The following is a 288,358-nucleotide window of genomic DNA, read 5'->3' as shown; positions in this document are numbered from 1 at the left end:
TCGAACAATAATACAACCAAATGGGGGTGGTGGGAATAAAGATTGAGTTCAGCAGCCTGCCCTAACGTACGTTCATAACACGCCACGATAGCAGGAGAAAAGGAATTTTAGTAACGATCGCCGTATTATCAAATAGAATCCCATTTAGTAAAGGAAGGGGCTGCAGGCGTGCAACGACCACCACCAGGAATTAGCCAATTAGATGCTACTGTGCGTGAATCGCTCGGTAGCCTCCCGTACTAAAGCAATAAAACCCGCAAGACGCGAAACTATTCACAATGACGCATGAGGTTCCCTTTGGGCCGCAGGGCGCGAATCTACAGTGCACGTCGGCGCTCCTGCTGACCGAACTTCATCTCCTGGAAGCGGCACCTCCGGTCTCCGGCACGGTCACACTAGAACTGCCGTACTGCCCCTTTGTCCACTATCCACCCGCGGAGGGCGGTTGGCGAATACTCGCGAAAAACGGGCGCGCACCTGAACTGGCCAATTATAGGGCCGGAATTTCACAGGGAGGCGACCTCGCGACGTTAAAATTGAACAGAAATAGCGTTTACAAGGTTGGTAAGGCAGGTTGGGGAACTGAGAACAGAAGAAACTTTGGCCACCAATGAATGTTCAAACGGCACCGCGTGCTACCCTGGCGATCGGAAAAGGGATGGGAAACGGGAAGTCATCATGGCTGCTAGGAAGACTGCTGCCCTCGCCCATAAATAAAGAAAGTTTCTAGCGCCAAGCTCCTCTCACAGATCAGTGTGAGACAAGCCGTAAAAATTGTCAAATAAATCAGGCAATCCATAGAAATTATTAATATTACCTGAATTATTAATTTACCAAGTACCAGAATGTTGGGATTAGAAATATGAAATACGAGCAATGAATGGTGAATGAAGTGCACGTCTTTCAAACGATGATGATTAGATGCAAGCGATTTACTCAGAGTGTGCTAAGATTATCGAAATGTCAAAGATGACACTTTGCCACATCCCATTCTTTGATACATCGGTCTTCTCTGTCGCAACATGTTACATGTTACTACGGCAACAACAGTACATCAGGCGAGAAATGACACTGAATTTATGGGGTGTTATGTTCAACCTGTATTACGAGGGTCGGTCAAAAAGTAATGCCTCCCATTTTTTTTCTGCTTAAAGAAATTAAGTTAAGTGAAAAATTTGAATTTGGCGCCATTCCTCAAACCTTCTGCAATCCACTGCAGTAGTAACTTTCTGTGTCAACAGGTGGCAGCACAGCAGAAGTTTGTAAGATGGCCGACATCGATGTTCGTTTGAGACAGCGTTGTGTGATTGAATTCTTGAATGCAGAAGGTGAAACGCCCATACGCATTCATGAAAGACTGAAGAAGGTGTATGGTGTTGTGACAGTGGATGTCAGCACTGTTAGACGATGGGTTCGTCGTTGTAAGGAAGCTGAAGGGCAAACACCGTTGACTGACGAAAAGCGGAGCGGCAGGCCGGTGAGTGCAGTGACTCCACACAACATTCAGCAAGTTGATGACATCATTCGTGGTGACCGTCGGGTGACTGCAGATGAAGTGTGTCGCATTATTTCTCTTAGTAAAGGCAGTGTGATCACGATTATTAAACAGTTGGGGTACTCAAAAGTTTGTGCACGGTGGGTTCCAAGAATGTTAACCGATCAGAATAAAGAGGCAAGGAAAACAATAGCCTCCCAACACTTGCAGCGCTTCCGTTTGGAGGGAGATGAGTTTCTGAAAAAAATTGTGACCGGGGACGAAACATGGGTGCATTTTTTTGAACCCGAATCAAAGAGGCAGTCAATGGAGTGGCGTCACACAAGCTCGCCGAGGAAGAAAAAATTCAAAACTGTGCGATCGGCAGGGAAAGTTATGGCAACAGTTTTCTGGGATACAGAGGGTGTGATTCTGGTTGATTTTTTGGAGCAGGGATGCACAATAAATTCTGTTCAATACGTCACAACCCTCAAAAAACTTAAAGCACGTCTTCAGCGAGTTCGCCCAACAAAATCAATGGCAGATGTTCTTCTTTTGCATGACAATGCAAGACCACACACCAGTCGTCACACCTCTGACGAGATTGTCAAAATTGGATGGGAAGTTTTGCCTCATCCCCCATACAGCCCTGACCTGGCACCATCAGACTTCCATCTGTTCGGGCCACTAAAAGAAGCTCATCGTGGGATTCATTTTGAAGATGAGGAGGCCGTCAAAACATCCGTGCATCAATGGCTTAGGAAGCAGAGCTGTGATTTTTACCGTGCTGGGATACATGCCCTTGTTCAAAGATGGACCAAAACTGTAGAGATGGGCGGAGATTACATTGAAAAATGACAAAATGATCCTCAAAAATGGTTCAAATGGCTCTGAGCACTATGGGACTCAACTGCTGAGGCCGTTAGTCCCCTAGAACTTAGAACTAGTTAAACCTAACTAACCTAAGGACATCACAAACATCCATGCCCGAGGCAGGATTCGAACCTGCGACCGTAGCGGTCTTGCGGTTCCAGACTGTAGCGCCTTTAACCGCACGGCCACTTCGGCCGGCAAAATGATCCTCAATGTTGTGGTTTTCAACCTATGTAATTGCATTTAAATTTCCTGACAATTAAACGTAGAAAAAAAAATAGGAGGCATTACTTTTTGACTGACCCTCGTATTATGTGTTAAGTAACATTTAATTTCCTTGTCGTTACCTACCTGAGACGATGTAATACCACGTAATATCATTCGACAACTAAACCCATTCATCCAAGAATCTGCAACCTTCGACTGCCCCTCTTCGTCAGTACATGGGGTCTGCTTTGTCTTGGTTTCACTGCGTTCGTCCCTTCGCATTTTTACTTCATAATCACATCACAAATAGTCCACCTGGCTAGCTTTAGAAGGGTTGGAATGCCGCTGATGGATCTGTTACTCAGGTGACATCCAGTAACTAGTGCATCTTTCGAAATCACTGAGCTCTTATGACCGACCCATACTGCTGTTACGCCGGCCGGAGTGACCGAGCGGTTCTAGGCGCTTCAGTTTGGAACCGCGTGACCGCTACGGTCGCACGTTAGAATCCTGCATCGGGCATGGATGTGTGTAATGTCCTTAGTTTAGTTAGATTTAAGAAGTTCTAAGTTCTAGGGGACTGATGACCTCAGATGTTAAGTCCCATAGTGCTCAGAACCATTTGAACTGCTGTTACTGTTTCTCTACTGACAGCGCAACACTCCCCTCCTCCTCTTATACTGGCGGGTCCGCCTCTTGTGACACCTGCTGATCAGTTCCGCGTTACTTTGGGCTGTTCGTACAGTTTTGATTACGCATTTACATACTCCGCAAGCCACCATATAATACGTGGCGTAGGGTGTATTGTACAATAACTAGTCATTGCTTTTCCTAACATCTAGAGTAAAAGTTACACACACAGTAGAACTGTGTTGTAGACAATGATTGCACAAGCAAATTGAACAGTGGCCCGAATGTAGAATAAATTTACTTCACGTCTATGGCCACAAACTTTTTGTCATCAAACTCCCGGTTTCCGTCTATAATGACAATTTTCAGATCTGTTTTATAAAAACATGTCCTAATGTACAGGAGTCATACTGGCATCGTCAAATGCTAAACGCCGTGCGGGGTGGCCGTGCCGTTTAAGGCGCCATGTCACGGTCTAAAAAATGGTTCAAATGGCTCTGAGCACTATGGGTCTTAACATCTGAGGGCATCAGTTCCCTAGAACTTAGAACTACTTAAACCTAACTAAGCTAAGGACATCACACACATCCATGCCCGAGGCAGGATTCGAACCTGCGACCGTAGCAGTCGCGCGGTTCCAGACTGAAGCGCCTAGAACCGCTCGGCCATCGCGGCCGGCTGTCACGGTCTGCGCGGCCCCTCCCGCCGGAGGTTCGAGTCCTCCCTCGGGCATGAGTGAGTGTGTTGTCCTTAGCATAAGTTAGTTTAACGTAGTTTAAGTAGTGTGTCAGTCTAGGGACCGACGACCTCAGCAGTTTGGTTCCTTGGCAACTCACACTCATTTTTCTCAAATGCTAAATCAGTGCGATTGTCGTCAAATGTATACACACATCAAAAAAAGTTTTGCATCGCCTCGGTTCCGAGAATTCCGGAACCTGTACAGATAATTGGAATCGAGATCAACATAAACATCATTTCCGCCCTTTTTATTGCTCATGAAAACCACACATTGCATGTTGTGCCACCATACAGTGAGACCTTCAGATGTGGTGGTCCAGATTGCAGTACACACCGGTACCTCTAACACCCAGTAGCACGTCCTCTTGCGTTGATGCATGCCTGTATTCGTCGTGGTATACTATCCACAAGTTCACCAAGGCACTGTTGGTCCAGATTGTCCCACTCCTCAACGGCGATTTGGCGTAGATCCCTTAGAGTGGTTGGTGGGTCACGTCGTCCGTAAACACCCCTTTTCAATCTATCACAGGCATGTTCGATAGGGTTCATGTCTGGAGAACATGCTGGCCACTCTAGACGAGCGATGTCGTTATCCTGAAGGAAGTCGTTCACAAGATGTGCACGATGGGGGCGCTAATTGTCATCCATGATGACGAATCCCTCGCCATTATGCTGCCGATAAGGCTGTACTATCGGTCGGAGGATGGCATTCAGGTATCGTACAGCCGTTACGGCGCCTTCCATGACCACCAGCGCCGTACGTCGGCCCCACATAATGCCACCCGAAAACAGCAGGGAACCTCCACCTTGCTGCACTCGCTGGACAGTGTGTCTAAGGCGTTCAGCCTGACCGGGTTGCCTCCAAACACGTCTCCGACTATTGTCTGGTTGAAGGCATGTGTGACACTCATCGGTGAATAGAACTTGATGCCAATCCTGAGCGGTCCATTCGGCGTGTTGTTGGGCCCATCTGTACCGCGAAGCATGGTGTCGTGGTTGCAAAGATGGACCTCGCCATGGACGCCGGGAGTGAAGTTGCGCATCATTCAGCCTATTGCGCACAGGTTGAGTCATAACACGACGTCCTGTGGCTGCACGAAAAGCATTATTCAACTTGGTGGCATTGCTGTCAGCGTTCCTCCGAGCCAAAATCCGTAGGTAGCGGTCATCGACTGCAGTAGTAGCTCTTGGGCGGCTTGCGTGAGGCATGTCATCAACAGTATCTGTCTCTCGGTATCCCCTCCATCTCCGAAAAACATCGCTTTGGTTCACTCCTAGAAGCCTGGACACTTCCCTTGTTGAGATCCCTTCGTGGCACAAAGTAACATGGCGGACGCGATCGAACCGCTGCATTGACCGTCTAGGCATGGTTGAACTACAGACAACACGAGCCGTGTACCTTCAGAAGTGGTCCAAATTGCTCTAAGCACTATGGGACTTAACAGCTGAGGTCATCATTCCCCCCGACTTAGAACTACTTAAACCTAACTAACCTAAGGACATCACACAGATCCATGCCCGAGGCAGGATTCGAACCTGCGACCACAGCAGCAGCACGGTTCTGGACTGAAGCGCGTAGAACCCCTCGGCCACAATGGCCGGCCGAGCTGTGTACCTCCTTCCTGGTGGAATGACTGGAACTGATCGGCTGTAGGACCCCCTCCGTCTAATAGGCGCTGCTCATGCATGGTTGTTTACATCTTTGGGCGGTTTTAGTGACATCTCTGAACAGTCAAAGGGACTGTCCGTTTCATACGATATCCACAGTCAACGTTCATCTTCATTAGTTCTGAGAACCGGGGTGATGCAAAACTTTTTTTGATGCGTGTATAAAGAATACTATATACAAGAGTCATCTTGTCAGCAGCACTTTTTTATATAACAGTTCTGAAGCTGGTCATTATAGACCGAAACCTGTAGCCTGATGACAAAAAAATTGTGACCATAGACGTGAAGTACAGACCATGACTGCAATGCAAATTGATTTCTAAGCTGTGATAGTTTTGGCCGACAGATATCCAGAGGTCATCGTCCACGGGTAGAACGCGGAAAGTGGCAAAATGTGTGGAAGCGTCACAGAAAATAAACCACGGGGGAAGCAGAGGGGCTGCAGAAGGACGCGCCTCTCGGTGGGTGCAATGGCAGAGCGCGTAGCCGCCACAGCTGTCCAAATAGCTGCCTGTCATAACACGGCCGCGCATCATCTCTATTTTAGCGATACGTCCGTCCGGAGTTTACGACATCCCGACGTCGCCGCAGGCGAACTGTGCGCTGCGCGATCATCTGGCAGAACATTCCAACCGAGAGTTCTCTAGCGGAAGTGGCCGACGAGGAATCTGCTTATGGCGGGCGGGGGCGAGCATAGGATTACGACTTTCCCCTCTGTTGTTCAGAAATTAGCAGATCTAAAAGTAACGTATTCCAGGGACGGCTCACATTTAGGTAACAACGATTTTCTTACCATATGACAGTTTGGATTCGAGAAGGGTCACTAAGCTATTTACACACTGACCAATCAAATATTGCAAGCCTTAGATAATAAAATATCTGCAGTTGGTATTTTTTGCCATGTATCGAAGGTGTGTGATTGCCTAGATCATGTTACTGTCTTTGAAAATATGAATTTTTACGGAATTCATGACTTTATTTACAGCTAGTTTGAAATATACTTAAAAAACGGACTGCAAACCGTCGTGTGAAGTTTCATGGAATTCGTGGCTTTACACAGCTGGTTTGAAACATACTAAATGTCAGTTTGCAAAAAGTTGTGGAATAATACAAATAATGTTGGGAGGGTAAAAAATTTTAGTGGCTTGGGAGAAAAAAATCACAAAGAGAGTCCTACAGGTTTAAATTTCGGTTGCACTCCTCTTCCTTATATATGTGAATGACGCTCCACTTAATATCCAACAATCAGAATTGGTAGTTTTTCCAAACGATATTAGTGTTGTACGCTGAGGAGTCAAAGAAACTGATACACCTGCCTAATACTGTGAAGGGCCACGCGAACATGCAGAAGTGCTGCAATACGACATGACATGGACCCGATTAAGGGCTGAAGTAGTGCCGGAGGGTTTGACACCATGGATCCTGCAGGGCTGTCCGTAAATCCGTAAGAGTACGAGGGGGTGGAGATCTCTTCTGAACAGGAGTACGACGGGGTGGAGATCTCTTCTGAACAGCACGTTGCAAGGCATGCCAGGTACGCTCAATAATAGTCATGTATGGTGAGTTCGGTGGCCAGAAGAGTGTTCCTGGTGCCACTCTGGATCACTTCTGGATGTGTAGGGTGTCGCATTGTCCTGCTGGAATTGCCCAAGTCCGTCGGAATGCCCAATGGACAGGAGTGGATGCAGACGGTCAGACAGGATGTTTACGTACGTGTCACCTGTCAGAGTCGTATCTAGACGTATCAGCGGTCCCATATCGCTCCAAATACATACGCCCCACACCATTACAGAGCCTCCAGCAGCTTGAACATTCCCCTACTGACATGCAGGATCCATGTATTCATGAGGTTGTCTCCATACCCGTACACGTCCATCCGCTCGATACAATCTGAAACGAGACTCGTCCGACCAGGCAACATGTTCCACTCATCAACAGTCAAATGCCAGTTTTGACGGCCCCAGACGAGGCCTAAAGCTTGGTGTCGTGCAGTCATGAAGGGTATACGAAGGGCCTTCGGTTCCGAAAGCCCATATACACTCCTGGAAATTGAAATAAGAACACCGTGAATTCATTGTCCCAGGAAGGGGAAACTTTATTGACACATTCCTGGGGTCAGATACATCACATGATCACACTGACAGAACCACAGGCACATAGACACAGGCAACAGAGCATGCACAATGTCGGCACTAGTACAGTGTATATCCACCTTTCGCAGCAATGCAGGCTGCTATTCTCCCATGGAGACGATCGTAGAGATGCTGGATGTAGTCCTGTGGAACGGCTTGCCATGCCATTTCCACCTGGCGCCTCAGTTGGACCAGCGTTCGTGCTGGACGTGCAGACCGCGTGAGACGACGCTTCATCCAGTCCAAAACATGCTCAATGGGGGACAGATCCGGAGATCTTGTTGGCCAGGGTAGTTGACTTACACCTTCTAGAGCACGTTGGGTGGCACGGGATACATGCGGACGTGCATTGTCCTGTTGGAACAGCAAGTTCCCTTGCCGGTCTAGGAATGGTAGAACGATGGGTTCGATGACGGTTTGGATGTACCGTGCACTATTCAGTGTCCCCTCGACGATCACCAGTGGTGTACGGCCACTGTAGGAGATCGCTCCCCACACCATGATGCCGGGTGTTGGCCCTGTGTGCCTCGGTCGTATGCAGTCCTGATTGTGGCGCTCACCTGCACGGCGCCAAACACGCATACGACCATCATTGGCACCAAGGCAGAAGCGACTCTCATCGCTGAAGACGACACGTCTCCATTCGTCCCTCCATTCACGCCTGTCGCGACACCACTGGAGGCGGGCTGCACGATGTTGGGGCGTGAGCGGAAGACGGCCTAACGGTGTGCGGGACCGTAGCCCAGCTTCATGGAGACGGTTGCGAATGGTCCTCGCCGATACCCCAGGAGCAACGGTGTCCCTAATTTGCTGGGAAGTGGCGGTGCGGTCCCCTACGGCACTGCGTAGGATCCTACGGTCTTGGCGTGCATCCGTGCGTCGCTGCGGTCCGGTCCCAGGTCGACGGGCACGTGCACCTTCCGCCGACCACTGGCGACAACATCGATGTACTGTGGAGACCTCACGCCCCACGTGTTGAGCAATTCGGCGGTACGTCCACCCGGCCTCCCGCATGCCCACTATACGCCCTCGCTCAAAGTCCGTCAACTGCACATACGGTTCACGTCCACGCTGTCGCGGCATGCTACCAGTGTTAAAGACTGCGATGGAGCTCCGTATGCCACGGCAAACTGGCTGACACTGACGGCGGCGGTGCACAAATGCTGCGCAGCTAGCGCCATTCGACGGCCAACACCGCGGTTCCTGGTGTGTCCGCTGTGCCGTGCGTGTGATCATTGCTTGTACAGCCCTCTCGCAGTGTCCGGAGCAAGTATGGTGGGTCTGACACACCGGTGTCAATGTGTTCTTTTTTCCATTTCCAGGAGTGTAGATAATGTTTCGTTGAATGGTTCGCAAAATGACACTTCTCTATGGACTAACAATGAAATCTGCAGTAATTTGCGGAAGGGATGCACTTCTGTCTCGTTGAACAATTCTCTTCAGTCGTCTATGGTGCCATTCTTGCAGTATTTTTTTCCGGCCGCATCGATGTGAGATATTTGATGTTTTACCGCGAATGTCAGGAAACCGGTAAAACATCAAATCTCCGACATAATGAGGCAGGAAAAAGATCCTGCAAGAATGGGATCTACTACGACTGAAGAGAATCGTTCAACGTGAGAGAAGTGCAATTCTCTGCAAATTGCTGCAGATTTCGATGCTGGGTTATCAACAAGTGTCAGCGTGAGAACCATTCAACGAAACATCATCAATATGGACTTTCGGAGCCAAAGGCCCACTCGTGTACCCTTGAGGACTGCATGACACAAAGCTTTACGCCTCGCCTGGATCCATCAACACAGGCTCGGGAGTGTTGATGGCTATAAATATGTTGCCTGGTTGGACGAGTTTCTTTTAAAATTGAGTTGAGTGGATGAACGTGTAGAGATACAGAGACAACCTCCATGGACCCTGCATTTCAGCAGGGGATTGTTGAAGCTGGTGGAGGCTCTGTAATGGTGTGGGACGTGTGCAGTTGGAGTGATATAGGACTGTTGATGCGTCTAAATACAACTCTGACAGATGACACGTACATAAGCATCCTGTCTGATCCTCTGCATCCATTTATGTTAATTGTGCATTCCGACGAACTTGGGCAATTCCAGTAGGACAATGCGACACCCCACACCTCCAGAATTTCTACAGAGTGTCTCGAGGAACACTCGACTGTGTTTAAACATTTCCGCTGCCCACCAATCTCCCCATACATGAACATTATTGAGCATACCTGGGGTGCCTTGCACCGTGCTGTTCAGAAGAGATCTCCAACCCCTCGTACTCTTATGGATTTATAGACAGTCCTGCAGGGTTCATGGTATCAGTTCCAACCAGTACTACTTCAGACATTAATCGAGTCTATGCCACATCGTGTTGCGGCACTTCTGCAAACTCGTGGGAGCCCTAGACGATATTAGGGAGGTGTACTAGTCACTTTAGCTTTTCATTGTACATTGCAGTTGAAAAATAATATTAGCATCTTATAGCGCAAGTAAGTGATACTGAGTATACAAGAATATTCAGAAGGTATCCCTGAAGAAGCTCCAGAAGTTTGTCTATGGAATTCTCTTTCACGGTATATATGAAGACCGTGCTGATACCAAAGTTCGAAATGATAAAATTAAAGTCGTCAGGGATGAAAGAACAATGCTAGGAGAAGAGAGCCACGAGCAGGTGACTTTAACTCCTTCCCATTTTTTCCATAAGCAGACCAGTATTATTCCTTTATTTTCAAGTTCTGATTTACAAATTCTCACAATGTTTTCTAGGGCACAGCTGAATAGCCGAGGTGATAGTATGTCATCTTGTCTCACGCCTGTCTAAATTTCAAAGGGCCGGGGCAATTCTTACAAGGGAACCTCCCCATCGCACCCCCCTCAGATTTAGTTATAAGTTGGCACAGTGGATAGGCCTTGATAAACTGAACACAGATGAATTGAGAAAACAGGAAGAAGTTGTGTGGAACTGTGAAAAAATAAGCAAAATATACAAACTGAGTAGTCCACGGGTTGCATAGGAAACATCATGGACAAAGTGAGCTCAGGAGCGTCGTGGTCCCGTGGTAGCGTGAGCAGTTTCTAAACGAGAGGTCTTTGGTTCAAGTCTTCCCTCGAGTGAAGATTTTATTTTCTTTATTTTTGCATAGTTATTATCTGTCCGTTCATTCATTGACGTCTTTGTTCACTGTAATAAGTTTAGTGTCTGTGTTTTGCGACCGCATCGCAAAACCGTGCGATTAGTAGACGAAAGGACGTGCCTCTCCAATGGGAACCGAAAACATTTGATCGCAAGGTCATAGGTCAACCGATTCCTCCACAGGAAAACACATCTGATATATTCTATACGACACTAGTGACGGCATGTGCGTCACATGACAGGAATATGTTGTCGACCCACCTAACTTGTACATTTGGCGAAGGGGTAAAAAGATTCTTCTACCTGGCCCGATTTAGGTTTTCTTTTGGATGTGATAATCACTCCCAAAAAAGTGATGAAAACATAAGAGTTTGTCACATAAACGGAAAATAAAAAATTAAACTTTTCACTCGATGGAAGATTTGAACCAAGGACCTTTCGTTCCGCAGCTGCTCAAGTTACCACGAGACCACGGCGCTCCTGCGTTCCCAGTGTCCTTGACGTTGCATATCTTCCCGTGAACTACTCAGTTTGTATATTTTGCTTATTTTTTCACAGTTCCACACAACTTCTTCTTGTTTTCTCAATTGATCTGTTTTCAGTTTTTCAAGGCCTATCCACTGTGCCAACTTATAACTAAATCTGAGGGGGGTGCGATGGGGAGGTTCCCTTGTTAGAAGAACTTCACTTTGGAAGTTGTGCCTGTTAACGTCTCTTTGATCGTGTTTGCTAGTTTGGGTTTAACCATTTACAATTATTACTAGCTACATTCCTGTGCTTACCAGCAGAGGTCGAAGAAGGGTCTTTGCATACCGTCTGTTTTTAGGGATGCGTGCCGCACTCGGTAAAAATGGAATCCTTACAGGATCACTTTGTTAATAAATTCGTTTTCCTAGCCAATAAGTCCAATGCAAATGAAACCTATCAAAAGAAGCAAAGTATTTTCCTTAAGCTTTTAACACACAAAGCGACATCAGTAAATCCTCATGTCCTAGTCATGTAATTTTAATGCTGTCGCTGACATAAACTTCCGAAAGTATTTCTTTCACTGGGGAAAATAAACCTACAGCATCATCTATTGGTTCTTTGGTGTTCTAAGAAACTAACAGAGCTTTCTATTGGTTCTTTGGTGTGCCACGCTCTCACTAAGTAAGCAATCGAACTCCTAAGCTGAGCAGACTTCTAAAACATTAAATTTAGATTTTTTTTGCATGATACTACTTTGAGGAAATAAAGCGTATATATTACCTCAAGTTACGTTTAAGTTACCCTTGAAATTCCATTACAATTCGTTTAGTAATTTAGGAGATTAGCGTGTTCAAACACACAGACAGGCTCGGCGGTTTTCGACAAAACTTGAAATCGCGATATATCTTTATTTTGTGATTCGATTTTCATGAAATAGAGCCTATACGTTGCTCTGGGTTACAGTCAAATTTACTGTGAAAAATTCATGAAAAATAATCAAGTAGTTTTGAGATTAGCATGTCGAAACAGACAGACACGGCGGTTTTATAGATTAAAATATTTTACACTATTGGCCATTAAAATTGCTACACCAAGAAGAAATGCAGATGATAAACGGGTATTCATTGGACAAATATATTATACTAGAACTGACATGTGATTACATTTTCATGCAATTTGGGTGCATAGGTCCTGAGAAATCAGTACCCAGAACAACCACCTCTGCCCGTAATAACGGCCTTGATACGCCTAAGCATTGAGTCAAACAGAGCTTGGAAGGCGTGTACAGGTACAGCTGCCCATGCAGCTTCAACACGATACCACAGTTCATAAAGAGTAGTGACTGGCGTATTGTGACGAGCCAGTTGCTCGGCCACCATTGACCAGACGTTTTCAATTGGTGAGAGATCTGGAGAATGTGCTGGCCAGCGCAGCAGTCGAACATTTTCTGTATACAGAAAGGCCCATACAGGTCCTGCAACATGCGGTCGTGCATTATCCTGCTGACATGTAGGGTTTCGCAGGGATCGAATGAAGGGTAGACCCACGGGTCGAAACACATCTGAAATGTAACGTCCACTGTTCAAAGTGCCGTCAATGCGAACAAGAGGTGACTCAGACGTGTAACCAATGGCACCCCATACCACCATGCCGGGTGATACGCCAGTATGGCGATCACGAATACACGCTTCCAATGTGCATTCACCGCGATGTCGCCAAACACGAATGCGACCATCATGAGGCTGTAAACAGAACGTGGATTCATCCGAAAAAATGACGTCTCGCCATTCGTGCACCCAGGTTCGTCGTTGAGTACACCATCGCAGGCGCTCCTGTCTGTGATGCAGCGTCAAGGGTAACCGCAGCCATGGTCTCCGAGCTGCTGCAAATGTCTTCGAACTGTTGGTGCAGATGGTTGTTGTCTTGCAAACGTCCCCATCTGTTGACTGAGGGATCGAGACGTGGCTGCATGATCCGTTACAGCCATGTGGATAAGATGCCTGTCAACTCGACTGCTAGTGATACGAGGCCGTTGAGATCCAGCACGGCGTTCCGTATTACCCTCCTGAGCCCACCGATTCCATATTCTGCTAATAGTCATTCGATCTCGACCAAAGCGAGCAGCAATGTCGCGATACGACAAACCGCAATCGCGATAGGCTACAATCCGACTTTTATCAAAGTCGGAAACGTGATGTTACGCATTTCTCCTCCTTACACGAGGCATCACAACAACGTTTCACCAGGCAACGCCGGTCAACTGCTGTTTGTGTATGAGAAATCGGTTGGAAACTTTCGTCATGTCAGCACGTTGTAGGTGTCGCCAACCTTGTGTGATTGCTCTGAAAAGCTAATCATTTGCATATCACAGCATCTTCTTCCTGTCGGTTAAATTTCGCGTCTGTAGCATGTCATCTTCGTGGTGTAGTAATTTTAATGGCCAGTAGTGTATATTAAATCCTATGCAACTACGCTAAGAGTGCTATATTGAAAGTGGGAGTAACAGAAAATTGTATTGGGTGGTGCAGGGGAGAGGGGAGGAGCAAAACTAAGAAACTGTGATTCCCGCTCCGGCAACTCGACCCTGAATCCTACCCTGCAGTGCCGCCCGTTGCCCGTGGGCTGGCGTGCGACAGCCTCGGCACTCGACAGAAGACGATGCCCGCCCCACTCCATCCAGCAGTCTGGAAGGCGCCAGACGCATCCGGGGGCAGGGAGGGAGCCGAGAGGCAGCAAAGTTTTCCGCGCGTTTATCTGCTCCAGAGCAAATATTTGTCTTGGCCGCGCTCGCTGTTCGGTTTCCTTTTTTTTCGCACGCGGGCACGCAGCAGCTTTCACGCATGTGCGTGTGGCGTCGCAGTGCCAGTCTCGCTCCGCTTCTGTCGCCGCCGAGGTGCTCCGCCCACTGCCGTACCACGCTACGCACGACCTGTCGCTCCAGGTAAGGTACCAGCGCCCACTGCCCAGCTGGGGCGTCACCACGCGATAGTGGGGCGCACTGCTTCCACTGTGCTAGCCGTCTCAGCGTGTTAATGGGCTGCTGCAAACGGAAAATCCATGTCTGATCAATGACTTCGAAAACACTGTTATTCGGAATCAAGCCCTAGCGACTCAACTCTCCACTTCGGGGCGCCGAGGAGAGAGGGGAGCCTCTGGTGCCACAAACTGTATGATTTCAGCACAGGTTGTATCATAATCAGCAGAGGCCGCTTTGGGCGCCTAGCTTGGAGAGGCGCTCAAATGCAAGATTTGTATACAGTGCGCTTTGCAGCTAGTAGCAAAAACTGACCCATCTATAAGTGCGCGAGGGGAAAGGGGGGCGCTAAACGATAAGTCGTTTGTGTCGAGAAATGTACTCGGAACCGGACCTGTTTGCAGCCAATCTGATGCCCGTCATCAGATTCTAGTCTACCTGCAGGGTGTAGACCACTTGTTCCCCAGCTTGCTAGCCACTGTATGGCAGGATTTAATGAGACATGATTTCGTGAACAGTGGACGTCACCACAATTACGACACTGGTGAAAATGTACTTACACCCAGTCTACCTGCCGGCCGGTGTGGCCGTGCGTTTCTAGGCGCTTCAGTCTGGAACCGCGTGACCGCTACGGTCGCAGGATCGTATCCTGTCTCGGGCATGGATGTGTGTCATGTCCTTAGGTTAGTTAGGTTTCATTAGTTCTAAGTTCTAGGCGACTGATGACCTCAGAAGTTAAGTCGCATAGTGCTCAGAGCCATTTGAAACATTTGAACCCAACCTAGGGGAAATAACCCCCCGAGGCGTCAAATGAAATTTTCTGAGGGCTAAAAACTAAACGATTCAATTCTTTCTCACTCACGAAACTGAATTATTTTCAAACAATCATTACTATTGACACAATTCTGTAGTGCTCCAATACTGACTGTATACTTTACCAATAATTACTTTGAGAATCAATAGCATTAATGTAGTGGAGGTTACAAGTTCCTCACATAGTCCACTGACTATGCACGTATGTTGTGCTTTGTCCCGTACATCACTGTCGATAAAAGTGAGACATATAGGTAACAAATGCTAAATATCTCACGAAAATGTCTTCTCCAGTACCTGCAGTAGTCAATAAATTGTAGATAGTACCTGCAGTAGGCCATTGCTTCATTACTTGCTTAGAAACAGATAAACGAATTAATTGACAGTAAAACACAGCAGTAGCTACATCTACATCTACATTTATACTCCGCAAGCCACTCAACAGTTTGTGGCGGAGGGCACTTTACGTGCCACTGTCATTACCTCCCTTTCCTGTTCCAGTCGCGTATGGTTCGCGGGAAGAACGACTGCCGGAAAGCCTCCGTTCGACTCTCTCTAATTTTACATTCGTGATCTCCTCGGGAGGTATAAGTAGCAGGAAGCAATATATTCGATACCTCATCCAGAAACGCATCCTCTCGAAACCTGGACAGCAAGCTACACCGCGATGCAGAGCGCCTCTCTTGCAGAGTCTGCCACTTGAGTTTGCTAAACATCTCCGTAACGCTATCACGCGTACCACATTTTAAACAAGTGTCTACCTTCAATGTGGATAGTTAGCTTTCTTATCTGAGAAGGAGTTGTGGATAGCACTTGCAATGCACCACGAATTCCTTCGTCATTCATTCACACACACACACACACACATACACACACACAAACTAAATATCATTCATCTTTCATCGTTTTTAAAAGTAAAAGTGTTCCTAGAAGAGTCTTTCACCCTGGAGTTTAGTTAGGTGTTACAGTTCGTGGGGGGTGGGGGGGGCAACAGATGGCGGGGGAGCGGGGGGGGGGGGGGGGGGGGGGCAGGACAGTCAGGAGTAATGGTCTAAGAAATGTTGAGAAGCACTGGTGTAGACGATAATAGTTTGCAACGTACCAAGGCGTAGAGCAAGTCGAGACGAAAAATTTGATGCAAGGCGCTTGTAGTCTATCAAATCGGGAAACTACCAACAATTCGCCTACAAAATCAACCCAAGCTACAGTGCATGCTCGTCTTGCGAGATCTTCAATATTTTCTCGTTCTCTTCTCGCAAACAATTGGTCCTAGAGAAAAAAACAGAACAGGACCATTTTGTATTAAATTTAATGTTTAATTTTATACTGGGCTACGTTTCCGCTAGAAGCCGTGATTTCTGAGTTACTCAAAATCAACGAACGGGAGTGACCTTCAAACGTATCCCCACCCCCACACTCTCCCCCTACCGGTCAAGATTTTTGTTTGGTGTTTCGTTCGTGGCACCCCCCTCCCCCCCCCCCCCCTTCCACCGTGCAAAGGTCTGCGACTTCGTGAAATACTTCCCCTAACGACCCTTTCTGTCTTCATTAATTGAGTTTCATTGACGCCACCAGCTTAATCGGCTGTTTCGTTAACATCGTTAATTCAAACATCCCTGTTAGGGAAATGAAAGAAAAATGACTTTTATAAAAATTCTGCGGAATATAATTACAATTGGATCGAAAATTAAGCGTTACAAACACCATAGTATCGTAATAAAAAGGCTACATAAACTAATGTATTTTTTCATTAATTTTATGCTGTAAAATTTGTCAAAATTGTGAGATAAAATTTACATAATGTCAATTTTATAATTTTTAAGTGCACAGCTAAGCTGGTGGCGTAATAATAGCCCAGTCAATGAAGACCAAAAAAGGTCAAATATGCGAAATAGTTAATGTGATCACAAATTTTTGTACGGTAATAGGAGGGAGAGCAATGAACAAAATCCCAAACAAAAATTCTGAACAAGAGAGATGAGTTTGAGGGTGGAGTGCATTTGAAAGTCACATCCGTTCGTTTTGCTTGAATAACTCGAAAATCGCGGCCTCTAGCGTAGACGTATCCCAGTACAAAATTACACTACGTTGAATATCCTATAAAAAAAAAGGTCCTATTAATATTTCCTCTAGGCTGAATAGTTTGAGAGAACAGAGTGAGAGGATATTGAAAACCTGGTGCGACGGGCATTGCGCAGTAGTTTGGGCTGTTTTTGTGGTAGCTTCCCGACTTGATAGATTACAAGCGTCCTAAGCCAAATTTTTCATCTCAACTTCCTCTAAAGCACTGTGGTACGTTGAAAATAGTTATCATGGAGCATAATCCAGTTGCAGGTTATCTTTCTAACTGCTGGAAGGACAAACAAAAATTTGATTTTCGATATTTCATGTGATTATTGACTGAATTTAAAAATTTAAAACGCTTTTACAATCTACTCTTTAAGAGGTACAATCAGTCTTACGTTAAAAGTTAAGCGCAATAATTCTGGTACTAAGGTTACAGAATGTTTATGGGTCTTGAGGCAGTATACCTCAAGCTGACCATATTATCCTGGTTATATTCATCCTGTGTTTGAGAAAGAGATTACTTCCCGGCTTCCAATAAACTTTCTACATAATTTCAAACCTTTACCGAAACTTTTTCTCACCGACACCTCCAAAAAATAACGAAAGGAAATAAGTTTATCGCTTACTACATTTTCGCTGTTTATAAAACTTCAGCATGAGTCATTACGTTTTAATTTATTACTTCTTTACCGGTAACTCAGTTCGCAACACACTTGCAGACAGTATCCACAGATACCACTGAATGTACGACACACAGTTCGTTCGAGAGGTACGACATCACAAACATTGATATGCGTGGAGGAAAGCTAGCTTTTGCTTAAAAGGGACCGCAATTTACTGATAATATCGTCATCCAGTGTTTGGCAATGAGAGCGCTTAGCAAGTCCCATCAAACTTTAAACACGATTTCGATCCTTTTCCCTAGCTCCTCCTCGCTTACATGCTCTACGTCGAATATTTAACTCAATAACTCGTTATTAAAGTAATGAGACGTTTGAAGCTGTTTTATTTGCAGGAGTTAGACATTTTAAAGAATTTTAACGAATTAAGACCTGGGGGTGGGGGAGTTATTGAGAACTGACGAACTGCCATTAGAAAGTAATGCGACCTATTGTATCTTTACTGATTTTCTTTCATGTATTCGGAATCGTTAATTAATACAAAAATTTTCACATTAGCGATTCCGGCAAGACATTGCTATCGCCACACATGGTATGAATATTTTTCTCGCCGCCAGTATTCTACGAGGGTAATCCCAAAAGTAAGGTCTCCTATTTTTTTAATAAGTACATAGACCTGTTTATTTCTACAGTGGTTTACATCAGTTTACAGATTGAACATTTAGCTATTTTTCGACGTAATCACCATTTCTGTCGATGCATTTTTGTAGACGCTGTGGCAGTTTTTGTATGCCCGTGTCATACCAGCTCGCCGCCATGCTGTTCAGGAAATTATGAACCTCTTCTTTCACATTGTCATCGGAGCTGAATTGCTGGGACCACAATCAACAGTGACAGGTACTGTGAGACTCTGAAAAAACTCAAACGGGCAATTCAGAACCGGAGAAGAGGAATATTGAGCAAGGGCGTACACATTCTCCATGACAACGCTCGCTCACACATCATTCGGCAAACTGTTGGTCTCCTGCAACAGTTTCAGTGGAACATAATCACCCACCCACCCTATAGTCCTGACATGCCACCCAGTCACTATCACCTATTCCCTAGGTTAAAAGAACATTTGGCTGGAAAGCAATTCAGCTCCAATGACGAGGTGAAAGAAGAGATTCACAGTTTTCTGAACAGCATGGCGGCGAGCTGGTATGACATAGGCATACAAAAACTGCCACAGCGTCTACAAAAATGCATCGACAGAAATGGTGGTTAGGTCGAAAATAGCTAAATGATCAAGCTGTAAACTGATTTAAATCATTGTAGAAATAAACAGATCTATGTACGTATAAAAAAATAGGAGACCTAACTTTTGGGATTACCCTCCTAGCACCGTATTTCAGTAGTTAACTATGATATGGAGCACAGTCTCTACTAATTTCCAAAACGAAATAATGTTTCTTCGTAGGCTCGATTTTTATTCGAAAGAAGCACTTCATTCTAACAGAAAAAGAGCGTGAGTCAAAAACCGTCTCCTTTTAAGCAACTACTTTTTAAGACAACGCAAACTGTTTCGGTTCACGATATTGTGCACTGAAATGTACCTATATATTGGTAAAATTGTTTTCACGTTGTTCACGCCTACAGAACCAAGTTCGTTGGTCGTTATACTTACACTTGGGTCCAGAACCCTCACATATACATTGCCAACGGCCTTGCCGCGTTGGTAAAACCGGTTCCCACGCGATCATCGAAGTTAAGCAACGCTGGGCTCGATTTGTACGTGGATGGGTGACCGTCCGAGGAAAACGGGATGCTGATGGCTGTCGGACACGCAAGTCACCAAGTGGCCTCCAGTTGAAACACTTGCATCAGGCCGGTGTGCCACTGGACATTATTACACATCGCTTAAAAGAAGTCATTGTGTGTTATTTGAATAAACTGTTTTGTCACTACTGGCCAGGTTCGAACTAATGGTCATTACCAGTTGTCAAGTATATCATCACAAAAAGTTTTGCATCACCTCGGATCCGAGAGTTCTGGAACCTGTACTGAAAATTGGAACGGAGATCAACATAAATATCAAAAAAATGTTCAAATGTGTGTGAAATCTTATGGGACTTAACTGCTAAGATCATCAGTCCCTAAGCTTACACACTATTTAACCTAAATTATCCTAAGGACAAACACACGCACCCATGCCCGAAGGAGTACTCGAACCTCCGCCGGGACCAGCCGCACAGTCCATGACATAAATATCATTTCCGCCATTTTTATTGCTCGTGAAAACCAGACATTGCATGTTGTACCACTATACAGCGAGACCTTCAGAGGTGGTGCTCCAGATTGCTGTACACACCGGTACCTCTAATACCCAGTAGCACGTCCACTTGCATTGATGCATGCCTGTATTCGTCGTGGCATACTATCCACAAGTTCATCAAGACACTGTTGGTCCAGATTGTCCCACTCCTCAACGGCGATTCGGCGTAGATCTCTCATAGTAGTTGGTGGGTCACGTCGCCCATAAACAGCTCTTTTCAGTCTAACACAGGCATGTTCGATAGGCTTCATGTCTGGAGAACATGCTGGCCACTATCCTGAAGGAAGTCATTCACAAGATGTGCACGATGGGGACGCGAACAGTCGTCCATGAAGACGAATGCCTCGCCAATATGCTGCCGATATGCTTGCACTATCGGTCGGAGACTGGCATTCACGTATCGTACAGCCGTTACGGCGCCTTCCATACCACCAGCTGCGTACATCGGCCTCACACAGTACCATCCCAAAACGGTAAGGAACCTCCACCTTGCTTCACTCGCTGGATAGTGTGTCTAAGGCGTTCAGCCTAACCGGGTTGCCTCCAAACACGTCTCCGACGATTCTCTGATTGAAGGCGTATGCGATATCATCGGTGAAAAGAACGTGATGCCAATCTTGAGCGGTCCATTCGGCATGTTGTTGGGCCCATCTGTACCGCGTTGCATGGTGTCGTGGTTGCAAAGATGGACCTCGCCATGGACGTCAGGAGTGAAGTTGCGCATCATGCAGTCTACTGAGCACAGCTTGAGTCGTAACACGACGTCCTGTGGCTGCACGAAAAGCATTATTCAACATGGTGGCGTTGCTGTCAGGGTTCCCCCGAGCCATAATCCGTAGGTAGCGGTCATCCACTGCAGTACTAGCCCTTGTACGGCTTGAGTGACGCATGTCATCGGCAATTCCTGTCTCTCTGTATCTCCTCCATGTCCGAATAACATCGCTTTGGTTCACTCCGAGACGCCTGGACACTTCCCTTGATGAGAGCCCTTCCTGACACAAAGTAACAATGCGGACGCGATCGAACTGCGGTATTGACCGCCTAGGTATGGTTGAACAACAGACAACACGAGCCGCATACCTCCTTCCTCCCGGCGGAGGTTCGAGTCCTCCCTTGTGCATGGGTGTGTGTGTTTGTCCTTAGGATAATTTAGGTTAAGTAGTGCGTAAGCTTAGGGACTGATGACCTTAGCAGTTAAGTTCCATAAGATTTCACACTGATTTGAACATTTCAACCCTACTTCCTGGTGGAATGACTGGAACTGATCGGCTGTCGGACCCCTTCCGTCTAATAGGCGCTGCTCATGCATGGTTGTTTACATATTTGGGCGGTTTTAGTGACATCTCTGAACAGTCAAAGGGACTGGGTCTGTGAAGCAATATCGATAGTCAACGTCTATCTGCTTGAGTTCTGGGAACCGGGGTGATGCAAAACTTTTTTTTTTTTATGTGTGTATGGTCATATATGTTCGATAATTATGATGTGGTAGAAACTGACCAGTAGTGACAAACAAAACTTAAAGAACACACCCTCAGCCGAACCATGACGTCTGCTACTGGATGTTTTCTTTAGATTTCGACGGAAGTTTTTGTTAAAATTCATACCACGTTTGTTGGTGAATATAACTTTCTGAGACCGGAAATGTAAAGCTTTTTTGTAAAAAATAATTATATATCCTTAATAAAGGAGAAACTTTCATTCCTTTTGTTTTTAACGGAATCTGATGACGACCATTAGTTGGAACTAACTATTCGGAAAGGTTGTATAGTATAGTTAAGATCTTCTCGATTGGGCATTATGACGAAGCGTCTAATGTGGCGGGAATGGTGCTATGAAATCCTAAAGGGACCCATCGGTATCAACATCCTAGCTCCCACAACGCAGCTACAAGTAAATTTATTTTTAACATTCCGCATTATTTTGAACCAGTGGATGTGGTGTAAAACTCCGATAATTTGGCCGAAACAGCAATCAGTAGCTACACATTTTCTTGTCGTATTTATTCTCCCATGAGGTAGATTCCAACCCATCGCAGCTTTATCATAAGATCTGGGGAAACGGTTAAATTTGACACGGCGGCGCTGACGTAAATAAATTACGCCTCTTTAGGTAGACTGGATGTTTCAGTAAATCCTGCCATACAGTGGCTATTTAGTGCTGGCCACCTCCTATTTGTAAAGCAACCTGAGCCCAAAGGTTAGTTTGATCAGTGTGGTTCTTTTCTGGCACGATCCTACTGACGCTGACATCTTCTTTGCCTCACTCAGACTCTGAATTGATTAATCCAGCGGAAACCGAACGCCGCGCTTTTTGATTTCTTGTTCAGCACTTACCACAAAGCCATCAAGCCACACGACAGAAGGTCCAGAATGTTGGTATGATGGAACTGGCCACGCTGTATCAGTGTGGTTGACACATAACTGTGTTTGATTGCGGTCGAGATAAAGATACATCCGTCCAGCGTGATCCGGTTGGTTAGCGTCGGATACTGGAGAAGGCAATGGTAAAATGATCTCATTAGTTCAGTGATCGCTGTATCACGCAGAAATCTACAGATATCTGTCTTTGAAAGCTGACTCCTACTTTGATCGGCGTAAAAATTGCTCAATCTACGGTCACCCAGAATGAGAGCATTTAGTGACTTGCAACAAACTTTACTCATAATTTTAAACCTTTTAGAAACTTCTTCTCGCTAACACCGTGACAAAATGAAAGGAAAAAATTGATGACTTACTGCATTTTTGCTGTTCATGCAGTAAAACTTCAATATTAGGCATGACGTTTTAATTTGGTACTTCTTTACTACTAAGTCTATTCGCAACGTATTATGTAGCAGAATCCACATATTCCACTAAACGTACATGCAAAATTATAGCACTGCACAACACGTAGCTCGCAAGATGAGACGTCTTTTCTTACCACAGAAAACGTATCTGATCTTGAAGAAACTGCGCTAAACTGTGACCAATAGCGGCATGCTTCACTCGCAAAGTCTGTAGGGAACTCGAGAGCAACTCCAAGCTCTGTTTCCAGCTACCCTCTGTGGAAGAGTGAACGAGACGCAGTTTTTCTGTACATTAGATCGCAGAGCGTTGGCTGCTAAAGACGAAGGTCCACGTTATATTCGTGCTGCAGCACCAAAATGTAATCTGTCGCGATTTTTCATGTTGTGTGCTGGTCTGCGGGTGTTGACCTCGATAGCTTTGTTTACAGAGGCCGCGCGGTCTAAGGCACGTTGCCACGGTCCGCACGGCTCCCGCCGTCGGAGGTTCGAGTCCTCCCTTAGGCATGGGTGTGTGTGTTGTCCTTAGCGTAAGTTAGTTTAAGTAGTGTGTAAGCCTAGGGACCGATGACCTCGGCAGTCTGGTCTCACAGGAACTTACCACAAATTTCCAAACATTTGTTTTCAAGGCACTTGTGTAACTCTTCACTGTTAAATGGTTACGCAGCCTCTAGCTTACGCAGTATTCCCGTATCACACAGAGACGTAAACAGCGGACAAGCATTTCAAAAACGCCACGCGGTACGCTGAAATCGGCAAACGCCGTCTGACAAGGGGAGGCCGCCAATTGTGAAATTCAGATTCGATTCATACTGCGCATAATAAAAGCTCATGGCCAGAGGTGTAATGTGGCGAGGCACCAAGATGCACTTCTCAGCCGTTGTCGAGAAAATCGACAGTTAAAATAAACCGTTGCGGTGAATTACTCTCTACGGTTCGTAATTTTCCACAGCGTCGTGGCACAGCGGTAAGCGCTCGCCGGATCGAATCTCGCACCATGCTACTTTTTTTTTTTACTATTTGTTTTTTGTAATTCAAATGTTTATATATATATATACGAGGGCGGTTCAGAAAGTAACCTCCGATTGGTCACAGTGCGGGTTGTGGGGGGAGTAGCGACGCCATCTGTGCGTTCACGCACTCAACAGGTCAGTCGGCATCAAGCCGTGGTCGAGTGAACGTCGTACCTGCGCTAGTTTAGTTTTTGTGGCAGTTTGAAATGTGTGCTGCAATAGAAAACCCCGCCAAATGTGAAGTGCGTGCTGTCATAAGGTTTTTTACAGCCAAAGGATATTCTGCAGCAGCTATTCATCGTGAGCTTTGTGCCGTGTACGGACCAAGAGTTATGAGTGAAGGAGTTGTCCGTCAATGGGTACGTTTATTTAAAAGTGGACGAGAAAACGTTCATGATGAAGAGAGGAGTGGTAGACCATCATTGGTGACTGACGAACTCGTTCAGACAGTTGATGCAAAAGTTCGTGAAAATCGACGTTTCTCAATGTCGGAGTTGTCTACTGGTTTTCCACAGATTTCTAAGACTCTCTTGTACGAGATAGTGACAGCAAGATTGGGTTACCGTAAGTTCTGTGCACGATGGGTGCCCAAAATTCTTACCGACCACCACAAAACTCAAAGAATGGCCTCTGCGTTAGACTTTCTGTCACGTTATGAGGACGAAGGAGAACCATTGTTAAACAGAATCGTGACCGGTGACGAAACCTGGATTAAGTACGTGAACCCTGAGACAAAAGAACAATCAAAGATGTGGGCACATTCAAATTCGCCTACCAAACCAAGAAAAGCCTCGCAAGATTTTTCTGCCAGAAAACTGATGGCAACGGTGTTTTGGGATGCCAAAGGGGTGTTGTTGGTTGAATTCATGGAACGTGGTACGACCATTAATCAAGACGTGTACTGTGAAACAATAAAAAAGTTACGACGGGCTATACAGAACAAACGCCGTGGTATGCCGACTTCCGGTATCGTTTTTTTGCACGATAACGCCCGTCCTCACTCTGCTCGCAGAACAACGGCCCTTCTTGAGTCCTTCAAGTGGGACGTTATCAACCATCCACCTTACAGCCCAGATCTGGCGCCAAGTGATTATCACCTCTTCATGCATTTGAAGAAATGGCTCGGGTCACAGCGGTTTGATGACGACGAAGAGCTCAAAGATGCGGTCACAGGCTGGCTCCAGGCACAAGCGGGTGATTTTTATGCAGAAGGAATTTCAAAGCTTGTGAAGAGATACGATAAGTGCCTCAATCGCTATGGAGACTATGTAGAAAAATAGTGCAAAGTTGTAGTTGTAAGATGTATATATTAAAATATTTTTATTTAACTTGGTGTATTTTTTTAAATCAACCGGAGGTTACTTTCTGAACGGCCCTCGTATATATATATATATATATATATATATATATATATATATATATATATATATATATATATATATAATTCCCGGCAATCAGTTGCAACAATTATGCATATAATAAGTTGTTGGAAGTCGTTTGTCGTGGAAAAACTGGCGACTTCGAACATCATTATTTTTCCGCAAACAAAGTTGTATTTCACAAATGTTATTAATTGTCTTCATAATGTTAACCACATATAGTTAATGGAAGACGTAGAAACGATATTCCGAAACGAATACGTATAGCGTAAGTCAAACGTTCGAATTAGAATAGAGACCCCACGAACACAAATTCGCTGTGGCAGGTATGAAATATAAATTCCGTTACTCGCTCGTTACACTTGAAGGACAGATGTTGAATGGGGCGAAACGAGCCGCCGCGTAACAGCGTAGTTGCCTGCTAACTTCGAAAGAAGGTAGATGCGGTCCCTAGCGCAACTTACAATATCGTCGAAAATCAGTGCGGACGGGAGAGCTTTGGTACACCCTGTTAAAAAAACGGAAAAATGGAGGCGGTACAATTGGAGAGCGATCCGCCTTCACCAACATGCATAAGCAATTCATTAATAGTTTGAATTACAAAAAACTAATAATAAAAAATATTGCATGGCGCGAGATTCGATCCGGCGACCTTCGGATTACGAACCCGAGCGCTTACCGCTGCGCCACGACGCTGTAGAAATCTGTTAATCGTAGAGAGTATTTCACCGCAACGGTTTCTTTTAACTGTCGATTTTCTCCACAACGGCTGAGAAGTGCATCTTGGTGCTTTGCCGCATTACACCTTTGGCCATGAGCTTTTATTATGCGGAGTATGAATCGAATCTGAATTTCACAATTGGCGGCCTCCCCTTGTGAGCTCCAATAGATTGTGTGACGTACAATACGTGCAACACAGCTGTTTTGCCGGCCGAAGTGGCCGTGCGGTTAAAGGCGCTGCAGTCTGGAACCGCAAGACCGCTACGGTCGCACGTTCGAATCCTGCCTCGGGCATGGATGTTTGTGATGTCCTTAGGTTAGTTAGGTTTAACTAGTTCTAAGTTCTAGGGGACTAATGACCTCAGCAGTTGCGTCCCATAGTGCTCAGAGCCATTTGAACCATTTTTGAACAGCTGTTTTGATTTGTAGTACTTATCTTCACTTATTTTTTCCGCAGTATAAATCAATCCTCCGATTCATTCTCCGCGCAGATTTCGCAGTACTAGCTATTGCGTTTGAAGCTGCGCTATCTGTTGTGACAGGGGTTACGTTTCCCGCAATTCTTACATAATGTCTGTTTATCATTTCCGAGTACATGAAATGTATTCGACACAAATTTTCATAGACGTCATTCCATTACTGCGAATACATTTCATGCATTGCGTGACGGTTGTAGTCGCAGCAGTACCTGTTCCTTCGGACACACATGCATTTCAGAAGGAACATCACATCGTCAATCGAAATTATTTCCTAATACGAAAACGAGGCACTGCGCATTGCGTTAAATCGATAAAGATGTTGAGTTCTCCCGTATTTCAACATATAGATATACATGGATCAGCCAAAACATCATGTCCACGTACCTAATAGCCGGTATGTCCACCTATGGGACAGATAAGAAGAGGCGACACATCGTGGCATGGAAGCAGTAAGGCCTTCGTAGGTCGCTGGAGTGAGTTGACACCACATCTGCACACGAAGTCACCTAATCCCGTAAATTACTGGGAGGGGGCGATGAGCTTTGATGGAACGTTCAATCACATCCCAGATGCGTTCGATCGGGTTCAGATCTGGGTAGTTGCCGGGCCAGCACATCAACTGGAACTCGCCACTGTGTTCCTCGAACATCTCCATCACACTCCTGGCCTTGCGACATGGCGCACATTGCATTGTTAAAAAATGCAACTATCTTCGGGAAACATGATCGTGATGGAGGGGTGTACGTGGTCTTCAACCGGCCTACTATACACCTTGGCCATCACGGTGCCTTGCACGACTCAGTTGGACCCATAGATGCCCACATCAAAGTTTCCCAAAGCATAATGGAGTCGCCGTCTCGCAGTACAGGTGTCGAGGAGCTGTTCCCCTGGAAGACGACAGATTCGCGCCCTGCCATCGGCATGATGAACAAGATATCGGAATTCATCAGACCTTGCAACGTTCTGTCACTGAGCTAACATGCAGTGCCAGTCGTCACATGTCCATTTCAGTCGTAGTTGCTGATGTCGTGGTGTTAACATTGGCACATGCACGGGTCGTCGGCTGCGGAGACCCATCGTTAGGAGTGGTGGGTACATTGTGCGTTCAGACATAGCTGTACTCGGCCCAGTATTAAAGTCTGATGTTAGTTCCACCACAGTTCGCCGTCTGTCCTGTTTTACCAGTCTGCCCAGCCTACGATGTCTGACGTCTGTAATGAGGGGTGGCCACCCAACCCCACGACATCTGGACGTGGTTTCACCTTGGTTTCGCGACGTGTTGGAAGACACTCACCATAGCACTCCTTGAACACCTGACAAGTGGTACAGTTTCCAATATGCTCCTGCCGAGCCTCCAAGCCATCACAATCTGCACTCAGTCAAACTGAGATAGATAGCTCGCCTTCCCCATTCCACACTCGGACAGCACACTCAGTGATACTACATGCATTGTGCGTGTGTCATTCCTTACCAGGTGACGCTGCTATCGCCTGGACGGGTTTATATCGATAGCAGGTCGGTGGTCGTAATTTTCTGGCTGATTAGCGTATATTCCATAAGTCATTCTACAGTACATGGCTAGAGTACTTTCTACCGCTGCTTGTTATCATATAGTCTCAGTCGCAGGTAAAGCAGGTGGCAGACTTCACTTGCTAGAATACTAGGGAAAGGAAATCAGTCTACAGAGGAGATTGCTTACAAAATGCTTGTAGGACACACCCTAGAATATTGCTTAAGTATGTGGGACTTGTGTCAAATAGGACTAACTGAGGAATTCAACACATACTGAGAAGACAGACGCATAATATCGCAGAAAAGCCTGCTCACGAAGTTTCAAGAACCAGCTTTACGTGAAGATTCTGGATGTATACTATAACACCCTATGTATCGATCCCGTGGGGATTCGACGGCGAAATGAGGCTAATTACAGCGGCACAGATGTCTTTAAGCAAGCATTCTTCTCCGCTCCATGCGTGGATGAGAGAGAAAGAAGTCATGATAAATGGTAGGATGATGAGTACCCAGTGCTGTACACTTTGCAGTGGTTTGCAGAGTACAGATGTAGATGGAGATGGATTTTATAGATTGCAATATCGCTCTGCCGTCTGTCACAAATGCTGTTTCCATAAATTTTCTCTATTCCGCGAGAAGTTCGTCTTCTTCCCTTCAAGGGTAGTAATGTCCACACCTACAACACAAGGAAAAAAATGGAGTTCATTACTCGAGATTAAATTGTCAGCGTCTCAGAATGGAGCGCAATAACTAGGCAGAAATACTCGTACCTTTATCTCTCGCCGAGTAACACAAAATGTCTGACAGGTAACGTATCAGATTGTAAATCTAGCCTAAAATAACTTCTTCTGGAAAATTCCTTCTATTTCTAACCAAAAGCTGGTAAAACATGTAGCTAAAACAAAAACTAATTTTAAGTTTGTTCAAAAAATGGTTGAAATGGCTCTTAGTTCTTAATTTATGAGGTCATCAGTCCACTAGAACTTAGAACTACTTAAACCTAACTAACCTAAGGACATCTCATACATCCATGCCCGAGGCAGGATTCGAAAGCAGTTCCAGACTGTAGCGCCTAGAACTACTTGGCCACCCCGGCTGGCCAGTGTAAGTTCGTTACCAGTTACATTGAATGGTTAAGTTGTTATCAACCTGAAGGCTGTAGAATGAAATTTTCAATCTAGAGCAGAGTGTGCGCTGATATGAAATTTCCTGGCACATTAAAACTGTGTGCCAGACCGAGACTCGAACCCGGGACCTCTGCCTTTCACGGGCAAGTGCTCTACCGACTGAGCTACCCGAGCACGACTCACGCTCCATCCTCACAGCTTTTATTCCACCAGTACCTCATCTCCTACCTTCCAAACTTCACAGAAGCTCTCCTGCGAATCTTGCAGGAAGGTGCATTTGGCCAGTACTGTTCCTCACTCGAATTCTTCGACACACCCGTTAATAATTTATTAAGTGCAAATAGTGCGCTCAGATCGGTGCGTTTACCCCGACAATTTGTGTCTCGCAGATGTTACGTATCGCAAAGTCGCTGCCGCTGCTGCTGCTGTTGGCGTCGTGGGCGTCGGCCGCTCCGGCCGTCGTCTCGGCGCCCCTGTCGATGACGGCGCCGGCGTCCTCGTCTTCGGACGAGTCCGAGCTGGCACCGTCGCCGTGCAAGACCTACTGGACGTACACCGGCTCCAAGGCGGACTGCCGGGCCGCCGGGCTGACCGACCTGCCGGCCTCGCTGGACCCGGCGGCGCAGCAGCTCGACCTGTCCGACAACAACCTGACGGCACTGCGCAACGGCTCGCTGGCGGCGCTGGGGCTGTCGGCGCTCGAGCTGCTCGACGCGGGCGCCAACGCGCTGGCTGCCGTCGAGCCGGACGCGTTCCGCGGGCTGCGCCTGCTGCGCACCGTGCGCCTCAGCGACAACCGGCTGCGCGCGCTGCACGCCGACACGTTCGCGCACAACCCGCGCCTGCAGGAGCTCTTCCTGGACGGCAACCCGTTGGCCGCGCTGCCCGCCGACGGCGCCTGGCTGCGCGCGCCGCTGCTGCTCGTGCTCGACGCGTCGCGCTGCGGCCTGGCCGCGCTGCCGCGCCGCGCGCTCGCCGCGCTGCCGCACCTGCGCGCGCTCTACCTCGCGCGCAACAGGCTGCGCGCGCTGCCCTCCGCGCCCGGCGCCTTCGCTGCCTCGTCGGCACTGCTCTTCCTCGACCTGTCGGCCAACCGGCTGCGCGACCTGCCTGCCGGCGCCTTCTCCGGGCTGGGCGCGCTGCGCAGGCTCGACCTGCAGGACAACGAGCTGCGAGCGCCGCCCGCCGCCGCATTCGCGCCTCTGCGCTCGCTGGCGCGCCTCGAGCTGGGCGGCAACCCACTGGAGTGCGATTGTGCGCTATACCCGCTTCGCTCCTGGGCCGCCGCGCGCAACCTGTCCGTGCGTGCGCACTGCGCCGCCACCGGCGCCGCCTGGACGCTGCTCGACAACCTCGACTGCCCGGCCTGAGCCGCCGCGGCGCCACACACCACCCGCCGCCACTGCACGTCTCTCCGGCAGCAGCTCCCGGCGGCTACTCACTCGAACGGTGCTTCACTTTCCTTTCGCCCACACCGCTCGTGTTTCATCCATTCCATTTCGAGCACTGTGTAAACAGTTTCCATTACAGTGCAACCCGTTACTCTCCCTCTACTGGATGCTCCTAGCTGACATCACTCTCTAACACTCTGTAGCTCTATTTCTGTACCACATTCCAGCCCGTATCTCTCATTCGCATATTTCCCCAGTGGCAGTTCCTAACACATATTCGACTGCCTCACTTTCTTCTTTATTTCTTTTCTGTGACTGTTTCTGTCATTTAAATGGTTCCCATTAGAATGTCGCTCATTGCTCAGTCTACTGTGCTACAAAAAATAGAACACATTCTTCCATCGTACGTACATTTGCCCGACGTATTCTCCAAAAGTAATACGAAAGCACTGTGTACTTCTGTTTACGTCTGCTTTTTCTATCCCTGTAAGTTCAGGCACATTGAAATTTCTAAAGAATTGTCAGTGACTCACCTCTGAATGTGTACCCTGCATACAGGAACAAAATGTTAGTGAATAGTTTTAAGCAGTGACTACAGCCTCTCCACCTGGAAGTATTAACAGAAGAAACAATTATTTTCCAAATGCCAGTTTTTCTTCTTCTGTGCTCAAGTAGCATTAATAGCATTCATCCGGCCACTTCTTTACAACTGTGCTCCTCTCAGTATCAGTACCATCTTTATTTTATTAGCACTTGACACAGTTCTTGTCACAGTTTATGAGATTCATCAGTATTTAATGCATGTTTCACGAACAATGTCAAAAATTACTTGTGTCTTCTGTTCAAAATATGATTGTACATGTTAATTTCTCTATTAATATTACCTAATGATGCAATCTCTAACCCAAACTATGACCCAAATATTAGTGTACTCACTAAATTGTGACTGAGTAGCTATTTAATTGTTACTAAAATTAAATATTTACTGTAATCAATCTCTTCATATCCATCACTCAGTCAGTAATGAGTAAATCAGATTTCATATACATATGTTACCACAACAGTGGTATGTGCTCTTGTACTGCCTATGTTTTGTTGTCACACTGCTGGGAATATTGCAAGTGTCCTTGAGTGGCAAATGTTGCTTCTATGGTTCATATTCTCTTCCTTACGTTATCCACACCTCCTGTCCACACACTTCCTTCCCTTGTCCTTCCTATTCTGCTTCTATCGTTGAGTAAACAATTCTCACAGCATTTAGTTTTATCATATCCATTTAGCTATTCTTCCATACTGTAAATAAGTTTAGCATACTATGATCATTTTTCATTTATTTCAGATAAGAAAATCGTTCACTTTGATATGTGGAAGACTGTCTTCCTCACTCATTACTTTTCCAAAGCATATTTTCAATCATGACTGATGATACCATTGTACAATGAACTACACAGATGACACAAGTTCTTTGTATGTGGTTTTATGTTTCCCGACTGATCAAACTCAGGAGAATCCACACATTGTACAGCCAGTGTATATACAGTACAGTATTCAGGCTATGTGGGAGTGTCTACATAAGCTTCTTGTTTTTTCTTGGGCTTTATTGGATTCACTCTCTGACTGGAAAGTTAGTGTCTTAATTGAACTACATCGACAATGTCGTTTTACAGTATTCGTGATTTTGTTGCTTAATCACCTTTTGAGAACAGAATTATATCTATTTTCCCCTTAAGTTGTATGTAGTGATTTGTAGAAAACATTTCATTGACACTGCTACATCCAAGATTGTAGATATTTATTTATATTTATAGACTGAAGATACAATGTAATTTTTATGCCAGTATAATGTAATAAAATATGTTAAACAAAAATTATTTGTCATTTTCCTTAATATTCCTACCCAAACGCTGTTTTAGCCACACTGTTGTAGCTCACAGTGTATGCATAACTGGGAAATGGAGGTAAAACACAGAGAAGGTATGTCTACATGGCACTGACTTGACATCTAGGAAATCATATGACTCCATTTAATCATTTAAGACAAATACAGTTCTGAATATAATCTCTTGGCACTGAAACCTCATTTTGAAGGTGTGGGGCACAACTCTATGTCCAATAAATTTGATGTGGATCTTCTCCAGCTTCACTAAATTACTTGAAGCAAATGCTGCAGTAGTTTATTCAACAAATTGTCGCCCTTGTTGTGCCTCATACCACCTGTAAACACACTGCAACAATGGGTCATTAAACCCAAATCCTTATTTCTTCCTTCCACTACCTTGAGAGAACTGTTAGAAAAGATATAATCATTGTCCTGGTCATCAAATGCATTGTGCATCTAATAGTTTCTATGTAATACATAAATCATAGGGCACTAACATTAGGATGGTTTAAGACAACATTCTGCAATTTTGGCAACAGGTGAGATTTCTTCTTGGACATTTCTGGTCCATTAATGTAGTTGAAACCTCTTTTGTTGTCAAGAGATAGAATGAACATTGAATCATTGCCACTGACCTCATTCACAAACAACAACTAATGACAGCCTGAAACTACTATGCATTTCGGATAAAGTGTTAGAAGTCGTTGCTTTCATGTGATATTCTTCAGACATGACAGGGCAGCTGAGATCAATAAGGAAGGGAAGTAAGACTTTGTCTCATTGAGAACGAGATCATTACGAAGGAATTTGGAGTCGGGAAGAGAAAGTGGGAGGATTGGACATTTGATGGGGCAGGAATGATCTTGGCATTCCTCATATACGAATTATGGAAATTATGGAACGCATAAATCCGCTTAGATAAGTTAAAGACCTACAGCCTCCCCCCCCCCCCACCGCGCCTCCCTAAATGTCTGTCACCACTTGCCTTGTTAACGTTTGATAAAACTATATAATGGCTATTCCAAGGCATATTGTTTACATTCTAGTTTGGATCCTAAATCCGCCCAAATGTCTCTTTTACAGCCTCATCTGTCACGTATGCATGAAGCCTATAAAGTATTTCTGATATCAATAGGCTGGAAAAGTAGCCTGTGAGTACTGAAAGATGGTCTCGCAGAGTTCTCACAAAAGTCATAATACAAAGCGTCTGTGCCTTACTAATTGGGATAAATCCACTTTGTTATGTAGGCAGAACCTGTAGAAGCGCATAGAGTATAGAACGATAAATTGTTGTAATGTGGCTACTCTTTTGAACAATGGGACTACTAGGAGAATTAGAAACATGAAGCCCTGATTTATTGAAACTATGCCTTGTAATAAACAGACTCATGATCGAACAAATCAGTTTTGTTACGCAATATGACTTCCATAGTGAAAAAGTAAACTGAAAGAGCAGCTCATGCGTAAATCGTGCAACATAATGAAAGGCGGGCATAGCATGAATAACTGAACATCAATGAATAGGAAGATCGCTTCTAAGATCTCACCAAAATTATTGAGCCTAATAGTGAACCACTTGACCACTGTGGAATGGGAATCAAGGCCCCTCTGTGTAATTGCAGTAGTCAAATATGAAAAGTTAGCAATTGCTGGCAATACGACTCAGGATCATTTGAATAAGCTGCAGTTTGAAAAATTTAAAAACGCGTGACCTATTAAGTAACACATCGATGCAACTCTCTCTGTAGTTTAGCTTGTGGTTCTTGACCACATACCTCTACAGCTTCGGCGACAGCTCTTCTTCATTCAGAGCCTGTCGTTAAGATCTAGCTTAGCAGCTGGAATGTAGTGGGGCATCTACTAGTAAATAATGGGAAATTATTTGAGAAATTAAATGCTTCACAAGCTTTGTTAAATGCAATAGTTAGGTAGACAAAGGTGACAACTTGAGACAAGTTCAAAAATGCGTGTGAATCCCTAAGGGACCAAACTGCTGAGGTAATCGGTCCCTAAACTTACATACTACTTAAAGTAACTTATGCTAAGAACAAACACACACACACACACACACACACACACACACACACACACACACACATGCCCGAGGGCGGACTCGAACCTCTGGCGGAAGGGGCAGCGTAATCCGTGACATGACACCTCAAACCGCGTGGCCACTCCGCGCAGCTTTGTCACAAGTGAACACGAGATGGACAAACACACTTAAAAACGTACATAAATAGTTAATAAATGACTTAGGAAAATGTAAATGAGAATCAACATGTGCAATTAGATCGTATAACTGTTTCCAAAATTAAGTTAGCATCGAATACGAGCCAATAGGCTTCCGAAAAACCTGTGTTCATTAACCAAGTTACAGATTAACTGGCTGTTTTTCAAGGAGCTCTTTGCGGGGTGGGGGAGTGGCCATGAACGTAAAAAACAGTGTTCCATTTGAGTCGGTGGATGTATCAAAGCACTGAACTGAAAAGATATTTGAATGTTGTGTAGAGGTGGTTGAATTTAACGAAACTAAACTTTTAATTATAGTTATTTATAGGTTCGCTAACTCTGACTTCAATGGATTTCTGCTCAAGCTAGAGAGGGTTCTTGGTTCACTTTATAGGAAGAACCAAAAATTAGTTCTATGTTGTGACTTCAATATTAATTTTGTTGTGTGTTTGTCCACGATAAAGGATGTTGGATGATCTCCTAAAACCATATGATCTGATGCAAACTGTATTTTTTCTAACCAGCGTGCAGAGAAACACTAGCACAACCATAGACATTATTTTTGTTCATTCTTCATTACTAGATGGGCATTCTATTAGTAAAAGGCTGAATGGCCTTTCAGACCATGCTGCACAAATTTTAACTCTGAATGGTTTTTGTACTCAAACAAACGGTATATATAATTACAAAATAGGTAGAAAAACTGATCCAACGTTAAGGAACAAGAGTGGCTGGATGATCTGATAACATAGATGACAAATAGGGCTATAATGCTTTCTTTAACATCTTTCTCTCCCTCTTTCAAAGTTGCTTTCCATTAGAATGTTCAAAACAGGGTACTAGCAGCAAAAGGCAGCCTGAGGGCTGACTAGTGGGAGAAGGATGTCATGTAGAAGAAAGTAGGAATTATATAACAATGTTAGAAGTAGTCACAATCGAGCTACAGTGGCCCATTTCAAACAGTACTGTAAGGTGTGTATAAATTTTATTGGGAAGGCAAAGGGAATGTGGTACACAAATAGAACACAGCTTATTCATGGGATAAAATTCTGAATATAGCTAGTGAATTAAATAAAAACTTAGTTTCTACAGGGCATCATATAACTCTCTTGGGAAATGGATTTCCGAGATTGATATCTGAAATAGCCCTCTGTGATACTGACAAAGGGGAAACCGAGTCAATAATTAAATCACTGAAGACCAAGGACTCTCATGGATATGATGGAGTATGTATCAGAAATCAAAAGTACTGTGCTGCACATGTTAGCCCTGTAATTTGCCATATTTGTAATTTTTCCTTTAGGAATGGTCAGATTCCTGAACAATTAAAGTTCTCAGTAGTAAAGTCACTTAATAACAAGGGAGAAAGATATAACGTAGATAATTTTAGAACTATTTCTATGCCATCAGTGTCCGCTAAAGTTATTTAAAAGGCTGTATATGTAAGGATAATTGATCATTTCATTTCACATTATTTGTTGTCAAATGTACAGTTTGGTTTTAGAAGTGGTTTAGCAACTAAAAATGCTGTATTCCCATTTCTCTGTCACGTACTACATTGATTAAACAAAAGGTTTCGAGTGCCAGGCATCTTTATTTTATGTAACAAAGGAGTTTGATTGTGTTGATCTCAAAATACTGCTCCAGAACTTGGACCATTATGGAATATGGGGAATAGCTCATAATTAGTTTAATTCTTACTTTAAGAACAGACAGCAAAAGGTCATTCTCCACAATACTGAGAATGGCTTGATGTGGTGTCTGAGAGGGGCACGGTTAAATGGTTGGGAGGGGGGGGGGTGCCCTAGAGATCAGTGATGTTGTTCCTTATTGTTATAAATGATATGTCTTCTAGTATTACAGCTGATTCTAAAATATTTATGTTTGCTGATGACACTAGCTTGGTAGTAAACCGTGTTGCGTGCAACATTGACACTGTTTCAAATAGTGCAGTTCAAGAGATAAGTTCATGGTTTGCAGAAAATAAATTAACGCTAATTCAGTTTCTAAGGCACAATTCAGCAAAACCTGACGTTGTAATTAAACAGAATGGGCATACGATTAGCCCATGTTCGGGAATTAGTTCAAAGACTTACTGCTGCCATTTTTACTACTAGAACGGTAGCTGAAGTAAGCAATACTTCGACATGAAAAGTACTCTACTTTATTTTCCTTCGCTTATGACGTATGGTATTATGTTTTGAGGTAACTTTTCCCATTCTCAAATGATATTTTTGGCTCAGAAACGGGCGGTTTAGGCAATAAGTGCTGAAAGCTCGCGAACCTCTTGTCGATCGCTGTTCATTCGTCCGAGTATTCTGACATTGGCCTCTCTCTCTCTCTCTCTCTCTCTCTCTATATATATATATATATATATATATATATATATATATATATATATATATATATACTCCTGGAAATGAAAAAAAGAACACATTGACACCGGTGTGTCAGACCCACCATACTTGCTCCGGACACTGCGAGAGGGCTGTACAAGCAATGATCACACGCACGGCACAGCGGACACACCAGGAACCCGGTGTTGGCCGTCGAATGGCGCCAGCTGCGCAGCATTTGTGCACCGCCGCCGTCAGTGTCAGCCAGTTTGCCGTGGCATACGGAGCTCCATCGCAGTCTTTAACACTGGTAGCATGCCGCGACAGCGTGGACGTGAACCGTATGTGCAGTTGACGGACTTTGAGCGACGGCGTATAGTGGGCATGCGGGAGGCCGGGTGGACGTACCGCCCAATTGCTCAACACGTGGGGCGTGAGGTCTCCACAGTACATCGATGTTGTCGCCAGTGGTCGGCGGAAGGTGCACGTGCCCGTCGACCTGGGACCGGACCGCAGCGACGCACGGATGCACGCCAAGACCGTAGGATCCTACGCAGTGCCGTAGGGGACCGCACCGCCACTTCCCAGCAAATTAGGGACACCGTTGCTCCTGGGGTATCGGCGAGGACCATTCGCAACCGTCTCCATGAAGCTGGGCTACGGTCCCGCACACCGTTAGGCCGTCTTCCGCTCACGCCCCAACATCGTGCAGCCCGCCTCCAGTGGTGTCGCGACGGGCGTGAATGGAGGGACGAATGGAGACGTGTCGTCTTCAGCGATGAGAGTCGCTTCTGCCTTGGTGCCAATGATGGTCGTATGCGTGTTTGGCGCCGTGCAGGTGAGCGCCACAATCAGGACTGCATACGACCGAGGCACACAGGGCCAACACCCGGCATCATGGTGTGAGGAGCGATCTCCTACACTGGCCGTACACCATTGGTGATCGTCGAGGGGACACTGAATAGTGCACGGTACATCCAAACCGTCATCGAACCCATCGTTCTACCATTCCTAGACCGGCAAGGGAACTTGCTGTTCCAACAGGACAATGCACGTCCGCATGTATCCCGTGCCACCCAACGTGCTCTAGAAGGTGTAAGTCAACTACCCTGGCCAGCAAGATCTCCGGATCTGTCCCCCATTGAGCATGTTTGGGACTGGATGAAGCGTCGTCTCACGCGGTCTGCACGTCCAGCACGAACGCTGGTCCAACTGAGGCGCCAGGTGGAAATGGCATGGCAAGCCGTTCCACAGTACTACATCCAGCATCTCTACGATCGTCTCCATGGGAGAATAGCAGCCTGCATTGCTGCGAAAGGTGGATGTACACTGTACTAGTGCCGACATTGTGCATGCTCTGTTGCCTGTGTCTATGTGCCTGTGGTTCTGTCAGTGTGATCATGTGATGTATCTGACCCCAGGAATGTGTCAATAAAGTTTCCCCTTCCTGGGACAATGAATTCACGGTGTTCTTATTTCAATTTCCGGGAGTATATATATATATATATATATATATATATATATATATATATATATATATATAATATCAGCTTATTGCCAAGAATTACCACCTTTCACTCACTTAATACTAGACAGAAATCCAATCATCGTTTTGATCGCACTTCCTTGACTCTGAGCAGAAAGACGTGCAGTATTCTGCTGCATCCATTTTCGATAAGATACCACAAAAATTAAAAAATCTTAGTAGTAATTCACATGGATTCAAATCTAAACTAATGAGTTTCTTCTATTCTCTCGAGCCGTTCCTTGAAAAATCAAGCTAATTCCTGTGCTATAATGTCGATTGCGTTTATATAAAATTATACATTGTCATCTTTTTAGGATTCATAAATATTTTATTTTATCTATTTTTTTTACTTTTCTGTTGAAATTTCATGTACTGATACGTTCCATAACCATAGAGATTTGCTTCTCAGTTTGGTCCTAAGGAACCAGACGTGTAAAATTAAAAATAAAAAAAACTGAGAGTAAAAGCATACACAAAGACACAGGCTTGTTTGTACGACTCCATAAAAAGCAAAAGGGTGCTAAATCATTGAGAGAGTGATTCAGTATACTGCATAATGTTAAGTATTTAGTGATAAGAACGCTATTATGTACGAGGACGTGCTGAAAAGTAATGTCTCCAATTTTTTATGTGAAAACTGTTAAAGGTTTCTGAATAAATTCAACATTATTAGCATTCTACATCCCTATTCTCCATGCCTATGTATTTATTTCTCAACATAGTCACCAAGACGACGAACACATTTCCCCCAACGAGAGACCAGTTTGTTGGTACCGTCACTAAAGAACTTTTGATTTTGTTGACGATAGCCACATCCTCACTTCTGCTTGCACTGCTTCATGACTATCACAGTGAATTCCTCAAAGGTGTTATTTAAGGTCTGGAAACATATGAAAATGGGATGAGGTCAAGTCGGTACTGAATGAAAGATTATCAACGACAGAGAGCCCAAGGCGTCGGATTGTTGCAGATATATCAACGCTCTTGTGTGGCCCGGCATTGTTATGCTGTAGGGAAGGATGCTTCTAAGCGTCAAACGAAAAAACTACAATGAACGAAACTTGTCTAACTTGAAGGGGGAAACCAGATGGCGCTATGGTTTGCCCGCTAGATGGCGTTACCATAGGTCAAACGAATATCAACTGAGTTTTTTTAAAAATAGGAACCCCCATTTTTTATTACATATTCGTGTAGTACATAAATAAATATGAATGTTTTAGTTGGACCACCTTTTTCGCTTTGTGATAGATGGCACTGTAATAGTCACAAACATATGGCTCACAATTTTAGACGAACAGTTGGTAACAGGTAGGTTTTTTAAAATTAAAATACAGAACGTAGGTACGTTTGCATATTTTATTTAGGTTATTCCAATGCGATACATGTACCTTTGTGAACTTATCATTTCAGAGAACGCATGCTGTTACAGCGTGATTACATGTAAATACCACATTAATGCAATAAATGCTCAAAATGGTGTCCGTCAACCTCAATTCTTCTCAACAGCGAGTAGTTCGCCCTCCGTAATGTTCGCACATGCATTGACAATGCGCTGACACATATTGTCAGGCGTTGTCGGTGGATCACGATAGCAAATACCCTTCAACTTTCCCCACAGAAAGAAATCCGGGGGCGTGATCCGGTGAACGTGCGGGCCATGGTATGGTGCTTCGACGACCACTCCATCTGTCATGAAATATGCTATTCAATACCGCTTCAACCGCACGCGAGCTATGAGCCGGACATTCATCATGTTGGAAGTACATCGCCATTCTGTCATGCAGTGAAACATCTTGTAGTAACATCGGTCGTACATTACGTAGGAAATCAGCATACATTGCACCATTTAGATTGTCATCGATAAAATGAGGGCCAATTATCCTTCCTCCCATAATGCCGCACCATACATTAACCCGCCAAGGTCGCCGATGTTCCACTTGTCGCAGCCACCGTGGAATTTCCGTTGCCCAATAGTGCATATTATGCCGGTTTACGTTACCGCTGTTTGTGAATGACACTTCATCGCTAAATAGAACGCGTGCAAAAAATCTGTCATCGTCCTGTGATTTCTCTTGTGCCCAATGGCAGAACTGTACACGACATTCAAAGTCCTCGCCATGCAATTCCTGGTGCTTAGAAATATGGCACGGGTGCATTCGATGTTGATGTAGCGTTCTCCACACCGATGTTTTTGAGATTCCCGATTCTCGCGCAATTTGTCTGCTACTGATGTGCGGATTAGCCGCGATAGCAGCTAAAACACCTACTTGAGCATCATCATTTGTCGCAGGTCGTGGTTGACGTTTCATATATGGCTGAACACTTCCTGTTTCCTTAAATAACGTAACTATCCGGCGACACTTGGATGATGTCGTCCAAGATACCGAGCAGCATACATAGCACACGCCCGTTGGGCATTTTGATCACAATAGCCATACATCAACACGATATCGACCTTTTCCGCAATTGGTAAACGGTCCATTTTAACACGGGTAATGTATCACGAAGCAAATACCGTCCGCACTGGCGGAATGTTACGTGATACCACGTACTTATACGCTTGTGACTATTACAGCGCCATCTATCACAAAGTGAAAAAAGTGGTCCAACTAAAACATTCATATTTCTTTACGTACTACACGAATATGTAATAAAAAATAGGGGTTCCCATTTTTAAACAACACAGTTGATATCCGTTTGACCTATGGCAGCGCCACCTAGCGGGCCAACCATAGCGCCAATTGGTCTCCCCCTTCAAGCTAGGCGAGTTTCGTTCTTTGTAGTTTTTTCGTTTGATGCTTATTTCGTGAGATGTTTGGCCCAGTCACTATCAATGGACCACCCTGTGTATCCGAATGGTAAAGAAACCGGTAGATGTAGTTTAATAGATTCAATAGAAAGAGCTTCACAAATTGTGCAAGTGAATGATGCATGGATCCACCTCTGGTCTTATGCAAGTAGTTATTCGGCTTGACATTAATTGATGGATACGCTGCCGAGTAATATCGTGCCAGATTCTATCTAGTTGGCTTGGTAGATCGCCAAAATCCCGAGCTAGTTGGAAGAACCTGCCCACAATGCTGCAGACTTTCTTAGTTTGGGGGAGACTCCGCGACCGTACTGGCCAAGATAAGGTTTGGCAACCACGAAGGCAAGCAGACGAAACTCTTGCCATGTGAGGACGGTTATTATCTTGTTGAAATGTAAGCTCAGGATGGCTTGCCATGAAGGGCGACGAGAAAAGGAGTAGAATATGTTCTATATACCGCTGTGCTGTAAGAGTGCCACGGATGGCAACCAAAGGAGTCCTGCTATGAAATGTAATGGCATCCAGAACATCATTTCTGATTGTCGGGGCGTATAGCGGGCGACAAGGCAGGTCGGTGTCCCACCGCTGTCCACGGAGTCTCCAGAAATGTATTCGGCCTGGACTCTCATTGACTGGAGTAGAATTGTCTTCAGCGAGTTAGAAAACTGCTACGGAATCAAAGGGAACTTCACAGCATATATAAACATAGCCAAAGCCTTGCAGATAAACAAAAATTACACGAAGCGAAATGTAGCGTGAGGAGGGCTACGCGAGAGGCGTTCAATGAATTCGAAAGTAAAGTTCTATGTACTGACTTGGCAGAAAATCCTATTAAATTTTGGTCTTATGTCAAAGCGGTAGGTGGACCAAACCAAAATGGTTCAAATGGCTCTGAGCACTATGGGACTTAACTGCTGAGGTCATCAGTCCCCTAGAACTTAGAACTACTTAAACCTAACTAACCTAAGGACATCACACACATCCATGCCCCAGGCAGGATTCGAACCTGCGACCGTAGCGTTCACGCGGTTCCAGACTGTAGCGCCTAGAACCGCTCGGCCACTCCGGCCGGCAAACCAAAATGTCCAGACACTCTGTGACCCAAAATGGTACTGAAACAGCGGATGACAGACTAAAGGCCAAAATACCAAATGTCTTTTTTCAAAGCTGTTTCACAGAGGAAGACTGCACTGTAGTTCCTTTTCTAGAGTGTCACACAGATGACAAAATGGTAGGCACCGAAATAGATGACAGAGAGATAGAAAAACAAAATCGCTCAAAAAAGGAAAGGCCGCTGGATCTGATGGGATACCAGTTCGATTTTACACAGATTACGCGAAGGAACTTGCCCTCCTCCTTGCAGCGTAGGTCTCTAGAAGAGCGTAGCGTCCCAAAAGATTGGTAAAGGGCACAGGTCATCCCTGTTTTCAAAAAGGGACGTCGAACAGATGTGCAGAACTATAGACCTATATCTCTAACGTCGATCAGTTGTACAATTTTGGAACACGTATTATGTTCGAGTATAATGACTTTTTTGGAGACTAGTAATCTACTCTGTAGGAATCAGCATGGGTTTCGAAAAAGACGATCGTGTGAAATCCAGCCCGCGCTATTCATCCACGAGACTCAGAGGGCCATAGACACGGTAGATGCCGTGTTTCTTGACTTCCGCAAGGCCTTTGATACAGTTCTCCACAGTCGTTTAATGAACAAAGTAAGAGCATATGGACTATCAGACCAATTGTGTGATTGGATTGAGGAGTTCCTAGATAACAGAACGCAGCATGTCATTCTCAATGGAGAGAAGTCTTCGAAGTAAGAGTGATTTCAGGTGTGCCGCAGGGGAGTGTCATAGGACCGTTGCTATTCACAATATATATAAATGACCTTGTGGATAACATCGGACGTTCACTGAGGCTTTTTGCGGATGATGCTGTAGTATATCGAGAGGTTGTAACAATGGAAAATTGTACTGAAATGCAGGAGGATCTGCAACGAATTGACGCATGGTGCAGTGAATGGCAATTGAATCTCAATGTAGACAAGTTTAATGTGCTGCGAATACATAGAAAGAAAGATCCCTTATCATTTAGCTACAATATAGCAGGTCAGCAACTGGAAGCAGTTAATTCCATAAATTATCTGGGAGTAGGAATTAAGAGTGATTTAAAATGGAATGACCATATAAAATTAATCGTCGGTAAAGCAGATGCCAGACTGAGATTCATTGGAAAAATCCTAAGGAAATGCAGTCCGAAAACAAAGGCAGTAGGTTACAGTACACTTGTTCGCCACTGCTTGAATACTGCTCACCAGTGTGGGATCCGTACCAGATGGGGTTGATAGAGAAGATCCAACGGAGATCAGCGCGCTTCGTTACAGGATCATTTAGTAATCGCGAAAGCGTTACAGAGATGATAGATAAACTCCAGTGGAAGACTCTGCAAGAGAGACGCTCAGCAGCTCGGTACTGGCTTTTGTTGAAGTTTCGAGAACATACCTTCACCGAGGAGTCAAGCAGTATATTGCTCCCTCCTAGGTATGTCTCGCGAAGAGACCATGAGGATAAAATCAGAGAGATTAGAGCCCACACAGACGCATACCGACAATCTTTCTTTCCACGAACCTAACTTGGCCAACAAGATTGTTGGATTGAGAACGCTTGGAGCATTATGGGTAGTGCCCTCCAATCAGACCGTGATTTTGACGATCTAACGCGGCAGTTGGACAAAATCCCTGCGCAGAACATCCAGCAACTCCGCTAATCAATGCCAAGCCGAATAACTGCTTGTATAAGGCCCACAGTTGTCCAGCGTGTTACTGACTTGCTCAGTGTGTGAAGCTCTTTCTCTGGAATAAATGATTCAGTTTATATGAAACTGTTCAAAAAAAAAAGAAATGGTTCAAATGGCTCTGAGCACTATGGGACTTAACATCTGAGGTCATCAGTCCCCTAGAACTTAGAAATACTTAAACCTAACTAACCTAAGGACATCACAAACATCCATGCCCGAGGCAGGATTCGAACCTGCGACCGTAGCGGTCGCGCGGTTCCAGACTGAAGCGCCTAGAACCGCTCGGCTACAACGGCCGGCTATGAAACTTTAAAGAGTTGTTTGTCTGTACAGGCGCACCACATTTACTGCTTACCGTTCCAGTCGGATAATTCTTTCTTTTTTTTTTTTTTTAGTGTGCTTATGTTGCACATCGCCATGTTATATACTGCAATTCGTTCCCCTCTAACGGCAAAGGGCTGCAAATATGTAGACGTGAAGAATGAAGAAGTAGAATGTTAATAATGTTTTTTTCAGGTTCGCAGGAGAGCTTCTGCAAAGTTTGGAAGGTAGGAGACGAGGTATTGGCGAAAGTAAAGCTGTGAGGACGGGACGTGAGTCGTGCTTGGGTAGCTCAGCTGGTAGAGCACTTGCCCGCGAAAGGCAAAGGTCCCGAGTTCGAGTCTCGGTCCGGCACACAGTTTTAAACTGCCAGGAAGTTTCAATGTTTGTTTTATATCAAAAGCTTTAAAGGTTCTCAGATAAATTCAGAGGCATTACTTTTCACCACGCGTCCATTACTAACGTCAAGCTCAACGAATTCCCAAGGACACGAAATTTTCTAACATTTTGTGCATGGATACATGCTCGCCTTCACCAATCATAACAATTTTGGCACACGAAATTCGGGAAAATGAAATCATGTGATACTAATGAATTAATGGCAAAATTTTGCTCATGAGCAATTACTTCGAACACACGCAGATAAATGAAATATTCTCAAAAATAACCGCGAACACGCCATATCCGGAGTTTTGAACAAAACAGACTGTTTAGAAATTTACCGGGAGCATTTACTCTTAACTACCAGTGAGTCGACTGGATAAAACACCAACTTCCCAAAGAGACAAATTCAAAGAATATATACTGTATATATTGGTATTTGTGACAGAGGCTTCTTCGCAAGGTAATAGCAAAGTTAAGTTCGCCATTGAAAGAGGTCAATTAACAGACAACTTTCACTGCGATTCAGTACACTAATTTTTAGTTGCAAATTAGTCAGGGTCAAGGAGGCCCTAAAATATTCGCATTGGAAGACTTCAGACAGATGTCGTGTTTGCATTTATTTTTAATTTCTCTACCTCCCCTCTCATGTACTTCTGGGGACACCACTTTTCCTTGTTTTTGTGCCTTCGGTCAGAAATAATAGTTTATCTTTTGACCCCTCAACACTGTCCGTCTAAAAGTTACCATAGGTTGTTTGCATTGACTCCCAGATATCATACTCACTAATGAAAATGGCCAGTATTACACCATGGATCTCCATTCCGATATTTATCAAACTTCATCACACAACGGGCATCTATTCATAATCGATGCGCAATACAGTGCACAAATATCAACGCATGAAAATAAATCTGTTTGCAGATGTACCTGCAGTGAAGAAACAGGAGATAGAAACACAACTAAGGTACATGTTAAGGAAATACACCATCCAATAACAGTGGGCCAAACCAAAGGAGTGTGAAATCAAAGTCTCTGGTGGCAGGCTCAAAATCAACTCACGAACAGGGGGAAAACATCGTAAAAACACGAAACATGCATGAAGTACCACGTGAATTACGAGAAACAACACAAAACGACGCCCCAACTGAAGCAGCTCTTATAACAGCATACTGCTGGTGCTTTCAGTCACGGTCGTGGACTTGCAAATAAATCAAAGGAAAAAAGTTCTTGTCGCATGGTGAAGCCGGGATCCCCAGTTTCTGAGATTAGAAAGATGATTGCAGCTACAGAGGTTAACAACTACACGATAAAGACTTTATTGTACTACTTAAAAACTCAAACGACGTCTGCAAAAATCAACTGCCAGCGCTACAGGGGATCTTAAACAGAAACAGAGTATGGACAACCTCACACAGAAATGTTGTAAATGTGAATATTCCGCATCGGCACATCTTGTGAAACGCTGTTCCACTGTGACAACAATATACAATTTCAGTGCCAAGATAATGGAGTCTTCAAATAGTGAAGTGTCACCAATAGGAATTTTCTGTGTCTTATCCAAAGTGTTTGATTGTGTGAACTATGACATTACGTTACAGAAATTACAATTCTATGGCATAAATGGAACAGCATACGAGCGGTTTAAGTCATACTACAGAACAGGAAGCAAAAAGTTTCCTTATATGGTTTAAGCGATTTAAGAAAATTTTCCAATTCATCTGACGGGTGAAATTACATTAGGTGTTACACAGTGTTCGATCATGGGTTCCGTTCTGTTCTTAATATATGTATGTGAATGACCTCCCTTCTTATCTGAAACAAGAAGCTAAACTGACACTGTTTGCTGACGATGCAAGCATCATTATTAATTCAGTAAAAGAAGCTCCAATAGAAAATTATACAAATAATGTCTTTGGAAAAGTGATTGATTGGTTTTCTGCGAATGAGCTTGCTCTGAACTTTGAAAAAACACAGTACATCCAATTTCTACTGCAAGGAGTACAGTTCCTTCAATAAATATAACACATCAACAGAAGTCGGAAGCTAGGGTAGAGCATACAAAGTTTTTGTGTGTACCTATAGATGAGAATCTTAATTGGAACATTCATATTTTGTATCTCTTAAAGTGACTATGTTCAACAACTTTTGCTATCAGAATAATTGCCAATTTTGAGGATACAGAAATTAGTACGCTAACATACTTTGCATACTTTGTCTGGTGTCATACAGAATAATATTTTGGGGTAACTCAACACTTAGGTAAAAAGAACTCACTGCTCAAAAGAAAGTGGTTAGAATAACGTGCGGTGCTCGTAGTCGCACATCTTGTAAGCATCTGTTTAAAAGGTTAGGAATTCTTACAACAGCATCACAGTACATTTACTCAGAATGAAATTTGTTCTTAACAACATGGATCAGTTTAAAAACAACAATGACATTCATCACTGTAATACCAGAAGAAAGAAAAACGTGCACTGTCCTCTTCTTAAACTATCTTTGGCACAGAAAGGGGTAAAATATGCTGCTGTTAAACTTTTCGATAAATTACCCGATTAAATAAAATGTCTGACAGTCAACAGTAATAGTTTTAATAATCAATTGAAACCATATTTCCTTGACAACTTCTTCTTTACCATAGATGAATTCTTCATTAGGAATAAATAAATCTATAGGTATAATATATGTATTTTATGCCATTTAAAGGAATGAGGTAGGTAATAAAAATTTTAAGGTGCTTTTTTTCTTTTTTTTTTTTAAAAAAAAGGAACCTTGATTCACATCTGCATTTCTTACGCACTTGACACATTCCACATCATGACGGTTAAAGTGAGACAGATCAATGGAATACGTAACTAACTAACGAACTAAGTCATCTGTTAATGTAGAAGTTTGATAAATCCTGCAGTCATTGTAAAAAGTTGATATAAGTAATACAGGACGTAGTGAAACGGTTCTAATTCCCTTCTCTCTCTCTGCTTTTGAAACCGTTTAGTCACTACGCCTGTTTCCTGATTGGTTAGGATAGTTTCAAGACTGTTCGTGGAGCTTGTAAACAGCTGACGTGCTTTACGATATGCTCCCACTGTAATCAACAGATATGTAAGAATCCTGTGCTCTTCTCACACTAAATACAAACTTGGATTTTCAGAATACGCTATACTGTGATAAGTACATAATAGCTCGATACAGAATGTATAGACCACAACATTACTTAAGGAGGCTACGCCCATTCTACACACTGACCCCCCCCCTCCCCCCGCAGTCGCACCAATGCCTACAGTCAAACAAATACACAACATATGTAAGTGCTGCTGAGGTGGTTATTATTGATGTGTAATTGTTAGCTGTCGGAAGACTATGTGTGGACAAATAATGTAAATGCGCTTTATGTAAATGTTATTCACAGAGTAAGTGAACAAAATGTATATATTTGTAGGGAAGCGTTAACAGATTCGTGTCGTCACATTTCAGACCGATCGAGGCAATAATTCTTAAATACTGCCTGGGATGAAAGTAAGTAGCAATATAAACCGTAAGAGGAATTAAATGATTCTTTAAACTAACTATTACTTGTATAAAATAGAATAAACTACCTTAGTACGCAATTTTTATTTAAAGTAGCTGACAGCTGTGCGCAAATTACATTTCACAACAACTCTGTTTTAAATTCGGGAATTCTGGTAAATTAAGATCTTTAATTAGCACCTTAAGGAATATGAACACTGTTTTGTTGTGTAGTACTCTTTAGCCTGATGTTAGGTAAACAGATTTCTTTTGGTACGACCAAGCAAAACAAATGGCTGCGTATTGTTGATAGCTAAATTCAGAGACGTCACTTAAGTTACCTCTTACCTTGTGATGACTACAGCGTTCTCTATGGAGTCAGCGCTCTGCTATTCCGTGAATATCGCAAAGATGCTGCTAAAATGGTGAAGGCAGTTTCGTCGATTTCTAAAATATTCACGGAAGCTGAAAATAAAAACTTTTAGGCAGCTCTGACGCCTCAAACTTTGAGTAAAACGCTGTAGACTAATATTTAGATTAATTCTAAAGCAGCGGAATGGGCAGACGTCGGGTTTAGTTCATGAACACAGATATTCACTTCTATCAAGGGACGACTGCTTGACGGCACTCTTATGTGTCAGCTCGTCTGTTTAACACACCGTTCAAATTAACGATCGAAAGCTGTGTCCTCACACATTTGGAATACAGTTGAAAACAAAAGAAGCCGCAGTTCAACCATCAATCCACTTCCACTTGAATAGCGGTCGAACAAACAAATTCCTGTCCATCGTTTGGCCACAATCATTACGTAAATTGTTCATTTTGCTGCTTGAGTGAGCTATACTCTCTCTACCTAACGGCTATAGATTCTGAAAGTTGTGACGACTCTTTCTATCTTCTTCCTCCCTCCATCTTCCTCGATGAATCTTCTCACGTGGGATTTCTTCTCCTGCTGTCTTTTATTCTTGTGCGTCCTCTTCTCTGTCGACATATGGTCTAGTTCTTCCTCGTAGTAACCAGAATGCAGCTATCGCTTTCTAAAACTTTTCACTATCAATTCGCGTTTTTTCGTATATAATGACGTTCTCAGCCTCCAAATGGCGACTTCTACTTTCTTTCGAATTCCTCTTCCTTCCGACTCTGGCAAAATTGGTCTTTCCTTCAGAATTTAATGACACTTTCCCCGATTTAAACCGCGCTCGTGACCGAACGTCTCCAGACTTCCAGGGAAAAAAAATAAGGCTTCGAACCTCTTATCGCTCATCATTTGTCTCTCCTTTTTGCTCGTAAAATATTAGTACACGGGTTACACCTTAGCAGGCTCATTTTCTAGAAGTACAAAGAGAAAATATAAAAATTACATTGATATAATATTACACGTGCAACACAAGTAACATGTATTTACAAAACACTTTTTACTTACGTTTTCATGTATAAGACCACCAAATGGTCAATAAAGCTCAAAGAAAGAGAATAAGAAAAATATGTTTAATTTTATATTCTTTCCTATACGATACTTAATTCGTGAAACACTGTCACTAGAATAACGAAGACTGACCAAAGTTTGTTCGTCACAGAAGACTTTACACACAAAGCAGACTACACCTAAATGGCTTGGGGGAAAACACATCTGGCGAAGGCGATAATCAAGGTAATAAAAAAAACACGAAAACAATTTCAAAACAAAAACAGTAGTAGTAACTTCGTCGTCAACCATAACAGCCGCAACAATAGCACTACTAAAAGAGATAGAAGAGTCAGAACCAGCATCACTGCCAATAAAAACTGCACTAGTAGCAGTGACAGCTAAAAAAGGTGAGGAGAAGTGTCAAAATACTGCACTGAACAGGTATTTGAATGTTGCACAGGGGCAGTTGAATTTAATGAAACTAAACTTCTAATTCTTATTATTTGTAGCTCCCATAATTTTGACTTCATAGCTTTTCTGCTCAAGCTAGAGAGGGTTCTTGGATCACTTTATAGGATGTACCAAAAATTAGTTCTATGTATTGACTTCATTATTAATTTTGTATAGATTCTGAAGAAAAAGGATGATGGAAGATCTCCTAAACTCATAAAATCTGATGCTGGCCGTATTTTTTTCCAACCAGGGCGCAGGGGAAAGGTAGCATAGCCACAGACAGTATTTCTAATCATCCTTCATTATTAGATGGGCATTCTGTTTGTAAAAGGTTCAATGGCATTCAGACTATGATGCAAAAATTTTAACACTGAAAGGTTTTTTGTACTCAAACAAATGTTGTATATAATTAGAAACAATGTAGAAAAGCAAATACAATGGCACTAGAGAGTTCTTTAAACCTCATTAAGCAACAAGAGTGTCAGGATGTGTATATTACTGTAACACGGATGACAAATATATATATATCAAATTTCTCAAGCTCTTAGAAAGTTGCTTTCCATTAGAATGTTCAAAACAGGGCACTAGCAGTATAAGGCAGTCTGGATGGTTGAATAGTGCGACAAGGATATCATGTAGAACAAAGTCGGAATTATATCAAAATGTTAGAAGCAACAGTACCCCTTTACAGAAGGTACAGTAAGGTGCTTAAAATCTTATTAGGAAGGCAAAAGTATGTGGTACGCAAATAGAATAGCCGGTTCATAGGATAAAATTAAAACCATATGGTCAGTCGTGAAGGCTGTGTCTGGCCAGCAGCACAGAGTCGAAGATAAAAAGTCAGTACGTAGTAAAAATTTTCTGTTACTGGTAAGTCAGATATACGTATCGTATTTAACAATCACTTTCTGAACATAGCTGGTGGACTAAATGAAAACTTAGTTTCTGCAGGGAATCATATAACTCTCTTGGGGAACGCCTTTCCGAGACTGATATCTGAAATACTCCTCTGTGATACAAAGGGGAGATCGAGTTAATAATCAAATCACTGAGGACTAAGTACTCTCTTGAACATTATGTAGTATGTAGCATAATACAAAAGGACTGTTCTGTGCACGTTAACCCTGTACTTCGCCATATTTGTAATTTTTCCTTTAGGAATGGTCAGTTTCCTGAAAGATTAAAGCTCTCAGTAGTAAAGCCGCTTTATAAAAAGGGGGAAAAGGGTAACGCAGACAATTTTAGACCTATTTCTATGCCATCAGTGTTTGCTAAAGTTATATAAAAGGCTGTGTATGTAAGGATAATTGATCATTTCATGTCACATAATTTGTTGTCAAACTTACAGTTTGGTTTTAGAAGTGTTTTAACAACTGTAAATCCTACATCCTCTTTTCTCTGTGAGGTACTGGATGGATTAAACAAAAGGTGTCGAACGTTAATCATCTGTTTTTGATTTAACTAAGGCGTTTGATTGTGTTGATCACAAATATTGCTCCAGAAGTTGGACCATTATGGAATACAGGGAGTAGCTCACAAATGGTTCACTTCTAAGTTTAAGAACAGACAGCAAAAGGTTATTCTCCACAATATTGAGAATGGCTATTATGTGGTGTCCGAGTGGAGAACAGGTACATGGGATCGGTGCTTTGGTGTCTCTTCTAAAATATTTCTGTTTGCTGATGACACTAGTTTGATAGTAAAGCATGTTGTGTGCAACGTTCACACTGTTTCAGATAGTGCAGTTCAAGACATAAATTCATGGCTTGAAGAAAATAAATTACGCTAAATCACAGTAAGACTCAATTTTTAAAGTTTCTAGCGCACAATTCAGCAAAACCTGACGTTCCAGCTACACACAATGGGAATATGATTAGTGAGACTGAACAGTTCAAATTACTAGGTGTTCAGATAGACAGTAAACTGTCTTGGAAAACTAATGTTCAGGATCGTATTCAAAGACATAATGCTGTTATTATTACTATTAGAACAATATCTGAAATAAGTGATAGTTCGACACGAAAAATATTCTCCTTAGCTTATTTTCATTCGCTTATGATGTATGGTATTATAGTTTGTGGTAACTTTTCCCATCCACAAATGGTATTTTTGGCTCAGAAATTGGCGGTTCAGGCAATAAGTTGCTGAAAGTTCGCGAACCTCTTGTCGATCCCTGTTCATTAGTCAGGGTATTACGACATTCGTCACTCAATATGTATATTGTTCAGTGTCGTTTGTTGTCAACAATACCAGCTTATTCCCAAGAATTACCACTTTTCACTCAGTATTAGGCAGAAATCCAATCTACGTTTGGTTCGCACTTACTTACCTCTGTGGAGAAAGGAGTGAACTATCCTGCTGCATTCATTTTCAATAAGCTACCACAACAATTAAAAAAATCTTAGCATTAATCCATGCGCTTTCAAATCTGAACTGATGAGTTCCCTCATGGACCTCTCCTTCTATTCTATTGAGGAGTTTGTTGAAAAATCAAGGTGATTCCGGTGCAATATTGTTGATTGCGTTTACATAAACGTATAGCTTGTCGTCTTTTTAGGATTCATAAACAACTTTTCTGTTGTAATTTCATGTACTGACACGTTCCATGATCACGTAGATTAGCTCCTCAGCTTGGTCCTAAAGGAAATAGATGTGTAAAATAAAAATAAATAAAAAACAGAAGCAGCTGTGGATAGAGAAGAGAACGGTAAGAAACCTATACATCCTCACCGTCCAAATGATTTTTTATTTGAAAGCAAGAAGAAGGAGAAGTCTCCAAGGTAAGCAGTATGGTTTGTTTCTTAGCTCTCCAGCAAAATATCGACTTCATAAGAAATACAGTGCCGCAGCTAAACATAGAATTGAAGACTCTTGATAGCTCGTAGCTAGCATTACAAAATATTGGTGAAGAAGATTTGAAATAGCACATGCAATTCCAAACTCATGGTCTAACTTGTCATTATGATATAACACTATGAGAGGTAGCTTTTATTGACATTGTCAACGTTGGAGACACGCGAACTGCCGTAATTTTTTTTATCAACGATTCAAAATCCTCGATGTCAAGACGGGAAATAAATTTTTAGCTTGATTACTAGTTTAAGGTACATACGAGCCATCTTCTGATTTACGACATAAAATTTCACATGAGATTACAGAAGTGTACAACAACTGACACAATTTAATCGGTATTAATATTACCTCATAGCAGATATCATCAGGAGTACGTTATTAACACGTGGTGTATGAGAATAGTATTGCAGTTGATAACCATCACAACAATCAAGAAATAAAACATTTGAAATACACATCATGTAAACATGTGTGGCCATTACTGCAGTGAAGAGGGGACTAATAGCCATTTTTTAAGTTCGATAATCCACTTACAGCAATGATCGCTAGATGGGATTAGCAGTTGGCTATGCAACGTGCATAAAATATTAATGTTCTAATAAAATTTAAAAGTAATACCGGGTAGTGAAATATTATATACTCTAATAAAATTTAAAAGTAATACACGGTACAACTGTATTTATAGCTGAATTATTAACATCGATACAGTCCACATTATAACTGAACGAACAGGGCTTCACCTGATGATGGTATGACTTGATAATACGAGCTTATTAACGTTAATAAGCGATCCAATTTTATGTAATATTTTACCAAGCTGATAATTTACCGAAGTTTACCGGCCTCAGCCATCGTCTAAGCATTTTGAAACTGTAAACTACATGTCTTCATAACAAATCAAAGTATAAGGAATATTATCAACATACAACATTATGGACCATAACTGAGGTTGAAATAATGGTAATCAGTTTTTCATCTTAATGATGGTATTAAGCAATAATAAAAAATTACTCAATTACTGAAAAGGAAAAAAAATAATAAATGTACACTAATAAAAATGATATAATGGAAATAGATTATAAAAGTAATAAAAACTGCAGACCTCAGTAGCTAGATGTCTACCAAATGCATACATAAAAGTTACAAAACATGGGTGATTGGAATTTATCTTAATCTTATATATCAAAAAACAACAATAGTCATCACTCGAGGGCTAGATGTAGTATTTTTCGACATCCAATCAGTGAAATATAGTTATTTGCAACCAACAGCACAACACATTCTACCACAAGATTGACGTTCCCATTCTTAAGAGCAAATACATACAGAATACGTTATTACGTTTTATGCAGAATGCACCAGTGGAAATGCGTCTTACTTATCATCAAACTCTATATGGAAATGTTGCCCGAAGTCTACATTAAAATGGCTATGAGACAGGAACCAATATGATTAAATTGTCTACCTAAGACAAAGTATGACAGTACATTCCTGTATCTCTGTATTATATGTGTTGTACATATGTCTGAAAAGAATATATTGATTATTCAAGGGCTTGGTGTGAATTTACCAATACCTCTGTTATTGGCAATTGTTGAATAGTAAATCATAGTATATGATGTATGTATGGAAGTTGTTATTTTTAAAAAAGATTTTAACTATGTGTTGAGCCATTATGGCAATTAAACTAATCAAGAAATTTTATGGTATGTATCCTGTAATTACTACTTCTTGTGATGCTTGACTTTGCTAATATTTTATGTGCCATTTCTATTTTGGGTCTGTAATTTTGTTTCCTATAGCTTGACTTTGCTAATATTTTATGTGCAATTTCTATTTTGGGTCTGTAATTTTGTTTCCTATAAACTATAGTAAGTTGCTGTATTCTTAGGTGCAGCTTTATATCTTAGATGTGAAGGTGGCTCGTGTCCAGCTGAAACCAGTAATCAAAATTAAAATTTATTTGTGATCTTGAGCTCGAGGATTTTCAGTCCATAATATAAAAATTTTGATAGGTGGATGATCATGCACGTATGAGTATACGAAGGAAGGGCTTATGTAGATAGTTAGAAATAAAATTATTTCTTTAAGTCAAGGAAAATACATAGAGACATTGGACAAGAAAGTCATATACTACATGTTCCAAGGATCACTTATATTATGCTTTTACTGTTTTTCCAGTGATGACATAGACACTTTCATTGCAAAATTAACCCAACTATTGGACATGGTTTCTAATCCTAAGGGGAAAATGATTATTTTTGGCGATTTAAACATCAGCTCAATGAAACCAGATGGGTTCTGCACCACATTCTTAAAGATTATGTACAGCTTTCGAATATCACCAATGATTAACACAGCCACAAGGATAATAAAGAAAGCAGCAGCAAGTGTTGACCAGATACTAACGGACATAGAGAAATGAAGTTTTAATGTTGTTGCAGATAACCTTAATCTTTCAGATCGTTCTAGTCAGACCTTAAAACTAAACATAGCTGTAGAAAACAAAAATATATTACTAGAGTTTTCTCTAGCTAAAAAGAGTTCAGTTTGTCCCACAGATGAACAACAAACACAGGATGTAGTGTACACAATGATTAGAACAAATGGAAAGTTTTCAAAGTTCCCAACAACACTGACATTAAAAGAAGTGTTTCAAAAAGTATTAAGAGTCAATAAAGTACAAAACAAAAATAAGTGGGTTACTGAAGAGATAAGGAAATCTTCCATAACAGCCAAGCACCTCAGCAGCATAAGAATCAACCAAATTGATGCTGCATTTCTAAACTACTACTACACGCCAAAAACGTAATAGAAAAGTAATAGGAAAGTATCATCAGCAGCCAAAATCTCCCAAAATGATAAATGTACAGAAATTATTATTATTATTATTATTATTGAGCATTACAATCCATGAAGGCTTTTTGCTGCAGAATGGACAATGTTGAACCACTTTGCTCTGTCTTTACAAGTAATTTGCCACTGTCTGTCATGTCCTAGTTTTCTGAGATCGTCTTGAATATTGTCCAAGTATCTCATGCGTGGGCGTCCAAGAGGTCGTCTTCCGGTGGGAATCTCTTCAGTCACTTTCTTGATGGTCCTGTTTGGTGGTGCTCTGATGACATGCCCTATCCATTTCAGTCTTTTGGCTTTAATTTTGGCCACTATATCGGAGTCTTTACATAATTTGTAAATTTCATTGTTATTTAGCAATCTCCATTCATCACTGATCCTATCTCTTATGGGTCCAAATATTTTTCTCAAAATTTTTCGTTCAAATACTCTTAATCTGTTTTCCTCTTTTTTTGTGAGAGTCCAGGTTTCAGATCCATAGGTGAGTACTGGTATAATCAATGATTTGTATATTTGTAGTTTGGTGTTCCTAGAAATTAACTTGCTTTTGAAAACTGTCAAGAGACTATAGTAGCATTTGTTAGCCTTCTGAATTCGTGATTCTATTTCAATTTTTATGGAGTTGTCAGAGGTTACTATTGTACCAAGGTAATTAAATTCATTTGTCTTTGTGAAAGCTGTGTTATTAATTTGCAGTACATTATTATTTGATGGATAGCGGGATAAGATAAAGTACATTGTTTTGTCTGTATTCAGCTGGAGGCCTGTGCCATTTGTGGCTTTAATTAATTGTGCTGTAAGAAGCTTCAAATCATTCTCACTGTCAAATAATAATGCAATGTCATCAGCGTATGCTACAATATTAATTTTGCTTTCCAGTTGTGCTCCAATTTGTAGTAGCTTTACTTTTTGAATTATTCTATTGATTACTATGTTAAAAAGAACTGGTGAGAGTGAATCCCTTTGTTTGACTCCAGTTTTAACCTCAAAGTCTTCAGAAAGTTTGCTGGCTACTTTTATTTTGTATTTTGAGTTTAAAGTGCAAGATTTTATTAAATTTATCAATTTGTTAGGGATGCCAATCTGCCTCATGCACTTCCATAAATATTCCCTGTTGATACTGTCAAAAGCTTTTTTAAAATCAATGAAAAGCATATGTACATTTTGATTGAATTCATATTTCTTTTCACCCAACATCCTTAGGACATATATATTGTCAATAGTCGATCTGTTAGGTCTAAATCCACATTGGGCATCATCTAGGGAGTCTTCAACGTAAGGGCTTATCCTTGCTAACAGTATATTTGTCAGAATTTTATATGTTGTGTTTAGTAATGCAATTCCTCTGTAGTTTGAACAATTTGTTGGGTCCCCCTTCTTGTATATAGGGCACACAACTACTTCTTTCCAATCATGTGGGACCTGTTCCTGCTTCCAGATGTTGGTGATGATTTTGTGTAAGCAGTTTACAAAAGGAAATTTACTGAGCTTCCATATATCTGTGTCTATACCATCACTTCCAGGAGCTTTATGTCTCTTCAGCTTCTTGATGCTTTCTTTAATTTCTGCTAAGCTGGGCTCTTCGTCCGATGGGTCAGCAGTAAGATATTCATTGTCATCTTCCTGAGAGACGTTTATAGTTGGAGCATTTAGTAACTCATTAAAATATTCCTTCCATCTGTTAGCAATGTCACTTCTTTCTGTTAGCAAGGAGCCATCTGGGTCTGTTATGAACTGTCCATAATTTTTTATATTCCCACTTTTAAACATATTTATGCTCTTGAAAAATCCTCTGGAGTCTGTGGTACGGTCATTCTCAGCTCTTTTTAATTTGTAATTCATAAAATCCCTTTTCTTTTTCCTAATGAGTTTCCTGGCAAGTTTCTGTTTCTCTTCAAAAATAAGTTTGTTTTGTGTTATTGGTTTTTGTAGGAATTTTTCCCTTGCTAATTTTCTATCTTCGATAGCGTTCGAGCACTCGGCATCAAACCAGGGGTTCTTAGTTGTAGTAAAATGTCCCAAAACTGAGGTAGTTGCTCGTATGATATTTTCTTTCAGAGCGTTCCAAGCTTGATTAGTATCATCATTGTTAATTTTACTTTCCACTTCAGGTTTGTGTGTTTCTAATTCTCTAATGTACTGGTTGAGAATGTTTGGGTTTTTCAGTTTCATTGTATTAAACCTAGGAACACCATTTAATTTAGACCATTTATGTCTTGAGAGTGAGATCTTGAACTTGGCTTTTACAAGAAAGTGATCCGAATCACAGTCTGCTCCCCTTTGACTTCTGATATCATGTATGCATTTATGATGTTGTTTTTCGATTAATACATGATCAATTTGATTTTTTGTGATGCCATCTCTTGAAGCCCATGTTTGTTTATGTATATCTTTATGTGCAAAATATGTACTTTTGATCAACATGTTTTTGGAAGTGGCAAAGCTAATAAGTTTTGTTCCGTTTTCATTACTCTGCTGATGTAGACTATGAGGTCCAATTGTAGGTCTATAATGAGTTTCATGTCCTAACTTGGCATTGAAATCTCCTAGAATTATTTTAATTGAATTTTTCGAGAATGTATCATATACCTGTTCCAATTTGTTGTAAAATTCTTCTTTAATATTGTCCTCTTTATCCTCTGTTGGAGCATGGCAATTTATAACATTTAAAGTCTTATATTTGCATTGAATCGTAATGTGAGATATCCTTTCATTCACTGCCTCAAATTTCCTAATAAAAGGTAACAATTTGTTGTTTATTATAAATCCTGTCCCTAGTGCATGTATTTGTGTATCATTTCCCCCATACATTATTGTATACTTATTTTTGTTTATACTTCCATTACCCGTCCATCTGGTTTCTTGTACTGCAACTAGATCCATTTTATACCTTTCAAGTTCCTGTATGACATTTGTCAGTGATCCTGATCTATAGAGACTTAATACATTCCATGTTCCCATATTCATAACCTTTAAATTTTGCAAGTTCGTCATCAAGTTTGGTGGCCCAGCATTCTTGTCATTCTGATTCGTAGCAATCCATTTTCTCCTACAGGATCCTGTGATAGGGTCGCTGGCCCTAAGCACAACCCCCAACCTGGAGGACCAGGGTCTTGATTTCGGGGATGCCTACCCCTAGAGCAGTTGCTTTCACTTCAGCTAACGAACTTGCTCTGCCCGGCCTGTTGGTCCGCGGGAGGTATTTGATTTCCCTCCTACCACCCATATCTGGGAGGCGTTCCCCGATCCGCCACCTGGGGACGCGCCCTCTAGGAGTTACAGGCTCTCCCGAGGGATAAATGTACAGAAAAGGTAGAAAAAATGTAAGCAGCCTAGTACATCACCAAACAGGAGAGAAAAAGAAAAAAAACTAAATGAAATAAACATACAGTTTCAGCAGAATGGTCAGAAAACTAGAAAACTTCGCAAATCAATATTCAGCAACTTAGTTACCAAGGTACAACAAAAATCTGATGTAAGACAGCCTGTACAAAGGCTCAACTACATATCAAACTCAATGATGCAGCGACCACTCACTGTGGAAGAACTAAGTACTACTGCATGCAACCTAAAAAAATAAAACATCAGCAGATATCACTCGATGTCCCGAGGACTATATAGGCAGCAGCAACGACCCTGTAGTGTGCTTCATAAATAAATCTTTCACCACAAGTTTCTTCCCAGGGCATTAAACCATGTAAAAGTTCTGCCTCTATATAAGAAAGGTGACGCACGAAATACAGAAAGTTAGTGCCCTATTTCTAGCTCAGAGTTTTCAAAGCTAATGGAAACCATCGTGAAAAACAGAGATCTTAACAAAGTGCAATCTTCTGAGTAAAAAAGAAAATAGTTTGTTTTCACGTTTGGTAAAAACAGAGGCTCAGCTATAGCTCAGTTTACAAACGTTGGTCTAGAACCACTAAACAAAGGAGATCAGGAAACCGGTATCATCCTTGGCTTTACCAACGTCTCCCGCACAGTAAGCCATTAAATAATGCTAAATAAACTGTATATATTAGAAAGAAGGGGAGTAGAAGTAAGTTGTTTCCTTCATACCCCAAAAACAGCGTACAATGGGGCGAAATTTCTCAATCGAAATCCAATCATATCATAAAACATATTTCTAACCAAGAATACGTTAATATTGTATCTCGCATAGTAGTATGCTGAGTCCAATAGTGTTTTCAATACACACCAATGACTTCCTAGAGTGTCATTTGTCATGATTAAAGTAACATTATAATCAGCAATGAGTCACAAAGAGTACTAAAGGACAAAGCTCAAGAAACACATATATACATATATATATATATATATATATATATATATATATATATATATATATATATGCAGGTGGATAGTAAACAACAAATTAACCTTACATATAAAGTAAAAATCAACAGTATTAGTTTCCACAAAGCAGAAAAACCAACAGCATATCTCTAAAAGTGAAAGATGAGCTCGTAGAATGTGCAGCAAGAACAAAAATTCTGCGGATGTATATGGACTTACAACTAAAGTGGACGGAGCATATTACAGTCCTTGAAAAGCGAATAGCTTCAGTAGCGTTTGCAGTTCGAATAATAACTTCAGTGTGTACTAGTTTATTTTCCTTAAGTCCATTCCCTAATTATTTATTGGATAACCTTTAAGGGGAGCAAATGAACAAAATAAACAAACAGCATTTAAGGTGAAACAAACGGCTATACGAATTATAACAAAAAGTATCAAGAGAATTCGTTGTACTGAGTTGTTTAAATCTATGAGAATCTGGTTCTGGACTGTCAATGTCAGTACAGCTTCTGAACACTGATCTACATATAGAAAGACACGAAGACTTCGACCAGTTGTAATATTTCCTTCTTTGCAGTCATCATATTCAGCTACAAAAAACTCTTCTTAGAGCAGTTGAAAAGACAGCAGTTGCAAAATGACGTAATGTAGTGTGAGGTACCGATGACAGACGGTTTGTTCGGTACGGGTATCGTAAGAAAGACCGCCTAAATTGTGATCCTTCTCCGCGATTGGCTGCTGCGTTCGGTAGTTGCCGGCCAAAATGACAAAATGACAAAGAAATGCAGATGATAAACGGGTATTCTTAGGAGAAATATATTATACTAGGACTGACGTGTGATTATATTTTCACGTAATTTGGGTGCATAGATCCTGAGAAATCAGTACCCAGAACAACCACCTCTGGCCGTAATAACGGCCTTGATACGCCTGGGCATTGAGTCAAACCGCGCTTGGATAGCGTGTACAGGTACAGCTGTCCATGCAGCTTCAACACGATACCACAGTTCATCAATAGTAGTGACTGGTGTATTGTGACGAGCCAGTTGCTCGGCCACCATTGACCAGACGTTTTCAATTGGTGAGAGGTCTGGAGAATGTGCTGGCCAGGGGAGCAGTCGAACATTTTCTGTAACCAGAAAGGTCCGTACAGGACCTGCAACATGCGGTCGTGCATTATCCTGCTGAAATGTAGGGTTTCGCAGGGATCGAATGAAGGGTAGAGCCACGGGTCCTAACACATCTGAAATGTAACGTTCACTGTTCAAAGTGCCGTCAATGCGAACAAGATGTGACCGAGACCTGTAACCAATGGCACCCCATACCATCACGCCAGGTGATACGCCAGTATGGCTATGACGAATACACACTTCCAATGTTCGTTCACCGCGATGTCGCCAAACACGGATGCGACCATCATGATGCTGTAAACAGAACCTGGATTCATCCGAAAAAATGACGTTTTGCCATTCGTGCAACCAGGTTCGTCGTTGAGCACACCATCGCAGGCGCTCCTGTCTGTGATGCAGCGTCAAGGGCAACCGCAGCCACGGTCTCCGAGCGGATAGTCAATGCTGCTGCAAACGTCGTCGAACTGTTCGTGCAGATGGTTGTTGTATTGCAAATGTCCCCATCTGTTGACTCAGGGATCGAGACGTGGCAACACGATCCGTTACAGCCATGCGGATAAGATGCCTGTCATCTCGACTGCTAGTGATACGAGGCCGTTGGGATTCAGCACGGCGTTCAGTATTACCCTCCTGAACCCACCGATTCCATATTCTGCTAACAGTCATTGGATCTCGACCAATGCGAGCAGCAATGTCGCGCTACGATAAACCGCAATCGTGATAGGCTACAATCCGACCTTTATCAAAGTCGGAAATGTGATGGTATGCATTTCTCCTCCTTACACGAGGCATCACAACAATGCTTCACCAGGCAACGCCGGTCAACTGCTGTTTGTGTATGAGAAATCGGTTGGAAACTTTCCTCATGTCAGCACGTTGTAGGTGTCCCGGCGCCAACCTTATGCGAATAATCTGAAAAGCTAATCATTTGCATATCACAGTATCTTCTTCCTGTCGGTTAAATTTCGCGTCTGTAGCACGTCATCTTCGTGGTGTAGCAATTTTAATGGAAAGTAGTGTATTAGACAAACTAAACAGCTCATTTACTTGCATTGCAAATTGAAGCATCTCTCAATAGCGTTCTATCATTCCATTATTTCACAAGTATTAATAACCGCCGGCCGCGGTGGTCTCGCGGTTCTAGGCGCGCAGTCAGGAACCGTGCGACTGCTACGGTCGCAGGTTCGAATCCTGCCTCGGGCATGGATGTGTGTGATGTCCTTAGGTTAGTTAGGTTTAAGTAGTTCTAAGTTCTAGGGGACTGATGACCACAGCAGTTGAGTCCCATAGTGCTCAGAGCCAGAGCCTATTAATAACCAACAGAGTAATAAACAACTGCTAAACGAAAATGCCGACGAAACCCTTCGGTGATCTTCGGATCGCGCCTAACTTGGATGGCGGGCGGAGCGGTTTGGCTGTAAGACAGAGCTAGTTTGGTAGTGTGGAAGACAGACATGTTGTCTGCCGCGGTATCAGTTAAGACTTAGTTAGCAATGTCTAATGTGTAAATCAGAGCTGGTTCGGTAGGCCGGTCAATGTGACCGAGCGGTTCTAGGCGCTTCAGTCCGGAACCGCGCGACTGCTACGGTCGCAGGTTCGAATCCTGCCTCGGGCATGGACGTGTATGTTGTCCTTAGGTTAGTTAGGTTTAAGTAGTTCTAAGTTCTAGGGGACTAATGACCTCAGATGTTAAGTCCCATAGTGCTCAGTGCCATTTGAACCAGTTGGTTCGGCAATGTCGGAAGACAGATATGTAGTCTGCCGCGGTAGGTGTCAGTTAAGACTTTATTAGCAATGTATGGTTATTTGGACATATAGTTGAGAACAGTGTAATAATAATTACGGAAATATACCGTTCATTAATTTGTTGAAGAATGGAAATTATTTGTGACTCTGAAAAGGAATCTAATTGTGCAGTTTCTTGTGCTCTGCCAATAAAAAGCGAGTGTCATCCCGTATAAACAAACTTATTGGAAATTTAATCATTTCTAAAATAACAGTCCCTCGCAAAGAGTTTCTACAGCCTCAAGATTACGGATTCACAATCTACGTGCTGTTCTCTGCGCAGGGACCAACAACTGTAGAAGACTGCAGGTTGGTGTACTTTTATTAGAACGTCTGCATTCCACTCTGGGCGGTGGAAGCAAATAGGCATCTCCACGTACTGCGATCTTAATACAAATGAGATGAGTGACACGTTATGTGCGGTAACACAGAGGAGTTATGAAAGAGATAAATATTTTTGAGGCAAAGGGTTTATCATACACACGTCTATATCACTTCTCCCTCACTCTCTATTTTTCAGCTTTCCGTGCAGTATCCAACCATCATGTTTCTACAGAACATGAAACCAAGTCTAGCCATGACTTACATCTCAGTACGAGAAATGAAACAAAAAGCCAAAATAGTATACAATGTGCAATACTTTATTTATTAAGTCAGTCACATCGTTGGTTTTATGTGGCCCACCGTGAATCTTCTCCTGCGCCAACCTCTTCATCTCAGAGTAGCACTTGCAATCTACATCCTCAGCTATTTCCTAGATGTATCTTTCAGTCTTCCCCTACAATCTTTGCCCTCTACAGCTCCCTGTATTAACATGGAGATTATTCCCTCATGTCTTATCTTCCCGTCCGTCTTTCTTGTAGGTGTTTTCCAAAGATTCCTTACCTCACAGATTCTGCTGAGAACCTCCTCATTTCTCATCTTATCATTCCATCTAATTTTTAATATCCGTCTAAAACACCTCACCTCGAAAACTTCGATTCTCTATTTTTCCAATTTTCCGATAGTCCATTATTAAGCTCCACACAAGACAAACGTACATCGTCAGTACATTTCGTTTGCCCAGGGAGGCTCTCTTTGCCGGTATTAGTTGGCTTTTTAATGTCCTCCTTGCTTTGTCGATCATGTGCTATGCTGCTTTCAAGACAGAAGAAATTCTTCACGTCGTTTATTTGTTTTAATGTTAGGTTTATAGCTAATCTCATTTATATTACACCTCACTAATTTCGTCTTTCCTCGACTTAATCTCAATTCATGCTCTTTACTCATTAGACTGTTCATTCCATCCAACACGTTCTGTAATTCTACTTCACTTTAGCTTAGGATAGCAATGTCATCTGCGAATCTTATCACTGATATCATTTCCCTCTGAATTTTAAGCCCACGCTTGAACTTTTCTTTTATTTCCTTCACCACTCGTTCGATGTCAAGACTAATCAGCAGGCACGGAAGACTGTATCCGTGTCCTCTTTTTTAATCCGATCACTTCGTTCTTAGTCTTTCATTCTTATTGTTCCCTCTTCGTTCTTGTACATATTGTATATTATCCGTCTTTTCATACAGCTTACTGCTTTTCTCAGAATTTCGGACATCACGCACCATTTTACATTGTCAAAAGCTGTCTGCAGATCAACAAAGCCTATGAACATATATACGAAGACAGTAACTTGTTCTCGAAAGAACAGTTACTGTTGATGACCGTGCAGCTTTTCCCTGGAATAAATGATGATTAATTGACAACCTCAGCTGCCGATAGGTGTTGTTGGTATACCTCGATGTGGACAGCTGAAAATGTGTGCCTCGACCGGGACTCGAACCCGAGATCTCCTGCTTACATGGCAGACGCTCTATCCATCTGAGCCACCGAGGACACAGATGAATAGCGCGACTGCAGGGACTCATCCCTTGCACGCTTCCCGTGAGACTCACATTCCCAACTGTCCAGAATTCTACATATGTATTGTACCTTGTAGACATTTACCCATCCACTCATTACTCGCGCACGCTTTGGCGATTCCCGTAAGAGTTTGGGCAACCTGTGCGCATTCGCACAGACGAAGGTCAATGGCTGGGTAGCCTTTAACTATATATACGAAGACAGTAACTTGTTCTCGAAAGAACAACTCTTACGGGAATCGCCAAAGCCTGGAACGTTTCTGGATTTTTCTTTAGTCTTGTTTCCATTATCAATCATCAGATCAGAACTGCCTCTCTGACGCTCTCACCTTTCCGAAGTCAAATTGATCGTCGTCTTAACAGATCTTCAATTTTCTTTTCTATTCTTCTGTATATTATTCTTATCAGCAACTTGGAGGCATCAGGTACTAAGCCGACTGCGCGATAACTCTCCCACTCATCAGTTCTTGCTGTCCCCAGAATTTTGTGCATGATGTTTTTCTGAAAGTCTGATGGTATATCTCCAGACTTACATATTCTACACATCAGCTTGAGTAATCGCTTGGATACCACTTCCTCCAATGACTTCAGACATCACGAAGGAATATTATCTGTCCTTCCTGCCTTATTTCATCGCAAGTCTTCCAGAGCTCAACTCAACTCTTGATTCTAATACTGGATCCCCTATCTCTTCCCTGTCGATTCCCCTTTCTTCATCAGACCAGTCTTCCCCTTCATTGAGGCCTTACATGTACTCCTTCCACCTACCCGCTCTCTTCTGCGCTCAACACTGGAATTCCCATTCTACTCTTCCCGTTGACGGCCTTGCTTTCAGTTTCACAGAAGTCTGCTTTGACTTTTCAATGTGCCGAATAAGTCCTTCCGACAGTCATTACATTTCCGTTTTTTTTCCATATTTTTCTTGTAGCCATATCGCCTTGGCTTCCGTACACTTCCTGTCTATTTCAATCCTAAGTGATTTACATTTCTGTTTCCATGAATTTTACATAGATTTTCCGTACTTGCTTCTTTCGTCGATCAACTGTAGTATCTTTTCTTCTATTATTCAAGGTTTCTTCACAGTTACCTACCTGGAACCTATGTGTGTGTGGTCCAGATTCTGTGTATGCCATTTTTAGAGTGTTCATTCAAAAAATGGTTCAAATGGCTCTGAGCACTATGGGACTCAACATCTGAGGTCATCAGTCCCCTAGAACTTAGAACTACTTAAACCTAACTAACCTAACGACACCACACACATCCATGCCCGAGGCAGGATTCGAACCTGCGACCGTAGCGGTCGCGCGGTTCCAGACTGAAGCGCCTAGAACCGCTCGGCCACACCGGCCGGCAGAGTGTTCATTCGTCTTTATCTGAACTGCCTATTGTGTTATTGATTATCTCAGTGTCTATAGCCTCAGAGAACTTCAAACCCGTCTCATCATTTCTCAGTACTTCAGTAAATGAAATGACAGCACGGATTTATTGGCCCAGAGACTCTATATGGGCCTGTTCTAGCCGCCAGATGCAACTCTTTCTATTAGGTTAGTGGATAAGTTCGTAGCGTTGTTGTTGCATTATTGGTATTCTGGTTGCTGTAAGTTTACTTATCGATTGTCATTTATTATTTGTAGATCACTGTTGCTATTTGAGTGAACATATTGCCATTTTGACACTTAGAGCTGTCGACGCTAGAAAGCTAGGTGCCAAATGGGGGAACCAGAACATTTCCGATATATTCTTCCATCTGAGTTAAACGCAGGGGAAAATAAAAATATAAATGTCGTGCGACTAGGGCCTCCCGTCGGGTAGACCGTTCGCCGGGTGTAAGTCTTTCGATTTGACGCCACTTCGGCGACTTGCGCGTCGATGGGTATGAGATTAGGACAAGACAATACCCAATCCCTGAGCGGAGAAAATCTCCAACCCAGCCGGTAATCGAACCCGGGCCTTTAAGATTGACATTCTGACCCGCTGACGATTTTTTTTTTTTTTCATTTTGTTCGGCATTGTTCGTTGCGTTTGGTCTGGGCAGACGTCACAAGACATCCGTTCAAGTTGATCGTTGATCCCTTTACTCAGTTTTTTATTACAGAGGGCAAGCAGTCCTCTGACCGAACACGCTGAGCTACCGTGCTGGCCATTCAGCTACCGGGGGCGGACAATGCAGGGGTGACAGCAGCGGAGACAGCCAGAAACATTTGCGCCATGTATGGGGATAGTCTCACTGGATAGAGCACGGCAAGAAAATGGTTTTCTCGTTTTAAGAAAGCTCGTTGTGACATTAGCGATTCTCCACGCTCCGGAAGACCTTCGGTGTTTGATGAAGATCGGTTGAACGCATTAATCCACAATTATCCACGTCAGTGTACTTGAGAACTGGCAAATGCGATGAACTGCTATTGGGCCACCATCGTGTGGCATTTGAGTGCAATGGAGAAGGTTCAATAATCGGTTGTCTGGATTCCGCATGCTCTAAACCAAAATCACAAAAATCAGCTGGCAGCCATATGTGCGTCTGCTTGCTCGTCTTCAGCTGGCACCTGAAAAACACCGATCTTTCATATCCTGTGTTGTTACTGGTGACGAGAAATTGTTTCCTTACGCTAACTAAAGATCAGTTTGGATTCCATAGAAATGTTGGAACACGTGAGGCAATACAGACCCTACGAATTATCTTACAAGACAGATTAAGGAAAGGCCAACCAACATTTCTAGCATTTGTAGATTTAGATAAAGCTTTGAAAATGTTGACTGAAATACTCTTTCAAATTATGAAGGTGGCACGGATAAAATACAGGGAGCGAAAGGCTATTAGCACATAAACCAGATGGCAGTTATAAAAGTTGAGGGATATGAAACGGAAGCAGTGGCTGGGAAGGGAGTGAAACAGGGTTGTAGCCTATCCCCGATTTTATTCAATCTGTATATTGAGCAAGCAGTAAAGGAAACAAAAGAAAAATTTGGAGTAGGCGTTAAAATCCATGGAGAAGAAATAAAAACTTTGAGGTTTTCCGACGACATTGTAATTCTTTCGGAGGCAGCAAGGGACCTGGAAGAGCAGTTGAACAGAATGGACAGTCTTGAAAGGAGGATATAAGATGAACATCAACAAAAGCAAGACGAGGATAATGGAATGTAGTCAAATAAAATGGCTCTGAGCACTATGGGACTTAACACCTGAGGTCATCAGTCCCCTAGTACTTAGAACTATTTAAACCTAACTAAACTAAGGACATCACACACATCTATGCCCGAGGCAGGATTCGAACCTGCGACCGTAGCGGTCGCGCGGTTCCAGACTGAAGCGCCTAGAACCGCATGGCCACTAGTCAAATTAAATCAGGAGATGCTGAAGGAATTAGATAAGAAAATGAGACACTTAAAGTATGTAGTAAATGAGTTTTACTATTTGGGAAGCAAAATAACTGATGATGGTCGATGTAAGGAGGATATAAAATGTAGATTGGCCCTGGCAAAGAAACCGTTTCTGAAGAAGAAAAATTTGTTAACATCAAGTATAGATTTAACTATCAGGAAATCTTTTCTGAAAGTATTTGTATGGAGTGTAGACATGTATGGAAGTGAAACATGGACAGTAAACAGTTTAGACTAGAAGACCGAGCGAGGTGGCGCAGTGGTTAGCACACTGGACTTGCATTCGGGAGGACGACGGTTCAATCCCGCGTCCGGCCATCCTGATTTAGGTTTTCCGTGATTTCCCTAAATCGCTCCAGGCAAATGCCGGGATGGTTCCCTTGAAAGGGCACGGCCGACTTCCTTTCCCATCCTTCCCTAATCCGATGAGACCGATGACCTCGCTGTTTGGTCTCTTCCCCCAAAACAACAACAACAACTAGAAGAGAACAGAAGCTTTTGATATGTGGTGCTACACAAGAATGCTGAAGATTAAATGGGTAGATCACGTAAGTAATGAGGAGGTACTGAATAGAACTGGGAAGAAGAGGAATTTGTGGCACAACCTGACTAGAAGAAGGGATCGGTTGGCAGGACACATTCTGAGGCATCAAGGAATCACAAATTTGGTACTGGAGGAAAGCGTGGAGGGTAAAAATCGTAGAGGGAGACCAAGAGATGAATATGCTAAGCCGATTCAGAAGGATGTAGATTGCAGTAGTTACTTGGAGATGAAGAAGCTTGCACAGGATAGAGTATCATGGAGCGCGGCATCAAACCAGTCTATGGACTGAAAACCACAATAACAACGTGCTAACTAAAGGAAAAGAAAGGAATGGTTGAGCCCAATCAAAGCAACAACTCCCCTTACAAAGACCTCCGCGCATCCAGAAAAGATAATATTTTGCATCCGGTGGATCAGCGACGGTGTGGTGTGCTACGAACTGCTTCCCCGAGGTGTAACCATCACTATTACCATTTATTGTTAACGCCTGAGACATCTTTCAGACGCAGTCCAGAACAACGATGAGGAAGACTGCGTGAAGCGATGCTCCTCCACGATAACGCTCTCCCGCACTTCCTTTCCGGATGAAAATGCATTCAGAACATGACTCGACGAGTTCTTCGCCTCCAAACCTCGTGATTTCTACAGTAGCGGAACGAGAAGCTACGCAATCGATGACTTTTGTAAATAGTGAATGAGAATATGTTACTGACGACTAAAGCCCCTGTTATGTGTATCTGTTGTGTTTATTAAACTTGTGGAAACCGGCTACGAACTTATGCGCCAACCCAACATTACACGCCACTTCGGCGATTTGCGCGTCTGACAACGAAGTGAATGACGAGGACAGCACGTAGATCCAGTCCCGAGTGGAGAAAATTTGACTCTGCTTGCAGAGCCGACATTTAAAGCCAATCGCGAAGGGAAAACTCGTCAAGAAGGCTATAAAACAGACAGAGCAAGAAATGTAATAAATTTCTTCAAAGCATAACCACTTTCTTTGACATCACTTTCTCTTTTAAAAAATTGCAAGCAGATATGCAGTACTAATAAGCAACCAATTTGCATAATTAATGACATTACAATATCGTGCAGGAGAAAACGGGAGCCGCATCATAATATGAAGGACAGTCACAACCCATTTACAGAATTTCACTACAAATAATACTGCAAAGCGCTGAAGAATAGCGTCCGACGTGCTCTACACCAAGAAATACAGGACGAATTAAAACTATTCCGTCGATAGAATAGAACAGTGGTCTAGAGAGACTGACTTTCACTGACAATCAAAACGCCCAGGGTCTAGTGTTCGAAGCTATCTACTGCTTAAATTCAAAATAAAAATTTTCAGGAGTTTTCTGAAAGACAGAACAATCAGCAACGATCAACGGCATGAGGATGCAGAAAGCAATGGAAAGCCCTTCATTAAAGACATGAAAATCTGTACCCACATGACGCGTGGTTTGTAATTGAAAAAGGTCTCATGATGACCTCTTCATTGGCAAAAGATTCCGAATTAGTCCCTTATTCGGATCTGTGAAGGGGGCTGCCAAGGGGGAGGTAACAATGAGAAAAAAATTTTATAACCAAGGAAGGGATAACATCGTATGAGTCAAAGCGTGGGACGTCAGGACTTTGAACACGGGAAGGAGAGCTAGAAAAATCTGAAAATGGAAGTGCAAAGGTTCTATCTGGATATAGTAGGAGGTCAGTGAAGTGGAATAGAAAGAAGATAAGAAATTGTTGTCATACGAATATCGTGAAACATCAACAGCAGCAGAAAATAACAGGAGTGGTATTCGTTATTAATAGGAAAGTAGGGTAGGGAGTGAGCTACTTTCACAGTTCAGCGATAGGTTTGCTCTCAACAGAAGCGGCAGCAAACCAACGTCAACAACAGTAGTTCAAGTATACACGCCTACGTTACAAGCAGAAGGTGACAAGACATAGTATAACAGGGTATTGAATGGGTAATTCAGTATATAAAGGGAGATGTAAATCTAATAACCATGTGGGATTGGAACACGGTTGTGGGGGAAGGAATAGAAGAAAGGGTTACGGTACAATATGGGCTTCATAGAGGGAATGAGAGAGGAGAAAGTCTAATTGATTTTTGCAATGAATTTCAGCTAGCAGTGGCGAATACACTGTTTAAAAACCACAAGAGGAGGAATATTTGAAAAAGGTCTGAAGATACGGGATAATGTCATCTAGATTACATCGGCATCAGACAGATATTCCGAAAACAGGTATTGGATTGTAAAGCGTACCCAGGAGAACATATAGCGTGTACGGGAATTCCCGCTACAAACTTCTAGAACTTGTACAAGTGAGTGAGTACGTAGTATTTTAAGTAGGAACCAATGTCCGGAAACGTCATGCAACGATACTACAGAGTGTCAAAGTCATAGGCGACGGCGAGTATACACAGGGATATTCCGTGTTGATGATACGAATTTTCAAGGATGATGGAAGAGGGTAAATGTGTCAATTCGAGGTAAGGATCTCTATACCGGAAGGGAACGAGTCGCAAGTTATGAGCGAAAATCGTTCTGATACCTCTGACAGTGCGAATACCTGTACCTGTACTGCTGTTGCTAAGATTGTAGGGCAGGCAACTTTCAGAGGTGGTAGTATGGACCAAATCAAGTAAAAATGTCTCATAAACATGGCCTCTAAAACGCATACCTTAAGAGCTTGCGAATTGCCGGAGCTAGCAGTGTATTTAACACTAAATTCTTCTCGAATCATCATATGGAAATGATGCTCTAAGCCCCCCCCTTTTCTAACTCCTACTTTTGCTGTTGCACATGGATTAAGAAGAAACGCGAACTGACTGTAATCGACCCTGCAAGTGGAGTAGAAAAGAGTTTGGCACCTGCAATAATTTAATTTGATAGATATTAATTAAATAAAGGAAAGTTTCAGTAACGTAGTGAGAAATGAAAGGGTTGCTCTACAGATTAACAGAATGAAAGTTCTGTCCAAAATAACAATTTGATTTATTATGACTAAACTCAAAATCATAAACAACATACATGAAACATGTACAATATATCAAAATGGATCAAATTGGATACTCAAATAACTGCTGTGAAGGTGAAGTTGTCCATAAACTAGATTGTGACATTTATGACGAAGTGGTATGTGGAGTCAATCCCTTGCAACTCAAATCTTAAGAGAAACACACAACCAACCCAACATTAATTGCTGCTACAGTAGTGAGAACTCAGACAATGAACACCCAAGACAGAACAAAGTTAGAAAAAGACGAACAGGCGCGCTCTGCTGAGCTCTGATTATCACAGTGCAAATTCCCTAATCTGCCGGTGCTGCGGACATACATTACCAAGCTGTCTTCTTAACTGCACGGACACGATCGGGCGTACCGGAAGCGATGGCTGGTTGCTTCGATGTCCCGTCGTGGTGATGATAATGTCGCGAGTATAGCCCAAAACAAATGGTCCTGGTCTGGTTGTTCCAGACTAAAGACTTCCTATCAATACAAATGCGCCTCTGAGGGAGACGAAGAAGCCTCGCCACACAATCACTGACGGTACAGTGATTGATTTTAACAAGTGAAGTCACACAGTAACACCGATACAGTCAACTTTAGCCAAAACTGCCCAAGACGGACAACATAGGCCGCTTGTACGCAGAACGCTCAATTGCCAACTGTACTCGGAAAGTTACGTTGAAGTCGAAACTTCAGCAACTTTGTTAAACAGTTACAATCAAATAAAAGTATATTAGACAGCCAACGGACGGCAGGCTGTCCAGAGCAGCGAGAGCTGTCTTGTAACCTACTCTGACCGAAAGACGAGAGCCGACTACCACAAGAGCACCCGTACAAACTGAACACAGAACATTCCCGCCCCCACGCTAGTGGCCGTGGTTAAATGTTCCAATCAGCAACTCGAAACCCGGAGGAAAATTCCACTCTATTGCCGAAGCACTACCATTCCACCAATGGAGATTCTTGGCGCCAACTTCTGCGCCGATTTTGCTACGTCACGGAGCTATGCCCTGAGCAAGCCAATCACAGTTACGATTTTGCAGAAAACGCGGGAATTTGCCCGCCAAGACTGCCTGTGAACACAAGTCATTCCCGCGCCTCGCTGGTAGCCCGCCAGAAAGTGTTTTCGCTAAGTTTCTGCGAAATAACGGAATCTCTAGCCCAGCAGCTCCTTCAGGTCCCTGCGGGCGTGTCTCCGCCGCTATTATGACAATGTCGGCGTCTGGAAAGCATTTACTCGACTTCCTCACACCCGTCGGCTTAACCTTTTCAAGATCCGCAGAGCCCGCCTGTCACCGGACCACGCGGGTGACGAGAGACGCTACGTGGGAAGTTCACGTGTGAAGGAATAGCAACTTTTCACCACATGCAATTAGAGAGGAAAATCGAATTAGAGTAAGATAGAAATATGAGAGGGGGATTCTACAACCTCTCATAGCCCCTACGCCATTTTAGATTGTAATTGGTGAGCGGTTGGCTCACTTAGGAGCAAGGTAGTGAGTCGATCGCCCAAGAACAATCTTGCGAACTGACTCCACATGCCGCACTCTATAAAAAAAATCACTGCAACTGAAAAATGCAGCTCATAGAGGGAGGATTATTTATGATGTAGCGAACTTCACCTTCTTAATATGGAACTCTAACACTCAGGTCACACATACATACCCAAGGAGCCCCTTCCAAACACCGATTCACACAGACACTCACGCTCTAAATATGGCCCAGGCACGTGAGCCAAATATGGAGCAGTTTATTCTTTACAATCAGAGTTGGAGTGCTCTGCAATTAAATGCCCAAGATGTTCCAACAATTTCAATCATTAAACTAACCTTAACTCAATCACACATGAAAATATTTACGTTAACAATCTCTTTGTGAGCTTTCAGAATCTAATGACAACCTCCGATTCATTCTGTCTCCCTGCAGCAAGAATAACCTTTACAAAATGTTCCCTGAACTGATGGTCCATTCACAATGACAGTGGTGGTATCTGCTTCAGTTTATGGGGACTTCAGGTACACTGTTTGCATACACACAACAAAAAATACAGAATACAAAAAAAATGGTGTAGAGAACAATACAGTAATTTGTAATTTGTGCGCCCTACTCTATCACTTACATAAGAATTACAGTGCAAATTCACAAACACATACAGGGTATGACATACATTACAAAAACAACACTAGAGAAAGAAATTTAAGAAAAAAACAAGGTTCATGGGGTGTCAAGTTGTGCTTGCACATTGCACTATGTTCACGACTGTGCTGAGAATGAGGCACTAAATCGCATTGTTAGAAATATTCGAAGCACTTCACAAATTCGTTAGTTTCTCTGAGGGGGTTGGTATGTTGAGTCATATGCATTGATGCACGTGGTTCCATGTCTTGAGCATCAGAGGGGGGCTTTTGGGATGGGGCCACAGTACTGACATCACATAGGGCTAAATGTCGGGTGTTGTTGCTACGTTGTTGCAACAGCAATAGGGTGTGCTGGAGCATCTGCAGTACGTTGTTGTGATTGCAGCAAGACCCACACATATGATCACGGCAGCACGGGAGGAAGACATAGACTCTCCTCATGTCGATTAAATGTCTCTGAGGTACTAGTTGGGATGTATCACTAGTCCAGGTCTCTTTTCTCCCTGGACAGTATTTTACGTTTCGCAATATTGCAGTTCGACGAGGGATGATGGCACGTGGAGTGACTCCACAAGTGTGTGAGGTGATCCAGACAGAATCGAACTAGGAGCGACGATTGCTACAACTGCTCTCTAAGTGAGAGGAGAAGTTAGAAATGAGACAATTCGTTAGAGTTTGTGGCTCGATACTGCTTTGTGTATGCAGATTGGCCAATGCTAGTGAGTTGTAAAAACTCAAATAGGTGATTATATAGCGTCCCTTTCTGTCCTGAGGCACATGAGGCGCAGGTTCTGACACCTTATGTGATCTTCGTGTACTCACGACAACGTGGTCTGCCGCAGGGAATCCCTCCAAACGGCTGCCGCATCCGGAGAGCTAGCTGGCTGTTGCGTGCTGGTCGCGTGTCAGTGTCAACGGCCAGCCACACTTTCGCTTGTGGACCGGCGAGGGCTGTCTGCTGCCTAATCACTCAGGTATATGGCCCGGTGACTGTCAGCTTGTAAGACTGGACGCTGCCGCACCCTTCTCGTCAGGTGGCGCGCTGCCGCTCCCCTTCTTGCGGACAGCCGATGACCTCTTGTTTTTTGCTCCGGCTGGCCTCTGCATTGCCACGATTCCTGTCATCTGCACAATTCTGACAAAAATCTTATGCCTAACGTTTTCCCATGACCTTCTATGTTATGATAAATTTACATAACGATACATTGATGGTCTGTCATTTCAGACACTCTTATTTTAATTTTATAGTTATCAATCTATGGATATCATTATAACAAAATCTTGGTATATCTAATGTAGACATGGAAATAATCTATCTTGATATTTGTGTAGAGACCGACCTCACTACTGTACATGGTGTGTGGCGCTATATTGGATGAACAACTAAATGTGCAGGCCCGCACTAATATTACTATTAATTATATAGATCGACAGTAGATATGCTCAAGAATTAACTACCATATGCCAACGATCTACATTCTATGTCTTTTGAATAAATTATGTTATTATGCCCCCCCCCCCTCCCCATGAACCATGGACCTTGCCGTTGGTGGGGAGGCTTGCGTGCCTCAGTGATACAGATAGCCGTACGGTAGGTGCAACCACAACGGAGGGGTATCTGTTGAGAGGCCAGGCAAACGTGTGGTTCCTGAAAAGGGGCAGCAGCTTTTTCAGTAGTTGCAGGGGCAACAGTCTGGATGATTGACTGATCTGGCCTTGTAACACTAACCAAAACGGCGTTGTTGTGCTAGTACTGCGAACGGCTGAAAGCAAGGGGAAACTACGGCCGTAATTTTTCCCGAGCCATGCATGTTTACTACACTCCTGGAAATTGAAATAAGAACACCGTGAATTCATTGTCCCAGGAAGGGGAAACTTTATTGACACATTCCTGGGGTCAGATACATCACATGATCACACTGACAGAACCACAGGCACATAGACACAGGCAACAGAGCATGCACAATGTCGGCACTAGTACAGTGTATATCCACCTTTCGCAGCAATGCAGGCTGCTATTCTCCCATGGAGACGATCGTAGAGATGCTGGATGTAGTCCTGTGGAACGGCTTACCATGCCATTTCCACCTGGCGCCTCAGTTGGACCAGCGTTCGTGCTGGACGTGCAGACCGCGTGAGACGACGCTTCATCCAGTCCCAAACATGCTCAATGGGGGACAGATCCGGAGATCTTGCTGGCCAGGGTAGTTGACTTACACCTTCTAGACCACGTTGGGTGGCACGGGATACATGCGGACGTGCATTGTCCTGTTGGAACAGCAAGTTCCCTTGCCGGTCTAGGAATGGTAGAACGATGGGTTCGATGACGGTTTGGATGTACCGTGCACTATTCAGTGTCCCCTCGACGATCACCAGTGGTGTACGGCCAGTGTAGGAGATCGCTCCCCACACCATGATGCCGGGTGTTGGCCCTGTGTGCCTCGGTCGTATGCAGTCCTGATTGTGGCGCTCACCTGCACGGCGCCAAACACGCATACGACCATCATTGGCACCAAGGCAGAAGCGACTCTCATCGCTGAAGACGACACGTCTCCATTCGTCCCTCCATTCACGCCTGTCGCGACACCACTGGAGGCGGGCTGCACGATGTTGGGGCGTGAGCGGAAGACGGCCTAACGGTGTGCGGGACCGTAGCCCAGCTTCATGGAGACGGTTGCGAATGGTCCTCGCCGATACCCCAGGAGCAACAGTGTCCCTAATTTGCTGGGAAGTGGCGGTGCGGTCCCCTACGGCACTGCGTAGGATCCTACGGTCTTGGCGTGCATCCGTGCGTCGCTGCGGTCCGGTCCCAGGTCGACGGGCACGTGCACCTTCCGCCGACCACTGGCGACAACATCGATGTGGAGACCTCACGCCCCACGTGTTGAGCAATTCGGCGGTACGTCCACCCGGCCTCCCGCATGCCCACTATACGCCCTCGCTCAAAGTCCGTCAACTGCACATACGGTTCACGTCCACGCTGTCGCGCCATGCTACCAGTGTTAAAGACTGCGATGGAGCTCCGTATGCCACGGCAAACTGGCTGACACTGACGGCGGCGGTGCACAAATGCTGCGCAGCTAGCGCCATTCGACGGCCAACACCGCGGTTCCTGGTGTGTCCGCTGTGCCGTGCGTGTGATCATTGCTTGTACAGCCCTCTCGCAGTGTCCGGAGCAAGTATGGTGGGTCTGACACACCAGTGTCAATGTGTTCTTTTTCCCATTTCCAGGAGTGTATATGGTTAAATGATGATGGCGTCCTCTTGGGTAAAATATTCTGGAGGTAAAATAGTCCCCCATTCGGACCTCCGGGTGGGGACTACTCAAGAGGATGTCGTTATCAGGAGAAAGAAAACTGGCGTTCTACGGATCGGAGCGTGGAATGTCAGATCCCTTAATCAGGCAGGTAGGTTAGAAAATTTAATAAGGGAAATGGATAGGTTAAAGTTAGATATAGTGGGAATTTGTGAAGTTCGGTGGAAGGAGGAACAAGACTTCTGGTCAAGTGACTACAGGGTTATAAACACAAAATCAAATAGGGGTAATGCAGGAGTAGGTTTAATAATGAATAGGAAAATAGGAATGCGGGTAAGCTACTACAAACAGCATAGTGAACGCATTATTGTGGCCAAGATAGATACGAAGCCCACGCCTACTACAGTAGTACAAGTTTATATGCCGACTAGCTCTGCAGATGACGAAGAAATTGAAGAAATGTGTGATGAAATAAAAGAAAGTATTCAGATTGTGAAGGGAGACGAAAATTTAATAGTCATGGGTGACTGGAATTCGGCAGTAGGAAAAGGGGGAGAAGGAAACGTAGTAGGTGAATATGGGGTAAGAAATGAAAGAGGATGCCGCCTGGTAGAATTTTGCACAGAGCACAACTTAATCATAGCTAACACTTAGTTCAAGAATCATGAAAGAAGGTTGTATACATGGAAGAAGCCTGGAGATACTGACAGGTGTCAGACAGATTATATAATGGTAAGACAGAGATTTAGGAACCAGGTTTTAAATTGTAAGACATTTCCAGGGGCAGATGTGGACTCTGACCACAATCTATTGGTTATGACCTGTAGATTAAAACTGAAGAAACTGCAAAAAGGTGTGAATTTAAGGAGATGGGACCAGGAGAAACTGACTAAACCAGAGGTTGTGCAGAGATTCAGGGAGAGCATAAGGGAACAACTGACAGGAATGGGGGAAAGAAATACAGTAGAAGAAGAATGGGTAGCTTTGAGGGATGAAGTAGTGAAGGCAGCAGAAGATCAAGTAGGTAAAAAGACGAGGGCTAGTAGAAATCCTTGGGTTACAGAAGAAATATTGAATTTAATTGATGAAAGGAGAAAATATAAAAATGCAGTAAATGAAGCAGGCAAAAAGAAATACAAACGTCTAAAAAACAATATCGACAGGAAGCGCAAAATTGCTAAGCAGGCATGGCTAGAGGACAAATGTAAGCAGGTAGAGGCTTATCTCACTAGGGGTAAGACAGATACAGCCTACAGGAAAATTAAAGAGACCTTCAGAGAAAAGAGAACCAATTGTATGAATATCAAGAGCTCAGATGGCAACCCAGTTCTAAGCAAAGAAGGGAAAGCAGAAAGGTGGAAGGAGTATATAGAGGGTCTATACAAGGGCGATGTATTTGAGGACAATATTATGGAAATGGAAGAGGATGTAGATGAAGATGAAGTGGGAGATATAATACTACGTGCAGAGTTTGACAGAGCACTGAAAGACCTGAGTAGAAACAAGGCCCCGGGAGTAGACAACATTCCATTAGAACTACTGACAGCCTTGGGAGAGCCAGTCCTGACAAAACTCTACCATTTGGTGAGAAAGATGTATGAAACAGGCGAAATACCCTCAGACTTCAAGAAGAATATAGTAATTCCAATCCCGAAGAAAGCAGGTGTTGACAGATGTAAAAATTACCGAACTATCAGTTTAATAAGTCACGGCTGCAAAATACTAACACGAATTCCTTACAGACGAATGGAAAAACTAGTAGAAGCCGACCTCGGGGAAGATCAGTTTGGATTCCGTAGAAATACTGGAACACGTGAGGCAATACTGACCCTACGACTTATCTTAGAAGCTAGATTAAGGAAAGGCAAACCTACGTTTCTAGCATTTGTAGACTTAGAGAAAGCTTTTGACAATGTTGACTGGAGTACGCTCATTCAAATTCTGAAGGTGGTAGGGGTAAAATACAGGGAGCGAAAGTCTATTTACAATTTGTACAGAAACCAGATGGCAGTTATAAGAGTCGAGGGACATGAAAGGGAAGCAGTGGTTGGGAAGCGAGTGAGACAGGGTTGTAGTCTCTCCCCGATGTTATTCAATCTGTATATTGAGCAAGCAGTAAAGGAAACAAAAGAAAAATTCGGAGTAGGTATTAAAGTCCATGGAGAAGAAATAAAAACTTTGAGGTTCGCCGATGACATTGTAATTCTGTCAGAGACAGCAAAGGACTTGGAAGAGCAGTTGAATGGAATGGATAGTGTCTTGAAAGGAGGGTATAAGATGAACATCAACAAAAGCAAAACGAGGATAATGGAATGTAGTCGAATTAAGTCGGGTGATGCTGAGGGAATTAGATTAGGAAACGAGACACTTAAAGTAGTAAAGGAGTTATGCTATTTGGGGAGCAAAATAACTGATGATGGTCGAAGTAGAAAGGATATAAAATGTAGACTGGCAATGGTAAGGAATGCGTTTCTGAAGAAGAGAAATTTGTTAACATCGAGTATAGACTTAAGTGTCAGGAAGTCATTTCTGAAAGTATTTGTATGGAGTGTAGCCATGTATGGAAGTGAATCATGGACGATCAATAGTTTGGACAAGAAGAGAATAGAAGCTTTTGAAATGTAGTGCTACTGAAGAATGCTGAAGATTAGATGGGTAGATCACATAACTAATGAGGAAGTATTGAATAGGATTGGGGAGAAGAGAAGTTTGTGGCACAACTTGACTAGAAGAAGGGATCGGTTGGTAGGACATGTGTTGAGGCATCAAGGGATCACCAATTTAGTATTGGAGGGCAGCGTGGAGGGTAAAAATTGTAGAGGGAAACCAAGAGATGAATACACTAAGCAGATTCAGAAGGATGTAGGTTGCAGTAGGTACTGGGAGATGAAGAAGCTTGCACAGGATAGAGTAGCATGGAGAGCTGCATCAAACCAGTCTCAGGACTGAAGACCACAACAACAACAATAACAACGACATGTTATTATGCAGGTTGAAGTTTTAAAGTTTTACTGAGCTATAAAGAACATGCAACTATTCTACGTTCGCTTGCCGTCGTCCCTCCATCTCGGGTCTGTGATTTGGTGACTTGAAAAATAGCATTCCAACAGGCGCTCGCCAAACATTCCTACTTGTGGTAGAAAACCCCAACAATGTTGATCAAATTCTTGTTAAATCCTACAGTTTAACTTATCCTAGTATATGGTACCTTTATTTTTTTTACCTTATACAATACTCTTACATAATTCCTGTTACGCTGAGATGTCACTGCTCTCCGCTATTGACGACAGTGATGTGCGCGCCGTACGACACGGCCTCCGAGTTCTCACTACGCCTCACTGAAACTCCAGAGACTGGGTTAGCCATGCCTATACAAGACAATAAATTATAGTTGCAAGTTCTTTTTTCTATGTGATGCGGTTTTCGCGATCAAAGTACACCTTTCCAGAGGCAATGTAATATGACCAAGCCAGGATTGGTTCCTGTTGAGAATTCCGTCGCCCACCACACGCCAGCTACACTTTATGTCACGAATCTCCAAGTATAATTCCCTGGTTATTCATCTGTGACAGTCACGAGCAGCACGCTAAATCCACAACCCGCACATTGGCATGGTAGGCTTTATGCCCGCCTTTCTACCGTCTGGGGCACCACTGGAGTCAAACGTTCACAGGTTCACCCCGACTTGCAAGACAACGATGCTGGCGCATCACTGTAAAAACTATACTGCCCATATTCATCCTCGAAATCACGCAATATACCACAATCTTGCAGTGCACTGACGCGTGCCTGCAAGCAATGGTATGAACGTCTCACGAACTGGTTGTGGCCGCTATGGAGCGTATCACGACTTCTCAGAACGCTTCTAAGAGCACGTTCTTGTATGCGCTCGTTTGTGCGACATCTCCTCACTCATCATTTTCCCTTAACATGGACACCAGACAGGAAAGGACAAAAACATTGCTCATGGAAAGGCAGTGCCTCTTATCCCATCGACAGTGGAGATCGCGAAGATAAACAAAAAAAAGTTAGCAGCAGTAAATTCTTATGCGAGCAGCGTGTTAATACTTTAACAATCTTAATCTATTAATGCAACGATTATTGTTCCCCAAAGAAAGGTTCATATACTTGCCTATTCTACTATGTACACCACTTAAACTACTATTATTCCACGAACTTCTTTGTGTGAGAGATCTGGAGGAGTCCTATGGACTAGCGCCAATCCCTTGTCAGGCTCCCGCTCCTCTGACGTGCATTAGGATTTGCAGGTCTAATTTCAATCTCCTGGTTCTCCTGTTGTCCTTGGTTTCGCTGTCTCCAATTACGGTCGTTTTGCCGTTCGTTATTCCTCCTGTCCCAGATTCCTTGTCTAGCATGACACTGTTCCCTGGCGTTCTGGTTTCCGTGTCTTTGGTTTCCATAACCTTGAATAGCGTAACCTTGACTTCCGTAACCCTCGTTTCCTAACTGACCGTGCGATTATGCGATATGTTGTCGTCTTCCCTTGCTGGCCCGTGGTATTTGTTATTTTGCGCCTTCTTCCTATCCTTTGCGGATTGTTTATCAAAGACTACTTCGAGTTCGCGCAATAGACTCTTGAATGCTTCTATGTCAGATCCACACTTCCCGACAAGTGTCTGTTGATACCTAACTGGCAATTTGGAAAAGCAAAATTTGATGATTTCTCCATTGCTATATGGACTATCTAAAAACTGATTCTTCTTAAGTAAATCATCAAAAATTTGGTTGCGCTCCTATGCCCGGACACTTCCAGTTCAGGACAAAATATTATTTCCTCTTTAATCCTGTCTTGCGTTTCCTTTGACCAGTAGATCCGCAGGAACGCATCAACAAATTCCTGATAAGTCCGACACGTCGCTGCCACACCCCGCATCTTTTCCGCGGCTTGGCCTTCGATGTGCCCACACATGAATTCTATTTTTGCCTGGGTTGGCCATGACGACGGTAATGAATTTGTAAACTGCATCACCCAGCTCTTCGGATGCATCGACCCTCTATTATCTATGAACGTCTGGAATTTTAGTATCGACAGAAAGTGATTCTGATCAAACTCCTGTCCGATCCTCGCACTGGTGTTGTCACTCGTTTCCGATACTTGCACGTCTGCTGAGTGTCCTGATCTATCTTGCTGATAGCTGTGATATGCTACCTCTCTATCACAGTGGAAGTGGCACTCCGAATTCACTCTCCTAAGTGGGCTACAATTATTGGAGCTATTACTAGCTGTTTCTCCGTGTGTATTGTTAGTTCCGCACTCTGTCACTGGGCTAGAGCACGGCGGGCTTTTCCTCGGAGACACAATTCTGCGTACTCCATCATTGGTATCCGAACGTGCAGTGCTCGTGTGCCCGTTTCGCTCTAGTTTTGCTATCCGACTCTCTACTTCTTTCATTCGTTTCGTGATGTTCGTAACCGCAATATTACCTTGAGTTTTTAAGAACGCTATGAATTTTGAGTGGGCTTGTGTCGCACGTCGCAAGCGACATGCGAGTTGAGAAGTTACTTTTGCGATTTTCATTGCCCCTGTTGCTGCCGTTTTGGCTAGGCCTGCTACTTTTTGTGCTACCATTGACATTTGTTTTGCTTCTCCACATTCTTTCTTTGTTGTTAGTAATTCCCCACCAATTTCCCCTATATGCGAAATTATTGCCTCAGTGTCCTTCTTACGCTGTTCGTCAGCCCCTTCCTTCTCCTTCTTACGCTGTTTCTCAGATTCTTCCTTCCCCTTCTTACGCTGTTTCTCATCTTCTTCCTTCTCCTTCTTGCGTTGTTCGTCAGCTTCTTCTTTCATTGATCGTAGGAAGCTCAGTATTGGGTTTATGTCATCTTTTTGATCCTCGTCACACATGGGCGCTGTAACTCTGGACACCTGGGCGCTAGAGCTCTAACGTGACCGAGCTGGCCTCTGTCTGCACTCGTTCGTTTGACTATAAGCTTCTGCTACCGTCTCGACCTGTGTGCCTGTCTCTGTTTCATCCTCTACCTCACTATCATAATCACGGTCGCGATGTTGCTCTAAGATCGCGTCCAAATAACCTTCCTCATCAATGACCCTGTCGTCCTGTCCTGCTAAAAATGTACCCATCTCATCTCCGAACCTGTCCCCGTCAGTATCCTGCCCCTTATCCATTATGCTATCCTCTTTTGTTTTAGCTTCGCTCGATAATAGTCGTGCCTTACTTCTCGTGATCATTCATGAAAAACCAATTTATCTGAAAATGCACAATAAAAATAATCCACTCCCAATATTTTTATACTTAAACATAAAATTTCAACAACGTCGTTCCAACGCTGTAATTACATACACCATTTGTTGTGGTACAGAAACCGCACACAAACCCAACAAAGTGTGATGTGGGACGGACACCCGGACCACCCGGGTGACGAGAGACGCTGCGTGGGAAGTCCGCGTGTGAAGGAATAGCAACTTTTCACCTCATGCAATTAGATAGGAAAATCGAATTACTCAGAGTAAGATAGAAATATGAGAGGGGGCTTCTGCCACCTCTCAAACTAGGAGCACTTGTTCAATACAGATGTGTTTCACACTAGCGAAGATGAACAAATTTCTCACAGCTCCTTAGGTATGCATTGTAGAATGGGTGTTTACTGATCTTTTTTTCTTGATTTGGTCCATACTGCCACCTCTGAAAGTTGCATAGTTGGAATTTTGTGGTAAGATCTTATGGGACAAAACTGCTGAGGTCATCAGTCCCTAAGCTTACACGCTACTTAATCTAACTTAAACTAACTTACGCTAAGGACAACATACACACCCCCATGCCCGAGGGAGGACTCGAACCTCCGACGGAGGTAGCCGCGCGAACCGTGACAGGCCGCCGCAGACCACGCGGTTACCCCTCGCGGAGAAAGTTGCATAACCTACAATGTTAGCAATAACAGTACCGGTACATTTATTAGATTGTCAGGGGTATCAGAATGATGTTCGTTTCTGACTTTCGACTCGTTCGTTTCCGAACCAGAAACCCTTACCTAAAATTGATACATTCATCCGTCTCCATCACCCACGAAAGTTTGTAACATAATCACGAAATCACCCTGTATATACATATATTATCACGCACCGGTGCCTACAACTTTGACGCTCTGTGTCGCTGGATAGCGTTTTCGGTCGTGGGTTCTTATCCAGAAGACAGGGTATGTCAAAAAGAATTATCCGATTTGGCACGTCTATATTTCCGGAACTAATAAACATATAGAATGAATTTTGTTTTTTGATGCACTGGAAACTCAAAAAGTTTTTTTTTTTCATACCTTTTCATAGGTGTTCAATGTGCCCCCTTGAAATGCACGGCATACATCAATGCGGTATTCAAATTGTTCCAACACTGCAGCAAGCATGTCTTGAGTTACAGCTTCCACAGCTGCTGTTATGCGATGTCTCATTTCATTCATTGTTGTTGGTAATGGAGGCACATAAACAGAGTTTTTATAAACTCCCACAAGAAATAATCACATACAGTCAAATCCGGTGACCCTGGAGACCAGTAATGTAAGGCTGAGTCATTTGGTCCAGTGCGTTCAGTAATCCTTTGATTTAAAAATGCCCGCACTTCCAGATGACAGTGTGGAGGTGTCCCATCCTGTTGGTAAATGAAGTCGTTCGAATCTGTCTCCAGCTGTGGGAAAAGAAAGTTCTCAATCATGTCGTGATATGTGCTTCCTGTAACAGTGTTCTCGGCAAAGAAAAATGGACCATACACCTTTTCCCGTGAAACTACACAGAACACATTAAAAATTGGAGAGTCCCTCTCATGTTGTACAGCTTCATGTGGTTGTTCCGTAGCCCATATTATATATTTGTTTATTTATTTACAGGTCAGTTTACGTAAGACCAAATTGAGGAACAAATCTCCAAGGTCATGTAACATGTCAGTACATGAAATTACAACATAAAAGAAATAACAGATAAAATAAAATGTTTATGAATCCATGAATGTCAAGCCATAAGTTTAAATAAACGCAGTTAACACCATAACCAAGGAATCAGCTTAATTTTTCAAGGAACTCCTCGGCAGTATAGAAGGAGTGACCCATGAGGAAACTCTTCAGTTTCGATTTGAAAGCGCGTGGATTACTGGTAAGATTTTTGAATTCTTGTGGTAGCTTTTTGAAAATGGATGTAGCAGCATACTGCACACCTTTCTGCACAATTAAAGAAGTCCGATCCAAATGCACGTTAGATTTCCGTCGAGTGTTAACTGAGTGAAAGCTGCTTATTCTTGGGAATAAGCTAATATTGTTAACAATAAATGACAGTATGGAATATATATATTGAGAGACCAATGTAAAAATACCCAGACTCGTGGACAGGGGTCGACAAGATGCCCGGTTCTGAGCCAAAAATATTCTCTTAGAATGGGAAGAGTTACCCCAAAATATAATACCGTACGACATAAGCGAATGAAAATAATGAAAGTAGATTAATTTTCGTGTCAAACGAACACTTACTTCAGATACCGTTCGAATAGTAGAAATGGCAGCATTAACTCTATGAACAAGGTCCTGAACGTGGGCTTTCCATGACTGTTTACTATCTACCGGAACACCTAGAAATTTGAACTGTTCAGTTTCACTACCCATATTCCCATTTTGTGAAATTAAAACGTTAAGTTTTGTTGAATTGTTTGTTAGAAACTGTAAAAACTGAGTCTTACTGAGAATCAGCATTAGATTATTTTCTACAAGCCATGAACTTAGCTCATGAACTGCGCTATTTGAGACCGAGCCAATGTTGCACACTACGTCCTTTACTACCAAGCTAGTGTCATCAGCAAACAGAAATATTTTTGAGTTACCCGTAATACTAGAGGACATGTCATTTATATAGGTAAGGACCAGGAGTCCCCCCAACACCGATCTGTGCCCCCCCCCCCTCCCCATTTGACCGTACCACACTCAAACCTCACATCACAGCCGTTCTCAACACTGTGAATAATGACCTCTTGCTGTCTGTTGCTAAAGTAAGAGGTGAATTAATTGTGAGCTACTCCCTGTATTCCGTAATGGTCCAACTTCTGCAGCAACATTTTGTGATCAACACAAATGTTCAAATGTGTGTGAAATCTTATGGGACTTAACTGCTAAGGTCATCAGTCCCTAAGCTTACACTCTACTTAACCTAAATTATCCTAAGGACAAACACACACACACATGCCCAAGGGAGGACTCAAACCTCCGCCGGGACCAGCCGCACAGTCCATGACTGCAGCGCCTTAGACCGCTCGTGTGATCAACACAATCAAAGGTCTTAGTTAAATGGAAAAATATGCCTAGCGTTCGAAACCTCTTGTTTAACCCACCCAGTACCTCATAGATAAAAAAGAATATAGCATTTTCAGTCGTTACATGACTTCTAGAGCCGAACTGTACATTTGATAGCAAATAGTGGGACATAAAATGATTAATTATACTTACATATACAGCCTTTTCAATAACTTTAGCAAACACTGATGGCATAGACATAGGTCTAAAATTGTCTACATTATAAGCGAAGACTGTTCTGATACCGCCAGCCGCTGTGGCCGAGCGGTACTAGGCGCTTCAGTCCGGAACCGCACTGCTGCTACGGTCGCAGGTTCGAATCCTGCCTCGGGCATGGATGTGTATGGTGTCCTTAGGTTAGTTAGGTTTAAGTAGTTCGAAGTCTAGGGGACTGATGACCTCAGATGTTAAGTCCCATAGTGCTTAGAGCCATTTGAACATTAGTTGTGATACCTCTGACAGTGGAATATCTGTGCCTGTATTGTTGTTGCTAACATTGTAGTATACACAACTTTCAGAGGTGACAGTATGGACCCAAGTAAGTGGAAATGGCTGGTAAACGTGGCCTCTAAAATACATAGCTTAAGACCTACAAGCACTTGTTCAATATAGATGTGTTTCACACTAGCGAAGATGAACAATTGCTCACAGCTGGCTACAATAGCCCAACAGTTATCATAATACTCATCTTACTGTGCTAAACATTTACATGTTTTGCGACAGATTTGCTATTAACTTCTAAATGAAAATATGGTCAAGGTTTTTTGACTTATTCCACGTTTATGAGGACCATTTTAGTTGGGATCTGTGGAAGGCATAATAGCATATCTGTTTTTCTTTTGAAATTTTATTGCGTATTCTTGTCTTCCTGATATGTGTCTACATACTGGATGATTTATTCACTATGGATCCACTGGAACGAAAAGCACACCGTATCTAATCTAACTGCGGGGTCGTTTAGTTACTGCTAGAGAGTTGTGGATATGCTCCTCAAACTCCAACTATATTCGATACAATAGAGGCGCCGGGATCGCAGAGAAGCTTAGTTTTAAATTCGAAGAGCGTACATTATCTGATTTCCCCCCCCCCCCCCGGACCCCTCCCCCCCCCCCCCACACACACACCTTTCTCGAATTATCCCTCATTATATGAAAAAAAAACTGCGAAACCAGACGTACCCTCCTCCATGCGCCGAAGGGTGGCTAGTAGAGTGTAGAAGTCTATCTAGATTCAGATGTAAATGTAGGTCGACTTGATCTACTCTGCGGTAGAAGCGCCCCAGAAAGTAAGCAGGCCGGCTGCAGTCTTGAAAACCTGGGACAGGAACGGGAGGACGTCTGCAACCCTTCAGGACGAGATAGATAAAGAAACATAACATATTAACTGTTCTGCGGAAATGAATGAAAGTGCTGCAGCACGTTGCCAGGGGTCTCCCAATCGTGCAAAGACAGCCGGACGTCGCATGGTGTGAGGTCTACGTGACTACAGCTCCAAAAGGGGCTGGACCCGCAACACGAGGCAGTTGAAGGAACGTGAAAAGACAGTGTCTGTCTGTGTGTCTATCAGCGACCAGTTAAACTGCACTGTGGCGATGTTCTTCTTTACCACACCGCCGCGAGACAACATTTGGATGACTTCGCACGGGGTAGAATCAGTAGTGGCGCGTGAGTATACATTCGGGGTGTTCACAAATTTTTAGATTCAGATAAATTTGAGAGTGTGGACTTAATAGCAACTGCTGAATACCGGTTATGCTTATCAACAAGTCTATATAATTACAGCCACTGCCAGCAATAATAATAATAGTAATAATAATAAGATGATGCATAACTTCTCCGAGCGATTCTAGGCGTTACAGTCTGGAACCGCGCGACCGCTACGGTCGCAGGTTCGAATCCTGCCTCGGGCATGGATGTGTGTGATGTCCTTAGGTTAGTTAGGTTTAAGTAGTTCTAAGTTCTAGGGGACTGATGACCTCAGAAGTAAAGTCTCATAATGCTCAGAGCCAACCATAACTTCTCCGACAATAGAAAGAATTGTTTTTGTGGAATTTTGTTTTTTTTTCCTACATAATTAAGTACGGTTTATGACAATAACGAGATAATGTGCAAACTTTCTCAACTCTCCATCTCGCATTTTTGTGTAAGTGAGAGTTTTCTTGATTTTCCATTTTTTCGGCATTTTTGTGTAAGTGAAAGTTTTCTTGCTTTTCCATTTTTTCAGACAAATGTACAAGATCCCTGACAGATGTATTAGTTCACGAATTTACTTCCGGCCTGAAAATCAGATATTCTTACGCTGCACTCACACAACATTCTGGGCTAACTGTACAGTAGAAATGTTCGCTTGTAGTCACGCTTGTTTGATTTCGTCGCTCTCTCAATCAAAGGATCTGTTCTCAGAGGCTCTAGTTCCTTTGCGGTTCACTTCTCCTGGTAATTTACTTTTCTGTTCCCAGGATGAGATTTTCACTCTGCAGCGGAGTGTGCGCTAATATGAAACTTCCTGGCAGGTTAAAGTTGTGTGCCGGACCGAGACTCGAACTCGCGGAAGTGCTCCATCGACTGAGCTACCCAAGCGCGACTCACCACCCCTCCTCATAGCTTTACTTTTCCGTTAGCATTTAGCTGGCCGGAGTGGATGAGCGATTCTAGGTGCTACAGTCTGGAACCGCGCGGGCGCTATGGTCGCAGGTTCGAATCCTGCCTCGCGCATGGATGTGTGTGATGTCCTTAGGTTAGTTAGGTTTAAGTAGTTGTAAGTTCTAGGGGACTGATGACCTCAGCAGTTAAGTCCCATAGTGCTCAGAGCCATTTGAACCATTTTGTTAGCATTTAAAATAGATTCGACATAGTTTATGTTTACAGTACACACGAAATCTGATTCTCGCACACTAAACATCCAAGTCCAAACACAAAGTGCCGTTTGTGGAAATGATTAAATTCTGGTAGTAATGTCTACCAACAGGGTTACTTGACTAGAATAAAAATGAGGTGCTGAGATCCATAAGGGCCTAAAGCACACCGCCGTCGATCCTACATTTAAGTGAATATCAGAGAAACCAATGATACAGCCATTCGTCAATTTTCATATATACAGTGTGGGTGTACAGCACAGATAAGATCAACAAATTTCAGAAACATGAATAAATGCCGGCCGCTGTGGCCGAGCGGTTCTAGGCGCTTCAGTCCAGAACTGCGCTAGTGCTACGGTCGCAGGTTCGAATCCTGCCTCGGGCATGGATGTGTGTGATGTCCCTAGGTTAGTTAGGTTTAAGCAGTTCTACGTCTAGGAGACTGATGACCTCAGATGATAAGTCCCATAGCGCTTAGAGTCATTTGAACCATCTGAATAAATGCTACAGTCTCACAATCGACGGTAATGTTCTTTAGGCCATTATGATTCTCAGCGCCTCAAATGGATTACTGTATGATAAAATACATAATACACACAAAATAGGTTTACTAACAGTACAAATATAGCATATACTGACGACCAATCTAATTTTACAACAGTATATAGCGACTGAATTAGCATATCTGAGGAGTGTGTGTGTATTGCGTATTGAATTGGGGACCTAGAAACGACGGAGAGGCTTCGTGCCGCCGCAGCCCTCAGTGGTTCACAACCCCACAGCTGGCCACAGCAGTCTACCAGCCCCACCGCCGCCCCACACAAAACCCAGGGTTATTGTGCGGTGCGCCCCACAGTGGACCCCCTGGGAACGTCTCATACCAGACGATTGTAACCCCAAATGTTTGCGTGGTAGAGCAATTATGATGTACGCTTACGTGGAAAAAGTGTCTGCGCTGTAATCGTCGACATAGTGTAACAGAGGCGGCGTAAGAGGAACCAGCCCGCATTCGCCGAGGCAGATGGAAAACCGACTTAAAAACCATCCACTGGCTGGCCGGCGCCCTGGACCTCGACTTTAATCCGCCGGGCGGACTCGTGCCGGGGACCGGCATACCTTCCCGCTCGGGAAGCAGCGCGTTAGACCGCGCGGCTAGCAGTGCGGGCTCTGAGGAGTGTGCTGTCATCTAGCGGGATTTATGCCAAGCGAGCGGGGATAAGAGTTCGCTGCAGTGTGCTACCACCTGGTGGCACTCAAGTAAACTTCTAGTTGAATGGCAAGCTGTGATTGTGAATCTTGCACATTGTTTATCAAATCCATATGTGAAATTTCCTGGCAGATTAAAACTGTGTGCCGGACCGTGACTCGTGCTCGGGACCTTTGCCTTTCGCAGGCAAGTGCTCTACCAACTGAGCTACCCAAGCATGACTCACGCCCCGTCCTCACAACTTTACTTCCGCCAGTACCTCGTCTCCTACCTTCCAGACTTTACAGAAGCTCTCCTGCGAACCACTGTATCAGTTCAATGTTTATAAGGTCATCTATCCTGAACTACATGTGGTACAACGACACATATTTGCAAGTACATCCAGCGGTATATGTGAATACTGTCACCAAAATGTGTTGTGAATAGAGTAAGTAATACAGAAGTAATAAATTAAAAGGTCATGCCTGATGCGGCAGTTTTACTTCATGAACAGCTAAAATGTAGCAAGCTATAAATTTCTTTCCTTTCGTCATTTCGTGGAGCGTGTCAGCGAGAAAAGTTCTCGTAAATGTTTGAAATTATGTGTAAAGTTACTTGAAAGTAACTATCTTCTCTCATTCTGAAATAGTGGATGACTATAGTCTGGCTATCTGTGCGTCGTGAGCTATGCTTCTTTTTCACTCCCACCCCCAGTTCTTTGAGAAGTGAACAGTCCTTAACCCCACATTATTTCTGTCCAGATGATAAGTAATATGTGTATTAAGTTTGGTTGACATCAGTCCAGTGGTTTAAGAGGAAATGTGGAATATAGACCCATAAACAATGTGTTCCAGTTCCGTTAGAACTAATGCTACGAATAATAAAAGTTGTGAATTATGTTCATAAAATTACTGTGTTTATTCAAAATAGTCTACCCTGGAATAGATACACAGCTGAAATTGGTGTAAAAGTGTTTTGAAGCAATCACTGTAATCCTTTTTAGGAGTTGCATTTAGTACTGCAGTGCAGTTTTCTTGGATTTCCTTAACTGTATCCTTTTATTGCCAAGTTCAATTTGGGGAACGACCAGAATTCGGCTGGTGCCCAAACCGGCGAATTCGGCGGATGATCCAGGACCGTGATCTGTTTGCTGGGCAAAACTTCGTGCATGTGCATGATCTTCGCATTATGGGCTGGTGCTTTGCCGTGGAGGAGAAACCAAGAACCTGCCTCTCGGTATTCAGGTCAAATTCGACGAATTCTCGCCCACAAATACATAACCTAACACAAAACTGGATGTTGTATCGTTGTTCCACCGTCATTTTCTGACGCATCTCAGACACGTACTGTTACATTCGTAGCCAGTACGCCTGGTGCAGCGATGCAGCTCTCTGACCTTTCATATGGCTGTTGTTAGAACTTCAAAGATCGTAATGCCACAACTCGCCAAGCATTGCAGTTTGCAATTTCACACAAGCGTTCTTAACGGAATTGTTTACATCTACTTTTATAATATGCACGAATTTTTAGCATAAAGAAAATCCCACATGTTGTTTCCATTTCTCAAGTTTTAAAGTTTGTTTTTTTTCTTTTTTTTTTACATATGTTCTGAAATTGTTTGTCAGTTTTTGATTGGCGGCTGCTTTTGTTTATCTTGCCACATACAGTTCCTGTTGTCTGAGGGACACTGGTTCGAATCTTGTTGCTGTTTCATTTAGCTACTCTAGGAGAAGAAATTAATAGTTCGATTGCTTAATCCATTAGACACATGATCACGGTCAGCTAAATTCTAAAAAAGGAATAACATCAACTGGATTTGTACGGTCAACCCTATAAACGTAAACAAATTTAATCTTGTAAGATCAGCTATAGGTAATGCCAAACCCATAAGAATGATATTAAAACTAAGCACTGGAAACAGCTGAGGGCCTATAACAGTTCGTCGGGGAAGCCCAGATATCACTTCTGTTTTACTCGATTACTTTCCATGGGTAACTTCGTATTGCGACCTTTCTGACAGGAAATCACGAGTCCATTTTTCACAACAGAGGCACGCAATTTGATTAGAAGCCACTTGTGAGGAGGGTTGTCAAGAGCCTTCTGGAAATCTAGAAAGGTGGAATCAATTTGAGACCCACTGTCGATCCCGGGTTCGATTCCCGGCGGGGTCAGGGATTTTCTCTGCCTCGTGATGACTGGGTGTTGTGTGATGTCCTTAGGTTAGTTAGGTTTAAGTAGTTCTAAGTTCTAGGGGACTGATACCCATAGATGTTAAGTCCCATAGTGCTCAGAGCCATTTGAACCATTTGAACCCACTGTCGATAGTGCATATTACTTCATGAAAATAAAGAGCTAGTTGTGTTTCACAAGAACGATATTTTCTGAATCCCTGTTGACTGTCTATAAATCGTTTCCTTCGAGACAATTCGTAATGTTCGAACACAGTATATGTTACGAAACCGTACTGAAAATCAGTGTTATGATTTACGTAAAATGCTTCGAACTCCGTCCATCTGGAGCTGTATCATGCATAAAAACCACCAATTTCTTGTTCTTCTTAATCGTCTGCTATTAAAACACTTTCAAATGTGCTACTATACACAGATAGGGGGTGCTAACCTCCTCCACATGGGCACATCTGCAGAAATCTTGTGCACTTGGATGGGCGAGGACTCGGCAAGTTCCATTCATTCACGAGACTTGGAATGTAGTGGTCTACTTCTGGTCAGCTGCAGATTAAATCGGTAACGGTGCTGCAGGGTGTGTTGGTCAAAGACAGTGTGAGGGGGTCTTTCAGTCTCTAATTTTATCCTAAGACTGCAAGAATGCTCTTTGACTCCCATCCGCATAGAGATAGATCATAAATTATGCAATATGCTTGAGGTGCAAGAAATATGTAGAGCAGTGTCTGGTATACTTTGATGATATATTTGTTCGAGAATTAACAGTGAATGAACGTACTGGACAGTCATCTATCTACATTCGCAATGATACTCGCAAAGTAGAGAAGGGGCGGTTCAGCGATAGTACTGAAATTGGCAAAATGCTGTCGCATCATTGGTCGGTGTTAAAATTACTGTAAAATTACTAAAACTGTTCGCACTATCAACTGTGATGCTTATTATTACAGTACATCGATGATGTCTTTTCCATCCCATCCGTTCGCTGTTATGCTGTTGGGTACCACATAATGACTGACTGACGTCGCTTTTTTGAGATGGAGAAAGAGTTTTGGTGGAGGGGCAACACCTTCTGGGATTGGCTAGCATCAAAACAGTGATCGTGTACATGACTGCAGTATGAGGAATCAGTCTAAACGGAATGCAGCCATCTGTCTTTTATTTAAAATCATCCAGTGTGTGTGGCATGTAATGGTAGCAGTAGTAACAATATGATTTACACCATGCAACGTCTACTTCTCTGCGAGAGGCAATGGGTCAGAATGTGTTAATGTCAGTTTAGAATCTGACACAGACCTCGAAGTCGTGGCAGAGAAACAAAATGTATGGCAGTGTACAAAGCATGTTTCAGTAGAAAAAAAAGCACTGTTTCAAACAACACAGGGTCATAGGGAATGTCTCTTGCAACTTACAATATAGTCTGTGGGATATGTTCGTCCTCTCATCATTGCCACAGGTGATGTAACATTAAACTGGTCTGTGCAGAGGATCAATACCTGTATATTTAATAGTATCGTCACATATGCTTGGTGTCGCCATGCATGCAGTATTTGTCTTCGACGTATGGGAGGAGAGAGATGTGGTAAAAAACTTATCGAGTTCTCTATCGTATGAAGTTGATGGAGCTTTCATAGTTCCTAATTTTTCTCTGTTGGATGGCACAGAATAAAGTTGATATAGCATGTTGGAGTGACAGAGGTGAATGGGCACTGAGGGGCACGAATCTGCTTCAGACTGCAGTATCTGTGTGTAGTTTGGAGAAGCATCACAATGCAGTAGCAAAATCCTCGTCCTTCTCCCAGTTACCACACTGTCTTTCACACTACCTAGTGTTGCAGGAGTGGGATTCATTTGGCGCTGACCTTATACATCGTGCACAGTTGGTGGAGCTATGACAATATGTTCCCCGTTTTCATTGAATGATCAAAAAACAGTCCTGTCGCACTAACTCAGCTTAGCCTGTTTCTACACGGGTTGCAGAAGGTGGTAGATACAGTATTCTCCGACTTCTACTCACTTCCAACTTAAATTGGAACGATCGCATGCATAAAGCTGCAGAAATGGCAGTAGTTGCAAAATGAATAGGTACTACCTAAAACCACGTTGGAATTTTACTGTAGCAGATAGGTTAGAGAAAGGTGACCCATATCGAGATAGAAGAGTGCCAGAAATACACTCCTGGAAATTGAAATAAGAACACCGTGAATTCATTGTCCCGGGAAGGGGAAACTTTATTGACACATTCCTGGGGTCAGATACATCACATGATCACACTGACAGAACCACAGGCACATAGACACAGGCAACAGAGCATGCACAATGTCGGCACTAGTACAGTGTATATCCACCTTTCGCAGCAATGCAGGCTGCTATTCTCCCATGGAGACGATCGTAGAGATGCTGGATGTACTCCTGTGGAACGGCTTGCCATGCCATTTCCACCTGGCGCCTCAGTTGGACCAGCGTTCGTGCTGGACGTGCAGACCGCGTGAGACGACGCTTCATCCAGTCCCAAACATGCTCAATGGGGGACAGATCCGGAGATCTTGCTGGCCAGGGTAGTTGACTTACACCTTCTAGAGCACGTTGGGTGGCACGGGATACATGCGGACGTGCATTGTCCTGTTGGAACAGCAAGTTCCCTTGCCGGTCTAGGAATGGTAGAACGATGGGTTCGATGACGGTTTGGATGTACCGTGCACTATTCAGTGTCCCCTCGACGATCACCAGTGGTGTACGGCCAGTGTAGGAGATCGCTCCCCACACCATGATGCCGGGTGTTGGCCCTGTGTGCCTCGGTCGTATGCAGTCCTGATTGTGGCGCTCACCTGCACGGCGCCAAACACGTATACGACCATCATTGGCACCAAGGCAGAAGCGACTCTCATCGCTGAAGACGACACGTCTCCATTCGTCCCTCCATTCACGCCTGTCGCGACACCACTGGAGGCGGGCTGCACGATGTTGGGGCGTGAGCGGAAGACGGCCTAACGGTGTGCGGGACCGTAGCCCAGCTTCATGGAGACGGTTGCGAATGGTCCTCGCCGATACCCCAGGAGCAACAGTGTCCCTAATTTGCTGGGAAGTGGCGGTGCGGTCCCCTACGGCACTGCGTAGGATCCTACGGTCTTGGCGTGCATCCGTGCGTCGCTGCGGTCCGGTCCCAGGTCGACGGGCACGTGCACCTTCCGCCGACCACTGGCGACAACATCGATGTACTGTGGAGACCTCACGCCCCACGTGTTGAGCAATTCGGCGGTACGTCCACCCGGCCTCCCGCATGCCCACTATACGCCCTCGCTCAAAGTCCGTCAACTGCACATACGGTTCACGTCCACGCTGTCGCGGCATGCTACCAATGTTAAAGACTGCGCTGGAGCTCCGTATGCCACGGCAAACTGGCTGACACTGACGGCGGCGGTGCACAAATGCTGCGCAGCTAGCGCCATTCGACGGCCAACACCGCGGTTCCTGGTGTGTCCGCTGTGCCGTGCGTGTGATCATTGCTTGTACAGCCCTCTCGCAGTGTCCGGAGCAAGTATGGTGGGTCTGACACACCGGTGTCAATGAGTTCTTTTTTCCATTTCCAGGAGTGTATGATTCACTAGAGGCTGTAACCATTAAAGGACTTCTCCATAGCATCCAACACAGGTATGTGGCTGAATGGGAAGACTTGATTCCAAATCCCAGACAGAATTTCTAGCAGATAGCAAAACACTAGAGATCTGAAAAGCTAGTGTACATTTGTCACGACCTCAATCAGCACACCATCTACTTTTTGTGATCCTTCTCAATCAACCATCGCTTATAACCCAGTCAATATATCGCCGAACCTCTGACATGGCTTTGAGACAGAACGCGTTACAAATACTGCAGAAATATCTAGCAGCGGCGTGACGGAGTTGGAAATATCAGTTTCATACCACGTTTCTTAGCCGAATCACTTTTTAAATTCGGTATTCTTATTACGGATCGGAGCGTGGAATGTCAGATCCCTTAATCGGGCAGGTAGGTTAGAAAATTTAATAAGGGAAATGGATAGGTTAAAGTTAGATATAGTGGGAATTAGCGAAGTTCGGTGGCACGAGGAACAAGACTTTTGCTCAGGTGAATACAGGGTTATAAATACAAAACCAAATAGGGGTAATGCAGGAGTAGGTTTAATAATGAATAAAAAAATAGGAGTGCGGGTAAGCTACTACAGACAGCATAGTGATCACATTATTGTGGCCAAGATAGACACGAAGCCCACGCCTACTACAGTAGTTCAAGTTTATATGTCAACTAGCTCTGCAGATGATGAAGAAATTGATGAAATGTATGATGAGATAAAAGAAATTAATCAGGTAGTGAAGGGAAACGAAAATTTAATAGTCATGGGTGGCTGGAATTCGAGAGTAGGAAAATGGAGAGAAGGACACATAGTACGTGAATATGAATTGGGGGTAAGAAATGAAAGAGGAAGTCGCCTGGTAGAACTTTGCACAGAGCATAACTTAATCATAGCTAACACTTGGTTCAAGAATCACAAAAGAAGGTTGTATACATGGAAGAATCCCGGAGATACTAAAAAATATCACATAGATTATATAATGGTAAGACAGAGATTTAGGAACCAGGTTTTAAATTGTAAGACATTTCCAGGGGCAGATGGGGACTCTGACCACAATCTATTGGTTATGAACTGTAGATTAAAACCGAAGAAACTGCAAAAAGGCGGGAACTGAAGGAGATGGGACCTGGATAAACTGAAAGAACCAGAGGTTGTACAGAGTTTCAGGGAGAGCATAAGGGAACAATTGGCAGGAATGGGGGAAAGAAATACAGTAGAAGAAGAATGGGTAGTTCTGAGGGATGAAGTAATAAAGGCAGCAGAGGATCAAGTAGGTAGGCTAGTAGAAATCCTTGGGTAACAGAAGAAATGTTGAATTTAATTGATGAGAGGAGAAAATATAAAAATGCAGTAAATGAAGCAGGCAAAAAGGAATACAAACGGCTCAAAAATGAGATCGACAGGAAGTGCAAAATGGCTAAGCAGGGATGGCTAGAGGACAAATGTAAGCATGTAGAGGTTTATCTCACTACCTACAGGAAAATTAAAGTGACCTTTGGAGAAAAGAGAACCGCTTGTATGAATATCAAGAGCTCAGATGGAAACCCAGTTCTAAGCAAAGAAGGGAAAGCAGAAAGGTGGAAGGAGTATATAGAGGGTCTGTACAAGGGCGATGTACTTGAGGACAATATTATGGAAATGGAAGAGAATGTAGATGAAGATGAAATGGGAGATACGATAGTGCGTGAAGAGTTTGACAGAGCACTGCAAGACCTGAGCCGAAACAAGGCCCCAGGAGTAGACAACATTCCATTAGTACTACTGACGGCCTTGAGAAAGCCAGTCCTGACAAAACTCTACCATTTGGTGAGAAAGATGTATGAAACAGGCGAAATACCCTCAGACTTCAAGAAGAATATTGTTGTTGTTGTTGTTGTTGTGGTCTTCAGTCCTGAGACTGGTTTGATGCAGCTCTCCATGCTACTCTATCCTGTGCAATCTTCTTCATCTCCCAGTACCTACTGCAGCCTACATCCTTCTGAATCTGCTTAGTGTATTGATCTCTTGGTCTCCCTCTTTGATTTTTACCCTCCACACTGCCCTCCAATGCTAAATTTGTGATCCCTTGATGCCTCAGAACATGTCCTACCAACCGATCCCTTCTTCTAGTCAAGTTGTGCCACAAACTTCTCTTCTCCCCAATCCTATTCAATACCTCCTCATTAGTTACGTGATCTACCCACCTTATCTTCAGCATGCAAGAAGAATATAGTAATTCCAATCCCGAAGAAAGCAGATGTTGACAGATGTAAAAATTACCGAACTATCAGTTTAATAAGTCACAGCTGCAAAATACTAACACGAATTCTTTACAGACGAATGGAAAAACTTGTAGAAGCCGACCTCGGGGAAGATAAGTTTGGATTCCGTAGAAGTACTGGAACACGTGAGGCAATACTGACCTTACGGCTTATCTTAGAAGAAAGATTAAGGAAAGGCAAACCTACGTTTCTAGCATTTGTAGAATTAGAGAAAGCTTTTGACAATGTTGACTGGAATACTCTCTTTCAAATACTAAAGGTGGTAGGGGTAAAATACAGGGAGCGAAAGGCTATTTACAATTTGACAAACTGCCTATTGGCTTCTGTCTCGGGTTCTTCGGCCGACGTTCATCTAATGCGAAGAACCCGAGACAGAAGCCAATAGGCAGTTTGTCAACAAGTGGCCACGAAAGCCTCAATAATTTTGTATTTACAATTTGTACAGAAACCAGATAGCAGTTATAAGAGTCGAGGGGCATGAAAGGGAAGCAGTGGTTGGGAAGCGAGTGAGACAGAGTTGTAGCCTCTTCCCGATGTTATTCAATCTGTATATTGAGCAAGCAGTAAAGGAAACAAAAGAAAAATTCGGAGTAGGTATTAAAATCCGTGGAGAAGAAATAAAAGCTTTGAGGTTCGCCGATGACATTGTAATTCTGTCAGAGACAGCAAAGGACTTGGAAGAGCAGTTGAACGGAATGGACAGTGTCTTGAAAGGAGAGTATAAGATGAACATCAACAAAAGCAAAACGAGGATAATGGAATGCAGTCGAATTAAGTCGGGTGGTGCTGAGGGAATTAGATTAGGAAACGAGACACTTAAAGTAGTAAAGGATTTTTGCTATTTGGAGAGCAAAATAACTGATGATGGTCGAAGTAGAGAAGATATAAAATGTAGACTGGCAATGGCAAGGAAAGCGTTTCTGAAGAAGAGAAATTTGTTAACATCGAGTATAGATTTAAATGTCAGGAAGTCATTTCTGAAAGTATTTGTATGGAGTGTAGCCATGTATGGAAGAGAAACATGGACGATATATAGTTTAGACAAGAAGAGAATTGAAGCTTTCGAAATGTGGTGCTACAGAAGAATGCTAAAGATTAGATGGGTAGATCACATAACTAATGAGGAGGTATTGAACAGAATTGGGGAGAAGAGGAGTTTGTGGCACAACTTGACAAGAAGGAGGGTCCGGTTGGTAGGACATGTTCTGAGGCATCAAGGGATCACAAATTTAGCATTGGAGGGCAATGTGGAGGGTAAAAATCGTAGAGGGAGACCAAGAGATGAATACACTAACAGATTCAGAAGGATGTAGGTTGCAGTAAGTACTGAGAGATGAAGAAACTTGCACAGGATAGGGTAGCATGGAGAGCTGCATCAAACCAGTCTCAGGACTGAAGACCACAACAACAACAACAACATTTTTATTACGAAGTTGCACTGTCGGCGACATGTAACTGCACTGTTGGTCTGATAATATACACTCCAGTGATCACCGTCTATATTCAGTGTCATGGTATTTGTCTGGAAAAACCACTTCATTCGGAGGTAATGCCATACCTCGACATATAAAGCTGATATAGCTTTTACCATGGATACTTGTGTGCACTTATAAAACCAAGAATGCTTGTGGCAGTAATATGGTCGTTGCAACCGTGTTTTTGTAACATGTAGTCGTTTGTAAGACGATTACGCCTCTCTCTCAAAGACACAGTGGTACCGCCCATAAGGAAAACTCATGAGACGTGTCCACCCATCGCTGATTGTCGGTCTGTATTATTTCGTATCGCCGGCAATCAGTTATTGGTGAAACATTATACTTAGTAGTAGGGGATGCATTATAGGTTCGCCTTGAACATCAGGCTTGTAAAGTATGTGTTTGTGTACCAACGTGTGCAAAGGAAATGGCTTTGTCCAGTCATAAGGAAGACATGGATTTGACATGGAATACTGTAATAGCAAAGGGAGAGTATGTCAGGTCATAAGAATGGCACAGATATTTCTATTTACAGAGCCACAGCCACCATCAAGGTGTATTTCTGATACTTCGCTCATTGTCAAATGTCATTCAATTGAGACTGCAATTGTAACATTCAACTGTAAGTATAGCGATCAAATATATATGTGGACAGTTTCCTAGGAGGATTCTGATTTGGTCTATGTGTGCTTGGCGCACGGTGCCGGTGGCCTGTAGTGCTAATGATTCATGTTTCCCGCTAACGGCAGGAGCTGGAGAGGCATTTTGGGATGCAAGAATGATGTTGACTTAACCGCGTCATCCTCTACACAGCGGAATAGTCAACTAATACTTAGTATGTGTTGGAGAGCTTTCGTGATCATGTGGAAATTTGACAAGATTAAATTTGGATATGTGTTTGCGCTGGACCATTATTCCCTCCCATGTAAATTGTCTGGTCAACTGCTTTGCACATTTCCTGTCTTTATTTGGATGAGAGAACATCGATTGGGGTGTGCGCATCTAGAAGGCGAAAGACAGGTGGAAGACACATTTGCTGGTTCTGTAGACAAGAAAAACACCTTAGTTGACTTTGTAAATATAAGGATGATTTCGGATCTGTTATATCACCGACATCAGTATTCAAGAGTGGAAATATCGGCTTCCTCTATTTTTTCGAGGTCATCGCAGACGAGGTCACTTTCTCGTTTCTCAATGGTTTACAGCATGCTCCACCTCGCTAAAGTTTTGTGTTTCTTGAGAAATGATTTCCAGTCTATATCTTCGGAATTATGTTGTGTGAGTGATCGGTAGCATACGGCTATGTACTTGATGTCGAGAAGTATCGCGAAAATGGTATGATATTCTGGCAAGCCACGTAAAATTAGATACGTTCTTGTAATCCATGAGTCTGGAGATTGGTGTAGAAAACAAGCAAGCAAGCAAATAGGTCGGGGCCAGAAACAGTGAAGCCTTTGCGCCGAGGGGACTCGACCCAGCCTTTGTACAACAGTCTTCACGGTATATATATGAGTGTCTGGTGATTGCTTCTGTGTATCCTATCGTGAGGGAGGTAGAGATACAGCACATCGATAGCTGAAGGGGAATGAAAGATTTTTTTTTTTACATGGAAAATTATGTGCAGTATAGATACTGATATTCATTCCAGAACCATGGTCATGAAGAGTAGACATATCCAGTACATTGCTCGGTATTAGATTGTGGCAGCAATCCTAATATTTAATTGTAGTTACACTAACGCTGCGCGGGATTAGCCGATTGGTCTGCGGCGCTGCAGTCATGGACTGTGCGGCTGGTCCCGGCGGAGGTTCGAGTCCTCCCTCGGGCATGGGTGTGTGTGTTTGTCCTTAGGATAATTTAGATTAAGTAGTGTGTAAGCTTAGGGACTGATGACCTTCGCAGTTAAGTCCCATAAGATTTCACACACATTCACAGTTACACTAATAATATATGTCTGGTTCCCAATATTCTTGTGATTCTGGAGATGACCATAGAAAGCACAGCAGCAAGCAGACAGGTCAGTGCCAGAAACAGCATCTCAGTGTGCTAAGCTGGGGCTTGCCCATCCTATGTACACTGGTTCGGAGAGTCCGAGAATGCTTCTGGCTTATGATAATTTAGCTCATGCCTCCTCTGGACAGGTGAATAGTGAACTAATACGCAGTTTGCATTGAGTTGCCTTTGGGACTGCATGGATACTCTGCGGAAATTTGAGAAGATTCAATATGACGAGTGTTTGTGCTGGGAGTATTGATAGCGTTCTCCTGGGATGTGGGGTCGTCCACGGCCGGCTGGTCTCTCTCTGGTTGACACACTCTTCTGCAGCTGTGGTCATGGGCCACGTTTATGGCGGTAGTTTCCTCCATCAGCACTGCACAGCAGCACGGTGAATACGTGGGAGGTATTTGACGATCTGTAGATCACTTTTGCAGGGTTTAACTGTCAGTGCAATATGGCGATCTGTACAAAATAGTTTTGTCGCTGAAAGTCTCATCTGCAGAAAAAAAAGGCGGACAGTGCTTCCACACTGGCGGGTAAATTCCTTAAGAGCCAATCAGAATGCTCCATTCATTTTTACTACATTCTTTGTGCTGGGGCATATGAGTCTCTACATATTGTGTTTCGGAGATGTTTGTTGAAAGCAGAACTTAACGATTTCCAGGAAGGATAAAATTTGATGGGTGGGGTGACACATTACGACCATCAGGAGAAATGCATTTGCTGTTATTCTGGGCTATTTTCGTAAACAGGCTCTGTTAGGACAAGAATTTCCATGCGGACAAGGTGAGACATCGTGAGAGCTCCTACAAAAGCGTCTGTTAACTAGCGTGTTCTGTGACACTTCACAATTTCCGAGAGGTAGACTTGGCTCTTATTTACATAGCCATGTGACGTCAGTATAACACCGAGAACCTCCAACATGCACCTTCAATGCTGAGTTGCTACACTAACATTTCGTGGCAATGTGTCAGCCATGCTGGGCAAGTAAACATATGCATGGCTAGATGCAGTTCACATGTCCCGTTAGGATCGCTGGGAACAATGCACCCTGTGCTATTCTAGGAAGCATTGGAACAGATTTATATAGTGTGACCTGTGACATCAGTATCCACAGGTAGTGAGGTATTGTGCCAGCAACAGTAAACATGCACATGCGACTCAGAAGCGTCTTGCATATGGGACCGGCGTGAGTGCGCCGTTCAGCATGTGCACCTTGTGTTCTGTAGAGGGGGCAGTTTGCTGATACGCCGCAGTTGACGAGAGTTCGAAAGCGTTTTTTTACATGCAATGAGTGTCTGTGCACTGCATTATTTTCAGCTTTTTAAGTGTTGTGAGCGTGTTTGGATAGCGTTACACATGCATTATCTTTTGACAATTTGCGAGTTGTTTTTGTGTCTGTTGCATTATTTTGTGATCAGGTGTGCAGGCTGTGCAATGCATGATTTCGACAGTTGCTGATTAGCAAGAGTGTTTGTAGAGCATTATACATGCATTATTTTGACAATTTACGAGTTGTTTGCGTGTCTGTATATCAGTGAACTGCATTATTTCGGTTATTTACGAATAGTTTGCAGGTCTGTAGGCTGTGTATTGCGACCCCAAGCACTTCAGATTGAGTGTTTTGTGTCTGTAATAAACAAACTATGTGAACTCCGTCCCTAAATAAATTGTAACAAAATAAATACACTCCTTCCTCTCTCCAGCAGCCCAGCACAGGCTGAGTCCTTTTCCCACCATTCCCCCCTCCCCCCAGACCGCCATCTTGGATTATGTCACAGGAGGAATGACAGTGCCCTCTAGTGGCAGTACTGTTCACTAGGTCAGTTGGACTCCAGACAGCATGGTGAACACAATGGATGGAGCTACTGCCTCAAATGATTGAAATAAACACTGAATGCAAAATAAAGCATAGGCTGTCCTTTTCCTGCCAATTCCTAGGAAGAGGAGGTGGTAGGATGACTTAGGTTAGTGGAGGTAGCACAAGTGACCTATCTTCCCGCCATTTTCTTAGGTTAGTGGAGGTAGTCATGGTGTGTTGCACTGTCCTGCTGGAATTTGAACTTCCATTTTCTGGGGGAGAGAACAGGGTTCCCGACAAAATTTGAACTTCCCACGATATAGTCACTGCGACGTTGCCATATCTATCGCCGCCATCTTGAATAAATTTGGCAACAATGGAGAGTGAGCCAATGCTCTCTTTGCCCTACTACTCACGGAGAGTGTCTTTCATCGTTGCTAGGACCCAGGTCAGGTGAGTTGGGAGCATGACACGTCATTTCAAAGTTGTCGTCACAAAGAAATTGCACCAGGGTGCTAGTGCATTGCCTTGGGCAAAGAGAACACGTGCAGCCTTTTCTGGCAGTTTTTCACGTAATGCTGGACGGAACTCGTTCTTCCAAACATCTTGGTAGGATGCACCTGTCGCCGTAGCGCCCTCAGGGACGCAGTGAGAAAGTATTACACCATCACTTTCTCAGAACATGGACACCATAATTTTTTCAGCACTGGCACTTACCAGAAATTTTTTTCGCTCAGTCTGTGTGCTTCTGCTGATCTGACTGGTACTTCGTTTCAGGATTGAAAAGCAGCATCCATGTCTAATTTGTTGTCAAAAGTGGCGAGAAGTAAGTACCGTTCATGCCTCAGCACAAGTCAACATTACCTGGTAACATACCACGCATGCAGTCTTGAGCTCATTTGTTGACGTTTGTGGCACCTACCTGGAGGACATTTTTCTCAAAAAAATGGCTCTGAGCACTATGGGACTTAACATCTATGGTCATCAGTCCCCTAGAACTTAGAACTACTTAAACCTAACTAACCTAAGGACAGCACACAACACCCAGCCATCACGAGGCAGAGAAAATCCCTGACCCCGCCGGGAATCGAACCCGGGAACCCGGGCGTGGGAAGCGAGAACGCTACCGCACGACCACGAGATGCGGGCGCATTTTTCTCATTTTCAGACCTTCATGCATTATTGTGCGCTCAGATACAACGGAAATGTCAACTTCAGAGACGATGTGTTCCACACTCATTCGGTGATCCTGCAAAACAACTTTCTCCACTCGCTCGATTAAGACGTCAGAAACAGTGGTGTGAGACTGGGATGGTCTTGCTTTGTTGTCAAACGACGTTCTGCCTTGTTTGAACTGCCTCACCCAGGAGCATACATTAGACACTTCCATGACACCATGTCTCCCTCAACAGGCGATGAATTTCAGTCTCTGTCATGTCACGCAAATGGAGAAAATGAACGATTACACGCTATTCGTGTTATGGAAACGTCGCCATTTTAAGTATCAAAAATAGTCCTTGTTGCCACTGCCACTAGAGTTCTGTATGCCACACAGTGCTGCCATTTCTGGTTATACACTACGTTTACATGCGACTAATCTTCCGAAAGACGAAAACCAAATTTCGAAAACCGTTTTTCCCTACCGGGTTCACATGTAAGACCTGAAGCGGATGTAGCCCAGTTAAATATGGCACCTGTGAAACAGCGCAGTCGCTATTTCACTTCAGTTAGACGAGGTGGAAGCAGCTTCAGTCTAATATTTCTACTTATCCCTCACTGTGCAAAAAGCCACTCCATCCATATTAGCTGAAGATTTTGAAAAATTAGATGAAACCTGACAGCCCAAGCAGGTTTCAAAACCGATTGCATTTACTTGGGAGAGAAAATCGATCGCAGAATTGGAAAACCGGAAACTAGAAGCGCGTTTTCAGAATCTATTTTGAAGTGTTTACATGACCACCCAGAAGTGATATCGGGAAATCGGTTTACGAAATCCGGTTTTGGGAGTCCTATGTAAATGGGGTGATTCATTCACAATGAGAGCACGTGTATTTTAAAATAAACCTCACTTTGCTATCTACACTCCTGGAAATGGAAAAAAGAACACATTGACACCGGTGTGTCAGACCCACCATACTTGCTCCGGACACTGCGAGAGGGCTGTACAAGCAATGATCACACGCACGGCACAGCGGACACACCAGGAACCGCGGTGTTGGCCGTCGAATGGCGCTAGCTGCGCAGCATTTGTGCACCGCCGCCGTCAGTGTCAGCCAGTTTGCCGTGGCATACGGAGCTCCATCGCAGTCTTTAACACTGGTAGCATGCCGCGACAGCGTGGACGTGAACCGTATGTGCAGTTGACGGACTTTGAGCGAGGGCGTATAGTGGGCATGCGGGAGGCTGGGTGGACGTACCGCCGAATTGCTCCTCAACACGTGGGGCGTGAGGTCTCCACAGTACATCGATGTTGTCGCCAGTGGTCGGCGGAAGGTGCACGTGCCCGTCGACCTGGGACCGGACCGCAGCGACGCACGGATGCACGCCAAGACCGTAGGATCCTACGCAGTGCCGTAGGGGACCGCACCGCCACTTCCCAGCAAATTAGGGACACTGTTGCTCCTGGGGTATCGGCGAGGACCATTCGCAACCGTCTCCATGAAGCTGGGCTACGGTCCCGCACACCGTTAGGCCGTCTTCCGCTCACGCCCCAACATCGTGCAGCCCGCCTCCAGTGGTGTCGCGACAGGCGTGAATGGAGGGACGAATGGAGACGTGTCGTCTTCAGCGATGAGAGTCGCTTCTGCCTTGGTGCCAATGATGGTCGTATACGTGTTTGGCGCCGTGCAGGTGAGCGCCACAATCAGGACTGCATACGACCGAGGCACACAGGGCCAACACCCGGCATCATGGTGTGGGGAGCGATCTCCTACACTGGCCGTACACCACTGGTGATCGTCGAGGGGACACTGAATAGTGCACGGTACATCCAAACCGTCATCGAACCCATCGTTCTACCATTCCTAGACCGGCAAGGGAACTTGCTGTTCCAACAGGACAATGCACGTCCGCATGTATCCCGTGCCACCCAACGTGCTCTAGAAGGTGTAAGTCAACTACCCTGGCCAGCAAGATCTCCGGATCTGTCCCCCATTGAGCATGTTTGGGACTGGATGAAGCGTCGTCTCACGCGGTCTGCACGTCCAGCACGAACGCTGGTCCAACTGAGGCGCCAGGTGGAAATGGCATGGCAAGCCGTTCCACAGGAGTACATCCAGCATCTCTACGATCGTCTCCATGGGAGAATAGCAGCCTGCATTGCTGCGAAAGGTGGATATACACTGTACTAGTGCCGACATTGTGCATGCTCTGTTGCCTGTGTCTATGTGCCTGTGGTTCTGTCAGTGTGATCATGTGATGTATCTGACCCCAGGAATGTGTCAATAAAGTTTCCCCTTCCTGGGACAATGAATTCACGGTGTTCTTATTTCAATTTCCAGGAGTGTATTTCCAGTCCAGAGAAAAAAAATCGAAGGTGTTATAACTTCAATGCACCTTATATAACAGTGCAGCATGAATTCAGAAGGAATTGTGGAAATCAGCCGCCACGTAAACAGAGCATTGTGCATTGTGTGAAGAAAATGGTTCCTGGGGATTTACTATGACCGTGAATTTGTAATCAGAAAATGTTTAAAGAAAAACAGCACAAAGTAAATTAATACTCCACAAACCCTAAGAACCCGTTTTACTTCTGGAAACTTCAAAAGCGAGCCTATGCATGAGAAGTTTTCCAATCCTCTTAAAATTTTGATAGTAAAATTCTTTGCTAGTGAAAGCAGTGAAACACTCTGAAGTCAATCTGATAAATAAGGATACATTATACTGTAAGTTTTCTTCCGGTAACAGCTAAACTCGGATAAATTTGGATGTAAACATGAATGGATGGAAATATGACGTAAGTGGCATGTAAATAGAGATCGTGTACTTTGAAAGCTATGAGATTCAAAGTTACCTCTAAAATGTCAACTTGAACCAATAGCGAGTAAGCTTCTTCTTTGTAACTGGTCGGTGTAAATAACTTCAATGGCGGATGCCTCAAATTACACCTCTGGCCACATTTCACAGTACAGCACATAAATTCTCCTACCTAAACTACCGTATATACACGTCGAGGCACACTCTTCCAAAGACACACACAACGCATGCAACGACTAGTACAAATACACTGAAAAGCAAAACAAATAAATGACGGCAATAACTACTGTTAGCGGTGGGGTCGACAATCACTGCCAAGCGGGATAGCCGTGTGGTCTCAGGCGCCTTGCCACGGTTCGCGCGGCTACGCCTGTCAGAGGTTCGAGTCCTCCCTCGGGCATGTGTGTATGTGTTGTCCTTAGCGTAAGTTAGTTTAAGACAGATTAAGTAGTGTGTAAGCCTAGGGACCGATGACCCTAGCAGTTTGGTCCCATAGGAACTTACCACAATTTCAACAATCACTGAACGTGAACAGTATTTACAATACACTACTATAATTTTATTTACGGAGAGAAACATCAAGAGATAGTCTATTACAAAGCAAAAAGAAATTAAATTGTTTACAAGTGTGATTTTCTCGAAGAGAGGAATTGTTTCGATTCTTATCTGTTTTGGGACGGCGTGATGTGGCGACGGCAATAGAAGCAGCTTGAAGTTGTTCATACGCAGACTGTAAGTTCATCCAGTCGTGTCCCTGGCATTAATGTATCCTCTTTTTTTACATCCTTTTTCTGCTGTCGATGGTAATAAGTAGCATAGTATCCATTTGTCGTAGACCGGAACAAAGTAACTGTTTATGTAGCTCTTGAAAGTCGTATTAGTTCAACTACAGCTTTCACACTCGATACTTTGGCACAGTCCATACATCGTGTTTAAATTAACATTCCATTTGCTATAATTCGCCAATTGCGCAGTTAGACAGTCCATCTACTGTTAATATTCACGGTTCGCGATAGCACTGTTGCCGCGAAAACCGTCACTTACGTAGCAACACAGCTCACAGTTTCCACACTGGCGGTTAGTCTTTTAGCCTACGTCATATATCGTAGTCAAGAAAATGAGCAATATTAAATTGACAGTTTATGTAACGCAGCTCAATTCTAAACGGATGACAATACTGTCTGTTCACGAGTGCATTATGACTGCCTAAGCATCGTTCTGCAAAAACCAACAGCGTTCGCATAATACAACGTCCGTTTAGAGTGCCCATCATGAATTCGAATTTCAGATCGTGTCTAACAGACACGGTCCGGTATTAATATCGCGTTAATCGCACACCATTACTACCCACAATACTGTCTTGCTTTGGAGGATGCTAAGTTCACCGGACTTGGATACGATGTGACGTCATTATGACGTATACACGCTACATCGAAAACGATAGAAACCGTATATCAACTATTCGACTTTTGTGAACTTTCGAGAGGTTGTGACAGGGTAGCGCTGTGCTCTGCGCCATTCGTTTGTGAACAGTAGACTCCAAAGCTGAACTGAGTATATGATGACCTTACACATTGGTTCTCCGAGTAAGAGACCTTTACTGTTGTCATCTTCTGCAAGCTGCATCCAGCAAAAGTAACGAGACTTCTGCATAGTTTAAGGTATCCGCTCATGTTGTGATGCAATTCGTATTTTGCATAATCTTGTCTTAGCAAATTATACTGCTGACATCAACCACATTGACATGTCCAGGTACATGCTAAAACTATTGTGGTTGTATACATGACATAATAAACAGTACGTCTGGTTTATCATTCCACCGTGGAATGCTTTGACACTGCATTCAATCATTTCATACGTCAATCAGTACTAGACACTAACCTTTGGTTAAGATTACATTGAGAAATCCACTTCCCCTCGTATTTCATCTCCGGTCGACGATTTTTCTTCAACAATGCCTCATATTTTTCTTTTTAAGTTCGAAATTCAATCATTCTACACATCAGTCATTACTGGACACTAAGGTACCTGTCTCTGCGGTCCGGGTGTAAAATTACTTGGAATTATGGTTGATAAAAGACTATCTTGGGATGGACATATAAATTACTTAGCTAACAAACGTGCACGAGTTCTCTTTCAGCTATATAAATTAAGAAAAAAAGTCAGCAATGGTATGCTGCTACAATCTAATATGTACTGACAAGACCAATTGTATGAAACCATACTAAAATGTTGATAGTAAATAAATATTATTTTCGGCGTAAGCATTCAATACAACAATCACACAATCTAATCTGGTCGGGACATAAGAAGACTTCACTTTTTTACGAAACCTGTTGTCCGTGGTATTTTCAAGGCCACGGTCAGGAATATTTCTACTAATATCCAGCCCTTTTACTTTTATTTTGGCGAAATACAAATACGCTGCCACACTGAGCTGTTTTCAGAATCGCACGTGTCAAAACAAACCACTAGCAGACGACAGTTTAGTATCTCGAACGTTCGTAAAAGTCGATAGGTGTGTTAATCGACTAAAGCGTATATACGTCTTAATGACGTCACATCATATCCAGGTTGGGTGAACTTAGCATCCTCCTCTTGCTTTCGTACCGCCACGCTCACGCGCCATCCGCGGCTGACTCCCACACACTGTTCGACCCGACAGCTATCGATACCTCTCTCGCTCCACGGTTCTTACAGCACTTCTGCCTATTGCATTCCGTTTCACACAATACATCTAATAAAACTATCTCAAAGATCATCAGAAAAAATCCAGGTCTTTACATAAGGAACTCGTATAGAAAACAACAAAGTAAACATAGTCACACTTCATGTTCTACACTATATAACCAAATGAAAAATATTCTATGTCATCAGAATTATATCTACGAAGTGCAAGGTAGTAAAGGAAAGGAGAAAAATATTATATCTCGCTATTAGTCGTGGCATCACAATTGGTATCAGCAGTTTAGGGACACAGATGCAACGTTGGAGAGGGCGTGTAAACGTTTCGTACGTAGTCCAAAAAACGTGAACGGCGCGCCTAAGCCACGGACTAGGAACACCGCAGCAGACTGTATGGAAGATTTTACGACGGCGGTTACATTTCAAACCGTACCGCCAGCAACTCGTGCAACAATTAAAAGCGGAAGATAATGGCCAGTGCTTTCAATTTTGCATAACAACACAGGAAACAGTTGAAGAAGAACACTTCGACTCCAAGCCGATATTCGGCGACGAAGCCATCTTCCATTTGTCTGGAAAGCTTAATCGCAACAGCGTGAAAGTATGGGGGCACTGAAAATCCTCATGAAAGTGTGACCCACGAACGAGATTCGCCGCAGGCAGAGCAGGCTTTTCCACACGAGCGACAAATCACCTGGTGCCCCCCCTCCCCTCTCCCACACGCTTGTCTCCGATATTAGTCGCATTTCCTTGGATAAATGAACGTCCAGTGATCGTGGAAAGATTTGTTTTGTTCTTTGAAAACATTCATATGAAACAGAAATGCGTTTCTTGATCTTATTCCAGTGATAAATGTTACAAGAAGAAACAGTACCGTCACGCAATGCATTTAAAGTAATTACTGAAATCTTTAAAATCTTTTAATGAAAGCAGAAAAAACTAGATCTTCTTTGTTTTTCCAGATTCAATAAAAATGCGTTATTGAACAAAGTGGAACGAATGAAAACCTAAAATTTCTGTTACTCTTTTAGTTTAATAACGTGACTTTTTACTTCTGTATATGACCAATACAAGGGGCAGACAAATGAAAACTTGACAGAAGGAAAAAAGGAAGTAACCTCTTTATTATTTTAAAAGTATTCACCATAACTGTTAATACATTTATCACACCGTTAGACAAGACGGTCGATACCTTTATGGAAAAATATTTGCGATTGCCTGCGGAACTATTATTGAACCAAGGCATACACCTCTTCGTCCGAAACAAATCGACGGCCACAAATGTATTTCTTCAGGACTCCAAAAATATGGAAGTCGCATGGGGACATATCAGGACTGTATGGAAGATGTGTAAGGGCCTTTCAGAGAAAATTCTGCAGCGTACTCCAAACAACCGTGGCAAAATGTGGACCTACTACATTGCAGAAGTGTCGCTGGAAAGTTCTTACACATTCTCCACACAGTCCTGATATGTCTCCATGCGATTTCCATATATTTAGAGTCCTAAATAATTTGTGGCCATCGATTTGCTTCGGACGAACAGGTGCACGACTTGGTACAACCATAGTTCTGTAAAGTAACCGCAAACATTTTTGATCCACACTGGAACAAATGTATTAACAGTTACGGCGCTTACTTTTCAAATAATAAACAGTTTGCTTACTTCTTTTTTATCTGTACCGTTTCCATTTGACTGCCCCTTACAACTTCATTTTCCATCAGAAAAACTCTGACAAAATACACACATCAAAAAAAGTTTTGCATCACCTCGGTTCCAAGAGTTCCGGAACGTGTACAGAAAATTGGAATAGAGATGATCACAAGCATCATTTCCGCCCTTTTCATTGCTCATGAAAACCACACATTTCATGTTGTACCACCATACAGCGAGACCTTCAGAGGGGTTGGTCCAGATTGCTGTACACACCGGTACCTCTAATAGCCAGTAGCACGTCCTCTTGAATTGATGCATGCTTGTATTTGTCGTGGCATACTATCCACAACCCCCCCCCCCCCCCATGAACCATGGACCTTGCCGTTGGTGGGGAGGCTTGCGTATCTCAGCGATACAGATAGCTGTACCGTAGGTGCAACCACAACGGAGTGGTATCTGTTGAGAGGCCAGACAAACGTGTGGTTCCTGAAGAGGGGCAGCAGACTTTTCAGTAGTTGCAGGGGCAACAGTCTGGATGATGGACTGATCTTGCCTTGTAACACTAACCAAAACGGCCTTGCTGTGCTGGTACTGCGAACGGCTGAAAGCAAGGGGAAATTACGGCCGTAAATTTCCCGAGGGCATGCAGCTTTACTGTATGGTTAAATGATGATGGCGTCCTCTTGGGTAAAATATTCCGGAGGTAAAATAGTCCCCCATTCGGATCTCCGGGCGGGGACTACTCAAGAGGATGTCATTATCAGGAGAAAGAAAACTGGCGTTCTACGGATCGGAGCGTGGAATGTCAGATCCATTAATCGGGCAGGTAGGTTAGAAAATTTAAAAAGGGAAATGGATAGGTTAAAGTTAGATATAGTGGGAATTAGTGAAGTTCGGTGGAAGGAGGAACAAGACTTCTGGTCAGGTGACTACAGGGTTATAAACACAAAATCAAATAGGGGTAATGCAGGAGTAGGTTTAATAATGAATAGGAAAATAGGAATGCGGGTAAGCTACTACAAACAGCATAGTGAACGCATTATTGTGGCCAAGATGGATACGAACCTCACACCTACGACAGTAGTACAAGTTTATTTGCCGACTAGCTCTGCAGATGACGAAGAAAAAGAAGAAATGTATGATGAAATAAAAGAAATTATTCAGATAGTGAAGGGAGACGAAAATTTAATAGTCATGGGTGACTGCAATTCGTCAGTAGGAAAAGCGAGAGAAGGAAATGTAGTAGGTGAATATGTATTAGGGCTAAGACATGAAAGAGGAAGCCGCCTGGTAGAATTTTGCACAGAGCACAACTTAATCATAGCTAACACTTAGTTCAAGAATCATGAAAGAAGGTTGTATACATGGAAGAAGCCTGGAGATACTGACAGGTTTCAGATAGATTATATAATGGTAAGACAGAGATTTAGGAACCAGGTTTTAAATTGTAAGACATTTCCAGGGGCAGATGTGAACTCTGACGACAATCTGTTGGTTATGAACTGTAGATTAAAACTGAAGAAACTGCAAAAAGGTGGTAATTTAAGGAGATGGGACCTGGATAAACTGACTAAACCAGAGGTTGTGCAGAGTTTCAGGGAGAGCATAAGGGAACAATTGACAGGAATGGGGGAAAGAAGTACAGTACAAGAAGAATGGGTAGCTTTGAGGGATGAAGTAGTGAAGGCAGCAGAGGATCAAGTAGGTAAAAAGACGAGGGCAGGTAGAAATCCTTGGGTAACAGAAGAAATATTGAATTTAATTGAAGAGAGGAGAAAATATAAAAATGCAGTAAATGAAGCAGGCAAAAAGGAATACAAACGTCTCAAAAATGAGATCGACAGGAAGTGCAAAATGGCTAAGCAGGGATGGCTAGAGGACAAATGTAAGCAGGTAGAGGCTTATCTCACTTGGGGTAAGATAGATACTGCCTACAGCAAAATTAAAGAGACCTTTGGAGAAAAGAGAATCACTTGTATGAATATCAAGAGCTCAGATGGAAACCCAGTTCTAAACAAAGAAGGGAAAGCAGAAAGGTGGAAGGAGTATATAGAGGGTCTATACAAGGGCGATGTACTTGAGGACAATATTATGGAAATGGAAGAGAATGTAGATGAAGATGAAATGGGAGATACGATAGCGCGTGAAGAGTTTGACAGAGCACTGCAAGATCTGAGCTGAAACAAGGCCCCGGGAGTAGACAACATCCCATTAGAACTACTGACGGCCTTGGGAGAGACAGTCCTGACAAAACTCTACCATTTGGTGAGAAAGATGTATGAGACAGGCGAAATACCCACAGACTTCAAGAAGAATAAAGTAATTCCAATCCCAAAGAAATCAGGTGTTGACAGATTATTACCGAACTTTCAGTTTAATAAGTTACAGCTGCAAAATACTAACACGAATTCTTTACAGACGAATGGAAAAACTAGTAGAAGCCGACATCGGGGAAGATCAGTTTGGATTCCGTAGAAATATCGGAACATGTGAGGCAATACTGACCCTACGACTTATCTTAGAAGCTAGATTAAGGAAAGACAAACCTACGTTTCTAGCATCTGTAGACTTAGAGAAAGCTTTTGACAATGTTGACTGGAATACTCTCTTTCAAATTCTGAAGGTGGCAGGGGTAAAATACAGGGAGCGAAAAGCTATTTACAATTTGTACAGAAACCAGACGGCAGTTATAAGAGTCGAGGGACATCAAAGGGAAGCAGTGGTTGGGAAGGGAGTGATACAGGGTTGTAGCCTCTCCCCGATGTTATTCAATCTCTATATTGAGCAAGCAGTGAAGGAATCAAAAGAAAAATTGGGAGTAGGTATTAAAATCCATGGAGAAGAAATAAAAACTTTGAGGTTCGCCGATGACATTGTAATTCTCTCAGAGACAGCAAAGGACTTGGAAGAGCAGCTGAACGGAATGGACATTGTTTTGAAAGGAGGATATAAGATATAAGATATAAGCAAAACGAGTATAATGGAATGTAGTTGAATTAAGTTGGGTGATGCTGAGGGAATTAGATTAGGAAATGAGACATTTAAAGTAGAGAAAGGAGTTTTGTCATTTGGGGAGCAAAATAACTGATGATGGTCGAAGTAGAGAGGATATAAAATGTAGACTGGCAATGGCTAGGAAAGCATTTCTGAAGAAGAGAAATTTGTTAACATCGAGTATAGATTTAAGTGTCAGGAAGTCGTTTCTGAAACTATTTGTATGGAGTATAGTCATGTATGGAATTGAAACATGGACGATAAATAGTTTGGACAAAAAGAGAATAGACGCTTTCGAAATGTGGTGCTACAGAAGAATGCTGAAGATTAGATGGGTAGATCACATAACTAATGAGGAAGTACTGAATAGGATTGTGGAGAAGAGAAGTTTGTGGCATAACTTGACTAGAAGAAGGGATCGGTTGGTAGGACATGTTCTGAGGCACCAAGGGATCACCAATTTGGTATTGGAGGGCAGCGTGGATGGAAAAAATCGTAGAGGGAGACCAAGAGATGAATACACCAAACAGATACAGAAGGACGTGGGTTGCAGTAGGTACTGGGAGATGAAGAAGCTTGCACAGGATAGAGTAGCATGGAGAGCTGCATCAAAACAGTCTCAGGACTGAAGACCACAACAACAACTATCCACAAGTTCATCAAGGGACTGTTGGTCCAGATTGTCCTACTCCTCAACGGCGATTCGGCGTAGATCCCTCAGAGTGGTTGGTCGCTCACGTCGTCCATAAACAGCCCTTTTCAATCTATCTCAGGCACGTTCGAGAGGTTTCATGTCTGGAGAACATGCTGGCCACTCTAATCGAGCGGTGTCGTTATCCTGAAGGAAGACAAGATGTGCATGAAGGGGCGCGAATTGTCGTCGATGAAGACGAATGCCTCGCCAATATCTTGCCGATATGGTTGTACTATCGGTCGGAGGATGGCATTCACGTATAGTACAGCCGTTACGGCGCCTTCCATGACCGCCAGCGGCGTACGTCGGCCCCACATAACGCCACCCCAAAACAGCAGGGAACCTCCACCTTGCTGCACTTGCTGGACAGTGTGTCTAAGACGTTCAGCCTAACCGGGGTTGCCTCCAAACACGTCTCGGACGATTGTCTGTTTGAAGGCACATGCGACACTCATCGGTGAAGAGAACCTGATGCCAATCCTGAGCGGTCCATTCGGCATGTTGTTGGGCCCATCTGTACCTCGCTGCCTGGTGTCTTGGTTGCAAAGATGGACCTCGCCATGGTCGTCGGGAGTCAAGTTGCCCATCATGCAGCCTATTGAGCACAGGTTGAGTCGTAACACGACGTCCAGTGGCTGCACGAAAAGCATTATTCAACATGATGGCGTTGCTGTCAGGGTTCCTCCGAGCCTTAATCCGTAGGTAGCGGTCATCCACTGCAGTAGTAGCCTTTGGGCGGCCTGAGCGAGGTGTGTCATCGACAGTTCCTGTCTCTCTGTATCTCCTCCATGTCCGAATAATATGGCTTTGGTTCACTCCGAGACGCCTGGACACATCCCTAGTTGAGAGCCCTTCCTGGCACAAAGTAACAGTGCAGACGCGATCGATCCGCGTTTTTGACCGACTAGGCATGGTTGAACTACAGACAACACGAGCCGTGTACCTCCTTCGTGGTGGAATGACTGGAACGGATCGCTGTCGGACCCCCTCCGTCTAATAGGCACTGCTCATGCACGGTTCTTTACATCTTTAGCCGGTTTTAGTGACATCTCTGAACAGTTAAAGGGACTGGGTCTGTGGTACAATATCCACAGTTAACATCTATCTTCAGCGCTCTGGGAACCGGGATGATGCAATACTTTTTCTGATGTGTATACAAAAGCTGCGTAAATTGTATGTTACATGTGAAACAAACTCATTAGTAAGTAGTTAATTTTAGAAAATTTTGCCTGAAGGTAGTTGTAAATGAATACACCTGGTCATAATTTTTGTGTATGCCACTGGAATAAGAACCCACATACTTGTGTGAGATACGAAAATGAAATTAAGCGGTGAGCCTGGGTTCGACTGCTGATGACGTCACTAATTTAAACTGACACACACATCAGTGAAATGCCGTCAGATGAAAATATTTATTTCAACCGGTGAACCGCTTGAGATTTTTTATTTATTTATCTGTAAACATTGTAATATTTTTTGTTATGGGATGGATCACAATAAACAGCGAAAAGAGACACGTTTGAAAATATATGATAACAGAACCATAAATTACGCCATAATTGGTTTATACCATTCATTATGTTGTGAACATTTCCTAGAGCTAAGAACATTTGTACATAGTTATATTGGCCTATGTCTCTTAGAGGTGACATACAGATTAGTACAAGGATTTTCATTCCTGACATTTATTGAAGACAAAACAAAGACATGGAAAACGCATCAAATGAATGATATGCAATGTCGCAGAAGTTGGAAAGAAAAACATTGGTACAAAAAAGGTAACTGAGAAGAAACATGGGTAACAGAAGAAATACGACAGTTGATCGATGAAAGGACGAAGTACAAAAATGTTTGGGGAAACTAAGGAATACAGAAATACAAGTCGCTGAGGAATGAAATAAATAGGAAGCGCAGGGAAGCTAAGACGAAATGGCTGCATGGAGAAAGTGAAAAAATCGAAAAAGAAAAGATTGTCGGAAGGACTGACTCAGCATGCAGGAAAGTCAAAACCTCCTACGGTGACATTAAAAGGAAGGGTGGTAACATTAAGAGTAAAACAGAAATTACACTGTTAAATCCAGAGAGGAAAGCGGATAGGCGGAAAGAATACATTGAAAGCCTTCTGTGAGGGGGAAGATTTGTCTGATGTGATAGAAGAAGAAACTGGAGTCGATTTAGTAGAGATAGGGGATCCAGTATTAGAACCAGAATTTAAAAGAGCTTTGGAGGACTTAAGATCAAATAAGGCAGACGGGATGGATAACATTCTATCAGAATTTCTAAAATCAGTGTGCGAAGTGGTAACAAAACGACTATTCACGTTGGTGTGTAGAATGTATGAGTCTGGCGACATTCCATTTGACTTTCGTAAAAATACCATCCGCACAATTCCGAAGTCTGCATGAGCTGAAAAGTCCGAGAATTATCGCACAATCAGCTTAACAGCTCATACATCCAAGTTGCTGACAAACATAATATACAGAAGAACGGCAAAGAAAATTGGGGATGTGCTAGATGACAGATGACAGATGACGACCAGTCTGGCTTTAGAAAAGGTTAAGACACCAGAGAGGCAATTCTGACGTTGCGGTTGATAATGGAAGCAAGACTAAAGATAAATCAAGACACGTTCATAGGATTTGTCGACCTGTAAAAAGCGTTCGACAATATAAAATGGTGCAAGATGTTCGACATTCTGAGAAAAATAGGGGTAAGCTATCGGGAGAGACGGGTAATAAACAATATATACAAGAGCCAAGAGGGAGTAATAAGAGTGAACGACCAAGAACGAAGTGCTAAGATTAAAAAGGGTGTAAGACATGGATGTAGTCTTTCACCCCTACTGTTCAATCTGTACATCGCAGAAGCAATGATGGAAATAAAAGAAAGATTCAGGAATGGAATTAAAATTCAAGGTGAATGGTTATCAATGAAACGATTCGCTGATGACACTGCTATCATGAGTGAAAGTGAAGAAGAATTACATGATCTGCTGAATGGAAGCAACAGTCTAATGAGTACAGAATATGGATTGAGAGTAAATCGAAGAAAGACGAAAGTAATGAGAAGCAGCAGAAATGAGAACAGCGAGAAACTTAACATCAGGACTGATGGTCACGAAGTAGACCAAGTTAAGGAATTTTGCTACCTAGGCAGTAAAATAACCAATGACGGACGGAGCAAGGAGGACATCAAAAGCAGACTAGCAATGGCAAAAAGGGCATTCCTGGCCAAGAGAAGTCTACTAATATCAAACATAGGCTTTAATTTGAGGAAGAAATTTCTGAGAAAGTATGTCTGGAGTACAGCATTGTATGGTAGTGAAACATGGACTGTGGGAAAGCCGGAACAGTAGAGAATCGAAGTATTTGAGATGTTGTGCTACAGACGGATGTTGAAAATTAGGTGGAATGATAAGGTAAGGAATGAGGAGGTTCTGCGCAGAATTGGAGAGGAAAGGAATATGTGGAAAAAACTGGCAAGAAGAAGAGTCAGGAGGATAAGATGTTTGTTATGGCATTAGGAAATGACATCCATGGTACTAAAGGGGGCTGCACAGGGAAAAAACTGTAGAGGAAGACAGAGACTGGAATACATCCAGCAAATATTTGAGGACGTAGGTTGCAAGTGCTACTCTGACATGAAGAGGTTGGCACAGGAGAAGAATTAGGAGCTGGACGCATCAAACCAGTCAGACGACTGATGGCAAAAAAAAATTAAATACACTAATTAAATCATTTAAAAATATTAATTAAGTCTACATACAACCTTTATTTTAGGCTGTTAACGTCGACAGGGACTCCTTCTAGTGAGCAGAGGCAACATGTAACACCAAGTTCTCTCTCTCTCTCTTTCTCACTCACTCCCACTTTTCGTATCCACAAATCTGGCCCAGAGTTGACTTCACCAAACAACTCTCAGTGGCAGCCGTAGCGGGCTCCCCGACAGCACTCATCATGTCATCGAAGAGATGATTTCCGAATACTGATGACTGGTGCCTCAAGAAGCGTGTGTCTTTTGAGCTGACATATATTAATAGATTTAATTTCGCGAGTCAGTTGTGCTTTTACCTCCTCTAAGTGAACGAGATCCTACCCATATACCTGATTTCCATACCTGACAATGAAATTATGACTTGTACGACGCATCTAGGCTCCTCAGCGAAAAAAAACAACAAACATCGCGTATCTTGCTAAATGTTCGAAAATACCTGTATGTATCGAACACCGGCGTAACAGGATTTCGTGAAGGCACATTGTAGAGACAGTTATCTTCAAATCTGATACTTAATTGTAGCAAAGATATCAAATTAAATTAAAGTTGTTGTGCTACAACGTAATAAAGAGACGAACTTTATTGGATGTGAGGTCCACCAGTTATGCAAAACACCGTTTTTTTCTCAGTACTCAAACATGTTTCGGCACCACTGTGCCATCGTCAGTGGGGTTTCGTTTTTATTTATTCTGCAATGTGAAAATTTTTGTTAAATGATTATAAAAGTGTGTGCACCTTTAGTTCAAACAACAGATCGTTTCTTATTGTAAGTACCTTTACATTTGGTGTGCATGAATTTTCTGGATCACTTGTGTGTTAATTACTATAGGTAGCTTGTCATCTGCAATCAAACGATGTTGATGAGAAAGTTTTTTGCTGGGAGTTAACCTATCTTCTAGAATGTAATTTAGTTTGTCGCGATGTTTTCGTGCCTATATTCGTTTTTACCTACGTTTTCATGTGGCAAGCTTTTCCATTCTCTGCATCATGCTAAGGTGTTGTGATGCACACGTAACTATAACAAGTATTTTCCATTGCAGAATAAATAAAAACGGAAACCCACTGATGATGGCACATTGGTGCCGAAACATGTTTGGGTACTGAGAAAAAACGGTGTTTTGCATAACTAGCGGACCTCACATCCAACAATTTTAACTGCAAACACGGCCAATGCAAGGAGCTGCAAAACAAAATGATTAATAGACGAACAAATGGCAACTAACGTTAGATGGCTGGGGATGGCTACAGTCGAATACATAGTGACAATCGACACGATGTGTACCGACCTGTACCTACAAGCACTGATTACAACTAGAGCACCGAGGTTGAGCTTCGCACGAAAAGCTATATAGGTTAGTGAAGTGGGACCCATTGCAGTTATAAACGATTACCTTCACAAGTAATTACATTGGGTTATTTTGATAAAGCTCTGGGGTGTTATCCAGAATTGTGAGCGTAAATGTCATCAGAACTCTAGTGCGATTTCGTATGTTTTCTGTAGAGAAAATGGGTTCTTCATTTTGCAATTATTTCATAACCTATTACCTGTATAAGAAAAAAGTCATTAAGTTTTTCTGTAGAACTCTTGGGGAGTTATTCAGAATTGTGATAAGTTCATTTCGTACAATGGCAAATAATTTTTTACAGCATTAAAATTTTGCCAATTACTCGTGCTTTCTTCGTGAAATTCTACAGAACTATATAGCATATCTACTGAGAGCTATATATACAGTTCCCGAAAATCGGGCCCAACTTCACAGCCAGTCAGCTGTGAAATTCTGCAAAACTATATAGCATGTCTACTGAGAACTCTCGACAACTCTCTCTCTCTCTCTCTCTCTCTCTATATATATATATATATATATATATATATCAAAAATAGGGCCCAACTTCACAGCTACTCAGAATGTGATCGTAATTTTTTTTCACGAAATCCTACAGAAATATTCAAAATCCTAGAACTACAGCACATCATAAAGAACACTGAAAAAATGTATATTATTTCTCGAAAACCGATTGCCAACTTCACAGATATTCAGCTGTTCGGGATTGTGAACACAATTTTTTTCGCAAAAAATTCTACAGAGCTATCAAAAACATTTACAGAGAACTCTAGAACTACAGCATATCTGCCAAGAATTCTGAAAAAAATGTATATTTGTGCGCGACGGGGTTGATCTGTTAGTCTGTTATTCTGCGCAACGGATTAATCTGAGATGTACCCTTTACCCTGTGGCTCCTGAAAGATGCAATTTCCACCCCCACACTACTACAGAAGTCAGACAGACGCTCCTAACGTTCTAAAGAGAAATGCCTGAAAAACTTTCAGCAATAAATATCTTCTGGAGTCGTCCACTGTAATGAAATGACACAAAAATTCACAAAATTTCTTACGTAACTAGTGGGATACTTGGGTACAGAAGTAGTGCTAGTTAGTGTAAGGAAAACATGGAACTAACGAAAGTTATTATTTATTTTGCAAAAATTCTGTGAAATCACAATGACACTTTTAGTTATGAATTGAACAAGTTATATCCTTGTTCTTTTCAGAATGTGAAGTTACCTTTCAAGGATAGGATTCGCTAATGAAATTTCTACACAAAGTTTAAGATGGTAGTTGCCTTGGCAGAATGGCTGAGAGGCGCACCTACTCAACTTGAATAATTATGCTTTATAATGTTGCTAGGTACGGTCGAGTTTGTCGCGTGTCAAATGCAGTGAAGTGTACTGTTGTGGAGGAAATATGGGGCTCACAATAGCTGTAGCGCACAATACCGTAAGCTGCGATGACTGCTGTCTGCGCCGCTCGCTGCTGACAAATAAGATAACTATCGTTCTATCTGGATTGACCTTCGCCAATCAAACTCTCCCTATGCCTTGATGAAGTCAAGGATTCCTATTCGCCCTAGTCTAACTATTGGCGTGGTACACCGGTCAGATAACCAGTCCACCACAATGCCACTCAAAATTCGCTCGCAGGCGTTTAACTATAACTCTGTCCGTTCACACCGCACAATAAGTGTGTCAGCCAACACAGTGAACAACACTTAATCGCAAGGACTCAATATAGAGTCGCCCTTTGATTCGCTCTCGACAGAGGTGCTCTCCCAGTGAAGTACTGAGGAGAGACTTGTTCCTCACTCTTTCGAGTACACGTACGAGCGCGCACGCTCTCGTTACGTGTTCTCGCTCCAAGAGCGACAACGGAACGGCGCCTCTCCACGCAAGACGTGAAGGGGTATATCTTTCAGTCTCTTCCATTATTCCTTCAGCTCAAGGCATCAGAAATATCGTCTGCCAATCAGCATTGATCTTCTAAAACGGGAGAATGAGGTTTCGTTTAAGGCGACCAATCTGGAAGCTTGTAGCTTTGGTGTTTGGCGTTTGCTGTCTCCCTGTGAAAATCTCTGAAACTGCGTGCTATGTGTAAAAAATGCGTAGGCTGGCCACTCCCACACAATGTAGTGGAATTTGCTTTTAAGCCGAACACGGGGTTGTTCCCCCCTTTCCACTCAGGCCCACGCTGTCCGCTACGGGCAGTCACCAGCCCACATGCGCTGGGTCGTCCTCTGAGGGCCTGGCGTCCCATTGTGCGGCCTCTCTCCCAAACTAAAAGCCTCTGTGACCGTCGTGTCTGGAATGTATGTGTGCACGCCAGCCTCGAGTATTTCAAACATGGTGCGCTCACTTGTCAATTGCATATCGTTTACATGAATTCATACAACATTGACTTTATCTTATCGAGTTTGAGTTCGAATGAAGCGTCTTGATATGCGGAATATGATTGTGAGGTCAGAATATGTAAGCAGTGAAGGTCAGGAGACCGTGACGTCTTACATATTTCTCGAAAGTCGTGTGCTAACTTCACATGACTGTGGAAATGGGTCCCTCATTATCGCAGTTATCTCATAAACTATTATCTGCACAAAAAAATCTGTAGAACTCATGGGGGGCTACTCAGAACTGTGATTATTATTTTTTTCGCAAACTTGTCAATTAATTTTCATACAAGATTAAAATATTCCCAAATATTATTGCACATCTATTTAAATTTTGTACATATAATTCCAGAACTAGACTCTAGAACTATAGCATGCCTATCAAGAACTCTAAAAGAAAATGTATTTTTCTCGAAAGTCGGGTGCCAACTTCACATGAAACCGACAGAGAGCCTTTGCTAACAGCACAACATCGCCTGTAGCGCCTCTCCTGGGTACGTGACCATATTGGTTGGACTCTAGACGACTGGAAAACCGAAGCGTGGTCAGATGAGTGCCGATTTCGGTTGGTAAGGGCTGATGGTAGGGTTCGAGTGTGCCGCAGACCCCACGAAATGATGTACCGAAGTTGTCAACAAGGTACTGTGCAAGCCCGTGGTGGCTCTATAATAGTGTAGGCTGTGTTTACATGAAACGGACCTCTGGTCAAACTGAACCCATCGTTAACGCCCCATGTTCCCAAACAACGACCGAATTTTTATGTATGACAACTCGCCATGTCACAGGGTCACAACTGTTCGCGATTGGTTTGAAGAGTATTCTGGACAGTTCGAGCGAATGATTCGACCACCCAGATCGCGCGACATGAATGCCATCGAAAATTTACGGGACATGATGTCAGTTCGCGCACAAATACACTCCTGGAAATTGAAATAAGAACACCGTGAATTCATTGTCCCAGGAAGGGGAAACTTTATTGACACATTCCTGGGGTCAGATACATCACATGATCACACTGACAGAACCACAGGCACATAGACACAGGCAACAGAGCATGCACAATGTCGGCACTAGTACAGTGTATATCCACCTTTCGCAGCAATGCAGGCTGCTATTCTCCCATGGAGACGATTGTAGAGATGCTGAATGTAGTCCTGTGGAACGGCTTGCCATGCCATTTCCACCTGGCGCCTCAGTTGGACCAGCGTTCGTGCTGGACGTGCAGACCGCGTGAGACGACGCTTCATCCAGTCCCAAACATGCTCAATGGGGGACAGATCCGGAGATCTTGCTGGCCAGGGTAGTTGACTTACACCTTCTAGAGCACATTGGGTGGCACGGGATACATGCGGACGTGCATTGTTCTGTTGGAACAGCAAGTTCCCTTGCCGGTCTAGGAATGGTAGAACGATGGGTTCGGTGACGGTTTGGATGTACCGTGCACTATTCAGTGTCCCCTCAACGATCACCAGTGGTGTACGGCCAGTGTAGGAGATCGCTCCCCACACCATGATGCCGGGTGTTGGCCCTGTGTGCCTCGGTCGTATGCAGCCCCGATTGTGGCGCTCACCTGCACGGCGCCAAACACGCATACGACCATCATTGGCACCAAGGCAGAAGCGACTCTCATCGCTGAAGACGACACGTCTCCATTCGTCCCTCCATTCACGCCTGTCGCGACACCACTGGAGGCGGGCTGCACGAAGTTGGGGCGTGAGCGGAAGACAGCCTAACGGTGTGCGGGACCGTAGCCCAGCTTCATGGAGACGGTTGCGAATGGTCCTCGCCGATACCCCAGGAGCAACAGTGTCCCTAATTTGCTGGGAAGTGGCGGTGCGGTCCCCTACGGCACTGCGTAGGATCCTACGGTCTTGGCGTGCATCCGTGCGTCGCTGCGGTCCGGTCCCAGGTCGACGGGCACGTGCACCTTCCGCTGACCACTGGCGACAACATCGATGTACTGTGGAGACCTCACGCCCCACGTGTTGAGCAATTCGGCGGTACGTCCACCCGGCCTCCCGCATGCCCACTATACGCCCTCGCTCAAAGTCCGTCAATTGCACATACGGTTCACGTCCACGCTGTCGCGGCATGCTACCAGTGTTAAAGACTGCGATGGAGCTCCGTATGCCACGGCAAACTGGCTGACACTGACGGCGGCGGTGCACAAATGCTGCGCAGCTAGCGCCATTCGACGGCCAACACCGCGGTTCCTGGTGTGTCCGCTGTGCCGTGCGTGTGATCATTGCTTGTACAGCCCTCTCGCAGTGTCCGGAGCAAGTATGGTGGGTCTGACACACCGGTGTCAATGTGTTCTTTTTTCCATTTCCAGGAGTGTACATGCATCGGCAACACTTCCGGTATTACGGACGGCTATAGAGGCAGCAAGGCTCGATATTTCTACACGGGACTTCCAGCGACTTGTTGAGTCCGTGCCACGGCGAGTTGCTGCTCTAGGCCGGCCATAAGGCAGTCTGTCACGACATTAGAAGGTGAGCCGTGACTTTCTACATCTACATCTACACACAACGGTGTGTGGCGGAGGGCGCTTTACGTGCCACTGTTATTACCTCCCTTTCCTGTTCCAGTCGCGTATGGTTCGCGGGGAGAACGACTGCCGGAAAGCCCCCGTGCGCGCTCGAATCTCTCTAATTTTACATTCGTGATCTCCTCGGGTGGTATAAGTAGGGGGAAGCACTATATTCAATACCTCATACAGAAACGCACCCTCTCGAAACCTGGACAGCAAGCTACACCGCGATGCAGAGCGCCTCTCTTGCAGAGTCTGTCACTTGAGTTTGCTAAACATCTCCGTAACGCTATCACACTTACCAAATAACCTGTGACGAAATGGGCCGCTCTTCTTTGGATCTTCTCTATCTCCTCTGTCAACCCGATCTGGTATGGATCCCACACTGATGAGCAATACTCAAGTACAGGTCGAACGAGTGTTTTGTAAGCCACCTCCTTTGTTGATGGACTACATTTTCTAAGGACTCTCCCAATGAATCTCAACCTGGCACCTGCCTTACCAACAATTAATTTTATATGATCATTACACTTCAAATCGTTCCATACACATACTCCCAGATATTTTACAGAAGTAACTGCTACCAGTGTTTGTTCCGCTATCATATAATCATACCATAAAGGATCCTTCTTTCTATGTATTCACAATACATTACATTTGTCTATGTTAAGGGTCAGTTTCCACTCCCTGCACCAAGTGCCTATCCGCTGCAAATCTTCCTGCATTTCGCTGCAATTTTCTAATGCTGCAACTTCTCTGTATACTACAGCATCATCCGCAAAAAGCCGCATGGAACTTCCGACACTATCTACTAGGTCATATATATATTGTGAAAAGCAATGGTCCCATAACACTCCCCTATGTCACGCCAGAGGTTACTTTAACGTTTGTAGATGGAGTGGTCTAAGGTGCTGCAGTCATGGACTGTGCGGCTGGTCCCGGCGGAGGTTCGAGTCATCCCTCGGGCATGGGTGTGTGTGTTTGTCCTTAGGATAATTTAGTTTAAGTAGAGTGTATGCTTAGGGACTGATGACCTTAGCAGTTAAGTCCCATAAGATTTCACACAGAATGATTTTTTTAACGTCTGTAGACGTCTCTCCATTGAGAACAACATGCTGTGTTCTGTTTGCTAAAAACTCTTCAATCCAGCCACACAGCTGGTCTGGTATTTTTTTATCAGGCGAGAGTGCGGAACTGTATCGAACGCCTTCCGAAAGTCAAGGAAAATGGCATCTACCTGGGAGCCTCACCTTAGTGTATAAGCCTAGACGATTCTGCTCTATCAGAGTCCGTAGAAAACATGGCATCTCTGTACAGCGTAGAAGTTAATAAGCATGATTCGAAAGAAGAAATTTTGCACTTAAAAAGATCCATGCAGCTACATTTGGGTCTGAGTCACTTCCCACTCTGCGCCTTCTGAATGCTATTCGTTGGTGCACTTTTTAATAACATAGGGTGCTTTCAAATATAATGGTAGCCTTAGGGATTTTCTGAATTTTGGTTGTTACTGTTGACCAAGTAGAGCGGTCATTCAGCTTTCTTGCAAGAGTTAAGAGCAAATTGTTTGAGAACTACAACGAGGCAACGGCAGCTTGTTGGATTAGCTCTGGTTCCAACTGAGTCAGAGTTGACTCAGTCATTAGATCATACCGGGATTATAGGTAGAGTTCAGATTTACGAAAAGCTAGATAGAAAGTAAACTTTTGTTAAGTATCGAATTTATGTGAACTGCGAGCATCAAAAAAGGTTATTGAAAATGCGTTGTTTGACTTTTTAACATTAATATTTACCTGACTTAATCCAGAAAACCAAAGTTTAATGTATAATTTGGGGGAGGAGCCTAAGAACGACTCTCCGGTGTCAGAAAATCGTGGAGCCGGCACTGGACGTAGTATAGTAAGTCAGGTAATTATGGACAGCATAGGATGTAAGAATTGTAGAGAGAGCAAAAGCAGAATCAAATGGACGTACGAGGGCTATCCACAAAGTACATTACGTTTTGGAATTAAAAATAAATAAAGTATTGGAAAATTTTTTTATTATATACAGATGAAAGCCGCACTTAAATACTACTTTTCTACATAGTTGCCATTTAAATTAAGGCACTTATCGTAGCGATGGACGAGCTTGGAAATTCCTTCGTCGTAAAATTCGGCCGCCTGCGCCTTCAACCACGTGGTTAATAAGTAACCCGATAGAAACACGATTTTTGTGGATTTCCTGGAAAGAGGCACTACAATAAACTCTCAATGGTATTGCCAAACTCTGCACAACCTCAGAAGAGTAATACAAAACAAGCGCAGGGGAAAGTTGGGCTCAAAGATCTTGCTGATTCACGAAAACGCCCGGGCCCACACGGCAAATGCCACTCGTGAAGTTCTCGAATCTTTTAAGTGGGAGTTGTTTCCTCATCCGCCGTACAGTCCCGACCTGGCACCGAGCGACTTCCACTTATTCCCAGCAATGAAGAAGTGGTTGGCTATGCAGCGTTTAGATGACGGCGCACAGCTTCAAGAAGAGGTAACCACGTGGTTGAAGGCGCAGGCGGCCGAATTTTACGACGAAGAAATTTCCAAGCTCGTCCATCGCTACGATAAGTGCCTTAATTTAAATGGCAACTATGTAGAAAAGTAGTATTGAAGTGTGGCTTTCATCTGTATATAATAAAAAAATTTTACAATACTTTATTTATTTTTAATTCCAAAACGTAATGTACTTTGTGGATAGCCCTCGTATATTACATGAGTTGTGCGGAGAAATGAAGACACTTTTACAGGATAGACTGGCGTGAGGAACTGCAGCAAAACCAGTCTTCCGACTCAAGACGGCCACAACAACAACAGCAACAACTCGTTGTTGCTGTTGTTGTCTGCAGACTCGTCTGATGCCGCTCTCCATGCTACTCTATTTTGTGCAAGTCTGTTCATCTTTGAGAAACTATTGCAACCTGCATCCGTCTGATTCTGCTTGCTGTATTCATCTCTTTGTCTCCCTCTACCATTTTATCCCCCTCCTCCACCCTCCCCCCCCCCCCCCCCCCGCCACTTGCCTCCAGAGTACTCCAGTAGATCCATTGACGTCTCAGAATATGTCCTACCAACCGATCCCTTCTTTTAGTCAGGTAGTGCCATAAATTTCTTTTCTCATTAATTCTGTTCAGTACATTATCATTACTTAGTGATCAACCCATTTGTCAGCATTTTTCTGTAGCGCCACATTTCTAAAGCTTGTATTCTTGTCTTGTCTAAACCCTTTATCGTCTATTTTTCACTTCCATACAAGGTTACGCTAGATAAAAATAGTTTCCGAGAAAGATATCCTGACACTTAAATCTATACTTGATGTCAACAATTTCTCTTCTTCAGAAGCGCTTTTCTTGCCCTTGTTACTCTACATTTTAAATCTTCTCTACTTCGGCCATCATCAGCTATTTTGTTGCCCGAATAGCAAAACTCATTTACTACTTTAAGTCTCTCTTTTCGTAATATAATTCTCTTACCATCACCTGATTTAGTTCGACTACATTCCATTAGTCTTGTCTTGCTTTTGCTGATGTTCTTCTTATACCATCATTTCAAGATGTTGTCCATTCTGTTCAACTGCTCTTCCTGGTCCTTTACTATCTCTGACAGAATTATAATGTCATCGGCAAACCTCAACGTTTTCATTTCTTCTCCATGGATTTTAATTCCTACTCCTTATTCTTCTTTTGTTTCCTTTACTGCTTGTTCAGTATACAGATTGAATAACAATGGGGAGAGGCTACAACCCTGTCTCACTCCCTACCCAACTACTACTTCTCGTTCATGCCCCTCGACTCTTGTAACTGCCGTCTGGTTTCTGTACATGTTGTAAATAGACTTTACCTCCCTGTATTTTACACCTGCTACCCTCAGAATTTCAAACAGAGTGTTCCAGCCGACATTGTCAAAAACTTTGTCTAAGTTTACAAATGCTATAAACGTGGTTTTGCCTTTCCTTAACCTACAGGGTGACAATTATTTAACTATGTGAAAAAAAGAAAAACGTAAAATAGTTACAAACTACAGCTTGCGAAAACTTTATTCAACATTTAAACTTCACTACAGATACACGGATTCAGGTTACGACATGTTCGATATGCCTGCCATCATTGACGGTGATTGTGGCGCAGACGAATAGCGAAAGTCTGCATGACCCTCTGAAGTGTCGGAACATCGCTGCTGCCGATGGCCTCCTGAATGGCTATTTTCAGCTCAGCAACGATTTAAGGGTGTTACTGGTGTACACCTTGTCTGTAATACAACCCCACAAAAAGGAGTCGCATATATACAGATCCGGAGAATATGGCGGCCAATCGAGGCCCTTGCCAGGGGCCTCTGGGTAACCCGTAGCCAGAATGCTGTTCCTAGATTGCTCCTCCAGGACATGAAACACTCTCCTGCTTCGATGGCGTCGAGCTCCGTCTAGTGTGAACCACATGTTGTCTAAATCAGGGTCACTTTGGTTAATGGAGATTAAATTATCCTCCCAAAGCTTCATGTAGCGTTCGGTAGTCACCATGCCATCAAGTAATATCGCACCGATTATTCCGTGAATGGACACCACACAGTCCCCGTATAGGGTAAAGGGACTTCTCTATACAAAATCGGCCACTTGTCGACAAACTGCCTATTGCGGGTTCTTCAGCCGACGTTCATCTGATGATTTTACTGACGTTTCGCCAGCTCGAGTGGCTGGCATTGTCAGAGCTTAACCCTCCATTGCCGGTGGTGAACTGGAGTCGAGCTCGCGGCCGCAGACTATATGTACCTGGCGCGTCAACGTCTGAGGGCTTCTCCGAAGGTCATTTTCTTTGCGGTTCTCCCCTTACTACCTGCGACGGTCGTTCGCTGCAGCACGGGAAGCCAGGATCCGTTTACCTTAAGGCTTTCTTCTTTCTTGTTGAAGCTATTCTTGTGTTTGCGTTTTTCTATAGCTTCTCTGAACAAGCGGGTGTGATAGTTCTTCTCTACAGCCAGAACTTCCGTGTCGGAGAATTTTACTATGTAGTCGGTCTCACACAGTGCGTGCTCTGCCACGGCCGATTGGGCAAACGCGGCGTAAAGACGATTTTGAAAACCGACTGAGAAGATGCAAGAGTGTCTTAGATCGGCAAAGGAGAAAAGAAACCCACTTGCAATATCGGGGATATACCGCATACCATACACGTGCGGGAAAGTTTGTGTCGGAGTAACTGGACGATCGATCAACATCAGGATCACGGAACATAAGCGACATTGCGGGTTGGATTTGTTCAGAGAAGCTATAGAAACACAAAAATACGGGAATAGCTTCAACAAGAAAGAGGAAAGCCTTAAGATAAACGCATCCTGGCTTCCCGTTCTGCAGCGAATGACCGTCGCAGGTTGCAAGAGGAGAACAGCACCGGAAATGGCCGCGGAGAAGCCCTTTTGGCGTTCGCACGCAAGATATATAAAATATCCTGCGGCCGCGAGCTCTGCTCCAGTTCACCACCAACAATGAAGGGTGAAGCTTTGACAATGCCAGCCACTCGTGCTGGCGAAACGTTAGAAAAACCATCAGACGAATGTCGGCCGAATAATCCGAGACAGAAGCCAATAGGCAGTTAGTCAGACTTCTCTATCGCGAAATGCAGATTCTCAGTCCCCCAAATGCACCAATTTTGCTTATCGATGAGACCACCCAAATGGAAGTGGGCTTCGTTGCTAAATCAAACCGTACACCACATACTAAATCCCATCGTGCCCCGCGGCTAAACCGTGCAGCCGAACGTCCTAACGCAAGCTGTTCAGAAGTTATAATGATTTTATTTCATATAGTTCAATAATTGTCACTCTATATCTTCTATAAAGAGTCGTGGTGACAGTATTTCCTCGCGTGTTCCCACGTTTCTCCAGAATCCAAACTAATCTTCCCCGAGGTCGGTTTCTACCAGCTTTTTCCATTCTTCTGTGTAGTTGTTGTGGTCGTCAGTCCAGAGACTGGTTTGATGCATCTCTCTATGCTACTCTATCCTGTGCAAGCCTCATAATTTCTGAATAACTACTGCAACTTACATCCTTCTGAATCTGCTTAACGTATTCATCTCTTGGTCTCCCTCTACGATTTTTACCCTCCACTCTTCCCTCCAGTACTAAACTGGTGATTCCTTGATGCCTCAGAATGTAACCTACCAATCGAGCCCTTCTCCTAGTCAAGTTGTGCCACAAATTCCTCTTCTCCCCAGTTCTATTCAGTATCTGCTCATTAATTACGTGATCTACGCATCTAATCTTCAGCATTCTTCTGTAGCACCAGAGTTTGAAAGCTTCTCTTCTCTTCTTGTCTAAACTGTTTATAGTCCAAAGTTTCACTTCCATACATGGCTATACTCCATAAGTTTCACTTCCATACATGGCTACACTCCATACAAATACTTTCAGAAAAGACTTATTGGCACTTAAATCTATATTCGATGTTAACAAATTTCTCTTCTTCAGGCAATCTACATTATATATCATCTCTATTTCGACCTTCCTCAGTTATTTTGCTCCCCAAATAACAAATCTCGTTTACTACTTTAAGTGTGTCATTTCCTAATCTAATTATCTCGGCATCACCTGATCTAATTCGACTACATTCCATTATCCTCGTTTTGCTTTTGTTGATGTTCATCTTATATCCTCCTTTCAAGACACTGTCCATTCGGTTGAACTAGTGTTTCAGTCCCTTTGCTGTTTCTGACAGAATTAAAATGCCATCGGCAAACCTCAAAGTTTTTATTTCTTGCCCTTGGACTTTAATTCGCATTCCATTTTTTTTCTTTTGTGTCCTTTACAGCTTGCTCAATATTCAGATTGAATAACATCGGGGATAGGCTACAACCCTGTCTCTCCTTTCTCTACCACTGCTTAGCTTTCGTGCCCCTCAACTCTTATAACTGCCATCTGGCTTCTGTACAAATTGTAAATAGCTTTTCGCTCCCTGTATTGTACTCCTGCCACCTTCAGAATTTGAAAGAGGATATTCCAGTCAACATTATCAAACGCTTTCCCTCCTAAGTCTACGAATGCTATAAGCGCACTTTTGGCTTTTCTTAACCTATCATCTATGAGAAGTCGTAGGGTCAGTATTGCCTCGCGTGCTACCACATTTCTCTGGAATCCAAACTGTTCTTCCCCGAGGTCGGCTTCTACAAGTTTTTCCATTAGTTTGTAAAGAATTCATGTTTTTTTTTCCCCCAACCAAGATTCATTGAAATGACACTTCGGTAATTTTCACACTTGTCAACGCCTGCTTTCTTTGGGATTTGAATTATAATATTCTTGTGGAAGTCTGAAGGTATTTCGCTTGTCTTATACATCTTGCCGCCCCCCACCCCCCCCCACCCCTATGAACCATGGACCTTGCCGTCGGTGGGGAGGCTTGCGTGCCTCAGCGATACATATAGCCGTACCGTAGGTGCAACCACAATGGATGGGTATCCATTGATAGGCCAGACAAACGTGTGGTCCCTGAAGAGGGGCAGCAGCCTTTTCAGTGGTTGCAGGGGCAAGTCTGAATGATTGACTGATCTGACCTTGTAACTCTAACCAAAACGGCCTTACTGTGCTGGTACTGCGAACGGCTGAAAGCAAGGGGGAACTACAGCCGTAATTTTTCCCGAGGCCATGCAGCTTTACTGTATACATGGAGAGCTTATAATGGTCGCCTAGTCGTAGATATTGCTATAATCGCACTTTTTTCACTCCCATTTACGGAGCTTGTTAGCACTTGATGTTAGGTTGGCGCCATTAAAATGCATTGTGGTAATCGCTGCTGCTTGCTGGATCGCTGCTGTGTCTCGATGCTAATGCTGGCTCTAAATCTGGTTGTCTAGGGGTAAAAAGATGAGGTCCTGTGTTTTTGATTTGCTTTTGATTATAAGTAATGAGCGTAACCAACAAATATTTAAACTTCAAATATTTATTATTGTGGTAGCCATCTTAATTCCACTGTCCACCAAAGACAATGACACAACACAAAGTAGCACTTCTTTTATATGTTCTTTGCAATGTTTATCCACCTCGAGCAATAACACACATACACTTTACCAAAGTGACATTCAGACTCCGCTCCCGACCCTTCTTGCTGCTTGTATTTATAACCTTGTCAAAGAACTACTAAAAAGAGATATATTTTATAAGTCACATGTACATCTGTTATCGTAATTTGTGCAGAAAAGTTATTAATTTATATCGAGTGACATAATTTAACAGGTTATTAAAATGACAGACAGTTTTGTTGACTTGACAGAAAAATTCTTTGTTACAAAAGGGCCGTTTTTAGGAGTTCGTCAATAGACTTCTCTAATTTGCATAAATAAGTAAATAACATGAATTATTAAGAATTACATTGGTTTTCGTCTAAAATAGGAGTGTTTACGTGAATACTGAGTGAAAACGGTCCTAGTGAACGAATAGGTTTGGCTCTGAGCACTATGGGACTCAACTGCTGAGGTCATTAGTCCCCTAGAACTTAGAACTAGTTAAACCTAACTAACCTAAGGACATCACAAACATCCATGCCCGAGGCAGGATTCGAACCTGCGACCGTAGCGGTCTTGCGGTTCCAGACTGCAGCGCCTTTAACCGCACGGCCACTTCGGCCGGCTGAACGAATAGGTTTCACTGGGTGATTTTTATTTAAGGAGATCCAAAATACATAAGTTGGCCACTATTTTTCGTACTTCATATTAATTATTTAAGATGAACTTAGTGTTTTTACTTGATGACATTTACTGTATCAGTGATCACACTAACTTTTGTGTGGGCCAGTTATTCAGTATAATTTAATGGGTTGACTGTTTATGGAGACATGTTATGCAATCATTGTTAACATACACAATCACTATTCTTTAATCATAACTGTTAAATTGGTTGAATTTGGAGGGTATCGCATACTTCGGTAAAGTAAAGCCTTTAATAGGTTCCGTTACAAGCTGCATCAAACCAGTCTCTGGACTGAAGACTGCAACAACAATAATACATCTTGCTCACCAGATGGAAGAGTTTTGTCATGGCTGGCTTAATGTAAACAGTAGCGATCTTTCAGCAGATCCTTGGGTTACTCCCCAGATTGCTTTTACGTCTGTCAGTTTCGCCCCACGATTTAGTAATCCCAGCGGCCAGGGCACACTCCGCCGCCCTCCGCCGGCGAGAGCCGCCGGTGAGCGACTGCCCGCCCGCTGTCCCCGCCTCAAGGTCAGCCGGCTGCACGAGGCCCACTTGTTCGTTTTGGCGCCGCCTCACACGGATGCCAACGTCTGAGCGGCAGCAGAAGTGTACCTCGTAGCCATCACCCAGGCGGCCACCCCGTACCACGGAAACCGCTGCCGTAATCCCCCGCCCCCTTTGGAGTTTCCCACCCAGCAGCCTCGAACGCCCCCGTGGCTGAAGTCTTCGGACGAGTCGCTGCCGCTCGCAGCGTGCACAGCCGGCCGCCGGGTTGGCACTGCGCATGCGCGGAGCGTTGACCGCGCTCCAGGTAGCGGAGTCCAGCGCAGCGTCCCGCGCCGACGTATCCGCCACCGCCGCCGCCGCTGCTGCTGCCCGCGCCTTCTCAAGCAGGTGAGTGCGTTTGGTTTCCTCTGCTACCATAACACGTGCCTTTGCGCCGGCTGTCTTATGTCGCCTCGTCGGCGAGCACGCACTATTGTGTAGCCGAAGTGCTGAGTGACCTGACATAACCGGTGCTGTGGGAACAACGTCAGACTACAAAGGGTGCCCGGCGAGCAGGCCTTTAATTAAGAAAACTGGAGAGGAATTCCGCGTTGTGCAAGACACGCGTTTGGTGTTGTTTGACCCAGACATTTTGCAGCCTTTTAAGTAATACCTTCAATGACATTCTTGTTTATTTCCTTTCCGAAAAATTGTTACGTGTTAACCTCTTGTGTACGTTATATGAATATTGGCTCAAAAATATTTTCATTTGTAAAAGAAAGCGATCATTACACGTCACATGTCTTCCATTAGTTAAGACACGTCACGGAGTTGAGGGAGTGTATGTTGTTATTTTACAATGTCTTTAAAGGTATTAGTTTTACATTAAATCTGAAAATAATACGGATATATATTTGTTTACATAACTCACATGACGCTGTTACTTGAGTACGATGGTTGCTTTAATTCTACCACACATTCTACAGCTTGTCCTTTGCAAACAAGCGAAAAGTTTTCTATGTACTGTTTGTCGTTCATGTCCGACTGAGATCGCTATATATATCGCTTTATTTAAAGTGTTACTGGATTTTTGATGTTGCGGTGTTATTTCACTTGACTGTGCCATGTTCAAGTACTTGTTTATTTTGTTGTTGTAGTTTCTCGTCGTTACACATGCATATTTTATAGCTTGTCAGTCAAGCGCGAAGTATCTGCTGCCATTTCACATGTTGTTGTAGCTATGTTGTGTTCATTTGTTTCTTTTTGTTTTTTTGGGGGGGGTATGGCGCGTGATTTAAAGTGTTGTTGACGTTTGAGATGTTTAGCTTCGCTTGTGTGTGTGTGTGTGTGTGTGTGTGTGTGTGTGCGTGTATGTGTCAGAGAGAGAGAGAGAGAGAGAGAGAGAGAGAGAGAGAGAGAGAAGGGGGTGGTGGGTAAGAGGGAGGGAGGGCGAGAAACAGGGGGGCGGGGGGGGGGGGGGGGAATGGGGCGGAGGAGCTACGGGGAGAGATGTGGAATGAGTGGCCTGGACTAAAGGTACAGATTTCGATTGTAGAGTGTGACCAAATACAATTTGGGGGAGGGGTTAAATATACACCTCTGTTATTGTGGCAAAGACTGTTTCATTGCACAGTGATATGTATTTATTTGCCATTTACTTCCTTTCCAAGAGCTATTGATTTTCGACGTGATAATTTTCGTCTCTTGTTGATTTATGGTAGAGGCTGATATTAGCTGTAAGAATTTTCAAATCAGTTTCTAATTTCGTGGGGTGGTCATGTCGTGGAATTAGATCACCAGCAAATGTTGATTAGATGCTGTTATTTTCCAGTACTCTGACATGTTCTGTATGCCTGCTTCTAAAATTCCTACATGTTTGGCCCATGTACTACAGGCGCGCGACCGCAGCGGTCGCAGGTTCGAATCCTGCCTCGGGCATGGATGTGTGTGATGTCCTTAGGTTAGTTAGGTTTAAGTAGTTCTAAGTTCTAGGGGACTGATGACCTCAGAAGTTAAGTCCCATAGTGCTCATAGCCATTTGAACCATGTACTACAGGCGCAAACAACGTTGACACTCGGCGCGGTAGCTGATGGGAGTGACTGCAAAGGCATTTCCCATTTACAGTGGCTCCCATCAGCTACCGCGCCGAGTGTCAACTCTGTTTGCGCGAACAATTTACAGATTGATAGCAACTGAAGGTTAATTGGCGTATACCAGTATGGCTGCATTTATCAGTGTCTGTATTGTGTTGCTGGTTCAGTAGACCTTTGCTGTAGTGTATTCTTGTCATTTTAGTATGTTGCCCACCCCGTACCTAACGAATACACGCCAAAGTGTAATAAAACACACACTGCTACAATGACAGAAGTATATAAATAACATGTCGTCTTCTTCCCCCCCCCTCTCTCCGCCATCTCTCTCTCTCTCTCTCTCTCTCTCTCTCTCTCTCTCTCTCTCACACACACACACACACACACACACACACGTCAACAACACTTTCAATCACGCGCCACGCCATAAGCAAACAAACACGTAACGAAACAAACGAGAATCCTATTGCTACAACGCGTGAAATGGTGGCAGATAATTTGAGCTTGACTGACAAACTGTACAAAATGCACGTGTAACAACAAGAAATGGCAATAGCAAAAAAAAAGTACTTTAACACTACACAATAAAGTGAAGCAACACTGCAACATCGAAAAACAGGAAGTAGCATGATAAATAAAACGATATACATAGCGATTCTCAGTCGGGAATGGACGACAAACAGAAAATAGAAAACGTTTCCCTTGTTTGCAGAAGACAAGCTGTAGAATGTGTGGTATAATTAAAGTACCCATCACACACAAGTAACGGGGTCATGTGAGGTATGTATGAATTTATCTGTATAACTTCCAAATTTAATATACCGTAAAGCTAATACCTTTAAACATATAGTAAATGAACAACATACAATGGCTCAACTCAGTGACGTGAGTCGCAATTGTATACTGTGTGGAAATTAATGTAAAATATGTGACACCTAATGATCGCTTCCTTTAACAAATGTAAATATTCATGTAACATACACAAGATGTTAACGCGTAACAATAATTTTTCAGAAAAGTGTTGAAACATCTCTTGGGTACAACAAAACTAAGACGGTGTTTCGCATAACGCGGAATTCCTCTCCAATTTTTCTTAGCAAGCACAGAAAGAAGAGCTACAGTATCCAAAAGACGATTGGGCCTTTTTATCCCGAGACGAGCTCGTGTGTGTACTGCATGTTACGCAATTTCGTTTTTTGTTTGACTTGTAGGATGTGTGTGTCCACTTCGTTTCTCATCCAAAGATGCTTTGGCGAATAAGTGCCATCGTTAAGCGTTTATTATGGAAATACAGAAGCGTCCGATCTTACCCGTCGGCTTTGACCCATGACGTCACAAATACCGCGGAAACGAGTATAAACAATTCCAATATGGCGGATATAAAAACATCGCATACGTATTGTAAACACTGAAATACACAAGTTTCACAAAAAGCCTAATGACTGTAACGGGACAAGCGTGGGAAATTAGGGGTTTTTGGGTGCGGAGAAACTAAATATACAGAAATGTAGCGACCGACCGCCATTCAAAACCACGCAAAACAACGAAGTACATCAACATCACAAAACTGACCAAATACCAATACGTGTTTAAAGAACATGTATACGTAATATGAAGCAATTTGATGAACATATTGATCAAATCAATATTTTCGAATCATAGGCGGCCGCTGCCGCGGCCGCATTCCAAAAAAAAACTCCCAACCTAACCTCAAGTGGGCTACGCTACAGATCAATATGTTCATCAAATTGCTTCATATTACGTATACATGTTCATTAGTGTCAAATCAATATTTTCGAATCATAGGCGGCCGCTGCCGCGGCCGCATTCCAAAAAGAAAACTCCCAACCTAACCTCAAGTGGGCTACGCTACAGATCAATATGTTCATCAAATTGCTTCATATTACGTATACATGTTCATTAGTGTCAAATCAATATTTTCGAATCATAGGCGGCCGCTGCCGCGGCCGCATTCCAAAAAAAAACTCCCAACCTAACCTCGTATTCAGGGCTACGCTACAGATCAATGTGTAGGTCCCTTACGTGAGGGGTCAAAGCCGACGCGTGAGATCGGATGTTTCCAACCTATACCCAATACACAAAACATACATAAATAACCAAAAAAAAAAAAAACGGAACTTACCTCAAAAAAGTTCCAGCTCCACAAACTAGATTGGCCACCACAATCACACACAAATGCACACACGCACGCACGCACAGACACACACACACACACACACACACACACACACACACATACAAAAACACACACAGACACACCAACGAAAAAATACTGAACTGAAATAAAAACCCAACCCACCCAAACGTCAACCCCCTCCCCCACAACTCCAAAATACAACACACAAACACTATACAACAAAATAAACCACCCACCCACCTACCCAGCCCACCCTAACTAACCACTTTTGGTCTATACATTTTACCCACAGCCCTTAAAAAAACCCGAAGAATGCAATAGCCCTCTGGGACACTCTTCCGCCAACAGTACTCATCTAAATGAGACTGAAGGTTGGAAGAGCGCCTCTTCCCCCTCCCAAGAACTGACTTAACCGCTCCCCACATCCCCTCAATTGTGTTAGTGCAAGCCCCAGTATCATAATTCTTAAACTCTAGACTGTGGTTCACTACTAAATGATTAAATCCCCTCTCACCCAACCCCCTATATGAAGAAAACGCATCTGAAACTACTGTGGACCCCGGCTCTACATACTCCTCAATTAACCCCACTAATTCAGGCTTCGACCTCCCCTCCACAATCCTAAAAACACATTCAGTACCCCCACCCCCCTGAACAACAGCCCCCCACACCCAAAGACCAGCCACAGACTTCCCCCTCCCATACTTCCTTTTACCAAACTGCGACTCATCCACCTCCACAAGCACCCCATGCCCACCCAACTTACCCCTGTACTTAATAAATTCGGAACACACCTCGCGGCAAAAGGAATACCAGTCTAAAACAGTCCTCTCACTCACACCAGTCTCAAACGCGCAAAAACTCTGTCCGCAACTGTAACAAAAATAATACGTAATAAGCACAATCTCACGCATGGCCAATCTAGACTTCTCGAACCAGGTACCACGCCTTACAGAACGCCATATGCCATCTTTCCGGCAACACCACATGTATCCGTCCCTGGTCCGAGAGTCCGGAACTTTAACCAATTTCATAGGTTCACGGCACACACCGCACTTCACGACCTCGGCAATTAAGCCAAATAGCTGAAGAAATTTAATCAGCTCTAAAGCTGTCTCCCCCATCATAGCCCTCAACCGAGAACTATTAATCCGGTCTTTCATATCCATTCCTGCACAAAAAACCACAACCGAATACACTTAATAACAAACTCACCCGACGTACAGCAATGAGCATTAAATTAACCATTAACTCACTATTAGAAATTCCGCTTCAAATCCAACACCTGAGCAACAGAAAACTGACCCCACCACACGAAACAAACGAAACAAACGAAAACCATGAACACACCACCAGAGAGCACGACAAAGAAAAACAAGACATCTACAAACACGCCACAATCGCAAATCAAACTCCGCGCCGTAATGACGTCACACACCACAACACGCTTACGTCACGGGTCAAAGCCGACGGGTAAGATCGGACGCTTCTGTTGACCCTTTATTATTATTATTATTTGATTACTTTCTCAGACTTTTTAGAAGTCTGGTTAAGAATGGAGTGACGCGGACCTTTATCAAGCGTCACTTCCTTTTTGCTGTACGGTACATGTTATATTGCATTTAGGAACTTTCGGGTAATTGAACATGTATCAATAATTACGGATTTCTGTAATTGTATATATATGTTTGGATGTAGCTGTATTGCATTGATGTATTGGTGGATATTGTGTGGTATGACTCCTGTAGTTGATAGTATAATTGGTATGATGTCAACTTTATCCTGATGCCACATGTCTTTGACTTCCTCAGCCAGTTGGATGTATTTCTCAATTTTTTCTCCTGTTTTCTTTTGTATATTTGTTGTATTGGGTATGGATATTTCGATTAATTGTGTTAATTTCTTCTTTTTATTGGTGAGTATGATGTCAGGTTTGTTATGTGGCGTTGTTTTATCTGTTATAATGGTTCTGTTCCAGTATAATTTGTATTCATCATTCTCCAGTACATTTTGTGGTGCATACTTGTATGTAGGAACGTGTTGTTTTATAAGTTTATGTTGTAAGGCAAGCTGTTGATGTATTATTTTTGCGACATTGTCATGTCTTCTGGGGTATTCTGTATTTGCTAGTATTGTACATCCGCTTGTGATGTGATCTACTGTTTCTATTTGTTGTTTACAAAGTCTGCATTTATCTGTTGTGGTATTAGGATCTTTAATAATATGCTTGCTGTAATACCTGGTGTTTATTGTTTGATCCTGTATTGCAATCATGAATCCTTCTGTCTCACTGTATATATTGCCTTTTCTTAGCCATGTGTTGGATGCGTCTTGATCGATGTGTGGCTGTGTTAGATGATACGGGTGCTTGCCATGAAGTGTTTTCTTTTTCCAATTTACTTTCTTCGTATCTGTTGATGTTATGTGGTCTAAAGGGTTGTAGAGGTGGTTATGAAATTGTAGTGGTGTAGCCGATGTATTTATATGAGTGATTGCTTTGTGTATTTTGCTAGTTTCTGCTCGTTCTATAAAGAATTTTCTTAAATTGTCTACCTGTCCATAATGTAGGTTTTTTATATCGATAAATCCCCTTCCTCCTTCCTTTCTGCTTAATGTGAATCTTTCTGTTGCTGAATGTATGTGATGTATTCTATATTTGTGGCATTGTGAGCGTGTAAGTGTATTGAGTGCTTCTAGGTCTGTGTTACTCCATTTCACTACTCCAAATGAGTAGGTCAATATTGGTATGGCATAAGTATTTATAGCTTTTGTCTTGTTTCTTGCTGTCAATTCTGTTTTCAGTATTTTTGTTAGTCTTTGTCTATATTTTTCTTTTAGTTCTTCTTTAATATTTGTATTATCTATTCCTATTTTTTGTCTGTATCCTAGATATTTATAGGCATCTGTTTTTTCCATCGCTTCTATGCAGTCGCTGTGGTTATCCAACATGTAATCTTCTTGTTTAGTGTGTTTTCCCTTGACTATGCTATTTTTCTTACATTTGTCTGTTCCAAAAGCCATACTTATATCATTGCTGAATACTTCTGTTATCTTTAGTAATTGGTTGAGTTGTTGATTTGTTGCTGCCAGTAGTTTTAGATCATCCATGTATAGCAAATGTGTGATTTTGTGTGGGTATGTTCCAGTAATATTGTATCCATAATTTGTATTATTTAGCATGTTGGATAGTGGGTTCAGAGCAAGGCAGAACCAGAAAGGACTTAATGAGTCTCCTTGGTATATTCCACGCTTAATCTGTATTGGCTGTGATGTGATATTATTTGAATTTATTTGGATATTAAGTGTGGTTTTCCAATTTTTCATTACTATGTTTAGGAACTGTATCAATTTAGGATCTATTTTGTATATTTCCAATATTTGTAGTAACCATGAGTGGGGTACACTATCAAAAGCTTTTTGGTAATCAATGTATGCGTAGTGTAGCGACCTTTGTTTAGTTTTAGCTTGATATGTCACCTCTGCATCTATTATCAGTTGCTCTTTACATCCTCGTGCTCCTTTGCAACAGCCTTTTTGTTCTTCATTTATAATTTTGTTCTGTGTTGTATGTGTCATTAATTTCTGTTTAATGATTGAAGTTAATATTTTGTATATTGTTGGTAGGCATGTTATGGGGCGATATTTAGCTGGGTTCGCTGTGTCTGCTTGATCTTTAGGTTTCAGATAAGTTATTCCATGTGTAAGTGTATCAGGGAATGTGTATGGGTCTGCAATGTAACTGTTAAATAATTTAGTTAGATGTGAATGTGTTGAGGTGAACTTCTTTAACCAGAAATTTGCTATTTTATCATTTCCAGGGGCTTTCCAATTGTGAGTAGAATTAATTGCTTGGGTGACTTCATGTTGCAAAATTTTCACTTCAGGCATTTGTGGTATCATCTTGTATGTGTCTGTTTCTGTTTGTATCCACCGTGCATGCCTGTTATGTTGTACCGGGTTTGACCATATGTTGCTCCAGAAGTGTTCCATGTCTGTTATGTTTGGTGGATTGTTTATTTTAATGTGTGTGTTATCTATTGTCTGGTAAAATTTCTTTTGGTTTGTGTTGAATGTTTGGTTTTGTTTCCTTCTATTTTCACTTTTTTTGTATCTTCTGAGTCGTTTGGCTAATGCTTGTAATTTCTGCTTCTTTTCGTCTAATTGCTCTGTCGCTTCTTGTTGTGAGATTTTACCTAACCTTTTTCGTTTTTTTTCCGAGATTTCATTTCTTATAAATTGTGTTAGCTGTCCGATGTCTTTTCTCAGTTTTTCTATTCTGATCTGTAGCCTGTGTTGCCATGCTGGTTTTGTGGGTTTCTTCTGTGTGTTGGTTGGTTCTGATTATTATTATTATTATTATTATTATTATTATTGTTATTATTTATTTTTCATGTTGACCATCAATCAACAAGTTAGTAGTGTAAATGTCTCGATCGGAAGTGAATTGTTTGGTTTTTGTGGGGCTACCTTGATGCAAATACTTTACCCCCAAACAAGATTCTGCGATATCTCGTAATCATCAAGGCTTTTTTTGTGACATACGACAAGTAGGTTGTTACACATCAGAAAAAAAAGATTTAAATATAGTTTTGATTAAGTCCATTCATATATTCATATAGTACATTTTATTTATTAATTTTAAATGATAGGGTATTGTACCCATTAAGTTTTTTCATGAGTAGTGAGACACGTTTCGTGAGTTCATCCTCATTTTGAAGTGCTGTGCCAGTCTATATTAGAATTAGACAGGATCCCTTTGTCTGTATTATCCTGCCTCGCTGTTTACCAACAGTCGTCCTTGACATGCTGTTGTTGTTGTTTTTGTTGACTTCAGTCCAAACGCTGGATGGTTGCAGCTCTCTATGCTACTCTATCCTGTGCAAGCCTCATCACCTCCAAATAACTTCTGCAGCCTGCATCCTTCTGAATCTGCTAACTGTATTCATCTCTTGGTCTTCATGTACAATTTTTACTTGCCACACTTCCCTTCTGTACCAAGTTGGTGATCCCAGGATGTCTCAGAATGTGTCCTATCAACCGATCCCTTCTTCTAGTCATGTTGTGCCACAAATTCCTTTTTTTTTTCCAATTCTATTTAGTAGCTCCTCGTTAGTTATTTAATCTACCCATCTAATCTTCAGCATTCTTCTGTAGCACCACATTTTAAAAGCTTCTGTTCTCTTCTTGTATACAGTAGAACATCGCTAATTCGAACTCGTATGGTCCGACTGCCCTCTTAATCCGACAATCCCATTTCCAGTGTGTCTTTATGCCCACGGGCCGCCGCTAGTCATGATGCTAAAAAATAAAAGAGCCTTTGTTATAGTCATTCATTACATCGAATAAATCTCTACGTTTACATCAATCAACATTTTGTAGGTAGAGGTCTGCACGGATAAGAAAAGTGCAATCCGCACCGCATCCGCAAGGTCCTAATCCGCATCCGCAGCAATTAATCCGCATCCGCAAGTTCCTTATCCGCATCCGCATATATTTAATTTTTGAATGAGTAATTAATAGTAGTAGACAGTAGTACTTAGAATTATGGTATGTAATGACATAGTTATTGTTAGGGTGCCATTTCTGCGACAACTTAACTACTTTTGACTTCTTAAATCACAGGAAATGCTCTTTACCTACTCTAAAGCAGACCATTCCAAACCGGAAAGCATTGGCGCTCCGGAGCACACACAGTAGCGGTTCAGATCTCGTGAGATTGGAAACGCTATTAAAAAAAAAATAAAATTCAATGTAATAGTATTAAATGATGAAAATACGTGTATAGAAACAATTATATTTCGCTGCTCTTGTGCCAAGGCAGCTGAAAATGACAATGGTTTTAAACTGTTACTAGCATATTGTATCATATACCGACATTTTTTTTGTACTCACTGCTTGGATGTGTCAAATTTTGAAGCCATTCATGTCAGCTGATGATTATATTATAGCTTACGCGTTCAGTCCTCGTCATTTCCAGTTGAAAATATTTACAGTATTAGGCCTACACTGCAAAACGCTGGCGCACCTGTGAACAAGTTAAACTGCCAGCAATAATTGACGTTGTCCGGAAGAAATAACTCGTCTTCCGAAGAGTGACAACAAAATAAGTGGTTATAGAAATTAGGAGTGGTTGGATGAGGTAGCAGTTCCAGAGCACTCGCCACACCGTACTTGGCCCCCATATCAATAAGAAACTGTGCCGTATCGAGAAACTCAGATCCACACGCAACTTCGAATTTGCTTTCCTTCACTAATGTAAAATCACCTAATGTAAAATCACCTTTTTTCACCTTACACGAAATTGTATCCATCGATATGGTGTTCATTTGAAGAAAGAACTCTCACTGATATTTGCTACTACGCACGTTGTCACTCGATCACTACAATGCGCTAACTGAAGGCAGCGGAAAATTGCAACGGGCACCTGTCTGGTAGACAGTAGGCAGGTTTGCCACCCAGAGAGCACTTCACAGGCCACACGAAAGACACGGTCGCGGAAACGGATTAGGCGCAGGTCTCTTGGGCACAGCTACGTCGGTCGTAGCCAGGGGCTGAGGACAACACACATCTGCTCTACCCGGGCCCTGCAAGATTCCAAGAATGTCAACAGACTTGAAGTTTTGAACTAAAATTGCAACATACGTACTGGGCAGATGCCTTGCTCATTATCCACAGATGACCCGCGGATATCCGCACCGGTCGCGATTTTATCCGCCAAGTAACAAATGCCGTGGATATATCTGCGGATATCCGCATCCGCGCAGACCTCTATTAAGATTGGGAAATGGCAAAACATCGCAGCAAAATCGAAGTTGTGGTCTGCTAAGCAAAAGAACATTACAAACTTTATTTTCGTCCTGCTTAAGAGCACAACAGTTTCTATCGTGTGATTTCTCATGTTTTAAACAGTTAAGTGCAAATCAGTTGTGTGTCAGTCCAGCACTGAAATAAGATGTGTGGAGTAGTTACACTTTCACCCAGTACCATACCGTACGATAAAAACGTATTGCACAGTACAGGCATTACTGTTCATAACAATTTCGTGTTAGATATTTTAATGTGTCGCCTTTTCATTTTGTTACCGTTTTAAACTGGAACAATATTTCATACAGTTATTTCCAGTTGAAAATTAAAGTTGTACTGCACTGAATTAAAAGTTATGGGTCCATAAAAGTGATCCTCTGATAATCCGATCTTTTTGTGTTCCGATCATGCTCCCGGTCCCATAGGCATTGGATTAGCGTGGTTCTACCGTACTTTCAGAACAGACTTCCTAACACTTAAATCTGTTTTCGATGTTAACAAATTTCTCTTCTTCTGGAACGGTTTTCTTGCTGTTGCCTGTCTACATTTTATATCCTCTCTACTTCGGCCATCATCAGTTACCTTGTTGCCTAGGTAACAAAACTCATATGCTACCTTAAGTGTGTCGTGTCTTAATGTAATTTCCTCATCACCGCCTGACATATTTCGAGTACATCCCATTATTATTTTTTGTTGCTGATAGTCATCTTATTCCACATTTCAACATCATGTCCATTCAGTTCAACTGCTCTTCTAAGTCCTTTGCTGTCTCTGACAGAATTGCAATGTCACCGTTAAACCTCAAGATTTTTATTTCTTTTCCCTGAAATTTAATTCCTACCCCTAATTCTTCTTTTGTTTCCTTTACTGCTTGTTCAGTATACAGATTGAACGACATCGACGATTGCTTACAGCTCTGTTTCACGCCCTTCTCAACCACTATTTTCCTTTCATGCCCCTCGACTCGTATAACTCCCATCTGTTTTCTGGACAAGTTGTAAATAGCCTTTCGCTCCCTGTATTTTATCCCTGCTACTCTCAGAATTTCGAAGAGAGTATTACAGTCAACATTGTCAAAAGTTTTCTCTAATCTACAAATACTATAAACGTAGATTTGTTTTAATCTATCTTCTAAAATAGGTCGTACGGTCAGTATTACCTCCCGTGTTCCTACGTTTCTCCAGAATCCAAACTGATCTTCTCCCAGGTCGGCTTCCACAAGTTTTTCCCATTCTCCTGTAAAGAATTCGTGATAATATTTTGCAACCACTACTTATTAAGCTGATAGTTCGGTAATTTTCACACCTGTCAGCAACTGCTTTCTTTCGAATTTTAATTATTACATTCTTCTTGAACTGTAAGGCATTTCGCCTGCATCTTGCATACCAGATGGAAGAGTTTTGTCATCACTGGCTCGCTAAAGACTGTCAGTAGTTTTTACTGAATGTGGTGCTTTCGGAGTCTTGTATGGATCATCTATATACACTCCTGGAAATGGAAAAAGAACACATTGACACCGGTGTGTCAGACCCACCATACTTGCTCCGGACACTGCGAGAGGGCTGTACAAGCAATGATCACACGCACGGCACAGCGGACACACCAGGAACCGCGGTGTTGGCCGTCGAATGGCGCTAGCTGCGCAGCATTTGTGCACCGCCGCCGTCAGTGTCAGCCAGTTTGCCGTGGCATACGGAGCTCCATCGCAGTCTTCAACACTGGTAGCATGCCGCGACAGCGTGGACGTGAACCGTATGTGCAGTTGACGGACTTTGAGCGAGGGCGTATAGTGGGCATGCGGGAGGCCGGGTGGACGTACCGCCGAATTGCTCAACACGTGGGGCGTGAGGTCTCCACAGTACATCGATGTTGTCGCCAGTGGTCGGCGGAAGGTGCACGTGCCCGTCGACCTGGGACCGGACCGCAGCGACGCAGGGATGCACGCCAAGACCGTAGGATCCTACGCAGTGCCGTAGGGAACCGCACCGCCACTTCCCAGCAAATTAGGGACACTGTTGCTCCTGGGGTATCGGCGAGGACCATTCGCAACCGTCTCCATGAAGCTGGGCTACGGTCCCGCACACCGTTAGGCCGTCTTCCGCTCACGCCCCAACATCGTGCAGCCCGCCTCCAGTGGTGTCGCAACAGGCGTGAATGGAGGGACGAATGGAGACGTGTCGTCATCAGCGATGAGAGTCGCTTCTGCCTTGGTGCCAATGATGGTCGTATGCGTGTTTGGCGCCGTGCAGGTGAGCGCCACAATCAGGACTGCATACGACCGAGGCACACAGGGCCAACACCCGGCATCATGGTGTGGGGAGCGATCTCCTACACTGGCCGTACACCACTGGTGATCGTCGAGGGGACACTGAATAGTGCACGGTACATCCAAACCGTCATCGAACCCATCGTTCTACCATTCCTAGACCGGCAAGGGAACTTGCTGTTCCAACAGGACAATGCACGTCCGCATGTATCCCGTGCCACCCAACGTGCTCTAGAAGGTGTAAGTCAACTACCCTGGCCAGCAAGATCTCCGGATCTGTCCCCCATTGAGCATGTTTGGGACTGGATGAAGCGTCGTCTCACGCGGTCTGCACGTCCAGCACGAACGCTGGTCCAACTGAGGCGCCAGGTGGAAATGGCATGGCAAGCCGTTCCACAGGACTACATCCAGCATCTCTACGATCGTCTCCATGGGAGAATAGCAGCCTGCATTGCTGCGAAAGGTGGATATACACTGTACTAGTGCCAACATTGTGCATGCTCTGTTGCCTGTGTCTATGTGCCTGTGGTTCTGTCAGTGTGATCATGTGATGTATCTGACCCCAGGAATGTGTCAATAAAGTTTCCCCTTCCTGGGACAATGAATTCACGGTGTTCTTATTTCAATTTCCAGGAGTGTACTACTCCTACCTTACAGCTTTCCCTTCTTTGCTTAGGACTGGTTTTTCATCAGATCTCTTGACATTTATTGCCGATGCGTGAAAAATGAAAAAAGTAAAAGGTACTGTAATGAAAGTAAGCATCGAGCTAATCTACGTAACATTTCAGATGAACTTTTCCCACTGTATAACTCAATTCTTGTGGTTTAAGAGTAATTAAAAAAAAAAATTTGATGGCGAAATAGCGCTGAAAGTAGTTTAGGAATAACAAACCAAGTGTTTACCTCAACGTGAGCTAAGAATTACGATATTGTTTTCTGCGGAACAGGGCTGTCAGGAAAAGACAAATGTGCAATGGTAATTATTTTGCATGGAGCACATATTTTATAGCAAATTATTTTAATACAGACAAATACTCCTATAAATAATTTCCCGGTCTGTGCTGGGTTCGACATATTATTCGTCTTCAGTAGCCCAGGGAAAGATTTTGATACCAGTAGGAATTCTGACAAATCTGACGAAAATGATCTCGATATATTTTGATGCAGTCGTGAGCCAAGAATCATTCCACGGGCTGCTGAAAACGACTGATAAGACGAAACCGATACAGCCTCGGAATATTTTATGTGAGCATTTTACGGTAATGGACCTCACTGTTACGTGAACACTCTGTTCCATAAGCACCACACACACGATAGCGTAACTTGACAACCAACATATGTCGTGAAGCCACAGATTTGCAAATCAGACTAAAATAGCAAACTGTATAACGGGTCATTACTTATGCAAATATAAATAATAATAATAATTACGTGTGGCTCAATAGCCGGGTGCAAGCCTTTGAATTCGGAAGCTCTTCGGGGATTTCTGTGTCTGTAGTCTACCCCAGTTATCCATTCGGGGAAACGGGACCCAGTGCTTAACGCTGAATCTGAACCACGTGTCGTTGCTCACGACTCTTCACATCGTTCAGAGGTGAAAGTTGAATTAAAGACTCAAAATTTCCACGGTCCGGCTGGGAATAGATATCACAACCACACGTTTTTCAGGCACAAGCCTTAGAACTCGATAGTCCAATCACGAAAGAGAATACAAAATCCGGATATCTTTCCACCTCTCCACACTTACCGATCACCTATTTCGTTCATCACTGACGTTAGTAATTTATTAAGCCCTTTCGGGTGAAATAGTAATTCAACAACTTCAGCTACAAAAAAAAGAAAAAAAGAAAAGAAAAGGGGGGTGGACTAGGTTTGCTTGTTGTCAGCGAGAACCACTGATTCATATGAAAAGGTGAAGCCTTCAGGGGACAACACCGTGGATCAGGTCGAAAAAAATCGATTTTCGGTTTTCATCATTTTTCGCTAGATTAAGGTACTCTGAAAAGGATTTTGCTGTAAAAAATTTTTCCTGTCACTTAAAGAGCATTTTCCTACCACGTGTGTTTATGTGCCACACCCACTTTTCTGCGCCCCACTGTCAACCCACCCACTGTCAACTCTAAGCCATATGGAGATGCCATTATTAGCAAAATAGAATGTGTAGGCCATGTCCAAAAACTTTTGGGAACAAGGCTGAGAAAACTAACTGCCGATATGAGAGAAAAAAAATTAGAAGATGGAAAATTGTTGACTGGAAAGGGTCGTTTAACTAAAACTGAAAGAGAAAATTTGCAGGTATAGTATGGGCAGGCAATTAGGAGAAATAAAGAAAATCTGGAGGCAATGAAGAGAGGTGTTTGGGCCATATTCTTCCATAAGTCCTCTATTGATAAGCCATGTCATGGATTGTGTCCATCAAGAGAAAATTCGTGGTGCAAATACAATAGGGTTCAGGCAACTGGACAAACTTATTCTCGCCAGCATTCTCTTCCTGCTGCTGTTATTACAGCAATTGAACCTATTTTCGGAGACTTGGCTCATCCTGACCTTCTAAAGAAATGTCTGCATGGGCAGACACAGAACCCAAATGAATGTTTCAACAGCATAATTTGGAACCGCCTTCCTAAAACCGTATTTGTAGGCATGCATACAGTGAAACTAGGAGTTCATGATGCTGTTATTACATTTAATTGTGGTAATATTGGAAAGTGTTGGGTACTGAAAAAGCTGGGACTTAATCCTGGGCCCGCATCTCGTGGTCGTGCGGTAGCGTTCTCGCTTCCCACGCCCGGGTTTCCGGGTTCGATTCCCGGCGGGGTCAGGGATTTTCTCTGCCTCGTGATGGCTGGGTGTTGTGTGCTGTCCTTAGGTTAGTTAGGTTTAACTAGTTCTAAGTTCTAGGGGACTTATGACCACAGCAGTTGAGTCCCATAGTGCTCAGAGCCATTTTGAACTTAATCCTGGTGAATATATGATCACTAGGCTGCAACACTGCGATAAAATGAGGATAGCCGATGCAGACAGGTCTGCATCTAATATGGCCAAGAAAGCAAGGCAAACATCCAGGAAGGTGAAAAAAAAGCTGGAAGACCTGCTAGGGGCCAAAGAAGGGCCATCATATGCAGCAGGACAGGTTTAATTAACTGTAAGTAACAATTTCAAAAGTTCCTTCTTTAAAATCAATTTCCCACAAACTATAATTTGAAACGTCCGCTTTGAACAATTATACATGACTGTGCTTAAAGTGACACACAATGTTTTTAGCGCAACGCAATCTGACTTTCAAAAATCCCTACAAAAGAATGGCCCTGACTAACATTAACCTATACCTGTCACAAATCACTTACCTCACAAAAATCTTCGTTACTCGAACTACTGCAATACAGCCAGCGCCACTACTGCCAGCTAAATAAAAGATTCAAACTACGGAAGGCACTAACTACTGATAGGCATAGTTAGCGAATGAAAGATTTTAATAGAGAACACACAATGTATTTACCTTAATAGTCATAATATATATAGCAGTTCATGACATCCACTCTTACAAATTTCAAAACTCCGCCATCTCTCTCCCCACATCCACCACTGCTGGTGGCTCACCTCCAACTGCACAACGCTACGCGCTGTTAACAGCCAACTGCCCAACACTACAATGGCGAATATTACAACAATGCCACCCAGCCACAGACTGCACACAGCACAGCCAGTGATTTTCATCAGAGCGCTACGTGGCGTTACCAATATAAAAACCTAAACAGCCTACTTACATAGCCCCCATGCTCCCCACAAAAAATTTTACAAATTGTTTTGGGCAGTGGCCACTAATGATTTGAAAAAAATTTTCATAATTACAATAACAAAGAAATCAAATGCACACACTTATTGATACAATGTTGGTCAAAAGCTAAAATTTTCTCACAGTCCATAAAGATAGTCCTGATCATTCATCATAATAGTAATTACAGGTTTTTTCACAAAGTCTCATTAGTAAAAGAAATTGCACATGGAAGTAGTGGATTTCCATGCAGTCTTGAAGAAGTAGTGTTGTCCTTCCAACGGAAAGACAGTGCTGACTCTTGACATGCAGACAGGTAATGGGTCACAACAGAGCAAACCCACAGCAGAGTCAGTCGAAGTTTTGAAGAATATTGGTAGGTAGGTAATCACAGAGCAGACCCACTGTAGTCCTGGTAGAGATTGTGGTATTGGTGGGCCACCAGAGCTGCAGAGCCACTGCAGTCCTTGTAGAAATAATGGTATTGGTGGGCCATCAAAAATGCAGACCCACTGTAGTCCTTGTAGAGACGGCCAGTAGCCATCTGTTGCGACTGTGCAGGTGCACAATCACCATCGAAGAGTCTTGCGGAGAATATCGCAAGTCCATAAACCACCACTTGTGTACTCACAAAGTTTTTGGAATTGTCCTTAGAACCAGCAATGCTGTTAACCAGTCCGTTGCTGAATTATCAACACACGTGCAAACACTAACAGTCCTAACTTCTCATCTATTGTCCATATACTATGACCAACAGAAACATATGCAGTGAAATGTACCTTAATTTGAAGAACTGGTGTCTATACAATTATAAATTTACAACATAAGAATACAATTACAAAGGTACAAAATAGATCATTAAAGAACATAACAATACAGATAACATTTGTAGTAACACAGGCTTTACAAAACAATAGAAATAAACATATACATCAGTGTTACAGGAATTATGACATAAGTAAATACATAAAAGGTCAGAATAACTTTTGAAACATCAACTTTACACATGAGCATTAAAACAAAACAGAATAAATAATGTCTAAGCATATTTACAAGATAAAATAATATTATTAATGCCAATTATATTTGAGGATAACAGTATTCCTCATCATAGTGAATTTAGCTTAGTATTAGAAGAAGAAAAAATCTATGAAACTACACAGAGACAGGAAGAAAACAAATACACAAGGGTACACAAACACATAGTGGGATAACGCAAAAGGAAGGGACAGGGTTTGTTTTCAGTGTAACATTTGGTACTGCAGTCCAACCCAAAACTTCATTCCATAGATCGTTCCTCTTATTTCGACATTTGCTCCAGCCAAAAAAAAAAAAAAAATCTTATCCAAGCATGCTTTCTGTATTCTGTTCACATTCTTTTTCAAAAATAGTTTTTCTCCACTGTACACTACTTTTTTTTTCTTTTGCCAAACCATTTTCTTATAGCTTCTCAATGCATTTCTTCCAATCCATCATAGTTAGTTTCTTATATAGTCTACCCCCTCTTAAGCTAACTTAAATCTACTGAGCTCAGATGCTAAACTAAGGGACGAGGCAATGCAGCAGCATAAAACAATTAATACAAACAGCAATGAAAAAAATGGAAATTGTCAAAGCAAGCTGCAGTAAATCTAAATTACCAAGCAATGCAACATTACAACTAATATGAGCCAATGTGCAGCAACAAGAAAAATAAATCAGTAGTAAAACTAGCTTAACAGAGTAATACAAAGTGAAATTTAGTAGCACTATGCCTGGCAAACAGCAGCAGCAAATGCAATAACTTATATCTAAACATGACATAGCTCAAGCAGAAAAAATATTACACTAAAAATGGCCATGTTTAATACCTATGTCACATCTTAACACTAAAGTTATGCATCACAATTTATTCTAGAAAAGAAATTACCAAGTCACTAAAAAAAGTATTTATGCAATTCCTGTGAAGGGAAATGTCTATTTGTGCCCTCTTTTCTAAGAAAGTTTATCAGAAACGTATTCTTTACTGGGTCTGTAGACATATAGTGATATTAGTACATCTATTAAATTTTATAATAACCAATGCTGCAGTGCAGCTAGAAACTAGATATTAAAGAAAATGAGCAAATATGTACAAAGGAAGGCATAAAACATCATTCATTAGCCATATGGCATTTCATAAGGTAGTAAAAAATCTCTCAACTAGAAAGACAGTAGTCATAATCAGGTGTATAGACATAAAAATATTTCTCGTCATTTCATTAGGCATTTTAGTAAATATCATAAATTAAAAGCTCCACAGTATAATCACATGTTTTCAAGTTTGAGCGTGTCGTATTTGCGATGCTTTCTACAAAGAAATGTCAATAGCAAGGATAAATGCCTCTTTTTTTTCTCCACCTAATGGCTTTCTTTTGTCAGACGACTACCTCTCAGCTGGGCGCCCAAAACGCATTACGTCAAGGTCGCTTACCTTTCTTACTGAAATATTTACGACAGCAGTTTCCACTACAGTGACAGTCTCATATGAAAATATTTTCACAGGTTGAGAATTTGCGTTACAAATGTGTAGAAACAAAATCCTATACATATAACAGTGTTCTAAAAGTTTTCGTCGGCATTATGATACATTCGCGCATTTACACACATTTCATAACTCTTAAAGCACGATTCTTGTTTTCCAACATCCTTTTCCACAAATCAGAGTCCCTATCCACTACTCATTATTCATATACGTATTCGTCGACACTTCTTCAGTATTTCATCAAAATAAATACGTAGCATAATCAAATTCCTCATTTACGGTAACATCATCTTATTGATCATAAACATACCTCAACAGCATAATACACATCGTCGTCGTAAAAATAACATCATAACAGATCAATCACATCTCAGAATCGTCGCAGCTTCTTTCAATAATTTCAAGACCTTCAATAAAGTCATCTACCTCAAACATACTTCAAAAATCATGATCCCTTACCAAATACATCATTCTAAGCTCTCATATTATCACAATGGTTCCGAAAAAATATGAACAGTTCACAAAGTACAGACAAAATACAATTTCATAAGTGTGAAATTATCCAACTGTGTAATTGCGTAAACATGTGTCACTGACATAAAAAAATTTTGTTTCTCTGTTAAATAATCAGATAGCTGTGTAATTCTGTGTTGGAGAAATATGGTACCGATGTGTAAAGTTGTATAAGCAAATACCATATTAGCTAGGGCTCCTTGTGCTTGCCACACACACGGTACACAAAGTAAGTGTGTACCCCCCTGAGGACTAATGTAATTATACCCTCAGGTGTTACAGATTACAGCAATGGAATGAAATGTATCACGGAAAACTTTCTTTGTAATTCAAAAATCTTTAAAAATAAATGTTTTAAGTATAAAATTAATCAGTCAAATACGTGTACTGTAGCACTAAACTGTGCGTCTTGTTGCAACATAATCTCTGTAGAAGTGTCGTAGTTATCGTCCTCCGAAAGCTAAGTTCTGCAGAAGTCAATGTACTTACCTCATGATAAACAAAAGTGAAATGCTTTGCGTATAGATATCGTAGTTATTATGCTTATTGGTGTGATGAAGAAAGTACTGTACAGTAACATATTGTTGTGCCACGAAAAAGGCTGTCTCATTGTTGCTATACCACAAAAGTTACTACTATAACATGTTTTACTTTCCAGAATAATGCAGAAAAACTGTGCAGATATAAAACAGAAACACCGCAAAAGCAACATTGTAAATTGTGACTCATTAGCAGCGTCGTGATAAAATCGTGTAGCTGTCACATAAACTAACCACTGTGTCATCTGGTATCTCTCAGAAATTACTTTAAATCCAGAATGTATGTTCAAGTAAACCAAAATGTTGCATTAAAATCTCATTAGCAGTACTGGTAAATGTTCGAAGTATGTGAGCCTTATAGAAGTTACGTAATCGTGCAACTAACAAGCAAGAATGTACACACACAATAACACTGTGTCTGTTCACTATAACAATGCACTCGTAATTTCTGTTTAAATAAGTTCTCTTGGTTCTTGACTGGATATTTAACTTCAAACATTGTTGCATGTTAACAGATTCTAAGTAAAGCATACTGGTAATGTAAAGTGAAAAGTTATATGGCAGAGACAAAGTTAAAAAGCAGATTATCTCTCAATAAGCGGTTTTATATGTGAAGTGTGGTGAAATCCTTTACTCTTCATAGTACTCAGAGTTTGAACTTGAATGCAATTGTCATGCGGTATACGTCGGTAAAGAATACTGGAATTTTTCTAAAGGTTGGCGTCTATGTTATTTTTCTCTGAGCCAGCCGGCGCACGCGGCTGCCTGCTGTGCGAGTCATTGTCTGTCTCTTTCTTGGCGCGCGTCGTTATTAGGATTAGGAGACCTAACTTCTACAAATTCATCTTGTCGAGAGTGCCCTGCTCTATTTGAATCCCGCCAGTTCTGATGAAATTCAGGTCTGTCGTTACGATTATATCGTCTGTCGTCATGTCGGTAGATTCCATAGTTACTTTCTGTCGGTCACGTGGTGGGGAATTTCTTCCTGAATCGTAACTGCGCGCTGAACTGTTGCGTCTGAAGTTATTCTGTCTCCCTTGATAATAATTGTTTGTGTTCCCATATTGTCTGTTTCTATGGTAGTCTCTGTGATAGTCATTACCGCGGAGAGGTGATCTTTCTCTGTAGTTATTACTATTCTGCCAACGGTTGTCATACGGGTGGTGTCTGTTTTGGTCACGATTTGTGTTGTGAGAATAGCCTTGTCGTGTCCAGTTATTATTTCTTTCATCGCGGAATTGCGACGAATGTGACCTGTAATTGTCGTGTTCCTGTTTTCGCGTTCCGCGATTATCAGCGTCAATTTCTAATTCTTGTAAGAGTCCCTGAAAAGCTTCAATGTCGTCTTTACAACGTCCTGCCAAAATAATATGTCGCAAATGTTCAGGTAATTTGATTAAGCAAATGCGGATGAGTTCTGAGGGGCTGTATGGGTTTGACAGGTACTGATTCTTGTGCAACATGTCTTCAAAATATTTCACAAGACTGGAGAATTCAGATTCTTCGAAATGATTCATCATTATGATGCTATGTTTTACTCGGTCTTGTGTAGCTTGAGACCAATATGCTGAGAGGAACGCATGATAAAATTCTCCTTCACTGTGGCAATCGTGAATGACCGATCGCATTCGCACAGCTGGTTCATTCTCTAAGTAGCCACACATAAATTCTAATCTATGCTCTAATGACCAGTTGGGAGGAAAACAATGAGAGAATTGATGCAGCCACGCTTTAGGATGAATGTCGTTGCCAGAATTCTTAAATGTTTTGAATTTACGTGTAGTAATGAAGAGCTTATAGTCAAAATCATCATGTCGGCGAGTCGCATGTCGGTCATTGTTACGTCGTTTCGGCGGTTCCATTTCAAAATTCGGTGCACCTTGCCAATTTCTTTCATAGTTTCCGAAATGCCCTGTGTTATTATTTTGTGGCTTTTCCGTATTTCTATGTCCCTCTTCCCGCACTGGAGCGCGAGTGTCTTCTGAAATATGAAATTTTTGTATTACTTGTGCCAACTGATCTTGTACTTCCCGGATTTCTCTTTTGTGTTGCGTATTAATTTGATTCTGATTTTGTTTGAATTTCTTAATTTGTTCATACTCTTCTGTGTCAGTGATGGCTACAGGTCTTGTGTCATTCAGATCATCATCTACCTTTGTAGATAAGTTAGTGAACTGATCCGAAAGTTCGGCTACTTTCTCCGATAGTGTACTTATTTCCTCAGTGTGTTTTTCTGAACCAAGTTTCAGAGTATCTACTGTGTCCTTTAAATTTTCCTGAGTTTTTGCAAGTTGCGTAACCGAATCGGTAGATGCAACTGAGTCAATTTTAGCTTGCAAGGTGTCGTGATTCTCATGAACAATTGTGTGCAGTTCTTTTATGGCTGCTTCGTGATATTGTAATGCATTTTCATGCCGCGAAAAAATAGATTGAAAATGCTCACGAATTTGTGTTTTTACTTCATTACAGACTTTTTGACATTTGGATTCAATGTTATGTAACTCAGTAGTTAAATCTTCACGTGTTTGTTCAAGTGTGGTGTCTAACTTTTGAAGCTTTTGCTGTGTTTGTCTCTGATTTTGTTCCATTGTGTCTTTTTAAGCTTTTGCTGTGTTTGTCCCATTTGTTGTATTAACTGTAATAACAATGCACTGGTGTCTGAAACATGTTCCTCAGTGCTTTTCGGCAGTGAATTTGCACCGGCAACATTCACATTTTGACAAGCAGAAAATGTGTCTTTACTTATTTGAGAAAACGGTGAGGACCCAAAACCTGAATCTACAGTATTTGCGAGATTGTGTCCTGTCATTTCGGATTCCTGAGGCGAGCTATTGCCGACCGATCGATCGATAATGCTTCCCTGTTCACTAATTGTTTCACTATCTACGCCATTATTTGCCGCCCGCTCCATTTCCCTATGCACAATTACCAAATCACTAGTTTGAACATTAGTTAATTCATTACACGGTGCCGCTAACACACTGCTTTCGTCTTCACTGTCATTTCTCAGTTTACTTTGGAGCCTAGTATTACGTTTTTCACACGCCATTATTGTCACAATATTTCACACGACAACACAGAAAAGCACAATTTGAAGAGCAAAATACGAAAACACATTAACATAGCACTAAAAAATGGATAAAGTAGATTTTAGTACAGTTGACTCTATTAGCATCATGTAACAAACAGAAAAAATATTATGGTCCTGCATCAAATAGTTTTTCAGAGATGGGTCAAATACTTGCCTAAATTAACATGGGTTAGATAGGCAGGGTGTGGTCCTCTTAAAGCCAAAATGCTCAGTTCTGTTATTAAACGTTACTTCACAAAAGAAAATCAAGGACTGTTGCCATCATTCAATACCCGTGCCGCTGCGCCACAAAGATGAGTGATATGCTGATTGGTACTATGCTGCTGCTGCTCTCATCTGTTACTTTCCCCTCTTTGGGGAAGTGTGAGGGGGAGTTTGTAGCCTTTCGGCTTTTACTCCCCTGTGTACGTGTGTGTGTGTGTGATTATTTCTGTAGTTTTTTGGTGTCCGTGATGTGTGATGATTGTTCTGTTTGTGTCTGGTACTTGCCTGAGGTTGGCGAGATGATTGGTGTTATATGGGAAGGAGCAGGAATTAAGGATTGAATATTGGGATTTTCTCTTCGACTTAATCGTCGAAGATCGTCATGGGGCGCTTGTGCTTTTCGCGGGACATGTCATACCGACCTAGGAAGTGGATGAGGGCGTTTCCTGATCTGGAAGAATCCTCATAGAAGGCCCTTGCCAGATCTTGGAAACGCTCTCTCAGGAGTGGGATTTCAGCTCCGGCGTGCAAATCATCTATGGAGAATCCAAGAGGTAAATGCAATGCCCTTCTGAGGACGCCGTTCTGCAGCCTCTGGAGTTTGTCCAGGTGCTGCTTTGCCGCGTATCCCCAAACAGGGCACGCATATTCCATTACTGGCCGGATCGGGGCCTGATACACATTTACTGCTACTGGTCTGGGAAGGGAGCTGGTTGAGTTCAGGATTGGTTATAGGGTGGACATTCTGGCGCAGACCTTCCTGTGGACCTCGTCTATGTGGGGTTTCCACGTAAGACGAGAGTCCAAGGTTACGCCAAGGTACTAGGCGGTTCTGCGCCAGGGGAGTTGGGGTTCCGTTTAGGTGAAGGTGGAGGGGGGGACGTTCAGGTTCGTGCCTTCCGAGCCTGCGGGTAATCAGCATAGCCTGCGTCTTTTCGGAGTTGATGGTGATACGCCAGCGACAGGCCCAAGTTTCTGTGTCATCTAAAACCATTCGTAGCCTACGGATGACCAGGTCCTCGTTCGCATTTCTCGTGTAGAAGGCTGTTTAGTCCGCGTACTGTACAGTGTGCACCAGGGGGCCCGTTGGTGTGTCCGCAGTGTACAGGTTGTACAAAACGGGCCCCAGGACCGACCCCTGTGGCACCCCAGCACGAATACGCCTTTTGGTGGAGGTGGCAGTTTCTACTTTGATGGAGAACTATTGGTGAGATAGCTTTTGATCAGCTGAACTATGCTCCCGGGAAACCCTTGTGTGTACAACTTGTAGAGTAGCCCTCTGTGCCGTACTGAATCAAAGGCTTTGGCTACGTCAAGTAGCACTATCCCGCAGTAGCCTCTGTGGTTGAAGCCCTCTGTGGCTGCTTCCACCACTCTCATGACCTGTTGTGGGGCAGAGTGGTTCTGCCGGAACCCGAATTGGAAATCTGGCAGAAGTTGCTCTCCGGTAACATGTTCATGTATGGGTTTTAGCAGGAGGCGCTCATAGACCTTGCTGAGAGTTGGCAATAGGCTAATCGGCCTGTAGTGCTGCGGGAATAGAGGGTCTTTCCCTGGTTTGTGTATCGTGACCACTTCCACATGTTTCCAGCAAGCTGGGAACTCGCGGGATCGAGTAATCTCGTTGAGGACGTTCGCGAGGTGTGTGATCGCCGTGGGTGGGAGATTTTTGACTAACTGATTGGTGACACTATCGTGCCCTGGCGCTAATTACTTTTGCCACGTCCTCGGGGGCGAAAAGTGTGGGTTCATCCTCTAGGTCCTCCTCGGCATTGAGGAAGACGGCCAGTTGACGACTGACTACCTCTTCATGCTCTTCATCCTGGGGTTCTGCAGCTTGGAACTGCTTCTCGAAGGAGTCGGCGAGGGCGTCGGCCTTCCCAGCATGGCTGTAGACCAGTCCCCGCTCGCCGTGCAGTGGCGGCATCCTAGCGCGTCTTTTTGTGAACTGTTTGGTTGCCTGCCATAGCGTATGATCGTCTACTTTGAGAGCTGTGAGGCGATTTTCCCATTGCTGGTTTCTGTGCTCATTGAGCGCTACCTTCAGTTCTCTCTGTAGACGATTGAGCAGCCTCCTGGTGGCCTGATTTCTGGTGATCTTCCAATCTTTTGCCACTCTATTCTTATGTCGAATTTGAGCTAGCAAGTGTTCCGGGAGCTGTATTTGCGGCGGTGGGCCATCCCTTTGTGGAGGTGTGGCCTCTTCCGCTGCCTGCAAGATGGTGCCTGTTAAGTCTTGTAGCGCTTGTTCTGCTGTTTCGCCAGTAGGTGGCGGAGCGCGAGCTATATCAAAGGCGACAGTTTCTCGGTATCGCTCCCAGTCTGTACGTTTGTAAGACGTCTGGTACCGTGGGAGTGCTACCCATTCTCCCACATCGACCTCTAGGATCACAAAAGAAAATCAAGGATCTCTGCCATCATTCAATACCCGTGCCGCTGCGCCACAAAGATGAGTGATATGCTGATAGGTATTATAGCGCGTTTTGATTGGTACTATAGCGCGTTAAAAATTAGTTGCGACTTTTGACGTTTGGCTGACCAGAGGGGAACGTGACGCCGTTTCCCAGGCAACACCAATGGAGAGCCTGCTTCCCCTGCCATGCCGCCAGCGGTCCGGCTGGTAAAGCGCCCCTGTTGCCAAACCACGAGTAAACAGTACCACGTAGCGTCACGCAGCAGATGCGTCAACGTTCGGCAGCTCTTGTTGTACAGTCGTATTTCATGGCATTGAAATGTTCTGTAGTCGTCAAGTATTGTGAAGAAGTGTTTTGTGTTTGCGTTGCATTAATAGCAACGGCACATTACATCTGAATAAGAGATTTGCAATAAAAGTGTCGTCCAGGGTCACCGTTCACCAGCTGGGAAGACAACGTTGTGCAGCAAAGCATCCCTCGTAATTTGACAATAGTAATGGACAGAGCGCCATACCACACTGTTGCGATGAATACATCTCCAACAATGCAGTGGAGGAAACGGGACGTTTTGCTCTGGGTACAAAGAAATGTTGCATGAGATAAAGTTGAACCTAACGCGTATAAAGCGAAGTTAATGGAACTTGTAGTGCCGTATAAGCCAAAACTTTACGTTACCAGGTCGACGAACTGGCTAAACGTGAAGGGCATAGTTTAATCAGGCATCCTCCGTATCAGGCTCATTTAAATCCGGCAGAGTGCATGGGCCAGGTGAAAAGTAATGTGGCAAAACGCAAAAAGAAGTGTACGTTCATTGAGACTGAAATGCTGACATAAGAAGCCACTGCAAATGTTACACGACAGGACTGGTCTTGATTTGTCAGCCATACCAAGAAGGTAATTGAGGAGACATTGATTCATGAAGGATTGTGAAGAGTTTTGACGAATACGTAACTTCTCTTGTTGCCACATTAAAATCTGCTTCTTTTGTCAAAACACAGCAGAGTTCAGAAATATTCAACTCGCTAGCATTCTAACGTAGTTGAAATTGCGACAGAATCCTGAAATAGTGTGTTATTAAATTAACAACTGAGTGCTAGTCAGATCAATAGTTTATGAAACAGCCCATTCTTAGTATAAGAACAAACTTGTAGCTTCTTCACTTATATTTTCACAAAACCCATAGCAGTTCTCGTTTTAGCAGGTATCGATGCTCTCAATAACTACATTATTTCATTGAAAAACCCTGTAGTCGCTTGAATATCGCGGTAGATATGGAAGTTTCGCATAATAACCATATGGTGAAACACACTCGTCTTTGCGCGCTATCATTTGCCAAAATCTTGTTTCGATATCTCAAACCATTTATGAGATAGGAGGAATTTGTGAATATTTCATTCTACGTTTTTCACCGACGCATGAGTTCGTGACGGAGCATTTCACATACATTACATTTCCAAACAGCTATCCTTCAAAATTTAAATTCAATATATTGCGTACTTTTAATACGCAGCAAGATGCAACCTAACACGCACAAAACACAAATTCACAGCGACACTTATTTTTCACTGTAAACTAAGAATTTCTTGCAGGAGTTTACCTACTATGGATATATGACAATAACTATGACCATTAACGAAGTGATAGGGGGTTCATCATGAAGCTGACGAATTAAACTGTAAGCTGTGCGAGAATCACAGATTTCTGCAGAAAATAGTTTCTCTAAAGTCGTTTTAGAAAAATGGCAGATCCGTCGGCTTGCTGATCACGCAGTCAAGCGACCCTGTCAGGTTTCGCGCCGAGTAGGCCATCTGATGACGCTCCCAACTCACACTGGCAACTATGCTTCCCCCCACCAGCTCCGTACTGAACTGTCAAAAGTCGCAACTTATTTTAAACGAACTATAGCAACGTTGAAATGCTGCTTGATTCACTTAAAGCCTGTTTTAGTTCCTGTCAAGCTGCACAAAGAAATGGCGAATGCATCAGCCCTTATTTAGACTATGATTTACCCCAGGTTCCTTGAACTGAGGTATGATCTAGAAACAGAAGTACAACTTCACACAGCCAAGATCACTGTTGTACAGTATTTATCGTGATGACCTGTTTCACCAAACTACGTTGCCATTGTCAGATTTGTAAGGTGTAGATCAACATACAGAAGGGTCCAAAAAAATGTATCCACTGTTTAAAAGTCCATAACTGGCAAACTAATTGACGGAGTTGTCTTATCTTTGGTAGTGTAATAGTTTGTAGTTCCGGCAAACGCCACACAAGCGTTTTATTGCGTTGTTTTGCTTTGTCAGATGACAGTCGCCAGAGAGTCAGTGTTTAGTTCTTAGTTGCACCTAGCTACTCGAGTAAACATGGCTGGCCCAAGGCTTACATTCGATGAAAGGAAGTCAGTTTTGAAGTGGTATTTTAAGTACGAAAACATTAATGAGGTTCAACGGCAATGGCGAAATTAGTATCAAACAGAGCCACCGACACGTTTAAGGATTCGTCGCATTCGAGACGAATTTTGTGGTGTCACTGCCAGACACCACACTTGCTAGGTGGTAGCTTAAATCGGCCGCGGTCCATTAGTACATGTCGGACCCGCGTGTCGCCACTGTGTGATCGTAGACCGAGCGCCACCACACGGCAGGTCTCGAGAGACGTACGAGAACTCGCCCCAGTTGTACGACGACGTTGCTAGCGACTATACTGACGAAGCCTTTGCTCTCATTTGCCGAGAGACAGTTAGAATAGCCTTCAGCTAAGTTAATGGCTACGACTTAGCAAGGCGCCAATTGTCACAGTGCATGTATCTTACGAGTCTCATTTGTATAGTCAAGAGAGATGTATCACAAGGATTGATTAAAAGTTAAGTATATTCCAAAGCTACGTATTTTCTTTATAGCAGTCATAACGTATCCTGTTCCAGACTTGACGCCAGTCGACGTGTGTGTACGCGTGCCTTTCGGCTTCCTTCTCAGTGTGGCGTAGCTCGCTTGTTACGCCACAACAAATTTGAAGCCGAAGGCTGTGTTAAAGATGTACACAAACAACGATCTGAACGACCTGTAACGGTAACAAGTCCAGCTAACTCCCGTCGTGTGTTACAACAATTCACTCGCTCATCACAGCAGTCTGTGAGACAGCGTGCCCGTGAAACTGGAGTGAGTCGCTCAAGTGTTCGGCGAAATTTGAAGACAGTAAAGTGGAAGTGCTACATCCCACGATTGCTACACGCAATGAACGAGGACGACCCAAATCGTAGAATGGAGTACTGCGAATGGCTTACTAACATGGTGCGCAACGATGAAGAGTTTGCAGAGATGATTATGTGGTCTGATGAGGCACAGTTCAAACTCAATGGTACAGTAAATCGCCACAATTGCATCTACGTATTGGGCCGCCGAAAATCCAAATGTCCATGTAGACAAAGCCGTGAACTTGCCAGGAGTAAATGTGTGGTGTGGGTTGTCTTATCGGGGGCCATTCTTCTTTGATGGCACAGTTACCGCTGAGGTGTACCTTCAGAAGCTTTAGACATCCATTTTACCTGCCATCCGAGACTTGTATGGAGACGGAAGAGTTCACTTTCAACAAGATGATGCCCCAGCCCACTACCAAAATCGTGTTAGGGCGTATCTCGACTTTTACCTGTGGGGAACACTAAAGGACGTCGTTTATCGACAAAAGTCACGCACTTTGGATGAACTACGAGAATCCATCGTACATTCATGTGCAAATATCCAACTAAACACGTTGCAGTCAGTAGTGCGTGCTGCAGTTCGGCGGCATCGTTTGTGTGTGGATGTTAATGGTGACCATTTTGAACACCTACAGTGATACCTTTAAGTTGGGCTTTAAGCTACACTTTCACCAAAAATGAGACAAATCCGTCAATTAGTTTGCAAGTTATGGACTTTTAAACAGTGGATACATGTTTTTGGACCCCTCTGTATTCAAGCACACTGAGATCAGACATAAGTGGGCGCAATAGAATTTTACGTAAATATGGACTATACCATCGAATATAACATACCTTCAAGCACACTGGGATCGTATGTACCTTCGGCAGAAGGTATGTTATATTTCATGGTATGATCGATGTTTATGTAAAATTCTACACTGAAGACCCAAAGAAATTGGTACACTTACCTAATATCTTGTAGGGCTCCCACAAGCACGCAGAAGAGCCGCAACACGGCATGGTACGGACTAGACTAATGTCTGGAGTAGTTCTGGAGAGAATTTGCACCATGAATCCTGCAGGGCTGTCCATAAATCCGTAAGAGTACGAGGGGATGGAGATCTCTTCTGAACAGCATGTTGCAAAGAATCCCAGATATCCTCAATAATGTTGATGTCTCGGGAGTCTGGTGGCCAGCAGAAGTGTCTAAACTCAGAAGAGTGTTCCCGATGCCACTCCGTAGCAATTCTGGAGGTGTGGGGTGTCACATTGTTATTCTAGAATTGTCCAAATCCGTCTGAATGCGCAATGGACGTGAATGGATGCAGGTGACCAGACAGGATGCTTACGTATGTGTCATCTGTAAGAGTCGTATCTAGACGTATCATGGATACCATATCACTCCAGCTGCACACGTCCAACACCATTACAGAGACTCCACCAGCTTGAACAGTCCCCTGCTGAAATGCAGAGGGGTCCATGGATTCACGAGGTTGCACCCGTACATGTCCATCCGCTCGCTCAATACAAACTGAAACGAGACTCGTCCGACCAGGAAACATGTTTCCTGTCATCTACAGTCCAATGTCGTTGTTGACGGGCCCAGACGAGGCGTAAAGCTTTGTGTCGGGCAGTCATCAAGAGTATACGAGTGGGCCTTCAGCTACGAAAGTCCATATCGATGCTATTTCATTCAACGCTGACACTTGTTGATAGCCCAGCGCTGAAATCTGCAGCAATTTGCGGAAGGGTTGCACTTCTGTCACGTTGAACGATTCTCTTCAGTCGTCGTTGGTCCCGTTCTTGCAGGATCTTTTTCCGGCCGAAGCGATGTTGGAGATTTGGTGTTTTACCGGATTCCTGATATTCACAGTACACTCGTGAAATGGTCGTACGGGAAAATACCCACTTCATCGCTACCTCGGCAGTAACCGATCTAACATCTGCGCCAGACAAGTGTTGCCTTTTATTGGCGTTGCCGACGGCAGCATCGTATTCTGTCTGTTCACGAATCTCTGTATCTTAATACGCTTGCATATAACAGTTTTTTTTTTTTTTTTTTTGCGCTCCAGTGTATTACGCCCACTTACATCTGATCCCGGTGTGCTCAAATACGTTGATTTATGCTTTACAGGTCTCATTGTGGCTACGTAGTTTGCTGGAATCGATCATCACAATAAATACTGCACAATAGCGACCTTCGATATTTGAAGTTGTACTTCTGTTTTTATATTAATCTAGATCGCTCCCAAACTTGATAATGTCAAGCTTATATAGAGGTACGATCCCCGTGACTGGAAAAGTGCACAGACCATTCCAATCTACAGCCAAAGAAGTAGACCCGTATCGTATGTATTTGTAGCTGAATACTAGAAAACATTCCGATTCAAACGTTATGACCTACTAGCAACAAAACAGTCTTCCCCTAGGAAATCAGCATTGGCTCTTAGAACAATGCTCAAGCAGGATTCAACTCGCACTCTCATGCGTGACATACGAGATTTTTTTTAAATCGCAGGAATTTTTGTTTTTTGGGAAGAATTTTATTTATTCGCTTACATAAATGTTGTTCAGTGCAAAGACTGGTTTGATGGACAGCTCTCCATGCTCCTCTATCCTGTGCAAGCGTCTTCATCACTCTATAACCAGCGCAACAAACATCCATTTGAACCTGCTTAATGTGTCCAAGCACTGGTCTCATTCTACAATTTTTAACCCCCCGTACTCTCCTCCAGTACCAAATTGGTGACCGCTTGAAGTTAGAAAAGTTATTGCAGATATTTGTTATTTCCCATATTCGATTCAGTACCTCCTCACTTGTTATTCGATCTGCCCATCTAATCTTCAGTATTCTTCTATAGTGCCGCATTTGAGAAGCTTCTGTCTTCATCTTGTCTGAATTCCCTGTCGCGCGCGTTTCATCCCCATACAAGGCTACGCACAACAGATAGACCTTCAGAAAATACTTCCTACATCTTCCATCTTAACAAATTTCTCTTTTTCATGCTTTTCCTGCTTTTGCCAGTTTTTCCACTTCGGCATCATCAGTTTTTCTGTCCTAATCACGAACTCTAGTACTATTCGTAACATAATTCCCATAGTACATCCTCTGACTCATAACTGCAGCCTGGTTTCTGTACAAGTTGTAAATAACCTTTCACTCCATGTATTTTACCACTGCTGCACCCAGAATTTCAAAATCAAAATTGTCAAAAGCTTCCTCAAAATCTACAAACGCTATAAACGTAGGTCTGTCTGTCTTCAGCCTATCTTCTGAGCTACTTCACAGGGTTAGTACTGCCTCGCGCGTGCCTATGTTTCTCCGGAGCCCAAACTGTTCTTCCACAACTTGGCCCCTACCAGTTTTTCCATTCTTCTGTAAATAATTCGTATCAGTATTTTGCAACGATGGTTCCTAAGTTTATTTACACCTGTCAACACTTGCCTTCACGCCATTTCGAATAGTTTTGTCATGGTTGGCTTTCCCAGAGACCCCAGTAATTCTGAGGGACATGTAACGCTCAGTGTCATTCAATACGATCACGACGACACCCCTCGATCGACGTTAACACTCGTGGTGTCACTCGCCTTCATACATGGCAGTGGACGTTTGAAAATTCGTGACGCTAGCTCAATGGTCGTCAATTGATTTAAATGTATTTCCTGACTGACTCTTAATTCAATTACTGCCACGGGGGTGAGGAGAAATAACACATCCTGGTGGTACCAACATTATGCGTATTTAGATGTTCGATTAATCTGAATGGTTTGCAATGTTCCAGCGATTCTATTCGAACTCTATGCTGATGTACCGACAAGGACCATTTTCGCAGATAAACATGCAAGTACGTAATGGATGTTCAGTTTCTCAATATAGTTCGTCGCACTCACACATTATACATCCGCTGTAAGAACAATTTCGTGCATTTACATGTTTGGTGTCCCACAATATTGGCTGGCTAAATATTAGGACGGTACGTTGCATACAACTTCCACAGATATTGTTTATCATGTAGTCAAGACTACGTAATGAAGCCAAAATCGTGGATAAAACTGAAATGTAGTTTGTTTATTAACACTTCTCTTTTCACTAATTAAATATGAAATATGAATCGGGATTGCAGGTGATGATCCTATCCTTTTTTTAGTATTTTAGGTCCCCGTTAATTATTATCTGGCAGTTAATAAGCGAACTATTTTTTATGCTGGCGCGTTGTTTGTATCAGTTACCCCCGCAACCGTCCAAGGATAAGATTCTATTAATGTTCCGCGCACACGAGTTTCACCATTTTATAAAATGCCGATTACGTAAACTATAGCTTTCCGTTGCGCACAACTTTCGTGGGTTCCACAACCATAATAGTTTCCCAAGAGTATTTTTCCCAGCTAACACAAAGTTCAAATTATGTTGTCGGATTCATTTTCACTCCACCCAACAATAAACGTCTCTGATCACTTCGTCACTCGTAATGTATTTTAAACGTGCTTGAAGAGTCTTTAAATAATCTCCTTAGCGAATTTCGCAGTCGCGTACCACTTTTTCATCGACTAGCCCGATCGCGATAACTGAAGGTAGAGAGCTCAATAATGTGTTACATGTTCTTTTATATGTATTAAAAACAAACGCGCCCCTATATCTTTGTTTTATGTTTGCCAGCAAACATAAAAAATTTAGTTACAAATAAAGATCAGTTTAAAAGGAGCCTGAAACACTTACTAGTGGCCAACTCCTTCTACTCCATTGACGAATTTTTTAATAGAAACAAATGATGTATTATATATATTCATACTATTAGTATTGTTATTTCAGCTTAAAAAAAATTGACATGTTCCACATCCACGAGGATCTCCTCAGCACGGATCAATGGAACGTAAACTAATCTAAACTAATCTGTCCCGCTTGATCTTTGCTACTTTGCTTTTCATTACTTTTCATTATACCGCTTCTTAGTAATACTGTACAGTTATTAAAGTTTCGTATTACTTTCCCCTTTTTAATTCTTCCGAAATAAAGTCTATTTATCCCCCATTTTAGTTAATACGATGCTAATTGACACGCCTGCCCGCAAAGTACCGTTGTAGACGGTCGTCTACTGCAGGGACCTTGTATCCACTCAGGTCTTTCAGTGCTCAGACAGATTCTTCTCTCAGTATCATATCCCCCATCTCATCTTCATCTCCTTCCCGTCCTCTTTCTAGAAGATTGTCCTCAAGTTTGTTTCCCTTATATAGGTTCTCTATACATATATTCCTTCCAGTTTTCCCTGCTTCGATTTCTACTGGCTTGCCATCTGAGATCTTGATATTCGTGCAGCTGCTTCTCTATTCTCCAAAGGTCTCTCTCACTTTTCCCATAGGCTGTGTCTATCTTTACCCTAGTTATTCATGTTTCTACAGATTTTCATTTGTCCCGTAGCCACTCCTTCTTAGCCATTTTGGATTTTCCATCACCCTCATTTTTTTAGACGTCTGTCTCCCCTTTCGCCTGCTCATTTCCTGCATTTTTTCCACTTCCTCCTTTAATCAGTTAAATTCAATATCTACTGAGCTACCCAAGGATTTCTACTAGTCCTTAGCTTGCCATCAACGTGATACTCTGCTGCATTCTCTATTTCATCTCTAAAAGCTACCCATACGTCTTCTACTGTATTCCATTTCTCTGTTTCAGTCCAGTGTTGCCTAATGCTCCATCTGAAACTCTCAACAACGTGTGGTTCTTTCAACTTAACAAGGTCCCATCTCCTTACTTTTCTACTTTTTTTGCAATTTCTCCAAGGTTAACCTACACTGATAATGAATTGTGGTCAGAATCAGTATCTGCTCCTGTTAATATATTACAGTTTAAAATCTGGTTCTGAAATCTCTGTCTTCCCATAATACAGGGCGAAAATTATTTAAACCGACGAACTCTGGGACGTTGCACGTGACACCAAAACAAAGATTTTTCCCCAATGGGATAATTACCTGTGAGCATTTTTTGATCTGGTGAAGGGTAATTCTCTCAGCAACTTTGAAACGTCCCCTTTTGAAAAATTATACATGACTGTGCATAAACTGACACACAATATTTTTAGCGCAACGCAATCTGACTTTCAAAAAATCCCTACAAAAGAATGGCCCTGACTAACATTAAACTATACCTTTCACAAATCACTTACCTCACAAAAATCTTCGCTACTCAAGCTACTGCAATACAGCGAGCGCCACTACTGCCAGCTAAATAAAAGATTCAAAGTACTGAAGGCACTAACTACTGATAGGCATAGTTAGCAAATGAAAGATTTTGATAGAGAACAACCAATGTATTTACCTCAATAGTCATAATATACACTCCTGGAAATGGAAAAAAGAACACATTGACACCGGTGTGTCAGACCCACCATACTTGCTCCGGACACTGCGAGAGGGCTGTACAAGCAATGATCACACGCACGGCACAGCGGACACAGCAGGAACCGCGGTGTTGGCCGTCGAATGGCGCTAGCTGCGCAGCATTTGTGCACCGCCGCCGTCAGTGTCAGCCAGTTTGCCGTGGCATACGGAGCTCCATCGCAGTCTTTAACACTGGTAGCATGCCGCGACAGCGTGGACGTGAACCGTATGTGCAGTTGACGGACTTTGAGCGAGGGCGTATAGTGGGCATGCGGGAGGCCGGGTGGACGTACCGCCGAATTGCTCAACACGTGGGGCGTGAGGTCTCCACAGTACATCGATGTTGTCGCCAGTGGTCGGCGGAAGGTGCACGTGCCCGTCGACCTGGGACCGGACCGCAGCGACGCACGGATGCACGCCAAGACCGTTGGATCCTACGCAATGCCGTAGGGGACCGCACCGCCACTTCCCAGCAAATTAGGGACACTGTTGCTCCTGGGGTATCGGCGACGACCATTCGCAACCGTCTCCATGAAGCTGGGCTACGGCCCCGCACACCGTTAGGCCGTCTTCCGCTCACGCCCCAACATCGTGCAGCCCGCCTCCAGTGGTGTCGCGACAGGCGTGAATGGAGGGACGAATGGAGACGTGTCGTCTTCAGCGATGAGAGTCGCTTCTGCCTTGGTGCCAATGATGGTCGTATGCGTGTTTGGCGCCGTGCAGGTGAGCGCCACAATCAGGACTGCATACGACCGAGGCACACAGGGCCAACACCCGGCATCATGGTGTGGGGAGCGATCTCCTGCAGTGGCCGTACACCACTAGTGATCGTCGAGGGGACACTGAATAGTGCACGGTACATCCAAACCGTCATCGAACCCATCGTTCTACCATTCCTAGACCGGCAAGGGAACTTGCTGTTCCAACAGGACAATGCACGTCCGCATGTATCCCGTGCCACCCAACGTGCTCTAGAAGGTGTAAGTCAACTACCCTGGCCAGCAAGATCTCCGGATCTGTCCCCCATTGAGCATGTTTGGGACTGGATGAAGCGTCGTCTCACGCGGTCTGCACGTCCAGCACGAACGCTGGTCCAACTGAGGCGCCAGGTGGAAATGGTATGGCAAGCCGTTCCACAGGACTACATCCAGCATCTCTACGATCGTCTCCATGGGAGAATAGCAGCCTGCATTGCTGCGAAAGGTGGATATACACTGTACTAGTGCCGACATTGTGCATGCTCTGTTGCCTGTGTCTATGTGCCTGTGGTTCTGTCAGTGTGATCATGTGCTGTATCTGACCCCAGGAATGTGTCAATAAAGTTTCCCCTTCCTGGGACAATGAATTCACGGTGTTCTTATTTCAATTTCCAGGAGTGTATATAGCAGTTCATGACAAATTTCAAAACTCCGCCACCTCTCTCTCCCCACATCCACCACTGCTGGCGGCTCACCTCCAACTGCCCAACGCTACGCGCTGTTCACAGACAGATGCCTAACACTACAATGGCGAGTATTACAACAATGCAAAGCAGCCACAGACTGCACACAGCACAGCCAGTGATTTTCATACAGAGGTGGCGTTACCAATAAAAAAACCTAAACAGCCTACTTACATAGCCCCCATGCTCCCCACAAAAAATTTTACAAATTGTTTTGGGCAGTGGCCACTAATGATTTGAAAAAAATTTTCATAATTACAATAACAAAGAAATCAAATGCACACACTTATTGATACAATGTTGGTCAAAAGCTAAAATTTTCTCACAGTCCATAAAGATAGTCCTGATCATTCATCATAATAGTAATTACAGGTTTTTTCACAAAGTCTCATTAGTAAAAGAAATTGCACATGGAAGTAGTGGATTTCCATGCAGTCTTGAAGAAGTAGTGTTGTCCTTCCAACGGAAAGACAGTGCTGACTCTTGACATGCTGACAGGTAATGGGCCACAACAGAGTAAACCCACCGCAGAGTCAGTCGAATTTTTGAAGAATATTGGTAGGTAGGTCATCACAGAGCAGACCCACTGTAGTCCTGGTAGAGATTACGGTATTGGTGGGCCACCAGAGGCACAGACCCACTGCAGTCCTTGTAGAAGTAATGGTACTGGTGAGTCAGCAAAGACGCAGACCCACTGTAGTCCTTGTAGAAATGGCCAGCAGCCCTCTGTTGTGACTGTGCAGGTGCACAATCACCATTGAAGAGTCTTGCGGATAATATAGCAAGTCCATAACCACCACTTGTGCACTCACAAAGTTTTTGGAATTGTCCTTAGAACCAGCAATGCTGTTATCCAGTCCCTTGCTGAATTATTAACACACGTGTAAACACTAACAGTCCCTACTTCTCACATATTGTCCATATACTATGACCAACAGAAACGTGTGCAGTGAAACGTAACTTACAAGTTACTAATATGATGAACTGGTGTCAATTACAATTTTATAACATGAGAATACAATAACAAAAGTACAAAATACATCATTAAAGAACATAACAATACAGATAACATTTGTAGTAACACAGGCTTTACAAAAGAATCGAAATAACATATACATCAGTGTTACAGGAATTATGAGATAAGTAGATACATAAAAGATCAGAATAAATTTTGAAACATCAACTTCACACATGTGCATTAAAACAAAACAGAATAAATAATGTCTAAGCATATTTACAAGGTAAATAACATATTATTAATGCTAATTATACTTGAGGATAACAGTATTCCTCATCATAGTGAATGTAGCTTAGTAATAGAATAGAAAAAAATTCTATGAAACAGTACACAGAGACAGGAAGAAAACAAATACACAAGGGTACACAAACACATAGGGGGATAACACAAGGAATGGACAGGGTTTGTTTTACTGCAATATTTTGCAAACAAAACTTTCTTTACTTCTCGGAGATCTCCCTTCGTTCTTCATTATTTCCAAAAAGTCCTATCTATACCTGCTTTCTGTACTTTTCTCGTATAACCTCACAGTGCATTTCTTCAAATTCATCGCAACTCATTCTCTTATAGGCTACCCCGTCTTAAGCTAACTTAAATCTACTGAGCTCAGATGCATAAACTAAGGGACAAGGCAATGCAGCAGCACAAAACAAATAACACAAACAGCAATGACAAAAACATGGACATTGGCAAACAATTGCAATATTACGACTAATATAAGGCAATGAGCAGCAAACAAGAAAAATAAATCAGTAGTAAACTGGCTTAGCAGAGTAACACAAAGTCAAATTCAGTAACACTATGCCTGGCAAACAGCAGCAGCAATGCAAAAACTTATCTCTAAACATGACATAGCTCAAGCAGAAAAAATATTACACTAAAAATGGCCATGTTTAATACCTATGTCACATCTTAACACTAGAGTGATGCATCACGAGAACTTACACTAGCAGATAAGTTACCAAATCGTAAAGAAATTATTTAAGCAATTCCTGTGAAGGGAAATGTCTATTTATGTGCCCTCATTTTCTTGGAAGTAGATCATAAATTTCTTATTGACTGGATCCGTAGGCATAAAATAATTATATTAGTACATATATTAAATTTTATTTTAACCAATGCTGCAGTGCAGCTAGACACTAGATATTAAACAAAATGAGTAAATAAATACATAAAGCAAGCCATATGGCATTTCTCTCAAACAAGCAAGACAATAGCCGTGAAATGTTTCTCATCGTTTCATTCGGCATTTTAGTAAATATCATAAATTAAGAACTCTACAGTGTAATCATGTTTTCAAGTTTGAGCGTGTCGTATTTGCGATGCTTTCTACAAAGGCATGTCAATAGCGAGGTTAATGGTCTCTTTTTTTCTCCGCCTAATGGCTTTTTCTCAAGGTGTCTGGCACACCTGGCCGCTCACAACGCATTACGTCACGGTCACTTACCTTTCTTACCGAAATATTTACGACAGCAGTTTCCGCTACAGTGACAGTCTCACATAAAGAATTCACAGGTCAAGAATTTGCGTTACAAATGTGTAGAAACAAAATTCTATAAATATAACAGTGCCCAAAAAATTTTCGCCGGCATTCTGATACATTCACGCAGGTACATACATTTCATAAACCTTAAAGTACGATCCTTGGTTTCCAACAACCTTTTTCACAAACCAGAGTCCCTAACCACTACTCATTATTCCTTACCTTATTACACATATACATATTCGTCGGCACTTCAATATTTCATCATAATAAATATATAGCATAATCAAATTCCTCATATAGCATCAGCTTATTTATCATAAACATACCTCAACAGCATAATACGCATCGTCGTCGTAATAATGTCATAACACCTCAGTCAAATCTCAAAAAACGTCGTAGCTTTCTGCAATAATTTCAAAACTTAAAAAAAATTCTCTGCTCATTTCAATAGTGTCATCTACCTCAAACGTACTTTAAAAATCATGCTCCCTTACCAAATACATCATTCAAAGCTCTCATAGTATCACAATGGTTCCAGAAAAATATGAGCATTTCACAAAGTACAGACAAAAATACAATTTCATAAGTGTGAAGTTATCCAACGGTGTAATTACGTAAACATCTGTCACTGATGTAGTAAAAAAAATGTTTATCTCTCAGTTAAATGATTAGATAGCTGTGTAATTTATGTGTTAGAGAAATATGGTACCGATGTGTAAAGTTGTATAAGCAAATAACATATTAGCTAGGGCTCCTTGTGCTTGCCACACACATGGTACACAAAGTAAGCGTGTACCCCCCTGAGGATTAATGTAATTATACCCTCAGGTGTGACAGGTTATTGCAATGGAATAAAATGTATCACGGAAAACTTTCTTTGTAATTCAAAAATCTTGAAAAATAAATGGTTTAAGTACAAAATTGATCACTCAAATGCGTGTCCTGTAGTGCTAAATGTGCGTCTTGCTGTTAGATAATTCTGTGGAAGTGTCGTAGTTATCGTCCTCCGAAAGCTAAGTTCTGCAGAAGTCAATGTACTTACCTCATGATAAACAAAGGTGAAATGCTTTGCATATAGATATCTTAGTTATTATGCTTATTGGCGTGATGACGAAATTACTGTACAGTAATGTATTGTTGTGCCACGAAAAAGGCTGTCTCATTGTTGCTATACCACGAAAGTTACTACTAAAACATGTTTTTCTTTCCAGAAGAATTCAGAAAACTGTGCAGATATAAAACAGATACACCGCAAAAGCAACATTGTAAATTGTCACTCATTAGTAGCGTCGTGATAAAAATCGTGTAGCTGTCACATAAACTAACCTCTGTGTCATCTGGTATCTCTCAGAAAGCACTTTAAATTCAGAATGTATTTTCAAACAAACCAAAATGTTGCATTAAAATCTCATTAGCAGTACTGGTAAATGTTCTAAGTATGTGAGCCTTATAGTCGTTACGTAATCGTGCAACAAACAAGCAAGAATGCACACACACAATAACACTGTGTCGTCTGTTCACAATAACAATGCATTCGTAATTTCTGTTTCAATAAGTTCTCTTGGTTCTTGACTGGATATTTAACTTCAAAACATTGTTGCATGTTAACAGATTCTAAGTCTGACAAAGCATACTAGCAATGTAAAGTGAAAAGTTATATGGCAAAGACAAAGTTAAAAAGCAGATTATCTTTCAATAAACGGTTTTACATGTGAAATGTGGTGTAAACCTTTACTCTTCATAGTACTCAGACTTTCAACTGAAAAGCAATTGTCATGTTTTATACATCGGTAAAGAATGTTAAAATTTTTCTCAAGGCTAGCGTCTTATGTTATTTTTCTCAGAGCCAGCGGGCGCTCGCGGCTGCCTGCTGTGCGAGTCATTGTCTGTCTCTTTGTTGGCGCGCGCCGTTATTGGGATTTGGAGACCTAACTTCTACAAATTCACGTTGTCGAAAGTGCCCTGCTCTGTTTAAATCCCGCCAGTTCTGATGAAATTCAGGTCTGTCGTTATGATTATCTCGTCTGTCGTCATGTCGGTAGATTTCATAATTTCTTTCTTGTCGGTCATGTGGTGGAGAATTTCTCCCTGAATCGTAACTGCGCGCTGAACTGTTGCGTCTGAAATTATTCTGTCTCCCTTGATAATAATAGTTCTGATTACCATATTGTCTGTTTCTATGGTTATCTCTGTCATATTCATTACTACGGAAATGCGATCTTTCTCTGTAACTATTATTCTGCCAGCGGTTGTCATAAGGGTGGTGTCTGTTTTGGTCACGATTTGCGTTGTGAGAACAGCCTTGTCGTGTCCAGTTATTATTTCTGTCGTCACGGAATTGTGACGTATGTGAGCTGTAATTATTGTTTTCCTGCGTTCCGCGATTCTCAGTGTCAATTTCCAGTTCTTGTAACAGTCCCTGAAAAACTTCAATGTCGTCTTTGCAACGTCCTGCTAAAATAATGTGTCGTAAATGTTCAGGTAATTTGATTAAGCAAATGCGGATGAGTTCTGAAGGGCTGTATGGGTTTGAAAGATATTGATTCTTGTGCAACATGTCTTCAAAATATTTCACAAGACTGGAGAATTCAGATTCTTCGAAATGATTCATCATTATGATGCTATGTTTTACTCGGTCTTGTGTAGCTTGAGACCAATATGCTGAGAGGAACGCATGATAAAATTCTCCTTCACTGTGGCAATCGTGAATGACCGATCGCATTCGCACAGCTGGTTCATTCTCTAAGTAGCCACACATAAATTCTAATCTATGCTCTAATGACCAGTTGGGAGGAAAACAATGAGAGAATTGATGCAGCCACGCTTTAGGATGAATGTCGTTGCCAGAATTCTTAAATGTTTTGAATTTACGTGTAGTAATGAAGAGCTTATAGTCAAAATCATCATGTCGGCGAGTCGCATGTCGGTCATTGTTACGTCGTTTCGGCGGTTCCATTTCAAAATTCGGTGCACCTTGCCAATTTCTTTCATAGTTTCCGAGATGCCCTGTGTTATTATTTTGTGGCTTTTCCGTATTTCTATGTCCCTCTTCCCGTATTGGGGCGCGAGTGTCCTCTGAAATACGTAACTCTTGTATTACCTGTGTCAGCTGATCTTGTACTTCCCGGATTTCTCTTTGGTGTTGCGTATTTATTTGATTCTGATTTTGTTTGAATTTCCTAATTTGTTCGCATTCTTCTGTGTCATTAAAGACTACCGGTCTTGTGTCATTGAGATCATCATCTACCTTTGTAGATAAGTTAGTGAACTGATCCGAAAGTTCGGCTACTTTCTCCGATAGTGTACTTATTTCCTCAGTGTGTTTTTCTGAACCAAGTTTCAGAGTATTTACTGTGTCCTTTAAATTTTCCTGAGTTTCTGCAAGTTGCGTAACCAAATCGGTAGATGCAACTGAGTCAATTTTAGCTTGCAAGGTGTCATGATTTTCATGAACAATGGTTTGCAGTTCTTTTTTGGCTGCTTCGTGATTCTGTAATGCATTTTCATGCCGCGAAAAAATAGGTTGAAAATGCTCACAAATTTGTGTTTTTACGTCATTACAGACTTTTTGACATTTCGATTCGATGTTATGTAACTCAGTAGTTAAATCTTCACGTGTTTGTTCAAGCTTATGTTCCACTGAGTCTAACTTTTGAAGCTTTTGTTCCATTGCGTCTAATTGCTGCTGTGTTTGTCTCTGGTGTTGTTCCATTGTGTCTAAGTTTTGAAGATTTTGTTCCATTGTGTCTAACTTTTGAAGCTTTTGCTGTGTTTGTCTCTGATTTTGTTCCATTGTGTCTAACTGTTGCTGTGTTTGTCTCTGATTTTGTTCATTGTGTCTAACTTTTCAAGCTTTTGTCCCATTTGTTGCATTCATTGTAATAACAATGCACTGGTGTCTGGAACATGTTCCTCAGTGCTTTTCGGCGGTGAATTTGCACCGGCAACATTCACATTTTGACAAGCGGAAAATGTGTCTTGACTCATTTGAGAAAACGGTGAGAACCCAAAACCTGAGTCTACAATATTTGCAAAATTGTGTCCTGTCATTCCCGATTCCTGAGGCGGGCTGTTGCCGACCGACCGATCGATAATGCTTCCCTGCTCACTAATTGTTTCACTGTCTACGCCATTGTTTGCCGCCCGCTCCATTTCCCTATGCACAATTACCAAATCACTAGTTTGAACATTAGTTAATTCATTACACGGTGCCGCTAACACACTGCTTTCGTCTTCAATGTCATTTCTCAGTTTACTTTGGAGCCTAGTATTACGTTTTTCACACGCCATTATTGTCACATTATTTCACACGACAACACAGAAAAGCACAATTTGAAGAGCAAAATAAGAAAACACATTAACATAGCACTGAAAATAATATCTAGTTAATTGCAAGCGCAGCTGCGAAGTAATTGGTGCAAATCTACATGCATGCCACAACAACAATGAAAGACTGCAACTACAAAGGAGATTCTCTCTACAGTTACGTGCTAGCAATAACCAATAGCTACACTAGTTACACAAACTACAAGAAAAAAATCAGATGATTCCAGTGAGGTATCCTCGGCTAAGGGTCGACATATGAAACTTCCCCTTAGAAAAATTATACATGACTGTGCTTAAACTGACACACAATGTTTTTAGCGCAACGCAATCTGACTTTCAAAAATCCCTACAAAAGAATGGCCCTGACTAACATTAACCTATACCTTTCACAAATCACTTACCTCCCAAAAATCTTCGTTACTCGAACTACTGCAATACAGCGAGCGCCACTACTGCCAGCTAAATAAAAGATTCAAAGTACTGAAGGCACTAACTACTGATAGGCATAGTTAGCAAATGAAAGATTTTGATAGAGAACAACCAATGTATTTACCTCAATAGTCATAATATATATAGCAGTTCATGACAAATTTCAAAACTCCGCCATCTCTCTCTCCCCACATCCACCACTGCTGGCGGCTCACCCCCAACTGCCCAACGCTACGCGCTGTTCACAGCCAGCTGCCTAACACTACAATGGCGAGTATTACAACAATGCAAAGCAGCCACAGACTGCACACAGCACAGCCAGTGATTTTCATACAGAGGTGGCGTTACCAATAAAAAAACCTAAACAGCCTACTTACAACTTGTGCATAGCATGGGGACGAACCAGACGAAAGTAAGGAACTATTATATGAATGGACATGTGGTTAATGCACCCGCCTGATAACCAGCAGATCCCGGCTTCGAATCCCGATCGGGTACACATTTTCACTCGTCGCCGCTGATTCCGCGTAATGTCCCAGTGCAGCTGACATCAGTAATGCCTTCCGCTTTCTTTCCTCCCCCCCCCCCTCTCCCCCTCCACCTACAATTTATATAAAATGTAAGGAACATCCTTCAGAACAATTATTTATCCATTTCACTCACAGCGTGACCCCAACCTGGAACCAGGTGATTATTTGCTCAGAGCACACTTTTCGCAGTGGAACAGTGTTAAATGCATCCTAAATTTTCGGCCTCTGTGCTGTTTACAGATGAAAGAATGTCCGGGCATCCACAATTCGCATGTTCTGATTGAGTTTAACACACCGCCACATTTACTCGCGCTCATAATTTGCGGTTCTGCGTGAATGTATGTGCAAGTGTTGTTGCTGATCGTTTAGTTGGGCCATTTCTAGGCCATTAAATGACACCCATTATTACAATTTCCTCGCGAGAGCATTGCCAGAGTTGCTGGATTATGATCCACTCGCTACAAGACAGCCCATTTGGTTCTAGCGTGACGGAGCGCCGGCAAATTTCCGTCGTCCTGTGCGTCTATTCTTGGATCTAGAGTTTCAGAAAAATTGATTGGCAGTGGAGGCCCTGTACCATGGCCTACTCGATTCCCTGACTTGACACCTCTGGAGTTTTTTATGTGACTAGAGATGTCCAACCTTGTTTACAAAACCCCTATTGTGCTAGAAGAGGTTCTGGTTGCCTGGGTAGTAGCAGCAGCAATAAGTATGAAGGACACTCCTGCAGTCTATGATCCGCCGGTGTAACCTCTGTTTACAAAAGTCAATGGCGGCATTTCTGAAGTTCTGCTGTGATTGAAGTAATTATGATGCGTTAATGTTGTTATCGCTTCGTAATAAAAAATTAAAACTTGTTTGTGTTAGTCTTTGTCCTCACTGGAAAACATTAGAAAAAGTGCTTTCTTTCTCCCATGCAGCCTCCCAGTGTTCGTTAGTTTAATTAATGTTCATCCATAGAAAACTCTACGTATCGGTTTAAAAAATTCTGTCAGGAAAGTATGGCATTAGAGAAAAATATTTGTTTCGGGCTCCCTTGCAATCATAGAGCTTGTAGGCCAAAATAATTTTTACCCTGTATAATCATTCTGAAACCTTCCTGTGTCTCCAGGTCTCTTCCGGGCATATAACCTTGTTTTATGATTCTTAGAATAGGTGTCAGTGATGATTAAATTCTGTTCTGTGCAAAATTCTGCCAGACAGTTTCCTCTTTCATTCATTGCCCCCAGTCCATGTTCTACTATGCTTCCTTCTCTTCCTTTTCCTACTGCCGAATTCCAGTCACTCACCATAATTTAACTTTCATTTTCCTTACTATCTGAATAATTTTTTTTATCTTATCACACATTTCTTCAATATGTTCATTGTCTGCGGAGCTAGTTCACATTCACATGTAAATTTGTGCTACTGTGGTGGACGTTGGCTTCGTGTTTATATTGACTATGTTGACTACGATAATGCGTCCACTGTGGTGTTCGTAGTAGCCTACCTGTATTCCTATTTTCTTGTTCATTATTAGGCCTACTCCTGCATAACGCCTATGTCATTATGTGTTGATAACCATGTAGTGACCTAACCAGAAGTCCTGTTCTTCTCGCCACCGCACTTCACTAACTCCCACTATATCTAACTCCAACCCTTCAATTTCCCTTTTTAAATTCTTTAACTTACCTATCTGATTAAGGATTGTAACATTCCATTTCAGACCTGTACAATGCCAGTTTTGGTTTGCTGATGACAATATCCTCCTGAGTAATCCCCCATCCAGAGATCCGAATGCCTCTGGCATATTTTATCGAAGGGGATGCCATGATCATTAACCCATACTGTAGAGCTGCTTGAACTTGTGGGAAAAATATGGCTGTACTTTCCCCTGGCTTCCAGCCATTCACAGTACCTGCACAGAAAGGCCCTGTTGGCTGACGTTACAAGACTAGATCGGACCATCATCCGGAATGTTGCCTCTGCAACTATTGAAAAGGCTGCTGCCCATCTTCAGGAATCCGGGTTCAGTCTGGCATCTTCACAGATACCCGAGCGTTGTGGTTGCATCTGCGATACGGCTATCTATATTGTTGAGACATGACTCTCAACCTTGGTTTCATGTACATGTGCAGACATCAGTATCAACCCCTGCAAAATAGTGCTCAATAGACATTATACACTTATGTCAGTGCTTTTTCAAATCCCAGAAACACTTCTGTAATTCGATGTATGGCATAGCTTTTAGCTCTTTCAGAGACGCATTTTTAATCTCATCTATCCTTGTAAAGCGATGGCCTTTTAAAATTTTCCTTATTTTTGAGAACACAAGAAAGTCACTTGGGATCACCTTTGGCGAATACGGAGGCTGGGCCGTCATACTGTGTTGCTTCCGGCAAAAAAAAAAAATTAAAAAGAATCCACGAATAAGTAAGAAAGTGTGCAAAAAACACGAATTTTTTCGCCATAAATCCGGGCGTTTTCTTCCAACTGCTTGATGCAAATGGAGTTGAACTTTTAAGTAGTACTCCTTATCGATCGTTCCATCTTGTGAAAAGAACTCGTGGTGTACTCTGCCAATAAAATTGAACGCAGCATGCATAAACTCCACATCTGACCGCGGTTGAGCTCGTTTCGGCCTTGCCGATCCAGAATACTTCTACTGGAACGACTAAACTTCCGTTTCGATGTACGAGACGCGTTCAATAAATAATACAACATTTGTTTCCTAGGCCAATTTCGGTTGAAGAAGTGCAGTATTTGTTGCGGGGCATCGTGTAGTATTCTCGCTTCAGTCCCTGTAGTTTCATGAAGTTGCGATAGGTAGCGGAGCAATATGTAGCCTTCTAAATGGCGTCAGTAACGGAGGTGCGATCCAATCGGAGAGCTATCATTGAGTTTCTTTTAGCGGAAAAAACGGAGCATCACAGACATTCATAGGTTGTTGCAGAACGTCTACGGAGACCTGGAACAAAACAAAAGCGCGACGAGTCTTTGGGCGAGGCGTCTTTCATCATCACAATGTCGCGCAAATCTGTCCGATCACCGGCGTGGCGGCCGGCCACATACAGCTGTGACACCTGCAATGTTGAAACGTGCGGTCACGTGAGGTGATCGATGGATCACAAACAAACACCCAACTACACGACTGGACATTTCCGTTGATAGTGCTGACACACGCGTGCCCAGTTGGTGCCGCTGGGTTCTTCGCCGCCTGATGAAAGATCATAAAGAGCAATGGAAGACCATCAGTAGTAGGACATAGTTCATACAGCCCCACGTTGCATTGTTGCCAATATTATTCAAGATGGCGAATCCAAGATGGCGGCGATAGTTATGGCAATGACGTCATGGTGGGAAGCTCAGATTTTGGCGAGAAAATAGGTCAATTGGGCTAGCTCCACTAAACTAACGTCCCCCTCTCCCCTCCCCCCTCACCACCTCAAGAAAATGAAGGAAAGTGCAAATTTTGGCGGAAAAAAGGTCACTTTCGCTGGAGAGAGGAAGGACTGTATTTTATTTATTTCAGAACAATTTATTTTGGGATGGATTTCACGTAGATTATTTATTACAATGATATAAAACACTCGCTATGATATGCTTGCGGTCACAATACATAGCCTACAAACCTGTAAACTATATGTAAATCACCGAAATAATGCAGTACACTGATGTGCAGACACGAAAACAAATCGTAAATTATCAAAATAACGCATGTAAAACGCTCTGCAGACACATGCACTAATTCTAAACCACCCAAATAATGCAGTACACAGCATGCAGATGTGCGAGTTACTCGTAAATTACCGAAATAATGCTGTATGACGCTCTGCCAACACGCTCACAACGCTTAAACAGCCGAAAATAATGCAGTGCAGAAACACTCACTGCACGTAAAAACCACTTTCGAACTATAGTCAATCACAACATATTAGGGAACTGTCCCAACAAAGGTGACAATGCACATACACGCCGACGCCATCGGAGAAACGAATGCAGGGGCACAAACCATTGTTCTCAGGCCGCTGCAGCCTACAGCCAGCAGGTGATTGTCGCATCTATTTTCGGGAACGTAGTTATAATTCTTCTATTGTTATAGTGACATCACATGTCTATGTAAGTAAGAGCCAAGTCACCCTCTGGAAATGCACATGTTCACCAAACTACTGTGGCTGAGGCGTGCCTGCCAGTCCAGTACCGAGAGAGATGTTTGCATAGTAGCTCACCATCAGAGATGCAGCTAAAAGGTTCTCAATGTTATATTGACATCACATGTCTATGTAAATAAGGCCAGGTATATCTCTCAGAAACAGTAAAGTGCTGCAGAAATGGTTAACAATCGCTTTTGCAGAAGCTTCTATGATGTCTCAACTTATCTACATGGAAATTCTTGCCCTAACAGGAACTGTTTACGAAAATAGCCTGCAATAACACCAATTGCATTCTTGCTGGTGGTCCTGATCAGGCACCCAGACTGTCACGTGTTACCATTCCAGAAAATTACCAAGTCCTGCTTTCAACATACGTCTCATAAACACTAAACATTCTCACCACTATGTAGAGGATCCTATGTCCCAGTGCAAAGGAGTAACTGACTGACGACCTCAACATTTAAACTCATCTGTCACAGTGACGGAATAGCCAGTGGCTCTGTGTTCCAATCCGACTGATTCCTCATATTGCAGTCATGTATACGATTACTGTTTCAGTGCTAACCATCCCCAGAAGGTGTTGCCCCTCCAGCAAAACTCTTTCTCCATCTCAAACAAGCGATGTCAGTCAATCATTATGTGGTAACCAACAGCTTACCAGTGGACGGATGGGATGGAAAAGACACTGATGATGTACTGTAATAATAAACATCACAGTTGATTGTGCGAACAATTTTAGCAATTTTACAGTAGTTTCAGCATCAACCAATGATGCGACAGCATGTTTCCCAATTTCAGTATCATCGGTAAACCGCACCTTCTCTATTTGCGAGTATCATTGCGAATGTAAATAGATGACTGTACAGTGTGTCTATTCATTGTTAATTCTTGAACATTTACATCATCAAAGCATACCAGACAGTGCTCTACATATTTCTAGCACATCAAGCATGATGCTTAATTTATGATCTATCTCTAAGCAGATGGGAGTCTCAGAGCATTCTCGCAGTCTTAGGATAAAATTAGAGACTGAAAGACCCCCTCGCACTGTCTTTGACCAACCCGTCCTGCAGCGCCGTTACCAATTTAATCTGCAGCTGACGAGAAGTAGACCACTACATTCCATGTCTCGTGAATGAATGGAGCTTGCCGAGTCCTTGCCCATCCAAGCCTACAAGATTTCTGCAGATGTGCCCATGTTGAGGAGGTTAGCACTCCTTATCAGTGTATAGTAACAGATTTCAAAGTGTTGTGATGTAATAGCACACAGTTAAGAAGAACAAGAAATGGGTGATTTTGATGAATGATAGAGCTCCAGATGGATGGGGTTCGATGCATTTTATGTAAATGAACTTTGCTATCAATTTTAAAGTATTGTTCTAGTGTTTGGGATCAGTACCAGGAGGGTATTGGTAACAGAGAACATAAATACATGCACTCCTAAGGCTTCATGATTCTGTACTTAAAACCGGCTATGATGTTAGATCTTTGAGTTTCTGAGGTATCCAGTCATGTGGAATGCAGCGCTGTTAATATTCCAATGTAAGAAATTTACTTCCAGCGCGTGGCATACATCCTTCTTGCATGTTTCTCTATGATTTTTTTAAACTATGGTAACAAACTGTAAAATTAAGAAAACTACTTCCTTAAAACATCGGCTCTGTGTGATACATGCACAATATAGCTTTCCATATATGTATAGTCTCCACTGTTCACATCTGATCATGGTTCAGAAATTATACTATGCCCACATCAGTTTTATATAGAATGATCGTTAGTAACACAAGTAATCAGATAAATGCATAGCAGCAGCGTCCAAAATGTGAAATTACACGTCATGCCGCCACTAACTCTGTAAACAGCACAACTTCAAGCAGATGAATACACGGGGATTGCAGTGTGTCACAAACACCTATTGCTAACTTAGAATCACCATAATGATGAAACTGAAGTCTCGATTTTATACCCAAGACGCGACAGGGGAATGGAGTACAGCACATAAATCTTCGTTTATTTAGAGGAATGTGTCGAAACAGGATGGGCATCTTTCATCACACTTGAGGTGGAAGTCCTCTGATGACCTAGAGGCTTGCCTTGTTAGGACCATCAGGAAGAATGCAATCAGTGTTATTGAAGGCTATTTACGTAAACATCTCCAGTTCGGGTAAGAATTTCCATGCAAATAAGCTGAGATCTCACAAAAGCTCCTACAAAAGCGTTCGTTAACTATTTCTGCAGCACTTTACTATTTCCAAGAAGTAGGCCTGGCTCTTATTTACATAGACATGTGATGTCAGTGTAACACTGAGAATCTTCTAGAATTTAGCTGCACGTGCATGGATGAGTTGCTACAGAAACATCTCACGCATGGCAATTAGGCCTGCACTGGACCGGCAGGTACACATGGTGGCTGAGTAAACATGTATGCAGACAGAGGTGTCTCGCATGCCCCATTAGGATCGCTAGAGAGAATGCAACCTGTGCTATTCTAGGAAACCTTGCAACAAATTTCAATAGTCCATTCAGAGGTGATACTTAACTCTTATTTGCAAAGACCTGTGATGTCAGTATAACATTGAGTACCTTTTACCTGTATCTGCGAGGGTAAGCCCCTATGCAAACATCTCTCTCGGTGCTGGAGTGACTGGTATGCCTCAGCCACAGTGGTTTGGTGAACACATGCGTGTCCAGAGGGTGACTTGCCTCTTATTTGCATAGACATGTGGCATCAGTATATCACTTGAAGAATTCTAACTGTATACCTTAAAAGAAATGCGACTTTCACCTGCTGGCTGTAGGAGGCAGCAGCCTGAGAGCAATGGCTTGCTCACCTACCTTTGTCTCTCTGACAGCATCGGTGTGTACGCGTGTTGGCACCTTTGTTGGGGGCAGTTTCCTAATATGTTGTGGTTGATGATAGTTCAAAAGCAGATTTTACGTATAGTGAGTGTTTGTGCACTGCATTATTTTCGGCTGTTTAAGCGTTGTGAGCGTGTTGGTGGAGCGTTATATAGCATTATTTCGGTAAATTACGAGTAACTTGCACGTCTGTATGCTGTGTGCTGCATTATTTGGATGGTTTAGAATTAGTGTGCACATCTGCAGAGCATCTTACATGCGTTATTTTGACAACTTACGAGTTGTTTTCGTGTCTGCACATCAGTGTACTGCAGCATTTCGGTGATTTACGAGTAGTTTGCAGGTCTGTAGGCTATGTACTGTGACGCCAAGCATATCAGAGCGAGTGTTTTCTATCATTGTAATAAATTAACTATGTGAAATCCGCCCTAAATAAATTGTTATGAAATAAATAAAGTACAGTCCTTCCTCTCTCCAGCAGCCCAGAACTGGCTGAGTTCTTTTCCCGCCATTTTCACCCCAGAGCGCCATAGGACGACAGCGCCAGCGCCCTCTGGTGGCAGTACTGTGTACTAGGTCAGCTGGACTCTGGACCTCATGGTGAGCACACTGGATGGAGCAACTAGCTCAAATTGCTTAAATAAAGTCAGCCTGCAAAACAAAGACTTATGTCCATCCCATCCATCCCAGCACAGGTTGAGTCCTTTTCCTGCCAATTCCAAGGAAAAGGTGGCAGTCGGATGACTTAGATTAGCGGAGGTAGCCCAAGTGATCTATCTTCCCACCATTTTCCTAGGTTAGTGAAGTAAGCCCAAGTGACCTTTTTTCTCACAAAATTTGAACTTCCTGCCATTTTCTTGGGGAGGGGAGGGGGAGGGGAGTGAGGGGGGAGGTTAGGTTAGTGGAGGTAGCCCAATAGAACTATTTTCCCGCCAACATTTGAACTTCCCGCCATGACATCACAACATTGCCATATTTATCGCCACCATCTTGAATAAATTTGGCAAGAATGCAACGTGAGGCTGCATGAACTTTGACCTAGTACTACCATCTCTGTAGAATTGCTCGAGCCTTATGAGCCTGATCATGACAATTTTTTGTCGAACATCTTCACAGGCGATGAAACATACGTTCATCACTTCGAACCGGATACAAAGAAGAAAGCCCTGGAGTGGCGCCATACCATATCTCTCCATTCAAGTAGTTCAAAGCCTCATCCTCAGCCAGTAAAATTGTGATGGTCTTCTGGGACTCTGGAAGCTTTATTCTGTTTGATGTCGTCTGTCACACTGCAATGATCATCTCTGAACTATATTGTGCTATGCTCAGGAAATGCGTCGCCACAAAAATGGAAACAGACTCCTTCTCCATGACAGCACAAGGCCTCAAACATGTTTGTGCACCTGAGAGGAGCAAACCTTCATTGGACTGCTCTTCCTCATCCATCCTAGAACCTGAATCTCGCAACTTCCGACTTCTATCACTTTTGCCCAATGAAGGATGCATTCTATTGTGTCTCACTGTTTAGAGGCACAAAACGCGTGGGTGTTTTCAGCTCGTTACTAAATGCAAATAAGTAGGAGGTCGAGTTGATAGGAGCTGAAGGAGTCCAGGTTGCAATAATATGCGGTACGGCACACTGTTAGGGAGAAGGACTATTATTCAAGAAACACATAGTACAATGAAATTACTTATTTTCAGTAGTTTGTAGGACTGCAGCTGCGGCTATGAAGTGACAATCTCGTAACATGGAATACCATGAACTAATACAACATTTTCTCAGGGACTAAGTCTGATGGATCCTCCTCAGAGAATCATTGCAAACATTACAGAACTGGCTGAGGGCCGATTATGAAAGTGCGTCTGCCTAGGTTGTAATCTAGCTAAGAAGTGAACGAGGCACACTCTAGTTCCGTCGAGCTACACAGCCCGCTTGAGTGCGCTGTGCTTGGCAGACGACGGGCTGCCAACCTTGCGTTGGCGCGGCGTTGTAGTGGTATCTGTGGCAATGATACTACACACTCTGGGAAGGTTAACTGGTGCAGCAAGACGTCGGCTCTGGCATCGATAAGTAGAGTGGTTCCATGGGGGCTTACAGGCTCTCCCAGTAAGGTGACGTAAGGCGGTCGCATTAAACGGAGATTATCTTGAAAAATAGGGTATTGCAGCCAAAAGAGTGGGAAATAACATGATGTATTGGAATCTTCAGTAAAACCAACTTGCTTTTAGCAAAAAATTGTTGCGTTGGTTATAAACGCGCCTTAAATTCGTGTTTCATCACGTGATATGACACGTTTTCAGTAGTAATGCAAATATGTTGACTCCATGTAGCGACTCGCGAGCAGTTTGCATTCGCCACTGCTTTCTTTGAAATTCGGCAATTTTGGAACATTTTGCTGTCACACGTTTCCTACCCAAAAGAGCCGAAAGTTGATATGGCAGAATCATCAGCGACTTCTGTGATTGTGATTCGCTGATCGTATGTTATAATTACTTCCACTATTTCCACGATTTCATTGGTTGATAATGTGCTGGGAAGTCCACGGCGCCTCGTCATCTTCAACGTCTCCACATCCTACTTCGAATCGCTTAGACCACTCGCAAACCCCTGTTTTACTCATAGCAGAAGCAACAAAAGCGATATGTCACGTTCATGAAACTTTGCTCCACTTCTTATGGCAAAATGTAATACAAATTTTCTGGTACATTTTTATGCAAAGTAAATGATCGTCGTTATTGCGAAGACACATGTTACCGTTTCAATAGCTAACAACAGACTACACAATCGACACAGCTAAATTCTACAGAAACTTTTCGGGCATGTTTACCAGCACAAAATGAAAAAAATACGTAAATTGGATTGATACAACACCCCAGATTACAAAATTCTCGTTACTGTTTGAACATACTTCGTACTGAGCGTTATGGACAGAGGCTATCAGGTTTTCTAGCTTTTCGAAACGTTTTTGATTCAGTACCACATCGGCGCATTCTAAAGAAAATATGTTCTTACGGCATATTAAATCGTTTCGTGAATGATTTGAAAATTTCCTCGCAGGCATGACAGCACGCTATCCTGGAGGGGCCAGGTTCCTTGAGACGCAGGAACTGTTGCGCATTGTCGTGTGAACAATGCGAGTTTATACGATTAGAGCGCGCTTTTGTTTTTAAGAGTTGAATGTAGCGCGTAGAGTCAGGAAAGTGAAACAGAAGGTCTAGTCTCAAGGATAATAGGCAGAATCGTGAGTGGAATAAAGTTATATCGAATCCTAGTGACTATTTTAGTGAGGTACGCCGAGTGGGCAAAAAGATGGAAACAAACACACAACACGTTATCACGCCTAATACGGTACAGGGTGGCGTTCAAAACAACTTCCAATCACCTTAGAAAGGATAAATACAGGTCCTGGGGAATCGTATACCATTCTTCCCGCAAAGTAGTGGCGAGTTGAGGATGGAGATGGATAGCGATCACACACCCTTCGCTCTAGAATAGACATAATAATATTGAGATCTGGCGACTGTGGCGGCCAGGGTAGATGCGACGGTTCATCCTCGTGCTCACGAAACCGGTCCTGGGCGATACGAGCTGTGTGAACTGGTGCCCCATCGTCTTGGTCCCCCCCCCCCCCCCCCCAGGGGGTCCACAACTCTTTTGTGGATAAGTGCGTGGCGAACACGGGGTCCCGAGCTAGTGCAGTTCTCCTTCCTTTCCGGGCTGCCCTACCCCCCTTCCCCATCCCTCCTCGTCCCCAATCCTTCCCCCCCTCCCTTACCTACCCTTCACACTCCCTCTTCTTGGGAGTAATGTATCCAGCCTTCGTCCGGAGACGGACGTTTGAAAACTCCAATATCCTGTTTCCTTTGTTTTTCTCCATCCTCACGCATTCTTCCTCTATTGGTCTTTACCTACGTTCACTCTTCTTCTTGCTTTCATGTCTTTATTTCTATCTCTGCCTCATTCTCCTTGCCCTATTCTCCTTGTCTTCTTTCTGTGTCTTATTCTCCGCATCGGTGTTTGAGATTCTTTCTTCTATCCCTCTATCTCTCTCTCTCTTTCCTCTCTTCTTTCCTGCCTGTGCGTGTCTGAGGGCCGACCCACACGTTTGCACGCGTAGCCTGTAACGGGGTAACGCGTGATTCCCCGCCCTGTGTAGACAAGTAAGGCACACATGTACCCCCTGGCAAAGGGCAGACCCAGGGAGGGGTGATTGCCTGAGCTGTTACCTTCTGAACGTGCCGATTGGTCCCTCCGTCCGTTTCTCGGGAGGTGTGACCTGATGTGTGAGCAATCACCTGAGGCGGGAGTACCTCCAAAGCCGACTGGGGGCTTTTCACCTCCATGGCGACCTTCCACGATCAAAACTTCTCCAGCTGCGATAGTCAGGTCACATACCTCACAGACGTTATTCTCACTGCTGCTGAATATTCCATCCCTCGTACTTCCTCTTCTCCACGTCGAGTCCCAGTCCCCTGGCGGACTACAGCATGCAGCAACACTATTCGTGCTCAGCGACGTGCTTTACACACCTTCCAACGCCACCGTACGATGGCGAACTATATCAGTTACAAACGACTCCGTGCACAATGTCGTCGTGTTATCAAAGAAAGCAAAAAGGCTTGCTGGGTGGCTTTCACCAGCTCATTCAACAGTTTTACTCCTTCTTCAGTTGTCTGGGGTGGCCTGCCTCTATCTGGCACCAAGGTCCACTCCCCGATTTCTGGCCTGACTGTAGCGAATGAAGTCCTTGTGGATCCTGAGGTTTCGAGCTCTGCCCATTACCACCCTTCCTTCCTCCCATGAAAACAAGCAGACGAGGCACAGCCACCTTCTTTCCAGCCTTTGAATCGTGAAAGTTACAATGCCACCTTCACCGTGTGGGAACTCGAAAGTGCACTCGCCCGGTCCCAATCCTCTTTCCGGGGCCCGAAGGTGTCCATATTCAGATGCTGAAGAACCTTTCTCCTGCAGGTAAAGGCTTTCTTCTTCGCACCTATAATCGCATCTGGACTGAAGGTCACGCTCCCACAAGCTGGCGTGAAGCAATTGTTGTTCCCATACCCAAACCAGGAAAGGATAAACACCTTCCTTCCAGTTATCGCCCCATCTCCCTTACCAGCTGCGTGATGGAGCGCATGGTAAATTCTCGATTGGTTTCGCTCCTTGAATCTCGACGCCTCCTTACCAATGTCCAATGTGGCTTTCGTAGGCGCCGCTCTGTTATTTACCGCCTAGTTATCTTGTCGACCTTCATTGTGAACAACTTTTTGCGTAAGCGCCAGACGGTGGCTGTGTTCTTCGATGTGGAGAAGGCTTACTACACCTGTTGGAGGGCGTGCATTCTCCGCACCGTGCACACTTGGGGCCTCCGCAGTCGCTTCCCTCTTTTTATTAATGCATTTTTAATGGATCGAATGTTCAGGGTACGTGTGGGTTCTGTTTTGTCAGATGCCTTTCGCCAGGAGAATGGGGTGCCCCAGGGCTCCGTTTTGAGCGTGGCCTTTTTTGCCATAGCTATCAATACAATAATGGATTGCCTTCCAGCTGGGGTTTCGAGCTTCCTTTTCGTGGACGACTTTACGGTCTACTGCAGCGCTCAGAGAACATGTCTCCTGGAGCGCTGTCTTCAGCGTTGTCTAGACCGTCTATATTCCTGGAGTGTCGCTAACGGTTTCCGTTTTTCTGGTGAGAAAACGGTCTGTATGAATTTCTGGCGTTACAAACAGTTTCTTCCACCATCCTTACATCTCGGTCCCGTTGCTCTCCCATTCGTGGAGACAGCAAAATTTTTAGGTCTTACATTTGACAGGAAACTTTTCTGGTCTCCACATGTGTCTTACTGGGCTGCTCGTTGTACCTGTTCCCTAAATGTCCTCCGCGTTTTTAGCGGTACGTCATGGGGAGCAGATCGAATGGTCCTGCTTCGCTTATATCGGTCCGTTGTCCGATCAAAGCTGGATTATGGGAGCTTTGTCTACTCTTCTGCCCGGCTGTTCATCTTACGCTGTCTAAACTCTATCCACCATCAGGGTTTACGTCTGGTGACTGGAGCATTCTACACCAGCCCTGTTGAGAGTCTGTATGTCGAAGCTGCCGAATTACCGCTAAACTACCGGCGCGATATGTTGCTTTGTCGGTACGCCTGCCGACTGATGTCAATGCCCGAAAACCCGTCATATTTCTCCTTCTTTGACGACTCTCTCGACCGCCAATACAGGCTGTATCTGTCTGCCCTGTTACCTCCTGGAGTTCGCTTTCGTCGCCTGCTTCAGCAACTTGATTTTATCCTCCCTGTGACTTTTCGAGTGGGTGAGAGCCCGACGCCATCTTGGCTCCAGGCTCAGGTTCGCTTTCACCTTGAACTCAGCTCGCTCCCAAAGGAGAGGATCGCGGATTCGATATACCGCTCGAGGTTTGTCGAACTTCGTTCGAGGATCGCTCTAACGTCTTTATTTACACAGATGGTTCCAAGACTACTGCTGGCGTCGGATGTGCCTTTGTCGTTGGAAATGATACCTTTCAATACCAGCTCCTTGACCAGTGTTCAAGCTTTACAGCTGAACTTTTTGCTCTCTATCAGGCTGTTCAGTATATCCGCCGCCATCGTCATTCTCCCTGTGCCATCTGCTCTCATTCTTTGAACGCCATTCAGAGTCTCCACGACCCCTATTCGGGCCACCCGCTCGTGCAATGAATTAAACAGTATCTTCAGTTGATAGCTGATACCGGCGCTCGTGTCCTTTTTTTGTGGATTCCTGGCCATGTTGGTGCGACTGGAAACGAAGCTGCTGATGCTGTGGCCAAGGCTGCTGTCCTCCTGCCTCGGACAGCTTCCTTTTGTGCCCCATCAACTGATGTTAGTGGGGTTCTTTGTCGGCGCGTTTCATCATTGTGGCATGAGGCTTGGTCCTCTCTCCATGAAAATAAGCTTAGGACCATCAAACCGACCCCGACGGCTTGGACGACCTCCTCACGCCCTTCCCGGCGAGAGGAGGTCATTTTGGCCAGGTTGCGGATTGGGCATTGCCGATATAGCCACCGCTACCTGTTGTCCGGTGACCCCGCCCCGCAGTGCCCCTGTGGTCATCCATTGACGGTGCGCCATGTTTTATTGTCCCCATTTTATTCACTCTCGTGTCTGCCGTCTACCTTACGGGAGCTTTTAGCTGATGACGCTCGAGCAGCTACTCATGTCCTTCGTTTTATTACATTGACGGACTTGTCCAAAAAGATCTAACTCTTTTACTTTGTTTATCTGCGTCTTTGTAAGTACTTTCTGGTGTTGCCCCCTTGCGTTTTTATACGCTATTAGTGCACTGACGTTTGTGACTGGGCGCTAATGACCTTAGTAGTTGAGCGCCCTAACCACACAAAAAAACATCGTCTAGGAACACAGCACCACCATTGGAGAAACAATACTGTACAATGAGATGGACCTGATGAGACAAAATGATCACATAACCCTTGGCTATAATGCGACCTCGCCGAGTAACCATGGGTCCATGGAATACCACGATATGGCTGCCCAATTCATTAGATAATAAATTAGAGGCTACCGGGATTTTCTGTGACCTGTCAAAAGCCTTTGACTGTTTGAACCACATCATTGTGTTAAATAAATTAGAATATTACAGTGTCACCGGCAGTGCTGCGAAATGGTTTGAGTGTTACCTAACTAACAGGAAACATAGGGTGTTGCTGCGAAATACCTGTGCAGTACGCAGTCAGTCTTAATCTGATTGGGACTTAATTACATGTGATGTTCCTCAAGGTTTCATCTTGGGTCCATTCCTTTTCCTTGTGTACATTATTGACCTCTTGTCTGTTACATTGGCAGATGCTAAATTTCTTTCGCTCACAGATGATACAAACGTTGCAATAAGTAGCAAGTCAATTACAGATTTAGGAAGGGGTACTAATCAGATTTTCACTAACACTAAAAAAATGCTTCAAAGCTAATTCACTGTCATTAAACTTTAAAATACCCACTGTATGCAGTTCGGAACATGAATATAACATATGGAGACATGCAGATTGAGGAGATTGACAGTGTTAAATTTCTGGGATTACAACTCGATAATAAATTCAGTTGGTAAGGGCATACCACAGAATTACTTCAGCGCCTCAAGTCTGTATCTGCAGTGAGAATGATGTCAGATGTAAGAGATATAAATATAAAAATGTGGCATAGTTTCTTACTTTCATTCTATTATGTCATACGGGATCATATTCTGGGGTAACTCATCAAACCGAGCAAAAGTTTTAGTGTACAAAAGCGTGTAGTAAGAATCATTTGTGGTGTCAATTCAAGAACAGTATCTGGAAACTTGTTCAAGAAACTTTGGACTCTAACCACTGCTTCACAGTATATTTATTCCGTAATGAAATTTATTGCAAGTATTATATTTCTATTTCCAACCAATAACTCAATACACAGCGTCAATACTAGGAATAAGAACAATCAACAGAAAGACCTAAAATCACCTACTTTGGTCCAGAAAGGGGTCCAATATTAAGGAACACACATTTTCAATAAATTGCCAGCAACCATTAAAAACTTGGTTTCAGATGAAGCACGGTTTAAACATAATTTGAAAGAGTTTTTGATAGGCAACGCCATCTACTCTATGGATGAATATCTTAACAGGGACTGTTAGGCTTGCTTAAGTAAAAATGTCTGTTGGATTTCAGGTTTGACAGCACTTCGACCCAACAGTCAATATTAGGTATTTTGTGTATGATAAGTTTATTAATAGTGCAGAACAATGTTTCATTTGACAGCGTATCAATTCTGTAAAGATTAGCGGTTCCAGTTTACAGTACTGTATTCACCTATTTTTATAATCTCCTGACAAATGATCAGGGTAGTAAGTATTATATTCAACTGTTTTATGTTTTTTATGTTATACATTCTGAAATGTTCCACACCCGCGAGAATCGTCTCATTCTTGGGTCTATGGAACGAAAACTGAATCTAATGTAGTCTAATCTCTTCAAATCATCACCGAAGCCCCACCATGTTTCACTCTCGGAATGTAAGCTCGGCCAGAAATTGGAAATACCGTGAAACACGATTCATCTGACCAAATGACTTTCTTCCAGTGGTCCACAGTCCATGTTTTATGGCGTTGGCATCACTGATGAGTGGTTTTGGAATTCCAGGTTGCCTTGCCTTTCCCTGCTTCTGGCGGCCCCTTCGTGTTGTTTTGTTGCTGACAAGGTTCAGGAGTGCGACAGTCACTTCTGCAGTGACTTTTCTATTTGTCGTCCCCACATTTTTCGCCACAGTCTTCTTCAGTGACCGCCCGTCACGACCACTCAACACACGCTCTCGTCCGCATTATGACACAGCTGGTAATGTTTTCTTTGTATACGGTATAAATATTCGATACGGTGCCTCTCGAAACATCAAAACGCCGGCTACCTTGGTTTCGAAAGCACCCACCATACGAGCAGAAACAATTTGCCCACGTTCGACTTCGTTTAGCGTCGACATAATGCACTCGCTACTACACAGAACACTTTTCTGACCACTGCTTACACGTGGCGCGTACTAAGGGCACTGCACAGGTGCCGTTCGTGGGCAAATACGACAGGGAAACCTCCAGGCTTGACTATAATCAGTATTCATATTCAGGAATGCATTTCGCACGCGTTTCCATATTTTTGCCCAATCCTTGTACATGTTGACGCCAGGTAAGAAGTGTAAGTATGATAAAACGAAGAATATTAATTAAAGAATATAGCGGAAAAGACAGTATCGATAGTAAAAAGTCGTTAAGTGAAACGTGTTCGGAATTCAGTCTCAAGTGTTTCAGGTTTACAGCCACGTATGCATGATAAGAAACTGTAATCGATCTTTACGAGGTTTCATCTAAACCTACTCTTTTTGCCCTAACCTATGCTCCCGTAGGGACTGTGAAGACAAAATTAGATGTATAAGAGCAGACACAGACGTATTTAAACAGGAATTCTTCCTGTACTCCACGTTTGGAAATTTGAAAGTGATCCGACCTTCAAACCTCCAAATGGTTCGTTCCTGGACATGGGTCCCTTATGAAAACTTTATCTACCGAGTCTCCTCTACAATGCCTAGAAGCCTGGAATAGGAATTGGGAGACACCCTCTGTTGTTATAACTATATACAGAACAATGAATAAAACCGAGCGAAGTGGCGCAGTGGTTAGCACACTGGACTCGCATTCGGGAGGACGACGGTTCAATCCCGCGTCCGGCCATCCTGATTTAGGTTTTCCGTGATTTTCCTAAAACGCTCCAGGCAAATGCCGGGATGGTTCCTTTGAAAGGGCACGGCCGTCTTCCTTCCCTAATCCGATGAGACCGATGACCTCGCTGTTAGGTCTCTTCCCCCAAACAACCCAACAATGAATAAAAAGAAGGGGAAAAAGAAACCCTAATAAAGTTCTACAACTCATTGCCAGTACCCTCTGTACTACATGTCAATGCGACATAACACGGTAACAGCTGTGAATGAACGAAGAAGGCAAGATACGGAAATGAGGCCTCTGAGAAGAGCAGCTGGCTATAGGGTGTCTAGTAGCTATGATTAAAAAGACGAAGCACTACGAAGGAGTTATCCAAATGGGATGGAAATCAGTAGATACGATGTACATATACAGACAAACAAATAATTAAAATTTCAGAAAAACTGGATGATTTATAGAGTTGTTTGATGCGCTCCTGAGGGATATCGTGCCAAATTTTGTCCATTTGGTGCGTTAGATCGTCAAAATCTCGAGCTTGTTGGAGAGTCCTGTCCATAATGCTCCAAACGTTCTCAGGTGGGGAGAGATCTGGCGACAGTGCTGGTCACAGTAGGATTTGGCAACCATGAAGACAAGCAATAGAAACTCTCGCCGTGTGCTGGTGGGCATTATCTTGCTGAAATGTAAGCCCAGGATGGCTTGCCATGAAGAGCAACAAGATGGAGCATAGAACATTGTCGACGTACCACTGTGCTGCAGATGACAACCGAAGATGCCCTGCCATGAAAAGAAATACCTCCTCAGATCCTCACTCCTGGGTGTCTGTTGTATGGCTCCTCCACAGACAGAGCTATATTTAACTTAACAGATGAAGTTTTAGGTGACCTAAATTACAAAAGGTATCCAATGCGGATATTTTGTGACCTTGTCAAGGCATTTGATTGTGTAGATCACAACACACTCTTAAAAAGCTTCCACATTATGGCATTAAAGACAAATCTTTGACTTGGGTAGAATCATGCTTACAGAACAGAAAGCAAAGGGGTGTCTTAAGGGTGACAGGTACAGCATTAAAATCAGACTGGGGAAATGTAGTAAAGTATGGAGTCCTGCAGGGCTCGATTCTTGGGCCACTAATTTGCCTGATCTACATTAATGATCTACCAATCACAATTAATAACAGAGCAAAAATAGTAATGTTTGCGATGATACAAGTATCCTCGTAAAAGGACCCAACTTCACAATGCAGGATACAGCCATGACAGTCTGTACTCAAGTACACAATTGGTTCACTGCGAATAGCCTAACCTTAAATCTTTGAAAAACAATATGATACAGTTTCTGACAAAAAATAAAAGAAATAAAGTTCCTGAAATACATGTTAACAATCACAAAATTAATGAAACCACACATACAAAATTCCTAGGTATTCAGATAGACAGTCACCTAAGATGGAAAGAACAAATTGCTCAGCTGGTCAAGAAAATAAGCTCACTGTGCTTTGCACTAATAGCTCTCCATCAGTTAGTGGACAGAGAAATAATGTTGTTGTTATATTTTGCATACTTCTATTCTGCTCTCTCCTATGGCATAATCTTCTGGGGAAATGCTGCAGGTGTTGAAAAAGTCTTCAGAATACAAAAACGAGCAGTGAGACTAATATGTGGAGTCCTAATGGGGCATCTTGCAGAGGTCTCTTCAAATCTCTCAGGATACTTACCATCACAGGTCAGTATATATATTCACTGATGTTATTTGTAGTCAACAACAGGGAACTGTTTCAGAAAAATTGTGACATCCACAACCATGACACAAGACAGGTGAAAAATTTTCGCCATGGCTCTGCAACTCTCACTAAAGTACATAGGGGAGTTACTGAATCAGGTATAAAGATCTTCAATAAGCTCCCTATCAATATAGAAAAGGAAATAAGGTTTTCAGACGGAAACTGAAATTATTCCTCATCGAACAAACCTTCTATAAAATGAATGAATACTTAGAGTTATAAGGTATAAGAGTGAAGGAACTGCCTAAGAAAAGCACTCCCTTAAAGATAAAGTACGATGCTGTTACTTGTTGTTTAACTGGAATTGTGGTGATAAAATGTAAATTTATCTATGTCATTACGAGAAAATGTGAACTTCCATGTACCCCACACTCCTGAGCATTCACTTAAACCTCTTCTTAAGGAGTGCAGCTAAAATTTGTATTCAGTCCAAACCATGACCATGAAGCAAATTTACCTGCTTATATATGTCAGTAGCATAAAAATATGCGCTATCACTTATTCTACTGTTTTAAACAGTCACTTAAACTGTTTTTTGCATAATGCAGACTTTAATACTGCGTGCAATTGTTCTTGGTATATAAACAAATGTCTGTGCAATGTGATGTATAAATGTTCATGTACTACTGTAATTGCATCAATTGACTTGTCCTATATTACTTGTACACTGGTTGTATAATATGTAGTCAACAGGACCAAATAAATAAAAACTAAAAAAATGGCCTGCGGCAGTTACGTTGATATTATATAGCTGTCCGGGGCGTCTCCAGAAGCGTCTTTGGCCTGGAATCTCATTGAATGAAGTAGAATTGTCTTCGGTGATGAGTCCCGCTTCCAGCTGAACTCCGATGACCAGCGAAGAGACACTCTGGACAGCGGTGGGATACCAACCAGACTGTCGCCCGCTGTATGGCCCGACAACAAGGAGTGATGGTCTGAGGTGCGACTTCATTTCATAGTACGACAACTTCGGTTGTTATCCGCGGCACTCTTACAGTACAACTGTACGTCGGCGATATTTTACGCTTCGTTTTGTTGCCCTTCGTGGCAAGCCATCCTCACATTTCAGCAAGATAACGCCCGTTGGCAGACGGCAAGAGTTTCTACTCCTTGTCTTCGTGTTTTTCAAACCCTACCTTGACCAGCAAGGTCGCCGGATCTCTCCCCAATGGAGAACATTTGCAGCATTATTCGCTGGGCCGTCTAACCAACTAGGGAGTTCGAGGTACTAACGCACTAATTGGACACAATAAATTTGGCACAACATCTCTCAGGAGGGCATTCAACAACTCTGTGAATCAGTGCCAAGCCGAATAGCTGCTTGTACCAGAGCTAGAGGTAAACTAACACGTTACTGACTTACTCCATTTGTCAAGCTATTTCTCTTGAATAAATGGCTCTGAGCACTATGCGACTTAACTTCTGAGGTCATCAGTCGCCTAGAACTTAGAACTAATTAAACCTAAGGACATCACACACATCCATGCCCGAGGCAGGATTCGAACCTGCGACCGTAGCGGTCGCTCGACTCCAGACAGCAGCGCCTAGAACCGCACGGCCACTCCGGCCGGCACTCTTGAATAAATAATCCATTCTGAAATTGTAATCATTTGTTTGTCTGTACATGTACATCACATCTACCGATTTCCGTTCCATTCGGATAATTCTTTCGTGGTGGCCCTTTCTTGTCGCGGAGTGTACAACAATCACAGAAGAACAAAGACTTAAGTGTGTAAAATAACAATCATCAACCAATAGGGGAACAGTCAATAGGTAGATCAGAAAAGAGGAGGAGAGATAAAGACTAGTAAACAGGCAAATGCCAAAGACAGAAGAAGTGTTGTTGTCCAGATTTAGATCAAAGTTTCATCAGAGAAAACGTATTTAGTGTTAGTTTTGGCGAGAGTGCACCTTCTCAAGTACCTAATTCAGGGACTTCTGTAGTAGTCTCTTGACTGTCAAGCAGCTGGAAACGGGATTTCATCTTTATGAAAAGTTTTAGATAACCTTTCCTCCCCCTTATTTTCAATTTTGCTTAGGGAACAGATTTGTTTCTCCTCTTGGGAAGCTCCTCAGCTACATAATCAACAATTCGAGCTGTTGTCAACAGGAAAGATGATAAGCGTCATTTATGCAATATATTTTAAGCTATTATTCAGTGGCCTTGTGCTGTTGATGAAAACTTCTGGAGTTATTATCCGAATCGTGGTTTCATGTTGTTGTAACGTTTTGACAAATTTCCTCCTCATCATCCTATGGCGAAGTGTCGCATTAGGTTCGTTTCCAATTTGTTCCTTTACAGCAACAGGGCCCTCTGCTGAAGGCCCAAAATGGGTGGGTGAATCGCATAACCCCTGCACGGTGGAGCGGCGTCAGGGCGCTGAGTCCCGCTGCTGCCTGTCTTTTCCCTCCACCACTTTCACATCAGAATGTCCTTGACATATACTTGCTAAGGACATTCCCATGTGAAATTCGGATCTAGACTGCTGTCCTGGTTGACAAGATTTCCAAAACAAATATGTGGCATTCGATGAACCTCTGTTCTGCCACTGCAGACTTGTTGATTTAGCCAACGTGAACGCCCCTCACATGTTCTGAACAGTGCTTCGAGACGTATTGCTATGTCTGATCGATGTAATGGATGCCACACTCGCAACTGATGCTGTAGACACCAGGTGCCCATAGCCCTAGATGGTCTTTGACTAACTTGGAGCATAGTCTTGATTTTGATTGTTGACAAGAATTTGGCTTTTCTCCATTATCCTGGAAATCTTGGTTGTGGCCGATCCTGTGTATGGAAGGAACGACAGGCGCTTGGTTTCTCCTTTTGGGTTCTTTTGTTTCTTCTTCTTTGTCGGCTGGAGAGTCCATCTTATTTGCATCTTCGACCAGCAGAAGCTGTAACTCGTCGTATACGGCTCACGCTCTTTGTTGTTGTTGTTGTTGTTGTTGTGGTCTTCAGTCCTGAGACTGGTTTGATGCAGCTCCCCATGCTACTCTATCCTGTGCAAGCTTCTTCATCTCCCAGTACTTACTGCAACCTACATCCTTCTGAATCTACTTAGTGTATTCATCTCTTGGTCTCCCTCTACGATTTTTACCCTCCACGCTGCCCTCCAATGCTAAATTTGTGATTCCTTGATGCCTCAAAACATGTCCTACCAACCGATCCCTTCTTCTAGGCAAGTTGTGCCACAAACTTCTCTTCTCCCCAATCCTATTCAATACCTCCTCATCAGTTACGTGATCTACCCACCTTATCTTCAGCATTCTTCTGTAGCACCACATTTCGAAAGCTTCTATTCTCTTCTTGTCCAAACTAGTTATCGCCCATGTTTCACTTCCATACATGGCTACACTCCATACAAATACTTTCAGAAACGACTTCCTGAAACTTAAATCTATACTCGATGTTAACAAATTTTTCTTCTTCAGAAACGATTTCTCTGCCATTGCACGCACAGATTTGCATTGCATTGGATGATGGCAGCTGTTTGCATTTATGTACACATGCATGTGTCTCCTATTCCTATAGACAGAATGTCCCAGCTTGAAATCAGGGATCTCTATCACTATGTTTATGATGACTAGGCGTCCGTTTTTTCCATCTCATGATGAACTTAATGTTGTTGTTGTCTGCTGTTTTGGAGGCATAGGAATTCTTATAGGTTTCCTTCTTCATGCAGCCAAACCAAGAATGTGTCGTCCATATATCTGTAAATCCCTTTGGTGTCAGGTGTGTGATTCTGAAAGCTGTTTCCTCAAGGTGTTCCTTATGTAGGTTATTGATGCCTGGCGCTAGAGGGGATCCCATGGTGACAGTGTCTACATGTTCATAGAACTTTGTCAAACTGGAAGTAGCTGGTGGTGAATGCATGATGAAACAGTATCACCATCTCGCCCTCAGAGTGACTCTAGTAGTACCCACGAGAAGAGAAGTGATGTTGAAGCTGACTAATAGATCACTCTTACCCAGAAGCGTCCCTTGAAGCACTTTCATTGTCGTTTTTTTTTTCGACGTAGAGTGGAAAATGATGCATGAGAGGTTTTGGTAGCTGTGCTAGGTGTTTATTTATGCTTTATGTTGGCGAATTTTTAATATTCAGGGTCTGACATAGTGGAATTCCTTCTCTGTGTATTTTTGGGAAGCCATAAAGCCAAATGGCTCTGAGCACTATGGGACTCAACTGCTGTGGTCATAAGTCCCCCAGAACTTAGAACTACTTAAACCTAACTAACCTAGGGACAGCACACAATACCCAGCCATCACGAGGCAGAGAAAATCCCTGACCCCGCCAGGAATCGAACCCGGGAACCCGGGCGTGGGAAGCGAGAACGCTACCGCACGACCACGAGATGCGGGCGCCATAAAGCCAAGGTGGTACTGGTGGCCTGGGGTACACCAGTCTGACCATATCCCCATGTGGCTTCATTGCTAGTCGATACCATCCAGGGGGCAATCATTCAGATTCAGAGGTTGATAATAGGAGATCCACAGTCATCCGACAGTGACAGTGACCAGCGCCAGCCAACCAATAGCCACACTAGTGCCATGTCCCCTGAGCTGAGGCGCCTCCGGTGCTATGGGTCATGAGGACAAAGCGATCGCCCAACTGCAGTTGTGCCCAGTTCTTACAGAGTGGAAGACGGGTTCTTGGTGAATTGTTGTGTAGCTGTAGTCTAGATCAGTCTAGTATCGACATAGTGTAGTCGCAGCATTCTGTACGAAAGGCTTGTATCTGGAAATCATCAAGGAGTCATCTTATTGAAGTTAAGTGTAACATAATAATTTCTGAGAGCTTATATTCTCTCATTCCTTTTATTACGCCTCAGAACCGTGCACTGTCCCAACAGGTCTTGAGTACTTTTGGCAACGAGATAACACAGTCACTTCACCTTGTCTGGATCTGAGTTGTTGAGGAGTGAGATGGTATTCCTTATCACATTTGGTGTAGAATACTCCTTCACTTGGTTGTATTCTGGATACTGTAGTAGCATCTCAAACCTTTGCCATCATTCAACTGACTGTAACACTGTAACAGCACTGTCGCATTGCCTTTGTCAGCTGCTAGGACGAATATGTCATTATCCTCACAGAAGGCATGTATATAGCCTGCTTTCTGCCACTGAGACAGTATGCTTTGGCGTTTTGGCTTTGTCAAGAGCCCTGCTGGTCTCCCTCCTGAACTGTTCAGTGGTATCAGAGGGGAGACCGTCCGCAGCTCGTGGTCTTGCGGTAGCGTTCTCGCTTCCCGCGTACGGGGTCCCGGGTTCGATTCCCGGCGGGGCCAGGGATTTTCTCTGCCTCGTGATGACTGGGTGTTGTGTGTTCATCATCATTTCATCATCATTGATTCGCAAGTCGCCGACGTGGCGTCAACTAAAAAGGACTTGCAATACGGCGGCTGAATTTCCCTGCAAGGGGCCTCCCGACCAACAATGCCATACGATCATGTCATTTCAGAGGGGAGACCACACATGGCTTGCTTGAAGCTGCAGCTAATCTCCCACTTAGGTGATATGATCTCGGACCTGTTGGAAAGTGGTCTAGCGGCTCTAGGCGCTCAGTCCGGAATCGCGCGACTGCTACGGTCGCAGGTTCGAATCCTGCCTCGGGCATGGATGTGTGTGATGTCCTTAGGTTAGTTAGGTTTAAGTAGTTCTAAGTTCTAGGGGACTGATGACCACAGATGTTAAGTCCCATAGTGCTCAGAGCCATTTGAACCTGGTGGAAAATTCAGACCTTTTGCCAGCACGGATGTTGTTGCCTTATCCAGTTCTTTTCCCGTCAAACTGAGGGTAGTCCTCGACTCACAAGTGTCGACATTCTGCAGGCAAGCACCTGGAAGTCAGTGGAACTTGTATTATTTCAGGTTAGCTTTCCACTTGCAGATCTCCTTCTGTGTGCAGGCCCACTAACAGCTAGGACTGCTAGGATAATGGAGACACACAACATAAAAACTATTTCCACTCAATAGTTAAAACCGAGAATATGCTCGTGTCAGTCGAAGATCAACTAGGGTTATGGGCACTTGGCGTCTGCATCATGAGTTGCGAGTGTGGCATGCGGTACATAGGCCAGATGCGGCGACACATCTCACAGCACAGCTCGGCTGAGAGGCGTTCACCTCAGCTGAACCGACAAATATGTAGTGCAGAGCACACCATCAATGAAGGCCACATGTTTGTTTTTGAACAAACAAAGGTGCTGTGCCACACCAACTGGTTCTGGGGTACGTTCATCAAAGAGGCAATGGAAATAAGAGTACACAACGATCTTGTCAACTGGGACAGCAGTTTCCAATGGAGTTCCACATGGAATGTGGTGTTTGCAAAAATACATCAGCAACAGTCTGACGTGAAAGCAGCAGAGGCAGTGGCTGGAATATGATCTGTTCTGGAGGCATGCGACTCGTCCATCCACTGATCCCTCAGCAGGGGGTCTGTGGATGTAGATTGCTATCAAGGAACGAACTGGACATGAACTCAACAGTTAGCCTGAAGATGATGAGTAAAATTTCGTTTAAACATTTGTAACAAGACGACTATGCTGATAGTCTGAGAAGATTTCATCACTGAAATTCGCTGAGAAAGCCTGCATTCCCATAAAGTTGTGTCTTTAATCCATGGTGTAATTCTGGCTCCTTCTTCTTCTTCTCTTTCTTGTACCTTTGTGTCACATCGATGCAGGGTCGGCATGGCTAGTAAGTGATTTGGGATAGTTAATTTAAGTGGTGGCCAGATGCTCTTCCTGTTGACACCACGTAAGCCCCCCCCCCCCCCCCTTCTCCCATCCCAGGACAGAATATGTGTACCTCAGTTGTCTGCATTTAGTGTTATTCCTGTGAAAGTGTGAGAGAGTTTTCTAAATGTTTGTGAACTGTGTAACTGAAGTGGTACTGGGGTATCAGCCCATTATTCACCTAGTGAGGCGTGGGAAACCACCCAAAAACCACATCCAGGTTGGCCTGCACACAGACCCTCGTCGTTTATCCGCTGGGCGGATTCAATCTGCGTCCGCACACTTCTCTGTTCCGGAAGCGACGCTTTAATGCGCATGGCCATGTGAGCATGCTGTGTGATAATTGTGGCTGTTTGGAGATAATTTATACCTAATTTCTAGATTTCATTAACCATGACAGTAACTACCATATTTGCATTTATTTCACCCGGCAAGATTAGAGGCAACAGAGCCTGGATTATTTTGGAGCAGGCATCTTTGGAGACACTGCAATGTGTACAGTACATGAGGTGTGCACCACAACGTTGTTACTGTTGTAGACACCGGTCCGAAAACCCGTTTGATGCAGGTCTCCACGCCAATCTGTCGAGGGCAAGCCCTTTCATTTGTGCATAATTTCTGTTTTGCATATTTAGTGTATCGTTGACATGTTTTAGACAGCTCGGCGAATTTTTGCTTTCGAAAAAGATACATCAAAGAATTTGCATTAAATTTTGCTTGAAAAATGGAATAAAGTGTAGTATCGTGTTCGAAACATTGACTGTGGCTTTTGGCGAATTTCCTACGACTAAGACAAGAGTTTACGAGTAGGTTAAACGTTTCAACGGGGGTCGAGAAGACGAAAACGACGACCGCCATGGACGCCCGAACACATCAGTTACTGACCACAATGTGGAAGAAGTAAAGAAAATGCTTCTGGAAAATCGCCAAATCACCATCAGGGAGGTTGCTGGTGACGTTGGCACTTTCTTTGGCTCGTGCCAAGCAATTTTTTCGGATGTCTTGGGGATGAAACGTGAAGCACCAAAATTACTAAATATAACGTTGCGTAGACCTCTCTCAGGAACTGCTGAATCAAGTCGACAACAATCCAGAACTTCCTTAGAAGATTACAACAGGTGACGAAACATGGGTATATGGGTGTGATGCCGAAACCAAGACCCAATTGCCCCCAATGAAAAATACCTAAAGAGCCAAGACCGAAAAAAATTCGACGAATTCGATCATGAGTGAAGGTTCTTCTCATTGTTCCGTTCGATTACAATGGGAAAGTGCATCATGAGTTCCTGGCTTTTGGTCGTACGTTCAATAAGGAATTCTACCTGGAAGTTATGCGCCGTTTGCCTGAAGCCGTCTGACGAAAACGACCGGAATTGTGGCAAAACCACTCATGGAAACTGCATCCCGTTAATTAATGCTTCTGCTCACACCTCTGTGATTTTCTGACAAGAAACAAAACCGTTGTATTGCCTCAGCAACCATATTAGCTGGGCATAGCCCCTTCTGACTTCTTTCTATTCTCAAGACTCAAGAGAACCATAAAAAGACATCGTTTTGCCATCATTGATGAGATGATGATAACATAATTGCTGAAAGAGATGAACATCGTGACGAAAAGTGAGTTCCAGAAGTGCTTCCAAGATTGGAAAAAGCACTGACACTAGTGTATTATATCTGAGGGGCATTACTGTGAAGGAGACAAAGCTGATGTCGAATAAATAAAGATTCTTTAAGAAAAACAAAAATTGCCGTTACTTTCTGATCACACCTCGTACATACTTAAGACAAAATACACAAATTTGTGAAGGAAATGTGCCAGTCTATCAGATAAAAGTGAACCTTTGCGACTATACAGCTGAACATGTCCCTTGGATACTCCCTGCCAACCTCAATATATGGCTTTCCTTTGATAACTTTCACTTTTATCTTAAAAATACCTAAATTTATCTGTTTGTGGTAAACTAATGCCTATGATCATGCTGACAAAATTATCATAAAAGAAGAACAAGAAGGAGAAAATTTTCATTAAAGGTGCATGATAAAATGGAACAAAACAATACTGTTTTATGAGTAACTGTGCAGTGTGATCAGAGAAAACCAGCTTGCATCCCTCTTCAGACTTCTGAAACACTTTAATTCTGTGCAGGATGGGTACCCGTGTAGCAGCTACTGCTGGACATTTCCCAGACAAGAGCTTATCGGGAGTGCCACGACTATTGGAAGACCTCGCTCGGCTTGCCGAGGATCACGATTCTGCAGACATCGTCTTTCTTGTGGGGCGAGAGGAGGTCCCTGTTTATGCTCACAGGCTTATACTCATGGTCAGGTACAGTATATGGACTCTTTTTTTCTGTTATATATCATCTCACCAGTTAGTTGGGAGTTACTAAATACATGTCATATGATGCTGCAATGCTAATCTTTTTAAAAATTAATTTTACAAAGAAACAGATTGGCTGACCAGAACTTACATTCAAAAGCCAAATTCAAAATAATGCTGTTAGACACAAATAAAAATGGAAAAAAAACTATCCTAAGATTTGCAATTATTAGCCACTTGCTGAGGGAGGAAAAGGGATAGGTTGGCAAAGGTTGCTCAGACCCCAAGTTGAGAGGGACCCCATCCATTGTGAGGGCAAGAGGAAACAATGATGAGAGGAGAGGTGTAAGAGAGAGCTGGCTGTCAAAGTTAGTACATTGGTGAGTACTGTGTCAACTTCAGACTGCAGACAATAGAAGTACAGAGAGAGAAGTAATGATACATTATGGGCAAGAGAAATCAGAAGTGAAGAGAATAGTGCAACTAAAAACTAGGATAAAAGCAGAATAGGGGGCATTGGAAAACCAAAAGGAGAGAGAGAAAAGGAAACATGAAGATAAAGGAGTAAATAAATAAATACTACAAAGCAGTAAGTATGTTAATTAAGTTTAAGTGAAGAAGGGCGGTAGCACACATGGATATGTTGTTCATGAAGTTCCCAGTAAAGTAGTGTTAGGTTCGAGGATCCAAATGGCACATGTTGTACAGTAGACACTCAGGACCCTTCAGTCACCCTGTAGAACATGCTCAGCAACTAGTTACTGTCTGTAAATACAGACAATTCTGTCTCCTTTCATCTGCTCAGATCAGAATTTCACCTACATGGCATTCAGTCAGTACCGAGGGGCCTACTGGGACCTGAGGGGGGAGTTTGCATTATCTGAACAGTGACATGGTGATGCTACATCAATGAAATCTGCTTCCTGTGCACACACACACACACACACACACACACACACACACACACACACACACACACACACAAGCCAAAGAAACTCGTACACATGCCTAGTATCATGTAGGACTCCTACGAACACACAGAAGTGCCACAGTACAACGTGACATGGATGCTACTAATGTCTGAATTACTGCTGGAGGGAATTGACACCATGAATCCTGCAGGCTGTCCATAAATCCATAAGAGTACGAGGGGGTGATGATCTCTTCTGAGCAGCACATTGCAAGGCATCCCAGATGCGCTCAATAATGTTCATGTCTGGGGAGTTTGGTGGCCAGCAGAAGTGTTTAAACTCAGAAAGTGTTCCTGGAACCACTATGTAGCAATTCTGAGGTGTGGGGTGTCGCATTGACCTGCTGGAATTGCCCAAGTCTGTCAGAATGCACATTGGACATGAATGGATGCAGCTGATCAGACAGGATGCTTACATATGTGTCACCTGTCACAGTTGTATATACACATATCAGGGGTTCCATATCATTCCAACTGCACATGCCCGACTCCATTGCAGAGCCTCCATAAGCTTGAACAGCCTCCTGCTGACATGCAGGATCCATGGATTCTTGAGGTTGTCTCAATACTCATTCATGTCCATCCACTCGATACAATTAGAAACAAGATTCGTCTGACCAGGCAACGTGTTTCCAGTCATCAACAGTCCAATGTCAGTGTCGATGGGCTCAGGCGAGGAGTAAAGCTTTATTTCGTGCAGTCATCAGGGATACATGAGTGGGCCTTCAGTTCTGAAAGCCCATACTGATGATGTTTCGTTGAATGGTTCTCACGCTGACACTTGTTGATGGCCCAGCATTGAAATCTACACCAATTTGCGGAAGGGTTACACTTCTGTCACGTTGAATGATTCTCTTCAGTCGTCTTTCATCCCATTCTTGTATGATCTTTTTTCAGCCATAGCGATGTCGGAGATTTGATATTTTATCAGCTTCCTGAGATTCACAGTACACTCATGAAATTGGTTGTATGGGAAAATCCCCACTTCATTGCTACCTCAGTGATGCTGTGTCGCATCGCTCGTGTGCCAACTATAACACCACATTCAAACTCACTTAAATCTTGATAACCTGCCATTGTAGCAGCAGTAACTAATCTAACCACTGCACCAGACACTTGTTGTCTTATATAGGCTTTTCCGACCAAAGTGCTGTATTCTGCCTGTTTACATGTCTCTGCATTTGAATACACATGCCTATACCAGATTCTTTGGTGCTTCAGTTTGCAGGTGACTAAAAAGTACATCGTGGAGAATATGTGTTACCAATATTAGTGACACACAAAGAAGGGATGCGACTCATAGTCAAGCAACATAGGGGCACTGACGTATCTTTTGGCGCAGCACTTGGCGGGCATGCTAAGACCTTATGTGGGGAAATGTTTGCACCATATCTGGAACTCGAATGACTTCATTGGCCGCCTGAAGGAGATGACAGTACAAGAATCCAACATCATGGTCAGCTTCGATGTTGTCTCATTATTCACCCGTGTCCCACTGGAAGATTCTCTCCACTTAATAAGTGAGAAATTAGGGCCTGAACTGACACAACTATTCAGGCACGTGTTAACATCTACATACTTTGTCTTCAATGGTCAATACTACGAGCAGACCGACGGAGTAGCATTGGGGAGCCCGCTCTCCCCAGTGGTGGCCAACCTGTTCATGGAGAGTTTCGAAGAGGAAGCACTGGAAGCCGCCGAACTGAAACCTGTATGCTTCTTTCGCTACTTGGACAACACGTTCGTCATCTGGCCACATGGACAGGAACAGCTACAGATTTTTCTACAACATCTAAATTTGGTCCACAGTAACATTCGGTTCACCATGGAAAACTACCCTTTCTTGATGTCCTAGTGGAACGTAGGTCTGATGGCTCACTGGGACACAGTGTGTACCGCAAGCCTACACACACTGACCTGTACCTACATGCCTCCAGCTGCCACAATCCAGCGCAGCTTAATGGAATGCTCAACACCTTGGTACATAGAGCACACTCGATCTCTGATGAACAGAACTTGTCAGCGGAACTCAAACACCTGGAGACCGTGTTCCGCAAGAATGGGTATGACAACCACCAAATCCAAAGGGCCTTCTGACAACAGAAGTGCAGCAAGAACCGAGATGAAGAACAACCCGAAGAAGAGAAGCAAGCTCGAGCCTTTCTGCCGCTTGCTGGCAACGTGTCATCAAAAATAGGGAGACTGTTAAGGCGACACAAGATTGACACAGTCTTCCGACCACCAGCAAAGATTTGTGACCTACTTGGAATGGCAAAAGATGACGTAAGCCTTAAGAAAGCGGGCGTATACAAAATCCCGTGCGGCTGTGGCAAATCCTACATCGGCCAAACAGCTCGCACAATCGAGGACCGATGCAAGGAACACGAACGTCACACCCGCTTACACCAACCCAGCCATTCCGCCCTAGCAGAACACTGCATTGAAACCGGACACACAGCAAAATTCGAAGAGACAAAATTCTGACGGCCACAAGTGCCTACTGGGACAGTATCTACAAGGCGGCCATAGAAATTCGCGCAACAGATAACCTCATCAACAGGGACACTGAGTTTCAACTTAGCAAGGCCTGGAAACCATTATTAAACACCATCAAAGAGCAACGGCACGAGTGGACGCGAGATCCTTCTGCGACGGCAGACGGAGATGAACTGCGACGCCTACCACTGGGCGTGGCTGCAGCTACCCCCCTCCCACCACGCAGCACTCCGCTGGCCGTCCGCGCCGGGGTACGACTCGGGACCCCGCGGACATAAATACCAAGGACACAGCGCAGACAGATCATTCCATCAGCACCACGTGATGATGGCGGAACGGTTATTTGCCGAAATATCGTGGAACTTCAATGATCGGGTCTGGCTGACACCCGAGAACCTTGGATACACCACATTTGCCGGGAATGCCTCAGATCACATAGGTTTGACATTGTCTGCATAGGAAATTGGAAGCAAGAATGATTAGCATTTAACACCCCCTTGATAACTTTTGTAAAAGGTGATCTACATATGCAACCAATCTAGGCTCAACCTGTTTTATTCACAATTAGTGATATACATATAGGATGCTCTTCAGAAACAGTGCAAGCAAGTCAATACTCCACAGCAAAGTCCATTCCATGCAGTGTCAATGTCTTGTCTGTTACAAGAGACCACAATATAAACACCAATAGCACCCTCACTGCACACTCCACAGATTGAACCGCAATTGACCCAGACAGCCTCTGGGCTGGCTTAAGTATATGCTGGATTCTGATTAGAGAGCATCCCTGGTGACAAGTGCCCTCTTGAGTAGTGGTGCCACTGCGGTTGACAGTAATGTTATGTCTGCTATTCGGTTTCCATAGCGACATCAGATAATACTACTATAACCCTCCCCAACCGCCTCACCACCACGCCAAACCCCAAGCAGTGACTGACTGTCAGGGAGAAGATGCAGAGGTGCATGATCCAGAATGGACCAATCCTGGGAAAGGCAGTGGGTCTATGCCCATGTGAATCACTGCAGAAAGCCAGGGCAGGGCGAAGCTCACAAATAGACACAGGACTGGAGCGTCAGTCCGGGACAGCAAAGCAAGTGGTTGCTGACCAGAATGGTGAAGGCAAAGTTGATTTCAATGGCAACTAGAAAGTCTGTAGGTGGAAGGTTCAATAAACATCACAGTGGAGATCGCCCATGGATCCAGATTGGTTGGTGTCTGAAATTACCAGCCCACACCATGGTACCTATCTGGAAGGCAGAGAGCTTGGCAATGATGAGTGCTGGCAGTTTGAACTGCACATCCAAGACAGTGCTCTTGGGACAACCATGTAGCCCCTGTCAGGTTGTCACCATTTATTGGGGTAGCCCTGTAAGTTGCTAGAAAATGACAGAGGGAATTAGGTGCAGCATTAGACATCATTTCCTTGTGAAGCTAGGTTTTGAAGCCTGATTCCACATGACTGTTGGAGGCATGGTGAAACCTGTGATGCAAATGTGTTGTATCTCACTATGGGCATAAATCTGTTTGAAGTCATGTAAGATAAACACTGACTGACTATCGGAAACCAAATGCATGGGGTCTCTTCAGGGGTAAAGAGTTTTTTCAAGGGCAACTGGAGACACATGGAACATAAAAAGAAAGTGAAAAATATGGCAGCAAAATAAAGAGGATATACTCCCACAGCTCCCCAGTGTCAGGCCAGGAAGAGGGCTGCTAAGGAGGTGCAGCTTGGTAGTCCCAACAGGCAGAACATTGGCAAGCCAGTTCTGTGATGAAGTCAATATTTGGCCAGAGTACTTTTAATTCAAAACAGGTCCCAAAGGGCAGCGTGCATGAGACACAGCACTTTTGGTTGAAGAGGGGGGAGAATCAGAATGCAGCAGTGGTCCTCTTGCAAGACCCCACAACAGAACCTCTTGGTGTAGTTGTAGTTGATGCCACTGTGGTCTGTAAGGATGCAATTTGGGCCCGGAAAACACGTCCAACCACCTGTGTCATACAAAGTGAGTGAGACAGCATTGGATTCTTGCAGGCATTAGCCATGACATCATGTGATGTTAAGGGAAAGACTGATTGGTCAAATCCAGATCTGAATCAAGCTGCAAACACACCAATTTAATTGGGTGAAGACGGGTATGCATACAAGGGAAGTCAAACTGCACATCGGTGTTTGCATGTACCATCACTGCTTGATAATGGATACAATAATGAAAATTAGATAAGTACAGAAATGGGTGGTCCAATCTGCTAAGCAACGCTGAGGGCCAAGGTTAGTGAGCAACACATGATGCTCCATGGCAAGATGAAATTTCTGTGAAGTGTATAAATGATACCAAGGGCCTCCCACTCTATTTAAATCCTGAGAAGATTGTTGATAGAAAGTTGGTTCAATGGGTTAGACAGTTCAACTAGGTTTGCAATGAATTCTCCATAATAGCATATGCTTTTAACTCTTTTATATTCATGGGAGGCAGCATTTTATTTATTGCTGCAACATAATTACTTGTTCGTTTCAGTCCGTTTCCAAAGAATTTGAATCGTAAATATACCAAGACGGGTTTCATGGAAGAACACTTGTGCAGATTGCATTTCAGCCATATTTCAAAATATTGCAATCTGGGATTGGCTCACTAAAGTTTAACTGTGTGTTTAAACAGTTATTAATCAACAACCAGCTGAATATGTCACATAAATTTAATATTGTTATAGTATAGTATGAAATTTTCATCATTGTGATAATGATAGACCAAATGTTTGTGCACAGGTGTAAAAGCTTCCAGACGGCCAAGCGTGGTGAAGTGTGCCGCATCCCGGGCTGCTCCGTGTCCCCAGCAGCCCCAGGCACACCCACCCCAGTGCGGCTGCCACACTTCCAGCCAGACACATTCCGCAACTTTATGCTATATGTATACACTGGAAAGGTATGTGACTGTTTTCTTTCTCTTCTTTTTATTTGCCCTCAGCCCAGTAGTATGCCTGTTATAATATGTCTATAAATTATGAGTGACATTTAATGTTTGTACAAATGCTACTGAAAGAAACAACAAAAAAGCAATAGGAGCAATGTTCTTATTTGAAATGAGTCAAGATATATGTGGGAATGTCAATCCACAGTGAAGTATGAACAATTTTAAAGCCACGCACTTTCTAAAATTGCTAGTCAAATACAAACAACACTACAAAGTAGGTACCCACTACACAGAACATGCAAGACATTGGCAGGAGAAACAAAAATCTACAGAAATCAGAAAACAAAGGTACTCAAACTTCATTTTTTTCAGTGACAGCCTTCGACTAATTGTAATTGTTACATCACACAACCCCCCCCACCACCACCACCACCCTACTCCTGTCCTCCTGGTCCCCCAAACCTCGTAGAACAGAGCTGCTGGGATGAAGGGATGTTTGTGACATACAATCTTGCCTGCCCTTGTGCAGAATAGATGTGAAGCAGGCACTGTGTGGCAAGGCGCTGTGGACGGACGTAAGTTTAAAACACAGTTCTTGATTTCTTATAATAAGAATGGAGGCTCTCTTGGGGGTGGTCTCGGCAGCTGAAAAACTCCAAAGGAAATCCGATGGGTTTGCCATATTTCGGGGTAATGCTTCCCACTCTCAAAGGATATTTTTGGCTCAGAAAGGGGTGGTTTGGGCAATACATGGTATAAGTTGGCGAAACTCTTGTCGACCCTTATTCATTAGTCTGGGTATTCTGGCATTGGCCTCTCAATATATATATATATTCTTTACTGTCATTTCTTGTTAACAGTATCAGCTTATTCCCAAGAATTAGTCGCTTTCACTCAGTTAATACTAGGCAGAAATCCAATCTGCATTTGGATCAGACTTCCTTGACTCTTGTGCAGAAAGATTTGCAGTATACTGCTGCATTCATTTTCAATAAGCTACCACAAGAATTCAAAAATCTTAGCAGTAATCCACACACCTTCAAATCAAAACTGAAGAGCTTCCTCATGGGTTACTCCTTCAATTCTGTCAAGGAGTTCCTTGGAAAATTAAGCTGATTCCTATGTTATATTGTTGACTGTGTTTACATAAACTTATGGCTTGCCATTTTTTGGGTTCATAAACATTTTATTTTATCTGTTTTTACTTTTATGTTGTAATTTCATGTACTGATACATTCCATGACCTAGGAGATTTGTTTCTCAATTTGGTCCTAAGGAACGAGACATGTAAAATTTAAAAAAAATTTAAAAATACATGAATTCTGCTACTGAAACTCTAATATTGGGTTTGAATGCAGCACTTAGAGCCACCAGTACTAGAGGTAAAGGTGACAACCAAGATGAATCATCATGCATCAGGGCAGATTCTGAAATTGGTGTTAATGTTCCAACATTCCATTACTTGCTGGGTGATAACTGATTGTATGATGATGTATAAAATCACAAAAGTTTACCCATTCGTGGAACAAGGTAGACTCAAACTGACAGCCTTGGTCCATAATTACATCAGCTGGACAGCCAAACAGAGAGATATCCAAGTGATTAGAAAGGTCTGTGTGACTGTTGCCACTGGAAAGTAAATGATGGGCACTGCTTCAACCTAGCAGGTAGACTTATCAATTGCCAAAAAAATATACTTACAGCCTTGAACAGGCATGAAAGGTCTAACCAAGTCAATATGGATATGAGAAACATGCTGTGTAGGTTTCTTGAAAGAACAATAGATTTTTTGACATGGTGTCCCACCCTGGCCGCCTGGCAAGCCAAACATCTTGCTTGATGCCCGGCCATACAAATCTATCAGTCATCTTTCATATACAGCAGTTGGCTACAGGTTGAGGAACACCACAAACTAAGTCACAGACTTATATCCAAAAACCAAATGGAACAAAAGGTCATGGCCTGTTTTGAGAAATATTGCACCGCACTAGGAAATTGTCCATTTGAAGGTTCTGTAGATGCAGTCCCATACTTTGGTTCTTGGTTGGCTCTTGTGGTTCCAGATCAGCATCTTCTGCCATAAAGTTTGGATATCAGTAGTACACTGACTGATAAATTTCTAATGGCGGAATTGTATTTGTGAGAATGAGTCCAGCAGGGTTTTGAAATCAAATGGAACTAGTTTTTGATTAATAAAAGCTGTGAAGTGGCATGCTTCCAAATTCAGCCTGAAATGCTGAATGCCTTCATATACTGCTAACAGTTCTTAGTCATATGTGCTCCATTTAGTTCATGACCCTACAATTTGTGGGGAAAGAACCTGAGTAGTTGCCACACACCTCCTATGTGCTGTTGAGGAGCTGCCCCTAGTGCTGTCTGGCTAGCATCGATGACAATAGCCAGGGGTGCAGAAGGGACAGGTTGTGTACTAAACACATGACATCTGTTAAACTGGACCTCTGGTGTCCAAGTGACAGGGTGCTGACCCCTTCAAGTTGGCCCTGACAGCATTGCAATGAGCGACACCTATAAAGCTGAAGCGTGGGGGAGATGGTGTCTGTAGAAGTTTGCCATACCCAAAAAGTGACATAACTATTGGAAGGTATCTGGAAAAGCAACAGAACGAATCATTTAAATCTATTTAATAAAGGCTCAATGCCAAATGGTTAACCCAATGGCCCAAAAATTTCACTTATTTCTGTCTGAGAACGTAATTGTCTTTGTTGATCTGTAAAATGTGCTTTGAAAGTCCATCAAAAGTAATTCATTGATGTTTATCATGGTCTGATGGAGATTTTGAGAAAACTAACACATCATTCAAATATGTGAAACAGCAGGGCAGGCCACAAAGCACTTCATTGATGAAACACTGCCATGATTGATATGTGTTTTTTAGACCAAATGGCATTCTGACTGAAAGTTGTGATCACTGCCATTTGCAATATATCTGCAAGTACCTTGGGGCCAGGTGATAAACTTTCTGGAAATCGATGACAATGAATAGCTGAGCACGTGCTATAACACCCATAAAGTCCTAGAGGTGTGTAATAGCATAACAGCTTCAAGTTATTTGCACATTCAAAGTATGACAGCCCTGTAAGGATGCCACGAACTGTCTTTCTTCTTTACCAGATGTAGGGGTAACACCCACGACATGTCTAAACTTCAAATAATACATGTTTAATAAATCGTCGAATTCTTTCTTCACTGAGTCGTACTTTTCAGGTGTCAATCTGTGAGCCCTGAAGGTGACCAGCAGTCCTGATATAGTTCAGAGAGATGGCTAGTGCTGTTACCATTCCAGGGAGGAGCATAGGCAGCTGATTCATGTTGGACAAGGACATCCGGGGATGGATGTATTCATTTAACTTCCACAGTTCAGTCCATGCTTTTTTTTAGGGCTTCAGTATATTCACCAATTTGAGAACAGAACACTTCATTTTCTTTAACTACAATATGTGATAAAAAGTATACGGACACCTCCAAAAACATATGTTTTTCATTAGGTGCTTTGTGCGGCCACCCACTGCCAGGTACTCCATATCACTGACCTCAGTAGTCATTAGACATCATGAGAGAGCAGAATGGGGCACTCCATGGAACTCACGGACTTCAAACGTGGTCAAGTGATTGGGTGTTACTTGGGTCATGCGTCTGTACACAAGATTTCCAAACTCCTAAACATCCCTAGGTCCACTGTTTCCAATTTGATAGTGAAGTGGAAACATGAAGGGACACAAACAGCACATAAAGGCCAACCTCGTCTGTTGAATGACAGAGACCGCCGACAGTTGAAGAGGGTCATAATATGTAGTAGGCAGACATCTATCCAGACCATCAGACAGGAATTCCAAACTGCATCAGGATCCACTACAAGTATGGCTCAAATGGCTCTGAGCACTATGGGACTCAACATCTTAGGTCATAAGTCCCCTAGAACTTAGAACTACTTAAACCTAACTAACCTAAGGACATCACACACACCCATGCCCGAGGCAGGATTCGAACCTGCGACCGTAGCAGTCCCGCCACTACAAGTACTCTGACAGTTTGGCGGAAGATGAGAAAACTTGGATTTCATGGTCGAGAGGTGGCTCATAAGCCACACATCATGCCAGTAAATAACAACGATGCCTCGCGTGGTGTAAGGAGTGTAAATACTGGACAATTGAACAGAGGAAAAACGTTGTGTGGAGTGATGAACCATGGTACACAATGTGGTGATCCAATGGCAGGGTGTTGGTATGGCAAATGCTCGGTGAACGTCATCTGCCAACATGTGTAGTGCCAACAGTAAACTTCGGAGGCACTGGTGTTATGGTGTGGTCATGTTTTTCACGGAGGAGGCTTGCACCCCTTGCTGTTTTGCATGGAACTACCACAGCACAGGCCTACAGTGATGTTTTAAGCACCTTCTTGCTTCCCACTGTTGAAGAGCAATATGGGGATGCTGACTGCATCTTTCATCATGATCGAGCACCTGTTCGTAATGAACGGCCTGTAGCAGAGTGGTTACAAAACAATAATATCCCTGTAATGGACTGACCTGCACAGAGTCCTGACCTGAATCCTACAGAACACCTTTGGGATGTTTTGGAACACTGACTTCGTGCCAGGCCTCAACGACTGACTTCGATACCTCTCTTCAGTGCAACACTCCATGAAGAAAGGGTTGCCATTCCCCAAGAAAAATTGCAGCACCTGATTGAACTTGTGTCTGCAAGAGTGGAAGCTTTCGTCAAGACTAAGGGTGGGCGAACACCATACTGAATTCCAGCATTACTGATGGAGGGTGCCACGAACTTGTAAGTCATTTACAGACAGGTGTCCGGGTACTTTTGATCATACAGTGTATGTATGCTAAGCTTTCAAACAACTCATTGGCAATGCTCGCTATGGTAAGCAGTTCCTCTTTCAAAGAATAACATGTGTTGACATGTGAATCCACAAAACTCGATTGGGTTGCTGCCACACCTAAAACAGAGGTGTGATCCAGTTCATGAGAGTTGTGTGAACAACCTGTATATCTGTAAACAGTCTCACTGTTCAGGCAGAGTTGAGCCTTCCATATGGAAACATCAATACAATAGTAGTGTAGGAAATCAGCTCCAAGAATAGGTTTGGTAGCATCAGCAAATCAGGAAAGTCCACTGCAATTGCTTCTTAAAACTGAAGTTTGTCACGTTGATGTGTTTTCCAAAAATATGGATTTTTTTAGTTGTTAGTTGCAGTGTGCCAGCAGGTAACAGAAGATTGCTTTTTCAGTTTCACCGGTGCAATACTTACACCTGATCCTGAGTCAATTAAATATATTCACGAAATGCAAGTGTCTTGGACATATAATCAATGTGATGTACCAAAACTGTTAGTAGCAGAGTGTCGATTTGACATGCCAGAGTCAGATTCCTGGTACCAGGAAGGAATTCTTTTTGTTGTGTTTGATTGTCATGAACCAGCTTCAGATTATATGAAGCAGGAGATGCTTTATTTGCTATTATGGTGGAGTGTAGGCACTTCATATAGAGCAACCCGTCATGCCTAAACCCAGCAGCTGTTGTCAGCATGGTAGTTGCAGCAGTCATACAAAAATGGAAATGATACCAATACCAGTTGTGTAACTGCTTGCTGACATCATGCCGAGAGCTGCATGGCTGGTGTGCTGAGGACTGCTGGGACTCTCTGAGATGAAACTGCTGCTGGAGAGCACACAAGTTGCACTGGAGTGAGCTGCTTCCCTCTAACAGCGTCCACTGTAGCTACACTTACAATGCCACTGCCAGTTTGTGGGGTCCCACATTCATTGTCATAATATAACAAAATATTATGCAACTAGTCAGCAAAGATTAACTGGGGGTCTGAGTTCACAGAGCTATTTGAAACCAGAGCACTTTTGATAGCAAAAGGCAACTGACTGAATCATACATGTTTTAATGTTGCCTCAGAAAATTCAGATTCAGTCACCAGAAATCTAAGAGGCCAACAGAATTCAGAAAGTGACTTATCACAAACAACCTCACTTTTCAAAGCTTGCTGAATTTGAAGATCTGTTCGTTTGTGCACTCGACAGAGCAAGTTGTCCTTAACATGCGTATATTTGCACCCAGATGGCATGGTATGAGCAATGTCAGGCACTAACAAAAGAGTTTGAATGTCTAACACACTGATGGTCAGAATGAACTGTAGGTTATCATGATAAATACCATATGCAGTAAATAGAGGTTCCAGGACCTGGAACCACTGCTTTTTTTTTTCTTTTTTTTTGGGGGGGGGGGGTGTATGGCAGAGTGATGAATTTTCTTCCCGATGCAGAAGATGCAATGCAGCTAACTGACAAATTATTCATGAGCTACATATGAGTCAATGTACTGCGCACTTGTCTGATATTTGTTGCCACTAGAGGAATGGGAATCATTTCTTCCAAACTACACAATGACTGTTCCAGCAAGTCAGTGTCCATAGTAACTTGCCGAGTATCCTCATGTTTAATGTGATTTTGGTCATCCATTGCCTTGTTTGGGGTCACCACTGTGGAAAAGATGATCCACAGTGAAACTCAGATGATATTACAGCCACACACTTATTTAAATTGCCAGCTGAATACATGTGACACTACAAACAAGATACTCATTGAACAGAAGATGTGACACACTGGTGGGAAAAACAAAATCATCAGAAATCAGAGTTCAGGAAACAAAGATAATTGGCGATCTGTTATTTCAGGTGCATTATCATTATTTTATAGAAATTATTTTTTCCACACAATTTTGTTATTATTTTACAATGGTTTCTTCTATTTCAAATAAGACTGACATAGGAGTAATTGAGGCTTTCTTCTTTCAGTACTTTGGTTCCAATGGTGAATTTATAAAAACATTCAGTGATATCACCAACCAATGTAAATATCTCCATTGATATCCACAGTTGTTCTCTGCAAACAACCACAGAGTGTGAGGCAGAGGGCACTTTTGATACTATCATGCCCCTCCTTTCCTGTTCTATTCCCGAATAGTATGTGTGACAAACAACAGTCACTAAAGCACCATATAAACTCTAATTTCTCTTATTTTCCTACAGTGGTCATATTGCAAGATTTATGTTGAATGGAAGCAATACATTGACTTGACTCTTACTGGAATACACAATCACAGACTTTTAACAGTAAACATATATGTAATGTAGAGAAACACATTGCTTTTCTTGCAAAGCCTGGTTCTGGAGTTTGATAAAAATCTCTGATACTCTCAAGCTTACTAAATGAACATATAACAAAATGTGATGCCATTCTTTGGATCTTCATGATCTTCTCTATTAATCCTATCTCCTGAGAGTCCCAGAATGTTAAGTGATACTCAGGAATTGGTTGAACAAGTGTACTGTGACCCATTTCTTTAGTTGATAAATTACCTTTCCTTAAGATCGTTTCAATGGCTGTCCACCATGTATCTGTTTTTACTGCCACTAATTTTATGCTGTCATTCCACTTTAATTGATCCTGGACAGCTACCTTTACCTTTTTACAATTATTACTGATCCATTTATTTATCATCAGTTGTGCAATCAAACAGTAATGATACTTTACAAATATTTATGCATAATACATTATATTTATTTATATTTAGGGTAAACTGCCAGTTTGTACACTGAGTATCAATCTTCTGCAGGTCCTCCTGCATTTTGCTACAATTTGCAGGTAATGTAACTTTCCTATATACAACAGCATCATCTGTGAACAGTCTCACAGAACATACAACATTATTCACCAGGTTATTTATAAATATCATAAACAGTAATTACTTGATAACACTTCCAAAGTTAATTTTACATCTGACAGTTTTGCCCTGTTAAGAATGATATCTTGAGTTCTGTCTGTTAGGTGGTTCTGAATGAAGTCACAAAGCTGGTATGATATTCTGTAAGTGAGTTAACAGTGTGGAAATATTTCAGTTGACAGAGAACATGACCTCAAACTGTGCACCATTATCTATGTCCTCCAGAATCTCATGGACCAACTCAGCAAGCATAGTTCAAGAAGATGCTCTCATCATTAGATGAGATGATGAGAGCATTGTCTCCCAAAAGACATTTTTGATTTGTGTTCAGTACAATGAAAGTGGCTCACTTCTACCAACTATTATTGATAAAATTATACAAACTGCTACCTCTTACCTGAAAAATGCATAATATTAAATTCAAAAAGATCACAACTTGTAATATGTTTGATAATTCTTCACAGTGGACTGACATCAGCAGTATGAGTCTCTAATTATATGCGTCAAACTGCCAACCCCTTTTTAAACAGAAATGACTTGTGCTTTTTGAACTCATTCTTTGACATTTTATGTATTGTGATGAAAATTAAAATGAGGATGTTATATGTCATACCTAATGGAAACTCTTGTGCGTTTTAATACAAACATATTTATACCAGAAATACTCATTAATCATCAGCACTATGTGCAAAATTCTATTGTATCTGAATAACATGCTAAAAGTCAGTCACCTCATAGAATAACTAATCAAGAACTTAATTCAACACTTCTTGCACTTAGAAATGTCTCTCATTATTCAGCTTGAAAACCACAGTGCTAGGTTGTTTTTTTTTTTTTTTTTTTTTCACCTGCTGTTGTTTTGACCAACTATCTTCTGAGGTTATGCAGGTAAAGGAAATGACATATCATTCAGAGAAAGGGAGCAATAAGAATACTTTATAAGTACGTAACCAAACATCCTGAAGAGGCCTCTTCCAAGATCTTTGAATTCTTACACTAATTTCCTAGGACATTTATTTGTTGCAGATAGTAAACATTCATTTCAGTTGTACAGAGATACTCACAACTGTAATAAAAGACAGAGAAATAATTGCTCTGGAGATTTTACTTCCTTATCTAGGTTTATGAGTAGGATTATAGGTCTTCAACAAGCCCCTACCAAACACACAGCAAGAAACTGAGAAACCCTGTAAATTCAAAAGACTCACTCCTCCTTCAAATTACCTCATATGTAGACTCAGAAAGTGAAGATGCTTGTTAGCTGCTTGACAAGTGGTGATAATCACTGTAAATAAGGGCATCTATTGTTACAACGCAGTCTATCAAGTTACGCGATTTTGTAAATGTCTCCATGGCATCTCCTCAGTGTTGCCAAATTGTATGGATGGCTATTGTTTCCACTTGCAGCCATTATCACTTTTTAGTTGAAAATTCGCAACAGTGCTGCCACCTGTCAGAGATTAACTTACATGTCTTCACTATAGTAATGTATAAAAGGATTACATTGACTTGCTTCATATCCCTGTAGGTAAGTTCTCCTTCATGATGGGCTCTACAGAACACAATGAAAACAATTGAATTGCTGCTTCATGGATGTTTCATTGTTGGAGATAACTGACTGCATTTTTTATTACTTTCCTTTTTACAAAAACTACATTACTACATTGCACTGTAATGGATTACATACTAAGCTATATTGACGTATAATGTTAAACTAAAAAGTTACCTAATTGATAATAACTGCTCTTTTCCTTAACTAGTGGAATAGTTGTTAATTATTTGAGTTCTCTGGGCCATAAGTGATGAATTAAATTAAGAATATGTAATTGCAGATCATACTACAGGACAGTGGTGTGTTTGAGATGTTGACCTTAGCACAAGAATTAGGAGTAGAAGAACTGAAGAAAACTTGTGAAGATCATGTAACATCAACATTGTCAGTCCTGAATGCATGCACATTCTTGGCTGCTGCTATGGAAATACAGGACCAGGCAGCAGGTAATTCATTTATTTCTAGTTTGCTCCTGATTATAGATATATATTTTCATTCATTAGTACTGAAGACTATAGCTCCTGAATTGTAGCTGGCACCAAATGGTAAGTAAATATATATTCTGCTTTTCATTTGGTTAAATATAATGTTTGTGATTCATCAACATCAATTGAAATACTTCACATGAAATGTTTGATGATTTTTCATTTTTTTTAGTGTAACTATATATTTTCCTTTTATACAGCAATGACTGGCCTGAGGGGACACAAATTTCTTCCATGTCTCATATCGTACCATTATTAACTGTTATTAACAAAGAGATTCCACACACACAGATAATATGAATGTCTCTTACATAATGTGATGAGCTATATTCCCTGATTTTCAATTGATAAATGCAAAACTCTGATCAACAAACTCGGTTCAGCTTATTGTCTTCTTAAAAAAAAATTTTCAATGTCTGGATCTTCTACATCCACACTCCGCAAACCATTGGATGGTGCATGGCAGAAGGTGCCTTCTGCTACTACTAGTCATATCCTCTCCTATTCCACTGGCAAATAAAGTGAGGGAAAAAGTTTGTCTAAAAGACTTTGCACGAGCCCTAATTCCCTGCATCTAATAATCTTCATGGTCCTTACACAAAATGTATGTTTGAGGTGAAAGAATTGTTCTGTAGTCGGGCTCAAATGCCAGTCCTTTAAATTTGCTCAACAGTGCCTTGTGGAAAGTGCATTGCCTTCCCTCCAGGGATTCTAATTTGAGTTTACGAAGCATCTCCATAATACTTGCATGCTGATCAATCCTAATAGTAAAAAATCTAGCAGCTCACATCTGAATTGCTTTGATGTATTTCTATAATTCAGCATGGTGGGGATCCCAAACGCTTGAACAGTACTCAAGAATGGATCTTGCTAGTGTTCTTTATGCCATACCCTTTATGTATGGGCTGCCCTTTCCAAAATTTTCCCAACAAAATAAAGTCAAAAATTTACCTCCCCTCCTACCAACCTGATGTACTCATTCCATTTTATATCACTTTGGAATGTTATGCCTGTATATTTAATCAATGTGACTATGTCAAGCTGCACCCTGCTAATGCTGTATTCAAACACTAAAGGACACTTTTTTTCCTGCTCATCTGCATTAACTTACATTTTGCTATATTCAGAGCAAACTGCCATTCATCACACCAAGGAAATTTTGTCCAAGTCATCTTGTATATTCCTACAGTCATCCAATGACACCACCTTCCCCTGCACCACAGTGCCATCAACAAACAGCTGTAAATTGCTGTGCACCCTGATCATCAGGTCATTTGTGTACATAGAGAATAAAAGCAGTCCTGTTGCATTTTCCGGGGAGGCACTCCTGGTGATACCCTTGTTTCTGATGAAAACTTGTCAGTAAGGACCACATACTGGGTCGTCTTACTTAAAAGTCTTGAAGTCACTCATATATCTGGGAACCTAGACCATATGCTCAGACCTTCATCAACAATCTGCTGTGAGGCACCATATCAAATGCTTTCTAGAAATCTAGGAATATGGAGTCAATCTGTTGCCCTCCATCAGTGGTTTGCAGGATATCATGTGAGAAAATGGCAAGCTGAGTTTCACATAAGTGATGCTTTCTAAATCTGTGCTGATTCATGGGCAGAGGCTATTCTGTCTCAAGGAAATTTATTATATTCAAACTCGGAATGTGTTCAGGAATTCTGCACCAAATTGATGTTAACAATATTGATATGTAATTATGTGGGTCCATTCTTTTATACCCTTCTTATAGACGGGAGACACCTGCACTTCTTTCCATTCACTTGAGTCTTTTTTGGTGGGCAAGAGATTCATGATAAATGCAGGCTAAGTAAGGGGCCAATGCCGTGGAGTACTCTCTGTTAAACTGAACTGGGATTCCATCTGGACCCAGCAACTTATTTATTTTCAACTCTTTCACTTGCTTCTCCATGCCCCACATGCCATTTCTCATAAAACTACTAGCTTTCATTTCAGAGTTTCACTCATTCTTCTTAGGCAATGTAGTTACAGCCAATAATTATGTATTTTACAAAAAAATACTGGACATCAAAGTAAGTTCCTTCAAGAATGTATGAAATCTTATTGTAACTTAATAGTGCATTTACTCTGTAATATTGTATGTGGCAAAAACATGAATGCAAATTCCAGATGAACCATGGCCACAATACAAACTGTATTGGAAAAAATTCAGTGTAGGCTCTGTACTTCTCTTTAGTGTAAAAATTATCATCCTTTACCCTGGTGTAAAATTTTTTCACCCCATACGCTGAAAATATTTGGAATCTCTAGACATTCAAGATTATATTGAAAGGAAAACTCAATCAAGAAAACTCATAAATTGAGAGACGGAATTGCTGGCCAGTACTTACCTTCAGACGGTATATTATATAGTACTGTCAATAGACATGTACAAAAGAAAAAGTGATGACACAATTCTATCTTTCGGAACTGTTACATCCTTGCTCAGAGATATCCTGTCCCAATCCTTCTCAAAGACCAGTGTCCCAGAGTTTGAATCCTAGACATGAAGACCAGATCCACCTGTTAACTACTATTGTGGTTTGTACTGAAGTTACATAACCTGCAGTTTGCCACAAACTGATGTTAATTACTAAAAGCACTACCACTGAAGATTTCCTGGAAAGTAAGTGTATGTAAACACAAAATTTTTGAGATATTTAATGGGCTTCTACAAGTTTTGGCTCATTTACATAATATTCTTATTGCTTTACCATTGTAGATTTCCCATCCACCTGCTTAGCTGAGTGGTAATGTGTTTGCCTACCAAACAGCAGGCCCGGGTTCGATTCCCAGCCGTGTCGGAGATTTTCTCCACTCATGGACTGAGTGATATGTTGTCCTCATCATCATTTCATCATCACCAACATGAAAATCATCCAATGTGGCATTACCTGAAATTTTGGCAGCCGAACTTCCTCGGTTGGAACCTCGTGGCCATCAATGCCTCATGACCATTTCATTTCATTTTGTAGATTTCCTGGGAAATAACTCTGAGAAGTCTGAGACCTTTAAAAGGCCTTTACAAGAATCTGTCATATTTACATACTACTCTTATTGCTGATGTCTGCTTATGAAGAGTTATTATCCAAGGAGTTAAATTTCTGGGGAAATACAGGGTGGAGTTACATAAAATAAGCTACCATTTCCTCTGAACCAGGTGTAGGCCTCTTCAACTATTACCTGAACTCTGTTCAGTATGGCCGAGTCTGAATTCTTAATTAATGTGCGTGTGTCATTAGGAAATAGTACAACTTTGAACAGTGGTTTCATAGTCACTGGAAGGCTATTTGCATAGGGGGAGAACAGATGCACATCCAGTAGTAAACTTTGTGAATCTCATATTTTATGTTCTCCCATTCTGAGTTTAACATTACTCCTGTGTAAAAGTATGTCAATGTGATCCTCTACCTTTTCTTATAAAGTTTATGCTCCAACCATGCTAAAAGATGGCATCAATTTCCCAAGAAGAAATTCTACCGGCAGCTTTCCTTTTTATATCACTGTGTGAAATAGAAGCTGTTTATGTAAATGTTGTAAACAACAGTGTAATGACAGTTTATTACAAATACATAGCACAGAGTTACCTGTACTTTTTAACAGCTACTTCTCTTTTGATAATGTATACCATGATTAATTCCACATATCTGAAAGTTGTCTTTCATGGTGTAATCGGTGGAACAAAATAATTGAACGAATGAGTCAATGAGATTCTCTAGGCGAAGGTCTTCCTTGATGCGTCATATGGCTTGGAGACTAGATGCGTCTATGAATCATTTATTTTTTCTTATTAAAACACATCTAGATGTACTCTCACATCATTTTACACTAAAGAGCAAAGAAACTGGTACACCTGCCTAATATTGTGTAGGGTCCCTGCAAGCACGCAGAAGTGCTGCAACACAATGTGGCATGGACTCGACTAATGCCTGAAGTATTGCTTAAGGGAATTGACACCATGAATCCTGCAGGCCAGTCCATAAATCAATAAGAGTATCAGGGAGTGGAGATCTCTTTCTGAACAGCACGTTGCAAAATATCCCACAGATGCTCAATAATGTTTATGTCTGGGGAGTTTGGTGGCCAGCAGAAGTGTTTAAACTCAGAAGAATGCTCTTGGAGCCACACTGTAGCAATTCTGGACGTGTGGGGTGTTGCATTGTTCTGCTGGAACTACCCAAGTTTGTCATAATGCACAATGGACATGTGTGGATGCAAATCAGACAGGATGCTTACATACGTGTCACCTGTCAGAGTCACATCTAGACATATCAGGGGTCCCATATCACTCCAACTGCACATGCCCCACAACATCACAGAGCCTCCACCAGTTTAAACAGTCCCCTGCTGACATGCAGTGTCCATGGATTCATGAGGTTGTCTCCACACCCATCCACTTGATACAATCTGAAATGAGACTCGTCTGACCAGGTAACATGTTTCCAGTCATCAACAGTCCAATGTGAGTGTCAATGGGCCCAAGTGAGGCATAAAGCTTCTTGTCATGCAGTCATAAAGGGTACACGAGTGGGTCTTCGGCTCTGAAAGCCCATTGCGATGATGTTTCATTGAATGGTTTGCACGCTGAATGATTCTCTTGAGTCGTCATTGGTACCATTCTAGCAGGACATTTTTCCAGCCGCAGTGATGTCAGAGTTTTGATGTTTTACCATATTCCTGACATTCACAGTACACTCGTGAAATGGTTGTATGAAAATAGTCAGCCTTTCAGGCATTTTGCAAATAGTTTGTAAGATAACATAGCAATACACCCAGAACGATTTTAATGGAATTTACAGCAACTGTAGAAACCTACATATTTATACAATTCATGTTTTGTATTAACATCTAATCAGGTAACCTTAGGTCTGAAAATAAGAAACTCCTGTGACAGGCTATCAACAGAAGACAACGGGAGACTGATATGACAATTTCACAAGAAAAATTAGCACAACTTTGCATTGTAGTTGACAGCACTAATGTTGTGGCAACTTTAGGAGATGGGCTAAAAGTCAAGTCTTCCAGATCAGCGACAATATCCAGGAGATGCTGCAAGTCTGATAGCTTCAGTCTAGACATCTCCATTAGTTTCAATGCTTTGGAGGCAATGGACAAAATTATTCACATGGTTCAACAAGTTCATAAGCAGCTGGAGAATACAGGGTGTAATGTGCAAACCAAGGCTAGAAATAAATGAGCGTGAGGACATCAACCACTGAGGTCGAGATGAACAATTTAAATCAAATGCTAAGAATACTGTATGTGTGTAATGTCTTTTCTTTCATCTTGTCTTTGTAGAGTGCTAACTATGTTGATGTAGGTGTTTTGAGTTGCATAATTATTTATGTTAATAAAATGGTTACATTTTGTGGCATCAGTAAGAACATCCTAGGCACTGTCAAGGATGAAACCACACTAGCAACCCATGAGGAACATGCAATATCTACGGTTATAGGAAATGCAGTGCACTTCCTTCCCACCAAACAATTAAAATTGTGAACAACCAGTGTATCGGGACCTTTTGCCTATACTGATTGACCTTTTAGTGGATTGTGTGGTGCAACAAACAGTATGGTATGGAACAATACAAGTAAAACGCTACGCCTGAAAGTGATTTCAACCCTCCTTCTACTCATGTACAAGAGCATGTGGATCACATGTATCACAATTCTCTGTTTTCTTCTGTGGATCTTATAAGCTTCTTTCTGACAGGAGCAAGAGCAACTGATATCAACAGATGTTACTAGACCTACATCATATTTTTGCGCTCAAGTCCATCATTGTGTTTATTTACCTCCTGATATGAAGTGTGCTTTCGTGCTGGTTATCAAAGCAACAAATCTGATTTTGCCACTTTGTGGAACCCAGATGGCTGGGTCACACATGAAGCTATCTACTGCGTCATGATGAATCAATGGCATTGTGTTCAACAAAACCCTCAGAATGAGTCATTTAGTGCCATACTGAACATCTCCAGTGATGTCCACACTGTGCAGCATGTGTTACCTTAACTGCCACAGTTTCTTCATTCCATCACCATATGCCTTTTGCAGGTCTGAGGTGGGTGGGTTGCCTTATTGCAAAGGTTAAGCAAATCACCTGAACAACAAATCCACCAGACAATTTTCTCGGAGCAGTTGAGTGGACTACTCCTCACAGATTTGCTTCCATGTATGAGCCTAGTGGATCTGAAGTTAATACCAAACAAAACATTAAGGGTCATAGGGCTGAGTAAATTCCCACGTGTTATTCAAGTGTTCTTATCATGAATGAAGGGCTCACACATGAGGCCACACTACAAATTGCTGATTGTGTTTTTGCATTACAAGATGAATGCTCTTCTTGTTGCCCAACAGCCACTAACAGACCAACCCATGACAGCAATATGTGATGCTCAGTAAAAAAGCTGCGCTGAACATATCAAATGATTCATGATGCACCCCCACAGGACAAATCCTCCCAACTCCTGAGACGCAATGCAGTCAGCTGACAATAACAGACCAGCCAACACTACATGATATTCAGAATTCAGAGTTTAACAGTAACTGACAGAGTGTGTTGGTGCTGGTTCCATGCATGTTTCGGTGCTGCTGTGCTCAAGTGCACCTCCTCATGTGAGCACTGAAATGTACTTGCTATCTATGATAGATGCCAAAGGTCATGGAATTAAGAAAGTATGCCACAGCACTATATATGTACACCAAATTAGTTTGCTAAACACATCCACACACACCATGGCTGTCTACATTCTTGACATGGGTACCAACCAAAGTTTCTAGTTGACTCAGGTTCCAAGATAAACATGATCTCGAGCACAGCTGCTATCCTCACACTTCAGCACCCTTGGTACAGCATACCACTATGAATGTTCACATGTAATGATGTATAGTTCCACTACTCGCACTGTTGACTTAGGCATGGCAAGGAAAAACATTTACATGGACTTTTATGTTAGGTAACCTCAACAAATGTGTTAGAAGCTGACTTTTTGCATCACTATCACTAAGGCCCTGATCTAAGAGAAGAACTACTTTTCAACAGAGTGACTGATGCTTGCATTCAAGGTATGGTCAGAGGACCTCCAGTTTCAGTTGTTCCAGAGCACACAGGGTCCTTAACATCTTCAGAAGATGAACTTCCTACAGTTGAAATGCTCACTAGGCAAACAGCCAACTATGATGACTTAGTTGTACATAGACACCGACAGTAAGCACACAGCACACTCCAAATAGCCAAGATAGATGACAAAGATATTAGACATGCCTAATGTTCTTAATATTCAATTTAACTTGTTCATACTGATGTCAGCTATTGATGTTGCCACAAGGGTCTTTTCACTAGGTATTAGTTGTGGGAGCACAATGTTAGAACTGGTTTGTAGATGTTTTTGTGGTAACTACCAAGTAATAAAATGATTTCAGAATAAGTGTGGAGCTCAATGAAGTCACCTAGACTTTAGGTTTTTTGGGCAGATTTTTGGGAATGATGAACTTGTAATTACAGTTGGGGATGCAGACAACAGTTTGGACAAAACCTCGGTTACATAGTCAAAGATTATTTAAGATAAGTCTCATTTATTGTTCCATCTTCAGTGGGGTGGGGTTTGCCATTGTTGTTGTTCGTTCATACTGTCTCACCTTAATTGTCCACCTACCTCAGTACGGCTTCCTTATGACGTCCCTTCACTCTGCAGTAGTAGATACTCACTAGGCCGTGTAGAGCAGCATTGATGAAACCACGACGCGATACCTACCACACAGAAGCCGTGTAACTCAAGTTGCGAATCAGTTCCTGTAAATTCATTTTAAGAAATTTCGGGTGGTGGGAAAATGCAGTTTACCTGCAGTAAGCCTTCGCAAATTCTAGTAAACTGGTTTTTATTCTTCAGGAAGCACATTAATTTGCTATCAAGTCTGAATTTTTACCATTTTTACTGTTCTATCATTCCAAGTTCACAGTTAATATACCAAAATTTCACACAGAAAAGCAGCCAGAATATCTGCCAGTCCGACCTGATTAATGTTCGCTACTACTGTAGCGAGTTGAAACTTCGGTCGTGTCAGTTGTCTTCAAAGTTAGAAGTGCTCGCCTAAATATTTCATAAAATACTCGGAACATGCCACACAGAATTTCACTAAGACCAAAATATCACACACTCATAATACATCAATTAATTAAACAAGTTGTCCTCAAAATGTTCATAACTTAAACAGCCTAAGTCACAACACTTCCTAACAGCAATGAACTCAACAGTTCTTTATTTTACATGTTATTTTCTCAGTGACATTTAGCATGATGTTACACATACGAAGGTTGGCAAGCGACTCCCTCAATGCCACCCCACTCTCTGCCTATCTAACATTCTGCGTGCACGAACGGCTTAATTCTGATTGTCTAATGGTCTGAATGACCACTCAGAATGATCCTTCCAGATCAATCTTGCGGCAAAACTTGCCTGAGCCAATCACTAATCATAAAATCATTTACGTCATTCCAATGCCATTTTCTAATATAATATTTAATAAAATACACTAAAATACAAAATAATCTTTAAATTAATTTAGAAACTTATTCCACTTATAACTTTTATTCTGGCTGCTCTCTTACAAAAGCAAGCACGCTTCAACATACGTCATCAGCATCATGGTTGCACCACAATTTTCCCACGATTCAGTTTCATAAGTTTTACATAATGAACCATGGACCTTGCCGTTGGTGGGGAGGCTTGCGTGCCTCAGCGATACAGATGGCCGTACCGTAGGTGCAACCACAACGGATGGGTATCTGTTGAGAGGCCAGACAAACATGTGGTTCCTGAAGAGGGGCAGCAGCCTTTTCAGTAGTTGCAGGGGCAACAGTCTGGATGATTGACTGATCTGGCCTTGTAACATTAACCAAAACGACCTTGCTGTGCTGGTACTGCGAACGGCTGAAAGCAAGGGGAAACTACAGCCGTAATTTTTCCCGAGGACATGCAGCTCTACTGTATGATTAAATGATGATGGCGTCCTCTTGGGTAAAATATTCCGGAGGTAAAATAGTCCCCCATTCGGATCTCCGGGCGGGGACTACTCAAGAGGACGTCGTTATCAGGAGAAAGAAAACTGGCGTTCTACGGATCGGAGCGTGGAATGTCAGATCACTTAATCGGGCAGGTAGGTTAGAAAATTTGAAAAGGGAAATGGAGAGGTTAAAGTTAGATATAGTGGGAATTAGTGAAGTTCGGTGGAAGGAGGAACAAGACTTTTGGTCAGGTGATTACAGGGTTATAAATACAAAATCAAATAGGGGTAATGCAGGAGTAGGTTTAATAATGAATAAAAAAATAGGAGTGCGGGTTAGCTACTACAAACAGCATAGTGAACGCATTATTGTGGCCAAGATAGACACAAAGCCCATGCCTACTACAGTAGTACAAGTTTATATGCCAACTAGCTCTGCAGATGATGAAGAAATAGATGAAATGTATGACGAGATAAAAGAAATTATTCAGGTAGTGAAGGGAGACGAAAATTTAATAGTCATGGGTGACTGGAATTCATCAGTAGGAAAAGGGAGAGAAGGAAACATAGTAGGTGAATATGGATTGGGGGGAAGGAATGAAAGAGGAAGCCGCCTTGTAGAATTTTGCACAGAGCATAACTTAATCATAGCTAACACTTGGTTCAAGAATCATGAAAGGAGGCTGTATACATGGAAGAAGCCTGGAGATACTGACAGGTTTCAGATAGATTATATAATGGTAAGACAGAGATTTAGGAACCAGGTTTTAAATTGTAAGACATTTCCTGGGGCAGATGTGGATTCTGACCACAATCTATTGGTTATGAACTGCAGATTGAAACTGAAGAAACTGCAAAAAGGTGGGAATTTAAGGAGATGGGACCTGGATAAACTGAAAGAACCAGAGGTTGTAGAGAGTTTCAGGGAGAGCATAAGGGAACAATTGACAGGAATGGGGGAAAGAAATACAGTAGAAGAAGAATGGGTAGCTCTGAGGGATGAAGTGGTGAAGGCAGCAGACGATCAAGTAGGTAAAAAGACGAGGGCTAATAGAAATCCTTGGGTAACAGAAGAAATATTGAATTTAATTGATGAAAGGAGAAAATATAAAAATGCAGTAAATGAAGCAGGCAAAAAGGAATACAAACGTCTCAAAAATGAAATCGACAGGAAGTGCAAAATGGCTAAGCAGGGATGGCTAGAGGACAAATGTAAGGATGTAGAGGCTTGTCTCACTAGGGGTAAGATAGATACTGCCTACAGGAAAATTAAAGAGACCTTTGGAGAGAAGAGAACCACTTGTATGAATATCAAGAGCTCAGATGGCAACCCAGTTCTAAGCAAAGAAGGGAAGGCAGAAAGGTGGAAGGAGTATATAGAGGGTTTATACAAGGGCGATGTACTTGAGGACAATATTATGGAAATGGAAGAGGATGTAGATGAAGACGAAATGGGAGATAAGATACTGCGTGAAGAGTTTGACAGAGCACTGAAAACCTGAGTCGAAACAAGGCCCCGGGAGTAGACAACATTCCATTAGAACTACTGATAGCCTCGGGAGAGCCAGTCATGACAAAACTCTACCATCTGGTGAGCACGATGTATGAGACAGGCGAAATACCCTCAGACTTCAAGAAGAATATAATAATTCCAATCCCAAAGAAAGCAGGTGTTGACAGATGTGAAAATTACCGAACTATCAGTTTAATAAGTCACAGCTGCAAAATACTAACGCGAATTCTTTACAGACGAATGGAAAAACTGGTAGAAGCCGACCTAGGGGAAGATCAGTTTGGATTCCGTAGAAATGTTGGAACACGTGAGGCAATACTGACCTTACGACTTATCTTGGAAGAAAGATTAAGAAAAGGCAAACCTACGTTTCTAGCATTTGTAGACTTAGAGAAAGCTTTTGACAATGTTAACTGGAATACTCTCTTTCAAATTCTGAAGGTGGCAGGGATAAAATACAGGGAGCGAAAGGCTATTTACAATTTGTACAGAAACCAGATGGCAGTTATAAGAGTCGAGGGGCATGAAAGGGAAGCAGTGGTTGGGAAAGGAGTGAGACAGGGTTGTAGCCTCTCCCCGATGTTATTCAATCTGTATATTGAGCAAGCAGTAAAGGAAACAAAAGAAAAATTCGGAGTAGGTATTAAAATTCATGGAGAAGAAGTAAAAACTTTGAGGTTCGCCGATGACATTGTAATTCTGTCAGAGACAGCAAAGGACTTGGAAGAGCAGTTGAACGGAATGGACAGTGTCTTGAAAGGAGGATATAAGATGAACATCAACAAAAGCAAAACAAGGATAATGGAATGTGGTCGAATTAAGTCGGGTGATGCTGAGGGAATTAGATTAGGAAATGAGACACTTAAAGTAGTAAAGGAGTTTTGCTATTTAGGGAGTAAAATAACCGATGATGGTCGAAGTAGAGAGGATATAAAATGTAGACTGGCAATGGCAAGGAAAGCGTTTCTCAAGAAGAGAAATTTGTTAACATCGAGTATAGATTTAGGTGTCAGGAAGTCGTTTCTGAAAGTATTTGTATGGAGTGTAGCCATGTATGGAAGTGAGACATGGACGATAACTAGTTTGGACAAGAAGAGAATAGAAGCTTTCGAAATGTGGTGCTACAGAAGAATGCTGAAGATAAGGTGGGTAGATCACGTAACTAATGAGGAGGTATTGAATAGGATTGGGGAGAAGAGAAGTTTGTGGCACAACTTGACTAGAAGAAGGGATCGGTTGGTAGGACATGTTTTGAGGCATCAAGGGATCACAAATTTAGCATTGGAGGGCAGCGTGGAGGGTAAAAATCGTAGAGGGAGACCAAGAGATGAATACACTAAGCAGATTCAGAAGGATGTAGGTTGCAGTAGGTACTGGGAGATGAAGAAGCTTGCACAGGATAGAGTAGCATGGAGAGCTGCATCAAACCAGTCTCAGGACTGAAGACCACAACAACAACATAAAATAGTATTAAGTTTTTTCATATGTCCCACAGACACTCTCTCATTCATTCTCATGTATACACACGACAAAATAATAAGCAGGTAATAATTTTGAATGATTTTTTTACACTATGAAATGCAGAGTAATTAAAGTTTTGAAAATAAAATTCCAATTAAGTGATTTTATACACTGAGCACTCTGTTTATAACTTTCGATGATGATAAAAGACAAACTGCTATTGTTCCTAACTGAGTTTTGAAACATAAGTGTCGGTTTTATGACTTTTAAGTAATTTTCTCAGTTTCAGTAACTGAAACAGATAAAAATCTGAGATTTTAACAGGCTCTTCTACTTAATAACAAAAGATGGTATACAAAGTTTGAGCAAAATCGGATGATAATTACTATGGTTTATTTAGATTCATAGGGGATATGAATTTACGTTCCTACTAGATGTTACTTGAGACCGTTCTCATGGCCGATAGTGTCAGCTCCGCTGTGAGTAATGGCAGAGAAACAATCCTGCAGCCACCGTGGTAAGTGGCTGCATGCTATACTGTACTGAATGCTATTCCGTAATAACTTGCTACGTTACAATCTCAGATGCACATTTTTAATTATATTATATGTTTCTACCACACAGGTTTATCTTCGGATCTAAGTAGTTGCACCAGCAACCTGTCTTGTCCACTCAGAATCACATGTGCTTGACATGTGGTTCTGAGAAGACAAAACAGCTTGCTTATGCAACTACTTAGATCTGAAGATGATTCTGAGTGATAAAAACATGGAACCCAATTAAAAATGTGCAACTGAGACAGGAGAATAAATGAGGATTATCTTAAATGTCTATACAGTTGCTGAATGTCTCAAGACAAATACACTGGGGCAACAAAAGTTATGGGACAGTGGTATGCACATATACAGATGGTGGTAGTATCACATATGCAAGGTATAAAAAGGCAGTGCATTGGTGTAACTATCATTTGTACTCAAGTGATTCATGTGAAAAGGTTTCCGAAGTCATTATGGCTGCACAATAGGAATTAACAGACTTTGAATGCAGAGTGGTAGTTGGAGCTATACACATGGGACATTCCATTTTGGAAATTGTTAGGGAATTCAATATTCTGAAACCCACCGTGTCAACAGTGTGCTGAGAACACCAAATTTCAAGCATTACCTCTCACCGTGGACAATGCAGTAGTCGACTGCCTTCACTTAATGACTGAGAGCAGTGGCAGTTGCATAGAGTTGTCAGTGCCACCAGATAAGCAACAATGAGTGAAATGACTACAGAAAACAATGTGGGCTATATGACAAATGTATCCTTTGAGTGTGTGTTGAAATTCATCATTAGTGGGCTATGGCAGCAGATGGTTGATGCAAGTCCCTTTGCTAACAGCACGACATAACCTGCAGCACCTCTCCTGGATTCGTGACCATGGTTGAACCCTAGATGAATGGGAACCTATGCCTGGCTAGATGAGTCCCATTTCAGTCAGTAAGAGCTGATGGTAGGGTTTGAGTGTGGTGCAGACCCCATGAAGCCATGGACCCAAGTTGTAAACAAGGCACTGTGCTCACTGGTGGTGACTTCATAATGGTGTGGGCTGTATTGACGTGGAATAAACTGGGTCCCCTGGTCCAACTGAACTGATCATTGAGCAGAATGGTTATATTTGGATACTTGGAGATCACCTGAATGCATTCATGGGCTTCATGTTCCCAAATAACAATGGAATGTTTATAGATGACAATGCACATGTCACCAAACCACAATAGTTCATAATTAGTTTGAAGAGCATTCTGGACAATTCAAGTGAATGATTTGGCCACCATGATCATCTGACATGAATCCCATTCAACGTTTATGGGACATAATCAAAAGGCCAGTCCATGCACAAAATCCTGCACCAGCAACACTTCTACATCTACATCTATACTATGCAAAACACTGTGGGTGTATGGCAGAGGGTATGTCCCACTGTACCAGTTATTATTCTCATGAACCCTATGTGAGCGATAGGTGGGGGGATGTAGTATATTTCTAAAGCAATCATTTAAAGCTGGTTCTTGAAACATCGTTAATAGATGTCCTCGGGAAAGTATACTTTAATTTTCAAGAGTCTTCTAGTTCAGTTCGCTCAGTATCTTTGTGACACTCTCCCACAAACATGTGACCATTTGTGCTGCCCTTCTCTGTATACATTCAATATTCCCTTTTAGTCCTATATGGTTCAGGTTCCACACACTTGAGCAATATTCTAGAACCAGTGACATGAGTGATTTGTAAGCAATCTCCTTTGCAGATTGACTGCACTTCCCCAGTATTCTACCAATAAATTGAAATCTACCACCTGCCATACTCATGAGTGAACCTACACGATCAATCCATTTCATATCCTTGCAAAGTGTTACAATCAGGTATTTGTATGAGTTGGCCGATTACAGCAGTGGCTCACTGATATTATTGTCACAGGACACTACATTTTTCATTTTGTGAAATGCAAAATTTAACATTTCTAAACATTTAAAGCAAGCTGTCAGTCTTTGCACCACTTTGAAATCTTATCCAGATGTGACTGACTATTTATGCAGCCTGTTTCAGATAGTACTTCATTATAGATAACTGCAGCATCTGCAAAATGCCTGATTTTACTATTAAATTTGTCTGCAGGGTTATTAATATACAACACGGGCAGCAAGGGTCCCAACACACTTCCTTGGGGCACACACGAAGTTACTTCTAAACCTGATGATGACTCTCCATTTAGGATAACATGTGTATCTCTCCTACCACTAAGTCCTCAATCCAGTCTCAAATTTCACTTGATACCCCATATGATTGTACTTTTGACAAAAAGCATATGTGCGGTACTGAGTCAAATGCTTTTTGGAAATCAAGAAACACTGCATCTACATGAGTGCCTTGATATAAAGCTTTCAGTAAGTCATGTGACAAAAGTGCGAGTTGGGTTTCACATGATCATTGTTTTCAAAATCCATGCTGGTTGGCCTCAAGGAGGTCATTCTGTTCAAGGTACCTCATTATGTTTGAGCTCAGATTATGTTCTACGATCCCACAACAAATTGATGTCAAGGATATTGGATGGTAGTTTTGTGGATCACTTCTACTACCCTTCTTGTAGATGGGTGTGATCTGTGCCTTTTTCCAAGAACTAGGCACTGTTTTTTGTATGAGGATCTACGATAGATAATAGAAGAGGCGCCAATGCAGCCACAGATTCAGTATAGAAGCTGACAGTGATTCCATCGGGCCCTGGAGCTTGGTTCAATTTTAACGATTTCAGCTGTTCCTCAACACCACTGACACTAAAACTTATTTCATTCATCTTTTCTTTGGTACAAGGATTATACTGCGGCAATTCTCCTGTGTTTTACTTTGTGAAGGAACATTTGAAAATAGAGTTAAGCATTCCAATTTTTGCTTTGCTACCATCAATTACAGATCCTGCCTCACTCACTAGGGGCTCATTGAGATATGACACTACTGATTTTTTATTTAGTTTACTGAACATGTATAGCTTTCTGCTTGTTTTAGTTGTCCTTTATACTTTGCTAATCATTGTTCCCACAACCGCATCATACTCACTGATATCAGTTTTAATGTGGACATCCTTAAAGAGGTCAGGTCTGTTTGTTGCCATTAGATCCAATACGTCTTCATCATTTTTCAGATGTCTTATCATGCCCACCACTAAAAGAAAACTATGATTTTCCTGATTAATTGTTGGATGATCAAAGTCTCCACCAATGATTACAGTATGATTGGGGAACTTACATACAAGTGAACTGAGGTTTTCTCTATAGTTACTTCAGGAGATGAGTCTGGTGGGCAATAGAAGGATCCAAGTATCACTTTATGTCTACCCCTGATACTGAGTCGTGCCCAAACAATATCTCGTGCAGCTTCAATTTCTGTCTTGTTGGATCTGAGTTCCTTTCTATTGCAAGAAATACACCTCCTCCATTTACCATTTGCCTATCCTTTTCACTTAAATTTTCCCCAAAAATCAAAACTCTGACTGCTATCAATTTCGGGTTTCAAACAGCTTTCTGTACCTAGTATTATGTGAGCTTCAACTGCTTTTCATGAGTGCTTCAAACTGTAGCACTTTGTTGTGAATGGTTCAGGAGTTTACCATTTAGGATTTTAATACCCTCACCTGTGGAAGGCATTCATTTTGATCTTACACTGTCACTTTGGGTTTCCTGCAGCTATTGTTATATGGATTGGATGGAGAGTTGCCAAATCTAAAAACCCTTGTGTGCTCTCCACTCACAGTCAGCTACCTGAGCAGCAGCCTCTGATGTGTAGTGCACACCTGACCCATTTAGGGAGACCCTACAGTTCTCAGTGCTATGGCGCAAGACCAGGAAGTTGCAGCCCAGCTTGTCACAAACTTCTGAAATTATGGATGGCTATAGGGTAGCATGGCTCAGTATTTCTACAGGGACTCTCAATGACTTGGTGAGCCCATGCCACGTTGAGTCACTGCAGTACTTCGGGCGAAATGAAGTCTGACATGATATTAAGAGGTATCCCATGACTTTTATCACCTCAGTGTATGTTGGCGACAGTGACTCATGAATTACATCAGGCACATAACTGAAAAAGTAGCTCACACTAGTGTGGATATTTTGTCACTCTTTGAGTGGTGTGACAGGCCTTGGATGAAGCATTCCAGAATGTGTTAATGTTAATGCGGAGCTCGGAAAGTCGTTCAGGAGAGTGTGATGGGATGTCCATGTAAGGACGTGACTGATCTATTGCCCCTCAATCAGTCATCCTGTATTATCTATAGCATGATCTGCATATGAGTGCTTGTGGTAACAGACTTCTTCCATGGCACACAACATCCAGGCTGACCAAACCAGCATCCTCCCTAATTCACTGATTTCCGAGGTTTTCACTGGGTCTGTTTAAGGTCAGTTATAATGAAAGATAGCACAGCAGTTGAAACAGCCAACAGTTGTGCAAAATACTACAACTTGGACTAATCTGTGGATCTGAAAGAAAACTCATTCAGTGTGCTCCATCAAAACATAAGCCATATGCACTAAAAGAATTTCCCTCATTGATATTTCAATATGCAGGTTGAATAGTAGAGGCTAAAGATCACATTCCTTTTTTTAGTCTGTCTCTCAACACTTTCTGTGTTGTCTGCGCTGAATCTGCGATATGCTGAAACACATAGAAAACAGCAAAACTTTTGAACATAATCCTGCATGTTCTGAACAAATTCAGCACGTCCCATGTTCACAGGCAAAATATCAATATCTGGATTAACTCTAAGTCAACATATTGCAGCCTCCTTCTGAAGTTGTTATATTACTGTTGGGTGGACATGCCACAGACAGCACATGAATTGTTCCTCTGTCTGATTTGTTATAGTTGATTGAGGTTAGGTTCAGTGTTGGATCAACAAACCTATTTTGCCACATGTTTACTTCCACTTACTTTTTATTCAATGACCATTACTAGGAGCAGACAAATGGAGTTGCGGTGGGAAGCATGATGGCACCTATCATTGCAAATTTGTTTATGGAAGACTTCGAGAAAATGCTTGGAGTCAGTAGCTTCGAAACCAGCATGTTTTTCAGATATGTAGACAATCCATTTGTTTTTTGGTCTCACGGCAGTGAGAATTTAAATGTCTATTTAGAACACTTGAACAAAAACTACATCTATGTGATTACTCTGCTATTCAAAATTAAGTGCCTGGCAGAGGGTTCAATGAACCACATTCAAGCTGTCTCTCTACCGTTCCACTCCCAAATGGCACACAGGAAAAACGAGCAGTTAAATTTTTCTGTATGAGCCCTGATTTATCTTATTTTATCATGATGATCATTTCTCCCTATGTAGGTGAGAGCCAACAGAATGTTTTCACAATCAGAGGAGAAAACTGGTGATTGAAATTTCATGAGAAGATCCCGTCGCACTGATAAACACCTTTGTTTTTAATGATTGCCAGTCCAATTCATGTATCAAGTCTGTGGCACTACTTCCTATTTTGCGATAATACAAAACGAGCTGCCCTTCTTTGAAATTTTTCAGTATAATCTGTCAGTCCCACCTGATACGGATCCCACACCGCACAGCAATACTCTAGAATAGGGTGGACAAGTGTAGTGTAAGCAGTCTCATTAGTGGATCTGTTGCACCTTCTAAGTGTTCTGCCAATGAATCACAGTCTTTGGTTTGCTCTACCCACAACATTATCTATGTGATCGTTCCAACTTAGGTTATTTGTAATTGTAATCCCTAAGTATTTAATTGAATTTACAGCCTTCAGGATTGTGCGACTTATCGCGTAGTCTAAATTTAGTGGATTTCTTTTAGTACTCATGTGAATAACTTCACAGTTTTCTTTATACAGGGTCAATTGCCATGTTTTGCACTACACAGATATCTTATCTACATCATTTTTTAATTCATTTTGGTCATCTGATGACTTTACAAGGCGGTAAATGACAGCACCATCTGCAAATGATCTAAGAGGGCTACTCAGATTGTCTCCTATGTCATAAATATAGATCAGGGACAATAGAGGGCCTATAACACTTCCTTGGGGAATGCCAGATATTACTTTTGTTTTACTTGATGACTTTCCATCTATTACTACGAACTGAGACCTCTCTGACAAGAAATCACGAATCCTGCCACACAACTGAGGCGATACCCCATAGGCACACAGTTTGGTTAGAATACGCTTGTGAGGAATAGTGTCGAAAGCCTTCTGAAAATCTAAAAATATGGAGTCAATTTGACATCCCCTGTTGATAGCACTCATTACTTCATGAGTATAAAGAGCTAGTTGTGTTCCGCTAGAACGATATTTTCTGAATCCGTGCTGACTGGGTGTCAATAAATTATTTTCTTTGAGATACTTCATAATGCTCGAATACAGTATATGTATCTACATTAGTGATATGGGCCTGTAATTCAGCAGATTACTCCTATTTCCCTTTTTGGGTATTGGTGTGACTTTAGTAACTTTCCAGTCTTTAGGTAAGGAACTTTCTGTGAGTAAGTGGTTGTATACAATTGCTCAATGTGGAGCTACTGTATCTGCATACTCTGAAAGGAACCTGACTGGTATACCATCTGGACCGGAAGCCTTGCCTGTATTAAGCGATTTAAGCTGCTTTGCTACACTGAGGATATCACTTCTATGTTTCTCATCTTCATAGTTGTTCTTGATTGGAATTTGGGAATATTTCCTTCATCTTCTTTGGTGAAGAGGTTTCCAGAAACCGTGATTAATAACTCTGCTTTGGTGGTACTGTCATCAGTGACTTCACAGTTGTTACCGCGCAGTGAAAGTACTGTTTGCCTTTTGACATTGGTGTGCTTTATATATGACCAGAATCTCTTCGGGTTTTCTGCCAGATTCCGAGACAGAGTTTCGTTGTGGAAATTATTAAAAGCAATCTCGCGTTGGAGCATGCGCTATGTTTCAATCTTCCGCAAAACTTTGCCAATCTTCGGTATTTTGTGTTCTTTGAAATTTGGCATGCTTCTTTCGTTGCTTCTGCAACAGTGATCTGACCTGTTTTGTGTACCATGGGGGATCAGTACAATCACTTATTAATTTATGTGGTATATCTCTCTCAATTGCCATCGATACTACTCGTATCTCTTTGAAACCATTCCACATCTTTTCTATGTTTATGTGATCAGATCGGAAGGAGTGGAGACTGTCTCTTAAAAAGCTGCCAAGAGCATTTTTATCAGCTTTTGATGGTTGTCAGTGCTACGGTATTCGGCCTAGCAGTAACTGCCTTGTGGTCGCTAATACCTGTATTCGTCATGATACTCCCTATTTGTCCTGGATTATTTGTTGCTAAGAGGTCAAGTATGCTTTCACAACAATTTACGCTTCGAGTAGGCTCATGAACTAATTGTTCGAAATAATTTTCTGAGAAAGGATTCAGTAAAATTTCAGATGACACTTTATGCCTGCTGCCGGCTTTAAACGTATAATTTTTCCAGAGTATCAAGGGTAGATTGAAGTCACTGTCGACTATAATTGTATTAGTGGGGTACGTATTTGAAATGAGGCTCAAATTTTCTTTGAACTATTCAGCAACTATATCTTCTGAGTCGGGGGCGGGGGGCTGTCAGTAAAACGATCCAGTTAATAGTTTAGTCCAATTGTCAAGTATAGCCTCTACCCATACTATTTCGCAGGAAGTATCTACTTCACTTTCACTACAAGGCAAACTACTTCTGATAGCAATAAATGCTCCACCACCAACTGTATTTAGTCAATCCTTTCTGAACACTGTTAGATTGTTTGAAAAAATTTTGGCTGAACTTATTTCTGGCTTTAGCCAGCTTTCTGTGCTTGTAACTATTTGAGCTTCAGTCCTTTCTATTAGAGCTTGGAGCTCTGGTTCTTTCCCAACGGAGCTACGACAATTTACAACTACAATACCTTTTCTACAACTACCTTACTGTGTTTTACCTGCCCCCTTTTAGACAGACACCCTTTCTGTGGATTCCTGAGACCCTCTAATCTAAAAAACTGTCCAGTCCCTTCCACACAGCCCTCACTACCCGTGTAGCCACTTTTTGTGTAAAGTGTACTCCTGACCTATTAAGCAGCACCCAGAAACCCACCACTTGGTGGTGCAAGTCAAAGAATCTGCAGCCTACACGGTCACAGAACCACCTGAGCCTCTGATTCAGATCCTCCACTCGGCTCTGCACCAAAGGACCACAGTCGGTTCTGTCGATGATGCTACAGATCGTGAGCTCCGCCTTAATCTTGGAAGCAAGACTGGCAGTATTTACCATTTCCACTAGCCACCCGAAACCAGAGAGAATCTCCTCTGATCCAAAGTGACACATGTCATTGGTACCGACATGGGCTACCACCTGCAGTTGGCTGCAGCCTGTACTCTTCATGGCATCCGGAAGCACCCTTTCCACATCCAGAATGACTCCCCCCAGTATGCACACTAGCTTCCTTCCACTCCATCTACCTGAATATTCATTCCATGATGGAGGAATGTTGATGGTACATTGGGATGTGCTTTTATAGGAAGCTTACTCATAGTGACTTGTTTCTCACAGTGTGTCAGCATTAAGGGAAACTGTGTATCTTTTTTCTGAGGGTCCATGTAATTTCAGACCCTGAGAGTTTGCCAGCTGAGTCTACCATCTTGGTGTCACCTTTCATCAGAACAGATATAGTGAAAGGTAGATCAGATGTGCGTTGCACAATCGACCAACTGTGCACCGAGTGAGTGATAATAGCAAGTTGGTACAAGGACTATGGCCTTTCTGCCTTATGAAGGAAGCAGTCCCATACGATTGGTTATATTTTCTGGAAATATGAAGTGAAATATGTTTTCCATCTTCAACCTAAGATTAGGGTCCTTTTAGATTCCCATTAAGGATTGTGATGATTGATTGTGATTGATTTGTGTAAGGTGAGTGTCTACTGCAACAAAATAAGCTTAAAAACCAAATTTCTAGCTCCTTTCACGGCTATGCTTCTTTATGTATCATCTTGTGAAGAGTCTTCATTGGTAATCTGCTGAGATGACAACTTTTGTCTAGAATGTTGCAGGTACAATAGCTCTTAGTGCACAGATTCTTCTTTCTCAAGTAAGGTCTTATTATAAAACTCAACTACACCATTTTTTGTGGTGTTTAAAGTGTAGTCACTAGATATTTAATTCTCCTTTCTGAAAATTTATCAGTAGTTTCTTTCAAACTCATTTTTGTTTTCTATGCTTGAGGTATAAATTCTCTTTCAAGTTTGATTTTTTTACAGTGTTTAAAACATTTCTGTCATTTGGTCTTTTTTAGGTGTTTATAAGGAAACTTCACTCCAGTAAATGATTTGTGAGAGCAAGGAAGTGTCAAGTTTAATTTAGTTGTTCTCTTTATATTATCCACAAGATTGTCAAGGTATATGCAGCCAGTTTCTTGTAAGGTGTACACTGTTATCTGTTTAGAATACCTTGTGAACTGAGCTTATACTGGCATTACATCTTCATCTACATCTATACTCTGAAAACCATTGTGAGGTGCATGACAGAGGGCATGTCTCACTGTACCAGTTATTAGGGTTTCTTCCTGTTCCATTCACGTATGGAGTGTGGGAAGAATGATTGTTTGAATGCCTCAGGGCGTGCAGTAATTATTCTGATCTTATCTTCATGGTATTAGTGATTCACAAGGGTTGTAGTATATTCCTAGAGTAATCATTTACAGCCAGCTCATGATACTTTGTTAATAGATACTCTCAGGATAGTTCACATCTATCTTTGATCTCTGTGACACACTCTCACAGATTAAACAAACTGCGACCATTCATGTTGCCCTTCTCTGTATACGTTCAATATACCCTTTTAGTCCTATTTTGTTGGGTCCCAAACACTTAAGCAATATTCTAGAAATGGTCACAGAATGCTTTGTAAGCAGTTTCCTTTATAGATTGATTTCACTTCCCCAATATTCTGTAGGTAAACCGAAGTCTACGATCCACTTTACCCATGACTGAACTTATGTGATCATTACATTTCATATCCTTACAAATGTTAAACTCAGGTATTTATCAGTAGGTTGATTCCTACTGTTACTCATTGATATTATAGTCATAGGATACCATGTTTTTGTTTTGTTTTGTGAAGTGCAAATCTGTACATTTCTAAACATTTAAAGCAAGTATCCAGTCTCTGCACCACTTTGAAATCTTATCAAGACCTGTTTTAGTAGTAATCTCTGCCTTGCATATTACCCTGTTTTCCACCTTCAAGCTCTCAGGTTTTCAAATCTCATCCAGTGCAGACCCCAACAATCAGTCTTTCCTTCTCATCCCATAAGTCTCCCCTGGCCTGGCATTCTGGGTGACTTTTCTGCACTGTACCCCTTTCCCTAAACTTCTCCAATCCTTTTCCTTCACCCCTCTTCCATCCCCTTCAACTCTTCTGCAAGAAGAAGGAGGAAGAAGGAGCCACTGGCTCCGATATGTTGTAAATGTTAAATCCTTTTGTGTGTGTGTGTGTTTTCCCCCACTGCCACTTGGTTAGTAGATTTTTTATCTATCCATTTACATTTATACTGCATATTTATGGAGCTTCTTTCATGTAGTACTTCATTATAGATAACTGAAGCATCTGCAAAATGCCTGATTTTACTATTAATATTGCATCAAGGTCATTAATATAGAAAATGTGCAGCAAGGGTCCCAACTCAATACCCTAGGGGACACCCATAGTTACTTCTACATCTGACGATAACTCCCCATCCAAGATATTTGATTGATTTGATTTATTTTGTGTTTGATACGTCCAACTGTGTTGGATACACAAGGACGTGGAACGAGTCAGTTTTTTACAAATACAATCTGATAATCTTATAGCATATACAGAAATTTGAGTACATAATTATATAAAAAATTATACAGTAAATTCTTTGGGCAGCAATACAGAAAAAGAAAATACATATTTTCTTAGAATCATTAAAACACTACAGAAAACAGATACAGAACACATACAGATACAGAGCTCAGGTTAAATAACATTCTTAGTGACATTATGTCAACTTGTATTATATCATATTAAAATATTACAATTTATTTAGTTAAAAATTCATTTAGACTGTAAAAAGCTTTTTCTAGCAGAAATATTTTAGTGCTTTCTTAAACTTACTCTTGTTATGAATCTCTGTCTTTATTTTGGGATGAAGAGCATTGAAGAGTTTTGCTCCAGTGTAGTGGACACCCTTTTGAGCCAAGCTCAAATTTCTGAGCTCACTGTGTATGTCATTCTTCCTCCGTGTTATGCTCATGATAATTACTGTTTGGTTGAAATATCTCTATATTTTTACAAACAAAACACATGAGAGAAAAAATATATTGGCATGTAGTTGTGTATATTTTAAGTTTACGAAAACTATTTCTACACAAGTCTCTTGGGTGCAAACCACATATAATTCTTAAAGCTCGCTTCTGTGCAATGAACACTTTCCTTGCTAATGGCTGGTTGCCCCAAAAAATAATTTCATACTCAATGAGAGAATGAAAATAGCCCTAGTATGCCACTTTTGCAGTGTCAGGTTCAACACATGTAGTGACAACCCATAAAGCATAGGTAGCAGAGCTAAGCCTCTTACAGAGATCAATAATATGTGAAGACCAGTTCATTTTCTTGTCAATGTGCACTCCAAGAAATTTTGTTGTTTCCATTCTTACTGTTGGTTGATTACCCCTCTCTCTTTTTCTGTTTTTGTACAGAATTGAATAAAGCTGGTCTTAATGGAATTTAATGAGAGACAATTCGCCTTGAACCAATTAACCACATCTGAGAGTATGTGATTAATGAGTTCCTCAAGATTGTTGTCTGTTCTACTGCTCATAAAAATTGTGGTATCATCAGCAAATAATGTAAATTTACACGGCAGGCTTGTACACGATGGTAGATCATTTATAAAAATCAGGAATAATAGTGGCCCAAGAATTGATCCCTGAGGCACTCCACATGTAATGGAACTCCATTCAGAATCTGAGGAAGTGTCACATACTCCACCTGAGCTATTCAAGACAACTTTTTGTTTTCTGTCTTGGAGGTACTATAAAATAAATAAAAATAAAATTTGGAATAAAATATTAATGATTAATTATTCTGTATGTATGATGATTGGTTGTAATTGGTATTTGCTTATCTGGAACGTGGACGTTTAATTATTCGGTATCAGACGCTTGACAATGGCTATTTGGAAAAGGCAATGTAACTCGTAGTTGACCGTGAAAGAAAACTGAAATAATCGGACTTCGTAATTAAATCGTTTCCAAAGACTGCTGCGGTAGGTACGGACTCATGATCTAATCTCAATATTACAATGATTTGCCAGCCATGCCAATACGTCGTACAGAGGTGATTGTCTACTAAACATAAAAAAGTTACACAGTTAGTTAAATCAGATATATTCAATGAAATAGCCTACAGTTCATAATCCTACTTACTTTTATAAATATAAATTCATTACAGAATCGAGTGCCTAGTGTGGTTGCAACTCGCAGTATTCTTCTATAACATGAAACTATGGCGGTGTGCCAGACAATAAAATAAAATACGTGCTTCTCGCACCACTTCTACCTGAGCTCTCTCTTCTCTTAATCAAACATAAGAGTAACGTAATTATTCTTTTGTCTTTATCAGCGACACAGCGCTGCAGTTGTGTGCCATAGGCTTTATTTATTAGTCACTGATTATTTATTTAATTAATATTTCGCGTTTCCGCGGAAACTCACGCTCGGCATGCAAATGTGCCTTTATAGTACGACTGTAGCCAATTGCCTGCAACACCACTTATTCCTACTAATTTTGCTTTTTGCAAGAGAATCTGGTGATCAACACAGTCAAACGCTTTGGATAAATCACAGAAGACACCAAGTGCTAGAATTTTTTCATTAAGGGTTTCTAGGACTTCATTTGCAAGTGCGTAGACTGCGTCTTCTGTTGAACGGCCCTTTTGAAAGCCAAATTGGCTCTTGCTGAGAACTCCATTCTTCATGAGATGATCAGTAATTCTTACATGTATTAGCTTTTCTAGAATTTTGGAGAAAGCTGTCAGCAAAGAGATAGGTTGATAGTTAGTTAGTTCAGCTTTATCGCCCTTTTTGTACAGAGGCTTCACCGTGGCATACTTAAGTCTACTGGGAACAACACCTTTCTGAAGGGAAGCATTGAAAATATGACAGAGAATGTCCCTTATCAACACACAAGAATATTTTAATAAATTACTAGATATATTATCAACCCCTGCAGAGTTCGTACTTTTTAGAGACGATGATTTTTTGAATTTCTTCTACAGTACAGGATTAAGGTGCATTTCTGAAATTTTGTTTGAATATACTGCTTGACAAAGAGTTACAGCTTCATCAACATTGGGCTTGCAACCAATCTGTTGAGTTTCTGATAGGAAGTGTTTATTAAAAATCTCAGCCACCGTTTTGGGGTTATCTACTAGGGAACCTTCATATCTGATTTTATTTACATCTTCTTTGCTTGTTGTATCTTTTCCTGTTTCTTTTTTTACAATGCTCCAAATTGTTTTTATTTTATTATTAGAATAGCCTGACAATATAATTCTGATGTCTACTTACATCTAAAAAAATGTTGTCTATCATAGTTTGGCACTCGGATGTAATCCTTGTTGGGAAGTTTATTACTGATGTCAGATTATTTAAGGTCATCACAATCTCAAAGTCTATTTTATGCTTATTTTCTGTCATAAAGTTTATATTGAAATCACCTAAAACTACAATATCCTTCGCTTTTGAAAGTAACCCTGACAGAAGGAGTTCCATTGAATGCAGAAAAGTTTTTATGTCACCTGAAGGAGATCTGTAGACAGCCAACACTATTATTGGGTGGAATTTAGTTATTATTTCTGTGGCACATGCCTCAAATTGTTGTTCCACACAATATTTCTTAATATCTATAGCTTTGTATGCTACACTGTCCTTAACATAAATTGCTACTCCAACTTTATCTTTACTTTCCCTATAGTAGTATGTTACTAAACTATAACCTATTATAGATGGCAAGGCATATTTTTCAATAACATGATGCTCAGTTAAGCACAAAATCTGAGCATTATTTATACTGTCCTTTTCACTAATGTTAATAAGGAGTTGATCTGTTTTGTTTAAGAGGCCCCTTATATTTTGATGAAAGAAAGAGATGCCTTCCTCTTGCTTTTTCATTCTATTAGTGCTGTTACCTGAGTGAGGATCTATTGGAGTCTGTCTTTAGACGGGAGAGAGGAGACACTTGACACTACCTACTGTTGTCCCTTCTTTTTCTTCAGGCTCACACATAAAAAATCGTTGAGATGAGAAGGAGGCTCAGCATTTCTTCTGTCCAACAGCCTTCTATTTGTTGTTGATGGTGACGCTTCAAATGTTGGTTCTGCCACTACTGCTGTGTTTCCTTGTGAACTTGGAGTCTTCTCGTTTTTCTTATTTTCATCTAAAATAATATTTGGATGGTGAGTAACAGTAGTTCTTTCGTCACTGAAATCGATGTCCACTGTTCTTTCTGTTAAAATTTCGTCTTTGTTTACATGTTTTGCTGGTGTTGATGATGTTTCTAATGAAATTTTTTGAAGTATTTTCGTTTTGGAGTCAGACGATGGTGATGCAATTATCGTTTTGGTTTTTAATTTATTTTGGTGGTTTTTTATTACCTTGGTTATCAGGCTTGTCAGATATTCTTTCCCCAAGCCATTCCGGTGAAGTCCGTGTTGCGTGTGGTATCTACGTCCAATACTGCTTACAGCAACGCATTTCACGTTTTTAAAATGTCTGCAGATTTTTTCAAACTGATTGTTGGCACTTTTTATTTCCCTGTTTACACATGACCATCTTACAAGATCATAGCGATGCGGAATATTGACAAGTATTACGTTAGTGTGAGTGAGGTTCCTCAGACACTGTTTAAGATCATGCGTTGCACTCGCTGTTTCATTTTTGTAGACGTCGTTTGCGCCTCTCAGAAGTACAACGAAGTCTTTATCATGCAGATTTTTTGCCTCTGCTGATACGGTCATTTTTTTTAATTTCGCTAAGTGGGGCTCCTGGTTTCACTATACCACACGAAAATGTTTTAGTTAATTCTTTTAGTTTACTCGAAAGTCCACGACCATGGCTGTCTGAAAACACAAACAGTTTCCTGTTATTGGAGTTCACAATGTGCAAATCGTTTTGTATTGTTTTACTAAACACTTCGGCATAATTTTTGGTCTGCACATTTACATTGACCTCATTCACAGTTGTTTGCTACCCTCAATTTCAGATCAGCCTCATTCACTAGGAACTGGACAGCAACTTTGGTGCCTCTAACAGCCTTTACATATGACCAGAATTTCTTTGGGTTTTGTGAAAGATCACTTGACAAATTCTGCTATAGTAGTTGCTGAAGGCATTACGCTTTGCCTTCTTGGCAGCCAAATGCGTTTCAGTCAGCATCTCTCTATTTATAGCCCTATGGTTTGTTTTACACCTATTATGCAGTAATCTCTGTTTCTTTAGAAGTTTCTTTGCAATGTCTGTATAACATGGAGGTTCCCTCCCATTATGAACTGTTCTACTGGGTACATATATATCCAGTGCATGGTCAACTAATCTTTTAAACTTGAGCCAGAGTTCCTCTACATGCTCCTGCCCTGTACTGAAAATTCCAAATTCCTCACTGATATATGACACTACTTATATTTTTCATCTAGTTTGCTGAACATCTATATCTTTCTGCTTGTTTTATTCATCCGTTGTACTTTGCTAATCATTGTTGCTCCAACTGTGTCATGGTCACTGATACTAGTTTTGATGCAGACAACCTCAGAGAGGTCATATCTGTTTGCTACTATTAGATCCAGTATATTTCGATCATGAGTGGGGTTCCTAACTATCTGCTCTAGGTAGCTAACAGGCAAGAAGTTTTGTAAGGTTTCAAGGATATCTTATACCGCCCACACTGACAAAACTGTATCTGGTCCACACAAGTTGATTTGAGCAATGGGCTACAGATTTTTCCTACAGATTCTGCAAAATGTGTAACACCCACTTGTACATTAGCAGAGCCACAATCTGCAGGCTGGTACCTGCTGGTGTTCGCACCATCCCAGCTGAGCACAGAAAGTCTTGAGAGTTTCCTTTGGTTTTCAGGCATCAGCAAGTTTTAGTTGCTTCAAGTATAGTGAAGGATTGGACTAATAACCACATTGGAAAGCTTAAACAATTACGAAGGTTTCAGAAAATAAATTCTTTGTTTGTGTGGCCATGTACTTTTTAGTTACTTTATAATTATTGAAGGTATTTTAATTATGTCTTTGCCTCTACAAAGACATGAGTATTTTGTCACCAAATACATTTCGTTTTATTCAAATAAAATATGAAACATGTATTTACAGTTTGGCTTGCTTTCTAGATTTAAACACAGTTTGTTACAAAAGATGTTGATTTTACTTATGATATTTTATGTCCGATTTTTGCTCACAGTAGGAAACAATGTCTGCTTGCACTTATTTGTAGTGTTCCCATGTTTGACACTGTTGTTTTCCCCATAATCCCACTCTGCTTTGCAGAACTATGCATTTCTTGATGTTAGACATGTCATGTTACACTCTAGAAACTGTTCGATACAAATCAGAAGACATTTCCTGGTGCGAAAGAAAGTCTGACAAGAAATACCGTAAGTAAAATCAACATCTTTTGTAACAAACTGTTTTTATATCTAGAAAGCGAGCCAAATAGTGAATACATTTCATTATAGGTTACTGATTAGGCCTTAACTTTAATAACACAAACTGTATTTTGTGACAAAAATACACTTTATCTTGTAGTTGGGAAGACAGATGTAAAATACCTGCAGTAACTTAAGAACAAAGCTCAGGAAGGCGTGCGCTTCTTTAAAGAAGCTGAAATGGTGGAGGGGAATGAATTGTATAAACCAACACTACGGTGAGTGTCTATAAAAAAGTTGCTTCTACTGTGTTCATTATTGTATTAACCATTACAGTGTTGAGTCCAGTATTTTACAGATATTACGAATTACTATTCTTTACAAATAGGAAACAAAGGATGGTGTTGTGAAATACCTGTGCAGTAAGCAGTCTGTCTTCATCTGACAGGGAATTAATTACATGTGGTGTTCCTCAAGGTTCCAACTTGGCTCCATTGCTTTTTCTTGTGTACATTAATGACCTCTCGTCTGTTACAGTGCCAGATGCTAAGTTTGTTTTGTTTGCAGATGATACAAACATTGCAATAAATAGCAAGTCCAGTACACATTTAAAAATTGGTGCTAATCAAATTTTCACTGACACTAATAAACGGTTTAAAGCTAATTCACTGTCATTAATCTTTAAAAGATCCATTATATGCAGTTCAGAATCTGTAAGACATTTCCTTCCAACATGGGTATAACATACAAAGACATGCAGATCAAAGAGGTTGACAGTGTAAAATTTCTGGGATTACAATTCGATAACAGGATCAGTTGGTAAGGAAAATACCACAGAACTGCTGAAGCACCTAAACAAGTCTGTATAGCAGGTCAGCAACTGGAAGCAGTTAATTCCATAAATTATCTGGGAGTACGCATTAGGAGTGATTTAAAATGGAATGATCATATAAAGTTGATCGTCGGTAAAGCAGATGTCAGACTGAGATTCATTGGAAGAATCCTTAGGAAATGCAATCCGAAAACAAAGGAAGTAGGTTACAGTACACTTCTTTGCCCACTGCTTGAATACTGCTCACCAGTGTGGGATCCGTACCAGATAGGGTTGATAGACGATATAGAGAAGACCCAACGGAGAGCACCGCACTTCGTTACAGCGTTACGGAGATGATAGATAGACTCCAGTGGAAGACTCTGTAGGAGAGACGCTCAGTAGCTCGGTACGGGCTTTTGCTGAAGTTCCGAGAACATACCTTCACTGAGGAGTCAAGCAGTATATTGCTCCCTCCTATGTATATCTCACGAAGAGACCATGAGGATAAAATCAGAGAGATTAGAGCCCACACAGAGGCATACTGACAATCCTTCTTTCCACGAACAATACGAGACTGCAATAGAAGGGAGAACCGATAGAGGTACTCGAGGTACCCTCCGCCACACACCATCAGGTGGCTTGCGGAGTATGGATGTAGATGTTGATTTGCAGTGAGAGTGATGTCAGATGTGGGAGATATAAATATATTTTAAAAATCCATACTTTGCTTACTTTCATTCAGTTATGTCATACGGCGGTCATATTCTGGGGTAACTCGTCAAAACGAGCAAAAGTTTTTTTTGTGTGCAAAAGCGTGTAATAAGCCTCATTTGAGGTAAATGTAAATTCAAGAACATCATGTACAAACCTGTTCAAGGAACTCTGTACTGTAACCACTGCTTCTCTGTATAGTTATTCCTTAATTAAATTTGTTGCAAGCAATGTAGCTCTGTTTTCAACCAGTAGCTCAATACATAGTATCAACACAGGGAATAATAACAATCTTGGTACAAAAAAGGGTCCAGTATTCAGGAACATACATTGTCAATAAATTGCCAGCAACCTTTAGAACCTTGCTTTCAGATAAAGTTAACTTTAAACAGAATTTGAAAGACTTTTTGATAGGCAACTCCTTCTACTCTATAGACGAATATCTTAACAGGGACTGTTATACAAGCTTAAGTACAAATGTCTGTTAGATTTCAGTTTTGACAACACGTGGTCACAGCAGTCAAGATTAGGTATTTTGTGTATGAAAAATGTATTAAAAGTGCTAACTATGTTTGATTCTGACAGTGTATTAATTCTGTAAGTATTACGAGTTCCAGTTTGCTGTTATGTATTCACCTATTTTGGTAACCTCCTGACAAATGATCATGGTAGTGAGTATTATATTCAAATGTTTTTTGTGTTATTCTTTCTGACTTGTTCCGCACATACGAGAATCATCTCATTTTTGGGTCTATGCAACGAAAACGCAATCTAATCGAATCTACCGAAGGATCAAGAATGTCCTCTCCCTACCGTATTGTACCTTTGCAGTTCTCAGAGCAATGCCCACTATTCTGCATGAAATTCACATGTCTGGTATGTGCTACTTTTCTTTCGAGAAACATATCAATGCATAGCGCATAAATCGCCAGCGACAGCCGCAGTTTTTCTTCCTAATATCGACCATATTAATTTCTTATGGACGATATAAATGCATTCTAAAATTCAAAAATGTACAACAATAAAGTAATACGTAAAAACGTCGCACTGTACAACGTAATATCGGTCAGAAAAAGTCACAAGTACCGAAATCCGTTGCGTGTGGCCGCTGACCTGTCGAGCATTCACCGCATTTCGTGCTCTGGATCCAAGGATAGATATCGAAAATCTACCAATTTACGCCACACACGAAGTGATCCGGCTTCCAGGCAGATCTCCAACACTAGATCCGATGGGCAGGACCTGCACATTAGTGAAAAACGACGGAACTGAGATCGATGGGCCGTCATCAGTCAAAAATATCCGCGAAACCTGTCCGTGGTTCTGACGTGGCACATAAATCCGGCAGTTTGTCGCCAGGTATTCTCTGGCGCTAATCAGGTCATATCTGCTGCTTCTCTGTTGTTGGCTTGCAGTTCAAAAATGGTTCAAATGGCTCTGAGCGCTATGGGACTTAACATCTGAGGTCATCAGTCCCCTAGAACTTAGAACAACTTAAACCTAACTAACCTAAGGACATCACAAACATCCATGCCCGAGGCAGGATTCGAACCTGCGACCATAGCGGTCACGCGGTTCCAGACTGTAGCGCCTAGAACCGCACGGCCAAACCGGCCGGTCTGGCCTTCAGATCCTCTTTGTTTCGTTCTTCACTAAATGACCAGCACAGCATGATTTTCAGAAAACAATGTCACTTACTTCTTGCAGTAACTATTTCTCAAACAAAACTCTTGTGACAGGAATAATGAATTTTGTAAATATGGCTTGTACTCATTAGGTAAACTGGTGAGTAGAACGGAACCAAACGATTCGTCTTCTTTCAAACTGAAGCCACTCAATTATATTTAATAATTCTGTCCCACAGATGAGAAATTTTCTAGATATGTCACTAAAAGGGTTGTCAGAATGCCTATTCCTCTTCATAGCTGGTCCTAATAGACTTCTCTCAGTCTGTTGCATCCTGTTGTGCATTTGTACGCTGAAGAGCCAAAGAAACTAGTACACCCGACTAATATGGTGTAGGGCCCCCATGAGCATGCAGAAGTGCCACAACACAACATGGCATGGACTCGACTAGAATATGAAGTAGTGCTGGACGGAACTGACACCATGAATCCTGTAGGGCTGTCCATAAATCTGTAAGAGTACGTGGGGATGGAGGTCTCTTCTGAACAGCACATTGTGAGGCATCATAGATATGCTCAATAATGTTCATGTCTGGAGAGTTTGGTGGCGGAAGCGTTTAAACTCGGAAGAGTGATCCTGGAAGCACTCAACAGCAATTCTGCACGTGTGGCGTATCGCATTGTCCATCTGGAATTGCCGAAGTCCGTTGGAATGCACAATGTACATGGATGGATGCAGGTGATCAGACAGGATGCATACGTATGTGTCACCTGTCGGAGTCATATCTAGACGTATCATGGGTCCCATATCACTCCAGCTGCACACACCCCACATCATTACAAAGCCTCCATCAGCTTCAACGGTCCCTTGCTGACATGCAGGGTCCATGGATTCATGAGGTTGTCTCCATACCCATCACGTTCATCTACTCGATACAATTTGAAATAGACTCATCCGAGCAGGGAATATTTTTCCTGCCATCAGCAGTCCAGCGTCAGTGTCAGTGTTGAGCCGCCCAGGAAAGGCGTGAAGCTTTGTGTCATGCAGTCATCAATGGTTCATGAGCAGGCTGTTGGCTCCAAAAGCCCATATCGATGATGTTTCGTTGAATGGTTCACACATAGACATAGACATGGCCCAGCATTGAAATTTGCAGCAATTTGCGGAAGGGTTGCACTTCTGTCACGTTGAACGATTCTCTTCAGTCGTCGTTAGTCCCATTTTTGCAGGATCTTTTTCCTGTCGCAACGTGGCGGAGAGCTGATGTTTTACAGGATTCCTGATATTCATGGTACACTCGTGAAAAGGTCGTATGTAAAAATCGTCACTTCATTGCTACCTCAGAGATGCTGTGTCTCATCGCTCATGCTCCGATTATAACACCACGTTCAGACTCACTTCAATCTTGATAACCTGCCATTGTAGCAGCAGTAACCGATATAACAACTGCAATAGACACTTGTTGTCGTATATAGGTGTTGCCGACTGCAGTGCTCTATTCTGCCTGTTTACATATGTCTGTATTTGAATACGCATGCATATACCAATTTCTTCGACACTTCATTGTAACTTTATTTCATGCCTTAACACATCTGTGTGGGTCAAACGGTCTCCTGGGCACTTGTCTTATATTGATGTTGACGAACACAGCGCCATATTCTGCCTGTTTACACAATTCTTTATTTGAATACGCATGCCTATACCAGTTTCTTTGGCGCTTCAGTGTAGTATTTGAATGGTGCACTTAAATTGTCAGATAAAATTATCTTTCCATTTATGGTACACGCATTGATTTCATTTGTTTGTCTATCCTTATTTAATGACCTATGTTTCGACGAGATGTTAATTACTAATGTTCTTCCCTTTTTCCATAACTGTCCATTGAAGATGTAATGACATTTAATGCTATCTTTCCATAAATATCTCGCTCAGTGTGTCTCACCAAGGGGGTTAAAGTAAAACTTATTAATAAAAATGGGCTTTGCTTCTGTTCATCTAGGGGCAGATGTAGTACCTGAAATGCGTCACTTTAATGTACAGTAAAACTGCAGAATGGTTGCTGACAGCTGGTCAAAATTCCATTAACTGCTAATTTGAAACATATGTCCAGGTTTTTAATGTTCAAATGTGTGTGAAATCTTATGGGACATAACTGCTAAGGTCATCAGTCCCTAAGCGTACACAATACTTAAATTAAATTATCCTAAGGACAAACACACACACCCATGCCTTAGGGAGGACTCGAACCTCCGCCGGGACCAGCCGCACAGTCCATGCAGATTTTTAATCACTAACACAATTACTAGTGATTTCAGTTTTCACAAGTCAAATTTATTGTCCAATCAACTCACGGTATTGTGTCTGGTGAGCAACACAAGCTATTGTGCAGCAAGAAATGATATGACTGGAATTCCAAATGGTGGATAACAACACACCATAAATTTAATAAACTAATAAACTAGCTGTAAAAACACCAGACTGTGTTCAAGCTACAAATTCCGACAAAATATCCTCACTCAAACCGACACAACTATTAATCGTCCTGTAAGTCGATCAGATATGGAATTCAAATGACGTTTCCACTAACTGCTGTGGCATGGTCCAAACTGAGTCCAAATAATTCTAAGTCCTGTGATTGCACCAGAAACTAAGTCGAAAACTGCACAAAATTCATCAGTCCACACGAAACGCGAAGTATTTTCAAACACCTATGTCGCGGCTGGCCCACCACTCATACTGACCTAAAGACCTCAAAACCAGATGGATCAACCACGAGGCTCTGACAGCCAGACAGCCACTAGGATCCGATAGACAAACTATGTGGAACCTGGCCGCAGACGTTTCAAAGCCTCTGTCACCCCTCCAAAGACTAACCCCTTCTCTAACTGAAACTTTCCTAGCAGATCAAAACTGTGTACCAGACCAACACTCGAACTCATGACCTTTGCCTTTTGCAGGTAAGTGCTCTACCATCTGAGATACCCAAGCACGACTCGCGCCCCGTCCTCACAGCTTTACTTCCGCCAGTACCTCCCTTCTCTAACTCTCAGCATCTCCCATCTATTTTCGTAATTTTTAGGTAATACCGTGATACTTCTGAAGAGCATAATCATAGTAGCACCGAAACCTAGCCCAGATTTATTATTAAAGCTTCCGGGAACTGATTGGTTGTTTACTAACAGTTGAAAATAAAACTGTTGGGTATATAAAATGAGTTCTCAGAAAAACAATTTAGGTTTGTCAAATACCAGTAATGAAGTAATTGTATCACGATGAGTCATTTGTAAATCGTTATCGAACGATAAAATTAGAGTACTTTTGCAGATTTGAACATGAAAATGTGCATTGAGATGAACAGTACTAAAAATATTAAATAGCAAGCATTCCTGGGGTGCAAATAAATCTTCTCTTACTACTATTATAAAATTTAAATTCAGTTATCATAGCAAAAATTTATAATTAAGAGTGTATTCTATGCAATTTCACATAAAGCTTGTGGAATGAGACTGGATTCTGTAAATGATGTTACGTTAATAATACCAATTAGGGGAACTGTCAAAGGTTAGGTTGAGATTACCATTACTTAGAAAGTTTAACTACATATTGTCATTTTCAGTAAAACTTTTTCAGGTATTTGACCGCATGATCACGTTATTACGCATAGCAACGTTTGGACAATTGCAGTAGTAACCAAATAACAGTAGGGCGAGGGTGTCACACATCTCTTAAAGTTTAACTGAAGATGACTTAGCTGTGATAGCCTTCCCAGTACGTTTTGACACTTCACAATATATTTTATACATGTGAAACAAGCAGAAGACTGAGATGAAAGCAGTAAAAAGTGAAAGATTGTGATTATTTTCAATCCCTGATATATTTTCTCGCATGACGTCTCCTATTTCCCTTTCCTCTATGTAATTGGAGAACTCGATTTTCTTCCGCCAGTAAGATGGTCTCTTCCTATATGAAAGTGAATAACTAAGACCAAGTTCCCTTCTTTGCCACAGTAACTATTTAAGCCAATAAATAAACATGAAGAAAACAGAATGAACAACTTTTCATGTGGAAACACCTGTAGGCAACTGTGGAATATGATTTGGGATGGTGAGTGAAAATATATAATGGCAAGAAATGCTTGACAATGCATGCTTGTCGCCATATGCTAAGTGTCATTTATCTTTTCTGAATGGCCCGTATCGAGAATGATGGTAATTTGCAAATTTTCAATGCACTCAGAAAAGCAACTGCAATACATATCTTTTCCATTCAATCTTTGACGCTCAACATTTTATCTTTGATAAGTATAGATTATCATCTTTGGACGTTCACGCTTGCCGGTAGAAGTTTGTTGGAGGGAATAAAAGTGTGCGTTGTTTCATTATACGTTTCTTGTGTGGTGTCTGGTAGTGAGGTTTACCGCACCTGTGAAGATGTCGTACAAAGGGCCACAAAAAGTCCAGAAGGTGATGGTGCAGCCCATCAACCTTATCTTCCGATATTTGCAAAACCGATCGCGAGTGCAAGTATGGTTGTTTGAGAACGTCTCTCTTCGTATAGAAGGCCACATTGTGGGATTCGATGAGTACATGAACTTGGTGCTAGACGACGCCGAAGAGTATCATACGAAGACGAAGGCAAGAAAAAGTCTTGGAAGAATAATGATGAAAGGCGATAATATTACCTTGATTCAAAATGTCAACCCACAGTCTATGGGGGCAATGTGAAAGACAAACTGCCTGTTGCCAAAATCGGCGTCCGTGTGGATTGCTGCCGATACATTGCATAGTGTGTGTTTGTCTGTCAGACTTCCAGTGTGGAACTAAACTTTGTGTTTTTTCAAGCGCTTATTATTTAATTACATTTCCATTACCAGAGACTGAAAATGTGGACCAACCTTGTCAAAGGCAATTCGAAGTCTTATCATACGCATAATACTTGTCGAAATATATAATTATTGTGATTTGTTTGATCGGAGGTGTGATGTTTCCATATCTTCTTTTTTTCTTAGTACAGTTTTTCTAACGAGTGATTAAATGTGGATTAAAATACTGTAATAAGCTTCACAGCAAATTGGTATTATAATTCGCAATGAATAAGACCCACAAGAACCATAGTTTTTTTAAGATTAAATTTATTTAGACAATAGTAACATTCTGGAAATCTTTCGGAGCTGAACTAATTCGAAAATGACTTGATGTGTAGAGTGCTGTGCAGGGTACAAGACAACCTTTTTTTTTTTTTTTAAAAAAAAACTTCCTTTAAATGTTACAAACATTATGATTAGATGTTTGTATTCTGTATGCTACAGTGTTTGTACTTCCTGGGTCATTATACTGCTGAGTGTACAGAGAGTAGAGTAGGCTTTCCCTTTGCTTTAGCCAATTTAAACTATAGTTGTTATGCAACTAGTAAAACAAGTAGCCACATGCACCTCGCAGAACTTACATTTATGTGTAACAATGTGTGAATAATAGTTTGTTTGCAATATGATGTTCACTGCATAGTTTACCCTGATAACTGGTGCACATTCACTTTTAAAACATTTCTGTGCTGTCACCCATTTTATTTTGTGTGTGTGTGTGTGTGTGTGTGTGTGTGTGTGTGTGTGTGTGTGTGTGTGTGTGTGAGAGAGAGAGAGAGAGAGACACACACACTTGAAAATAGTTTCTTTAGCTGTGAGACCAATATTTGTCTTGTGGCGAGGTAAAGATCTACTCAATTATTTTTTGCATGTCTCTGAAAACAAACTTTAATAAACATGGGAAAGCTATTGTTGAAGGTTAAATGAATATCCTCCTTTCATTTTTTGATGTAGGGATTTTTTCGCCGTGCTTCAGGTATAGTAAGTATATAGATCTGCTTAGCTAGGGGTGTATATTTAGTTTAATGTTGTCACCATCTGTATGTCAAAAAGTGTGTGCACGCACACAGTTTTTATTTACAGACAAGGCAGAATCATGTCCGAACAAATTGAAGTAAGAATTGATTTTTGTAAGTCAATAAAACTAATTAGTGAGCAAAAGATTTGTAGTATAAACAATTGCTAAATTCTCCCTTCATTTTTCTAAGGTGGGGTCTGAACATCAGATAACCAGGTGGTTTTCAGTCATTTTCATCTTGGCACACCCTTTCCACATTGGAATGATAAGTACTCCAATCCTAATTTTTAGTCGCCATCCATCATGACTATCACAAGTCTTCCTAATTTAAACACAAAGTAAATTTAATTAGTATAGTAACTGTATTACTTGCTGTGCACTCTTGTAATCACATCTGAGGAAAAAGGGAATTTCTTATAAGTTATAGTATACGAGGATAAATTTAATTATGTTAGAATTTTCAAAGTTTATCTTGTAATCTTAACTATTTATTTCATAGTACAGTTATTTTTATAAAATTTGAGATTTTTAACAAATTAGTTTTTTTATGGAAGTGGCCAAAAAGGCATTCTTTAGTTGGATGAAAAATTTAGTTGTGGATAGAGTAATATTTACATTTTAATAAGAAAGACCTTTAAAGAAGAAAATTTTAACTGTAATTACTATTTGATGGAAGCTGTGTGTGTGATGATGCACTAGCTCATGGCAGAAACTTTGTTTTTTGTGAAGAAATAAAATGAAACCATTGACATAGTTAAGACAGGTGTAGTTTGAACACATGATGCTGGTAATCAATTTAAACATAGGTACAAAAGAAATAAGTGATCTTCAAAAGTATTATTGAGGTGTCTTAGTTATTCTAGAGGTAGCGCCTATTACACCAATGATGACCCTAACACATGGTGAGGAAAAAATAACTGGATTGGAAATGTCAAAATGGAATAATATTCGGATTTAAGAGAGAGAGTGTTCATTGCTCAATAACCTGCTGTAAGATGATGTGGTGCACCCGCAGTTGTCTTGCAGGTACATCTGTTTTGAGTTAGGCATTTTGATTACTTTTCACAGTATATTACCATGTAAATTTGTTGTAAATAACCCACTACAGTTTAAAAGGGACAATGATGTAAATAATTACAAAACCAGATGAAAATGACATTCATTACTCCACATTATGGTTGTCTTAAGCACAATGGTGCAGCTAAAATTTTTAATCAGTTAACAGTGATGTAAAATGTCTTAAAGATACCAAAGTTAAATTTGAAAACAAATTGAAAAATTTCTATTTCACTACTATTTGTATTACATGGAAGAACTTACTTTGTGGTTGTAGGCATAATTAACCGTCAACAGTACTTCTTAAAAGTGTAAGTGATGAGCATGTAACCATAGTTACATATGAATGTGTAATAAGAATGTAAAATAACTCGTTCTACATTATCAGAAACTATAGTGTCTTATACAGGACACTAGCTGTCCAAAATAACTGACAGCAGTGCTTTATGGGGCAGAATAATTAATAGCCCCATTGGAAATTAACACATGAAATGCTGAACTACGTTCATGGAAAAGAAGAAATGCTGCAAATCTAGGTATATGCCACAGTCCCCTACACATAATTCACATAGGCATCATGAAGACAAGATTAGACTAATTATAACATGCATGTTGGTATTTAAGCAATTATTCTTCCTGTGATCTATATGTGAATGGAAAAGGAGAAAGCCCTGATAATTAGTACCATGAGACATACCCTTAGCCATGCAGTTCACAGTCGATTGTAGATGTGGAAGTATAAGATTGTGGCACTTGTTTGCAGAACTACACATCAAGAAAATGGTAAGTTTAACCTAGTCTCTCCCAAACCCATTTGCATTTTTCGTAATTGGTGTTTGTTATATGAACCTACCTAATAGGCACCAGAGATTTGTCTATTTAAGCAGCTTATCTGACTAGTTTTTGTAACAAAGTTGCATTAAACATGGTTGGGTCATACTACAGATGAATCTGTTACTAAAATTTGAATTTTGCATTGCCATTCATTGGCTTCACCAGCTCTATCAAACTGTCACTTTCCAATGTAACCTACACCTTGTGCAATGCTACAGATGAGGCCACACTACATCTCTGGTTTTGAGGGAGACCACTATCACACACCAGTTAATACATTTTGAATGCCAAAGTTTGGTCAGAAGTAACACTTTATTGATTCTAGGAGTCCATTAGTTTGTGCCTATCACAACACTTTCCCTCTGACAGTCTGTGTGGTTTGTCAGTTTGTTTGCTGCACTCTTATTTCCTTTGGTGACAAGAAATTGGATTAGGTCAGAAGTCCTTGTCTCCCCCAAGCATTAGATGTTAAATTGTGCTGTGTATGGGACACTTGTATACAATGAATTACTACATGTGCAAACAAAGTTGACACTCGGCGTGGTGGCTGATGGGAGCGACAGTACAGGCATTTCCAATTTATAGTTGCTCCCAAAAGCAAACACGCTGAGTGTCAACTTTTTCTGCGCGAATAATAATCTCAAGTTGGTTATTTAATATTTTTCATGAGTGACTTGAACTACAATGACTTTCACTTTGTTGAAGTAATTACAGGATTCTCAGTCTTTTCTCTTTAAATCTAGCAGAGATCTCTCTGTTTATCCATTTCATTGTTTTTCTTCCTCTCCTACAAATTTTGTACATGTGTCTCCATTTTTGCAGAGCCACTCTTGGTTTTTAAACAGAATTTGCATTGGAAGACCATGTATTACTGTCATAAACCAAACTATTAATACACGCTAATTGTAAACATTCCATTTTAGACACATCAGGCAAAGTTGTGAAATTTTTGGTTTTTAAAATTCAGTTTTAATCACACCACATATGTTACAAGAACATAGATGACCGGTTTCGGTCGTATCACCCATCATCAGACCCATGGCATCCTTTGAAGATGGTGGGTGGAGCACTCTTCTCTGTTGCTGTGATGTTAACTGGTCGACATCACAGCAACTGAGAAGAGTGCTCAACCTACCATCTTCGAAGGATGCCATGGGTCTGATGATGGTCATGTGATATGACCGAAACCGGTCACTTATGCTCTTGTAACATACATGGTGGGATTAAGACTGAATTTTGAAAACAAAAATAATTTAATCACTGTTCCAAAAATGTTTATTAAAATTGTTCAAAGTTGTGTGAATTGTTCCTGGCCATTTTATATTTTTATTGCTTATTTCTGTTCGTATCCATTCAGTAGTTTAGGCAAATGATATGTCATCAGCATCAGTGGGTCAGCACATAAATACATTTATCAAATGTTCACCCAAGAAAGGTGAAGTGTAATATTATATCTACACTATTTTCAGGCATGACGACGTATTGACTCTGAATTCTGCTCGTTGCTACATCTTGTACAGTTGCCAAAATGAATACAGCTTGCTAGTTATTTGGCTTTTTCTGTACACCACAATTACAACCTCTTGTTATAATATGGAATGTGTCAGTTTTACGAATGTATAGTACGAGGTTTGCCCAGAAAATAATGCACCACATTTTTTTCTTCACCAATTCTTTATTGAACATAATGAGAATTACACACACCAAAAGAATGGTGTTTTATCTACACATTATATTTTTCCATGTAATCTCCATCCATTTCTATGGCCTTCCTCCAGCATGAAACAAGGGCATGTATGTCCTGTAGGTACTAATCCTTGTCCTGGTGACAGAGCCAGTGCTTCACTGTGTGAATCACCTCCTCACCATCCTCAAAATGTCTCCTACAAATGGCATCCTTTAACGGTGAATGGCATCAGCTCACTGCAACATGTCAGGTGTGACAGCCTTGGATGGTCTCCCCGACCGCTGCAAATCGTGGAGCTCTGCCGAACCACCTTCCACTGAACTCACCCTCCGTGCCCAGCGACTAACTGATGCTATCTGTCAAAAGTGACGGAAACTTGGCACACTCACTCAGGAGACTTCAAATAATATATACGTAACGTTTCACATTAATACTGATCATTCAAATAATATTTATCGTGCATGCAGTGTTTTGTACTTAACTATCCTCGATGTCTTTCTTTTTTCATAAACCTTCAGAAATTGTTCTGTGGAGGAGATTGATTTGCCAAGCAGATAGGCATTTGGTCTGTGTTTGAAGTTAATTTTGTTTGGGAATTCACAGTTCAAAAGTTGTCATATTGAGTAATCTACTGAAGTGCATAAGCAGTTATGGTTGCAGTTAAATTCTGAACATTTGAGGGTTCCTGCTTTATAAGTGCAAGAAAACAAACGTAACTCACTGGAAATTAGTCCCATCGCTTGTTAACGTTATACGTGTGTTAACTTTATATCACAGCTTCATCATAACCCACACACCCCCAGCAAAAAAATCAATTGTGTGTGCACACCATAGATAGAGGTGGCTGAATGATACACCGCCCATTGTTACAGTGTATTTCCCCACCACTCGTCTTATTTGCACACCATCCTAATAGAAATAAATGCAAATAAAGAGTAAGTATACGTCAGTTTGAAAGTAAGAATGCCAAATGAGAACATATGTAGTTTCCACTTGACACGATATCCATTATAGCTTTCTCATAGTCAGTGTGCACACTAATGGGACAACCATGGGTAAGTGATTATCTTCAAATAAGGTTCATAGTTTCTTATGTACAGTTGCTCCAGAATCCATCTTCTTGTGGCCATTCCATTCTCCATATACATTTCCCGCTTTTGCTTAGTAAAGTGGTATAGTACGATTGCAGTATTGTGCAAAACAGTTTTGTCACTTCTCACAATGACAAGTAAAAGTTATGTTGCAGTTTAATCATTGGATATGTTTTAATATGTAGCCAAATATACAACCGAATGCAAAGCTGTTTGTCTTGGGATGGTACAGACATAAGTCCTATACAGTTTGTCATTTTAAATTTGTTCTCAAAACTGCTATTAAATGTTGTGCAGCTGTTTTCACACCCACATCTATGTTGTGCAACATTGAAGCAGTTTGTTCCTGTATGTGTGGATGTAGTTGTCACCACATTACAACTGTGACAAACCGTAAACACACTCACAAAGTTGTCGTAGAAACCAAGGCGTAAATGGATATCTAATACCAACTAGGAAATATTTAATAGCAGAAAACTCAGTATTTTTCAGTGGAATAATTTACTGAAGACTGATATACTTGATGACCTGCTTTGTCATCACATAACAGATTAAAATAACTTTGAATGGGGTAGCAAACATCTGTTAATACATTTTGAACATATCATAAAAAGAAGTATCTCCCAGAGTAGGTCTGTGTTTCATGCTCAACTTTTAAGAGATTCTTCTCAGGGCTTACGTTGCACTTTCAACCATTTCTTGTCATAATAACTGTCTCCCCGCTACCAAATTTCTCCAGTGCACACTCGTACTGTTTCTTACTATAGCCACACCATTTGTAAACCCTAAATTTATGATTTACATGTACAGCCACGTGAGGGATAACCCATGTAAACCAGCATGTAAATATTGTTCATCATACTGTATTGGTACTTCGTCTGAACACTCTCAGAAGACGCAATGGTACCGACCAACCGCCATGTCGTCATCAGCCAATAGGCATCACTAGTTGTGAATATGGAGGTGTATGTGTTCAGCACACCGCTCTCTTGGCTGTTGTCAGTTTTCATGATCAGAGCTGCTACTTCTCAGTTGGTGTCACAAGGGCTGAGTGCATCCTACTAGCTAACAGCACTCGGCAGACCCGGACAGTCACCCATCCAGGTGCTAGCCTAGCCCGACATGACAGCGCGTAACTTGGATGATTTGACAGGAACGCTGTTGGCCCTATAGTGATACAGTGATTACTAAATCAGTCAGAGAAGATGAATAGATTATTGGCGTCTGTAAGTCATTTAGAATGGAAGCTGTCTGCTGTGAACCAGTCATATGTCAGTTCCACTAATCCCCTTGCAATGTCTAGTAAGTACCTATCTGGACACTCAATCAGTAGACTTGTATCATCTGGGGGCAAAAAAGAAAAAAAAAAGTTTCTTAGGAGACCTCCAGCGTCTGTGGTAAATCAGTTATGTAGGTCAATAACATGAAGGGACCAAGAACTGAACTTTGTGGGGCTTGTTATTTAATGTTTTTTCACTCTGACTTTGCATTTCATAGTATCTTTTGTTAATGAGACCCCTCTGTCTTCTACTGTCTTATAATGCAAGGGGAATATCTGTAATGCCACATCATGTTTTCATCTAGAGTTTTATGATATGCACAGTCAAAAGCCTGGGCAAAGTCACTGTAAATGCCAAGCGGGTAATTTTTCTTGTTTGGTTCTACCTATAACAGATAGTTCAGAAGCCCACTCATGGAGAAAATATATCAAATGGCAACAAACGGAGCTGACTTTTTTGAGGATGGTGATGTTGAAATTGGTATCATGTCAATGGTGTAATTGTGGCATCATTGATCACCCAAGTACTAAAGGCAACTAAATCAAGTACAAAGATTGACTAGATAAACAGTGGTACTACATCCCAGAAAGGAACATTGAAACATTTAGCTCTGAGCAGGAGAATGTAGAGGAACTGGGTCTCAACATTAGAAGAATATTTGATGAAGCACTGGAGAGATATGTTACTAGATGAATAGTTCAACAAAAACCATCAATAACATAAAATTATTTAATTGGCTAGCTAAAAAATCTACTCACCAAGCAGTGGCAGAACACACACATAAAAGATGTTGTGATAGGCAAGCTTTCGGAGCCAGTGGCTCCTTCTTCAGGCAGAAGGGGAAGGAAAACGGGTAGATATTAGGAAAGTCACCTGTAACTGTGGGGAGACACCGTCTTTCCTTCTCATTCCGTATGGTAAGTCTCCCCTGACCCACGGTTCTGGGTGACTTCCCCAAAATCTACCCCTTTTCCTAGACCTCTCCAGTCCTTTTCCTTCACCCTTCTTCCTCCCCCTTCTACCTGAGGAAGAAGCCACTGGCTCTGAAAGCTTGCCTATCACAACAGTCTTTTATGTGTGTGTTCTGCTGCTGCTTGGTGAGCAGGTTTTTTATCTATCCAGTTAAATAATTTCAGAAGAATAGTTTGTAATTGAAAGGACTCATCCATGGTATACGGTCTCTGTAAAGAAACTCTAATGAAATAGTGACTACTGCATAACAGATGAAAAACAAAGCAAAGGGCCATAAGGAGAAATGCTGAATTTAACATATTTTAACATGGGGAAATACATGATGCCTTCAGTTACTACTGTAGCCAAGTCACAAGGCCACTCACAAAACAGTGAATGAAAAAGCTATTGATGGCACCAAAGTTAGTGTCCAAGACAGTTGTGGACAGCACAGGAATCAAATGTGATGGCAGAGAAACAAATTGAAATCCTGAAGCACTAACCCAGTTTCATTCTCACGCCACTGCAAAAATGAGTGATTTAGATATTAGTGTCTGCAGCATTGAAAAACAGCTGAAATTGCTAAATTCGAACAAAGCTCCATGGCACAATGGGATCCCCATCAGATTCCAACACAGAATTTGTGTCAGAGTTAGCCTCTCTTTGAACCATAAAAAACTGTATATGCCTTGAACAAAATAAATAAGTTTGTGCAGTGGCTGGAAGGAAGCATAGGTGATACCCATTTACAAGAAGGGCAGCAGAATCAATTCAGAAACCGCCTTCCAACATCTTTGACATACACATGTTGTAGAAGTTTAGAACATATTCTGAGGGTCAAATGTGATAACATATCTTGAATGGGATGGCTTCCTCCATGTAAACCAGCATGAATTCCAAAAACATCCACACGAAACAATGGTAGATGCAGTAATATTTGACTTCCAAAAAATCAGTGAAAGTATGGTTGCATGGGTTATCACACAAAATTTGTGACTGGATTGAGGGTTCTTGTTTGGGAGAACAAAGCATATATCATGGATTGAGGGTCATTGACAGATCTAGATATAATTCAATATTTGCCCCGGGCATGTTGATAGTCTCTCTCTCTCTCTCTCTCTCTCTCTCTCTATGTGTGTGTGTGTTATTTGTGTTAATCTTGTGAGAAGTGTTCTGATAAAACTGTGGAAAATATTAATAGTAACCTACAAACTTTTGCAATGGTGCACTTGTGTATGATGAAGTACTTTTCTGAAAATGCTGCAGAAATATTTAGTGAGGTCTTGGTTGCATTCTAAAGGACACAATAACTGGCACCTGATTTTAAATGTTCAGAAATGTAAAATTTTGCATCTCATGAAACACAAATCTGGAGTGTGGTGTCACCGCCAGACACCACACTTGCTAGGTGGTAGCTTAAATCGGCCGCGGTCCATTAGTACATGTCGGACCCGCGTGTCGCCACTGTGTGATCGCAGACCGAGCGCCACCACACGGCAGGTCTCGAGAGACGTACGAGAACTCGCCCCAGTTGTACGGCGACGTTGCTAGCGACTATACTGACGAAGCCTTTGCTCTCATTTGCCGAGAGACAGTTAGAATAGCCTTCAGCTAAGTTAATGGCTACGACTTAGCAAGGCGCCAATTGTCACAGTGCATGTATCTTACGAGTCTCAAAAAAACTCACACAAATTCCTGTGTATCAATCTGCAGTGATAAGTAGAATCATCACAGAGGCTCAGCTGTAGGTAAAGAAAGTGATAGACATAGGTTCATTGGTAGAATACTGGGAAAATTCAATCAGTCTGCAAAGAAGAGTGCATAAAAAAACACACGTGTAATTCAGCCTAGAATTTTTCTCAAGTGTTTGAGACTGACAGGATATTGATCAACAAAATGTGTATGATATTATAATGATGATAAAAGAGGCTAAAGCAGTTTACGAATAATTTTTTTATATCGAAGCAATCACAACCCTTAACAAGCTGTCCCAGTATGGATGCCATGATGCCATATTTGTTATATGTACAAAGAAGAGAAACACGAAAGGTAACAGGTTCATTTTACTACAAAAGATGCTGAAAAAGGTGAACAGGTAGACATGTCCAAGACAGTCACCACGTAACATGTAAAAGCTTCTAACAAAGCTTCAAGAGCCATTATTAAGTGATAAGTATAAAAATGTACGAAACACTCTATGTATCTTGTTTAAGGGACCATGAAGACAAGATTACACTAATTACATTGTGCACAGAGTCCTTCCTGCACTCCATACTCAGATCAAATGGGAAGAACCTCTAATACATGGTGCAATGTGAAGTACATTTTGCCATTCACTTCATATTGGAGTGCAAAGTATAATTGTAGGTGCTGCTCTATATGTTATGGCAGACACTCAACACATGCCATAGGTATACTTCTCCTTCTTAGGAAAAAGGTTGCACTTGTTGGGTCGCACTTAAGTCCTGCTCCTTGTAAACATGAAAATGCAATTCATTGCATGCCTTTTGTATAGGCGAAGATACCAGTACAATACAAGGCAGCAGAACTGGTATTGCAGTTGTGTAAAAGAAACACAGCTTTGGTTTGCTGTGTCCATGGGTGTTGACTGTCATTGGACTCCATGGTTCATGCAGCACGCTACTTCAGTCTTCTGATCTATTGGCATGTTGGGCCTATGTGTAATCTGAAAAGCTTGAATGATTTCAAGAATTTGTCTAACAATGGGTCTACTAATTTTAATGCCTAATGAAACATTTCCTGGTCTGGTTTGTACTGAACAACGACTTCTGCATATAAAGGTTACGCAAGGGAGTGTAAAGGTGGCTGGTATTACTTACAGATCTTCCCATGAAGATCAGCTACCCAAACTTAACAAGATTGCTCTGGTTTCTTCAACAGCTGGTGAAACACTAGTTAAGATGTCCATAAGTGTGTTTGCTTATCATAATATATTGTAAGCAAATCATAAATTTTGGAGAAAGAAATTACATCTGAGACTGCTGATTGGGCAAGTTTTTCAAAACAGGTGATACACATCAGTTCCTGATTAAGCTGCAGCCAGTCTTTGTTTGAATCACAAAATACAGGAAATAATGCTAGAGGTAATGTAGTGAACACAATGATGGGGGCAGTTGCTTGATTGCCATAGCTTTTGTCTGTTGACACAGCGCCACCTGTTCCAGTAATTGTTTCTGTTCTGCCTGCTGTTTGTAGCATGCTTCTGGTTGTAGCTTCTGCTGCTGTTACTGTTCTGTAAGTTTGATGTCTGTTCACTCTATCATGCTGTGGTATAGTTTACTTTGTTGTCTGATGGTCCTCATTGTTAACATTCTGTTAGCAACAGTTTTGGTATTTATGGATCTCCATAAAAAACTCAAAAAGTAGGAAGTAGAGGAACTACTGTGACCATGCAGTGATCAGTTGTGACATGCAAGTCCCCAATAAAGACAATCCACTCATTTTTAAGTGCTATCTGGCATTCTGCCAGATAGCTCCTTATTTGTGGGCAGGTTGTTATAGTAGATATCTATCTGAGGAAACAATGTGAGAAACAGTTTAGTGGTAAAGACAACCAATCACTGCTGATGTTTTGTGGCTGATGACTTACAACCTTGGCAGAGGAAGGACTTAGCCCAGGTATCTGTCAAGCAATTGGCAGCTGAGGCACACTTTGCTCTACCCTGCCCCTGGTAAGAACGTGCCCTAGTAGCAAAAGTGTCTCTGGCCACTGATTGATACTAAGATCTCTGTTAGATACTAAACTGCTCATTAAAGAAATTCACCATCCACAATGTTAATTTTTGAAAAGGGTGGTAGTGTGCACACCTACAACAAATTTAAGCCAGAACTCTATTTAGTAATTTGTAAGGGCCAGAAACTATACATAATTACAAAAAATCATGTATACACAGCCCGCAAAATTACTGGTTTTGCATTGATAAATATTGTGAAAATGATGTATGGAACATATAACTAATTAGCTATGTGTGTGAACTTTTGAATACCACCCACTGATTAAGTGTTTGGATGGTACCAGGGACTACAAGGATGGACAAAACCAATGCAAACAAAATTGTTACCTGGCACTTGCAGATAAGTTCAATATGGCCTCAAGGTGATAACCAAGAAAAATACGGAGAATCGTGTGCTTGTCTTGCGAGAACTGTTGAAGCACGTTAAAAATGACTGTGAGTTTTGGAGCCATATGGTAGCTTGAAAACAGATCTGTATGATTCCAAATCAAATTGCTGAAATTAAGAGGAGACAAGCTGGTCTCTCCTCACCTAGGACAGGTGTAAGCAAACATGACAAAGGCAAAAGTAATGTTCATTATTACTTTCATGACATGAGGTTGGGATGTTTTGAGTGGCAAGTCTTAAACAGAGATTTTATATTGAAACCCCTATTTTACATTTTCGTTTGGTCCAGACTTAAGAAACGCAAAATTGAGGAAAGTGCAGAAATGACGAAAATGAAGGGAAAAAAAAACACACACACACACAAGCAGAAACACATGTGATTGGCATGTATGGTTAAAAGTCACAATCCTCTCCAATGCTTTGTATAAAATCTATCTAAGTAAAGGAAATTAATTGTACAATAAAGTGTTTAGACAATAATTTGTGGTAATGAATTTCATTAGTTCTTATTCACAGATGTGTAACAGCAAGTAAACATTTATCAAAAAATTTAAATTGGTATCTGGGTATGAGGTAATCAAGCTATTTTCAGACATGCTATGGCCACAAATTATGTGTTCAAAACACTATTTTTTAAAGACTATTCTTTGTGCTCCCCCAGAAAAAAAGCTAAAGTTGATGATGTTGAATTAAACGAAACACATCAGAGCAGCTAAATGGTTAAACCATAACATAAATGCGGACATCTGTTTAGTGACAAACTTTGTTGCCATTGCTATTACTGTTTAATGCTTTTCTTATGAGCTGCACTTCATATGCCCACCACCATTTAAAGTTTTATTTTAGAAACTTCATGACAGATTAAAACTATATGACAGACTCAGGAGTTCGAGTCTCGGTCCGGCACACAGTTTTAATCTGCCAGGAAGTTTCATATCAGCGCACACTCTGCTGCAGAGTGAAAATTTCATTCTGGTGTTATTTCTGGCTTGATGAGAGAAACAGAGATGTGAAAAAATGAGTTTACTTCCCCAGTTGACAATACGAGCTTATCCGAAGTTGGCTCAGTGAATTTCTGTACATGGCATAAAATATAAATTTTACACTGCATAAAATATTGACAACACCGATAATGGATCAGATCAGCATTTCCTCTCTCACATCTCCCCTCTCCACAACAGCCTAAAATATTCCCTTAACTCCGCCACCACCCGTGGTGCGAACCATCTGTCATTTGTGGCACTTATAACTTGTTTAGTCATATCAGATGTCAATAGGAAGAAAACGGGGTGAACTCAAGCAAGACGTCGAGTAAGAACTTAAAATTCAGGTAAACCTTACTAAGAAGAAATGTAAAATGGGGAATTTTATAGCGTTGGTCTTGCGGGTTTTTCAAAGGGGCTACGAATTTATGGTGTAGAATTGTGAGAAATGTAAAATCGGAGAACATAAAATCAAAGTTCCACTGTATTTTGATGTGCTTAAAATACTGAAGCAAAAGGCCAGCTGAAAAATATTTTACCATTGACTGGTGTCTGCACCATGACAACACTCCTTGCAACAACTGTGTGCTACTCAGTAAGCATCTGACCAAGAACATTGTAGCAATGCTGCTCCAAACCTGCCTTCTGATGACACACATTCAGACAAGCACAACCCACACACACTTGACCTGTGTGTTGTCTACTTTAGAAAAAGGCCTTTTGGTCGAAAGCTCAACATGTGTGGCAGTGTTTTTGTTATGTCTGTGTGCGACTCAACATCTCTTCTACATGGTGAGTAGCGACCTTTCCTTTTCATAATATTGTTGTTGTTCCAGCCAGGAAATAATACAAAATAGATACACTACATAACTATAAAATTTTGAGATAGAATTGTCAGTCATAAGTCACCTACAGGAGACAAAATGGACTATATAGACGGATATGATACCATCCTAGCCTTTGGAGCTACTAGTTCCTTCCTTGGGGGGAGGGGGGGTGGGGGTAGACGACTCACAACCCAGTGTGCAAGGGACCCACCTGTAATGAGGATGAGAGGAGACAGAGATCAATACATAACATGGTAAATGATTAATGTATTACATAATTAAATAAAGGACTGTAAAAACCAGAAAAATGCAAAGTTGAGGCACTGCATGAATTATCTGCCTCGTACTATTCTATCAGAGAAAAGGCTACCTGTGAAAGCACCACTTCATATACCAGACCTGCAATAATTTTTCTGTACGTTTATGTGGACATGGTTGCCATCCAGCTGTCCACCCTAATGAATGATCACAGCTGAACTGTGGCTGGGAGCAGAGTTTACCACCCAGGGGCAGAACATAGTGCTACGCACAATATGCTCAATTTCAGTGGCTGCCCCACAAATTATGCTATCTGGCTCCAACCCCCCCCCCCCCCTCCCCGTTTCTGTTCTGTCCACTAACCAGCTTTTCAGAACTACATATATGGGAGTTGTCCTTGAAACACACCCTTCGATGTTGTAATCCTCCTGTCATCAAGCTCTGTTAGTCCCCGGCCCACATGCACCTCCAGCCCTGCACCAGGCCTCTAAGTTTAATCATCTGGCACCCACATTCTCTTTCCTAAATTGTATGGCCCACAAATTTGCATGTAATAGGAGTTCTTTATTGAACCAGTTTCTCTGCTTGCACAGCAGTTAGATCATGTGTGTGGGCCAGCTACATAACTTTCCTCACTAGGGCTTTTGGTCTATGATAAATCTTAATAGTTTCTCTGTTTTATTATGGTAACTCGGAGTATTTACACTGGGTAGGAGCTGATCATTTGCTTCACATTCTGTTTAGCTTCATAAATTATTTTCATTTTCTACCCTCTGTTGCAGGTGGCAAGTGTACCAAATCATTTGTGGAACGATGCATTTCATACATCGGAGAAAATGCCACAGGGTGTGTTAAGACCAATTCATTTCTTAATTTGCCAAAGGAAGCCCTTATTAAGTTGATTTCTTCAGATTATGTAAGAATACTAAATCTGCATCCAAATATTGCACCAATTCTGTTCACTACAAACTGACTGATAGTCTTCTGTTATCCAGCTTGCACTTGAAGAAGAAGATGTGTGGCGAGCTGTGTTAAACTGGGCCAAATATCAAGCAGGTGTTACACAACCAACAGCCCACTGGACTGAGGAGGAAAGAGCACGAGTATGCCAGCACCTTGCTGGAGTCATCAACCATGTTCGACTTTTACTTATAGGTAAATGGCCCTATTCATGAAGGTAAATTTATGGTTATTGCTGTATTACATGGAGGCAGAGGAATTCTATGCTTGTAAAGTGTACCTGGACAAGCTCCTCATGGATGGTTCAAATGGAGCTTTCACTTTGAATGGATGAATTCAAGAAAGACTAATTTGAGTTGAGTTTGTTACAAGTGCTGGAAAAGCAGAAATTTGTATTGCTTACACAAAATTTTAAGAGCAAATTTATTATTTTGGTGCGGCTCAAGAGGATGCTGTAAAATTGTAAATGCATGTATTTGTTGTTATTGAGATACTAGTGAGCATTAATTCAAAAATACCCAGTAATTAATAAAATGAATCAGAAGCATCAACACCTTCAAAATAAGCACATCACTCTGGCCATGTAAATAAGTACTTATTTGAATTCAGTTCACTGACATGAAATGCATGGAAGTAATGGCTATTAAAGCAATGAAGATACAAATACACCAAATGACATGAATGAAATAATTATCAGAAAAACTGGACAGCAACACAATGAATATTCCATGATTAATGAAAATTTATGCTTACAAAAAGCAGGAAATATGGTTTCAAGGTCTGATCGGGCATAAATTTTCATTAGTCAGAACATCCTCGTGTGATAAAGGTTCCAATTTAGTAGGAAATACATGGCAATAAAAACAGGGATGAACAACTTTTCATATGAAAATTCATTTTGAAGTAGAATAAGATCTTAAGATAATGGCAAGAGAGGGAGAGAAAAAGGCTGAAAAAGAAGTTCTCATACAGTGTCAAGGCAGGATATGAAGACATGTAAAGAAAAACGGGCTAACCCTCAAATGTAAAAAAACTAGAGATGAGTGTAGCCATCTGTTGTTGGGTACAGGAACCATCAAATTGACATTGGTCTCACATCTAAATATCACTTAGGGTTGAGATCAGTGTCAGTTTTAACAGTTCCCGTACCCAGCAATAGATGGCAACACTTACCTCTAAGCTTTTACATTTGAGGGTTATCCCATTTTTTCTGCACGTCTTCATATGCTCTTGTACATATTGTACATTATCTGTCATTCCCTAACATATACTAATTTTTCTAAGGATTTAATCATCTTGCATCACATTATGTTTTGTACACTCTTCTATGGCAGCAAATTCAAATAAAGTGCCTTGATTTTTCTCAAGTTTTGCTTCCATTATGAAGCATAATGTCAGAACTGTCACCTTTGTGTCACCTTTACTTTTCGTGTAGCAAATTGATCATCATCTAACATGCCCTCAGTTCTCTTTCCTATTCTACTGTACGTTATTCCAGACATACAGGCCAATACAGTAATAGCTCTCGAGAGAGTGGAGACAACACTTTGGAGTTGCTGAGATAGTATCACTATGTTGTCAAGTCATTGTCATCCTCAGATGTTTGCTCAAAGGTTTACATATAGAGATGTAACTCATTATTATATTAGGCAAACCTTTTTTGCTGTTATTGAATCCTGTATTATTTGACTGAATCCAGTTGGTATTAATTATTTTTACTTACTGTGTGCCATAATCTTTGTTTGTCACTTGTTTGCAAAATATGATATCTTTATGTAAATTTCTACATCCTCCCTTTCTCTCTCTCTCTCTCTCTCTCTAACATTATTATTATCATCTTTTCAAAATTACTGTTTTGTTTGCCACTGCTGTCACATCCTGGTCAGTTAACATGAGCTATCTGCTTTACAGACAGTCAGGTTTTTGCAGAAGAGGTGGAGCCCACAGGTGCTGTGCCAATGGAACTCTCTTTGGAAAGATACCGCTATGCAGCTCTTCCAAACAAATTCCGTGAGAACTGTGAAGATAAACGTCTGCAACCAAGAGTTTTTCTCAAGTTCTTCCCAGATTCACAGATCCTTGTGCAGGTGAAACACTTGTGTGTGGATTATGCTTACTGCTGCAAATACTGGTCATGTATCAAATATTACATAGCTTTGTACAAGAGCAAGTAAATAAATAAGCCAAAAACACAGTAGTGACATGAGTGCTGTGAGTACCAGATTAAAATAGATTTTATTTTCCAATGCACTCCCATAGTGACTTTAAAAAACTATCCCATCATTTGACTAGGCTCTAAAACCTACAGTTCAGAATTCTAATGAAAACTATAGCACCCAAAGAGTGATCTCTTGGCCTACAGTCTCATTGTCTTGAAAGTGCTGCCCACCCAGGTTTATAAGGGGCCTAAATGGCTGAAACTCAATGGAAGCTGTGTGGTGGATGTTTGAACTATTCTCAATGAAATGTTTGCATTTGTCTTGCTCTATGAGAACAGGCATTGTTGTACAGATGATTCATGTCCCATATCATGAGTCCAGGTTGTTTGTATTTTGTGGCCTCTCAGATTTCTTGCAGAATGGCACGATAGGATGCGGCAGCAACAGTCTGACCCTAGGGTTGTAATTTCACCAACATGGCATTTAGTATGACCAAAAACACTGTCGTGATAGCCCTGAATGCCAATGGTAGCCTTCAGAATGTAGATAAAGATGTGTGCGTGAATGTCAGCAGTGTTAGAAGATGGGTGAAATGCTTAAAAGGTGGGAACACGGGCATCCAAGATGAGCACTGTAGCAATCACAGTGTAACTGCTTCCATGTAACTTCTTGCCTGTAACTGCTTCCACTGTGCACAACAAGAAAAGAGTTGAATTCATTAAGGAGACAGATGTATCACATGGACAAATCACTTGCAACAGGATATAGTGCAGTGCACGAAATATTTCAAAACGTGGGTTATCAAAACTTTGGTGCCTGTTGGTTCCCACATGCATTGACAGAAAGCCACAAAGTTCAGACAACAACTGTCACTCAATATCTTCTTAAGTTCTTTGAAGATTTCAAAAAGGAAGGGGAAGATTTTTTGACTAATATTAAACCAGCAATGAAAATTAGACTAATATTGTAACCAGCAATGAAAACTAGTTCCACCCTTATGAGCCTTATACAAAAGACTGGAGTATGGAATAGTCCAGTGTCTTCTGGGATGCAGGGGGTTGCATTGTGGTTGATCTTGTTCAACCTGGATGGACCAGAAATGCTGTTCACTTTGTGCAGACACTTGTAAAGCTTCTTCATTCATCACATGGTAAGTGGAACATTATCCTACAGCACAGTACTCTGTGGCTTCTCAGTGCTTGTATCACTGTGAAGAAATTAGATCAGTTGGGTGGGGTAATGGTCAAAAATTGACAGAAAAATTTCTGGATTAAGATTATGTATATGGTTAATCTATAAACTATAAATTAATATTCATAAGAATGGCATGGTCATGACATTTGCAGTGTATTGTTTCATACTGCTGATGCCCAGTAGCAGTTGTTTTTTCTAGTTTTAGATTGTAATTTAATTTTGAATTCTATTTCCTATGCAAATATTTCCAGAATATATGTGTTACTTTACTTCTGTAAGTATTCTCATTGCAATCACAATTTTTTCATTATGAAAATGTCATGTCACTGATTTATTTTCCATGTCATTTTGGTTTCTTTGATGGGTTCCTTTCAAAGTTTCCACTAGTTTTATACAAAATTATATCTTCAGGACAAGACATCTTATCACAGAGTGTTAAACAATTGGTATGGCTCTGCAAAGCAAGTGTGGAGACTGGTGTATCGTGCATCCACGCACGGCTATTCTGCAGAAGCATTCCACCGCCATTGTGATGGGATAGCACCGACATATGTGATTGCATTGGTGAGTTATCAGTCTACCATTTTATCAACACGAATTATACTTTTGCAGACAAGAAGTTACTAATATGAAAATTAATATCTAAATATTTGAATATGTTGTGGTTTATGTCATAACCTGATTTTACAGTGCTACGTAAATAGTGCAGCTGGATCATTGTAAGTTTTTCATTGAATGGAGGGAGTGAATGTAGCCACCCGCTACATAGTTCAGAGATTGAGCAGTCAAAAGGCACATTAATAAAACTGAAATTGTTGCTAAAGTTTCAAACATTGCTCTTCGTCAGAGCTAACTAACAAAAACACTAAACAGCTGCATTGTCCCAACTTAGTAGCTTGGTTGTGGTGTTGTGGTTGTATGAGGTGGAGTGACTGAAAGGAGAAAGGAGGTGAAGGGCGTAGGGAATAATTGCTGGTGGGTGGGCGGGAGAGGTCACAAGGGGACTGGACAGGAATGTGGCACTGGTGCACTCGTCCTGTCACTGGCATGGAGAATTGTCTATAGCACACAGCACAGTGAGGTGGAGGAATGGGGTATGAAGGGGGGGGGGGGGGGGACAGAACAGATGAACTATGTAGAGGAAAATGTGAGAGTAAATGAATGGAATGAAGAGCAAGGGACAGAGGTGAGTATGGGGCAGGGGCTAGTGAAAATTGAGGGCAGCAGGATTGCAGGTTTGGAGGATATGTTGTAAGAACAATACCTGCCCATATAATTCAGAGAACTAAGAAGGTTGAAGATGATTCAAAGGGTATGGGTTGTGAAGCAGCCATTCAAGTCAAGCATGTTATGCTCAATAGCTTGTTCTGCCACTGGATATCAACTCTGCTCTGAACCAGTTTGGTGGTCACCATTCATTCAGGTGCACAACTGCTCTGTGGTCATTCCCATACAAAAGGCTGGGCAGAAGTTACAGTAGAGCTGATGTATAACGTGGCTGCTTTCACAGGTGACTCTGCTTATGACAGGTTAAGATATGACTGTGATGAGTTTATAATAGGTTGAGGTGGATGGATACATAGAACAGGTCTTGCATCTGGGTTTTCCACAAGGATACCATCCATGGGGCAAGAGGCTGGGAGTATGATTGATATAAGAATGGTTCAGGATATTTCATATATATAGCATAGAAATTTCATAGGTATATCATAGATACTTTGAATGGAATGAAGAGCAAGGGACAGAGGTGAGTATGGGGCAGGGGCTAGTGAAAATTGAGGGCAGAAAATTGAGGGTAGAAAATAAAAGGTACCTGCCAGCTGTCTGACCCTTCTACATACATCCCCATAGCGACCCCATTATAGATGTCCAGCACAACCTCCAATTCCTCCTCAAATTTCTAGGCCTGTCCCAAAACCTCTTTCTTGAATCCCTCTTCCTCCTCAAGCCAACTACGGAATTGACCATCCGGTTGTAGAAAATGCCGCTGAGTGTAAAATGCTCAACTTGAATGGTTGCTGCACCATCTATGTCATCTGGACTCTATCCTCTCCCCCACAAGACCAGCTTCTCTGAATTACTTAGATGGGAATTGTCCTTACATTACATGCTTCAATCATACAGTCTTCCTGGCCTTAATCACTGCTTGCCTCCTGCCCCACACTCACATCCACCCCATCCCAGGACCCAACTTCTTTCAGCCCATACACACACTCTCTTCCTAGCATCTTATCTTCCCCTATTCTGTCTTTCTCTCCCAGTTCACTCCTCCATATCCTCATGTGCTCCATGAGCTCACCAGTGATACTGCCAAGGTCACATTCCTGTACTGTGCACCTGCTGCTTCTTTCTTTCATATTCATATCCAGTACAACTGCTGCTTCACTTTCTCAACTATCAGCCACTATCCCAAACCTCCCTCCCACTCCTTGCCTCCTTTCACCCCTTGTCCATCCAACACAATTCCTCAACCCAGCCGAGCTGCAAACCTGTATAGAAGTTTTCACTTTAAGCACAAAGTTGCAAAAATTCACAGGAATTATTTTATTGACAATTTTTTGATTCTTCAGCTGTCACATTTCATTGACATTATTTTTCAGCATGTGGCTTATCTGAAAATATGAAAGTTATTTTCTTTGTTACTAGGGTGCAACATCAGAGATTTGTGGTGGTTTCAGTGATGTCCCATGGGAGAAGACAAACATTACAGGCCACTACATTCCTTCACAAAAGGCTTTTCTTTTTACACTGCCAAATAATCCAGATTTATCGCCAACCAAATTTAACATAGTAAAGAAGATGTTTGCAATATGCTACCATCCAGAGTAAGTAACAAATGAACACAGTTATTCAGTTTGTATGATGAATAAGATGTGATTTTAAAATATGACAAAATGTAGATTGGATTTTCAGCAGTCTCCATTGTGAGTGATTATCAACTTCTTTTAACAGGCATCACTAAGGAGGGTAGCATCATTCTGTTTTCTCATATCTCTGAGCTATACCATGAAAATTTTAATTTGACATGAATTCTTGCTCCCATAACTCCTTAAAGTAAAAATATGTTTCTGGCTCCTTTCTTTCCTCTCTTATGTCTCCCCAGCTTTACTATGTCCACAGTGGGGCCAGTATTTTGTTACAACTACCTAAAAGTTGTGTTTTGGATCAACATGTCATTTGATTAAGTTTTAGCCTAAATTGATTGTTACTTGTGCACACAAGAAATAATTAGGGTTTATTCCAATACTGGTATGGTAAATTCACAACATTCATCAGCTGTTATTATCTGTGCCTGGCTCACCTTGTGTCACTTTGGCTGGTGTTCAATGTGTGAATGTCTTCTGGAACAGTAGTTGCCAGAGTGAAGCAATCTCTCAGCTAACAGCCACAAATTTTAGTGCTGCAATTATCTCACAAATTAATGGAGTGAATGAAGATGTAGATAAAATATTAAAATATAGATAAAATTTTAAAAAGAATGTCCTGATAAAAAAGAAAATGACAAGATGGAATCTTCAGCATGAGGGATGGCAAGGACAAGATTAGACAGATTACTGCATGTACAGAGGCGTTTAAACTACAATTCTTCCTGTGTTGCATATGTAAATGGAATGGGAAGAAGCCCTTGTAACTGGTACGATGGGAAGTACTCTTGTTTATGCATTTCATAGTGATTTGAAGAGTATGGATGTAGATGGAGGGATATGTAGACATCTCTTTTCATGGAACTGTAGTTTATTCATCTCATGTCACACATTTGCAGTCCATTTGGTTTGCGTACAGGAGAAATGTAAAAAAAATTGGAATACAGTTACAGTAATTTTTACACTAATAAATACTAAAATATTTCTTGGAACATGTAACACATTATATCCAGCTCAAATTTCCAGTTTGTTGTGCATAAATTCGTCCACTGAGTAATAACATTTCAGTGTTAGTGCCTCATACAGCTTTCTTTTAAGAGGACCTAAATTCATTTGCTTCTTCCTTTTTAATTTATTATAAACTTTCATTCCCACGTACAGAGATACTGGTACCTCAAAATTTTCTTTGTCTCTTGTGTCACGTGAGTGAACAAAATGGTTTCCCTCAAATAATTCATCTCGGATATATAAAAAGAGAGAATAATCTCAAGTGGTTGATAATATTTGCACTGCAAATGCAAAGCTGCTCCATTTGTTTGCCAGGTACTCAACATGTGCCTGCCAGCTCAAATTTTTATCCGGGTTTAATCCTACGAATTTGACTGAGTCAACTTCTTCTATATCTTGGGGGTTGTGAATAATCTTAATCTGCTCACATTTTGACTGTTTGGTTTTGAATTGCATCACATGAATCTTAAATATGTTGAGATCCATCCCATCTAGCTGGAACTATGTTTCTAAGATACTGGTGGACGATTAGGGGATTTTTTCCAAATCCTGATTTTTCAACTAACACAGAAGTATCATCTGTGAACAGAATTGGAGGGAGCTGATGCTTAACGGTAAGTCATTAACATAGAAGAGAAACAGGACTGGACCTTGTGGAACATGCTGAGATACTTTTTTCCATTCAGAATGATAATTTGCTTTCTGTTTGAGAAAGAGGATTTAAGCTGATGCAGGATACTTCCCCTAATGCCATACTTTCCAAACTTGTAAGTGAGCAATGCATGGCTTACAGAATCAAATGCCTTTGTGAAGTCACACAAAACTCCTGCTGCCTTATTGCTCTTGTCTAATTGTCTTATTTTCTCTGTGAAACTGTTCACTGCACCTATGGTTAAACCTTGTTGGAAACCAAATTGATTGTTTAAATAATAGAATATTTTGCAGTTAACTTTTGGATTTGAGCACCAGCAACTTTTTCAAATATTTTAGATATGACTGGGAAAATTGAGATAGGACAATAATCTCCCATGACCTCTCTTTCTCCCTTTTTAAAAGTGGTTTGACTTCATCATATTTCAGTACCTCTCGAAAGCAGCCCTTTTCAAAACATTGATTTATCATTTGAGCTAGTGGGTTTGCAATTTTGTTGTGTACTTCTAATAACTTTCATGGATGATATGATACTAATTCTGATATTGCTGGATGAAAATAATTTCTGAGCAACAAATGTGGAATATATAATTTCTTTCTCTGTTATAGTACTGCTCATCAGTTTGTTTATACTCTGCCCCATCTACTGATGAAGTTCCACCTTTGTGACATCTGAAATAGTAATTTAAAGCTGCCCTCAGCTTGAAGATTGCTTTAAGCTCTGTAGGGCATTACTAGGTTACATACATTAAATATCTAGCAGTATGGATACAGAGTGATTTAGCTGCAAAACCTGCCCCATGCATCCCCCCACAACCACCTACTCCAGCCCCGCTACTGGTAAAACATACACAATTCATGGCAGGGCTACGTGTGAAACTACACATGTCATTTATCAACTGACATGCCTGCACTGCACAGCCTTTTACATCGGCATGACAACAACTAAACTGGCTGAGCGCACGAACGGACACAGACGAACTGTCCGCCTAGGAGATGCCCAATACCCAGTAGCGGAGCATGCCCTCCAGCATAATTCTAGGGACCTAGGAACCTGCTACACCGTATGTGCCATTTGGCTCCTCCCACCCAACACCAGTCCCTCTGAACTGCGGAGATGGGAACTTGCACTCCAACACATCCTTTCATCCCGCCATCCCCCTGGACTGAACCTACGTTAAACAACCTCACTCCCATTCACTCTTCAGTCTTCTCCTCTTTCCCTTTCCTCTTTAGCCATTCACGCATCTTTTCATCCTACATAGTTGTGTTTATCTTTATACTATATACCTCTTTACTTCTGTATGCATCCTCTTTGGTTTGAAGCTGGCACAGTACTTACAGTAGAATATCTTTGGCTTCCCTCTGACAACCATGCCTCCATCCTTGCTACCCTCCCATTTTCCTTTCCCTGTTGCTTCATAACCTGGGTTGTGAGTAACTGAATCTCCTTTCCCTTCTTCCCTTTCTTTCCCCTCTCTCCTCCCTGATGAAGGAACATTTGTTCCGAAAGCTAGGAATGCAAATTTTCAGTTCTGTTTTATGTGTATCTATCGGCTGTACTGAGCTGAGGTAAGTACTGGCCAGCCCCTCTATCTCTTTGTTAGCATTTGTTTCACATCTTTATATGAGATTTTCCATTAATCATTTAGCTGAAGAAAAGGCTGATGCTAGACTCGCTGGAAGAATTCTACCCAGAAAGGAAGTATGGCTGATATTTGAGTATTGCTCCTCAGTCTGCACTCCTCACCAGGTAGGACTGATAGAAGAAAGAGAAAGAACCGAAGAAAAGTAACATATTTTGCTGCTGTTACATTTAATAAATGTGAAAGTGTCATGGAGATGCTCATTCAGTTCCAGTGGTGCATCATGGGGGGTTTACTGTTAAACTTCTCAGTGTCTGTGTTCTTAGAAGAGTCAGCCAACATGTTACTTCCTGTTACATATCTCTCATTAAAGACCAAGAATATAAAGTCAGAAGTTTAAGCTCCTAAAGAAGCTTACCACAAATCCTTCCTGTGCACAATTAATCAGTGGAACAGGAAATGGGGATTGTGATGGTGACGCATGAATTATTCATTGCCATAAACAGTACAGTAGGTCATGGAATATGGGTGCAGATGTTCTGTACTATGTTGATATCATTTTCTCTTTCTTTTTTTAATCCTGCGTACTGCAGATGAGCCATAAGTCATGCCTATGCCATAAGTCCTCTTTGTGGGTGCTGCAATAACTTTTTTTTTTTTTCAGCTGTGGCCCCATCTTTGGAGCTGGAGCAGATCTGCTTATTTCGAGCAACTGCAACAACAACATGGACAGTTATTCCAATTTGCCACATTCCTACGATGGAGAAAATGCCTCGTGTCTTGCTCTTATGGGAGATTACAATTTTACCGTGCGTGATTATGAGGTTTTTACACCTGCTGGAAAATAAACTGCACACTTCAAGTCAAGTTGTGGCATTTATGTGTATTTATAGGTAACGAAGTTTCCTGTTTACTTAATTTCATTCATATAAACAATGTTTCCTGCACTGTGAAAGTACTTGGGGACTACAGTCAAAATCTGGATATGAGGGTCACAATTAAAATCATGAACAATCCACTTTTATGAGTGTTAATTTTTAGACAAACTCTGTACATAATCTTAATCTACAGACTTCTCTGTCACTTATTATTATAATCTCAATTTCTCTGCACACAATTTATATGTGATTCTGTAAATTCGAAAATGTTTTTGCAGTAGAAGTCCATTATGGTTATTTGAATACCCTGATGCACCACTTTCAGGATGCCCTCTTCAGTAAGAAACTGACTGACAACACACTGTCAAAACAGAACACCGATGTCAACCATTTTGTAAACATAGCCTATGATCACTCGATAGAAGTTATTGGTGTCACAGTGTTTCAACTCATATTGTAAAATCTGTATATTTTGATAATACTTTCATTTTTATTGCATTGGTTCAGTTGCTGATGAGACAGATTGTTGCTCAGGCCTTTCAGTATAGCATTCATATCTGCATATTGCAATCAAGAAATCAATAAGATGAGTCCACGTGTCATTTTTAGACTGTTTGCAATAGTGCTTGTAGAACTATACATGTGAATTCCTTTATTTCTTTTACTGAATGCAAATACTATTGACAGCAATGTGTTATCCTCAGAAAGTTATCTCAGTTTTAGGCATTAAACCTGTAATAATCATCTTGAAGACAACAGATGATCAACGACTGAAAACCTGAATAATCTGAATACTAGTATTGTTCCTACTGGCTCAGAGAGTTGCAATAAAGGTTTCTTTTTTAAAAAATTCTTTTTATGTACTTCATTTTCATTTGTCCATAGTGGGCCCCCTCTCCCTCTTTATGCACATATGAACTGTACCTTAAAAATAAAATGTGAACTTTTAGAGGCATGAAACCAGCTCTTTAATAAGAGCAAGGATATAAAAATATTAGGAATATGACTTATTGTGAGAACATTTTTCTACAGTAGGTGGGTGTTATCTTCTATTATGAATTCCAATAGGGTACAGGTGCAATGGATTTTTCAAATATAACAACATGCTTAACTACAAGGTTGTATGTTTTTATACGTTTAAGTGGTCAA

At 42.0% G+C, this 288,358-nt stretch overlaps 2 protein-coding genes across 2 annotated transcripts; both read left to right on the top strand.

Annotated features, from left to right (window-relative positions):
- Nucleotides 1-14,170: 14,170 nt before the first annotated feature.
- LOC126252627 (platelet glycoprotein V-like) lies at nt 14,171-32,341 on the top strand. Its single transcript, XM_049953527.1, has 2 exons — nt 14,171-14,263; nt 29,512-32,341. The coding sequence occupies exon 2, from the start codon at nt 29,512-29,514 to the stop codon at nt 30,490-30,492; it is 981 nt and encodes a 326-aa protein (XP_049809484.1). The 5' UTR covers nt 14,171-14,263; the 3' UTR covers nt 30,493-32,341.
- A 103,129-nt stretch (nt 32,342-135,470) lies between these two features.
- On the top strand, nt 135,471-288,062 carry LOC126253356 (uncharacterized). The gene is made up of 10 exons (XM_049954629.1): nt 135,471-135,590; nt 208,214-208,393; nt 214,619-214,775; nt 224,365-224,530; nt 276,692-276,825; nt 276,905-277,064; nt 278,781-278,956; nt 280,634-280,786; nt 282,869-283,047; nt 286,996-288,062. Exons 1-10 carry the CDS (start codon nt 135,481-135,483, stop codon nt 287,177-287,179), a joined length of 1,599 nt encoding a protein of 532 aa, XP_049810586.1. The 5' UTR covers nt 135,471-135,480; the 3' UTR covers nt 287,180-288,062.
- Nucleotides 288,063-288,358: the final 296 nt, after the last annotated feature.

The sequence above is a fragment of the Schistocerca nitens genome, chromosome 4, assembly GCF_023898315.1.
Source record: "Schistocerca nitens isolate TAMUIC-IGC-003100 chromosome 4, iqSchNite1.1, whole genome shotgun sequence".
Classification (NCBI taxonomy): domain Eukaryota; kingdom Metazoa; phylum Arthropoda; class Insecta; order Orthoptera; family Acrididae; genus Schistocerca; species Schistocerca nitens.
Note: the sequence above shows the minus strand (reverse complement) of the source record. Positions and strands in the feature narration are given on the sequence as shown.

Bases quoted from the DNA above. Each gene is read 5' to 3' on its own strand.
- LOC126252627 (XM_049953527.1), top strand. From the start codon at position 29,512: ATGTTACGTATCGCAAAGTCGCTGCCGCTGCTGCTGCTGTTGGCGTCG.
- LOC126253356 (XM_049954629.1), top strand. From the start codon at position 135,481: ATGCGCGGAGCGTTGACCGCGCTCCAGGTAGCGGAGTCCAGCGCAGCG. The intron at 277,065-278,780 runs GTAAATGGCCCT...TCTGCTTTACAG, and splicing joins TGTTCGACTTTTACTTATAG to ACAGTCAGGTTTTTGCAGAA. The intron at 278,957-280,633 runs GTGAAACACTTG...TTATATCTTCAG, and splicing joins ATTCACAGATCCTTGTGCAG to GACAAGACATCTTATCACAG.